Raw genomic sequence first — 248,961 nt, forward strand, 5'->3', positions numbered from 1 at the left:
ATGAGAATCCCACTTCTGGTAGCCTAAAAATGATGATGCTTTGCCAAATGCTGTATCTCTAACCTGGCGTGTCAGTGTAATGTGATTTCCAGTTTGCTAGCAGCCTGTCTTGCTCAGAGTAGTTGTAAACAGTGATGCTGGTATTTTTATTGGCTGATTTTACAAGCTGGCATCTGCTATCAGTAGCTTCGTGTAAACACACTCCTGCCACAGCATCTGTTCTGCTGCATATTGCCCTTACCCTAGTGTTTGCATGGAGCTGGGGAAGGAGTGATAAAGTTCTCCCTTCTGAAAGGGGGTCTGTGTTAAAAAATGGGAGCTGAATAAGGGTCTCAAACCTTCTCCTGGGACTGAATTTCTGGAAATGGACTACTTGAGTAAATTCAAGGGCACTGTTTTCTAAATGGCTTTGATGCCTCTACTTAGAGTCCAACCCGGCTCAATGTGTGAGCAAGCACACGCTTTCTTAATGTGAAGTCAGGAAACATGACAGTGATCGGAACAGTGGACTTCTATATAGAATGGAAGATTAATTTTTTGTTTCAGCAAAACTTGACTGAGATGACAGGACTGAGTTGCTAGCCAAATGCAATTAAGCAAAGATTGATCTTGTGGAACCCAGATATAACCTAGATGGGTATGAGTATTGGAGGAGAACAGATCCCAGTCAAAGCAGGGACTGTTGTGCGAGGAGCTAGGTGTATACATGGAGACAAACCTTTGGTCTCAATGGAGAAGGTAAAAGGTAGCTATGACCTGCAGTTTGCCAATGGATTATCAAGCTATTTATGTATAGCTATGTATATATTAAGACCAGAATAAATCAGTGGCAATGCCACAGAAAGTCTGGCTTGCTTTGATGTCAAGACAAAGAAAGAACAGACCTAGGCACAAATTAAGTAATTGCATTCAATGTAGTATGTTATGAGGTATTACCATGTTTAAATGACCTCGTGCGTCTCCCATTGCTTCTAGTGTAAACATAGTTGCTTTGTTTGAGTGTCTAGGATTTCTTCTGTGCTTGTCACCATTGGCTTTCCTTCCAGCAGAGCACTGAGGGCTGATTGAGATAGGGATGGTAGGGAAAGAAATGACAGAAATTGGCCTTGTATTTTTATTGGGAGGTATTAAGGTTTTTTGGTTTTAGAAGTTCATGTAAGATCTTGGATCAGTCTGAGGAAAAAGGTCAATTGCAGAGTGGAGAGAGCTGTCTTGCTTTATAAACATGGCCTTGGAAGTAGGAGTCTTTTCTCCCATGTTCAACAGTGCCCAAGTGAGATCTTATGGCTAGTGTCTCCTGTCAATTTTTTCCACTCATTTGTTTTCCTGCCTGTGGTGTTGGTGGGGGGGTGACACCCAAATACTGAGAAAGTAGCTACTAATCTAGAAATAAACTAAGCCTGCTCTGTTCTTCTGGAGGTGTGGGCGTACCTGCAGCAGCCTATTCTCCATGGATGCTGACATGATGTGAATGTGCTCCCACCTTCCAGATTAGGGGCTAACTCAGACCAAGAACAGCTACCTAACATGTAGGTGCCCAGTTCCTGGGGTGGTGATTGTGAAGAGAGTTAATGGGACGGAGTTTGCTGTAAACAAAATGGGGAGAGCTTGGTATGGAGGAAGTGAATTCACAACACCCACCAGCAACAAAGCAGCAGAGAACAGAAGCATCAGCTGCTACTCTGTGCAGTGATCAGCCTCTTTGAGCAGTGTTTTAATAAATACTCATCCTTGGTGTGGATGCTTGTGCTGGCCAGGGGATAACGCTTGGTGCAAATCCCTGTCTCTTTCCTGGATGATTATAAGTAGCTCTGAGGCACCCGTATTTTGTGTATAATTGCCTTTTGGTTAGGGGACTTGTCCAGGAAGGAGTGGCTGTAGATTTGATTCTTCTCTCAAAACACAAAGAAAGCTTATTTAGTGTTGAAATGTTTGTTTGGCATGGAATAATTCTATCTGAATTGGTCCAGAAAGATGAAACGTGTAAATGACTGGTCAACTAGTTAGGTTAGCAAGACAGAGAGGTAGATTTGCACTTCTTCCTGACTAGACTCTTCCCTCCCCTGTAAATGCTTTTTTTATCTTTTTTTATTCTGTGGGCAGAGTCATGTTTGTCACTTGAAATATGACAAGCTAACTTGTCATATTTAAGCACAACTTGCTTGTTAGTGTTGAAGTGGTTCTGAGCATGTGCAGAAACAACATGTAACCCCACAAAAATATGATGTTATGTTTTAATTTAATGTTACATTGAGATGTGTAAGGGGTCTGGATACTGTGCATATGAAATGGGAATGAGAATACTGATTCTTGATTTAACTTCTTTAAATACACTCATCTGCAGAGGACAATGTGTGTCTAAGATGGGATATGTTTTGAGACGGTTATTGTTCAGTGACTAGTTCTTGGACATGGATAATGCATTGACCAAAAGCCATGCTAAGGGTGAGTTTTCAGTAAATCTTTATGTAAATGGCCTGATAATGACTTCTGTTCACCTTGCTTCTTTTATTATTCACTTCCCTATGTAGCTTCACTGTCTAAAGGAGCTATGCAATCAGTGCATCTGTAATGGTTTTATTAAAGTTTAAATGTTTATACCAGGCTCGGTATTTCCTGAAGTAAATGTCTTTGGGTGACTATTGCACTCCAGGTAAAATGTCTGTTATGTGCCCTAGACCAGAGACCCATTATAAGTTCACATTATGAAGTATTCTGCTCTAGGCTATAGCTGTAATCTGATTGCCACTCCTTTCTCAACTTGCTGTGCATGTGCCCCCATCTCCTTCACCTCCTGATTGAAAGAAATTGTAATCACCTACTCTTCTGTTTAGCTGGGGGCAGAATTAAAGGCAGAAAACAGAGGCAGACAGAAGTGTCTGGGAGTGCACACATGGGAAGGCAGAACCTACCAAAGGGTGAATTGAGTGGAGATTAAGCAAAGGTGCCCCAGCCCAGAAGATCTTACAAGAGACAGAAAAGGGAATGAAGTTTAGAGAGCAGAGGAGAAGCTATAAAAGGAGAAATAACTGGTAACGAGGTGCCAGTTCTCATTTATAGCCATGTCATGATGCAGATGGTGTGTTTATACCCCAGTACTGTCCAGTACACTGGTAATGCTTCGGTGAAATCTGTGAGGAATACAAACACACTGTCTGAGCATGCAGAGATGAGGTTAGAAAAACCAATGTTCAACTGGAATTGGATCTGGCAAGGGATGTGAAAGGTAACAAGAAGGGCTTCTGTGAGGAGATGAGTGACAAGTAGGCAAGGCCAATAGTTATGTTAAAAGGCAGTCCTGCTTAAAAGAGAAGGCAAAAGGTATCTGGCAAGGAAAGGGGTGGAATTAGAAGAACAGGGAGGTAAGACACACCAGTGGCTGCAAGCCTTGGATTTGGCTTGTCTGGTTCCCAGGATATTGCTTGGGTTGTTAAACCACAGTGCCAATGAACAGTAATGCAAAAATGCTACTGTGATAGTCATGGTGCAAGAGCCAGGCTGGATGGTGATCCTCTTCAGCCTCACCTCAGGTGTAATGCTGACCCCTTAAAGCATGTCTTTGTTAACAGAAATTTACTTGCACCTCATTTGGGACCCTGTCATTGAGCATTGAGTAAAGGGATATTCTCAGCTGAGAAATAGCTTCCTCAGGATCACTTGGGGTGTCTGTGTCAGAACCAAAACTTATATCAATGCACCTGAGTCTTGTAGCTTGATTGCAATACCACCTCATTGCTCTGGCTCTGCTGGTATGGAAGGAACAGTTTTTCCTAGTAATGAGCAGAAGTCTGTCTGCAAGGCTTGCCTCTTTATGGTAGCTAAACCCTCAATTTGGGAAGTTTGTCTAAAAGGTTGCTGCTCCATTTTTTGCCTTTTCTTTCCATTTTTCAAAATTTGGCACAGGCAACCTCTTTTGTGTAGTATTTTGTTTGTAACTCTTGGATGGGATAGGGGAAGAAACACTGGAAGCTAAGAGTGACAGTGGGAAACACATGGATTGTATGTCACTGGGCAATATTTGTGTCAGAATTTGTCACATGAGGCAGTCTGTTCCAGAAAGCTGGCTCTGATCCTACCTTATCACTCTGTTGTTTAAAAATTACTTAACAAAGCAAATGCCAAAAAAATATTTATACTTGCTGAAGCACTGCTCTGAGTAGACACTGGAGTTTTGCAAGCTAAGTATTTCTGAGCTTGGAACACAAGGCCTACCTAAAGGCACAACTTGAGCACTGCAAGGGAAAGAGAAATAAATATGCTCCTGCATTTCAAAAACATTTGCAATTAGCTGATGGAAAGGACTCAAAGACTATAGCTGTGATCCAGATGCCATCTCACAAGAACATAAACGAATGTGTTGGCAGCTGAAATTGCTAAGCATTTGCAAGTATTTGAGATATGAAGTGACTGACAATGATGTGATTTATTTAGGAAATCATTAGGAGTAGGTTGAAATGGAGAAGTCGGTATCAAACAGCTCTGCTTAGAGGAGTGAGGTGAGATGAAATGGATTTTCTTCCCTCAAACAAGAGGAGAATAGACACAGTTGGCCTTGGTGTGGAATACAGGGCAGTAGCTCAAGTTAATGAAACTAGTCTGCCTATAATCAAAGAAATTCAGGGTAGCCATCCAGACTGCTCTTAGAAATTAAAGAAGGTATTATTGACCTTATGAAACATAGTTCAGAAAGGAAGTGAGTTCTGGACAGTACTGTATGCCAGAGATTAATGTACTTCACTGTTAAATGATACACTAATATAGTGATTTTCATCATTATATCCATTATTGTGTTTGTACCTTGAAAGAATGTGGATTTAATAAGTGCTGAATGTGAACCCTTGAACTACAGTAATGTCCATATTTGCTAGTGTAGATCCTGATCCAAAATGACATGCTGGAAAAGGAAAAGTGAGAATGAATAGCAAATGGATGCTCTAATAGCTTTTGAGCTTGATTCAGGTCTGCCACACCTTCTGTGTGACCTTGAGCAAGTTACTCAAGGGCTAGGTTTTCACAAAGCACTCTGGTACTTGCAAATGTACCCAAGTCACTTGCCTGAGCTTGTGCAGTGTCTGCTAAAGCTCATGACTGAATGTCTTGAGGACATAAGCTAGTTCGTCTTAATATCTCCTGATTCTTATTCTGATATAAGAATAAGATAATTTCATTAATATTTTAAGAACGTTGTCCCTGATCTAGAGGAGCCATAATCAATTCAGTAATTTTTATCTGTGTCTTTAACATCTCCTTTGCTTCTGTCTATCTGTGCAGGAGTAGTAATGCTCTTCCTCAGCGGGGTGGGTTGGGAGGACTGATTCAAGAGTGTGAGGTGCTGAGCTATTGCAGTTAGTGGATGCATGCAAATAGCTTACAATGAGAAATGTGGAAGTGAGTCCATTATTAAATTTATACAGGGCTAACAATGTAATCAAATTAGCCTTTGCACTTTCTCCTGTGCTCCACTTTCTGCATTAGAAAATCTCCATAAATCTCTGCAAAGCCATTTCATTTGTTCCCTTTAATGCTCTCCTCTGGTGTGATGCAAAGAAACACCTCAATACTGGCTAAGTAGTGGCTGGGCCGCAAGTACTGCCAGCTGTATCTGCTGCTGCTCTTGGTGCTCACAAGTGTGTACTTCCATGTCTGACCTGGATTATTTTGCTGATCAGTCTAATCCAGATTGGCATATGAAGTGATATACATTGAGTCCTCTGGGCCAGGGACCATTCATTTGCTTGCAGATGGATCGTGGGTTTTTTAACACCTGGGATCTGGCTCCATGGAGTCACTACAGGGCAGTGAGAGAGGGGAGTAGTGACACAGCATTTGCAAACGGGAGAGTGTGCTGCCAGGTCAGGGGCCTTTGGAAGAACTGTTATCAGGACCAAGAGCTGGTGATGAAGCGCTCCAAAATAAAATGCCAGGCTGAAATGTCATGCTTCCTCTAAGCCTTTTCTGACTGAAGCAAATATTCACATGTGTTTCCCATGGATTTTCATGGCTTTGGATCCAATTTCAGGCTGTAAATGAAGTGAGCAGATTTTCCTTAGTGCACAGTTGCCAGTAGCTCCTGTGTTTTGTGGGGGTGGCAAAAGACAAATCGGTGCTGAGACCATACAAGTGGCTGGATTGCGAACTTGCACAGGCAATGCTTTATTTACCACTTGCTCGTTTTTCTTCATGCAAATACCGTTTCGTTGGTTAACATCTTTCTCCGCGCTGAAGTATGAAGATTTCAGCAGTGACCGAGGGGCACAATCACTGATATACCTCGTCTGGCCAAGGGGTGGCCCACCTGCACTTGATGTTCAACTTTCCTGTCCCCGTTGGCTCTTGGCACAGATTTTTCTGTTGTCCGCTGGGGCTCTGACTATTGCTTTCTGCAGTCCTACACAGGCTGCTGTGGTGTTTGTTGAACACAGCCATTTTGTGTTAAAATTGTAGCTGCGTTCATGGTACAAATCCAAATATATCTACTATGCAAAGCTGCTTAGCTGCTCCCAGATTGCTTTTGCTTTTAATATGCATTTAGTTTTTGAATAGAAGGTAATTCTTCTGTTTCAGAGGGCTTGTGGGGGAAAAAACAAAAACTAATTACTAAATTTCATGAGGGTATTCCTTAAAGGTGTCATCTTCTCTGAGTCTTTTGAAAGAATAGGACTTTTCAAAGGAAAATGGAAATGTTTATATGCCTAACTAATTAAACAGTTTGTTGCATTACAGTGGGGCTTCTATCCACTAATGCAACGAAGACACGGCTTTAGTGGGACTGTTTACACTTAAGATTCAATTTCATACTTAAAATTTTTCTCAGATGGTGGCCCTATTGAATACGGAGATGCAATAAGTATTATGCCCTTACACTTCTGTAAAGGATAATGATACAAGGAATGGATTTGGTTGGCAGTTTTTGGTTTCTGAAATAATCTGAAGGATAGACTCATTTATTGTTCAAGTGTATCCTGTTGATGATAGGATAAACAGCACGCTAATGAAATCAATTGGGAATGCAGAATTAGAAGCCAGTCAGAACACAGAAATTATATGAAGGGAACTACATGCATGGGAGAGGAATTAAATTAAACTTGGAAAAATGAGCTTTTGCATATCTGAGTGAAAAAATCTGAAATGCACTAACTCAAAAGATGTCTGGTTTAATAAATAGTTTAAAATATGTGTAATAGCTGACAGCAAATTAGATATGAAGTGGCAAGGTACATGGGGCAAAGCTGTCATTTCAGTTTCAGACACTACATGCAAGAGCATTTTAGAGATAGTTGTTTATTATGCCTTTAGTATGATTACACTTCTGGGCAAACTGTTATGAGGGAGATGTTGGGAAAACCGGAGGGAGTTTGGAGTATACAGTATTACTAACACTCTATGGGAATGATTCATGAGGAAAAAGATATAAAGGATGAAATACAGACCTTAAGTGAGCGATGATTAAGAGGGAATACTGTTTGCATAGGTGAAAAGGCATAAATGTAAGGGGCAGAAATGAGTTAATGAGATGCAGGAAGAAAAATTTGAAACTATCACAAAATACAGGCTGGATATAGGGAGAAATGGCACAAGCCTGAGATGGTTCAGGTTTCTGAATAGTTTTGACCCATACCTTGTGATTTTTACAGTGAATTTACTCAAAGCAATACCAGATATACTCTTTGGTGGGAGATAAGAAGGGATCCTGTTAGATTGTCCAGCTTCTCTGATTACCTATCAAGGCTGCCAGGAATGCCGCAGCACTTTGCAAACATTTCTGTCCTCTCTTTAAGAGCCCACTGGGTGCACCAGTGAGGCAAAAGGCAGGAGAGAATTGCCTGCTGCAGGTTACTAATAAGATTGGTGGCAAAACCACGAGGAGAGTTGTAGAAGACTGAGCCCCCACCAGATAGGATCCACTAGATGGTGCATAAAGTTGCGATACCCTTCATTTGGGGACAAGGCAATAACCCTTTTATAAGGCTGTATTTAGTTTTTTGTCAGTACTCAGTGATGTCCTGGGAGATGAGGTTGGGGCACTCTCCTTGTGCTGCAGCTAGGGCAGAGAGCAAACCAAATGTCTTGGAATAAAAGCTGGTTTCCTGCAGAAAAAAAAGGCAGCTAGGATGAAACCTAGAGTGTGGTGGCTATTCTTAAATAGCTTATGAATCATATGAAGCTCATCTCAGTGTTCCCTAGAAAATTAAGATGTCACCAACATATCATCCGAAATGCCTCTAAATTATAAGCCTGGCAGTCCAAACAGCAGTTAATGACTGTCAAATAGCAGCCGAAAAATCAGAAGCAAGCAGGAGTTTGACATGAGATTCTGATAAGAGACTTGTCTAGCTAGAGCAGTCTTACCCCTCGGCTAGCGGAGGCTCCCATACAGCTTGGCATCTGACTTGTTCTTTGCCACCTGATCCTTTTTACTATGCTAGCAAGGTGCTGTTTCTGATAGTGTTTTCCTGCATTGCCCTGATTTCTGGGTGGCAAAACTTACTGCTGATTCTACAGATGGCAAATCCCTAGTGTACCACATGGTGCTACTCCCATCCTATATCTGATGCAGGGGTCAGATGTTCTCAGCTGTGATTTACCCCAGCTGAGGATCTGGCCATGCAGCTTTATGCAGGGATGGTCTGATGGCAGACCTTAGTGCCTTTTGGACTACAGACTAGTAGGATATTTGAATGATGAAAGTCTGATGCACTGCTGTAAACAATGCATGCCATGCTTTTCATTTGGCTGGCAACTTCACTGATGTACCTCATGTTGTAAAGCAAAGCCCCTTCCTTGTCCTCCTGGTGGCAGTAAAAATGTTGAATAGCTTGAGGTAGAAAATGCTCTTGCAAAAGAAGCAAACGCTTTTGAAAATAATATGCATGTACAGCTCAGGATTATGTTTATATTTTGGCAGTGGCTGAGGTTTGTGTATGGTGCAAGGGCACAGAGAAACACATTGTCCAGCTACTTATGAATAAAATATGAGCAATGGCAGTGTAGAGAGCTGTGTTATAGGCAGCTCCCTGGTTGAAGACTACTTCTCTTAAAACTGGCTTTGGGGATTTTGTAATTTTAATTGCAACTTTAGAGCCCTGGTCCTGAGCCTTAACCCCTGGAGAGGGAGACTCTTGCAGGTGCTCAACCTTTGGTTACTGCTTTTATAATATGAATGAACAGGCCAACATCTTGGCAGTGGGGTAAAATGGAGGAGGCAGCACCAGGTGCCAAGGGCTTTAGTCAACCTTGAATTGCTGCTTGTGCACCTGCAAGGCTGGGTTTTTGTCTCTATTGGCTTACCTGGAGGTCCCCTCCTCAGGGGAGGAACTGATGTGGGTGAATAAACCTCCAGGAGTTAATTTCTCATACTTTTGATATTTATTATTATTATTTTTTTTTTAGGATGATGAAGTGGGTTACAACTAGGGCTCTGAGGGGTAAAAAAACCTCAGTGAAAACTTCTGTGAAACTAGTTGACAGCACTGGATTCAAAGCTGGGTGCCGGTGGTGACCTGAGACAAAAATACACCTGAAAATCATCTTTCTATTGGCTCCATTATGGAGTTTCTGGCATTTTTGCTTTCCTGGCCGGGGACGAGCTTTCCTCTCAAGCTTGCCCGCCCTGCGAAGTCGCGGCTTCCCCGGCTCGGGCTGCGGGGGAAGTTTTCGGGACCGTGACCCGCGGCGGCCGCGGGGAGCAGTGGGGCGCAGCGGGCTCCCCGGGGCCCGAGCGACGCCTCGCAGGGGCAGCGCTGCCGCCCGCTCTCCCCGCGGGCCCGGGGGGTTTCCCGCAGGGCGGCCATTTTAGGAGCGGTCCCCGCTGCGCCCCGGGGCACCCTGAGGCGCGGCGGGCGCCGTCCCCCGCGCGGGATGGCGGCGGCGGCGACGGCGGCGGGTCCGCCCCGTCGGGGGCGTCTCCGCGGCGGCGCGGGGCCACCTCCCCCATCCCCGCCCCCCGGCTCCCCAGTCGCGTCGGCGGCTGGACGGGAGCGGAGCGGAGGCGAGCCGCGCTGCCAGCCCGCCCCGTCCCGTCCTGAGCCGACCCGAGCGGGCAGCGCCCGGGGGCAGCCGCCGCCCCATGCGCTGAGGGGCGGCGGGATGGGGCCGCGGGGCGCCGGCGGCTGGGCCGGCCGCGCCGGGGCGCCGGCTCCCGGTTGGACGTGCCTCCTGCCGCTGCTGCTGTGCGCCGCGCTCCGGAGCCTGCTGGCCAGCCCCGGCAGCGAGGGTGAGCGGGGACGGGGCGGCCGGGCCGTCGGGGCAGCGCCGGCCGAGGAGGGGGGCTGCCCGGCGGTGCGCGGCTTCGGGCTCACCTGGCTCAATTGTGGAACACTTCGGGGGAGGCGAAGGGGGGCTCTGCCCGCGGGGAGGCGGCCGCCGCGCCGCGGGAAGCGGGCGGCGCTGGCCGGCGGGGCTGGGGGCGTCCCGGGGAAGGGAGGCGGCAGCGGCCGCTGCGCGCCCCCGGGTGAGGAGCGGGGAGGCAGCGCTGCCTGGGGCGCGGGCGGGTTTGCACAGACGCCTTGGCAGGGGCGCGTTTCGCAGTGTGGTTTCTTTTTGGGTGGTGGGGGGGTGGTGTTGCATAGGTGGGTTCGCACGGCTGTGTTTCCTAGCGGTTTGCAGCGGGGGAGTTGCACAGGTGCATTCGCGCGGGTGGGTTTGCAGGGCTGTAACCGCAGGGCTTTGCACGGGGCGGGGGTGCGGCGGGCGGAGCGGGGCCGGGGCTCGGGGGGCCGGGGAGGGCTCCCGGTGAGGAGCCCTGCAAGCGCTGGCCGCAGTGCGCTTACTTTGTGGCTTAAAATAGCCTTAAAAAGGAGGGGAAGCCGCGGAGGTGCCGGTATTTAACGCGCAACGCAGCGGAGCGCCGCCGCTGGGGACCGATTATTTTTTTATACGTTTAATCTCTGTGAGGCCAATAGCCAAAACCATGTGTCCAGGCTTCTTGTCTAGCAGGGTACTTCCAGGCTTTCAAACCGGACTGTTTTGGTTTTTTCTCTATACGTGGTGTGGGCACTGCTTGGGGCATTTTATTATTATTTTTGGACCCGCGGGCAGGCTGTAATGTGAAAGCAATGGGAGGAGAAGTTCAGCATCTGAAGGGGATGCCGGCTGCTCGTAGCAGGCTGGTTTCGTGATGCACTGTAATTATTTGTGAAACTCCTTTGGAGGGAGGAGGGATGCAGGGGTTGGTGAAGGAAAACCGTACCAGAATTTCAAAGATGTGGCCTGAGGTAACCAGCTAGCTGTAATTTATTTTGGAGAGCGAGAATAATGTGAATCGCAGTTTTCTTAAAAAAAAAAAAAAAAAAAGTGCAGAGGAAGGGGAAAATGCTGCTCCTCTGTGTGTGAAGATACCCGGTGCTCAGGAAGTGCGCTGGTTTGGGGGATGATGGAAATGGCTTTGGCTTTGCCTGGGTAAGATAACGGTGGGCCCAATCCTTCTGCCCCCACGCGGCTTGAGATGATTTCACCCGTGGGAGCGATGCTGGGGAGGCAGCGCGGCTGCTTCCGAAGGGCTCTCCCGGTTGCTCCTCCGCCGCTCGGGCGGCACGCCGTCCTGCCCTCCGGTCTGCCCTCACGCTTTGCCGAGAGACCGGCAGGTGCTCCGAGCCCCGTCTTGGTCATCCTTCCCAGTCCTGGGCAAATCTGGGTGGTACTGATGGAGTCAACGGGACCGTTCGCCGAGCGTAGAGGTGCCTCTGCACGAACAGGCAGCTGCAGAATAGGACTTTTACACGATAGGAAACAGCACTGGAAAGAATTAATGAAGCTGCCTAGCAAACGGGTTTAGTGTCATCTTTACGGGGAGGTTGCAGGGGAATATTACAGCAGTGATCAGCAGCGTGAGCGCTTGCTTCAGGGTCTCTGCCCCCCTACTTTTCCGAGCGCTGCTCTGTAACTCTTGGCTCTTCAGTAAATGGGAAGCTAAGAGACGGCTGGTAGGAGGGGTCTGGCTGCGGACCTGAACTTGTTCAATAACTGCTGTCCTTTGCTGCTAGGAGATTTATTTGTAAACAAGCATTATTTGACAAGTGCTTCTCACAGCATGTCTCCTTTGCCAATTACTACTGAACAGCTCCGCTTCTGGGAACGGCTCGCCCTGCAGTACGTGAAGCCTAATGCGTGAGAAACCTCAGACGCCGAAGTCCGCCTGCCTAGCCGTATGCCGCTGACACTTGTCACCGGGTTGGGTTTGAAAAGTTCAGTTTGGCTGCTTCTGGGCTCTGATGAGAGAGATCCTCCCCTGGGGTTAGTTGTCATATTCAGCTGGTTGGGAACTCTACGTTTGCTCGGATGGAGGTAGCCATCTTAGACCCGTGAATATTTTCAAAAGTTGGTGGTGTTGGTTTTTCTGGGTTTTGTTTTTTATTATCCCTCATCCTACTCAGCATGATTAAACAGCTAGCCGATACCCTGTGCTGTGTAGGTATGTAACATGTATGTAGTTGCACAGAGGATGACAAATTCTCATGATTACTTTTTTCTTTAACCCTGCATCACATTTTTTTTTTTCTCTAAATCTTCCTGTAATACACAGTGACTTTGTAGGGTAAGATATATGCGGTTAACAATTCACAGTGCATGATTTTGTTTTACCCTCTAGTGGAAGGACACTTAGGGGAAAATGCTTTTAAAATCTAGGTTAAGATTTAGAGGAAAAAGAAATAATTTCAGTGTTTGGGTTCCTTAGCATGGAAATAGCTTTTTGCAAGGGCAGCTGAGTTTCAGACGCTCCTGCTGTTTTTATGGGAAAGTATCAAGTGCCCAGCCTGTATCATAAACCTGGTCACCTTCATAGATATCTCCAGTTATGGATTGAAGGATATATATTGGGAAAACTGAATTAATTTTTTTTCCCAGATTTTCCTATAATAAGGAAATAAAACAGATTTTGATTTCAATCACCTTTTCTCAGTTTGTATACTAAAAGCAAAACATGTAGTGAAGGATGAAGGCTCAGTGCCGTCTCATGCATTTTCAAGTATTGTTTAGCCATTATTTTTGACTCTTTAGCAGAGTTCATTGATTAGAATCAGAGATTTCCTTCTTCCCTTTGACTATTTTTACAAATTTGGAAATTAGTCACAATGAAAGTATTCCAAAGAGTACACCAAAAGTATTACACAATTTTGAAGTGCTGGTACTTCAGAAGTACATTATGACTTTAAAATGCATTCCCTATGGTAACAGGGTGTGAGAGGCAGCCCTGCAGTATGCAACTGGGCTTCTTGCACCTCCTTTAGTTTAAAAATGTGTGTGTGTGTGTGTGTGTTAAATCTTTCTGTTGTAAGGACTAGGGTTTGGGGAGTGGCTTATATAAATTATGTATGTAAAACACAGAATGAACGAAGGAATTGTTCAAAGACCTCCCCTCCGCCCTAAACTTTATGATTTGTTACGCATCGCCTGTGGATTTGGATTGGTTTGCAGATCTCATTTGGCCGTCACCCAGATGACCTTAAAAAGTGTCATGCGGGCAAATTAAAAGAAGGGAGTATGTTAGATCTGATTGCTTGTAACAAAGTAACTCCGCAACATACTTGCATGATTGTCATAAAATACAAAGTATATTTCATTCTAGGGCTTCTCAGCAGAGGCAAGTGCTGATGAGTCGGTGCTGTAACAATGAAATATATTGTTAAGCAAATCAAAAGAAATACAGTTTGAAATAATGGCATTGACTTTAAATAGACAAAGGTGAGAAAGACAAAATGAGTCTTTGTAATGTGTTGTATTTGTTTTAAGACTAGAAGGATGCTCTTTAGTTACAAGCTCCTGTGTTTGGTCCTCTTCCTTTTAATTATTCCAGGGTTTCTTGAAGCTCACTTTATCTTAATGTATCATTTTTAATTTGAATGAATAAATGAGTACAATTAAAGGGGTGGGTCTGGTGCAGGCAAAAATAAAGGAAGGTTGTAATTTGCAGATTATTCACGCCAGAGCCTGGAATGAGCCTACCTGTTCTCAGTGTGTTGACTTGTGTGTGGGTTGTTTCATACTGACATGTAATTTCTGTGTCATGGCACACTGGATAAATGCATATTTAGGTATAACATCACAATATTTATCTTTAATCAGTGAATGAAGTCTTTTTCAAGGATGTTTTTGTGTATTTAGTAGACGCAGGTGTGAAAATAGTCTTAATTTTCATATCAGTGTATTCAAATTAGTCGAATGATTTGGGTAAAAATACATGATCAGAATATTTTGCTTATTAGGTTGCACTTAGTAGCTTGCCTTTGTATGTCATGCACTCACACAGCTATTGCATTTTGTGTAATTCTGTAGGTATTAAGTACTGCTAGCACGCATATACCTTGTGTATGCAGAATAGGTAAGTTTGGACACATTTCAGTCTGCTCACAGTGCTTTGTAAGGAGGCTTTGAGGAGGTATCTGTTCTTAATTCGTGTATTGGAATGGTTCCCTGTGTGCTTTCCGTGATAGCAGAGCGTAGCATCAGTGCCGTGTGTTTATTTTACTCACAGGAGTAATCCCATTAACTTTTAAATTTACTGTGGTGGAATTACTGGTATGAGGAAGGACAGCTCATGCCTAATGGTCTTTTTGGGATCAGTCTGATGTGTGATGTATGGCTTTTCAAGAGGTTTAGAATGACTCAATCATGGCTTTAAAATGGAAACTACTATCCTTTTGACAGTAAAACAACATTTGAAACGCAGCAGTTTTAAGTATATGACTAAAAGCATTGCTGCCTAATGACACATGTTTTAAAAAGGGGAAATAAACAATAGCAAAGATTGACTCCAAGATAGTACCTGTTTCCTTTCGAAGCTTATCTTAAAAATTGCAATAAATAGTGGAAAACAGGCAAACTGTCTTAAACGGAAGGACTGACAGACTGTCTGCTTATAGTCTTGTAAATGTTGACACCATAATTTGATGTATAAAGCAGCTATTTGCACATCAATTTACAGATGGGTAAATTGGCGGGTACCCTGGGAGAAAGGGAAGACTTAGTGGGCTTGTCTGACAGCTTCTTCCCCCTCCACTGTTAACTCTCCCACCGTTACCTAACTTTTTAGCTCCAGTGTACGGTCATCCACCTCCATGTCTGCTGTTCTCTTGCTGTTAACTAAGAAAACAAAATCTCACCTGCAAAGAAATTTTTATTCTTTGCACTGAAATACAAAGTGTTTTGCAGTGGGCTCTGGTGGGGAGGAAGGTGGGAGCAGGATTTCGTAAAATCTGGCAGAAACTGCAAAGCCAGGACAGTTTATTTTGTGGTGCCTTGCTCTCTGATCTCTCCGGTTTTACGCTTTATTGTTCCAAGGATTTCTGTGCTGCTTCTGCAGGAATGCTCGTTTCCAGCACGCGCTGAGTGAGCGCAAAGCCTTTGACCTGGGAAAGTCCAGCTGAGATTGCTCAGCTGAGTGATGGTGTTGGATGCTGTTGGCTTTTGTCCGGCTATCAGCTGGAATAGGGTTCTTGAGCAGAAGTGGGGCTGTTGGATCCTCCCAGTCTTTCTAACTTGGAGCTACGTTTTTAGTGGTCCGTTCCTGTACGTGTGCAGGTATGTATAGTCTAGAATAGACACGAGCTTTAAACATTGCTCAGAGAAGTGAGACCCTGCCGCAAAATAAAAAGAAAAGAAACTTTCTTGGCAATTTTTTTTTTTTAATATTCTCACTTCCTCTTTAAGAAATAAATCTAAATCTGTACATGGTTCAAAGGCAAAACGAGATGTAAAAAACCCCAAACACACATAGATGGGTCACTTTGCACTGAATTTCTTTGTTATTAAGTGCTCACTTCTATGGAGGAAAGAATATTCAGTGCAGCTCTTCAGCAGATACTCAGCCTACTATCCACTGAAAAGGTGTTTTTTTGTTTTTTTGTTTTTTTTTTTTTTTTAAATCTTGTGCTTAGAATAAAACATCTAAACACAGAATTGAAATAACTATCATGAGTGTACCTTTCTCGCTGACCATAAGTGCTGGTGAGAGATGGAGTTGAGCTAGGTATTTTTCTTTACTCAGAACGTTGCAGAAATACTGTGTTAATGATTGGATTGGAATGAACAATTTTTTTTATAACTTACTCTTTACTAGACTCATTTTCTTTGATCCCTGCTGTAAAATTGCTGCATATTTTAAAAGCTAGTAGAGAGTCCTTTTTTCCTTCAAAAATATATTTTGTTCCGAAGATGTCGCTGTTTTTTGGTATAGGCAGAATGGAGAGATGGATTGTCCTCTGTTCACATTGTGCCTGTCCCTTGTTCTGCTCTGCGACCGGCTGGACATTGAGGTGACAGGTTTTACTGAGGTGAAAGTGTGTGCTGCCCCAGCTGCTTTCACAGCTAGCTGTATTGGCAAACTTGAGCCCTGGCCTTCAGTAGCTTAGGTCTCTCTCCGGATTTGTTGCCCTTTTAGTTGTCTCTTTGACTTATATCTCTTCCAGTCTCAGTTTTGGTATTTGCTGTGGCTTTGGTCAGTGCAGTATCTGAGCCTCTCTGAAGGTTTAAAGTGCTTCTCCTCTTGGAGGTAGAAAGCAATTATCCGTGTCTTCTGCAAGGAAGCTAGTCGGGAGATGTAAGCACTGCGATTTGCAGCACTTCTGGGTTTGGGAGGTGGGAGGTGATGGGAGGCTGTTTGCAGAGGTCCAGTGGCACGTTGCCTGCTGCGGACAAGGGTGCTGGGAGTGTTCAGTGCATGCTGTCCCAGTCTCACTGGGGTGTCGGTGGTGGGAAACACCTTCCTTTTCTCTCCTCCTTCCCTGGTATTTGATTGTGCAGGAGGTATGCAAGGAGGACTTTGACCAGGTAGAGCTGCCCAGTTGACCACTAGCTGGAAGGATGAGAGATGCTTCCTGGAGAAGGTGATGTATCAGGGAATACCTGCATGAGCTGGTCTGGCAGCCCTGAGGGAGAAGGTGACTCCTGCCCCTCGTCTTCCCCTGGCAAGCTCCTGAGCATCAGCAGGGGATCAAACTGTGCCTTGGGGGGTGCACATGGAGAGGAAGCAGTTTCCTGCAGAAGTCGAGAGCTTCTAGGTTTAGGTTGCTGTGTAGCAGGTATTGAGGCTGTAGGAGAGAGGGCAGGACCCTGGGCTTGCAGGCTTTCATACCAGCTACTTCATTTTGGTGCAGGGGGCAGTACTGAAGTGTGTTCCCAAGGTGTTAACTCCTGGGTTCTCCAACCTGGATCATTTAATGTTAGAAAGAGGTCAGAACAACCAGTTTGAACTTTGTAATTCTCTGAGGGGACAGAGAAACACCTGGGAGGAAATTAATTATTCAGCATCAGTAATGTGCATTTCATGATGTTTCTGGGTAGACTTGTATTTTTTTTTAACTGTTTTGCATGTCCCAAACCAGTGAAACTACTTGGGGAAACTATCTGCATACTTGCCTTTGTAAGTTAATTTCTCAAAAAAACCCCAGTCATTTTGGTCTATCCATCTTTGCTTTACTAATGTTCGCGTGCAGTTTCTTCCTAAAATGCGTTGGCCATGTGCTGTTCCCACTAGCAACCTCTACCCTCTTCCCTCAACAGAAATAGAAGGGATAAACTGTCAACCCCCCTGAAAAGCCAATAGATCATCTTAAACATTTTTTTGCTCCTGAATGCTATCTAAGCATTATGTCAGTTCCTTTTTTTTTCTACTTGAGTGAACTTGGTGGCAGCAGAGTAGTCATTATTGTCGACAGGAAGGCTTTATTGGCACTGGACAGTGAGGTCTTGCGAGTCCACTGGTAGTGAAAGCTGACAGCCTTGACAGCTCTGGATGTTTCTGTGCCGAGTTTCTTTCCTTTTGTTGAGTTTAGTTATATGCATAACAGAATTTGTCCGAGTCTTCTAGGATACCTTTTAGGAACAGAGACCGTATTGCTTTTAGTTGGTAATGTTCTGATTTAGGGAAGAAGGTGAGATTTCATCTCAGCACTGCCAGCAGGTGTTTTGATTGCATTGGGAAGCTGTTAGGATTTTAGGGCTTGACTTTATGTGAGTGCTTAATAAGGTGCTTGCTTTATGTAGGGTCTTGAAGAAACTGGCTGCTTCCTTCAACCATTTGCAGATCGTCTGCAGGCAGCACTGGTATTTTTTTTCTCCATGCAGGCTGGTTGTCTGGTTGCTGGTTGCAGGTGCTGGTTGTATCTTGCCTTCAGTGGAAGCTTCTTTTTCATTCTTAATGGCAGGGTGATACTTGCCCACGTGGTTTCCCCAAAAGATTTGTGCTGTAGCCTGCTCAGAGGTCCGCTATTGTGTTGGTACAGTGTTGTTTCCAGTGGATCTTATGAGTGGGGCTGGAAGCATTTTGCTGACTTCCTTCACAGTGAATAATTCCTTTTCAATTAAACAGTGATTTTGGTGGGAATGGGAGTGTTTGCCATATAAAAAAAAAGCAAACCATACCGGAGTTTTTAAGTTTCCAGGCACTTTGGTGTCAAGCTCATAATGTCCTGACCAGTTCTGCGTTTAAGTTACGTATGGTGGGAAGAACAAATGACTGCCTCTTGTCTTGAGTGCAGGTCCTTGTAAGGAAAAAATCTGCAGTTTCCTATTTGTTTTAGTGGGTCCGGTTATCGAAGTGAGCTTTTGGTCCCACTCCCTGGAGCTATGGCCGGTGCTGTGTCTGCTGGGAAAAAATGCAGCCAACCCGAAGAACTTTGTCAAAGGGTAACATCACACCCCTCGTAAACAGTGTGTTCAAACAAATTACAGACATAATGCAAAAATTACTGGGTAAAATTCTCTGGCTGATGTTATGATTGCAGTTGTCCATCTGGCCTTAAAAACCTATGAATCTGTGATGCAGATTCTAGCATTTTGGCTCTTGCTATAAAAGGGAATCATGAGAAAACTTAGAGCAGAATGAAGCCAACGTAATAAAATATAAATCTGCAGTTAATATTAGTTTGCGAGTTCATTAAGTAGTGTGTATTTTCTTCCTCCAGTGGGCTATAAATAATAGGTACTGCTACAGCTTGCACTCTGCTGTAGCTGCTTTCCACTGATAGAAATGTTTCTGAGGTTCTTGCCTGCGTGTGTTTTGTCCCAACTCAATGTAGTTAATTAATACAAAACATCTGCTCCCTGATGACTTTGATTTCTTTCAAGAGTTTATTTTTTAATTTGTTTTTGCTTTCTTGGATTATTTTTGACTGTCGCTTGTTGGAGTGCCTTGGATTTATACTTTTTGAAGAAATACTTGGCACAACAGGGAAAACAGTTGGAAAATGAATGGCAACAATACTGCAATAAAACCAGTGAAGATTTATGAAGCAGGAAAACTGACTCATGATGATGAAGAGTCCTCTGCAGTCAGTGTGTCTTGGTAGTGCTGTGAACTCCAGGAGTGCAGGAGGAAGGATGGGGAGGTATGCAGAGTAAGGAGAAACCAGCTCCGTTACTGATGATGTCTTTGGCAGCTATACCCCCTGCCTTGGGAAAGAGGAGGAGAGCAGAGGTGTGAAGCTTGATGGAAAGCCTGTGATGCTATTCAGGAGACCTCCCAATGAGGGTTCAGTGAAAGCGCTGCTCTTGCATCTTGTCGTGCACCTTGAACCCCATCCAGCAGAGCATTTCACGTCATGCTTAATTGGCAGTGTGTGAGTATTCCTATGAGAGGTTTCTCACAAGTATTTTAAATGTAGTTGCTCCCGCAAGCTATGAGTGTTGGGTCAGAGCTGGGGCTACCTTGATGTAGCTCTGACCTTTCCGTGGGTGGCTATGTCCTGCAGACTGCTGCGCAAAGTGGGCCAGGAGCTGCAGGAGGATGTAGGAGCACTTGATTCACACCTTTTTTTCATACGGGAGTTCAGATTCAGGTTACCTAAGACAATGTTCAGATTCCTGTTCAATTCATAACAAATGTATTAAAGTGGAGTTTTGCTTCAGTTGTTTAGAACAAAACATTTTGATTCAAACGTTATTGTTTAAAAATGTGCTACTTCAGAAATCATGTGGTGTTTTGAAATATTTATGCAGACTTTAAGAAAGTTTCTTTACTCCTGTTTGTAATGGAGACTGTAGTTATAGGGTATTGATTTGGTTAAAGAGGATGTTCTGTTCTTCCTGCTTTAGATGTGTTTTGGTGAAATAAAAAAAAGATTCTTATGGCTTTACAGTTTCGTGGCATAAACTCCATCAGCTTTTGCTATCATGATGATTTTTCTAGAGGGATTTGTCATGATAAACTTGGGTAGAGCATGCCCTGTGGTAAGCCTCAGCTTGCAAATGGTGCTGCTGAAGTGCAGGACTAGTCCAGTGTTTAAGGATTTATTGGAAATCAGCTCAAACACCACGGCAACCCAGAAGAGTTCAGTCTTTCCTATGCCTGCAGTGACTTTTGCCTGGTGTGAGCCATGGAGGTTTTTCTGGAAGATCCTTAGATGCTGAAATAGCAGGAGGACCTGTGGCTGGTAGGATCAAAAGTGCTCAATGTTTTAGCCTGTTGGTGGGGTGGTTTTTTTGGTTTTTTTCCAGCTTTTTTTCTAATTTGAAACTGGAGTGATGAAAATGAAGCTGTTCCAGCTGATCCTGCTTCAGACCAGAGCCAGAGGAGCCATCTCACTTCAGTGGTGCAACCAAAAAAATCCATGGATCAGGGGCTTCTGCTTCAGGCATTGTACCATCATGACAGACCTGTCCTGCTTTTGCCTGGGCAAGCTAATGCTGCCACATGGCACTGTTTTAGGTGGCTGTGTCATATGGGGCGCTCTGCTGTGTGGGCAGCAATATTGGTTTAGGTCAACATTGAATGCCATCAGCCCTGGCATTCCTTGTGCTTCCTTCTAGCCACAATCCCTGTGTAGCCATAGTGAAGCTGCTAAATGCTGGCTGTATGAATGTGATGGGTACATTTGAGTAAAAAGCTGTATCCAGTCTCCCTGTCAGAGATTCCTGAGTGAAAAAACACTATTAATTCATCAGCTAGAGTTCAGGGCAAAGGTTTAGATCACTTTTGGTTTTATTCTAACTTGATTGCTCACCCGTAGTAACTAGCCTGTCTGAGAACAAGAGTGTATGCAAATTCCCCAGGCTATTATTCTGTATTAAAAAAGGGAAAAAAAAAAAGGCTATGGTATGACTTTAGACTTAATCATCATTTATCCTACCCTGAAGGCATGGAAGTTAATGATGATATAGATCTGTGCGGTTTTGTGTTCCCCTTGACTGAGCATTAGAAATAATTATGGCTTGTGGGATGGATGCACTGATGGTGGAAATGAGCAGAAAACATTTTTGAATGTGCGTATGTGCCTCTTCCAAGTTTGCTGGCAAAGATACAGGTGCTAAGAGTGTGCTTACGGACTCTGAGGTTTCTAGCTTGTTTGTTGAGACATAGCTAGCTGGTGCTGAGGAGAAAGGAAGTGGGAATAAATGAGTTGTTATTTTGGAGGCTTTTAAGGTTGTGGGCCAAGCAGAGATGCTAGCGATTTCTGGAGAGATTTTTTCAGTGGGGTAAGCTCTCCTGCATCCCAGGGGCTGCGGAGTACAGTTCTGGGCTATGCCTGTGGGGTATCTACAGCACTGGGGCTGGTCCAGGAGTCCCAAGCTATGCAGGAGTTGGCACTAGACCTCCTGAAGCTGTAAGCACCATAGTTGGAGTTTTTCCTGAATTTTACCTCCTTCAGTGACCTGAGTGTTTGGGTTGGTTCTTAGACAGCTATGGCCAAATGCATGCTGATGGTCATCACAGGTTGGATGGGGAGGAACTGGTTCTGCTGCTCTGGAAAAGACCTCTGGTCTCTTTCTCTGTCTTGCTGTGGGTCGAACCAGAGACAGTTTCAGGGTTTTTTATTAAGGTGCAAAACAGCTTAATCTCTTCCCAGGTAGCCATGTGGTGAGTTATGGAAGCATCTGTTTGGGGTGGTGGCAGCCCTTCTCTAAAGTCTCTGCTAAAATGGTTTCCTCTGTGTTGCAGGTACGTACATTACTTGCTGTTTGCCCACTGTTTCTTCCCCAACCTGTTCAATCTGCAGTTTTTTGATGAAGGCCATTTCAGCAAAAATAATGTTCCCGCCAGGCTGGAAGGTGGTGGGAAGAGAGGTGGTGCTGAGCCCGTAGGGACTTGTGTAGTGGGACTGTGTGCTGGTGGCCTCTCCAGCAGTGTGGGATGGGAAGGCTGCCTGAGAGAGTGCCCCAGAAGTGTTGGTAGCACTGTCACCCTGTGTGGGGAGCTCCTGCAGCTGGGTGATCAGAGGAGTTACCCCCTTGGGGAGGGGATGTCGGGGCTCTGGCCTGGTTTGAGGCTGAATTGGGGTTGGGACCTGGCAATGATGCAAGTGAAGGACAGATCTACTGGAAATGGCTGGGTAGGGTGGTGATGGGGAAGATGCAGATACCTTGTATCTAGATGGAGCCCTGGTAATTTGTGTTTATACCAGAATTTTGGGGATTCTCAAAGCAAAACATTTTGTTCCATTTAGACTTAGTACTGGCTAAATATATTCCTCAGAGAAGATCGATGTAGTGCAGTATTTTAGAAGATACACTGTGAAAGCAGTCCTGAGCAGAAGCCCGCGGGGCAGCCGGAGAGTCTGCTGTGCCTTAGCAGCTCCTCAGAGCTGTCTGAGCTGTGCTGGGAGCCCTTCTGCTCTCCAGAGCAGCCCAGGCACAGGGGGAGCTTAAAGTCACTTGTGGCTTTTGCCTTCCTGGCATGTGAATTTTGGGTTACTGTGGAGCGCCTGTCAAAAGGTGTATCCTGTCCTCTCCTATTTATTTTGCTCTATGCAGAATTCTACTAAAGTAAGGGAGGAATATGAGTCTCTTCTAAGTGGAGATTTAGCATTCAGCTCTGATGGCTGACTCACCGGTAGGAAAATTCCTACTGACTTGAGTTAGAGTTGAATGGGTTGTATTATCTTTTCATATGCAGAAAATTATTTTGAAATTGAAGTTAATAACAGCAATTTAAAAATTGTCGTTGATAGAAAGATAATACAATATTTAGTTGTATCATGTTCTTTTTATGATCTGATGTTTGAATAAAAGCACTTTTTCTGCTTTTTTCCTTAATTAGCATGTCATGAAGTTTGTGGCATCAAATACACTATCTAATTACATTCATTAGTAGCATCTCCAGGACAAGTTTTAATTAAGTTGTACAATGTAGATCAATACTTGTTTTGCATCCATTGCAACTTAAGACAGGAATATACTGTTCTGCACAGTTTAATTACAGTGATTGTAATAGAAGGAATTTGGGTAAACCTGCCATTTTGGCAACTGCCCTCCCTTCTCTTGCTTTTTAAAATAGTATACAGTTATAATATGGGACATGTTATTTATGCGTGTCCTGTTTTGAAGTATATTTTAAGATCACCCTTTTTATCCCATTAAAAGGAAAATGCAGTGTGGTTCAGGAGCACTTGGGTACTGGTGCTTGACTTCAGCTGGAGCAGGAGACCTTAATGAGCATTTTACCTGCAGACTTCAGGAGGGGAAAGGCTGGCCATCACTGGCTGACATATCTAATGGTGCATGATAGCAATACTTTTATTTTGCTTAGGCTGTGGGGTGGATTGCCACCTAATTGTATGTTTACTTACTGTGGATGTAGTTCAGTGCAGTCCCCGAGTACTGCTTCCACCAAATGTCCTGTAGTTCCGCAGCATTGCCAGCTCCCAACTGTTTTCTGTTTTGGCAGGAGAAAGCAATCTGGGCATGAAAACCCTGAGCTACCAAATGTTTTTGCTCAACATCACAAAAATATACTTGACCAGGCAGAACATCTATATGCCTTATGATAGTGTGCTGCATTAATACTTGCATGCATTGTGAAAATATCTGGATAGACAAATCTTCTTTAGGATAAGTATTTAATGCCAAAGCTGAGAACTGAGTTGTTTTTTTTTTTTTTTTTTTTTACCTCAGCATTGTACTTTTGTGCTTTGGGCTGGTTTTGTGTACAAGGGACTACAGTTGTCAGCCTTCAGTACAGTACAATGATTAAGACTAAACTGACTCAGAGAACTTTGTTTTTTCGAACTAAATCTGTTGTTTAATCTTCATTTGTTTTTCAAATATTCCTTAAGATTTTAAAGGAGCATGCCTTTTAGTATAGTGTACTTCTGGGTTTTCTTACTGTGCCTCTGTAAATAGTCTAATCCTGATATCTGAGGTACTCAGTTGGCAGCATTTTTAATTTTGTCTGCGGTGCCCTGCAGCGGGGTGACCTGGGCTGGTGTAAGGAAGGGTCTGTATGTTGCACAGGTGTTTGCACCGGTATATTTGGCTGCGCCGAGACCGCAAATCAGCCTGATTTGAGTACTAGCGGTGAGGGTTGTGGTACTCACGTCCTTTATACTTGTGCATGCAACCTGTTTGTTTTTCTTCTCTAGCAATCTTGAAGTAGCTACGTGGTTGGTACTAAAGGAGTGAGAGCAAAGCTGCCTGTACCCGTTTCAAGCTTGTTCTAGGGCTAGATCATTGTGGGCTGGAAAGTCTTGAAAGTCCAATTGTAAAAACTTCCAGTGGGATTTTTAAAGAGCACATAGGGTGGAGATCAGGAATTGAAGACCCAGGGAAATGGATTCCTTTTCAGGAGGGACATGAGTACAAAAAGTGAGGTATTAAGCAGACAAATATACTGTGAGAAGCAAGTGTTGTAATCCAAGGAGAAGGAAATCGTGTGCTTTTAAAACAGAAGAAAGTTCCTCCTAGGTTGAGATTTTTGGATGACAGCTGTTGATTCAGAGACAAGCTTTTAACTTGGAGATTAAGCCCCGGGTACAGGAGGTGAAAGCTCTGCACCAGAAACTGCTATAATTTTCCTTAACTGAGTTAAGTGTGTGTAGATTTAATTACTTCACACTTTTTACTCAGTATTTTGGGTAATATGAAGGGAAAAAAAAATGTTATAAGCTTGGGAATAGATTTTTGCTGTTTAATATAAATTGTTGATTGCTTATGTGACTTAACAAAGCTACTCTGAGTTTTTGTGTGGGGGAAAAAAAAATCCCTTGGGTATCTTGCAATGAAGTTGCCAAAGACTTGGGGGAAAAACGTGAGAGAGGGAGAAAAGGATAGATTCCTGATAACAGTAATACTGTTGTACTTGCACATAAAATACTTAAAAAATTGAATTCATGGTAATCCGGAAACTCTGCATGTTGTTTCTTGTTTCATTTTTGTCTTAAAGGTCTGATTATGCTAAAAACATGCCACCTTAGAAGAACTGTGTGTATAATCACACACATGTTTGAGTGTATGTGTATACCTGTGTACTGTATTCTTACATATACACATAAACACACAGTGTGCACTATATATTTATTCCCCCCAAAAGACCAGATCCTAAGAACATGAAGCATCTGGATCTTCCAGAAGATTAATGCATTTGCAACTTGGTTTCAGTGGCATATCTCAAAAGAATAAAGTAATGCATATATAGAATTGTTTTCAGTGTATGACCTCATTGTTAGAGGAGTTATTGCGTTGTTATTCCACTTTACAAAAATCCAACTTCCTTGGTTAATTATAAACAGCCTGTTTACCATAGCCACCCAAACCTTGAAATATTTATTGAAGCTTGTAACCCATTCATCTTCCTTAACAGTTTTTTCTCTTATTTTCAGTGAATTTACTGGACTCACGCACAGTAATGGGGGATCTAGGATGGATAGCCTACCCAAAAAATGGGGTAAGTCTCTGTTGTTGTTTGCTTTCTCTCTCACAAATTATACTAACCGTTTCCATTCGGAAAGTAGACTACTGGGTTTAAAAACTCCCTGGAGTGACTTGTCTGCAATGGAGGGAAAAAATAAATAAAACAACAAGCTGTGATTGGAAAAATGGAGCTGTGTGGCTGGGGGATTGATTTATTTATGCAGTAGAGCCAGCCACAAATATAAAAAAAAAAAAAAAAAAAAAAAAAAAATCATGAGTCAGCCCCCTCACTCCTCCCCTCACCAAAAAAATCCATGAGGTTATTTAATTTTTTTTTTTTTTTTAAATTATAAATTGCTATTCTTGAGCCTTTGGGGTAAATGTACAACAATTTTCTGGAAGTTTTCTTCTTAAGCACAGGGTCTGGGACATTACTGTTAGCTTTAAATGATCAGGACTGTTCAGAGATACTTTTCAAGCTCATGATACAATTCTGGGAGCTGATAACACTGGAACAAGACATGAGTTTTAAGCACTTTGAAGAGCCTCTGTCCGTTACCATTAACTATACTGAGAACGGAAAGAACCTGGCCTAATTTGATACCTGAAGTAAGTGCTAGAGTTTAGATGCATTAATACCCGCCAGTGTGTGTGCTTGGCCTGACTGCACTGTGTGAGCAGTCATTGCTGTGACTGTTGGTCTTTGGTTTGGCTGGGGCATCCTCAATGCTGTACCGTAACAGAGCTTTGGTACCGTCTCGAAAGGTTGACTTCTGCACGGCGCTGAGTATTCCTGTCAGTTCCTGGGAGCCATGAGCACCATGTGAGGTGAGAAAGCATCCCAAGACAGAAATGCTGCATGACTGAGCCCTCCAAACAGAGCAGTTCTCAGGAATGTGTTATTCCAGAGTTTTAGTCACCAGCTGAAATGGGCTGCAGAATTGTCTTGGACTTCAGTTTGATTGTCATAAAAATGGTGGCAATGCTTATATAAAATGCAGCCAACCCTGCACATATATATTACACAGTGAATTAAAATCTGGCTTTCCGTATATTCTGTGTAGATGAAAGGTTGTAGAAATGGCAGCCTCACTCAATGAGCTGCATGCTTGCAGGCACAGGTTATGGCAAGGATGTAAAAGCTACACAGGGAGCTCAGTTTATCCTCCACTCAGTTCAAGTTCTAATCCTGTTGCGGGTGGAGTCTATAACAATATTTTTTCTCTATTGATTTAAAGCCAAGAACTAAACTTGCTTCCCTTGCGTGTGTGGGCATCAGAATAACCAGTGCCAGATGTGCTGGCAGAGCAATGTGTTGGTGCCGTGGCACACCATAAAGATCCCAGTGTCCACTTCTTAATGGAAGATTTTTTCCTTTTTGAACACCTCTAGGTATTTTTCCTATGGTATAAAGCACGGTTGCTGTATATCTCAATGTCCTTACAGGAATATCAGTAGAGAAATAATTAGGCCTGAAGACTTGAGAAGATTCCTGGGTTTGTATGTGGAGATGAGTAAATGAAAAGCTAAATATCCTATGCATAAGCCTGAGTTGTGGTTTTTTCATTATTTAGAGAAACCTTTCTATATTTCCAAGCTCAGTTTCCAAACAGCACCTAGAAGTGCGCTCATGAATGCCAAATTAATGGTTACTGACTTAAAAGGGAGGATTTTTTCCTTAAATTAAGTTCCACAAATAAAAAATGAATCAGGCAGTTGGTTTTTGAATTTCCAGAAATCTCCTCTTAATCTTCTTTGTTTTCATGGGACACCATAAAAATTCATGAGGTTAGCCCGATTGTCTCTTTCTTGGCCTAATATATTTGCAGTATTTTACCAGTACTGAAAAAAGTCTTTCCAGACTTGTTTCTCTAACCCCCTTATCTGCTCTGCAATCAGCTATGCTGCAGTCATACTCTGTTTGCTTAATTTTTTTAAAAGATCTACCTTGTATAAATATTTTAAGTAACTCTCACTTCAGGATTTGAATTTGGAAAAGGAGGGAGCTTTAACTGAGATCAGAGATATGCAAGCTGTTCTTTTTGAGGTATTCTCATACAAAGTTGTTATCTCAGGATGTCCTCTTAGGGATAATTTTGGAAGATCTGTGTATCTGCCTGCCCTGTCCCCATCAAGAAAAGGAGCAGAAATGTCGTAATGTGTCACACTTTGCAACACTACAGTGTGTAGATACAGACCATGTGGTGAAGTAAGCTTTTTGATGCATGGTATTTTATTATTGCTATTAACAGTATTCTGTAGAGTCTAGTCGCTTTTCAAGTACTTGGTATCAATTTCAACGGTGATATAGTTCCAACTGAAGATACATTAACTTTTGAAGCAGCCTTCAACTCTTCTAGTGTTGCTGCTTCTCCACTTGATTTTTATTACAAATCTTAAGGAAACAGTATTTTTTCTAGAACCACATCTGCTGGAAGTAGGAGATGGCACCAGGAGCACAGCTGATGTTAAAGTCTTTGTAGTTGTATGGGAGTGCCTGGGAGAAGTTATCTATGTATACAAAGGCTCAAGCTGGTAGGTTTTGAAAACAGATTTCCACATTTATTTAAAAAAAAAACAACAAAACAACCCAAACCCCCACCAAAACAATGGGGGTAAGAGATCCAGTCAAGCCAAATGAGCTTGCTTTTGGCAGATCCTTTGTAGGTGTCAGTCTAAATTTTTATTATAGCTGTGTGCCGTGGTAATTTTTGTGTATTAAAGCTTTAAGACATTCCATGCTCCAGGGAGGTCCAGCTGCCCTTGTTTAGCCTGTTGCTCACCTCATTTGTGCTGAACACAATGGGGAAAATATGATCTAACTTGGGAAATGAAAGGAGCTGTGTATGGGAAGGAGACTGACCCTCCAGTCTGGAGACAGATTAAGCTTAGAGGTAGACCTGTTTCATGGCTGTAATTCCAAATAAAGCACCACAGCTGCTTTAGTCCCCACAAGATCAGACCTTGGTCCACTGCTAAACTGTGTGCACCAGCTCATCTAGTGAGTAACGGCTTTTAGGCGAAGGGAGGGGAGCACTCTAGCTAAGGGTTGCCTCTGCAGAACTTTGTCTAGCTAGGTGCTTATCTGGTACAGGTTTTGGAAGTGTCCAGTATCCTTGCAGCCTGGCTGGCCTTCATGTCCCCCCATGCACGTAGAAGGTAAGAAAAATCCCCCTCTTCCATCGTACGGAGTATTGAGGGACCAGTGGAAAAGAAATAATGTGACTGAAATATGCTGTGGCCAAGCAGGGGTTGAAATGTCTCCTGATATGAAGAACCGTCTGTTGTGTAGGAGAAGGTGCTTTCTTCTTTCTGCTGCTTTGCTTTGAAGGATTAATGAATCCTGGTAGCGTGGCTTGCTGGCTGCCCCAGGAGGCCTTCCCTGGCTGCGTGGGTTCAGCAGCTTGCAGCAGTCGTGCTGTTGGCTCTTAAACATGTAGTTATGTCTGTTAGAGCGTGAGCAAAGTCCTTGTGAGGTCTGCATGGCCATGGAGCTCAGAAAAGGGACGTTCTCCCTGCCAGTGGAGCATGGTCAGCATGGAAATGCTGCCCCTTTCGCAGCTCAAGTTGGGAATTGATCCTGTTATTACATGCCAAAGGGACAATTTGGACTTTGCTTTGCAGCTCATGTAAGTTTACTTTAACCTGAAGGAGATTATTGGGATTACCAGAGGCTATATCAGACAAGTTTGGTTCCTCTTGAGTAGTAGGAAGCCCTCCAAGCACATCAACAAAACCATTCACGTTTTTTTATTAAAGCCTGTGCTCGTACAGCAGGTCTGCAAAGCCTGTGGGTGTCTTTTACCTCCAGACTTCTTCCTGGGGTGCTGTTTAGGATTACCCAAACTGGGCACATCAGAGGTTTACGTGTGCATTGTATTTGGCTGTCACACCGACTAGCTCTGACCTACAGAAACTGCCTGCACTTGCCTGTGCTAAACATACATTTTTATCATATGGAAGCTCACAGAAGTAGGAAGAATGGTAAGTGCTGTGAAATAGCCGGGTCAGGCAGTGTTTGTAGGCTGTATTGCCTCCTTTCCTCCCTTGATTTGGCAGGAGACTGCGTGATGCATTTTGACTCCCTGTAAAGCCACAGCAGAGGGAGAAGCTACAAAGAGCCCCCTTGTAAACCTGTGCTCTTCAGTCTTATTTGGTCTGGCCAAGTAAAAACACAGCTGCTTTTAACAATATCCAGATAATAGCAAAAGTTGCTGATTAAAATAAATGCTTTCTTTTAGCTGGCTTGATTTATTCAGCTATTATATCTCATTTTTGTTTCAGTGGCTATAATAGTGCTGATTTACTTGTTTCAGACCCTCCCTCCTTTCAGGGTTTATTTTAAAACTTATTTCTTCACAGCTTAGAAGTCCTATTTTTCTGTCTGAATCAGAGTGCTGCACACCTGCTTTGCTTTTGTGTAATGGGTCCTCTCCCATCTCTTCCACCTCCCATTGATTTCCCTGACCTTCCTGTAGCACAGAACAGGAAAGCTCTGTGGTCCTTGGGGTATTGGCTGTGTGCTGTGGCTCATTGCACAGTTCCATGTGCTGGGATTTTTTTTTTTTTTTTTTAGGCTCAGACAGGAAAATAAACATGTACTAAGGAACCTGGTCCTGTGGAGATGTTCTTAATTCTTTATTCATTGCAGAAAATGAGAGCGCTAGATGACTTGTTGCGTGTGAATGGCAAGAGGGAAAGCAATTGCCCCTGCTTTTTGTGGTTAATAAGGCCAAATACTGAAAGCTGGGGCATAAATTCAGCTAGACGGATTCTGCAAGTTGCTTCTCATTTATGTAGGCCACTGGTGGGTTTGGTTTTTTTTTTTTTTTTTGCGAGCAGCATTTTTGGCTCATTCTTTGGAGGACAGGTACCCTAGGGTGCCTCTTTTGAAGTTAAAAATAATGGTGATTTAGATTACTCAGCGTGGTTTGTGAATAGATTCATGTTGTTCTCTGTCAGTCTTGGTTCAGATAGAGATTTTATACAGGAATTCTGGATTGGAGGCAGTGTTTGCCCTCAGGGATAGAAATAAAATAAAGGGGGAGGGCTAGGGGGTAGTGAAAGGAGAAGGAGGATTCTTGGCACCATTGAGCTGTGTCATGTAGCTATGATTATAATTGGCATTTTCAGGGCAGTACTTCTGGCAGCCTGTAGTTTTTTCCTGCAAATGCTGCTTCTCTGTGACCAGTGTAGAAAAGGAATCAGGGGATATGCTAACATGGCAAGAATGCAATACTGCAGCAGGAAGCATGATGGAAATAAGTAATACCTAAGTAAGTGAAAAAAATATATTAATGACACCTTAAACCCCTGCAATTTGGCTGCTTTGTTTATATGTACATGCTTTTGTGCATGTACAGGTTAGTAAGAAACATACTGCACATCTCAGTATTTGAAGTAAACTGAGTAATCCAAACCAGTACTTAAAATTTTCTGTTATATACAGAATAAAGGAATTTTACATGACTAATTTGTGGGATGATGTTGAGTTCAATAGAGTTGAAATATATGGGGAGTTGGTTTTCCACTAGGATTCCTTAAGGTAAAATGCAGTATCTATATATATGTAAACTTCTGTCCTCTGCGACCCTCCCCCTGGTTCTTCATGTGCTTACATGGTCATTTTTGCTCATATCCCATGGGGCCATGATGATGTGTTTTCTTTTGGTCATGCTGCCTGTTTTAGTGTGCCAGAGTGATTCATGCACGCTCGTATTGTATAGCATAATTATAACAAGAGCTTGAGCGCTGGGTCTGAAAAGACACCAGAAGTTAATAATGCAGTTGTGCAGGACCCTTGTGGTAACTGAACTGTGTTTTAAAGCAGTGCTGAGTTCACGTTTCAAACTCGGAAAGCTCCAGAGCGAGACTGAAGATGCTGGAGTTAATGGGAGTGGAGTTTGGCGAGCTGACTACTGTTCAAATTGGTGGATTTCCCTGGTGGGTTGGTGGCCTCACCAGTGCTTGTAGAGCTGCATTTGTTTCACAGAGCTTGAATACATCAATCAAAATCTAAAGAGATCAGCTCTGCAATGGAGATGCATCTTGTGTGGAAAGGCTGATGGAGTTGGGTGTAGCATAGGCTACTGGACTGGCCCACAACCACCTTGAGGGATGCAGAGAAGAAAGGAATAATCTCTTGCCCAGGTTGGCAATGGGTAGGAGAAGAAAAACAGGACTTGTTTCAGCTAAGCTGATTCAGGTTAAATTTGGTGGAAAGTACTTTCTACTGGTGCATCTTTGGGGCAGATGTGGGGTTTCTTTCACAGGAGGTCTCTGACACCAGGTCAAATCATCATCTCTGTTACTCTGGACAAGCAGAGTTCATACCTTCTGGAGGAACAAACCAGGTGATCTGTTTTGGTCTCTTCCAGCCCTACATCTGAAACTCTGCTGTCTGAAAGCTTGTCCTGACTCTGTCTAGGGTGAGATCTGGTTTTGTTTCTCTCTGAGCGGTCTTTTTTATCTTGCCCTGCTTAAAAACCACATTACTGTTACTCATTCAACACCCTGTATTTAAGATCTGATCCTCTGATGCCTGCAACAGATTAGCTATGGTATGTAGCTGCTTTTAAGGCAGAGCACCTCATGCCAGACAACAGTTCTCACTGAATAGCCTTACCATTTTATTCATGCCCTTTCTCATATCTTCTTTCCCATCTGAAGTTAAATCTTCGCACTCCATTTGAGAATGCTCTTAAACTTGCTGTCCTGGACTCTCAGCTAGCTGCCCTTTGGTTTGAATGCTGTTGACATGAATCAAGCCTTTATTTGGGAGCAGCATCTGGCGAGGCGTAAGTCTTATTAAAGGAGATCTAAAATGCCTAGAGTACTCTAAGGTTCTGTAAAATAAATTAATACTGGTAAGATTAAGAATAAAGCAAATCTTTATCTCAGCTAGAACTGTATTATTGGAATAATATATTACTATCCTGGTCTTGAAAATCCACCATAGAAGAAATGAAGGCTGATCCTTCAGTATATCGTTTTGTAAATACAGTTGTCAGCATTAGGTTCCTCCATACAGGCTCATTGGGCAAACAATAATCTCCTTTCACGCTAAAAAGTCTTTTTTTTTCCTCTAGTGTCTAGGATTTACATGTGGGGATAAAAGAGCTTTGAAGAGCTTTATCTTCTAAAACCATTGTTTTCTCTGTTACTTTTGTGCCAATTTCAGAAATATTGGTATCCAACAGTTAGTAACCGTACAATTAAAATGTATAAATGTAGTACTGTCATGAAGAATCTGAAACTTTGCAGAATAAAGTATTACCATTACAGAATGCATATGCAAAAGCCCAGGGTTTGTAAAACATGTGTTAGGATTTTACAGCTTATGTTGATGAATTTTTGTAGTATGTTAGTTACTACTTCATATGCTAAATATATGTATCAGTGGATTACTTATCACTTAATTGCATAATACTTTTATGAGACTTAAAATGCTTTGGCCTTGTTTTTCCCTCATTTGACAGCATATATTTTTATTCAGGTTAATGGCTTATTTGGGTAACGAAGTTCAAGACTGCAGTCCTGTTTGATTTACTTAGTGTTCTTATAATTGAGGAAAGTTGATTTTCTTTTCATGTTATTCATTCAGGAAAGCCAGCTCAAAAAACATGAAATAAAATGAATGCTAACTTCAGAAAGGGAAACACATGGTGGGTTTGTCTAGAAGGAGAAAAGTTTAAATGCAAAATTCCTGAAAATAGTGTTAAGATGGAAGCTGCTATTTTTGTCTTCATGACCAGTGGTTGTCTTGTGCATTGCACAGGGAATTAAGATAATAAAAATTAGAGGACTTTTTTGAAGACCCATCACCTAGCTTAAAAGGAGTAAGGAGAGCTTTTTGACTGACTGCTGTTTTACTGCAAAGTCCTGATATGCGGCTATTCAAGAAATAGTTCAGCAGCTGAACATCTAGGACTGTTAGAACAAACTTTCATCCATTTTTCAAGTTTTTAATGGGAATGGTTTAGGATTTTCAGAGACTGAAAATGGCAGCGGCATGTTCTCTGCTTGTCTGGGTCACAAGGGTGACCAGGTGCTTTTCAGCTGCCGAAGGCTATGCGCACGTACAAAAGGGAAGGGTGGGACTAGGTTTTTGGCTATTGAAAGAAAATGCCAGTATTTTAGTTGGAAGCTCTTTTTGCCTCAAAATATTTTGGTTTTATAGTCTTATTTTAAGACGTCTTCATTTTGGGGGAAAAAGCATGCTGAGCTATATGATTTAGTGTTTCACTAAAGCAGGCAGTAATCATGAGGTCTGTTGGTTTTAATATTGAAAATACTGTGGCAAAACAGATCGGAGATTAAGTACCAGGAGTACACATGGGTGCAGATACACCCTTTCAGGGGTTGTCTGTTAACTCTTCTCCAAAGAAAAGTGGTAGCTCCTCTCACCAGCTTTTAGGCTCTTCCCAACACAAATGATAAAGCGCTGTTCAAGGGAACGTGGGTGACACCTGGCTGTCGGTCATCTCTGCATTACCACTGTGACACTGTATGTGGCCAAGCCACTGTGACTGACTGTACGCTGTGGGCTGCTGTTTCCCCTGCCTGGTCAGAGGGTTTGGGGAAAAAAACAAACCACCCAAAACCTCTCAAAAAAATAAAAACCCTGCCATCCTGTGGGGAGTTGTGGCATTTAGGGGAGAAAGCAATTATTTTTTCCATGTGTAATGGGAAATTACTGTTCCTTATTTCTGTTTCAAGATGGTTTATGGACAGCACATCAGTGATGTAGTAGTGGTTTAGAGTTAAGAGTGAACGACACTTGCATGTTAGTTTGATCCTCACCTACCCCGTATGATCTCAGTGATCTTAGTAAGGAATAATCCATGGACGAGTTGCCAGATAGCTGCAGGGGGGGCAGGATCAAGCCCTGGGGGTGGGTAGGAAGCAGGTTCCCCCTAGAAGAGTGGGGGCCGTGCATCAGCAGGTTGGTGGAGGAGGAGGACAAGGAATAATTGCCTGCTGAGCTGGGCACCTCTGGGGCAGCTCCCAGGAGAAGGGTGGTGATGGCGAGGAGTAGAGGTTGCTGACGGCTTTCCAAAAACTGCGTCTGTCAGACCAGGCTGAAACGCCCCTAGCATAGCCCTTGATTTGCCTCCTTTTGCTGCTTTCCAAGAAGGAAAGTATTAGATACATTGTTCTTGCCAAATGCTCTGATAAGTATTTAACTTGCGTATTCTTGCTTATCTCTTTTGTGTTCATTACTCCAGCAAGTGCCAGGCCACTGCTTTGATTATATTTAATTCTTGATTTAACAAAATGAACAGTAGAAAAAAAAAATTATTCTATTTTTGGCAGATGTGTTTAAATTGTTAGAAAAGTTATCCATTCCTAAAGCCTGGTTTCACTTTAAGACTGTGCATCTTAGTGATTTTGGTGTATATGAACTACCTATATATTGAAACACAGAAAATAGTGCCCTGTAGATCTGTTACTGTGCTGAAATAAGATAAACCAGAAGCTCGTAAACTTGTGTGCTTTCTGTGGATAATTACGCTCCTTGGGATGCTTTCTTGCGGTATCAAAGATGAGAACTTTTGGCTCTGAAGCAGGGGAAGGACTGAGCCTTTACGTTGCGAAAATTCTCATTTGACTTCAGCAAAAATATTTTGGGGCAAGTGACCTGGCCCTCGTCTTTAAAGGGCTTCCTATAACAGTGATGATTCTTCCCGTAATATTGACAGTCCATAATGCTGTGCAGAAGATGCAGTTGGCAGGAGAAGATAGCACAGAGTATTTCTTAATGTGACTGGAGATGTTGGTGTACACCGTTAATCCATTTGCAGTTGCGTTCCGGTTGGGAGGAAAAGCTGCCAGGCTTGGTGGTGTTCTTGGTCAAGTCAGCCCCTCCTCTGCCTTGCCTTTGGCTGTGAGCTAGACCATGAACTGGTGAGTGAGGGTGGGAGAGGAGGTGATGACAGGACTTTGTAATTTAAATATCTACTTACTGAAAGTGATCTTTCAGAATTGATTTTTTTTTTTTTTTTAAGGTGTTTGAGTTTCCCTGTGATGCAGATGTCCTGCTTGTAGGGAGCAGTCCTGCTGGGATGATATCCCCAAGACCCAACTGTACCCAGCAGATACCAAGTGGGGTGGGAAAATGTCTGTTTCTGAAAAGGAGAACTTAAACTTGCTATTTTTTCCTTCGGCCATTTAGAAAAACTAGCACCTTCTGCCTCTGCTGGCAGCCTTTTTCATTGGGACCTCAATTGGGGGAGGGTGTTTGTCTTTGCGTATTCAGCCTGCAAACACCAGGTGCAGAACTGATGTTGTGATTCTCCTGCTTTCCTGCTGGAGCCTGGGAGTTGCTCCTGAAGTTTGTCACCTGAAGTTGAAGGCCATCAAAATAACTTCTGCTCTGTATGATGTCTGCTCAGCATTGCTTGCTCCTGGTTCAGCCAACAGCAAAGGATTGCAAAAATGTGGCCTTTGGTCTGCTGTTCAGAAACCTTGGGGGTGTTCAGTTTTCTTTTATTTTAGCTTTATTTTCTTCAAAAATTGGGAAGATTCGCACTTGAGAGCTTTGCCTTGGTTTCAAACCTTCAGACTGATTGGGCAGCTGTTGGAGCTCCTTGCAAGACATAATTTTAAGTGCTGTTACAAATTGTAGGGCATGCACTGACTGTTTTAGTTGATTGCAATGCAAATGTATAGTAAGCCTGTAAATCGTAGCCAGTGTTGTGATTACAAATCATTAAAATAATGCGAGATTATTCAGTTTGTTGCAAATCCTTCTAGACTACACAATTAAAGTTATAACCACAAGTATAATCCTGTGAGATAAAGTCACTTCATTACACAATCTCCTTCTGGTTTACTGTTTGCTTTATTTTGATGCCAGATTGAATAACTGAATGTTCCTGTGGAACTTCAGTGGCAGCATATCTGCTTTTTGTGTCCCTGCTAATCCTGGGGTTTAATTTACATCCTCAAAAATATGGATATTGATTAATACAATAGTTGGGCAAAGCCCTGATGATTTCGGTGCTGGGAAAATGAACCTAAAAATGAAGTTTTAGAAAATACGTCAATCACTATAGGTGTCTTGTCAGATGATCAGAAAATAAATGAGTTGCGGTCATTGATACGTGGTGTTAGGTGATGGGGAAGGTGACTGCAGGCAGGTCAGTACCTCCGTGCAAAAGGAGTGGCTGCAGTCATCTCGGTGCAGGATTACAGCGAGGCAGAGTACAGCTGCTGAACAGGAACGAACAGAATAGTTGACTTGGAAACTTCAGACCAAATCAAACCTTTTTGCATGGTTTCAGATATCAGTCGTCTTTCTTGTGCAGTACTTGTCTTTTCCTGATGTTGGATGTCATGATGCTTCCAGTGCGAAGGAAACCGCAGTGGGCTCAGGACTGACTTGTGCCCGTTGGCCAGAGCCCAATGACTCAGTGTGTCAGAGTGATTCTGATAAATACCCAGACTGAGATAATCAAAACCTATCAGGGGATTTGGTTGTTGTCCTACTTATTAATTTTAATGATAAGTGAATATCTTTGCCGATTACACAGGCTGTAAGCTCAGCTTCCCAAGCCCTGTATTCGGTTTCAAAATGCTGCTTATTCAGAGTCTGGTATGTTTAACTCGGAGGGGTGGCCTCGATGTGGACAGGCTGTACAGATAGGCAGGACCTACTGTGTCCTTTGGAGTCACAGTAACTAAGTCTGGCAGAGCCTGTTTCTCAGGGCTGTATAAGTGTATTGAACTGGCAAATGTCTTTAGCCCCCAGGGGATTTGGTTATGATGCTGCCTGTATAATGTTTGTAAAAGGCTTTTGCTGTGAAGGTGTTGGAGAGAAGGCAGGGAATCTTAAGCAGCCCTCGCTTGATGTTTGCAAAGCTATTTTGTTTGATGCCGCTAGCCCAGGTAAATCTTTTGGACTTCTCTCTTCCCTGCCGCTTTTGAGCACAGCACTACTCCTGAGGTTTTCTGCTTGCAGGGTTAGCTCCGTCAGTGCTAACCTGCGGTGTTTTCCCCCAGCGCTGCTGTTTGCAGAGGCTGACCTCGCTGAAGCTGGATGTGCAGAAGTCCTTGTGCATCTCTCCAGGTGTTGCAGGGGGTCTTTGGCAGACACCAGAATCTGTGTTGAGTTTTTTGTTGTATGAGAGGGGCTTTTCCCAGATGAATTCCGTGGTGCATCTATCCCTGCTGGAAGACCACGTAGTGTCCCCATTGGCCAAGGATAAAGCAAGCAACTGAGACCCAAAATGGGTGCTCGTGCCATAGGTGTCCTGTGCTTTCTTGAACTGGGAATGAGCCTAACTTAGCAGAGTCTTGATTGTTGCCTTTAAAAACCAGGCTGTCCCCTTCCTTTTTTCTAACCTTTGTTTTGTCTGTTCAAAAATAAAGCAGGAAAGAGAGAAAATAGAGTGCAAACAATTTTTTCACACACGATGCTGTGACCAAAGCTATTACTTGGCAAATTTCTTTTCTTCTCTGCAGAGTTTTAAATCTGAGAACTGAACTAGTTTTCTCCCATATTACAGTAAATATGTAAGTAATCAAAATTATATTAAGAAAGTAAGTTGGGCAACTCCCTGCTGTTCAAATATGTTAATTGCAAATCATTGACATTCTAGACATGCTGTTTCTTACTGAGTTATAGTTTCCTTGTTGGTGGAGTAAAACAATCAATTGAAAAAAAGCACAATATTATAGTATTTGCTAGTTCTCGTTATTTAAAAATAAGAGCAGATCTGTGAATGTGTTAGCGGAACGTAACAGTGGTGTAGCTTCATAGGATTTAAGGCCAGTGGGGCTGTTAACATTATGTAGTTAAATCTCCTGTGGTACGTATAGTGCAGAAACTTATTCAGGGGTCCTTGCAGCAGGCCTGTAACCTTGATTTGACCTACAGTGCATGTTCTGGAGAGGGATTTCTTCTTTTTAGTCTTCCTCTTATGGTGAGTCCCCCATATCCCTTTGTAGCTTGTGCCAACAGCAAGTTGTCCTTGTTATGTGACAAACTGCTTTCTAGCCTGAATTGGTCAAACTTCAGTTCTCAGTCAATGGCTCTTGCCATACCTGTTCTTGCTAACTAAACAGGTAGGTACTAGTAAGCTCTCTCTTTCTCATCCTCACACCCTATTTCAGGCAAATAGAGACCACAAGGAAGTTACTCACATCTCAGCCTTCTCTTCAAATTTTTTTACTGATTTTTGTGCTGTAAAGTAGGGTTTTGATCCCTCGAGTAGCTGTGGACTTTCCTTTCTGGGATCTTTACAATTTGCCCTAACTGAAGTGTTGCCATTTGTAATGCAAGTGGCTTTCTGGAAGTGGTCTTAGTAAAGTGTTGCATTATCTTTTTGTTAGCTCTGTGAGGCAAATGGATCATGAGGAGAAGAAAATCATCCTCGTGATGGAAGCCAGGTAGAAGTGAAAGGGGAATCTTAGCGGCTGCTTAGCTGGATGCTGTGGCAGGGAGGAGTTGGGGTACAGTGCCAGATGTATCTATGACCTTAAACTGTCTGCTAGAGCTGTGTTGAAGCCTCTGCCATCAGTTGACCTGGGCGCTTGGTTATTTGGTAAGGGGAGTCCATGGGAGATGGACATGCTACTACATACATGCATCATGTACATAATTTCTGTTGGGAAGATAGGTTCCTGTTACAGGGGAAGATATAATCTTGCAGCCTCCTAAAGCCCTAGGAAAGGTAGGGCAAAGCCAAATACCTTGCAGCATCTCGGGACTCTGCATCCCTGAGTGGAGGAGACTGCACTGAAATCACCTGTGTGCTTGGATGGCCTGTCTCTGACTGTTTCAGTCCACACAAATATGAAAATCCCCCTTTTGTGTGTATGAGTGGTAGAGTTCTTTAGGTCTGGTCCTATATGACTCGCACCCAAGGCTAGGGGAAGCTATGGAGGTGCAACAACAGGTTTCTGTGTCCTTCCCCTAAATGGCTTATTCCTTTACTTAGTATGAAATTTCTTTCACTGCTTACTGTTTTAAGTTTCTTTGTGCACAGTAATCTATGGATGAGCACACATTATCAGAAAGCTTTATGTATTATGCACTATGGGGGCAACTTTTCAACATCAGAGTGCCATTTCTTCAGCTGTCTGACTTCAGTGGGTATGGGTTTTGGTAAGAAGAATGATGTCAATTAACCAAATAACCTGTAGAAGTACTGTTTCCTATGCTAATTAGTTCTTCTTCTGAGCATTGTACTTTTAATTTATTTTTTAAAGTGCATTCATTCATCCTTTCAAAGTTCAACACTTTGTGAAAGATGCATCCAGTTTCACTGAAAGAGACAAAGATTGGAAGGGAATTGATTTCATGGTTTAACTGCTAAATAATGATGAAACTGGGTTTGTAATTTCATGTTTGTGTGAAGTGGTCAATCAGTCCATTTTGTAGAGTGAGTGTAAGGCCTAGAATAGGCATGGATAAATAATCATCTGTAGTTTCTGGGCTGAGTAGTGCCTTCCCTCCTGGGGACTCCTGAAGATTACTTAAAACTTTTTTTACCAGAAATTCAGGCCACAGATGAGGATTATTATCTTGGCTAGCAGTAAAATGCTGTTGCTGCAATTCAGCTATGTTCTGTCCATAAGCTGCACAAAACTGAGAGAAGCTTGCATTCAGTGATGGGCCGGCTGTGAAAGTGTCTCTTCCATATGCAAGTTCAAGGGAGGACCTTGCCTGTGGTTTTCTGACTGGCCCTGGGCTGTTTTCCTAGCCTTGGCATGTTGATGTTCAGTTAGTTCTTTGGTGGTTGTCAGATGCTGGAAGAGAGCGTGGAGTAGCAGGAGGTTGCAGGTGAAGAAAAATAGCCTATGAAGTATGGAACCTCTCCAGAAATGTATCTTTTCTGAGATGGTTAGGATACAGGACATCCATCATAAACAAATGAGCACATCTGTGTTTCTTCAATTCCAGATTTAAAGAAACATCAAGGTCCAGGTGGCATCTCTGCCCAACAGATTTACATCCTTGTAATTCTGGTGCCATATTTAAATAGTAACATAAGCTTGATGCAGTGGGAATTGATTCCCATAGAATAAAAAGTAACTAAAAGTTGCATTATGTTGTGGAATAAGCATAACAAGCATCCACATGTATAATTTATTACCTATAGTGGGTAAGTACTTAACAACAGTCATAATAAACTCATTCTGTTCATTCATTTTTAGATCTTAGCATACTGATTCAGACCTTAACTGAAAGTGAATATACAATCAATGTGAGGCTTTTATGCTGGTTTAATAATGTAGGCCTGCCGACGATCTTTAATTAAATAATTATTCTTTGTTCAATCAGGATAGATTGCTTCACTATAAGGATTGCAGGCAAGAACATGCAAGATCTACCCCGAACTGATCATGTTTTAGCTGCTTACTGTAATCCTGTGTGATAGTCTGTCGCACAAAGCAGTGAGAGCAACCCAAAAACCAGGAAAAAAAACCTGTAGTCAGATATAAAAAATGTAATGCCTAATTCTGAGGTGATCAAAGAAAAGCATGCTAAGACCCAATTTGGTGGTGCTGTGAACAAAGTTACAGCTGTCTGACAAATGGGAAAAGTGGATTTTCTACAGGGTTCAGCTTCAACAGCTTGCTTTGTTTTTGGTGACAGTTGTAAGGTGCTCAGCATGTAGGGAATCAGCAAATCTGGGTTTCGGTGTTCTTACTGGTAACCTCATGTATTCAAGAGGTGGCAAATGGAGCTGTTATGAGGAGGCGCAATAAATTGCGTGGTATATGTGCCTGCTGTGCATGCCAGTTCCCTTAAGAGGGTCTGCCCAGGCAGAGCAGCCTTCTCATTTCTTCCGAGTGTATTGGAAATACAAAAAAATCTGTTTGGTGTGGAGACTGCTGCTTGTAGCATCGCACAAGGCTGACTTCGGGTGGCCTCTGCTGCCACGGCATGTCATTAATGCAGCTCACGGTGGCTGGACTGAGAGGACTTCAGTGTTTATTAGGGGAATGTAATCATTTAAGCCTGAATAAGCTGCAAAGCTCTAATGTGGCTGTTTGGCCAACAGAAATGAGATGTAAATTTGTGCTGAATAGCCACTGATTACAGAAAGATGATTAATGCAAGATTTAAAATTGATTTATGGGTGCAGTTGTCAAGGCCTAAGCCATGAATGTAATATTATCTCTGTGAAAAGCTTTGGGTAGATTAGAGACCAGGGAGCAGGGGCAAAATAATGTGTTTGCTGGAGGGTCTGATATGGTGTATGGGACATCTATAATCTAGTCAAATTTGGTATATGCCTGAGAGGTTAGGCTTTGCCAGCGCAGCACGTGGACAATTGTATCACTTTGCCCAAAATATTAGACAACTGAGAAGTTTAATCTGTTTTATTTTCATTAAATGCACTTTTTGATCAAGTATTTTTTTCTCTTTTATGGGAAACTCTTAAAAAATGTTTCCTCACTTTCAGGAAATTATAGATAGTTGATGACAATGATGAAGATTAAGGATTTAGTTTATTTTTTTCAAATTTTCACTGTTGTGGGTATTAGAAATAAGCCAAATGCTTTGTGTTATTCCAATTGTAGCAAACGGTTAGAAACCCCAAATAAATTTTGATTTCTTTAAATGTTGGGACAACATTAACAGGGAAGACTTCCTCTTGCTGCTTTTGAAAATTGTTCTGTGAACCTCCTGGTATCATCAGATGATGAGTAATGTGAACAGTATCCCAAAAGCTTTGAAAATCCAAGCATTTGGTTATAAACCTAAAATGTATGTCATATTGTGAGTCCTTCTGAAAATCTGGCTCTGTCAGTCTCCCAGTGTTAAACCGTGTGGTGTCGACACTGTTATGGCATTTGTTAAATTGTTCTGCAATGAGTGTTACATTAAATCATTTTTCACTGCTTAATGGTATTGTGTTTCTTCATTGCCTCTTTCATGCTCATCTCCATTGTCTTACCCTCAATTGCTGGGCTGTGGTTTGAAATTAATGCTTTAATTCAGATGTACAGAGAATTTCAAACCTTTTAAAAAAAAAAAAAAAAGAAATAAAATTGTGGGGGAGGAGGTGGGGTTTGCAAGTAACACATTGCTTTGTTCTGGGAAGGGGTCAGAGCAATCTCTGATTAGGCATGCTGGAGAGGTGCTGATGCTCCTTTTCATTTCAGTTGTGCTGACCTCCAGCTGGGTTCTCCTTCCATTTAGATTCTGGCCCTGACATCTTTCATTGATCATGCAAATGATCAAAGTCTGAGCAAAACTTCTGTCCCATTTTCATTTTTTTTCCTTTGCATCTTGGTGTGCAGCACTGAAAAGTCTAGGTGACTTTGTCCTGATATTTCTTCATTTTTCAACAGCTTGAATCTTGCAGGTCTCTGAACAGGTAATATATTTCATCATAAGCATGTACTGCAAATCATTTTTAAGGTTTTAATTGCTCTTCTTTCTTACAGACTTGCTTGGGTGGGACGTGGTTTAGCAAATTACTGCTTGTGTTTTGAGATGCTATCTCAGCTTTACAGAAATCTGCATTGTTTCTCATCTTCTCAGTGGCGCAGAGCAATCCAGGAATTGTCAAAACTTTTGTATTTTATTACACCAAGGGAGTCTTACTGAGAAGTCTCCTGCGCAGCCTGCTGCAGAAATAGGAGGCGTGGCAGCAAACTTTACATGCATATTACAAATATAAAAGAATATTCAAGAATTGTTCAAGTAGCAAATTCAAATGTTTAAACGATAGGAGCTGATGACTATGAAGACCTCCATGTAACTTTAAGTGACTTCTGATGTGTCTTCACATCTAGTACTTCTTGAGAGGAGCAGTCATGCTTAGTCTCACAGTTTCAGCGTGGGTCTTTCCTGTTCGGTGTTTTCCCTCAGCTCTGAGCAGCGTGGCTGTGTGAGAACCTTCCTTGGCATTCCTTAGTGGAGAAAGAGGATTTCTAGCAGTCCCGATTGTGTGCAGGACTTTGAAAGCTTGACCTGGGTGGAATTAAAAAGATCCAAACCACTGTAAGATACAGAGGTATCCACCCAGATGCTTAAAGTTCTCACTTCTAAAAGTTGAATTTTTTTTTTTTTAAAGCTGATTGCTGCTGATTAGTTGTTCTGTGTGTTGGAGTGTGCAATTGGCAGCAATGGAGTTGGGATGGAGCGTGATGGTGCTGTGAATATTCACCCAACTCATTTCCAGTGTAGTTCTGTTTTATAGTGGAGATAAAACATTAATCATTCCCCCATCTTTGCTAATCCCTCTCCTGCCCTCTGTTACAGTGCAAAGCAGCACATAAAACCTTGGCATCGAGTGAAATTGGCCTTGTTAAATCTTGACGCGGTGGTGAGTAGCCTTTAACATGGAGTTAAGGCCCTTTTTCTCCTCTTAACACCTTTGCTGCCCACGTGTTGAAGGTGGTCATTCAGAAGCATATGCCTGGCTGTTCCTTTAATGTTGCTGCAGTGAGAATTTGCCCTAAGATTTTTTTTTTTGGGGGGGGGGGGGAGTGGTAATGGAAGTGACTTTTTAAGTCTGCTTTCTGCTAGACAAGTATCACATGTGGGATAGCAGGGAATATGTGAGTGTTTGGTTAATATAGAGATGGAGAAAAAAGTTAACTAGTCAGATGTGGCATGTCTGAAAAAGATGCTTTAAATTTCCAGTTCATACCTCTTTGCAATTTACTTCCCCCACTTATGTTTTAGTTTATGAAAAATGATCCTTAGCTTCTGGGTGGGAAATGTCCTGTAATGAGTGAGGAAACTCACATTTACTTCAGGCAATTAACTTCAGGATGTTCTGAGACTGCATTAACTGGACTGTGGAGCTTAGTGGCCAGAGTAGAGTGGCATTATAAGAAACAGCAGTGAACTGCAATCCAGTAGTAAAATGAGAAGTGTAGTCCAAAAGTTGTGGTGTTCTTATTTGTTGGGGTTTTTTTTTATTTTTCTATTTGGACAAATTGAGGGGAATGTGCCAAACCACCAGAAAATGTTAAGTTCCTTCTTCGGAAACTCAGGTTTTTAAATTAATTTCATGAGGCCAGATTTCTGCCTAAGTAGGGGGATTAATCAGATCCTCTCTATCCTTTGTGTCTGTTACGCGTTATGTTTTTTGCTTGACTAGTAACTGCTGTCAGTAGGAATATATGTCTGTATGTATAAATGTCTCAGTTGTAAAATTGCCATCCAAATGAGGCTTGAGCCTTGGGTGGCATGAGTATCAGATGTATTGAAATGGTAAGATCCTGGGTGGTTACAACTGCTTCTGGTATATAAAGGTTTTAATAAACACTGGGCTGGATATTGTTTGTATTGAATTCACTGCAGTTTCCTTTTGACACTGTCTCTTGCCCTTCAAATGAGCTCCAAACCCCCAAAAAACAGGCTGAGGCCATGCAGGAATCTCTTCACCTTTTGCATTATAAAAGTGGATGTTGGTATTGGAAAAGAAAAGTTTGTATAAGTAGTAATTTTTTTTTTGTTTTGGTAGCTGAAATAAAAAAGAAAGTGTTTGAGGTTGAAAAAAATAGTTTGGGTTAATCTGGAACAGTTTTCATATTAATTTCTTTTTTTCTGCCCTCTATTTTGTTTAAATTCGGGAAGAGAAGACGGTAAACACATGGTCTGGGAGGCTGTCAAAATCAGTTTTCCCCTTTACTGATTTTTTTTTTTTTTTTTGTCCCCTCCTCTCCTTTCCTCACTTGATCCAAGTACGTGAATTGCTTTGGTTTCCTGGTTATATTTACTTCAAATTTGTGACTTACTGGAAAAAGCCACGTGCCTGTGGTTGGTGTCCTTCCACTGTCTGGCTGGTGCAGGGCAGGAGGGGGGATGCCACAGGGCTGTCCCAGTGAGCAAGCATCCTGCCCCAAAGCAGAATTGGAACTTTAAGCCTGAGTTGTCACACTGGCACAAATGATTAAACCAAGCTCTTCAGCAACAATTTTTAAAACAGGATCCAGCGACCTGACAGTGGTGGAAGAGAGGTGGGCAAAGCCATTTTGTCTTCTATTCTGTCTGGACGTGGCATGTAGTGGGCACCGTTTATCCTGTAGATCTTGAGCAGCTTGCTGTGTCTCTGCTCTGCTCCTGGTGCTGCTCCTCCATTGGGAAGAGCAGACTTGCAAACTTGCAGCATTGTGTCAGGTTACTGCATTACTCTTCTGCCTGAGAGTGGTTTGGATGATTGTCCCTTGCTGTGAGAGGGGACCAGGCTTCCCAAGTGCTCCATCAGGTGCTGGTGGACTCTGCCACGATTGATCGGTCATATAGGTTATACATATACCTCTTGCCAAGGCCAGCGTTCAAAACAGATCTGATTTGCTCCTGCCAATCCTGAGGTCAGCATCACTTTAGAGGGGGCTACAAATAAGGTGACTTTTGGTCACTTTCTATTTTGTGTTCTTGTTCTTTGAGCAAGCAACCCCCTTTTCTTTCAATGAAGACTGAAACACCCCCAGCAAAAGCAAAGACTCTTCTTTAATCATACGGCTCCAGAGCTGAAAATGTGAGCAATGCCGTGCATCGCAGGGTGTGTTGATAAAACTGGCAATATTGATGGCAGGCTTTGAAGTAGTTGAATTTTGGGACTGGTATGTCTGTAAGTGGTGTTTTGCAACAAGCAAGATGGTGACACAGTCAGCCTTATTTTACAGCTAGCTAGCACAGCCCTGCAAAACCTTCTGCAGTGCAGAAAAAAAGATGCGTAGTGCTCTGCCTGGCTTTCACTAGAGATTTAGCCTTACGTGACCTCACTGAAGTCACTGAAACTGCACAGAGGAGAGCCTGCTTCTAATTTGCTTTAACTTTGTAATATGATAGCAGGTGGAAAGCTGGCAGGCAGATAAAAAAAAAAAAGTTTTTGGGTTTTGTGATGGGAGGAGAGCAGCAAAGGGAGGGAAGGAGCAGGTTGCGAGATAAAGTTGAGTAGCGGGAGGGAACGTGTGTGTGGGAGCTGAGCTGGAGGCTATTGATTGGCAGCCAGGTCTTAACATCAGATGCATAAAAGGAAATCGAAGAGACTGCCCAAATATTACCAGGATGAAAGGCAGGATAAATAGCACAGAGCTGAATGCCGGGATGGTCTGCCCTTCTGGAAGGGCAGCAGGTCTCCCCTTTTAACTTGGCATAGGGATTGCATAGCCCCACGCCGCGCTCTCCTCTGTACCAGTGTGTGCTCGTGCTGGGTTTGACAGCAGGATTGTGGGGTAAAATTACCCTCCTCTGTCTGTGGACAAAGCGTGTGGAGTGTCTCGGATGCTTCCACATATTCAAAGCCTGGGATCTGAGATCTTTCTTTCTCCAAAAGAAAAAAAAAGGTGAAAATGCATAAATCCTTTTCCACTTTTACGTCTTTGTGCCAGCAGATACCTGAATTAACATGCATGTGTTGCAGAGCTCCACGTGGTGGGGTGGAAAATTAAATGGGAGAGGAGGAGGCTTCTTGTACCAGGGAGCCTGTGAAATAGGTAGTGGGAACAGAGGCAGGTTGCACAGTCCTTGGAGGGAGAGAGTCCTGCTGGGAAGGTTCCAGGTAAGTCTTAGGAACCCCTTTGCTTAATGCTCTCAAGCTCCCTTTCTCTCTCAAGACCCCTAGGATTTTGCTAAATGCCTAATTTCTCTTTCAGCAGTGTTAGGATATGTGGAATTAGGAAAGAGGTTTGAAATTTCCACACCACCTTTAGTGGCTGCTAAAGGGAGTGAGTTACTTAAGACTAGAAACAAAAATTCTTCTTGCAAAAAAACGCCCAAAACCAAATAAACAAAAGCTGTGAAATTTTCATCCCTGCTGTCAGTATTTGTTTTTGGGGCAGCAGCCTTTCGCTGTGCTGTGGTAGCAAATTGCAGTCCTGGAATCCCGGAGATTAGAAACAAGCCTGAGTAGCAGACAGCTGGTGAATGTGTTTTAAAATTGTCTGTTTAACCCAAGGCTGCTCCACTGAATGCTTTTTTAACTCTTATACTTTTAGTTAGATGTGCGATATCTGTGGCCTTTCCATAAGCAGACAGCCTGCATGAATTGCATGCTTCCTATTGATGGAGCTGAGCGCAGTCTTGAGCTTCTGTTAACTCGCCAGCAGTAGTGTACTGGAAATTTCTGTTTCAGAAATAGGTCTTCTATAAATGATTTAACATCAGGCCATTGAAATGCATTTGTGTTTTCCTTCTTAGGGCTATTAAAGATGTAGAGAAAACATTTAGCACCAAATTAATGGTTGCATTTTTGTTTTAATCCTGCAGATGGGGTTGATTTATATCTCAAAAATAGGTGCTGCAGAGAGGAATTATGATATTACACAATTTTTCAGTTGTACTTAATTTTTTTCATGCCAATATTTTCAGCTAGATGCTGTCTCTTTAATGTGGTGAGTTTTCTTTTTCATTAACTGTAAGGCACTGCATTTTATCCTCTAGTTTGTATTCCTTTGTTGGTTGAAATGCTTGTCTGAGGTCTATAGTGATCAGGAAGCTGGGACCAGGCAGAAGGTGCAGGTGCCCTTACCCCCATCCCGTTCTTGTGGAGGGATGTAAAAGCAGAAGGGCGGCAGGCTGCCTGCAGTCTCTGGGGGGAGGCAGAGCTAGCTGAAGAGAAAGAAACAGTGCGCTCCTACATGCAGATAGGAGAGAAGAAGATGGGATTAAATGATAAGCAGAGATTTTGCACAATAGTGGCTGCTCTGATAAGATCTGGTTGGCTTTCCCTTGAGGATTGTACAGAGATAAACAGCCTTATCTCATTAGCACCTCCCTTTCCTCTTGCTCTCTGATGATTGCTTTAGGTTTGATGGCAGGTGGTGATGGCAGGACTTGCTCCGATCCGGGGTGCGGTGCTGGAAATGCAGCACATCCTGAAGCCTGAGATGTTAGGTCACGTGCCGTTCCTTGCAGCTGAGATTAGACTCTAGCTCAGTTCATGTATTTATGCTTGGACCTTCCTCCTCACAGTGTTTAGTGCTCTCAGTGCATGAAAGCAACCATTAGAATCACTGGATTTAGTTTTTGAATAAAAGAGCTTTCTTATACTCACTCCCACTAACACAACTCCTGGAGCAGCGATGGAAATGAGCTTAATTTTGTAACTGTGGAGAGCATGATGGTTGGGTCTTTGAAAATTGATCTGGCAAGTATTAAAAAAGAGAAGTGATGTTTTTTGATATGCTTTCAAGTTAGGTCACTAATGATATTACTGCAACATCGCAGTCGCTGAAAATGTCGGTTCTCTGAAAGAAATACACATTAGATGCTCCCTAAATGTTGTATGGAATACTGTCTTCAGTTTGGGGCCCCTCACTACAAGAAGGACATTGAGGTGCTGGAGAGTGTCCAGAGAAGGGCAACGAAGCTGGTGAAGGGTCTAGAGCACAAGTCTGATGAGGAGCGGCTGAGGAAGCTGGGGTTGTTCAGCTTGGAGAAGAGGAGGCTGAGGGGAGACCTTCTTGCTCTCTACAACTACCTGAAAGGAGGCTGTAGCCAGGTGGGGGTTGGTCTCTTCTCCCAAGTAACAAGCAATAGGATGAGAGGAAATGGCCTCAAGCTGTGCCAGGGGAGGTTGAGGTTGGATATTAGGAAAAATTTCTTCAGTGCAAGGATTGTCAAGCACTGGAACAGGCTGCCCAGGGAAGTGGTTGGGTCCCCATCCCTGGAGGCATTTAAAAGATGAGTAGATGTGGTGCTTAGGGACATGGTTTAGTGGTGGACTTGACAGTGTTAGGTTAACGGTTGGACTTGATGATCTTAAAGGTCTTTTCCAACCTAAACGATGCTATGATTCTATGATCCATGCACATCCCCACTTGCTAAAAATGGTATGAGCAATTTCCAGCCCTCAAATGCTTTTTTCACCAGCTCCTGCTGGAGGTTAACACTTCATATATGCTGGTTTATGTGTGTGATTGTTTGAGTGATCCTCTGACCTTCAGCCAGAAAAAGCAAAGGTTTAAAGTCATTAAGGTCTTTCCTGGGATATATTAGGATGTGCTCACCTGTCCCCCAGGCTGATTTGGGTCGGGGGGGAGTGGAGGGACACCCTCCGTTTTCATCAAATGGAGAATTGCCACTGTGATAAAAATAAGACTTTGCATTTATATAGTGTCATGTTAAACGAATCCACTTGGAAGCATATACGTACAGCATATTTAGCACTTAAATTAACCACGGTGGTTGAAGAATGGAGCTTTTCTCTTTTTTAATTTCATGTATTTAAACCCACCCTATTTTCTGGAATGTAGAGAAGCTAGCTGCAGATTTGTGCAATCTTGCATACTTTTCCTATGTGTTTTCTTAATGGCTCTACTCTTTGTTAATTGTGTCTCCTCAAAATTAGGCATGAATCCTGCACAGCTCTGCCTAGCTTTCACTGCAGGCATATCTCCAGCTAACTCTGTGGCACTACCAGCAAGGGCAAAGTGACAAGTACATGTTGATCATCACAGCCTCTTTAAGCCCAGGGACCTAAAAAGGGTTTAGAAATGAAAATACTGCTTAGCATGACAAAAACGTCCTCAGGTTAGGTTCCTCACTTGGAAGACTGGTGGTACATGTGAACTCTGCGCATTGCGGCGGCATGTCTTGCTGAAATTGCAGAAGTCCCCACTTTCACATCCCAGGTCAGGGAGGAGAGGAGATGCTTTTCAGCTGGTGGTATTTATAACTCATTTTGGACTGTAGCATCAGGTTATGTTTTTATGCCACTTGTTGCTGCCATTTAAATTTAAAATTTAAGAACAGCATTTCCCTTAAAAAAACTTGATCGTTATGTTGACTCTGAGGGTGTTCCCTGTCAGCTCTGCAGTAATGGCATCTGGGTTGAGAAGGCTCTCAACTTCATTTTAGGCTGTATTTCCAATGAAAAAAATTGGCCTTTGGCCTTAGAAGATATGCAGCTTGGAATATAGGTATTACCTTGTAGCAGAGCACCTTTAAATTATGCTCTGTGCATTTGCTTTGTGCTGTGTCCACAGCTGTGACTAGATGCAGGCAGCAATGCTGAGCAGAGGATGGAAAAGGCTTTGGGAATTAAGCCCTTGCAGATGAGCAGGTCAAAAGTAGAGGGGAAGAAAACTGAAACCCATCACTGGTTCTCTGAGTTCTTTGCTGTACCTATGTGGGTTAATCTAATCTCTTAATGTGACACTACAGTTGTCAAAAGCAGAGCGGAAACATTAATGTTGTGTATCTATTGTAGGCACTGTTGTGGTGCTACTGACTGTGGTGTGCTGGATCAGGAAAAAGCAGTTCTTCCAAATGATATGCTTCAGAGTGTGGCCAAAATAAAATGAAAAAACAGTTGCTACAATTCTCACAAACAGCTGTGAGAAGTTATCTGGAGCTCTGCTTAAAAACCTGTGTAGCACACCAACAGCTCAAGATTTGCAGATCTCTGTAACCTTTATTGGAAGTAATCTTCTGTTTGCATGAGCAGGAACTCCTCTGACTACCAGACTTGGGGAGAGCAAAGGCCCGTTTATTTCATATATCACTCTGATTTTTCTGGCAGACTGTTTATTGGGGGACAATAGCTTGGAAAAATGTGGTTGTCCTCATTGTGTTGGGCAGTGATTTGAGGATGTAGTAGAAAGGAGCATGGGGGAGCAGGGACGGATGAACTGTAAGTAGCTTTTTTTTTTTTCCTCTACATGAATGCATTGGAAAAGGCCAACTCGTGGCCCCATCTGCTTTGGTTTTGTTCCCTAACAAAGTATTAGTGGACAAACCCAGCAGTATGTTTTCCTACTTCTGAAACATCTGAAATAAAAGGTTTTAACTAGCATCCTTTTATATTTCTAAAGGGTCTTTTATCTGACTTTATCAGGAATGTATCAAGCCTCCAGCGGGGAAAACTTTGCCATTTAAAACATTTTTTTCCCCCTAAAAGTCGTCCTGAACCTCTGAAGCCCAAGGTACTCTTAGATGGGAAAGCTAAGATTATGCGGGAGCTGTAACTTTTAAAAAAAGTAATACTTTTCCTTTTTATACAGTGGGAAGAAATTGGTGAGGTGGATGAAAACTACGCTCCGATACACACATACCAAGTATGCAAGGTAATGGAACAGAATCAGAACAACTGGCTTCTGACCAGCTGGATCTCTAATGAAGGGGCATCCCGCATCTTCATTGAGCTCAAATTCACCCTGAGGGACTGTAACAGCCTTCCAGGAGGACTTGGGACTTGCAAAGAGACTTTTAACATGTATTACTTCGAATCAGATGATGAAGATGGGAGAAACATCAAAGAAAACCAGTACATCAAGATTGATACCATCGCTGCTGATGAGAGCTTCACTGAGTTAGACCTCGGTGACAGAGTTATGAAGCTAAACACAGAGGTGAGAGATGTTGGACCCCTAACGAAAAAGGGATTTTACCTCGCTTTCCAGGACGTGGGTGCCTGCATCGCCCTGGTCTCTGTGCGTGTGTACTACAAGAAATGCCCATCGGTGATCCGCAACCTGGCCCGCTTTCCTGACACCATCACGGGAGCGGATTCCTCACAGCTGCTAGAGGTGTCGGGCGTCTGTGTCAACCACTCAGTGACCGACGAGGCGCCGAAGATGCACTGCAGTGCCGAGGGGGAATGGCTGGTGCCCATCGGGAAGTGCTTGTGCAAGGCAGGGTATGAGGAGAAGAACAACACCTGCCAAGGTAAGGGTCTGCAGGGAGGGTGCTGTGCTGAGGCTGCTGAGGTGATGTGAAGCCTTGGCTTTCTTCTCTTCCATGTCCTTCCTGCCTGGTTGAGTTGACAATGATGGGTCAGGTTCTCATTTCCACTGAGGTCCTTTGAAGGACTGTGACAGCATGGAGAGAGGCCTTGGCCTGATGTAGTGGGGCTTGACACCTGTGTACAGGTCCTTCCCGTGCTTACAGGGCTGTGGACCAGGAGAATCTGGCATGCCACTGTTACCTTTGGAGGACTGTACTGTTGGGTCCATGAGGCGACTGCAATCTTATCTGTTATTTAAAGCCTTACATTACTTTTCCTCAGTATCGGGGTTTCCTTATGAATTTTAGAAGATTGGTTTCTTTTTTCTGGACTGTACCAGGGAATGTTTGAATTTAATTTCCCTATGCAAGATGTGTTTTGTTTTTGTATTTAAAGGAGTATGTTTTTCTCTCTTTATCGCTCTATGGGGGGGTGGAAGGGAATTTGATGTGATGTGAGTTGATTGATTTTTTTTTTTTTTTTCTTCTCTGGTAAATAGTTTAATACAAAGCTGTTCAGCTGTTCAGGATTAAACCTAAAGACCCACTGATAAAAATGCTTCCATATGTGCTGAAGTTTTCATACAAGTAGCTGGCTGAGGTTCCTGCATTGCTGGTCAGCATAGGTCTCCTGAATCATCAGGGGCCTTGTGCAAGAGATCTAGGGTATCTGAAGCTCAAGACCTAAAAAAGAATACTTTTAAAGAAGTGCAGCGTACTCTAAGTGTATAATTTCATTTTATGGTTTGCTGTATTACATACTTGTTTTTAAAATTGGCCCTTCTGTTGTAAATACGTAACGGTTTAAAACCTATTTGGACATAAAAGACAAGGGGAAAGAAAAAAGATTTCAATGCGGTTTGCTTTTTGCAAAATTGTAATATGTTGGTCATCAGTCCCATCTTAATTGCCTCGTACTTGCAGCCACTTAGTAATAGATAACCTGCGAGGAAGGCCGAGGGATTCTTCTCCAACCGAAGTCGGTGTTGCATTTTCTCTTCACCTCACTTCAGACACTCATGATTGGTGTTTGTAGTGTTGGTGCAAAGGATAGATCAGTGCATATCCAAAGCAAACTGTGGCCTTGATCCTTTAGTCCTTGGTCACACACTCTGTCCCTGAAGATTACATAGTTCAAGTCTCTTCAAGGGCTGACTCAGAGAGAAAATGTAGGTATGTTTGTTTTTGGAGAAACCTCTAGTAACCAGTATGTGGAGTGTGCTTTTTGACTAGGATAGTCGTCTTTTTCTGCAGCTGTAGTCAATACAGCAAAATCTAACTTGTTTTTGCTTTTCCTGTGGCAATAAAGATACTTCTGTTTAGAGGGGAAGAAGAGTCAGACTTGATGTTTGATACTGCACAAGGGGAGCTAAGATCAACATTAGCCCAAGCTGGGGAAATCTAGACTGTCACAGATGGGGGATGTGGGTCAGATAGATCAGCAAGGATCTGCCTCATTATGGCTAAAAACACCATGTCCCAAAATAACAGGCACTGGTTGGGTGCTATGTCTAGACACTGAATTCAGTCACCTGTAAAAATTTTTGGAGGAAAGGGCACATCCATTAGTTACCTTTCAAATCCTGCCCTCCCACGCTGCATGAGCAACATGGGATATCTCAAAGCACTCTTAAAGATCTCAAAAACAATCGAAAAACAAAACACCAAAAAACCCCAAACCAGAAAACTGGAATGGTTTAAACAAGAAACCTGAAAGTATCTTTGAAGAGCTTACTGTGCCTGTAGGGCGGTTGGATCTCTGGTAGTGCTGAGAGCAATCTGGGGTGTGCTTTCAGAAGACCGTAGTGATCTGAGGTTCTGCTTTCCATTTTGGGATGTGGGTTGGTTTTTAAAATTTATTTTTCTTAGTCAATTGAGAGAACGGTGTCTGGCCCCTCAATTTATGACTGTGTTGGGTAGGAGCGTGATTGTAGTTTGGAAGTGTAAAGATGCTTTGTGGCAATATGCCCTTGCTCTTCTGTCATAAGGCATACCTGCATAAACTACGTTTATACTTCACCTACAACCTGCACCCTCAGCAGGAGTTTATCACTTTAATTGCTCTAGAGCTGTTAAAGCCCATAATTCTCATTTGTAGGAAAGCCCTAAATTCCATCACCAGATCAATGGGACACCGGGCTCCGAGTGCCTATGGCAAAGTCTATTTGAGGGCCCCATTTGGATGTCCTGTGTTTAACTCAGGTCACCATGCCAAACGTTTCCTGCTGGTTGGCTCCGAGATGCTCAGTCGATAGGAGACATTCAGCCTTAGGCCGTTCAGGAGGTCTGCGGTCAGCATCTGTGGCATTCATGTGGATATCCTATGCGAGTGAAATGCTTTCTGGGTTGGATGTTGTGATATTCAGAAGGATGAGATTTTTTTCTAGGACGGTAAAATGAAACTTTGCAGCCCGTAAGCAGAATAAGTAATACCAAGAAAGGTCCTGTGTGCTTGTAGGTGCTTTCCCCCGCCCAGCCTGGCTGGTGTTTAGGAAATGTGCTTCATGCTGCTGGCTCACGCAGTGATGGTCTTGGCACTCTGTGGTGTAGCTTTGACAAACACCTAAATAACTTCTGACCTTTGGTTTGTAAATCACTTGGGCACATCTTGCAAGCGGCCTCCCTGCTTGCTTGCAGTTAGGCATACGCAGCTTATTAGTGACCATGCTTTGGGAAACATTTTCAACCCAGAAGAGCCTGGCTTTGTTTATTAAAATTTCTCCTGCAAAGATGACATTTTCCAAGCTCTAGTGTCATGTCTGGACAGAGCAGACTACACTCTCTTATTAGAGGTGATGTAAATACCAGTCACCCTCACAAACATATGGGAACTATTGAAATCCCTTCTGCCTACAAATCATTAATTGGCAACGATGTTCTGAATTCATCATCTTGTCAGCAGGGTTCCTGTTTGAAGAAGGCACTGACAGTAACAGCTGAGCAATTTCTCTCACTGGGGACACTGAGGTTGTAAATATGACATGGTCTAATCTCCTTATATAATGTGCTCACTCTCTCAATTAATATAGGCAGCTAGGTAGTAGTTACTGTAAAGAACCCAAACTACTTGGATTTTTACACCTCCTTTGGCAACATGGCCCATTTATCAGCAACTGCTATGGGACAGCTAGAGGTAAATTGTGACTCTTTTGGGACATGTTTATAAAGGACCAGTGTTAAGGTTCATTATTCACAAGAAGAAATTCCAGTACTAGTTAATAAGAGAAATGAAAGCAGTTGCTCTGAATTTCTATGCTGGTTTCCAGAGCGGTGATTTGGTGCCACTAAAGGACCGATGGTTATTGGCTTTGCCTCGGTTCAGCCGGTGCTGTCTGAACGGGTCCTTGAGGAAATATTTCTGAACATTTTCACTAGCTGGAAAATGCCCAGTTTCAAGTCTGGCCAATTTCAAATCTCCTAATGGTGGTTTCCTCCTTAGCAGGCAGTACTGAACCAGTGTTGAGGGCCAGATCCTAAAATGCTGTAAAACTTGATGTAGTGCCACTGAAGTCTGTCTTTACCAATGTAGGGGTTTGGCCAAATAATTTCTTACCTGCCCCAGCCTATGCTTTCCTTCTTCCTGAACTGGCATAGGTGAGTTTTACTATAACTTCAATTTTAGCTGCTTGCTGTATACAGCAGGGCTCACCATTGGGGTTTGCATAGGAAATGAATAAAGTTACTGTGAAAAGGGCACCTTCTGGCACTTCTCTTTTGTATACATTTTCACATTCAGCCCAAGATGTTCTTGGTGAGAAGCAAGAAGTGCTTATTTTTATGCCTTTAAAGGCTCTGGAGCCCATGCTACTGGTAGGGAGGGGATGTTGACATGTTAAGCTAATGAGACCCAAATACACTTGCAGTGGTGAGGTTCTGCTAGTGACTGGGGGGGCTGCAGAGTGGTAACTGCGGATGTAATTGATTTGCAGAGCCTGATATTTTTTTAGCTGCTTTTAGAGCTGAATCACAAATTAATTAAATATTTGAGTAAAAAGAAAAGAAAAGAAAAACTACACTGAATGAGAACCAAGCTGAAAAGGCGAGTAATGAGTTCAGGAGGTCGCAAGGTTCTTTCCAAGAATCAGTCCATGCTGCTACTTGAAGAGACATCAAAAGGAGTACAGCTGGTTTTAGCCATCTACAAGGTATGGACACGATTACAGGTGTTAGAGGTGGAAAAAATAATGGAGGAAAACTCAGTGAAATCTTTTTCCCCCCTTGCCTTCTTCTGAGGAAGAACTTGGAAACTGAGGACTGGAGGGAGGATGGGTTGGGGTATGGTTTTGTGGTTTTAGAAAGGAATTGCTGTGGAATTGCTGCCAGTGGAAATACTTGGATTTTTTTTGTTTGTAAAACAACTCTAGAATGTTCAAGCCCTTCTGCTGTCTTAAATATTGATGTTTGTTTGATTATTCTTCCCTTAATCAACTTTGAACATACCTCAATGCATTTACAAAACAATATTTATTTTTGCTGATTGTTCATTACTTGTGTTGTGATTCAGCTGAGCTCTTGCCAAGAGAAATGGGAATTTCTTACAGAAAACAAAGGCTGCAGAAAAAACTCATGTTCACAGGTCTCTTATTCTGGATATAATTAAAACTAATTGACATAGGTAGCTAGCTTACGTAGATCAGAAGTTACCTGCTGAATCGGTTCTCGGGTGATTTTGTTGCTGGCTGATTGGCGGTGAAGCAGAGTTACTCATCTTCCTCCGAGAGCAGTGCAATCAGTGCAGACGTTTGAAGGCACTTTCCCAGAGTGGTGATTTGCCCCCCTGTTGATCAGCTATTGGAAGGATATTCGGAGGCAATTGTTTTTTTGCAGCTGTGCAGGAGCAGGCAGGCAGAGGTAGTGACCCTTGGCTGGTGGGTAGCAGAAGGCACTTTCTGTGGAGGGCTGGGAGGCAACTGAGGGCTTGCAAAGGTGGTGATGGCAGAGCCACACTTGATGACTATCGTGTTTCCGTGTCTGCACAGCAGTTATCCCAGAGGCCTGGCTTGTGAATGAAATGTGTAGCTGATACCACAATTAAAAAAAAAAACTGTATTTTTAACAAATTCAGGTGACGCAGTGCTGCAGCTCAGCTGTTGCCTTCCCTGTCCCTTCATTTCTAGGAAATGGAAATGCGCTGATGCACAGGTAACCTTATTTTGGACTTGGGGTTTTGCTCCAAAGCAGCCAGTGCTTCTGGTTTTGCATCTGATGTAGGCGCAGGAGGGGGGCAACTCTTCAACCCCCTCCATAGCTTGCTTGTGTGCCTGTTGTGGTTTAACCCCAGCCGGCAACTAAGCCCCACACAGCTGCTCACTCACTCCCCGCCCTGGTAACCATGTAACGGTTACTTGGGAAGACAAATGCCATCACTCCGAATGTTCCCTCCTTCCTTCTTCTTCCCCCAGTTTATATACTGGGCATGATGCCATATGGTATGGAGTGGCCCTTTGGCCAGTCTGGGTCAGCTGTCCTGGCTGTGCCCCCTCCCAGCTTCTTGTGCACCTGGCAGAGCATGGGAAGCTGAAAAGTCCTTGGCTAGCCTAAGCACTACTTAGCAACAACTAAAACATCAGTGTGTTACCAACATCATTCTCATCCTAAATCCAAAACACAGCACTATACCAGCTACTAAGAAGAAATTTTACTCTATCCCAGCTGAAACCAGGACAGTGCCTCTCTGCCCCAGGTCAGTTGAATTCTTGCTCTAAACTCCTTGTTACAGATGCTAGAAAGACAGTGTACTGCTAAATCCTGCCTCTCTTGTGGGAGACCTCCCAGCTGGGGCTCAGGTGAATAAGGCAAGTGTGCTTTTACCCTTGTGGTGGAGTGGAAAGCAAGCAAAGTCCAGGGATAAAAAAAAAAAAAAAAAAAAAAAAATCTCTTTTTAATTGTTCTACTGGGAGGTTATTACATGGCAAGAAAAACATTGATGGAAATATTCAGTATATGGAGAATACTGACATTGGAAATACAGTTGCCCCTCCAGGGAGTTCTTTGCCTGTCATTCATACTTCTCGTGCATTTTTCTGATTAAAACCAAATTGGCTGGGAGTATAGCATGGTAGGTGTTTATATAATTATAAGCTGAAGTGCCTAGTTAATTTTAATTAGGCACAAAACCAACCGGTGTCACAATAGCTGATTTTTTGGCCACACAGTGTGTATTATCTTTTCAAATGTAAAGAAAATCACTTGAATGCTACATTTCAGCAAAAGGCAGTTGTCACTGGAGGGGGAATGAATTTTATTCTGTAGAGAGGTGCATGCATGTATATATTTAGGTGTTTTGTTCTGCAGCTGAAATAATTAACAAGAGCAGGGAAATGTTTTCCGCAGATCAAAACTGTGTTGCAACAGGATTGATTAACTACTACTCTCTTCTTTTTGTTTTCTTTTGCATGTGCATTTGCCTTCATTATAGGAAGCATGGTATCTATGTATGCGCAATATATTGTGCTTTTCTAATAAGTTGTAACCTTCTGCACTACCTTGTATGCTCATAACCCTGATGACTCTGAAGGTCTTTCCTCATTCTGCAGCGATGCTTTTAGGCCATTACTTTGACCAACTTAACCTTACTGTTCTTTGCAGTGTGGCTGCTGTGCAGTCACCTTCCAGAAGGACAGTTAAGGAGTACTTTATTCCCCCCACAAAGTGTAGATTGAGCAGTGCAAATAAAATAAGATTTGGAAATGGCTCCAAAAGTGTAAACTGTGAAGGTCATGTTTGCTTCTTAGCCATAAGATATTTTGGGACAGATCTTAGGGTATGCTTTTTAGTCTGGTCCTAGATAACTAATTGATATTTACTTGAATACTGACTTTGTTTAGTTTTAGCATTCTTGAATAGAAGGTATCCATTGGTAGCTTAGGGAATTTCTTAAATTATGGGATGGGAGAGGTGTTGCAGGAGAAAAGGGAGTGTTAACCATGGTGCTGTTAGGTTCCTTTGATTACCACCTTTGACTTTGAATTGCTTGGAAACAGCTTGCTTATTAATTGTGATTTTTAGAAACGATTAAGGACTCTGGAGAAATACTAAGGATAAAGTACATGAATGCTGGTTGGCAATGCAGTGAATTTAATTGCCTTAATTTAAGGTATGGCTGTCCCCAGCTGCCCAGTCTGTCCCATTGGTGGAAGCTGCTGCTGGCTCTGCAGAACTGGATAGTCTGCCCATGAACTGACGTGACCAATGGAGGGCTTGTCTTGATGCCCTGGCCTGGGGGCAAATAAGATGTAGGCCCTATCCCTGGATGGTAATCTTTGGCAGAAGGGTGGCTGCAACCTCTTGAACTGCCAAGGGTCTGCTCATTTGTCAGAACCCTCATTCCACCTAATTTATAATAGTACAACTTCATTTTAATACTCCATATGTTTTAGTCATAATTTGGGTTTTCAGTTTTGATTCTCATTTAGAAACACTTAACAGTGGTTAATGACGTGTTGACATTTCAATAATAACCTTTTCTCTCTGCATGTTTTACATCTTGACCATTTTAACTTGCTTTGGGTTAATGTTGAGGTTGAAATCCAGGCTCCACAGAAGGAGGCTACAATTGTGCCTTGTATAAACAGATTCACAGCTTACTTTTTATTTCATTTTTTTTTTAGCTGGATAAATTTATATCCCATATAAGGTAAGTGTTCAGTAGACTGCAATAAAAGCAAAGAGACTGCAACACACACCTCTGCAGAAAGAGGTGAATCTGCTCCTCATGTGAACAGAGATGCCCATTTATTTTGCTGGAATTTTGCTTGTTTTCTATCACTGAAGAAGTTAATCCAGTATAGACATGATGGTATCCACGAACAACATATGGTTAAGGTTGTATTGAGCATGGTACTGAAGTGCTTCCATTTTTTATTTCCCTCAGGGTGGCTATGAGGTTGTTAATACTGGAACAAACTTGGAAGAGCGAGGCTAGGTGTTATATAAACCCCAAACTGTATACCCAAAACAGATTAAAGAAAAAAAGACAAGAGAGACAATGTCAGGCTTGTGGATATCCCTTATTACTTTCATATACCCGTCTTATCTTTATAAATGTATGTCCTTAAAAAAAAACAGCTGAACTTTGCAGATTTGGGATTTAAGATGACAACTTTTTTCTCACTGTAAATGACAGTCAATCAAGTTAAGGCCAAGGAAATTCCACTCCCCCACCCCCCCAAAATCCAAGCTCAAAGAGCTGCAGCTCAGTGACATTATCAGGACAAATCCCCTGGCTGTGGGGGGTGAAACAAGGCTGTCCCTGCCTGCGTGCCTCCCCGTGCTGCCTGAGGTTACATTCCTGGAAGCAGGGTGGATGGGAGAGGATACACATCAGCAGAGCATCTTCAGCTGCATCTTCAGCCTGGCATACTTGCGCAGCCCACTGTGGTGGCGATGGCGGTGGGCTCAGCTCCTGTGGCAGGTTTGCCTGGCCGGTGTGGCACAGGAGGCAGTGCCGGCTTGGAACGTGACCTGTTCTTGTGGCGAGACTTGGTGGTGTATCCTGAGTGAAGTCCTCATGGTAGGCTTTGAGTGGCTTGTGAGTAGTTTCGCTGGCATTTCAGACATGACTGTTTCAGTGTCAGGAAAGAAATAGTTAATACAGACTATTAAAAACATTTCCAGGTCATATAAAGGGCTTTACTCAGTTGGATCTTGAAGGATCTACTTTATGAAGGAGGTCAGAGCCACTATTCCCCATTTAACAAATGACAGCCTTAGGACAGAGGCTCAGTTGTTCAGTGCCAGCCAGAGGCTAGAGCCTGAACCAGGGCTCTGGGTGTCAGTGCTGTACTTGATCCCATGTGTTCTTTTTATGGTCTTAGACTAACCTAAAGCCCTTGTAAGATCATTCATCTCCAGGTAGATTCATTGGGAAGTAACAACAAACTTACTATTCCTCTAGAGCTGGAATTTGAACAGAAGTTGTCTTTGCAAAAGGCTTGCTTGTGTACCTCAACTAGATGGTTTCCTTCAAAAAAAAAAAATAAAAAAATTTGGCCTGGAGGTACATTTTCTGAGCAGGACTGTCACGTCAACTGGAGCCTCTGTCTAGTGTGGAAGCTGTGCCAAGGAGTCCATCTGGGCCCAAAGGTCCCTTGTGCTGCCAAAGCCTCAGCGTTATCGAGTACCAGACCCTCTGCATATAGGTAAAAAAGCATCCCCTGCCCCAGCAGACTTTCCAGTCCCTCTGCACATGTGTGACTAGTATTACCTGAATAAAGCAAGTCTGCCTAGGGAGCCAATGTGATCTTTACTGAACTCCAGAGTCACGGTTACCATCCACCGAGTGAAATGGCTGCCTCCTGCGTGGTCATAAGGGCCACTCTGCTACTGCATGAATTCCCCAAATAATGTATTAGAGGCCTTATACCGAGTTGGACAGTCTATTGTCCCATTGCAACGGTGATAAGAGGTCACAGCATTGCCTTCGAAAGCTGCCTGGAAAGGAAGTTTTTTAATTACTGCAGAGCCGAAGGAAGAGCTGCTCCCTATGAGCACGGAGAATGTGCTAATTTGGTATTCGGCGGAAGCAGCCTGTGGGTTGCAGCTTCCCAGCTCCGAGCTGCTTTGCAGATAGCCTGCAACCCAGGCAGTGACAGAGCCAGGGCCGTGGTCTTCATTACTGCTGGGGCTCTGTGCGGGTTCGAGAAGTGCCAGCGATGATGGGATCTTGGGACAGGAGTCAGCATTTTATTAGTATAAATCCAAGGCAATTGGGCATGTTAATTACTGGAAGAAATCCACAGCAGGGAGGAAAGGGTTCAGGATGACGGGGAAGCGCCGTGGTTAATTGCCATGGTCCTGGGATGCCCTGTGACCCCGTGCTGGTGGGATTTCCTGCATTGCAATGGTTGACTTGTAGCACATTATCTCTCCAGGAGGAAACCTCTAGAGCAAAGTGTCTGCAGAGGGAATTTGAGGTAAAAAATGGCGAAAGGCTCACAAAGTACTGCAGCAAAACCGGTCATGGGACCCTCTAGTACCAAGTCAGATGTTGCCTGGGGCTTTTACATGCATATGGGTGTGCTGGTAAGGGGTACACGTATAGATGATGGGGTTTCGCTCTTCCTGTCCTACCTGATTTTGGGGCTGAGCACTTGATGCTCTCTCAGTGCCAGAGCAGGTGATCAGCAAGAGACTGATCTAGAAGTGAAACGCACGGAAATGGCTACAAACTCTGCAGAAAAAAGCAGGTGTCTGTCTTGCTAAATAGCCTTTCCCCCTCTGCCTACCCAAAGTCCTCAGTCAAGCTCAGATAAAAGCTTTTCTCCCCTTGCCGTGCACAAGGCTGGCCCGTATTACTTATTTATTTGTAAAGCTTTTTTTTTTTTTTTTTTTTTTTTTTAAGAAGAGCTTTTACATTATTTTTCTTTGCTCTCACAGTTCAAGCATGATTTAATATGTCAAAACTAGTTTGCTTAGCTGGCCTTGATTGTCTTGCATACTGCCACTAAAACAGGGCAGTCATCCTTCCAGGCATGCTGCTGCCCAGACAAATGAAGTGTCACGGCAGCTAGGACCTGCTCTGGTGTTGTGACAGCAGTAGCATCCTCCGACAAAGCCAGCAGCGGGGAATTTAGATGGGGGTAATGCCTACAGACACAGCTTGGGTCAGAACAGTGCAGGCCCACACAGGCAGATGCAGAGACAAGCTTATGCTTGAGAGACATAATCGATCATTCATCTGCAAAGGCATTTTGGTCCGGATTGAGAGCCTAGCTAGTACCAGAGAGAGAAACCATCCTGTTGGTGCCTGTGCTGGCAAGCCTGGCAGAAATAGCACTCGGAGCCCTTGCTGTAGGGTAGTGCTGCCAGACTAATACATCTGGGTGCAGGTTTCCTGGCAGAAGTGAGTTGCAGTGTGATCTTGTGCTTTCTGTAGTCAGTGGGGATTTTATCATTGATTTTGGTGGGAGGGAGATGATAATCCTTTATAATATATTCTTAACAACTAAATGATTTCCTGGCCTAGATCTTGATTAAGTGTTGCACTGACTGCCAGCAGAGCATAGCCTATAGGATGGAAGTTTAGTTCATAATTGATGTAACTCAGATCAGACCTGTTTCTCAGCAAATAGTCTGATCCTGATCTCCTGCAAACCTCCGATCCTGATCTCCTGCAAACCTCCCAAATATCAGAGAGTTTCTGGCTTTTTGTGGTTGTCTTTTTCTCACCTTGTGCAGGGGGACACAGGCTAAAGTTCATCCACGTGTTTCTACACTCTGCTCTGTTGAAAAGAGTAGAGAAGTTTAGAGTCACTTCTCACTCTTATTACAGTTTAAAATAGTATGTCAGCTCTTCAAGCCTACTTGCAGGACTTGGTGCATCACAGGAAGCCTTCCCTAAGCTGTTGCTGCGATGCTGTGTGCTCAACTGATTCTTGCTCTGCACTTGGCATCCTCATCGTTGATGTTTTTGGGCTCTTGCCTCCTGGATGCATCAGTAACACAATACTCAGTGGTCAGGTCAGACGGCTCCTGGTGCTTTTTTGCTAGTGTGCTTCGTGGGGTTTTCACTCTGGTGTGTGGGATGGCTGCCAGCTGGAAACCTGGTGCTTGGGGACAAGTGGAATGATTGTATGAGTCTGTTATTGACTGAGCTCTGAGCATGGCTAATGGCATTGACAAGACCTGTGTCATCGTGATGGTGAAGGTGGCGAGTCCCGCACTGGCTCTGAAATGTAGTGTGTTAAGTGCACTGGTAGATGGGGGTGCAGTGCCCTCTGCCAGACCCTGCCCTTCCGAAATATTGTAGGGTCCTGTTTAGCTTGGTGGCCTCCCAGCAATTCCCAGGGCAGAAGGGTGCTTGGAGAGAGCCAAAAAGTATGCTTTTTTCTTGGTATTTTTTTCCAAAGTAAGACTATGCTAGATCAAGACCTTGGTATATAAAGCAGTTGGCCAGTGTTATCTGAAAACTTGATCCCATGACTGTGTAAACTTACAGTTGAACCTGTGCTCTTACAAAAGCTGTTTATCAAGACGCCTGTGCATGATGCCTTCTGTGTCTTCGGTCATGCCTGTATGTGCAAGTAGTTTGCTGCACTGTGTGCGTGCTGTGCACACAACTAAGAACACAGTACTTCTAATGTGGCATGTGTGTTTCATACCATGTGTAGCTTTGGGCTACCAGGAAAATGAGTATTTTACAGGAAAAGCAAGACCAGCCCAAACTAGTCAGTGTTTTCAGGTGGAGTCACTTGCTTTTAGGTTGGAGGCATAAAAGCATTAGCTTAAAGTTCAAGAGTTCATTTTCAGCGAGCTTGTTGTGTTTTGCCACTCTGATCGGAGAGAAACCAAGGCTCTGCAACAGTCGTGCTGCAGTTATGTCTGTAGGACATCTGAGTCCGCAGAGGCGTTGTGGGATTTAGTCGGAGGCACGTTGTCACTGCCTGCGTGCTGCTGGCAGATGGGTGGGGGTCTGTGGAAAGCCAAGCTAGACCATTTCTGGTTGTGGAGTCCCCTTCTGTGTTTTGCATTCTGTACGTGCACGCAAACAGCGTGGGCTGTGAATACAGAGAAACAAAAATATTCTTTCTGAAAGTTTATTGAGCAAAGGCTTCTGGTTTAACAAACTCAAATTTTACATGTTCCAAAGACTGATTTCCACATGCCATTGGGAAAAGTGTCGGGCCACATTCAAATTAGCCTTATTGTTCCATAATATCTTACTGGAGTACAAGGTTAATTAGTACCATAGGCAATATGCATTATTCATCACAGCAATCAGGCTTTTCTTCTGTTGGGCTGTTGTATGCTGCAAATGGTTTCCCTTCCAATAACAAATCCCTGATATATTATTTTCATATTTAATCCTGCTAAATCATATTTGTGATCTATAAATTATGTGGGTACTCTGATGCTGATGGAAAACATTTCAGGTGTCAAAGGGACTATAATTTTAATGTTTAACTCCTGGCTTGCTTGGGCGTAGACTTCCAGGACGATGGGAGATAGAAGATGATTTTATTAATGCTCATCTTCAATCTGACCCAAACTGGGGATAGCACTAGTGACATCAGTAGTGCTGTGTTTTACATCAGTAGTGTTTTCAATGCTAATTATCAACAGTATCTCATTACAGGCATGAAGTACTGAAGTCATGCTGCTGCTACGGCACTGTGACTGCTTGCGATATCCCAGCACAGATCTCAAGCATCTCCATTCCTGCCTCAAGGGTTGCAGCTGGGGAAGGCTCTTTTTAGCAGGGCTCCTTCAAGCACAGGGGCTAAATATGAGGTGCCCTTGGCTACCTCCCAGTGCCAGGGTCCCTGCCCTGCTCCAGGGTCCCACGCGGGCCGCAGCTGCAAGCGGGGAAGATGCCGTCTGGCTGATTTGCACAAGGTCTAGCGAGTGGTGGCTTTCACTTACAAAGCCTATTTCTGGCGCATAGGGTTTGGCCTTTCTTTTTCAGTTCAAGAAACCAGCTCTACCTCGTCCTCAGCCAGTAATGAGTCCACTAGAGAAGTCAAGTGGGAGGAGGAGTTACGCAGTGCTGTGATTCATCCAGTCCTTCCTTTCCCTAAAGGCAGGGCACTTTCACCCCTGAGATCCTGCTGCCTTCCTCGGCCAGCATTCAGGAGGCTGAGTCACTCCCATATCCTGAGATTACAGTGCTGCAGGTGCCTATAGCTTCCAGAGCAGCACTTGGAAAACATGGCGAGCTGCAGTGATCCCTCTCTGCCACAGTGTCTACTTAAAGGATAATATTAATCCGAAAGATCTTTCAGAGGTCTTTTGCCGCTGCTTTCCAGCTCTGACATTTTGCTCTGGCTGCCTTCTGGAGGAGATTTCCAGCCTTCTGTCAGCTGTATACACATGTATTAAGTGCATAGGTAGGTATTAGAGTGCGTAGATAGGTATTAGGAGGGAAGACTATAGGACAAGTGGAAATGGCCTCAAGTTGCACCAGGGGAGGTTTAGGTTGGATATTAGGAAAAACTTCTTCACTGAAAGGGCAGTCAGGCACTGGAAGAGGCTGCCCAGGGAAGGGGTTGAGTCCCCATCCCTGGAGGTATTTAAAAGACGGGTAGATGTGGTGCTTAGGGACATGGTTTAGTGGTGGACTTGGCAGCGCTAGGTTAACGGTTGGACTTGATGATCTTAAAGGTCTTTTCCAACCTAAACGTTTCTGTGATTCTAAGACTGAGACACAAAGGCTGGGTGACTTGCTGAAGATCCCACAGACCAATTTTGATGGAGTTGGGAGGCTCAGGCTTCCTGCTTCTGCCATCCTTGCTTCAAGATCATTAGCAATTCCTCTGATCTCTCTTGCTCTCCTGAAAAGGATTTAGGCATGCACTTGCTTTCTAACATAAGATGGTGAGCCTCCTTGCACAGCTGGGCATGCCTTGCGAAGTGATGCTGTGCTGTCAGGGCCCCGGGGAGTAACTTGTACTGACAGGGCTGGAGGATAAATATGGCAGAGTTTTACCTTAAATAGCCTGCGGCAGCAAATCCACTGCGCTATGCCAGCCATGCTGAAGTGATGGCAAGGAATGCTCGAGATTCCTTTGCCTTCAAATCGGCAAGTAAATACTTTCCGGCAACCCTGACTCGCTTCCCTTCTGCCCCTCTTGTTTTGTGTGTGCGTCGTTTTCCCCTCTGGAGTTTCCCTTTAGGAGGAACAGAGCACTCGGCTTAGGTAACTGCTATGCTGTTTGCCTCCTCCCGGCTGGGACAGAGAGGAATTTCAAGGGCACAATATTTGCAGTCTAATGCAGAACACAATGTTGGTTTTGTGTCAGATAATAGAAAATGAACACATGCTTTGAAAGCGAGTACCCTGGTGTGTCTGGGGCTTTCTGGGGCACTTTGGAAACAGCTTCTCAGCAAGAACAGGCGAGTGGATAAACGCCCAAATTACACTTGTCTATCAAACAATGGGCAAATGTCTCTGGCCCTTGATTTAGGGGCTGTTGTGATATAAACAAATGAGCAGTCACAGGAATGTAAAGAGGTGATGATGAGGATTATTGTTTTCCCCTGATTATTACCCACTGCTTTAAAACAAGTAGCTGAGATGCCTTCCAGGAAACCTCTGCACTTGCATGAATCTGCATTTGTAGAGTAATTTGGATTGCTTCAGGTTAAAACAGAAGGGTATACACACGATGTTTGCTTAAAAGTTGATTATAGGCAGCAGAATAATAAGTAAATTGTACCTAAAATATAATTATGTAAATCACCAAAAGTGGAATGGCTTTGTCAGCTTAGCCTTGAAGAGTCTCATCAATAACTTACGAGCTTCTGTAAATGTGCAGTGCTTGTATGCTACTTTGTTGCATGCACACTGTTATGACATAAAGGCAAAGGAATTTTAATTTTTTTTAAGCATTCCCGGGGACAAAAAAAAAAAATCGCAGCAATCAGTGGTGCGTAAATTTAGCCTTGTGTTGTAGATCAGCGTGGTTGAAAGTATTAATGAGAGAAAATCTTCTGCAGATGCTGTGTCCATAGATCTCTGAAATAGCTTGTGGGGGCAAAGACTAGACTGTGTGGCTGATAAATAATAGAAGAGCTTTGCTCCCTCTCCTCCCCTCCCTTTTCTTAGGTTTACATGACACGAAGCACTACTTGGAAAAAGTAGTGTGGTGTTCAGTCTGTACCAGAATATAACAAAAGCCATCGTTGTTCCAGAGAAAAGTTATATTTCTGTTTTGATTTTTGAAGTAGTGGGTCTATAGGTCTGTTGAGTCTGAAGGGGGAAAAAAAACCCTATTAATTGCCACAACTAGCTGGCATTGTAGTGGAGAAAGAGCCATGAAATTGGAGGGTACGCATAGGGGGGGAAAAAGGCTGTGATTTTTGCCTTGGCCACGTGGATATAACCAGCAACGTGAGAATTTGTCTTTTTCAGGTGTGCTTAAACATACAAACAGTGCATATACCTAATGGCCCTACGGAGGAAGGGGAGGTCTGTCCCACCGAGCAGGTGCTCAGAAGAGAGCCGGGGCTGGGGCACGGCACACCGGGCAAGCTACTGACATGACATTTGGCAGGCATTGTGGGGACTCTGTGGTATCTTTTCCTGGAGCTTTTATCCCATAAATGTTTTACGTCTACTTATTTAAGAAGGATGTGGTGCTGGCACTAGGTGGGACTGACCTGTGATTTCCTGAAAATGACCCCATAAACTCAGGTTTATCCTCTTTTTTTCAGTGCTAGACTTTTGGACTCTGCTTTGATCTTTTTTTTTTTCCTAGTGGCAGCAGGAGATGAAAGTCTCCTAGATGCTTTAAAAATCACCATGTTTAAAAATGTTTTGAATCTTCCTTTCTTGGAGAAAAAGAATCAGGTCCTACTTTAAATAGCTTGTTTATGTTTTGTAAAAGGCAATAAAAGAAATGTATGATTTCCTGGGCTTTAAAACAGCAACAGTATAACCAATATAATGTTAGTAGCACTAACATGTGGCTAACATGGCCCTTCCAGAGCCATGGGAGTTTTGCAATTGATGATGAAGAAGAAAAAAGGGCTGAGCAGTCAGTCTCAGTTATGCTTCTTGTATACTTGCCTTTTTGGGGTGGAATTCCCAGGGCTCTTGTCACTGGATCAAATATCTGTTGTACACAGGTGATGTCATTATCCTTGTTTTGGTGATGAGGAAGCAAAGCAATGAAAGAAACTGCCAAAATCATGTATCGTTCAGTGGAAAATCAGGCTTCCCAATCTTATACTCTACTTGCTAAACTATGTGTCCATGCAGATACAGTGACTGCTATTTCATAGAATCACAGAATGCTTTGGGATGGAAGGCACCTTTAAAGGTCATCTAGTCCATCCCCCCTGCAATTGGCAGGGACATCTTCAACTAGATCAGGTTGCTCAGAGCCCCATCCAGCCTGGCCTTGAATGTTTCCAAGGATGGGGCATCTACCACCTCTCTGGGCAACCTGTTCCGGTGTTTCACCACCCTCATTGTGAAAAATTTTTTCCTTGTGCTTAGTCTGAATCTACCCTCTTTTAGTTTGAAACCATTACCCCTTGTTCTGTCACTATTGGCCTTGCTAAAAAAGACTCTCCCCATCTTTCTTGTAGGCCCCCTTTAAATATTGAAAGGCTGCAATAAGGTCTCTCCGCAGGCTTCTCTTCTCCAGGCTGAACAACCCCAGCTCTTTCAACCTTTCCTCACAGCAGAGGTGCTCCATCCCTCTGATCAGTTTTGTGGCCTCCTCTGGACCCGCTCCAACAGGTCCATGTCCTTCCTGTGCTGAGGACCCCAGAGCTGGACGCAGCACTCCAGGAGGGGTCTCACCAAAGCAGAGGAGAGGGGCAGAATCACCTCCCTCGACCTGCTGGCCACGCTGCTTTTGATGCAGCCCAGGATACGGTTGGCTTTCTAGGCTGCAAGAGCACATTGCTGGCTCATGTCCAGCTTTTCAGTACCCCCAAGTCCTTCTCTGCAGGGCTGCTCTCGAGCCCTTCATCTCCCAGCCTGTATTGATACTGGGGATTGCCCTGACCCAAGTGCAGGACCTTGCACTTGTCCTTGTTGAACCTCATGAGGCTCACACAGGCCCACTTCTCATTAGTAAGTGTAGGCATGTATCTAGTATATTATAGCTGATCTTAAGTGACTCGCTGTCCTGGCAATAGTTAGTTTCAGTGATGTGATTTGTAATTTACAGTTGAGGGCTTTTTCTTCCATATACCTAGTCCAGGATTTCAACTGTAGCTCAGTCTAACACTTTATTACATTTTGTATTGCATGTTCTCACAGTCTACAGGATATTCTCAACTAGGTTAGGAAAGCTAGAGACAGGAGAAAATAATTGATGTATGAGTATTTAATTTCTAACGTCTTAAGCTGTGGGGGAAATAGGAGATATTTAACATGTTATAGAAATTCCACTACAAAGTACATGGTATTACTAAGCTATCTGTATCTTCCCTTCTAGAAAAGGCTGGTTTAAATATTTTGCTCTGTGCAGACTTACTAAAAAGGATGATTTGCAGCCTCTTCTCTTTTGCTGAAGCACCAGATTCTAAATACGCATTCCAACATTTGCTTTAAAATAGCGTGCCACCATGGATGGTGTTTCTACATACTTAATTATCTCTTGAAAAGAGAGTGAAAGCGGATCAGTGCCTTACAAAGCAATATGCCTCTGTTTTGCATCCTGTGGCAACAGGATGAGATATCTTCCTCTCAAGTAAAAATGAAAACAAAAGCTCTTACTGGCTTCATGCAAAACTGGCAATCTACTGTTCAGACAAAACCCCTCTGACTTGCGGCTTCTGCAGTCAAAAGATTAGCAAGCCAAAACATACAAGTGCAAAGTTTCCAATACACGATGATTAACTAGTGTGTAGAAACGAAGCCGCCTGTGAGCTTTCAGTTCCTTCAGTTGAACTGTTTTATAATGTAATGCTATCAGGATATTTCACTGTACCCAGAAAGGCAAGGGAATAATAAAATGTATGTGCTAGAATTCCCGTGTGCGGGTGAGTTCCTTGAATTTATCTAGCTTGCTGGTGTGCCTCCAGAAATTTTCCCCAAAATGATGACTAGTTCTTTAATTACACTTAGATAGAGCTGTGTTGTTGGTGGTGTTTGAAACTACAGATTGGATTTAGTAATGTAAGTGTCATTAATCTAGTGAAATAAAAATGCCGAGTTTTTAATAAGGTCTCAATTTAATGTTTTTAAATGCTCTGAAGAGATTTAATGCTAAACCAGCTGATATAAATCTGCTTGGCTCCTCTGTAATTGTCTCTCTCAAGCATGTACCTCTCTTCAAGGGAACTTGGCTCACACTAATTTCAAAGCTGTTTACTGCCTGCATGAATTCGATGGACTCTCACTTTTATTGTTAAAAGTTGTTAACATCAGAGGTGACTAGGAAACTGAAGTGGCAGAGTCTATATATAGTATTAATTGTCTTATATTTTTTGTAGAGTACCACAGAAAAGCACAGGTCTTTCTGTTATGCTCTAGATGCCTAGAGCCTGTCTGAAAGAGTTTGCAGGTTTGAGTCTTACTGTCTTCTAAGCCTTACAGGTGAGTTCTTGGCCCCTGTTTTGGGGGACTTGTCTGTGTAACAGACTGTGCCTTGCTTTTTGATCTTGTAATCAGAGGTGTATCAGTGCCACTACTTGATCTTGCTGGTTGCAAGACGTTGGGAGATAAGCTTTGTAGCTGCATCAGCCTGATGGATTGAGGTTTCACGCAGTGCTAAATGGAGTAGAAATATGCCATTGTTTTCATGATTACATTTGTTTTTTCCTAAATAAGATCCAGTCTTTTTTCCTGTGGCATTTTGTGTTCCCCTCTTTTTTTTTTTTTTTTTTTTTCCCAGCCAAACATACTTTTCATCACAAATCATCAAATCGGTATGTTTCAGATGAGGAAGGGGGAGCATTACTTGAGTTGTATTCTAATCTATATACATGAAACATGCTGGACTGACTTTTCTTCTTATGGAAATCTTGGTGGCTTCTTCATTAAACTTATGTTCATTACACTTCTGTAGACCTGTCATCATTTATACCAGTGCAAAGTGAGTCCAGGTGAACTCTCTTCCATGCTTAGTTTCCTTGTATGGGAGAGTTGTGAAGACCTTGTCCCGGGGGTCAGGATGGAGCTGCCTGCTTGTCAGTGAGTGTATTTAGCCATCATAATAGTAAATATTGTGGTTGAGAGGCAGTGGTATTCACAGGGGAGCTGAATCACTGCAGTCGCTTCAGAGCAACAAAGAGCGGAAACTGTTCCAGCCTTGAAGATGAATCGGTGCTGCGGTGATTAAAAAGATATACATTTCCCATGTTCCACGTAGGAGTCGGCATTGTTTTCCCTGGGGATTTTTGTCAGTCTGTAAATAAAAGATGCTGACGATTTCCTTGGGGAGCAGCTTAAGGTCTGAGAACATTGTTTGCCATCAGATACTCCTCATTAGGTGGCGGCTGGCATAGAGGAAGGCGGGTAGGGTTCTGAGCTTTGGCACTTTTCCTCTCCCTAGCTGAGACACCCCTTCTCTTTTCGGGGCTTGGTGTCCCACCGTCTAGCTGAGATGAGGGAATACGTGTGGATCAGCCTCCCCAGGTGTTTGTGGGGGTGGAGGGGAGGAGGTTTCTTGGGGACTCAATGCTGCGTGAAGTTAGAGAAGTCCAAATAAATACTGTGTCTCTCGGCACGGGGCAGGGAGCCTGTGTATTTGCAAGCATGGGTCTGGCAGGGCACGGACGCTCCTGAATACCACAGTGCAGTTAATGAGCGCTGCTGCTTTTCTTCCGTCAATATGTGAGTGGCTTGGCAAGCAGGCTAGGGAAGATGAGGGGCAACTCATGAGCCCAGTCACTGTCCTGCTCTTTAATTATTACTGTTTTCAAATCCCTTTCAGTATTCACAGCTCAATTTATGTGCTAATTGGCCCTTTTAATAATCAAAAGATAGAGACTACAAAAGTCGGGGTGTGTGTTCTCCTGGCAGTGCCACTGCGTAACTGTGATAAATTATCTTTGGCGAATGTTCTGTTGCCTTGTGGCACTTGACCTCTATCAACCAGCACATTTTCTGCTGGGTCTGGTGACCTCCAATGTGAAAGCTGGTCCGGGAAGGAAAAAAAGCTGAGGGGAGGGTGGCTACCCAGTGCTGTGGTGCTGGTGGAGTGGGGGGATGCTGGGGCACAGAGAGGTGGATGCTGCTGCAGGGAGGGTTTCTGCTGCTGGGGATGGTGATAGAGGAGTGGAGACCATGCACTTCCTTCCCCAGATGGTGGGTGAAGAGCTCAGCACAGAGTGCATGTTGAAGTGATTATCCACAGCTGCTCCTAAGGTACAAAAATAGGATTCCTCGTTTTCACTGCCTCCCTTGGCTTCCTGTGTCTGCCTCCTGCTCCTGTCCCCCATGAGATCCGAGGTGGAGTGAAACCCGGCTTCCTCAGCGTGTCTGGCTCTTCTCTCTGCCATCGCATATGCCACGGCATTTTGCTGGAGCTGCTCAAAATGCAGCTATAATTATCAAGTACGTATCTGCTCTCATTCCCTCCCACTCACCCTCTGGTACCTTGTGCTGGGCCCTGCTTTTCCCTGCAACCCCCCTTGCTTGTTCCTAGCGCTTCCTCCTCCCCACTGCTCCCGGGTGTGGGAGAAGCCCCCTCCTGCACCCCACAGCCCTTCCCATGCTCTTCCAAGCTCACCAATGGGGAAGCTTTTCTGTGGTATCCGTGTTGGGAAGGGGCAATGTGCTTGGATGTAGGTTGCCTTCTGCCCCGGGATGCTGGTTTGCAGTGTCTCCAGGGTCCCTTGCAAGTGGAATCATCGCCTTTTTTTCCTTTGGGACAGGCAGTTTTGCTTTGACATAGCAGTGTGTGCAGGAAGAAAGGAGATGTAACACCTTTCCTGTCCCCAGCAGCATCCCAGGCAGCTCGGATGGGTGGAGCAGCAGGACCCGGCATCGGGGCTCCCCTTACCAGCTGAGTGAGTGGGACTGGAGAAGAACCCCAGCCTCCTGGCTGCTGGGAAGGATGTGTGTAGTGGGATGAGCTCCAGGGGGTGATGGAGGAAAGGGACAGCTCAAGTTGGGCAAGGGATGGCTTTATATTATAAAGCATGTGAGTCTGCTTTTCCAGAGCTTTCTCACAGGTGCACGTGTGAGTGAGGAATACGGGTGCGGTCTGGGTCTTTGGGGATGCTGTGTCTTCTGCTTTTCACAAAAGATGGCACTTGCAGTTTTTCCTGGTGGCTAGTTTGCTTCTAAACTGCTTGCTTATTTTTTTGGGCCATCACAGAGTTGGGAAACCTTTTTCCATGGAGGTGGCTTATGATGTTTGTCCTGCTTATCTGGAGTTGAGAAGTATTGATTTGTACATTTAGAAAAGTCAGTGTAATTTTGGAGGAAGCTATTTTTGTTGGTGCCTTAGCTTCAGGAAATACTACTGTGTTGCTTGCAAAATGCCTAGAAACTTTTTCTCTCCTGGGTGTTTTCCTTCCACTGATAACTGGTCAGTCTCCAAGGCCAGCCCTTTTAGAGGGAAATCAGACATACTATGCATTAATTTCTTTTTAATCAGTTCTTTTGCATCATCGGCAAGAAACATGCACCATGAAATAAATACGCAAACCTTTTTGCTCTTTATGGTAATAAAATTGGTAAAAGAGCCTTGAAGTAGAAACTGTTTTCTTAATTTTGTGATAGGCTTGTGGAAAGTGAAGGGGAGGTTATCTGATTTGTTAACAGGACTTGGAAAACTCCCTTGGGAGATACTGCTATCCATTATGGCTGCATGTTTGTGCAGAAATAGGAGTCTGCAAAAATAACCAGATGTGCCTAGTACATTAAAAACAACAGTCATGATACACTACTGAGGGATCTTGCTGGAGGTGAAATAAGATATAACATGGAAGAATCAAGAGTGATGTATAAGTTGAAAACTGGGAGGTAGCTAGGTGTAATGCGTAATTACTTAAAAATATCTTTTAGTTTATCTTCTCTGCAGGCTTTGATGGATCAGAATTTTCTGGTCTTTTTCTAAAAGCAGTAATTTTCTTTTTTCTTTGTTTTCATGGAAGGTAGTGAACTGAACAAAAGCTGATTTGTTTCAAGAAAGCTTCTACCCTGTTAACTAGGGACATAAAGAATTCATGCTGAAAATGGTATGAGCCCAAGTTGTGTATAGCTTGCAGTTTTCATGTTAACCCGTCCTTTGGCTTTCTCGTTTTCCTGGTGGAAGGGATGTTGGTGGGAGGGGAAGATGTTTGCATACCTAAAAATACGTGTGGTGCTTAGTAGAACATTATTAGAATAATAAATTATTAGAAAGCAGTATTTGTCAAAAGTGGTCAGTAAACACAGAGTCCAATGGGTTTTCCCAGCTCTCCCTGGCAGCAGGTGGCTGGGGAAGGGCTGGTGTACAGGTTGAGCAGCCAACGGGGAGATGTCTTAGCAACTGAGCTTGGAGAGAAATGTGACTGGAGGCATGGGCTTAGGCTTGTTAATAGAGGCTCCTCTTGGAAAAGAGTAAGTTTCAGACTATACGTATTGCTTTGTTTTTTGGAAAAAATGTGGAAAAAGCCTTGGGATTTAGCAACCTGCGAGGCCTTCTCTTGCCTAACTATTTCATGTTGGTTTTTTCACTGAATGCAATTTATGAAACAGGGTGGTTTTAAGGGGTTGGTATTCGTTTCCAATTGATATAGGTCCCAGTTTGTCTCAAGCCAAGAGTGACCAGATGTAATTACCATATGGTGGCCATATATTATAAATACTTACGGGAGTGTGGGAAAAGAGGGAGAGGTGAGGAAATGGGTGGAGTATTGGCTGCATGCTTTTGCTTCTTGCAGTTATCAGTATCACAGTATTGTAAATGTATGCATGCAGAAGTTGTGCAGTCTGCTTGAAAATCATGAATTTTACATCTTGTTGAATTCCTTGCTTTTTCCCTCACAGATTTTGAGCCTTTAGTTTTCATTTTCAAGCTTTGCTTGGCAAATATGAAGCATGCAAACCTAATTAGACAAAGAAGGATGGAGGTTGTGATTCTAATGGGTCATTTAATGTAAAACACCAAATATGAAAATAAAAGACCTGGCAAGAGTGGCAGGAAAACATAAGCAAACCTTTTGCAGCTGATACTGATTGCTCAACGCTCCAACTGAGGGGCTTGCTCCAGGAGTAACTGGGTTAGGTTTTCTGGCTTGAATTCGCTACTAGGTGAGACGGGATTAGTATGATAAAACCCATTTGGCTTTAACATTTCAGTCCTTTGCATCTAATGCCTTTTTCATCAGAGGGGCAAACAACTGTACCCATCTGAAGATAAAACTTTCTGTCTGCCTCAGTAATAGTCTCTGAGAGGACTTGAAATAATAGAGGTGAGTTTTGGGAATACGCACCGCTTTTACCTAGGCTATATGAATTCTCCTTTGGAGAAAAACAAACATTAGTCCCCAGCGCTGCCATTCTGTCACTTTTCTTTCCCAGCAAATTAAGATATTATCCATGGTGTAGTAAATTATTTAGGATCAATACACTTGGCGAGTTCTTATCTTGTCCAGTAGGCTTCAGATGAAAAATTATACAGCATGTTTCAAAATGAAGTGTTGCATACATGATAAATAGTCATTAAATTGTGCCTCACAGATGACATCATACCTAATAATACAGTAGGGGTGTTTGTATCTGTGCAGCTCCCAAGAGTCAATTATTTTGTCAGCTAATGCTGCCTCCATGAAAATAGCAGTTTTTTTCACCAGGGCCAGGCAGCAAGCCATGAAGGAGAAACTAAAGTGGATGTGTTAGTGGGAAAGTGGCATTGCAAGGCCAGCGCAGGTGAAGTGAATACTTAGAAGTTGTAGAGAACCTTGAGGCTGATGCTTTTTTCTCTTCATCTTACTGACAGTATCAAATGGCCAAAGTGCAGAAGCAAATGTTCAGCTTTAGAAACAATGGGGAGCAACAGAAATTTTCTAAATGGGGGCATGTACCTCCAAGTTGAGCACAGGCTTAACGCTTGTGTAGGGACGTGCCTAGAAGGAAGATTTTAACTTTTTTGATTTATACTTATTAGCTACCCAGTCACTAATGGTGTCTACATGAAACTCCAAACTCAGTCCAGGTTAGAAGCTGCTCATGAAAAGTTGAAAGCTGCTTCCTAGTTGTAGTGCTATTATTTACGCATTGAGTTATCCTTCATATATTTCACTGTTGGTATTAATCTGCAAGCAGTCAATGTAGCTATTTGTGTCATTTGTGGCATATATCATATATGCCTTACTGCGTTTAGTATTGTTTTAGAAGTGTTTTTCTGTTTCTTATGAACGATAGTGCTGAACATTTCATTATTTTGGGGAGTGATGAGCATGTGCGAATTATAACAATCTTTCATGGCCTTTCTTTGCAGCAGTTACAAGTCTTGACATAACCAGTAGTTTTTTCTTCGTAGCTGTAGCTCCTCCTCGAGCTATTATGTAAATGTTCGAGCACTTTCTCTCTTCCCTTCTTAAAAAGTTCAGCTGTAAGACTTCATACTGGGTTGGAGGTGGTCTCTGATCCCCCTTCTCAAAGCTCATCTATGACAAGCCCTGGAGATGCAGACTGTTCAAGATGCCTGTCTCTTCCTGCACCATCAGTGTGACGGTGCACTACAGCTGATGGGGAGCTGCAGGCATCTGATCAGCTTGAAACCTTGTCCCTCATCAGAGTCTTTGGAGTCGTTTGTAAAGTTTTCTCCAAAAAAATTGTACCCATGGTAGGTTTCTGCCTTTGGTGTTTTCCTGAACACAGGTGTTAAGGTGGTTGTATCCACTGGATATTGTGAGAATGATGTTCTTAAGTTTAAAGAGGCTCACAACCTACTTGAAATCCTGAAGATGCTGATGCAGGCTGGATCCAGTACTGAACTGGCAAAGGTGAAAGCATGGAATAAATATGAAGCAAAGGTTTTGACACTGGGGCATCCTCACTTGCTGCCAAAACAATCTGTGTGTATGTGTCCAAAAGCCTTTTAAGGTAGTGAAAATTATCCAGCAGTAGAGTATGGCCAGAAAATGTCTAGGTAGAGAACACTTTAAAATGGGAGTTTCTTATGACAAAGAAACACTTGTCTTGATTAAAGCAAGAATACCAGTTGGAAACATTTGTGACTTTGACCTTCATCTCTTGACTCAGTTTACTGTGTAGAGTGTGTTTCAAATGCCTAAATTCTTTGCATCTTTCACTACAAAGGATGCCTGGTGCCCCAGTAGTCTTGGAGGCTACCCAAATCGGTCTTAGACTGTTTTGATGCCATTGGAGGCTTTTCTTCTTGATGGCTCTGCTGTTGGCTGGTCAGCCCCTCGTTTTGGGTGATGAAGCCTCCCAGGCAGATGATGTGCTTTTGGACTTTCATTTTCTTTGGGGTTTCAGGGCAGAGACCCTCCTTGGAAGGGAAGGGCCATCTGAGACCCTCCCCAACCTCTTCCTTCAAGTAGATACTTGATGTTTTTATCATGAAAGTAATTGGGAGTTGGTGTGTTGGAAGTGGGTGGTGGTTGTGTTGCTGACTATCAGCAATCACCTCATCCACTTGCTCTGAACTCGCATTACTATGTGTGAATGCAAAAGCTGATCTACTGAGCCTTACTTGCTTCAGCTGTCTAATTCAGTCATCCTTATAAACCACTGTTAGTCTAATTCCAGCAACATGCTTTTGCCTTCTCTCAGGGTTCTTGACTGTTTCTGTGCAGAAGAAAGGGCAAAAAGAGGAGAAGGGGAGAGTGTGGGAGCTGAACCAGGGTTGCAAACTAAATGGGAGAAGTATGTTTTGAGAAGGAATTTTTAGGATGAGAGCTGGGACAGTCTCAAGTGGCTCATTCACAAACCGGTGGAAATCTACCTTTTTGACTCAGTTAAGTATTTTTGGTTGGAATTTAAGGCCTCTAGGTAGAAAACATAAGAGTGAGAAATAGTGGTTGGTATGGTGGTGGTGAAGAAGGTTTTATAAAGGAGCTTTTATAAAACAAAAGAAACTCACTACATAAGAATAAAGGAAGAATACTGTTTTACCTGTTAAAACATTTTATTTTAATTACTTGTGGCTGGATTTAGTTCACTACAGTAATATTTTTAAGCATATATGAGTACAGCCTTATAGGGAACGTTACAGCTATTGCCCAGTTTAGGAAGGACACCTACTTTCTGGCAACATTGCTGACAGTAATGCGTAAAACCCATGCTTGTTCTAGGTTAGCGTGGAAATTGTTTGCATTACTTCAGTGCTAGCAATACAACTATAAATTTTGTTCGGAAAACGTGACCTTGAAATCTCCTTAGTTTTACTCCTCTTTGCATGTTTAGTGTGCTCTACTAATCTTTCTTTCCCCAAAACCCTGTGTCAGGGAAATAATATGTAAGACTCAAGGAGCAATCATAGATACCATCATATTCTTCTGCTCCCTGTGTGCTTATTTTCTATTGCTATGCTTGAAGTGTGTTAGGATATTATATTATTTTTCATGTTGTAATTAGTTTCTTTCTGGGTGGATGTGGGGTTTTTTTGCTCTTACATGCAATAATCCCGTGTCTTTGTTCTGAAAGTGTAGTGCAACAATTTGTGGTGTTTTGAGAAGGAATTGGTGCCTTATGTCTGTTCATATATTTGAACTTCATGCACTGTGTTTTGAGGGAAATCGCAGTTGACCCAAACTTTTGAGAGCTTTTTAGGATCCCGGCTGGAGGGTTCTTCCATGTGACTGGTCTCCTAGTGAAAGCTGAATCCCCATAACCAGAAAATTGGAGCAGTTTTCAGGTCCTCATGTTGGCCTCTAAAAGACATAGTTACCAGCTTTTGCAAATCTTACCTCTCTTCCATTTCAGCCCATAAAACCTCAGTGTTTTTTCCTATATTCTCTTCTTGCTAGAAATCACCTGTGCAGGATCGATGGCAGAAAATGTCGTTCCCTCTCCCTGCACCGAAAGGAAGCTGAGAAGGGAGGAGGTTTCCAAACCAGAAGCCAGGTTTTAGAAACTTCTCAGCATCTTGTAATGCTCATGGAGATGGAGAGCTTGTTTCAGGATGTGCGTTAAGCCTTTGAAGATCAGCTATAACTGCACTGTGTTGCAGGGAGCTCTTTGAATACCTGACCAGAGGTTTATATTGTCAGTATTAAGTCAGTTCTGTGCTTGGGAAACATGGGCTGGGACTCTGTGTGTGTTGTCCTCTCACTGTACTTGGATGCTGTGCCTGTCTGAACAGCTAAAGCCTATGCTGGGCACTCAGAGAGCCTCGCCTTGCCCATTAAATTCAGTAAAAGTGGAGGTGTTCTCATTTTTCAACAAAAGGAACCTAAGCCAACTTGTTCCCTGCCGGGTTGGTTAGGGAAGGGGGAATGATTAGGTGAATAAGGGGAGAGGAGGGAGGAAGATCATCTATTTCTGTGGCTACTTGTGCAGCATTTCCACATGCTGGAATGCAGCCAGGATTTAAAGAAAAACGTGGAAAAAGAAAAAATTCTAATCTTTTCTCACCATCATGACAAGCAACTGGAGAAATAGCTGAAGTATTCAGAAGACATGTTGATGTACCATCAGGACAAAATATTAAACAGTAGTTCCTCTGAGTCACCTACATCCATGTTTCGACTCCTATGCAATTGCCCTGATGGTCAGACTTAGTATCGAAGCGAGTAGAAGTTGCTAGAGCACAAGGGCTTTTTCTGCTTGGGTGATTTATGTAGGCTCCCAAATAAGCGTTGAGAGGACTAATTTCAAGTAAGCTTTGCAAAAGGCAGCATTGTGGGCAAGATTGTATCTCCCTCTGAAAGTTCAGTCTTGCTCTGGAGACTTACGGCTCCAGTGTGTTGTTGAAAGTGCATTTTTAGGAAGATGCACAGCCTGATTTCTGAGGACTAAATAGGAAGTGCAGGGGATTGATGTAAATCTGGGGAAGGCATTGCAGTGTGCTGTGAACATATCCATCTCTCTGCAAAGAGTAGAGGCTGGGATGTTTAAAGCAGTGCTTCTGACCTTGGGCAAATATCTCTTTCTGCCTGTTTCCCACCTTTTTGTCAGTTCAGCCTGTTTTTACTGTCTTTTGGGGCAAAGTATACCAAATGGCACGGAGATTTCCTAACCTTATATGGGGCCTATTGGTACTGCTATACTACACATAACAGTATGCTTGGCACTTGATTTTTGCATGCCCATCTGTTTGCTCTTACTAATGCTAGCTATCAGCTGAGAGTCCAAGAGCATTTCTGCCTTATCCTGGACATTTGCATCCATTAAAGTATTAATGATAAGAAAGGAAGGGGGGTGAGCAGTTGGAAAACGAGGTTTGCTATTAGTAGTAGGGAAGCCAACCAAGCCTGGAATTTGCTGAAGCTCCTGGGAAATGGTCAGACCCGCTCTCACGCACGTGCTCCCCATGCAGCAGCACACAAACACGGGGGTGCAGCAGGGGCAGCCCGGGTGGCTAATATTTATTGAAAATGAACAGCCTGTGAAATTGCTGTGAAAACACTGCATTGTGGAAAGACTGCGGAGGGACCCGAGGGCAGCTGTTGGGACGAGACATCACAGATGCTTCTTTGGAAATGAGTGATTTGCTGCTGAAGAGCAGCCTGGCTCATTTGTGGAGCGTGCCCCCTGCATTACCCAAACAGGAAAATCCACTGTGCTGGCTGCTTGTATTGGAGCAGGATGGGGTTGACAAGTTAAGTGTTTCCCTTGGAGTTTTTACAATAGGATTTTCAAATGCTGCCTAACAATGCTGAATTGGTGAGCTGATAGTGCTGCTTACTGCCTTACGGAAAGTCACATTGCCGTGCATTTATTTGCTGCCCGTCTGGCCTTAATCCTGAATTTTTACAATTTTTATAGATCAAAACTAGGGGAGAAGGAAGGAAGGATGGATTTGAACTTTTTCAGATTCTAGTGCAGTCCAAAAATTTGCCCTGGTTCAATAACTTAAAAAAGGTGTACACAGACACAAAAGCAATACTTTGCAGCTGGGCATTTTAAGACTCCATAATAAAGCCTGAGGTAGGCTGGGAATCAAACATTTTTTTTTTCTTAATACAAGCAGTTATCCTCTTGAGATGCTCGAGTTTGAGAGTTTGTAAGTCCAGCCGTTAACTACCTTAAGAGTTAAGGCAAGCATGTTAGCAGCAGATCTTGAAAGATTCCCACATCTCATCAGGCTCTCTGCAGGCTGGCTGCTGAGATGCAACGTATCGTCTTCCAGGTTCATGTGCTGCTGAATGTGTCGACGCTCCAGCCCAAAGTCTGGTGATGGAGCAGGTAGCCGTGCTGACCTGAGCTATGGCCATGTTGCCAGCCAGTGTAGGCGTATTCTGGAGTCTGTTGGCAGATGGGGTCAAGTCCAAAAGTGATGTAGGCATCTAAAGAGTAACTCGGATGGTCTTCTAGAGCTGAAATCCCAAATCCCTTCCCCATGCTCTCTCCACGCAGCAGTGTCATAGTCTGGAGGTACCAGACCTTGTTAGGTACCTCTCACTTGAACTGAAGAATCCAGGGCCTCTACAGTTATTCCTGCACAGAGCAAGTTTATTACATTATTATGCTGCTGAGACACGGAGATTGACCACCAACACCAGCAGATGAGGCGCTCTGTATAAAAATGGGAATGTGCTATTGCTGCCCAGACTCCTGGAAGTCCTCACAGTGCCTGGGGGAGAGAGGGCCGCTCTTCACGTGCTGCTTTGGGGGCACGATTGAAGGAATTTGGATTCTCTAATTGTATTTCTCCCCATAAGATGTTGGGATTTCTCATCTGTTTAAACTTGACTGGTTGTGTTAGGTTAGTTCCATAAATAGCTCCCTCTCCTGTACCATCATTGCACATGAGTTAAATAGCAAGCCACTCTGAATTGTAGAACTGTGGGAATTGCTAGAACTGTGGGTAGTTGTAATATCTTTTAAAGCAGGTCTACTATACCAATCCTGACTTTTTCCTCTTTTGGTTATTTTGACGCAATAGGTTTTTCTGGAAATGTTTGGCTTTTTTTAGCCATCTTGTAACTGTCCAGGAGGCATCGGGCATATTTCTTTCATTTTTGCCTGTCCTTGGAAAAAGTCTGCATCAGTAGAAGCACATCACAGGTAACTAATACCTTTGGATATTTGCAGCCAGTGAGTGCTGTAGAAAGTTTGCATCTGAGCTGGTGGATGGAAGAATAGCTTGCTTTAAAAAAAAAAAAAAAAGGTGTTTTACCTTTTTACAGAACTCTCTTCTCATTTATTTAGGTCATCTGTTATGGGGGGAACTATTATCCCTGCTGTCTTCATGCTGCTTGTGATTTATTTTCAACTTAAGTATCATGCTGGCATCACACAGGACATTTACAGTTCTGAACCGAGATGCCTCCCTCCCCACTTGGTGGTAATGCCCTATCAACTCCAAATGGCAATTAGTGCCGTTTCCCCAAAATGGCTTCTGCAAAAATAAAGTGTAATTGGAAAGTAGTTGCCCATTACAGTGATTTATCTTGTCAGTGACTGATTTGTTATTTAACTCTAAAACATTTTATTGATGTCTTTGGAAAGTAACTATGTGACCTAAGTAAAAATGTTAAACTTATTAATCATGTTAAGTTTTCTCTGCTGGGTTTACCATATACATGAATTATGTAGCTTGTAAAATAGGCTGTTTATTATTCTAAGAAAATAGAGTGCTGTACTACAGGCAGCACATAGTTTTAATTTTATTAGTATTAAAAATAAAATGTTCAATAGATAAAAAGGTTAAGTGCAAGTTACTTGGTTCCTTTTTTATAAAGTCCCTTTGAAGATAAAGATGCTGTGTCCATAGTGAATAGTATTGTTGTTATTAATTTCCAAAACCTGAAGTTCTTATTAAGTTGCAACTGAGAGGAGAATCGCCTCTTTCCCCCGAAAATCCCAGGGGTGATGGATTGCAACAATTTAGGCCTTTCTGAGCCGTGTAGATTCCAAAATTTCTACAAATTTATTATCTTTAATATAAGAAAATAGCCTTTATTATCTATTGGATTCCTTTACATTTCTGGTGGAAACCAATATGACTAATAATGCTAGCTCCCCTCTTTGCTGCAAGAGTAATAGCTGTAAAGGTTGGTTTTGAAAGCGTAAATGCCAGCCTTGGCTGAGCTGTGGCATTTCTCACAGAAGTGGGGAGAGTTCAAGAAAAAGATCTGGAATATTTTTGTAGAAAAAAGTAAGAAAAGGAGAGGGAGTGCAGCTCTGCTCGTGACAAATCGCTTGAGATGCCAGAAACAAGCAAAAGGACATTGCAGATCCCGGGAGGAAGAGTGGCCGTGTTGTAGAGGAGGACCTGAAGGACAAGATCTTCCTCGTGTCTGCTGTCCACAATAGTGTTGAGCTATGTGCAAAGAGGAGTCAACTGAACTTGAAATCAATTTTCCCTTCAACTGGAGTGTTTTCTGGGACTAATGGGAAAAGTTGAGCTCAAACCAATTCATTTTGTATGTAGTGGTGCTTTGTGCGAGTCTCTCCTTTGTGATTCTTTCTCCTCGTGATAGGAATAGCTGCAAGAACTGTGCTGCAAGTGGGGGTTGTCTCAGGACAGGTACCTTGACCAAACTGAGGGACAGAAGTCAAAACGCAGATGGTGAAAGCATCAGACCTCTCCTTCTTGAACCAAGCAACCTGGGAGCTGAAAACTTGGGCGCTCACCAAAACCTGCCAGGCAGAATCATGTTTTTTTAGCAGAAATCCTGTCGTAAAAAAAATTAGAGCAAAGTTCTTAATGCTTATTAAAAGCAAACCCCATGGTTATGAAATCACTGCGTGTTTCCAGGCAGTAAGGGCTGTTCCCGACACTTCTCTTGCTGCATTGCGAGAGGAATGAACATCATGCTATACCAGAGTGAGATTTCTTTGATTTCCATGTCTGATGGGGACATCTGAGAACAGGCAGAAACTTTGGCATAATCAAATTGGTATCTATTACTCACCTGTTTATGTGCTCCATCGCTGGAGGATCGGAGTGGTTTATTTACTTAGACTGTCCACATCCTCTTTCTCCTGCCAGTCCCTTGTGTCATTGCAAGTGATAAAAGATGCTCTGATTTGGGTCTTGAAGACATATGTGTATTAATATCCTGTTGAATAAAAATGCAGCTCTGTAGATCTTTTTCTAATTTCCTTCTATCTGTAATGTCCAAGATATTCATTATACGATCTCATTTTATTTTATTACCTTACGCTTTTTAATTTTTATTTTATTCATAACAAAAACATAGGATGAGCAGAAAAGGTGAAGATCAAATACAAGACTTGCGACAGATAAAGAACTCTGTAACATGAAATAGGAAATTTCATGCTATTAATATTCAATCACACTGGAAGCAGGTAGGGTGAGTCGGTCGGGGGGGAGAGAAATCAAAAAGATGTGGGAAGAGCAGCGGGCTTGGAAGGGACTCTTCTGCCTGAAAGAGTCTGGATCATGTGATCGTCCTCAAAGCAGCAAAATAGCTGGGAGTGATGAACTCTACCAACATTTATCTTCACTATGGAAGCCCTTTAACCTGTTTCTTAACTGGGATAACAGATGAATAAACCTTGTGCTTTTTAAGAAACAAATGCTTGAGGAATTTGACCTCTTGGCCTCCTGTCCTGCTGCAGATCTGAGGGAGCGGGTTCATCACTGGACAAGGTTCACAAACTGCCTTGTCTCATTCCTTACCCATAAATAATATTCCAGATGGGATATTTTCTGTGCAGGGCATGCATACAAAACTGTCAGCTCATACTTGGTCCAAGCAGGTGCCAATCTGTGATATAGCTGAACAGGGGGAAGCCAAGCTGTATCCCAGCTTGAACATCAACATTGGGATAGGCTTGGAGCAGGGCATGGCTATTTTTTGTCTGAGGGAAAGCTGTGAATGCCTGATGAGGAAGTAAAATATTTAGGTTTTGCAACATACTGCAATTTGTGAGTTGGAAAGCAATGATGTGAAATAATGAGACAGAGTGTCCAAATTCCTGCTTCTCTTGGAGTTGTAATAAGGTCCTTGAGCACAAACTTCATGGTGGTCTGGTAGCAGCAGGAAAGACTGCAATGTATTATTACTCACATATCTGTGGATCTAGCAACACTTGCAGAGTCTTGACAGGAGGCCTTTAAGCCTTGATCCCCAAGTCTACATTTTAAGCAGTATCCATTGAAAGTAAGGGATTTCAGTTTTTAAAAGCAGGACTGTCTTATTTCTTTGATTCAGAGCTGTTGCTCAAGATGTTAGAGGTGGTTTCTGATGGCTGTTGTGGTTTCTGGCATTTAACATTGGCCAGGTCATGGCTGAGGAGTTTATCACCACCACTTCGAGTCTGATGATCTTCCGCTGGGTCTTCGGTGGCCTCAGGCTTCGTCGGGGACCGAAGGGCGGGGGGGCCTTGAGGGTGCAGGAACGGAAGGAGTGGTCTCGCGCGCCGGTGCCGCCCCCGCTGAGGGGCATGTGTGCTCCTTATATAGGGGCTCTCACGCGTGCACAGATCACAGATGTGTGCGTGTGGTTTGTCACAGACGTGCTGCCCCCGCCTCTGCTCTTTTCGCGCCTTTAGTCCCTGCGCAGGCGCACGAGGTTGTTTTTCTCAAAACTGTGGAGAAGAGGGTTTTCTCGAAGCGCGACGCTGGGTGGTGCTGCAGCGGCAATGTCAAGATAAAACCACATTTGGTACCGGTTCTCTGTGCCCCATCAGGCGTTCTCCAGAACCAACGCTCCGAGCTCCATAGGGCTCCTTGCGGTCGCCTCATTGGCAGTGCGTAGTCCTGCCCTGGTTGACTCGGTTCGAACGAGCGCTTGCCCCTGTGTGCCTGCTTTGCTAAGGCCATTGAAGTCAAAGTCAAGCAGTAGGTGCAAAGCACGGTGGCAGTGGAAGACTGAAGGACGTTGAGATGGGTGCTTTTCACAGACTATTTGACATGCTGTAATCCGCTTTTGTACTTTAGTAGTTCATTTCATTAGCTTGGCACTCCCTGTCTAAATATAAAAAATGCACGCTGAAAAATCGATTACTGTCACTTGTCAGTCTGCCTCATTTACCCTGCCTCAAATGCCTGGGGATAATTGGCAACAGTGGAAAAGTTAGCAGCCTCCAACTGTCGGCAAGGTTGCAAAGGCACAAAACAGGGTCTCCTATCATGACATCGGCAGGTCAGCTTTGTAGGGGTTTTGAAGCTGGGTTTGGAGGGGTGGTGCCCATTGCAAGCTTGTTCTTGCTCAGAAAAGCCTCCCTTCTCTGAATTGCTCTCTGGGCCAGATGGACAGACCATCCTGTTTTCCCAGCTCTGCAAACCTGTCTGTAAACAGCTTTCTATGAAATTCAGTTCAAAGAGGTGGAAGTGCTGCTCAGGGAAAAAGCCGCCTTGGGGCTTGTAGCTCTGAAATAAGTCCATGTGTATACATTTGGAAGTTAGTTCCTCAGCTTGGACTTGTGTTGAAACTTGGGTGGAGTCCCACGAAGATCCTTGTCATGGTTTTACCCCAGCTGGAAACTAAGCACCACACAGCTGCTCACTCACTCCCCCCCACCAGTGGGATGGAGGAGAGAATCAGAAGGGCAAAAGTGAGAAAACTTGTGGGTTTACATAAAGACAGTTTAACAGGTAAAGCAAAAGCCGCACGCACAAGCAAAGCAAAACCAGGAATTCATTTGCTACTTCCCATCGGCAGGCAGGTGTTCAGCCATCGCCAGGAAAGCAGGGCTCCATCACGTGTAACTGTTACTTGGGAAGACAAAAGGCCATAACTCTGAACATCCCCCCCGCCCCTTCCTTCATCTTCCCCCAGCTTTATATGCTGAGCATGACATCGTATGCTATGGAATACCCCTTTGGTCACCTGGGGTCAGCTGTCCCAGCTGTGCCCCCTCCCAGCTTCTTGTGCCCCCCCAGCCCGCTCCCTGGTGGGGTGGGGTGAGAAGCAGAAAAGGCCTTGGCTCTGTGTGAGCCCTGCTCAGCAATAACGAAAACATCCCTGTGTTATCAACACTCTTTCCAGCACAAACCCAAAACATAGCCCCATAGTAGCTACTATGAAGAAAATTAACTCTATCCCAGCCAAAATCAGCACAATAAAGTTTTCCCAAGGGGAGGTAGCCCTGTGAAGCCTATGGTTCTTGGGAAACACTGAAGAGTTGGGTGCACTTGGATTGTACTGCAGCCTTTCGTGTCAGAGATGTGGCTTTAGGAATAATTCCAGGCAAACATTATAAACTCTCTAGGGTGCTTTGTATTTTAGTCCTCCTAATCTATAATATTTTCAGACTCTGCATATTGATTGATGTTTTGTTTTTTTTTTCCTTTGGTGATGTTAAGAATAATTACCAAAATAAAAACCTTAGTGCTGGGCATCTCTGCTGCTTTGATATGTTTTTTTTATTCCTGGTTAATCAGCAGTAAGTTTCAGGGTGTCAGTGGGTGGTCCTCCATATCATCAGCTAATACAGCTCTGTGGACCAAACCTTGATGTCTTACAGTTTAAAGTATATTACTTGATGGAGCAGCTGAGGTTTTGCCCTGTCATTTTGAATGATATTCCATAATACTGTTTAATGTGATGTTAACTTTCAACAGGGGCATGACTAAACACTAGAAATTAAATTTTTTTACATTTGTCTCTTGTTCATTATGGTTGATGTGCAGCTTGGCATCCTTTTTAACTAACACTGCATCCAGCACTGATAACATGCTTGGAACATAATGAGCTGTCGAAAGATTATAGCAACAGAAAGGTCAAATAATTACTTAAACATGTTTAAAAAATAATTCTTGAAAACACTGTTGGGCTGCTTCTTCATTGGATTTAGTTAAAGTGTCTAAAGAAAACCAACTCCCATAGTTCTGTTTTCCTGAGATAAATACAACAGAAATAGATAACATAGAGGAAGAAGAAAACCTCTTATGTTTTAGCATCATTCTAGAGAAATAAAACTAAGCACCCTGACTTGACAGGGAGGCACTCTCTGAACATATTTTGCAAGCATGTTTGTCTCTCAGTGCAAATTAATTACTAATTGCCTGTTATGTGATGTGTTGAAATTAGCTCTTTCTTCCTCATCATAGCTTGAGACATCTTTGCCTCCCACTTCTTAAGGAGGTCAGGGCTTCGGCCTCCTCTGGAATCCCAAATGAGGTTTGTCAGTCAAGCGTAGCAAAATCTAATCTCATCCAGAGAAAAAGAAGAAAACAGACCAGAAAATGATCTGATTTTCCGATTTCATGGCCAAGGTTACCCTGGGAAGTGCTGAAAGTGGCATTTAAAGCCCGTAACTAAGGTGGCATGCCAAACTAAGCACTAATAACAGAGCAACCGTGTGGAAAGATATCGCTTTAACAATTTTACAGTTGCTAAGTGTGAAAATTGTAGTGTGGGCAAGCTCCTAGAATCTGTGGCAATTGGTTCAAAGAGCTGGAATTGATGCTCAGCGAGAAAACACTCTCGGCCCTGTAACACCGATGGGGTTGGCTCCTGCTTTTGCTGTTCAAACATAAGGCTGAACAGCTTCATTAAAGAGACATATTTTTTTTTTTCTTGGAGAATAAAAAAAAGCAACAACACTGCATAGAAGGGGTTTGGTGGCTTGATAGGAGGTGTTATCAATGTGATCTTTGCCGTACAGACCTAAAAGACAACGGATTAGGTGGCTGCACTTAAAAGATGATGCATTTTTGCTTGTTGTAAGTGCCGTTCTGCTTTTCTTCTCAGACCCACGTGCTTCACATGCATGTATGCATGCTCCCCTCCCTTGAGTTACACCTGTGCCCGGCTTTACTCGCTGAAAATACCTCCCTGATGCAATACATAAGGCGTGATGCATACATGCCTCTGGGATGGGGACTGTGAGATGATGTGTATCAGGAAGGTGTTGAAGGGGCAGATTGAAAGCAAGCATATGTTCACATTTCTGAACTTATCTCTGGGCTCATTTGTGCTAGAGGTAGTAGGCACCTTGGAAGAATTATCTGTTGAATGAGTTTGTACATCAAAGGGGTGGCTACTGTCTAGCCAGGTATTAAACCACCCAAAGGCTGCTAAATGTCTTCTACAAATTATCAGCTGACCTTCCTACCCTAGTACGGTGAAGTGCTCATACCATGGGCTGGGTGTAGCAAGGGCTTCAATCCCCCTTGTAAAACTGTGTTGCCAGACCTCCCTCCTCTGATCGGTCTTGGCAGCGGAGTTGGCACCTGTCGTCTTATGCAGCAAATGTACCGGGACCATCCCAGGCACTTGTGTGGTGGCAGACCCACCCCACCAGAGATGGCTGGGTGGCCAAGGCCCTGCAGCTGGAGGAGGCTTTGCTGGGACTGGAGGAGCTTTGCAGAGGTCCTGATGGCCCTCAGAGAAACACCACTGGGAGGAGAGTTGTCTACAGCATGAGGAGATGTTCACCCCTCCTGTGGCTTCAGGGTATGCCTGAACTTGGATGAAGGCAATTTGGGCCAGGCTGCAGCAGTGCTGCGGGTTGATGGGCCATCTCTACAAGGCACTGGGTGAGAAATTGCCGTTGATGTTAGGTAGGGGCCCAAAAGAGATGATTACAATAGTCCTTTCTGTGAACATGGGAGATCTCTGAGATGATGCCTTCTTCTGGCTGATCTAGTATCAGCATCTTTGCAGCTGAGGTCGATTAAGTGCCTAGATGAGGCTGCAGGGATCAAGCTTTAGGTGGCTTTAGTTAAGGCTGGGGCTCTTCATCAGCTGGCATTAGTGAGGCTTGGGAAATTACCTCCGTTGCTCTTGGGTTAGGGGTGGGAATTTTAAGCGTTATCCATTTGACAGCATATTTATAACTCGCCATTGAAAAGAGTTCCTCCTGGCCTGTGTGAAGCACAGCTAGGGAACTCTTCAGGGCAGTGTAATTTCTGTGAAGACTTTGTCATGGGTTTTTTTTTCCCCTCTCTATTTCTGCCATTGTAAGCCTTGCAGGTCTTCTGTGTGTCTTTTTCTCCTAGCTGGTTTTAACTCTCGCCTTTTAAAAGTGAGGATTCCTGTATGATAGCACTAGAGAGGCAAAACGTGTTGGCGGTTGGCTGGGCTGCAATAAGCTATTTCTGCACAAATTTTTTTCTCTCACCACATGTTGATGTCAGCATGTCATGTTTCCAGAACCAGAAGTCTAAAGCAGCTTATATTTAACACTCTCTCCAGAGAGAGACTGGAGCCTGGCATGCTCATGCAAAGTAATGAGCTCTCATATTTCAAGGACAACCCAAGAAGATGTCTTGGGAGCCCATGCCCTGGACCGCATTGTGCCACGGGCTGCCTGATGCCAGCGATGAGCATTTGGGCAGGTGAAACCCTCGCTCAGTGGGTGGGAGCGAACGGATGCTCCAGCACACGCTTCTGCAGTGGCTGCTCAGCCTGGCAGCAAGCGCTCAGAGCTGGCTGACTTGGCCTAAAGATTATGAGTTAGTATTTCTCTTTTGTTTTTAGGAAAAAAGCTTAGAAAGCATCAGAGGACTGAAGAGCAGAGAGGAGTTCCACTGTTCTCGTGCTAGTCCTTGTCTACCATAAACGCTAAGTCAGATAATCCTGCCCATTAACTCATTTTAACATCTTTACTGTACCACCTGCTCCAAATAAGCTGGAGGTCTGGTTTAGCCTCACTTGAAGCAAAAAGCCGAACTCTAGACTTCCTCCATATGGAGGATTCCTGGTGAAATGAAAGAAAACCAAGGGAAATGCTGATTCAGTTCTTTCTGTAGATCCCTGTACCACCAACCTGTCTGTTTTGGAAGAATTACGAACCATGTGTTGCCCCTGCCAGCGTGCCAAAAAGGAGAAGACTTTTATGGAGAAATTGTCCATATGTAATGCTTAAGTCTCTGCTCTCAGGGGAAAATAAAGCAAGCCCGCAGTGTGTCTTTGCAGCCCATCCCTACCAGCTCCTCCAGGCGTGCTGAGGCAACGGGAAGGCTGGGAGAGACTGAAAAAAGCTATCTCCCTTTGGGGAGCAGCCTGAGCAGCTTCTGATGTTGGGAGCAGCAGCATCCTGCTGCCAGTGACCATGATGTGGCAAGGCACTGGGCCCTGGCTGGGCTTTTTGGGGTTGGTTTTTTGGTTTTTCTTCCCTTCCCACCCCCCCAGCACAAGGGACTTGAATGTACTTGCAATCAGGCTGTATTGTAGTTGTAATCTATGGCAATTGTGGATGTAGATTTGTCACATCCTCCATATTTATCTTCTTAAACAAAACATTTGTTTAGAGCTGGCTCAGTCTAAAGATGCTAGAAAGGCTGTTGTTGTTTCAATGGGTTTGGCTTCAGAAATATGTTGTCTGCATGGGTACTTAAAAACACATCCACTGGCATGTACTGCAAGCTTTTTTCTGATGCCCAGAATGTACAATATGTATTTACCTACATAACTCTGTTTTATAACACGTTTTATAAACTTTAACCCTTCATTCACGTGCTTTACTGCATCAGCATTGTTCCTTTGCAGTCAGAGATATTTGGACTCCTGCCTGTCTACCTCCTCAACGAGCAGGTGTGACCTCATACATTTAAAGTGACACATGGGAGATATTTCTGGGTTTATCAGTAATAGAGAAAAAGAATTGCTTGCTTTTCTATCTAACCTTTTTGGGTCGGTGGGGGAGGAGAGTTGGGGATGGGTATCGCCATACTCAGTGATTCAGTCTGTCACGTGCCTGAGTCCGAGGTGTCACTGCTGGCTGACTGCTGGTATCTCTGCAGGTGGCAGAGGCAGCTGTTAAAGGCTAATACGTGTTAACTTGGGTTTTTATATCTCTATCTACCTTCCAAACCCTAAGGGAGGGTGAAATGGGGAGCAAATGACTGGAGCAGGAAGAGGCTCGTAGGGCAGCCTTGGAAAAAGCCAGAGTGCATTGGGTTCAGTCCTTGCCTGGGCTGGAGAAGGGTGGAGGGAAATGATGCTGTTTCTGTGAGACATCATTTCACTGTTGTTTTTCTGATCGAGGCTTTGAAAAAAGGAAGGAGCCCAGGCTGCCTGCTTCCTTCTCCAGTGAAGAAGCAGCACAGCCCCTTCTAAGTCTCTAGACTTTGGTTTACAGCCAGGCAAGTTAGTTCCTCCAGGTTGTCGTCTCCTCCACTAAATAATGAGCCTCTCTTTTTTAAAAAAAAAACAACTTCAAATGATGAAGCATTAGCTCCTAAACCACCTAGGGAAGCAGCATCTGGTGTGTCTATTAAGCCATATGCACTCAAATTCAATATAGCAACAGAAAAAGACAGGGTGAACGTTAATTAAGAAGTCCACTGATAATAAGAGACGACTCCTCTGTAGAAGCGGTCTGCAGTTTGATTTTAAAAAAGAAAAGGAGGGGGAAAAAAAAAAAAAAAGACCTAACTGGCAAAAGCTGAACTCTGAGTATTCTAAAAATAAGGATATTTTAAGGGGCAGATGGTAATCTATTCCTAGACAAATTGTACCATGGATTATTTCATTTGTGCATCACTGCCTTTTAGCTCAAGACCTGGTACCCAAGTATTATTCCCTCCTGAAGATCTTTTCTGGGGAGCATCCTCTTCCCACATCAGCAAGAGCACTGCCTGCTCTTTTCCTCTAAATTACTCGAATGGATGGAGTGACCAGGCAAAGGAATGTTTTAAAAAAACACCAAAACAGCACACAAAAAAACCCAAAAGACCCCAACACGTTTGGGTTGTGGATGGATGAGTGTTTAGGGGGGGGTGTGTGTGTGCGTGAAGCTATCTGATATATGCTTAAGAGATAACATTTGAATAATCTTTCGTAACTAGGCAAGAAGATGAAGATCTAAATATGTCTACTTGGCTGATAAACAGGTATTGTGCAGCGGTGCTCTGCAGTGAGGGTGTGGGTTTAGTACTGTGGGTGGAGGAGAGGGATTTCAGACTGGAGGTCAAGGCCTGGGGGATTCCCATACTGGAGTACGTTCTGTTCTCTTGGCCATGCCTGCAAGCCCAGCTGGCAGGAAACTTCTCTGGACTAAGAACGCAAAATCCACCCATCTCAATTTAGATTGCCTTGGCTAGTGGAGGGAGTGAATTTCATTAGTAGATGTTAGCAGGCTTGCGCAAAAATAATGAATCATTAATTTGCTCTGGTATCTTTACTGCACTTTGGTGTCCAGTGGTACCAGAGTCAATTGGAGGATACTGTGTTGTTTGTGATGAAAAAGGTTAATTTATGCATTGTAAGCTATTCTTATGGTTTGGCTTTGTTTCAGTCCTTGCCTTGCTCTCCCTTCTGATCTGTCCCCCAGGGGAATTTTGACCAGAAGCCCCAGATGCCGCCATAAATTAGTGTAAATGAGCAGCCATGGTGCTGTATGGGAAGAATGCAGCTAAATGTTTTGAGGGTATCTAAAGTATGTGCGTCATCAGCAAAGCTCATTGCTGTGGACGTTGTTATTAGAGTGGCTACCGAGTGTTTTCCATGTTTCTGAATGAAAATAAAAGCTTCTTAAATTCTTCTTCTCGTAACTTTGACTAAGATAACTTTTTGTGGAGTGAAAGTACCTGGGTTTTGGACAACCAGTGGAAATTATTTAAATGCACTAATTATCCAGCAATTAGATGAAAGATCACTTAGAAAAAATAGGTTCCAGTGAAAAGTTTTGAGCAACCACAATTATAGGTGCATCTCTTTACTTTGCTGTAAAGGAATCCAGATGATGAGTAACTGGAGGGTGTCTGAGTTCCCCCAGTGCCCATTGCTCCTCTTGGCAAAATAAGCTCATGGGTTCTAGTAACTATTGAGTACAAGTCTAGCAATTTCCCAGACGTGTTGGAGGCCATTTATACCTGCCTTTTCCCCATGTGGAGAGCCGTTCTGTGTTTAGCAGGTCCTTTTTTCCATACGTTTCTTCATGAAAAGTTGTCAATCTGAGTTTCTTGTCATACCAAAGCCATGGACAAAAAGCAGGAGATAAAACCTTCTCCTCTTCCAGCACAACCGGTTACAGAAAGCTGTAACTAACATCTTGATGGGAAAGGAATGGTATCTGTTACATATGTTTTAACATGTGCATACGTACCTGTATGTACAGTTGTGCGTTTGTGTAGGTATTCTGATTTTTAAAGTGAGGAATCCTGAAGGTGAAATGAACACTGGAGATAAACAGAACTGATTTTTTTTTTCTCTTCCATGGGACTGTCTTTATTAACATAAATCTGCGTTATGAGGCCACAAGTCTGAAAGCAATGCTTTTGCTTTGGGGAGTCGGCATAGTGCGTACAGTAGTAACTGAAATGTCAACTGACACCTGACTCCTATATTCCAAATCTCAAAGAAAAAAAGGCAGAAGGGAAACAAATTATTTTTTTTTTAATAGTCTATGCATGGAAATGCTTCAGCAGCTCTCCTTTACATCCCAGAGATACCGGATGCACATTCCTGGTGTTACAAAGGCAGCAGTTTTTCCAGCCCACAGCAGAGAGCAATTGCTGCTTTCATTCCTTATTCATGTTCGTGGGGACAGTAGCTAGTATCTTCCCAGATACGAACAGCATCGAAAGAGCCTCTGGGTTATGATAGTAAGTGGAATATCCGAGTCCTGAGGCCTGGAGATGCGCAGGGCGCATGCAAGCTCCAGCTTGCCTTGAGACGCAGGCATGTCTGCTTGCTCTTGAAAGGTGAATGTGTTTATCTCAAAGGCAGAGTTGTCTAGTAGAGCAGCGTACACTAACGGCCAGGAGGTCTGACCTACTCAGTGGGACCCCGTTCAGTGCATTTATGATGTAGAGATGGTCTGCATATTGGCTTTCAGACTGGGAGCTGAGCTACACAGGCTCAAGGGCTATCCAGCCCTTCTCATTGTATTTCTCTCAATGAGAACTAGTCAAAAACAGAGGTCTCGGGTTGTTGTTGGTTTTGTTTTGTTGTCTCTGCTTTCATCTCTCCCTGATGTGTAGCTCTTCATAAGCGTAGACCTTCCGGGTCTTATCACGGAGAAGTCAGAAGGGATCTGCAGGTGCTGTTTCAGACCTGGCGTTATTGTTTGCAGCAAAACCATACAATGAACACAAAATGGCTTGTGCTTGGCTGTCGTCAGCAGCAGCCGCTGCCCTGCCAGACTTGGTAGCATCTCTAGATGTTGTGAGCCACCAAGTTACAGACTGCTACGTCAGTGTTGATTGCCACAGTTGTCATTACTAATCTTCTTTCAGATTTTGTGATTTCCATTCCCATGAATGTCCCTTTCCATTTCACTCCCCAGAAATGAATAGAGAGGGAAGTTTTGGAAGGGTTTTGGCTTCGCTTCCAGTGATAGGCTTGGATGTGGTACAACGTGAAAGTAGCCTTCCTGCATTGTAGAGAAATAAGCTACTAGCACCACGCTGGAGTCACTGGGGATAAATCACTGCACGATTTGCCCCTGCCTGGAAGGTTTACATTAGTTAGGTAAGTGGATTTGCCTTGAAAACATGGAGCAAATTCAACTGTTGTTGGTTTTAAACTCCATGAAGCAGATCTGTTCATCTACAGGAGGACTCTTCTGGTTCATTTACCTGTAAGCAAGATTGAAAGTTATTAAAAAGGGTCAGAAATGCATTTGACATCTGTGTCACAAACACACGCAAATCTTCATCTTGGGGGAGGGAGGGCCTTCAGGTAATGGGATTTAGGAAGTTTTCCTCCTCTTTAAGACCCTGTTAGGTGATGTGATTGCCTTGCCACCTAGTAACAGGCCAATAACGAGACTTTTGATGGCTGTCACTCGGCAAGGGAAGTGAATGAAGTTAGATGATGGTGATAAATTGCTTGCCATGTTGGCTGCAGAAGGGGTTAGGACAGGGCAATTGTCTGCCTGAAGCGATGCGGAGCAGGTGCACCCGCACCTTCACTCAGTAATGGGAAGTGCATTATAGTAGACTTAATCTGTGCATGGACGTGAGAGTGAGTGCTGCAAGGTATTGTGGGGTTATTATTGTCATAAAATCCTTAAAAAGCAAAAAAAAAAAAGCAGGTAGTAGGTAGAAATATGTTAATTTCTCGAGCAAGGTCAGTACAGCTCCAGAAAGCAGCATTGCTGTGTTAACTGGCACCAGCAAGTTCCTGGCCCTACATTTCTTTTTCTCCCCTTATTTTTCCCCCCCCAGTTTTCTCTAGGCAAAATTTTTTTCCCCCTCCAGCAAATGCCCCACACCTTTCCATCATGACTTTCATTCTCTCTCGCTACGGATTTCTTGTTTTCTGCAGTCACTCTGTGCCTTTGAGACAGTACCAAAGCTGACTTTGGCACTGGTCACATCAAGGAAGGGGATGATGGGCAGTGTTGCTCAGGAGGGAGTGATGCTGCAGGGGAAAACATGTAGGAAAGGATATACCTCTAGGGATGTAAAGTGCATGTAGTGGAGCAAAGCTCACCAGGGATGGTCCAGAAAAATGGTGCAACTGCGTAAAGGAAATACGTCCAGACCTCTCTAAAGGGAACTGTTCTTGGGGCTGGAGTTGGAGGATCAGCTAAGCTTTTTCTGACCGAATCTCTCTTATCGGTAGGATTTTGTTTGCTTCCTTGCTTTCATTGCTGGGCAAGACCAAGACCAGGTGCTTCCCAAGGTCCCTAGTTGCTGAGATGTGGCAAGTAGGGTCTTTGAGCTACATCTGTACCACACTCAAGATGAGCTGGGCAAATGCTGCTCTTGCTTTGGGTGGTGTCTGTAATACAAAGAATGTAAACGTTCATTTGTTTTCGATTCAGTTTGGAGCAGAGTTAATCCTGGATCAAACAAAATTATAGTGCAAGTCCTAAACCAGCAAATCTTCCAGGCTTTCGTGCTGACTCCTTACTAATAGCCACTTAGCTGTGTGCATTGCTGCGTAGCTATGCAAGTCTGGCTGATTTTAGTTTCCTAACTAAATCCTTGTTGGTTGCTTTGAGCTTTTAGAGTGAGATTTCCACTTCGGTCACTCCTGATTTTCTGGGAGGTCTTGTTAAGTCCCTAGGAGTGGCTGGGCACTGCCACTTATAGCACAAACCCAAAACCCCACACTCGTTTCTTGCCTAAGTGTAGGACTTTTCAAAGCAGTCAGTGGTACTGGGAGTGGTTTGGACTTGGGTTGCCAAACCGTTGAAGATTGGGCTTTTGAATGCATTTAAGTGTTTCATGACTGGACATGCAGGACTTCTGAAAACCCAATTTTGGCTTAGAAAGTTTTCACCCAATATCTTGCTGTTAGAGTAAATGAATGTCTGCGAAGGGTGCTAAGTATCTGTTAATTTGGTGCCTTCTTGTTTTATTGGCCGAATGTTGCCATTTTCCCTCTAGGAGAGAGCGAGCTCTGCTAGCAGCTCAGAAACATCCCCTCGCTGAATCTGAAGTGATCCAGAGAAATTTGCTGGACTTGGTCATGGAAAAAAAGAAATGTGTGCTTAAGCAGTATCCTTTATTAAATTTAAATTTGTAGCATGGGATGAAAAATGTCTCTCTTCATAAAGGGTATACTTTATGAATCAGTTCTCTGCGATGGTGGTTGATGGAGGCTCTATACAGAGCGTATGCTTGGGAATTTAGCTCGGGCACAGACGCAGCTGTGAAATTTCTGGCCAGCAGCAGAAATTTCCTCGTGTGTATCTTTCATGAAATCATTGCAGCAACATTTCCCTGCCTTGGTACTTCAGCAGCAAATGCTTGCATAGAAAGGAAATGACTAATACAATTCTCGCCCCCCAGGTTATTGTTAAGAAATATTCATTGCTTGTAAAGCTAGAGGTAAATAATGGAGAGGGTGAAAACAGAAGGGGGAGGACAGGAGGGAGTCTGTGATCCAAATATCGGGGGGGGTGTGGGGGGGGTGGGTGTTGAGCTGAAGACACTCTTGGATCAAAAGTAATCACTGCCATGAAACCCACAGGTAAACACCCGGTGTCTTGATAACAACTGTTGTCACTGCACAACAAAACCAAAAGGATTTTGTGTGCATATGCCTTGCTAGGACCCTCACTCGCCTGCAGCCCCTCATTTTCTCAGTTAATCTGAGGCTGGCGGGGTCGGATCCTGCCTTCAGGGCTCGCCCAGGGGCTGTGGGGTGGAGGGACTTCAGCATCGCTGGGGACTGCGGGCACAGAAGCCTGTTCTGCAGTTAGTGCTACACGTCTCTTGAGATGTACCTTGTGAATAGTCAGTTGATATAGTAACACAATCAAACAGTCAAGATTTTAAAAATACTTTGGTTTCTGAATTACAAATTGCAGTGAATTTTTTTTAGAGCAGGTGGTGTTATGGTGTGAGAAGAGCTGGCTGGAGCAACAGCATGAAATCTTCCAGTGCATGTAGACCAGCACAATTTCCCATGCATATGGATGAAAAGAGAGGAACTATTTGTATTTTCCCCAATAGGCTCTACCAATGTCTGACATATTACCACAGGTCTTCCAGCAGAATAACAAAGAAAACAATAGTTTTCCTCTGTGGTCTCATCGACTCTCTCTAAGAGTTCTGGCTTGGTATTAACAAGTAAACAATGTTTGCTTCTGCTAGATTGCCTTATGCTGCAGAGATAAAATAAAATTACCAGGAAGAGAAGGTTTTATAAACGAGTTACTTTTTTTCTTTTTTTTTTTTCCTCCCCCCTCCCCCCCCCCCTTTCTGAAAACAACCCAAACCAAATGCTGCCAACTGAAAGGAATAAGAGGAGAAGTCACTGAAGGAGGAGCTGATTGGATATGTATTTATTGCATTTGTAGGAGTACATTATTGCTGATTCAATGAAATAAGAAAATTGTTTAGGCTTGCCTGAATGAGCATTACTTTATCTAATCAACCTTTTCTAAATTGGTCTTAATGTACTTCTATAAATGCATTATTTCCAAACCCCAGGTTGTATGGGCAGCATCAATTCTGCTCTGCTGTGGCACTGAAATGTGCCCACCCTTTTATTCCATGTTGGAAAGCATTATACTCTTCTTTTTTCCTTCTTTTTTTTTTCCTTGTTTCCCTGAAAGAGGGGTTAGAAAATTGATTGGAAGGATAATGGATCATGTGTTGCTGAGGGGGATGGGTTATTTAGTGGTGGGGTGCCATTTTCTCTGTAGGCAGGCTGCTGAGTGCAAGCCTGGGCTGCCATATGTGTAGGGCTGATCTTGGTGACCCTCTGGTAGCCTTCTCATGTCCAAGAGGACTCAGCATCCTTGTGCCCATGAGGTCTGTGGAGTGAGTTGCTCTTCCAGGGGCATGGGAAGCCAAAGTGCTTTGCCATTTAAGTACTGTGAAAACTCTGTGGCTTCAGATTGCTTGCCAGGCTTGATTTGGGGGTTTTTAGAAGATAACCTCCAAAACGTGACCCAGGGGGCTGATTTCATGAGGAAAAAACCCAACGTACTGCTGGAGCTTAGTATAACCTCAGGCAAAAGAGCTGTGGGGGTATTGAACTGGGTGCAGGAAAGGGAAGAGCCGCAGTCAGACTCTGAAAGGAGCCATGTGGACTTTGCCCCGAGGAGCTGGGATCAGGGGCTAAGCTCTCCTCCTTGTGCCGGTGGGCAAGGAACTTTCTGGCTAAGCAAATAAAGGAGAGTTTGAGCGCAGGCTGATGCTTTACGCCTTGCTAGCGGAGCGTGCAGCTTCTCCGTGCTCCTACCGGAAATTAAGCTGGGACTGTTCCCTTAAACGCATTAAGTGGTTGTAATTGTGTTGTTATTAAGCTGAAATGATACATCTAAAGGTCTTCATGCGTGGATCATGAAAAAGCTAAGTAGCGTTACATGGCTGGGAAGCAATAAGCCATGGATTCATGCAAAAAAAAAAAAAAGCCGAACAACCCTTGTCAGTTTTGCCTTTGATAAGCAGTTAATTTAGCTCAGAATTGGCAGAATTCCCTGTAGTTTGTGTAGGGAATTTCTAGGTTACGCTGTGAACATCAGAGTAATATTTGGTTATCTGAGACAACTGACAAGTGTTGATGCATGACAGCTATTGGGAAAGCAAATTCCAAAGACAGGTTGAATCTGAATATCTTATAGCGTAAAGGCTGCTGTAGGTGTGTATTACGGCAGAACAAAAAGTGGGATTGTTTTAGTTAATGATAGTAGAGACTGTCTGTGTTAGCAGGTGGGCTGACACACCGGGGATGGATCCACAGGGTAAAGCAGCATGCTGTGCATCTTGCAAGGCCCCTGCTTTGCGCTGGCTGTGGCTTGGCCCCTTGGAAAACCCTTGCGCATGGTAGGCGCGCTCCCAGGGCACATCTTCGGGTTACGTTTCATCCCCCCGTAGATCCATTTTGCACAACTGGCATTGTGTGCTGAGGGATGGTAAGTTGTGATAATTGAGGTTCACTTCAAAAATACACTCCTGAACCCAATGTTCAATGGAAGTACATTTACATTGTATTTTGCAGCATTTACTTTGTTCACACTTGCCTTAGTTAAGCAACTGTCCATTTTGGCACCAAAACATGGTACAGTCAGTAGCTTTGCTAACCCTGTCCCTGTAAACAAGGGTGTCTTTCCCCTATCAAACCGTGACTCTTCACTGTGCTCTTATGAAATATACAGCACTGGTTTTTGAAGATCCTGTTGTGAGTGTACAGTTCAACTAGCCAACAGGTCTGTTCAAACATGAGACCTTTAGCAAACAAAAATACGCGTGCTACGAAGAGAGGCAACGAAAGCAGACCAAAATCTGTTTCTCTCATCTATGGAGGGTTTAGGAGACCTTTATTGCCCCTTCTGTGCCGTCCTCATGTTTGTATGGAGGTATCATAATGAATTAATATGGAGAAGATAGATTATTTTATATAATTTATATAAATCTATTATGTGGGGGAAGGTGTGTGGACTGACATGTATTTTTGCATTGATAACCAGGATTTCAGTTTGTAACCAGCACTCTAGCAGGATGCTTCCCACCCCACTATAAAACCTCAAGGGGTTGTGTCCTAAGGGTGTGCAAGCAATCGCATTTAATGCTCAGTGGTTGGAGAGCAGCCCCAGGTGAGGCTGTAGGTGACAAGGTATCTTTGCACGCAACAGCTCGCACCGGTTGGGGAGCTGAGCCATGAGAAACCTAAAGTTAACGCAAAATTAAATCTGTAACTTGGAAACTGCAGCTGAGGAGCTCAAGACTATTCATTTTAGATGTTAAAACATCTTTGGGGTTGGGAATTAGAAGGCAAGATGCTTCAAGGGTTACAAGGTAAGGTCTCTGGGGGGCAAACTGGCGAGTAGGGAGGTGGTAGCTATTACACTGGGGGGCTTTGCAGAAGAGCAGGCTTAAGAAAGCTGACAACAAACAGACTGTATTTGATCCCTGCAAGGTGATATGAGGAATTTAACGCGTAGCCTTCTGCAAAAGCAAAAACGTCATCGTTTATAACCTTTTAAGCAGCAATCTCATTGAAGGGAAATAACAGATAGCAATCTGGTTATTTATTTATTTGACATACTTTAAATAAGATGAGAGGTAGTTTCTACATTTGTTCATCTTCAGAATGGCATACAGCTCTCAGAGTAAGCCACACATAAGTTTCATAGATCGTGGCAGTATATTTTGGTTTTTTAAGAGCTATCGGGTAAATTCAGAGACTAGGAGATAATATACTCAGCTTGAAAATGATAAGCACAGAGATATGAAAGCCATTCCTTTTCCTGCTGTTGAAATGGGAAGATTAGTGGAAATGTCATGGCTTAGAATTCATGAAGCAATGTTTCCTTAATCAGCCATCAGACTAAATTGCCAGAATACAGTATATTTTTGTTTATTACTTTTATATGAAAAAACTCTCTATGTCTAAGACATGCTGACATAGGTGTTACAAATGTATGTAGAAACCCTTATACACAATGTTCTGTGTTATCAGGTTTATCTCCCAATTGTGTTGTGTCTGTGATCAGCTACTATAAAATAGCTCAGCGTACAACTTGGTAAATACTTGCCACAACGTGCTGTGCAGGAGGGGCCTGCCAACATGCAGTCGCTGCCCATTTACCTTGGCTGCGGGTATGGGCCATGTATGTCTGGTGGTGCTGCATCCTTTTACTCTGGATCAAGTAGGAGGTAAAGGTTTGCTTTGCTTCGAAAGAGGTCTTGGCAGTGCCTGCAAATAATTTGCCGCTTCCATGTGCAAGTGGTGACATCTGGGTGGACGTGTCCATATTGCTTCTGTCATTCTCGGGAAATGTATCTATGCTAGAATATGCCAGATTTAGGAAGAGTGGGGGATAAAATTTGCATGAGCATGTCCTACACATAAAAAAAAAAATAAAATAAAAATATATATATATATACACACACACACACATGTGCTCCGCTGCTTCTCAGCTGGAGGTTTCTGCCCCTTAGGGTCTGGACACTAATTAGAATGAGTGAATTATCAAAAACTGTAACAAATTATTTAAACTAATGAGCTTGCTTCACTGAAGCAGGTGAGGGAGAGATAGCTCCAACTGCTCTGCCGGCAGATCTGGAGGGGTGGTAACTTCTGACTAGGAGAGCTTTTGGGGCAAATAAACTCTTCCTCCGTTAGAGCCAGGTAGAGGAAAGGAAACGGGTGCCCTTGGCTCTTCCCAAGACGGGACGATCTTTGTGCTTCCATGTTCTGCAAAGGGAGCAGGCTGGAAAATAGCTCTGCTTACTCCTGAAGACGCTGTGTGAGCAGAGAGAGAAGGATGCTCCCTGGCAAACGGAGCTCATGAGGTAAGTAGGAGATGAGGGACTTAAAGCAGAAAAAGCACAAAACCTGATGGGGCAAGATACGATACCTCCCCAGTTAGCAACCTTGTAATGGGAACCCCGTGGGCCCAATAAGTGTGCCAAAAAATATTGTATGCTATTTTGAGGTTATATTACCTTTTTTTATCCAGCACGGACAAAATTCATGTTCTCTGGTCTGGGCTGAGATTTATAGCGGTGCAGGATATTAGTACTTTTGCGATTACAGCGCTGTGGCGGTAAGAGACTTCCATGCATCCCTCTTGCTGCTAGAAGGCTGACAGCGTGTGCTTATGCCTCCATGTCTATTAGCAAGGGTTATTAATTTCTTTTGGATGCAAAACTAAGATTAGTGTCCCTTGGCTTTTTTCTAACTGAAAATGACTTTTTAAATATGTAAGAATCAGAAATAATTTTTTTTTGATACCTGGGTCCTTTCCTGAGCCTATCATTCACGTGATCATTTGTCATTAGGCACAGCGGGCAGGAGGTTAATTGTAATTGCGCGTTCACCTGGACTATTGTGTGATTTGAAGCAGAGTTTCTCTGCTGTGTCAGGTCCAACAGTATATTATTTGAAAGCGTTAGTGCCAGGTTGCTCTTTAAATCTGCCAGGGAACTGAGGAAGAAGTGATTTAAGGCTTCGATTTAGTGCTCTCTTCTTGCTGTCCGCTTCAGGCCACTTTACTAGTGATAGCAGAATGTGAGCGGAATTAAAATACAGATTTTTTTAAATAAAATAAAATCAAAAGTAGCAACCGAGAAGGTGAAACCCTTCATCTTGGTAACTTAATACCATGTATCTTTGTTGACAACTCTATATGTAAATCACTAATTATTCTAAACTATTCAGTTCCCCTCCAGGAAATCCAGACTTCAACATTAAAGGCTAGCTATAAGGAATGAAAGCCTTGCCCCAATTCCCCACAGGTTTTATTAAGCTGCAGAGAAAACCCAAGTTTTTTTGCATCATGAATAACAGTGATAGAGGGGTCAGCAATTTACCTACATCAGCGGAGATTACTGGGTTTGGGGCTGTAATTGTAAGCACTTTATGGCTTCAGTAATACGTATTTTCTACCTCGGTGGAGCAGCAAGGGAAGGAGGGCATGACTGGCTCTGCTCAGTTGAGGTCTCCTTTCATCAGACGTGATGTTCAGGAATGCTGTGAAGGTGCACAACTGATTGGGGATGTCTGTCTTGGATGTTTTTCGACACAAGGCTATTTCCCAGTCTTCCCTTTTTGGGGGATGGCAGGTCATTCACAGACCTGCCTGGTGGCTGGGACCAGGCTTGGTGGCTTCAGTGCTGTCTGGTCCAGCACTTGGCCTTGCGGTTCGGTAGCGCTCCCAGACTGAGCTGTAAGTTGCTTGGTCTGTGTACATGATGGTGGTATGTACCCTCCCATAGCCATGGGATGGCCAGCTCTCTTGTCCATCGATGAATTTGAGCAGCACCTGGGTGGTCCTGTGTGACCTGGGGGGTGGCTGGGTGCAGGATGAGGCTTGTGGTCTCTCATGTGTTTTGGACCATGAAAACTGTGTGTTGGGCTGCGTGGCCTTTGAAAGGAGAGGGCAGGAAGAAGATGCTTCTCTGGAGCCTGGTAGAGATGTGGCATGAGCAGGTGTTGTAGATCCTGGAGGAGGTGAAGGCAAGCCCTTGCCTGGTGGTGGTGCCTGTCGGCTGCACTGGTGTGGCTGATGCTGCGTGGAGGCCCTGTGTGGAGGCCCACACTTTGGCATGTGCTGGAAGGTAAGGTCTGGTTAAAACCCCACTGCTTAACACCTTTTTTCTGGATTTTAACTCGAGTTATACATTCACTTTTGCTTTTAACCCCCTCTTGAAGACAGTCTTGCAGAGATGCAGGAATTGCCCAGACAATCAGAATCCTTTCATTACCTTCATTCACCAGCCAGTTACAATAAATCTCTAAACTCTGATTACTGTCTTGTTTAAATGTTATGTTCGTTTTCAGTTGTTTCATCTTTGTAGCTGATTTTTACTGTATTTCATTGTAACCGATCTGCATGCTTCTGGTCCAAAGATCTTTGCAGGGAGAGACAAGCTGAAGGCTTCTAAATTTGGGGCTCCATAAACAGAGCATGTTCCTACATTATCCCTGGAAGAGACAGCATTGTCACCTTCTGCTTCTTTCCTCAGGCTGGAAAAGGGCAGCCTTGGAAAGCAAAAATTCCTATTTAGATTTTATTCTTAAATCTAATTTTTCAGGAGCAAAGGAGAGCTTTCTTTTTTTCCCCTCTCTCCTTTTAAAAAAGAAATAAGACCAGCCAAAAATCTTCCTGTGGATAAGTGTACAATGATTCTGATGCTCTCTCCAACATTGGCCTTCTGTCCTCTTTCTCCTCTGCCTTCGATTTATATTATTCTTGGCCACCTTTCTTGAAGGAGCTATTGATTAAAGGATGCAAACTGCCTCAGATCCTGCATATCAAGCTGCTCTTTTTTTCAAGTTGCTCGGTATGTGAAGAGCATCCATTTTTGCACTGCAGTGCAGCTTTACCCAGATACCTGGTCTCTCCAGCTCTCTTCTTTTTTTTTTTTCCTTCTTTTTTTTTTTTTTTCCCTCTGCCCTCCCATCCTGCTAAAATGGACATCTTGTCAAATCCTGTTTGCACAGACTGACAGCTATAGAGGTCTTGGAGAAAAAGCCGGATCCCTGCACATACACCCTAACAAACAGAATCAAAATGTCAAGGAACAAGTGAAATATATCACCGTGCTTCCCTGTCAGATTTTGCTAATATCACCTGGATAAATTGACAGAGGAACACCTGCAGCAAGTTAACCTATTTTTATTAGCACTTGTTTCACATATTTATATTTGGTTATGAATATAGGGACTGCTGGGGAGAAAACTTTCAATTCTTTCCTGGCAGGATGAAATACCCCCTGTTCTTCACGCTGAAACACAGTTGGGGCAGTGTCGTGGTTTAACCTCAGCCTCAACTAAGCACCACACAGCCGCTCGCTCCCTCCCCCCCAGGGGGATGGGGGAGAGAATCAGAACAGTAAAAGGGAGAAAACTCATGGGTTGAGATAAAGGCAGTTTAACAGGTAAAGCAAAAGCCGCACGCACAAGCAAAGCAAAACCAGGAATTCATTCACTGCTTCCCATCAGCAGGCAGGTGTTCAGCCATCTCCAGGAAAGCCGGGCTCCATCACGCGTAACGGTTACTTGGGAAGACAAACGCCATCACTCCGAACGTCCCCCTCTTCCTCCTTCTTCCCCCAGTGTATATACTGAGCGTGATGGCATATGGTATGGCATAGCCCTTTGGCCAGTCTGGGTCAGCTGTCCCGGCTGTGCCCCCTCCCAGCTTCTTGTGCCCCCCCAGCCCCCTCGCTGGTGGGGTGGGGTGAGAAGCAGAAAAGGCCTTGACTCTGTGTGAGCCCTGCTCAGCAATAACGAAAACGTCCCTGTGTTACCAACACCATTTTCAGCACAAATCCAAAACATAGCCCCATAGTAGCTACTATGAAGAAAATTAACTCTATCCCAGCTAAAACTAGCACAGGCAGTGAAGTCGCTTTCAAATAGCACAGCAATTAATAAAGAAAGAAAAAATAATTTCACAGTCTGTTGTTAAATTAGCAATTCTTCAGAGTGTCTGGAGTTCCTGGCAGAATTAATATGCACTCTGAAGCCTTGGGCAGCCTCGGTACATATCATTTACCCAGCAGCTGTAAGAGCAAAATGCAGAGATGAGGAGAGGTCCTCGATTGCAAGGGAAATACTGGAATTATCTGTCTAGTAATCATTCAGCAGCCTCGTTCACAAATAATCAAGAAACATTTGGATTTGGATTACATCCCTCGCTCTTTCAAGACAAAAGTAGCAGAAACAGCGGCTGGAAAATGATGTGTTAAGTAACACAGGAAAAAAAATAGGCAGGGAGCAACATACATTTGATCAGGGAGAAGAAAGTACACAATAAAAGTGCAATAAATTTCCCTTGTATTGAAGGGGAATATTTTATAGCAGTTTTCTGCAAATTGAATGCATCTACATAAATAATGTAGCAACACATTTAATTGCAGCTATTTATTTTTAAATTTGGCTGGATGATGAGAAAATTTCTGTGCGGAATAATGAACCTTGTGTTTTTGCCACTTGTGCAACTTTTAAAAAAATAAATTGTGAATGGTATTTGGACTAAGTGTCAGAGCCTCAGACGTTCCTAGCTGCTCTCTAGTGCATCTGAAAAGAAACCAACATCCAGAAGTGCATCTGTATGGAATGGATGCTGGATATTGGGGAGACCAAGAGATGACAGGGAGGAAAATATTACCAGTCCCTACCTGAGTCAGGAAACTCCCATTTGGTCTTTCAGTGCAAAGCGTACCGCTTCAAACAAAAGAATGAATACTGGGCTTTTTACATTTGCCTTCTGCTGGTTGAGCTGTTGGTGTTTGCATTTTCAGGTTGTCTTCTCAAAAAGGCTATAAACCTCTTTTTTCCTCTTCCCCGCCCCCCCCCGACAAGACAGATTCTTCAGATTCTCTTGCAGTCTCTACGTTTCAGGGCTGCTGAGAGGACAAGCAGCATCCTCCCGTGCCACCCTTGCCTGCTGGGTATCACAGAGCAGATGCCACAATACTTGACAAGGCTTTGAAAACAAGGGGTGGAAGAGGAGCTGTGGGATGGCAAACTGGTGGGGGCAGTTGTGTATGAGGCCTAAGATGAGCAGGTTGCGGTCTTTCCTTGCAAGGGGTAGGTGCACCAAACCCAGGGCACAATGCCCTTGTGCCCACACCAGCTGCTCCCCTTTCTCCTCTCTTGTTGTCTTCCAGTCTTCCCTTGAACAAATCAAATGTGAATGGTTTCTCTAAAGCAGAAGCATTGTTTTTTTTTCCTAAACCGCCTTAGGAAGACTGTTCAAGTTGATGTGATGCGAAGGTGCGGAGATGCAGCAGAAATTACAAATAAAGATAGTGCTGGGTTTCCAGGGCAAACAGGCTCATGTAGGCAATGCTTATTTCTTTGGATGTAGCTGGAGAGCCAGCAAAGCTACGCATGAGCAACAGTATCCCCTTGTAATAGTTTGAGAATTAAATCTGCATAAATCAAGCTTTGGCAGCTCAAAACCCTAAATAAAAAGCCTGTGAGAATGGCCAGCATTGCTGCTGCAAAGCGTGCTTCAGGCTAGTGCTTTTTGGTATGGGGAAATGGATTTGGCAGGGAGGAGGTTGTGGTAAGGCTTCATGTAGCAAGAGGGAAGGCAATGTTTGCTTTGCTTTGCTTTTTGCTTCACATCTAAATTTCTGGAGCAGTTGCATATGTCAAACAGCCATTTTGGGGGCAAGAACAAAGTCCATGAGAAGAGGCAGTGGACAGGGATGATAGCAGGACATCTCCCTCCCAAGAGCAGAGAAATCTTTTGTCTCAGAAAAGAACTGTTTATAGTCTGACAAAGAAAATACCTTATTGGGACATAACTGCGTATTTTTTTTTTTCTCTGGGGATTTGGTGTTTTTCTGTCTGATCTGGAGTCACAGCAGTTCCAGCTAGTTCATGGCAAGGACGGTCCAGCTCCAGCATCCAAAAGCCATGAGGCCGCCCGCCCAAATAGCATTGAGATTGGCTCCAAAATCAGGAGGTTTAAGGTGTCAAGTTGTATTGATTTATCTTGGGTTTGAGCATGTTTGTTCACATACAGCAAGTTTTCCTCCAGAAATGGGAGAGACCGTACTGAAATAAATTCTCTTGTTGTTGCAGGGCTGCAGGATTGGAGCTCAAAGAAAAGTTCCCAGTATTGTCAGGCCGACATGGGAAGAGCCGGCAATACCTCAGGTTGCCCTTTGTTGAGCTTGTTCCTAAAGAGGAGCTGTTCGATGGAGTTACTTGGCAAGGCAGATGAACTGTGAAGTGTTGCAGTGTTCATCTGACCCCAAGGAGTAGTTTAGGCAACTTAACAAATAACATCAGTATTTTGATGTCTGGTTAATTAAACTGAAATCATGAAGTGTTGTATCTGCATATGACGGGATAACTGCTTAGTGTTTCTGCACTTTGTTGTGTGTGTAGAGCTTGCTCAGCTTTCCTCGTTAAATTTCTCAGGGTATTAATACTTGCCACGTCCTTCTTGCATACACCCTTTGATTTGCTGCCTCCTAACCAAAGCCAAAGCATCTCATGGTATGCCTATCAGGGCAGAATCTAGCTCGGCAAGACATGCGTCTGTAACTCCAACCAGTGTGCTCCAATGCAAAACCCCATGAGCTTCTGTGGAAGGAGGCATGACTGAAGGGAGGTGCTCCCCAAGAGACACGTCCACGTTTCCTTCTGTGTGCATCTAAGCTGCCTGCCCGCTGCAGAATTGGCTAGCATTGCCTGTATCTTAAATATGCAAAAAACCCCTGCTTCCCCAGAGTCACTTTTATGTGCATAAACCCATTTAGCACACTTAGTTCAGGCAACTGGATAAATGCTTCCTATCTTTTTTTGGTCAGAAGGACTGTAAAAGATCCATCTCCATCGCCCTCTGATGGAATTTGAATAGATGTGTCTGGAGTGACATATGTTCAGCCATAAATTACAGAGGAACAATTTTAAAATAAATTGTCTGCAGCCAGTCCTACCAAATTTACCTCCTGAGACAGATGATCATAAAGCTAGAAGCAAACAAGCCCTTAAACATTTGAGGCAGGGTTTGAAAGGATCCTTTTGTGTAGGTGTTAGCATAACTGTAGATTGGTGGGATGCTGCCTATTTTGGACCAAAATAGTCAGCAGAGGAAAGGCTGATTTTATACCACCTAGAAATCTTGTCCACACAAATGAAGTCACGCAAGGTAGAGCCAACCAGAAGGAAATATTTTAAGCATTTTTACTTCTCTTTACTGCCTGCATATGTGCAGTCTATTAGTTCAGGCTAAAACCTTGAATTGTTGGTAGAATAAACACACATGACATAAATCATCAAAATAAATCCTCCCAAACGTCTTATTTCTTAACCACAATGGGTTGCAATTGTCCAAACCACAGCATAATTAGAGAATCTTTTTTCTTTTCTGGCTGGGCTCCAGATCCCTATGGCAGACTGAACCAGAAGACTAAAATGCTTTTATTGTAGTATTGTCCCAGCAAACATGCGGCTTTGAAGAATGCTGTTTTCCAGGAGATTTTACCAACTGGTCTTTGCATTACTGTCTGTAACACGCATACGCAGACGGACTTAGGGGGGTTTTGGCTGCATCATTTTCAAGTTTGATCCTGTCCCCCTGTTGCCATTAGGGATGATGCTTGTTATTGCTATTCAGTCAGCACCGCTGTCGAACGCGAGGGAGTTCTGCGGCTTGTCCATCAATCCTCTGCTCGCTTAGCGTGCAACGCAGCTTGAATGTTTAAGTTAGCATTTGCGTAACAAAGGATAATCCGGGGTGCGTGTCTTTGTGTGCAGAAACCCCAAAACCAGACTCTCATGCCTCTTGGATTACGCGCAGAGCCAGGCATCTCAAGTTATGTTTATGAGCATGCGGAAACAAATGTGTCTCTGCTGCCTTCTGTATCTTACCTCGTATTTTTCCCTTAGGTGCAACGTTGTAAATCATTACTTCACTTCCTCTGTTTAAGGGAGTAAAATGATTTCAGTTTGTCTTCATTAAAAAAAAAAAAAAAAGACAGTAATTTAAGCATAATTTAAGCGCATCGTTGTCCCGCACCTTGGAGAACAAAGAAAAGATACGCAGATAGATTTTTATAGACATAGAGATTTACGGAGACAAATATTTTATAGCTATATTAGGCAGAGAGGCTGTAGCAACAGGATGTGGACTGCCTTTTTTTATTGTAAGCCAGATAGCTAGGGCTCAGCGAGACCAGCCTGGGTTCGTCCCTTGTAACCAGAGAGTGAAGAGGACCACAAGTGCCACCTGGGCTGAGAGCTGAAGGAGCCCTTGTACATGCTTGCAAGAGCATGCAGCTGCTGGTCACAAAAATTTTGGATTTGCTAGGAAATGACACTTCATCCCAAGCAATGCTTTCTCTAGAAATGTACCAGTTTCTCCCAGGGTTTTTTGGACAGGAAAGTTTGCAAAAAATGCTACAAAATGAAAGCATGCCCAGCTAGCCCTGCCGTCGGTACAGCTGGTGGGAGCACGCTCGCGCAGTGCTGAGCGCTTTTGAAAAATCTTCTGTTTCCCCTAAGAGCATTTATTTTCCATAGCTTGCTTGCTTTCTGCGAAATCAAACCCAAATGATAGCACGGGTTTGCATATATGCCAGGATAAATCTCCTTTCCCGCTCCTCCATCACGCTGCTGAGCGTTTAGGCTTGACTCAGGTTTTGCCTCATTGATTGTTTCAAAATCTTCTTTAGAGCAAAGTCAGGATGTACAGAAATATAGCCCATTAAGATCTTAATGTAATCACGAGCATTTTCAAATGCATTGTGTTCTAGATATTTTTATGGCTTGCAAATGTAGCTGACTTGGGAATTTGATGAATTTTTCAGAGTGATGCCATGTGATGAAGTTTTATACTATTTAGAAGAAACACATTAATGTCATTAGTGGCAGTTAATTCTTAGTTTTCCAGCAACTACGGTCATGTCATAAATTGCTGTGTGACAATTTAGTGAGTCACGTGGTAGAAAAGTGGTGTTTCAAAGGGAGGAACTGAAAGTACTAATTTATTTATATTCTAGTTTTCAAGGTTGTTTTGGTATTTGGAGCCAGAGCTGATTTCATTGTGGAGCGGAGGTAATTCAGCCTGAGTTACTGTGGAGTTGGACAGAACAGCATCAAAAGACACAATGTTTTCTTAGAACAATAAAAAGCTTAAAAGAGTATTTCCCACTTGAGATGCATGAATCAGCTTACATCCGAAGTAAGGGCTGACTCTTTTTTCAAGGTGCAAAATCCTCAGATGTCTGGATTCAGATTATCCAGCAAGCTCCAGGAACCCATTTAAAAGGACCTTTAGCAGGTCTTGGGCTGCAGCATTGGGTGCTGGAGTTGACGAAGGATGCTGGCAAGTCCACTGGATTCAGGCAAACTGGGAGCTTTGAATTACAGTGTTTTATTAGTGAGTATTTATTTAATTCCCTTCAAATCCCCAAGGTGTGCTGCAGGAAGCAACATAGCACTATTGCAGATAGAGAGACCAACCCTAAAGGAGACACAATCAGGGCACTTTACACATTTTTCTATAGCTTTATGGCTTTGGCAGCAATTTCAGTGTTGGCCTGCAATTCAAGGAGAGCTGTTAGGGAAGGCAGGATTAGCTCTTGGGAGCCTGCTTGTAAATTCTGCAGGAGGATGCTTGATGGTGGGTTGCTGTAGTTTCTGAAATACTTTTTAGAAGAGCATAGAGATCATCTGTTTATATTGGTTGTGAGACATGAAGACAGGCTGCTGTGGTTTTTGTTTTGTTTTTTCTTGTAAGTAAAAGTGCGTGTCAGGAGCACAAGCTGAGGCTTGGAGCCACTCAGCAGTTTAATTGATTCCACATTGTAAAGGCCGTACCTCACTAAACCCTTCTTTAGGTTTTGGACGCATCTAGGAGGCAACAGCCCCCTCTTCTCTGTGCAGACGCTTCAAGGCATGGCAGCGCCGGAGAGGAGAACAGGGCCTAGTTTATTTGTAGCTTGGTTTTGCTCAAATCCTTTAGCTCTCGAGGCATATTCCCTGTGCCGGAGCGATGTGCTAATGAAGGCAGAGTTGATGAGCTACAGAGCTGCTCTCCTTTCTGCTGAACACACACACACACGCGCACACACACCACGTCCTGTTTGTGTTTCAGCTGAGAGCTGGCTTGGTGTGGTTTATGAGTCTGTCCATGGGGCAAAGAGTTTTACACTGCGGTTGCTTCTAAAAGCCATGGTAATTTGAGCTGTGTGTCCTTGCCCGAAGAAGTTTGCAGTCTGAAAACGCAAATGGGACTAAAGGATGGGAAGAAGAAGGAAAGGGAGTTTGCAGTTTGGGGAGGAAACCTCAGTTTCAGCTGGATAACCTGTGCTCCGTCTAGACTAGGCATCCTTATCCTCATTAATTTTTGTTAGATTTTGTCTGTTAGCTTTATTTATGGATTAGCCACAGTGCCTTATGAGTTATACTTGTGGTTTCTGATTACTGTGGAGACTAATTTGGTGCTCTGCAAGGGAGACAGTGTAATTTCTGTTTGAGCTTTATTTTCTGGGATATATGAAAGGTCGCTTTGCTGATCCTAAGCACTTATGTACTGTGAGCTTATCTTCCCAGCATCACGAGAGTGCGAAGGGAGTAATAGGTTGGACCTTTTTCATATCTCCTGGGGTTTCAAGGCTTATAGGGTTGTGTTTCCTAGCTTTTCTCTCTCCAGGGACAAAACTGAAATTCCCACTAATATTAATTGGGTGGTTTTACCGACATGGCAATGTATGTGCCTGTGCATATGGAGAACCTCGGAGGTGGTCATTGCTTCCAGCACTTGTTGCCTGGGGTCGGTGCGCATCGAAGGTGTGGGCCAGCCAGAGGGGAGAGGAGCCTGGCCTGTTGGATACAGCCTTCAGCTGAAGCTCAGGGATGGTTACAGGGATGCAGTTGCGAATCATTTGATGTTAAGGCTTGCAGAAAATAATCTGTCAAGTAGTCCCAGCTGTTTGATGTTATTGGCTTGTTCTGCCTGCTTTTTTCCCCCCCTTCACTGGTACTCACTGTCTCTAGTACTGATATAGCACATAAAGTTCAGCACGTTGTTGGAAGAGGCCAGTTTTCATTGTGAGAGGACCAGTGTTTCCTCCTCCATCCACCCACGTTCGAAGAGCTAGTTTCTATCAGCATGGCTCTTGTGGGCTCCCATCTGCAAGGTATGAAGCCAGTTTCTAATCCGATTGCTGCCGGTTGAGGGGATCAGCTCACACCATTGCTGTCCTAAGAGGCTCTTGGTGCCATCGTTCATTGCAGCCATCTCTCTCTGGCCCGTCCTGAAGTGCGCAAGCGAAAGGCTGCACAGACGTTAATGCTCTGTGCCTGCAACATTTTGTGGTTGCTACTAAAAATAAAAAGAGTGAAATTAATTTGCTATTAATGGATGTGCTACTAACAGAAACACATCCCACTTGTACCTAACACCAGCAGGTTGTTCATGGCATATTTGCTGTGTCTAAAAAAACTCTCTTTCTTTTTTTTCTAGCAACCAATTTCATTTAAAGACAATTTTCACACATCTGTGGCTGTTAATCAGTTAAGGAGTTATCAGTTTTAATATTAGGAAGAAAGAAGAAGATCTCATCAACAGCTTAAAACTTTATTTCATTTCTTTTCAGCTGGCTTGCAGAAGATTATGGGGAGTCTTAGGCTCATCTTATTTCTCCTCTTTTTCCCACCCCCTTGAAAAGAGAGATAGTACTATTACGTGTGTGACAGTACTGTGCTAGTTTTACGTATCCTTTCAAAAGCTGTTGAATTAGAAATACTGAGATAAAAATATAAGAAGACTAAAATAAGATTTAATTAGAAATTAAACCCCAGACACCCATGTAATTTTAAATAAAGTCATGTATACTTCATGAAGAGATTGACTGTCAGAAGAGGAACGGTAAGATAAAGACCAAAACCAAAGGTACGTGCAAGGTAAGGTGCAGGCTGTCTGTGGCCCTGTTCTGCTCTGAATCCAATTTCCAAAATATCTGAGACATTGCCACCAGCGGCAGAAAAATGACACAGTACCAGCCCCTGCTTTTGGCTGTTGAGCTCAGCCAAGACTGTGCCCATCTGGCTACCGTGATACCTGCTCTGCAATATGGAGGCATAAGATGTTCCTGGGTCAGCTTTCATCTAACAGCGCCTGTTTCATCACAGCGTCCCTATTAGAGGATTGCTGCTTGAACCATCTCACTGGCTGTCCTCTCCTTTCTGTTGTGTACAAGGCAAACATAGGAAAGGGTAGAGAGAAAAGTGTTATAATAGGTACTAGTTATGCCTGAAACACCCATGCAACTACGGCTGCTTCTGATCCTGAGCATGGTAGTGCAAGTGTGGTTTCCATCAGGAGAGGGCCCCAAGCTGCTAGATAGACACGAGAGGCTGGAAGGCTGTGCTGGGGGAACCCTGCAAGTCCCCCTCTGTCCTCCCCAAAGCATCTGCTGCAGGGGTGTGGACTTGGCACACTACCACTTGCTGTGGTAATTCTTGCATTTATTTTTATTTTCTGTCCTCCCCTTTTTTTGCATATCCCCCCTCCTGTCCCTGAATTCTTCCTTTCTAACTGAGACAAGAGTATTTCACTTAGATACGACAGCACGCTGCTCTGCTGGCTATTTGTTATAAGGACTCATGTTGAAATCTTCAGTGTAATTTAATGCTCTTGAATGTTCCTCCTTATACCTTTTGAATAGAGAAGGGACTTGCCTGATCCATGGGAGCCTGCAGATTATACAAAAATTGGTCCAGTTCAGTTTCATTTCACATCCCTTAGTAAAACATGGGTTATTGGCATTGTACATCCGTTGGCTCCATACTTATTCATGAAAACCAAACATTCCCTTTGAGCTGAGCTACGTATCATACCGTCATTAACAAGCTGCACCTCGTTGAAAATCTGTCAAGGAAAACTGACTTATTTTGCATTTGCTGCATTGCACGAAATAGAAGCATGGTAAACTCTTGTGCCGTAATGATTTTCTGTCTGTCTTGATGGGACATAATGAGATAAATTCAAGTCCTTTTTTGAAGGCTAATTACATCGAGTACACACTAGACGTGGGCTGCCCTCGTTATATGTTGTGCATTTTTGTGCTTTCATTTCCCCATCTCTATTGTCTGCGTATGCAAGTGAGTTTGATTTGGCTTTGAAATACAAATTGTAGGCTAGAGTGGAGCCGTTTGGTGGTCTCCTCTCCCAGAAGACTCTCCAGAGCTTGTATAACGAGTCCTTGCTGTAGGTATGGCAGCATTTGAAGGTGGCTGTGAAGTAAATAAAAGAACTTAACTCTGTGCCAGAAACTGAGGAATGTGCCATAAAGCATGAGGGCAGCTTGTGGCAAGTCCGCTAAAAGCCATCAAGAATAAACTCAGCCCTAGGTCTGCTCACCGGTCCTCGTGTATGGACACAAAGCAGATGAAGTGCATCCTGCGGAGCTCATAGCCTAGGTGTGGAGCACTAGCTGGATGATGAGCAATTTTGGAAACTGGGTTTTTAAAACCTGTAAATCCCTCCAGTCCTACTAGTTGTTCTCTGCCTGTCTTGTGGGAAGAAAGGGAGCTGGGGGAAGGTGTGGGAGAATGCCTGGTTTGGGGGGGGCAGCAGGGATGCTGGAGATCAGCATCATCCCCTAGAGTAGGATGGAGAGGCTGCAGATGCAGCCTAGAGCATCATCCCCTAGAGGAGGATGGAGACCTGGCAGCCTGTGGTGGGCTTGGGAACTGCTTCAGGGTTGGGCGACACTTGCTGTGAGAACCTTGTGGTCCAGGCGAGACTGGAGGTGGAGCCTGGGGGAAGTCTATTGGATGCTCTTGGATCACACCCCTTTTAATGCATGAGTGATCTTCATCCGCAAAGACTTACTGGTAGGCTCTAGGAGTTAGGAGTTGATGTGCAAATGTCTCACCTTTGGTGAAGAAGCTAGTGACGTAAAAGGGAAGATGTCGAGAGAGTTTGTCTGGTACTGCAGGAAGCAGAGCCAACTTTAGAGGCACTTGTCCTAGTTGGTCCATCAGAGGAAAAGCCATCACCTGTACTTTATCTATGGTGAAGATGAATTCTGTCATCACTGGCTTAATTTTAGCACATGACCTTTGTGCTGTGATTGTCTGGGACGTTCCTGGTGGGATAATATTAATGCTTTTGCTGTGAGCTCATTTTCTTTCCAAGCTAATTACAACTGAGCAAGTTTGAATGCAGATGGAAAGGCTCTGGGATTTCCAGGTAACTTCTGTAAGTCTGATAGCAAACCTGTGCATCGTTGATACCATACTGGGCAGAATTATTTTAGAGCATCTCTGAAGGAGAAAAAGTAACAGCGCTTTGGAGCTGCTTTAACATGTCTCTGTGTCTCTGCTTTTTGAGATAAACAGAAAATCAAGTTTTCCTCCTTTTGTTAACAGTGGGCTTGTAATTCTACATATAACAGTATGAATACAGGGCCAGCTGTTTTTTTCCTAAAGCCGGGGTGGATGCGTGCAAACCTGTGGCTGTCACTGCTCCTGGCTGATTGTGTGCACGCAGGTGAAGTGCAGGGTGCTTTGCTTAGGTGAAAGAGCACTTGTTTCGGGAGGCTGGAAACGCGATATTACTGTGTTCGCTTCAAATTATTTTAAAAAAAAGAAATAAATATTCCCAAGCTACTCTTAGCCATATATTATATTTGTGAGAACAAAAATAGCCCTCGTATCAAGTCTTTGTGCCTCATCATGCATATGTATTGGAGCTGGAAGGAATATCTTGTATGGCGAGCATGCCTGGTTCAGGCTATACCCAGAGCAGTCTGTCTTACATGGAGCACTTTAAAGTTCATCACAGGCTTGCAGGGGAAAAGACCCTAGGGAAGTAGCCTTATCACAGTGTCTTAAAGCTGTCGATCTTGAGATCCCCTCCACCACTGTGTTGCTATTTGTTTGCCAAGACATTGATTTCTGGGTGTAGAACATCTTAAATGAAAACCATGAGATGTATTTTACCTGTTTTTCTAAGACTGAATGAAAAACAATAACAACCCAAACACAATATTGTTTTCTAAAGCAGAACCCGAAAGATGTTACCTCTAACGCATTCAACAAGGAAAATAAATATCCAGCGAAGGCAGATGCTAGGGGAAAAAAAAATAATCAACAGTTTCTCATTCTCTTTTCGTGCAGATATTTAAGTATGCACTGTCTGTTAGTCGCATAGACTGTTTTAAAATACGCAAACCAAATAGCTCATGAGTGTTTGTTTTCTAGCTGAAGATATGTTTTTTTTTTTTAAAAAGGAAATGTGAAGAGTCTAATTTTATGATGGGAGAGCTTAGCCTGTGGTTCTTCTTTTCACAGTATGCAGACCTGGGTTCTTCAAAGCTTCACCCCACAGTCCATCCTGCAGCAAATGTCCCCCTCACAGCTACACGCTTGATGAAGCATCCACATCTTGCCTGTGTGAAGAACACTATTTTAGGAAGGAATCAGACCCACCTACAATGGCCTGTACAAGTAAGCATGTGCTTATAGGGTTGTTTTTAATCCTTTTGAGCTGTTCCTGTACTGTGACTAGACATTATGATCCTAATTAATGTGCTTTTACAGGCTCTGAGCTGGAGTCTGAACTAGTCTTGACACACTTGTACTGTCACTGGCTTTGTCTGCCATACCTCCGGTTACACGAGAACAGACTTTTCGAAGCCTTTTTCTTCAAAAGCTGGCATTAAACCCAGGAAGCGTTTTTGTAATGAATGGATGCTCCATCTCTCGTGGTCCGCTCATGGGCGGACTCAGCCAGCAGCATGGCGTTCAGACATCTGCATCGGTGCGTGCATGGGTACCGGTGTGGGGCTCGCACACGGAGGAAATGATGGGTAGCGCTTGTCAGCGATAGGCACGGATAGAGTCTATGTGGTCCTGCTTGGTATCATTTCTTAGCTCATTTTTGGTAAACAAGCAGGGAGAGAACCCTACCTTTCCAAGCTGCCTGGAGATGATTGTTCGTCAGGGTAGCATCAAAACTCTGCGATGGAAACTGCTTCTCCAAACCTGCAGCAAAAATGTAGAGCTTATCCCCTTGGTGTCTGGGGAGGGTAGTATAACAAGCAAATTGGGGTACTGGGAGTCCCAGGTGGAGTCGGTGGAATCAGAATCACTAATATTGCCCTTTTCCTGCCATCTGTGAGCTATCCTGTCAGCTGTACCTTGAAAGTTTCTTGTTCAGTTTATGTTTCAGAGACGTAGGGCCACAATTTGCATGCCCCCAGCTAGTCCCACCGAGTGTAGCACGGACCACAGGTTTTTGCTGATCTGGGTCTGTCATGCTCCGAATGTGATTTTTGTGGTACAAAAGTGGTTAAAAAGGACTGGAGAGGAGCTGAACTACTGGGGCAGGAGCAGGTAGAGCTTCCAAGGAACTTAAGAGGTGGAGGAAAAAGTAGGTTTATGAGTCCATGCACGCTCAGAGCCACTGGGCAACGGTGCAGAGGTGGCTTCCATACTGTTTCCTTGCATCATGCAAGCATGGTAGTGGCTTTTTGTGCCTTCATCCCAGTGAATACAGATGTCCTTCCTAGCTTCCCAAGTTTGTACTTCAAAAAGAGAAAGAAGTCTGTTCCTGTTGGAGAGACACGCTCGCAAAGGAAATTGCCCTTGGCAGATCTCTGCTTGCTTGCAGGAGGCACTCGGAGCAGAATTGGAGCCCTTGAACTCTGTGTTTGCCTTTCACTAGCTGAAGGAGCATGAAGCACGTAGCTGTTGGAAGGTGTGCTGCAGGGAAGGAGAAGACAGCCTTAGGCAGTGTGGCAATAGCTGGTGCTGTAGGATCAAAGTGGTCTGGAGGGGTGAGTCATGCAAGCACTTCTCAGTTTATTAAATAGATACTGTCTTTTGGAGCAGTAGCTAGGGTGGGTTACAGCATGAAAAACTTTGATACCAGCGCTTCTTGATGTCCATTTTGCCCCCTGGCCTGACTTAAAAAACATAGCTAAATGAGAGACGATGAGGTCCAGCGTGGTATTGGGAAATGGGAAGGGAGAGGAGTACTCTGAGCTCTGGAAACGCACATAAAATTGGCCTTTCTGTGCAGGCAGAACCAAAGCCAGGGACTGATACAGAGTTATGCGAGACTGCCAGCGTCCACAGTGCCTCCTGCCCATCATCGGTGGCGTCACTCTCTGTCCCTTCTCAGGATGGAGAGGTACGCGTCCAGTCTGTCCTGCTGGTGCATTAGCACAGGGAAGGAGCTGCCATCCCCGAGGAAGAGGTTTATGCATGCCTGTGACCTGAGCGTAGGGCAGGATTTTCAGAGAGGCACAAGCAAGCTTGGTGACCAGCTCATGTTAAAATGAAATTAAATTTGAGTACCTGTCTCCCCCAGGTTTCTGGTGCAATTTGAATCATGTAGGCAAAGGCTGTAATTTCTGATTCTGCAAATACCATGGGATGTTCTTTTTATGTTTGTTCGGGTTTTTTATGCTTATTTGTTTTTTTGGGTTTTTTTTAAAGTTTGTTTGGGGGTTTTAATGTTCGGGTGGTTTTGTTTCGGGTACTTTTTGTTTTGAAAGTTTACTATAAGTGCAGGCATGGTGCCTTTCTGGGGCAGATGAGAGGTTAATGCTGACCAAGGCACTGCTCAGCTTCTGTCGCCCACTGCAAACCCCGGTGCAGCAGTTGAGGACGTTGCAGCATCTCTGCTGGCATTCATGCTTACTACCCCAAAAGCAGAGTCGATCAGCTAAGCCTTCTCCTTGTGCTTCAGCCACCCTCGCTTGCCCTACGCATCCTTTCTTGGGATTTTGTCCTAATCCAGCTATATTTGTGCTGAAGGTGATGAGGAGGGGCCACGTGCTACCCCAGGTCAGCTGCAGGGGTAGTAATTTTTGGCAGGGACAGTAAAGAGCAGGTAGCGACACTAACGTTTTAAACCAGTCCAATTAGATCTGGAAGGGAACATCTCATTGTGAACTGAAACAAAAGCGAGACAGGCTTGAGTCATGACTGGTAGGAAAATATTGCAAGTTTTTTGTATGTTTTTATTATTTATTATCGCAGAAGTTAATAATATTCATAGGATTCCCTCAACTTGAAATCTAGTTAATTTTAGAGAATACATCAATGTCTGTTTTCAGCTCTACACCTGCAAAGTCCCCTTGCCAGTTGGTATAGCTATAAAATCACATTTTCCTAATTTAAAGTGAATGCTTTTCAGTCCCAAGCTGCATGAGCCTCCCCACCACCATCAGCATCACTAAAGAAAACTAACTGCTACACCACTGTCAACTGCTCAGATAAGTACGCAGGGGTAGAAATACATTTTTATTTAATTTTTCCAGTTCCTTAGGCATGTTTTATAAGTAACGATCGGTAATTTTGAAATTAATAGTTCTGTGATGCAGTCTGAAATAATTATTGCCCTCAGACAAAAAAAATGTTCGGTCCTTGTGGGCATTTGAGAATTCTCTTAATATTATTATGTATGTTCTAGGAAGTAATTGTACTTTGTTTCTTCTTAACTAAGTAATCCTAGCTTCAGTTCCTTGCACAACATCTCTTTAAAATGAAAACATAAAGTTACACCCTTTTTTTCCCCCCTCCGATCTCTGGCAGGTAACCCTATTGCTGTTCAGAGCATATTGGGGAAATATTTTTGATAGCATGACACATGGGACAAACTGAAGATTTTATAGTATTTAGTGTAATATTCTACTTGCAAAAAGTTTACAATTAACTTTGAGTGTATACATATATATATTTGTATCTCGAGGGTAATTTCTCTCTCAGGTTATATTTTTAAAATATGTGCATCAGCAAACACCAGGTTTGCTGTCCATCAAGAAAAATACCAATATCTTTGTCTTCGGAAAGTATTTGCCTCTGGTCAGTAAATTGCAGTGCAGAAGGGGTGAATCTTACCTTAGAGTATAAAGTAGCAAATTAAAAAAACAAAAACAAAACAAAAAAACCACAGTAAGCTAATATCTTTGTCTTTGACAAAAGGAGGTTCGAAATTAAAACAGACCTTCTTAGCAGACCTAGGGCCCCCCTCTTCTGAAGGCAAAACACCGTTTTGTTCTCCCAGCTGTGATTTACCAAAGTTTACCCAAGTGCAGTTTCAGGATTCTTCAACTAGATCTTGTTAGATATCTGTAGACTACTAAAGACCTTTCTCTGAGCCCCTCTGAGAATGCTAATTTTATAGGTTATGAAGTCCCCCTAGCTTCAAAGCACTTCCACTGAAGCTGATGTTTTTAAGCATTCAAGAAGAGCAGCTGACTCTTCTGTACAAAGCAAGTAAAAACCTCTGGTGACTTTACAAAAGTAATAATTTATCCCCCGTTAAAGACACATTGTCCAGTAAATGTTTCTTGTGTCCGAGTTCTTTATTTTTTCCTAGCGTACTAGTAGCAGTAAAAGGGCATTCATCCAGTGGAAGAAAAAATAGGGCAATTTAACCAGTAAAAAACATACAAAAAAACGCTGAATGCAATATATATAACTCCACACAGCTCCAGCGATGAATTTCATAGTTTCCATTATATCAGTCAGAGTATGACAGTGCAGAAAATACTCCTGACTTGGGCTGTACCTTGGTGTCGTTAGCTAAATAGTGCTGGGTCCCCATGGCGCAAATTGCGAGTGGCTTGCTCCCCGTTCATGATCTGAAGTGATCACGGAACAAAACAAAGCTGACCTGCTGTTTCTTAAACTAACATAGCTTTTGTCTTCAACTTCTTTTCCCCTGAAGAAAAAAAATATATCAAGATTATTTATTTCCTCTGGCAGCGAGTTTCTCATTTAATCAGAACAGCTTGAGTTGAAATCATGCCTGTTTTATCAGTGTTACCAATTTTATAGACTTAAAAAGGGGAATAGGAAAGGGAAATAGAAAATGCTTCTGGTTTATAAGGTAATTATATTTTTGCAACACTGCCTGTTTTAAATAACGAATCAAGTTTAATTATCACAACAAAACGAGAAGATGACAGCCTAAGACAGGCTGTTAAATTCGTATGGATTTCTAGCTGGTGAAGCTACTTGTCGGGCTCTTTTCAAGGAACTGCTCATGGATTTTGACAGCTTCATTCAAAACAAAGGGGAGTGTGTTGCCTTCCCTCCTCTACCTCCCGTGGAAAAATCCCAGTCTTTGCTGTATAGCTTCTGGTGGTGCCGTGACTAAAATCCATCCCGGCTTGCTTTGATAAATTTCCCCTTTCTCCCTCGTTCATTAACATTCCCTGAGTATATAACATGTGGATCTCTTGCATGAGATTGCTGCTTGTCCTTTCACATTGCCTTCAGGGTGTATGTGCAGCTTGCCCTTCATCTCCAACACAAGCCTGTTAAAAAGCTTGCAGCACCTTCTGCAAGTAAGTAGTCTTGAAGGTGTCTCCAGGTGGGTTTTGCTTGCCCAGCCGTGGCCTTTCCCAGCAGGACAAAGGAAAATGGCTCGCCTTTTGCAGGAGCTCTGGTACCTCTGCAGCAGCTCTTCCTCCTTGGATAGCCTTACCAGCGCTGCACTGGCATCCTGAGCAGGGAGGCTTGGCGAGATAAGCAAGTGTGGTGTGGCTAACCAACCGTGCTGGAGCTTGGCAGGGACCAAGAAGGCTGCCTCTGAGTAGTCAGATACGGCCGTGTTTCCAGTGGCCTGTGTAGATCACCATCTGCTTTGGGCTACATTGAGCGTCTCACTTAGGTGTGATTTGGATGCCCAAGCTTAGGTTTCACTGTTGCCAAATAGCTGATAGGGAAAGGCGGGTGCATGCAGAGGAAAGATTCAGCGTCTGAGTTGAGTACCTAAGCAGTGTGAATACCCCAGTGCGTGCCTTTTTTTAGGACCTAGGGCTAGTAATATAGGGGCAGTGGGGTGAGGAGGGGAAATCTTGCCCTGGTGAAGCCAACAGTGACTTGGGCAGAGCAAAGATTTGCAGCTCCCTTTGCAGGAAGAACGAGGAGACCACCAGAGACAATGCCCCGGGATGGAGTGCTCCTCCTGTTGGGTTTGAGCCAGCCCCATATCTTGTCCTCCCGTGCAGGTGGCTGCATCCCAACACAGACCCCTTGAGTTGAGGTGGAAATGCTCAAAACAAATCCCTGTTTTCCCTGTTCTTCTGGTGCTGCTGCAAATGGTCCCCGTGTACTTTTTGGCACATGAGCAACGGAGCATCTCTTTTCAGCCTAGAGACTAGTAGAGCAGGATGACTGATAATACTGTTTTTACCATGTGTTTTTCTCACTTTACAAACCAGGACCCCCCTCTGCTCCTCGGAGTGCCATCTCAAATGTTAACGAGACTAGTGTCTTTCTGGAATGGATTCCCCCTGCTGATACTGGTGGAAGGAAAGATGTGTCTTATTATATTGCATGCAAGAAGTGCAACTCACACTCAGGTCTGTGTGAGGCGTGTGGCGGTCATGTCAGGTACCTCCCCCAGCAAACCGGCCTGAAAAACACCTCTGTCATGATGGTGGATCTGCTTGCTCATACAAACTATACCTTTGAAATTGAGGCAGTGAATGGAGTGTCCGACCAGAACCCCGGAGCCCGGCAGTTTGTGTCTGTAAATGTAACCACAAACCAGGCAGGTAAGTGGATCTTCAACCTGGGGAAATGTCTGGGGTGGGAGCCCGAGCCAGTCAGACCTGGTGCAGACCTCCCTTTGAAATGGGTGGAAGTCCCCAGCATGGAGGGCTGGACTGTGGCCTCTTCAAATATGTGTTGGGGGGGTGGTTGTGTCTCATAGGTTATAATTACTGCAGTCTTCAACATGTTTCCTTCCAGCAGGACACACTTTTAGAATTTGTGGCTTTTTCTTTGTACACTCAGCTACTCGGAGTTCCTTCCACTTCTTTGCATTTTGGTGTATCCACCCACTAAACCAGAAAGAAAACAGTTGCCTCTCCTCTTGGGAAAGGGAAATTTCTAAGAGTTCATTTCAATTCCAAATGCCAATGGTTAAATCGTCCTAACTTTGAAAACAGTTAGCCTAAGAAAATTGTTTTGAGTGACTTTAGGAAATTTAATCCCTCTTCTGCACTGTGATGCTAAAATGACTGGACTCAGGCTGGTGAGATATGGTACGTTGTCACTGCTTCTCCAACAAGGTAGGGCTGAGCTGTCATTGCATACTGTGTCCTTCTTGATTTTGAACTGTATGGGCAGAGATCACGTAGACTGGTTTGTTCCTTTGTCCAGGGCTCAGATCTGTCTGCCCTTCCTTTGCCCAGCAGTTGAAAAGAGCTGTCGCCTTGGACGCAGGCAGGGAGTTGCTGTTGTCCCCTGTCATTTGGAGGTGTGATGGGAGGCAAAAACACGATTGCATCTTCTTCCATGCACATCAACTCACCAGGCACACCAAACAGCTTCTCTAAGCCCTGGAGGCCTTTCTATCCTTCTTCTCTTGTCCCTCATGCTCTGTGGATTTGCGTACCTGACTTGCTTCCTGCCTTTCAATTCAGGGCTCCCCAGCGGCACTTGTCCACTGCAGAGCCCTTCCAGGAATGTGAACCAGTGGCATTTGGGACCATGAGGACTGTGCTGCCAGATCACCAGAGCCACCCCTTGCCTTCTCCTTACAAGGCTTAGCCAGGAAACCCGGTGCGCTATGCAGCGGAACAGCTAGATGGAGGTTGGCAGATCCTCGCTGCGGAGCAGAAAAATGCTAGCTGGAGCAGGGCTGCATTTCATTCCGGCTGCCCAGGTGTACATGCGCGCGCGCTTGGCAGCCAGCAGCAACAGAGTGCGATTGCATTGCACTTCCTCAGATACCTGTCCTGGTAATTAGACTGGATTGTGGAAGTGTTGCACAAATTGTTCAGATATATCTCAAGGAGAGGAAATAAAGGCATGCGAGGGTTGCTGCTGATGGATGTGGCAGGAAATCTGGAGGAACATCAGTGGATGGCAGTATGACACGTGTTGAAGGCACCTGTTTAATGCAGATCAGTGGGTGTCACGGTCCTAATGCTGTTTACTGTCTTCCCATTGTGAAGGCTGCTGCCAGCAACTCTGTTGTTGGGAAAAGTATATTTTCCTGTTACTGGGTTTGCATTAGTATTTCATTGCTAGTATTGGATTTTCCCTGATGTGTGGAGTTAAATCCACATAAGCCTCAGTAAATGTAGATGCATGAGAGGAGATACATTGCTGATCAGTGCAGACTGAGGAAACGGTCCTGGTTTGTGAGTTATGTCCCAGACTCCCCATAGTTGCAGCAGGATTTATCCGCGTAGCTGCCTTCCTGTGCATCAGGCCAAGAATAACCTCCCTGCAGAATTATCACCTCCAGCCTCCTGTTGAAAGGTCCGTTATAGGAAATGGTAGACGTGTGATGAACGTGGCTCATGCTAAGGACAAGTGGGTAAGTGCAGCTTCTGGTTCACTCTCGCTCTTTACTCTGGTGGAGCTGCAATCAAGGGAGATACTAATGGATCGAGCCATGAGTGTTTAATTCACTGTGTGGTGTTGGAATTGCATCCGTATGCTCTCATGTTCAATTCAACAGGAAGCTGAATCAAACCTCTGTCCAAAGCAAGGAGTGGTGACTGTATTTTGTTGTCTCTCTGGCTGGTCCCACCACTCGTTCAGGAGGAGAACCAGGCCTGTGTGCTGAAGCTGTAGCATCAAACATGCTTCCCAGCAACGTGCTCTTTCAGCACTCCCAGGGGTGATCACCAGTCTGTCCATGCCAGAAATAAAGCAGCCATAGAGGGGGACTTTGCAAATCAGACTAGCTGCCAAGCATGGAAAGTGGATACCTGTTTTCTTAAGGTACCTCCGAAAAATGTCCCTTGAGGCATGAAATGGAGGTGTGCAGGTGGAGTGGTCCATGCCCGGCCATGCCCAAAGATGCTGAACATCTCTGAAAAATCCTCTCTCAAATAAGAGCAAGCAGGGCACATGGGGCTTCAGGGAGTCTCAGCCCACTCATCTTCCCACTGAAATCACCACCAAGAGATGCAGCTCTGGGGCCTCATCCTTTCCCTTGCACAGGTTTTCTGATGGTTTGATTATATTTTCATGAAGGCTGGTGTAATGAAGTTGAGTCACTAAAGGTAGTGACACAAGGCCAACTGCAGCAGTAGGAGAAATCCTGCTACAAGAACTGCTGGCTGCAGAAAATGAAAAAATCGCATGGTGTGGGATAGGTCTGGCTGCTGGAGTCCCGCTGGCAGGTATTCACCGCAGAGAAATGCCAGGGTCTGTTCTGCTGGTTTGGCTTTCGTCCGTCCAGAAAAGAGCATGCTAATTTCAGGACTGCAGAGAATGTGCAGGCAGTGGGGTGCTGGGCGCACCACCTCTTCTGTGCATGGGAGCTTTTGGCAGCAGAAACTACCTCTGGTTTGGGCTCTTGAAGGAATTGCTTCCTGAAAAAAATGTGTTTTTCTCCAAAATAATTTGTCCCTCTTCCTCTCTTCCCAATTTAAAATAATGAGAAAAAGAATTGGCACCGGCAATCAGGCTGGTATTTTCAGACTGATATAATTTTCGTCTGAACTTCTGAAATCAGATTTGGAAATACGGCGAGGAAACAGTAATGTTTTGTGCACAAGAGGAGGCAGATCAGCTAATCTCAGCTGGTGACCCCAGCAAGCTTCTGCTCCCCCAGTCCCTGGGGACCTGACGGTACTTGGGATGGGACCAGTCTACGTGGGATGCAGTGGCCTTAGGCTCCAGATACGGGACTAGTTCTCCTGTCCCCCTCTTGCAATCCCCAAACCTTTGTTACTTCTGTGGGATTTTGCAGATGTTTTCTGCTGGAAAACATGTATCTAGAAAGGGCAAGTAAGGCCACAAGCCAGGGGAGGTAAAAAATGTGCTGGCCTCCATCGTGACTACCCTAGAGCTGCTGCAGGCAAACAGAGGACCTTACTCCCTTTGTAGGCACATGGGTTGTCCAAAGCATGGTTCTTCCCTATGGAATTGCTGCAAAATACATGCCCAAGGGATTTCCCAGCACAGATGGCAGGGAGCCATCTGTAATGCACTCTCACAGTGCATTAAAAAGTGTGCCTCGTGCGTGCGGGCTGGAGCCCAGTGAATAATTCATAAGTGGCAATGATAGGATTGAGTTAGCCATCCTTGTCTTGTTCATGGTTTTGCTCAAGTTTTCCTATTTTTGAAACTGCTACCTAATGCCCCTTTTTGGACAGTTCCCAGGGAGCAGTCTGCGTGTGCCGCTAATATTGAAGTTTGCTTTTCAAGTGACAACCGCGTGACGTTTTTTTTCTCAGCGGTTTCACCAAGCTGGATGATTAAGTAATGCTATCACTCTAGACAGAGATGTGCATGTCCCTTGAGGTCTTTCGTCTTATCTGCCCTGTATACAGAAAGCACCTACCATGATGTCTTGGTCAGAGACGTGTGTCTCATAATGGGTCCGTAGGGAGAAAGCAGTTGTGATTCATGGTTGCCTGCGTGCCCGTTGTATCATCATAGGAGCACACCGGGAAGACGCAATGTTTAAAACCTTTCTAGGCTTAAAACCTGCTAGGAGCATTCACTTTAAGCCAGCCTAAATAGCCGAGCAATTTTCTTTGCTTTTCATTTCCAGCATCTCCCATGCTGGGCATGGCTTCAGGCACAGAGCTGGCCTGGAGGTGGGGGTGTGAGAGTGGGGCGGTTCTCCTGCTGACATCCCAAATGCCATGGGCTCCTTTACACTTAAAGACCTTCTCTGTGTGTGTTTTCAGATAAGCCCCCTGCCTGTTTTCTCTTTGAAAAGTCAGAAGCCAGCGTTCAATCCCCTTCTGTGACCTGTATGATATTTTCAAGTCTTTTGGGGGAGAAGGGGAAGAAAGATCCGGACATGCTTGCTAACAGAGGAGGAGTTAACATGTCTAATGCCTCAAGGAGTCTGCACGCCTGAGGCCAAACCAGAGATACAAGTTGCATCCTGTGGTGCAGCAATGCTGTTTAAACAAAGGTGTTGGAGGACAGGACCTGGCAACCCATACTGCTGCCTGGGAGGCATGGCTAGGTTCTTGCTTGACCAAAAAATCCTCTAGGTGCTTGGAGCAGCTGGAAAGGTATTGGAGCAGGGAGTGTGCTGAGAGCCGTGATCCTCGCTCTGATTGTGCAGGCTGGGATGCTGCGGTGGGGAGGAGCAAGGGAGAAGGTGTTTTCCTTAGCGCTTGGGATGTACCAGTCTTTGAAAAGAAGCCAAGGGTGATTTGGAAAGGGAAACCTGCAGCGTAGAGCTTGTTGCAATCTTATGTCAGCAGCTGTGTGCTCTTGAAACTGATAGACTGCAGCCCTGTACAGTCTGGAAAGAAAACATCAGAAAATGAAGCGAGAAGATGGCTGCGCTGGGAAGCATGTTTTCAGAGATTGCCTTTGGGAATGGACTGGTTCAAGTCCTATAAGGTTCAGGGTCTGATTCTTGCAACTTTCAAGTCTCACAGGCTTGTTTGGTTTGGTTTGGGGAGGGGGGCAACTTGCTTATTTTCTTCAGGAATAACAAAAAATTTCCAAGAGGATGCTCCAATAGATGCAGCCTGGTGCATGCATCCCACATGAGAAGCAACACTGGTTTTACAGCTCTACTTTTCAACCAGAACTGCTGACCCAGGGCCTGCGAAAGCTTAAGCAGATGCTTATTTTTGGAAAACTCCCTTTCCACAGCCAGAGTGGTGAGCAGGGCTTGCCTGTAAATGTCCATTGTAGCAGTACTTGATCCACTGAGCTGCATCATCTTCCCAGCAACGGTCAGTAGCGGATACCATAGAAGGGGTATGAGCATGAGGCAGACACGTACGGATGCTTCCTTAGAGTGCTCTCCAACCTCCGGGGACAACCTCTTTGTGCTTTATAGCCCTTAATGGATTTTTCTCCCATGAATTTGTCTAATCGTTTTATGAACTCCGAGAAAATTTCAGCAGCTGCAGGCAATCCTATATGAATTCAGTATGTCTGATAGTTTAAGCTGTGCTTAGATTCACGTTGGTCTGAGAGGAGCTATTAGTGGCATAAATAGAGGGTTTAAGGCTTGCAATTGCCCATCTATTTGGAAAGCACTGTCATTTAGAGATGCTGCACTAGCTTCCAGTGCATTAATACAGGTATTGCAGCATTTAACGTAGAACAATGTACTTTTAAAAGTGAAGTGTAATCTTCCATACCAGGATGGGCCAATACAGGGATATTTTAATAAGTAGAGGTAAACTAGTACTGCCTTGAACACCATGGTCTCTATTTAAACCTGGGTGCATCCTGCACAGTAGTGTGTGGCAGCATGGCTGCACCTTGCAGCAGGATCCTTCTGCTGGCTGTGAACGCCTTTCGTGTCCAGGGAGATGCACAAATGAGTATTGAGCTGCCAGTGAGGGTTCAGGCAGGAGGAGAGAATCATTTCATTTGTGAAGTCCTGTGCATATGCTGGTAATCAGCTTCAAGAAGTATTTTGCTTTATTTTTGAAGCGTGGTCACATGCAATCAGAGAATGCAATTGTAGGTAGTTAAAAAACAAATACACTGGCAGAGCAAAGTAAAACCTGAAAGCCAGTGTTGCACAAAAGGTTTATTGTTTGATTTTTTTTTTTTTTGTGATGGACACATTTATTCTGAATGCAAAATCTTCATCCACCATCGTAGTCGAGAGTCGTGAGTTCACCCCAGCCCAGATGGCTGGGTGTCTGCTACCAAATGAATTATGGATCAGCTGAATATTTTACAGTTTTATTTATAACTCCCCAGTTGGTAATTGCTACTTTCTCATAGTTTGTTATAAGTCTTTTTGTTGTACTTGGAGTATTAGAAATACATGCTTGAATACTGAAAGAATTCTTTGGAATATGAAAAAAAATTACCAAACTTACAATATGACTTCTGGTTAGAGGTCATTTTTATTCTTGAAGTGTGTGACACAGCCCCGTTGTTGATATATGAGGACATTAAAAGATGAAATAAAAAGCATTTGCCTGCATCTACAGACAAACCTTTCAATTTTTCCATGAAATTAAAATATCTTATTTATAGATGAAAATAAAAATACTAAGAAATAGTCACCCCCATCCACCCTCCTCCTAAAAAGGGGAAAGAGAAAGGCACTGACGTTCTCGTGATGAGATTCAACCGATGACATCTATTGTGTGTTGTGCAGTAGGGTGCAGCTTTTACCATCTCCCGGTGTCAGCGAGACAAGTATCTTTATGGTTAAGGAATTGGTCTCCTTCCAAGCATGCTACTTGTGAGGCAGTCACAAGAGAAAATGCCAGGTTACACCTGCGGAAAATTTATCTATGGACTGCACCCTGGATGGTGCCATGCAGCTGGGTACAAGGGTGCAAGAGCTGCCCAAAATACCCGGCTTGAGGTGCTGCTGCAGCCAGCAGGACTGACACCGATTCCTCTGTAACATCCTGGAGCTGCTGGGATCACCACCAGCAACATAGCCTCAGGCTTGGGGTAAAGTAGCAGAGATTGGGCAGCCCAAGTCTGGATTTTTTTAGAGGTGTATGAGGAGCAAATATTGAGATTTACCAAAATGCACAGAGCAGTCTGTGCTGTGATCAGATGTGGTAAGAGCTTCACAAGTTCAGAGCTGTAAAAAAATTGTGTTTTTGCAGAGCACCACTGATGTTACATTGCAAGAGTGATAGTGCTGGTTTAAAATTTTATTTCCCATTTTGCTGGCATATTTTTAAAGGATTGCCAAGTAATCTTATATTAATCTAATTCTAATCACCTTAAAACACAGTCTTCGGGGCCAAGGAGTTCTCTTTGTATTGTGCTGAGCACAGTACTTGGCAGAGAGCAAAAGTAAAGCATCTAAAATGGTTTTCTTGCCCAGATGACATCAATGTATAGATTTTTTTTTCCCCATGAATGCAGCTTCTGAATTTTACTGCTAATAAAATGCTATTCAGCTCTAGTCTCAGTCTGCAAGCTGATAGTTCCTTTGTCCGATATGTTATTTCTTTGATTTTAGCATTAAAAGTAGTTTTACATTTTTAACACTCTGCATAGATGATACTTCTGAAAGTGCTCTTAAGATACCAGGACTCAAAAATAGCCAAAAAAGAATGCAAAAATAGTGCTGATAGAGAAATAGCAGGGGACTCACAGGCATTTAATAAACATCCCACTTGCTCTCTGGCTGCAGCTTCTTTACAAGTAAGCTCTCTATAGTAATCTCCCTGTAAAGTTAAATATAACGGTGGAGGAGCCAGGGTAGTTTGAAACATTTGCGTTCCTGTAATTGTGCATTGAGTGAGCTGTGCTATAAAAACACTGTTCAGGGTATAGTGACTTCACAGGACATTGCTCCTTTCACATGCAACTATCGTGCTGATAATATGAATTTGAACAATCATGAAGGTGTAATTACGCATATGGCAGCGTGTACACGTTTCTGTATGTATGAACATGCAGGACACATGCCGGGCAGAAGATGGAGGTTGCTCGCCCTTGTTTTGTGTGGGTATCTCTGACAGCTTTGTAAAGCTCGCATGGTTCAGATGCCTTTCACTCTTGCTGCCCTCGTACCAAATTACATGGTAGCTGGGCCCACATTCAAAGAGGGTGGCTCTGTGCTGCAAGGCCACCTGACAGTTTTCTGGCCCTATTTTCCTCCTGCCTGCTTTCTTTTGCCTTGAGCCTGACTTCTGCTTAATACACAGTTTGTAATTTATCTATTTATTTGTTCATTTGGTCAGATATTTGCCCCTCGGTCGCTGATTCACCCGGTGTCTGCACCCATGGAGCAGGCTGGCTTCTGCATCTCAGGAAAGATTTTGGTGTATCCAAACTGAGCTCCAGCTCACAATGTGCACAAATTACAGGTTCCCAGTTAGTATTTTACAGTATCAGGCTGAAATGCTTTTCTCCCCTGAATTGCTTGTTATTGGAGAGGTGTGTTTCAGCGAGGCTTGGAAGGTTTTTCCACATCTTCTACTGTGGTTGCTATTACAGTGCACTTCAACAGCAAACCTCTTGCTTGTTCCTTGAAAGATGTCTGAAATGCTACTTCTGGCACATGTATTTCTTGCAAAGGGTTAATGTAATAGCAGTAATAGGGCTGGCAAGTGCTTTATCCCACCTTACTGCCCCATTTCTCCTTGCTGGGGGCGGGGGTGGGGTGGGGACGGGACTGGAGAGCTCTACCTGGAGAGCCAAGAGCAGCGCCAAGGTGAAAGAGAGCCCAGCAATAAACTATATTTCTTCCACAGCCGCTGGGCCAAAGTTCAGCTACATGCAAATACTACAAAAAGCTCAAGAGTTGGAAGGCTTTAATTAAAATGCACTTCAGATGTGCTCGTTTGCCGGCGTGGTGGAACGCTTTCTGCATCTCCCGGTCCTGGAGGAACAGTCCTGATCAAAGCGAGTAACTAATGGGATTTCCGGCTAGATCGGTACAATAGAAATCACCAGAAAGGAAAGCATTATTATTTATTTATTTGCCTGCTTCTTCAGGCTTGATAATTTTTAAGAATACGGTGTCTGATCAAAAGGCCCTGCACAAATCGATGCAGGACACCCACTGGCTACAGCGGTGCTGGGCGAGGGTTTTTCTGCTGCAATGCAGCAAGCTGGGGCGATGCATTGCTCTTTGCTGAGATGTGCCGAGCACGCCGGCCTGATCCTGTAAGCACTTCAGCTTGGACAAGCTTTGGAGAGAGCGCTGCTCTGTGGAAACTGATGGAAAAATTTGCAAACTCTGTTATGCATTTGTCAAAATCCGCCCTGTGGGTTTTGACCAGGGGTGGTGGGCAAGTCAAGTGGTAGAAGGGGCCCTTTTGCTCCTGACCCCTTAGCTCTGCAGGGCCTTTGGCAGAGAGAGATGAAGATGCCTCAAAAGCAAATTTGCAGAATTAGGTGGAAAATGCCAGTGGAAGGCACCAGCGCCCGCTTGCTACCTTCCCAGGAATACATATTGCAATCGCCCACCGAGCTCCTGCTGCACAAAACTTGTACGTCTTTGCTCCGTGCCCCTAAATGAGATGAAAGGAAGCAATGTTGAATCAGGTAAAAGCAGAAAACTGGGCTTGCCCTCCCTCCTTTGGTTTGCAAGGGTTTATAGGACTCTATGTGCAATTCCTTCATAGCTTCTTCCTAACTTTCTGCAATCTGCCTCAATCCAAGGAGGGAAAGTGGTGCTCAGCCAAGTAGATTATTAATTGCGCTATCTCCTGAGTTGTCTTTCACACAGTTCAACATTAGTGTGGCTTATTACAGGGGACTGGTCTGCACTGCACTGTTACCCTGTCATCTCCAGGGCTCTGCCTTCCCTGTGATGGGTTCCTGCCTTGGATCATTAAACCACGCAGCTCTGTGGTTCTGCCTTGTTCTCCTGAGGGTGCACCAAGAGCGTGAAATCACTCACTGACCTTGCCGGAGACTTATGGCGTGAGCCTCTAAACGCCTGGCCATGCAAGGACAGTTTCCACAGAGAGGTGCTCTCACCCAGTTCAGTAAACTGGAAGACTATCGCTGCAGAAATGACCAGGTTATTTAATTTATTGTACATCTCTTTGTACCAGGTGCGACTCGGTCCCTGCAAGGAGATGGAAAGGAGCTGGAGGATGACTGGGCAAGGATGCACATGAGGGCACAGACCCATCTCTGCCTTTTCTAAAATTGCAGACAGAAACTAGGAAAGCTGGGTGTGCATGAAGGACAAAATGCCCTGTACTTTCCACAGAGGTGATGCACCAAACCCTTTGCTATGTGTTGGCTGAGTCTTCACGGGGGACTTCTGCCAGAATCAGATAGCCTTGCAGGGCTTCGAGTGCTATTTGCAACCCCTGCAGAACATCTCTATAAAACAAATCGCCATAAAGTAGTCAGGCAGTTGATAAGTACTGCTTGTGCTCAAATAACAATTGTGCATCTGTCGTGGCCTCACACTGTTCCTGTATATTCCGATATTAGTCAACGAACGATGACTGCTGTTTTAAATTCAGCTTGTACAGTGTCCAGTTCTTCATTTAGGACAAAATATGGAAGGGACATACATGGTCATTATGCAAATGAATGCAGTAAATAAATGCAAGTTGGCTCAGCTTTCTTGTATCCAGACCTGATGGATACAGCGTCATTGGAAGGGGCAACTAATGTCAGTAAATTGCTATTTCATTGTCTACAACTTATGCACAGCCTTTCATCAGGGATATTTTTCAGGCATCTGGTTTGTTGGTGGGGAAACTGAGGCACAGAGGTGCAGTGTGACCAGGTAGAGGGCACACACCAGGGCCGGGACTCTTCTTGCTGCTTCTCTGCCCCTGCTGAGCCCTTCTGGTAGGGCTGGAATCCTGAGCTGCATTGGAGATGTTTCCTAACCTCATGGGTGGGTTGTTGAGTTTTGGGTTCGGGGTTTTTTTTGGTTTTTTTTTTTCTGAATTGGTTTCAGTATTATTGTGGTTTCAGTTTCACTGCAGCATGAAAAATAGAAATGTCAGTCAACAGTGTATTTATCCAAAGTGTTTAGTGAGCTAAAATATGCTGAATAGCTTGGGGAAAAGTGCGGTGTGGGGTCCGATTGCTCCCAAATCTTAATTGCAATAGTGACAGTTCCCTTCTTCCCTCTTTTACACTATCAGTCAGGAAGGACAATCTTTGATCCAAGTCCAGCTGAATGCAAGGTATTGCCTGCAATACGTTTGGTTGGTGAACTGTGTTCTGTCTGCTAAAAATGAAGCCGTTAATAACGTGACAGTGTCCATTCCGAGTGGTTGCAAATTCTAGTGCCCAGGCGATTAAACGTAACTAAAATCCCCATCCTTTTGACTTTCTATCCAGCAGGAGAACAATTGCTACCTCTTCAGTACATACCTTGGGTTTTATTTGGCCTTTGGCAGTAATAGTATTAGAGTGGCTTGGCAACTATTCACTGATGAGGGTCCAAAAAAAGCACTTAACAAAATCAAGCAGTAATGCTTAGCAGTAATGAAGTGCTAAAGACGCTGACACTTTGTTTATCCTCTTGAGAGCTTAGGAGAGGTTTCAGTGGCTCCTCCCGGTTTCTCTGCCTCTCTTAACTTTTGAACCTGGACCATGAGACAGCACCTGCAGGGGCTGGTGAGGGGACGGCCTCCCAGCCAGGGGCATCACCGCACAGGGCTGTCAGGCTGTCCTCCCCTGGGATGCTGCTGTCCGGGGTCACGCAGCCCTCTGCTCCCTGGTCCCCATGGCTGAGCCCCAGGCAGGTGCCCGAGGGGCTGCGCCGGTGGTTTGATGGCAGAATATCCAAATGTCTGAAGCATGGGGCTGTCACACCTCCTGTCATGTCTCCTGCTCCAGCTACTCTGCCTCATAGAAGTAATGATGTACTTATGGGGATAGGGCACGCACGTGGCTCCTAAAGCATCGGACCCTGGAAGGTCTATGCCCTTTTCCATAGCAGGAGAGATTTGGTGCCACATCTGGAGCAGTGCTCCAGCACGCACAGCAGCCACCGTCTCCCTTTGCCGGGTGGTTACTTGAAAACTTTAGAGATGCCTCGAGTCAGACGTTTTTATAGCTGCTGTTTCGCTGAATCCAAGAATCCTTTCCTCTGTGAGAGAAGTAGCAGCTATTTTTCACAGACCAAATGAAGCCACCTGTTGGGTTAACGGGGCTTCGTTCGGTCCCTGGGCAGCCCTACACAACCTTTAGGGCCCAAAGGAGTCTTTGAAGTACCATTGAATTTCATTGTTAATGTCTCAGTCATTTACCCTGAATGGAAGAGGGTATATTTTTCACTCGCAGGCATGAATAAACTCTCTAGATTGCAGGAAATAATCTCTCTTAAAGGAGAGTTAAAAGCGCTGTCTGTTAATGTAAGATGGGAGGAGGCAAGAAAAAGAAAAACTGGTGCCGAGCTGTGCCTAGCACTGCTCCAGCTCTTCTTGAAAGCGCTGGATTTTGTTCAGTGATTAGAAACGGAATAAATCAGATGAAAGGAAAGGAGCTGATGACAGGGTGATACATGTGTCGGAGAAGGGGAGGGAGTGGCGAAGGAAAAGCACATAATGTGGGTGACTTTAATTATGTGGAAGGTGGGAAGATTGACTTCCCCATCCTGAGCGGGGTGTGTGAGAAGATACATTAGTCTATATTCTATCAGGGGTTGATGAGGTCTTCTCGAAGATGTTAGTAGTTACTTGGAAGAAAAAAGGTGCACTCGCTGGCAGTATTTATGAGAGCTTTAATTACATTTCACAGACTGAGTTCCAATTAGAAGGGAAGGGAAAAAAAAAAAGAGGAAAGAAAAGATGTACAGCATGTGTTAAGAGCATGGTGATAAATCTATGGCTAAGGATAATGGTAAACAAGGTAGCTGTACATCATGGCATCATTTGCACGCTTCTATTTTTAGGTGTTTATTCCAACCTTCCCCCCCCAACCCCATCACAAGCCAAATGCTCATAAAGGGGTCAAACACAGGGCTCCGTTACTCATCTTTCAAGATGGAAGGCAAAGATCATTTGCAATTGCTGCAGTACAAGGCTATTACTTTTTTTTGCCAAATCATTAACTGTGTCATAAAACAGCACTCCAGAAAAGGCAGACAGAGACGGATCGCAACATTTGTCTCTGTGCTCATGTGAACAGTGGAAAAATATTGCTATCATTAGTGCATCCTTTCACTTTATGTGTAATGCTGCAGGTTCCCACGCTTAGAATCATAGAATGGTTTGGATTGGGTTCTCGTTATCCTTGTTATAATCTCACCTAACTGGCTTCTTACCCAGATGACCATGATGTCTGTTTATTGTAATGTCGGAGGTAGCACTGAAAGGGTAGATGTATAAATTGCTCAACACTGGGTTAATTCTCTTCTCACTGTAGTCAGCCAGGGACTTGGCCATTTACTTCACTGCAAGGACAGTACCTCCCTGTCTGAGGGGCTTTGGCACAACTCTCTTGTTACATACCTCTCACGTGCCTCAGAAAGAAGCTTTTCTATATTCCTTGCTTGTGGTGTAAGCTGTTTGCCAGTGTCTCCGCAGGTGATGCAGGTAAGAGATGTGTTTTATCTAATGACATCAGCATTAGGCACGGGGAATGCCTTGGATCTTGCGGTATTGTTAATTAAAGTAAAGGTAAGTCTGCAAACAGTTTATGACAACCACTGAAATTCTGACTGGGGAATAGCAGGAATTAGCTAGGTGAGATTGCTTTCATTTCAGATAACCTCATTCCTCCCACTGATTAATAAAAGGGCTAACAACGTTTCTTAATAGGGGTGAAATGGCTGCAGTGAAGCCCTGGTAGTATTTCAGCGAATGGGAATTTTTGCTCTTCTGTAATTCCACAGTCACACTTGGAAAGTTAAAATGGATCAAAGGAGAAAACTCCTTTTTCTTTGGTGCTGTCAAAACCAAAATCCTTGTTTATTTAAAAGTAGCTATGTCAGGAGTAAGGTATGATGGAGTATAATTGCAAAGTTCTTATTTGGTAATTAGTATCTTGCAGCCATCTTAATGCTATTAAGAAACGGGCATAATTGCACGTAGGATGCGTATATTCATCATGGAAGCTGGCACTTCAGACCATTAGGAAGTATCTGTAGCTTTGCTGTATGCTGCACTTAGATTAATCTAGTTTAGGAGAATTAAGAGCTTGTCAGAGAGACGCTCCCATCATCCAAGCAGTTGTACCGTCAAGTGGTAGGAGAGCGCTCAGAGAGGCACCAGATGTTTCCCATAGCCCTGCTACAATAACATTGTGGGTCCCTGATATTTATGCATTTCCAGAGATTTCTGCGCTGCTGACTGAAGTATTCAACACTGCCTGTTTTATACCCACACATAAAAGAAAAAAGATTTGGTGAGGGCCAGGAGGGGAGTAGTGTTCTTCTCCATACGAGCTCCGTTGCGCAGGGTATTTCTGTGTGCCAGCATCCGAGGAGAGAAACCTGGACTCATGGGAGACACTGGGAAGAGGCTTGGCTATGAAATAACCCCAGCCACACATCACAGGTGCAGGGCTCTGCAACCTTAAATGAGAAAATCGTTGTTGGGGATTAAGCGTGTTTTCTTGTCAGCCCATCAAAGCATCGGTAGAAGCGGCTTATTACTGACATAAGCAAGACTGGAAATTGTGGCTAGGAGTAAGACAGGAACAACTTGCCAAGGGAATCTTTTTTTCAATAAAAGGTTGTCATTAGCAGCTCAGCAGCACTCAGGGCTTTTTAATTAAATATGTTTGGGATGGGATGGACAAGGAGGATCTCAGGGGAGAGATTGTTTCAGCCACAGGCCGAAAGCTACCACCAAAGGTGAGGTTGTACACACTTCAGCAGAACACGTTAACTGTGAACCTCACGGTGCTTTGTGAGGGATGTGAACGTCCCTCCCACACATTTTACAGGTTGCAAGAGAGAGTGAAGTGGTATTTCCCAAAGTCACCCAACAGTTCAGCAGCGGGGCCAGGAAGAGACCAAAAGTCAGCAGGGCCTGGTGGCACCGCGCTTCGCTGGAGTCAAGGTTGCACCATAAAGTTAAATGAGTTGATTTGCGTCCTCCCCTTCTCCCCTACGTTTCTCAACTACTTTTTAGTGCTCTGCCCAGGAATACAGGGTTAGGGATTGAATCTTGGTGTACATCTGAGTCCTCCCTGATGAGGACTGCTGAATGGTACAAGACTGTAGATAGGATCTCTTCCAAAATGGAAAAGTAAATTTTTTCTGTGTTGATCTGCATCTGACCGTAGGTCCAAGGTATCTTCTGCTTCATTCATTGCTTTGTCTAATTCAGTACCTGGAGGGATATATTATGTTTCCTCTTCCCTTAATGGATCAAATTCTCATCTTAGTTGTATGGAAGCTACTTCTGATGAAGTTGGTGAGTAGCCTCTCATGCAGACAAATGCAAGGTATGGCCTGAGGTCTCAGGTAGATTTGATCTTCTCACTTTTTCCTCTGGATGTCTTCACAGCTATTGCTTGTGTTTCTGTTTGGGCTCTAGAAATTTTGGCTCTAATCATAAATTTTTCCCCAGGGTGTTGAGAAAGCAAGATTCTCTGGTGCATGAAAGTATAATCATTTTGATTTTCATTCTTTTAACAATGCAGTGTCTTGCAATACTGCTTTTTTCCCCCCACATTTTTCTGAAAATCCTTTTGCCCAGGTCATTTAGCACATAGTCGTAGTATATGATTCGTCATGCCTTACTGAGGAAAAGATGAAGCAGAGAGCATCAGATTTATTATTGGGTCAGTGACTGAGATATTTTTTTGAGTTCCCAGTGACCATCCTGGGTCTTGTCAGTAAAGAGATGATCTTGAGAATTAGATCACTGAGATTATAATATACTGCTGTGTTAGACAAGATTCATGGTTGAGAGAGGATATGACATTTAATGGCCCTTTTAAATGTCATATCCAGGCTTTAAAGGCCATAGTCTCAGAATAAACAAAAGAGAATGCAGCTAGCTCTGGCAGCTTTAAAATGAGCAGCACCCCAGTGATGCCAGTGGGAACTCATGGTCCATATTTATGCAGCAGATACAAAACTAAGCGGCCACTGGAAACCATGCAAGGCTGATAGCAGTATCTTTCTTGAGATACAAGGTAAGATGTGCCTACGCGGTCAGCATGCCTTTCATTTAGCACAAGAAAGAAGTAAGTAATATGAAGTTCTTATCAGAGTGATGCACAAGAAGTTAGACAGGCATTAATGGCTTGAGTAATTTTGGTTGCAGTACAATAAATAAAGTGATTGTGTACCGCACGAAGTACTAAATGTCTCTGCAAGCAGTTGCTTGGCAGCTGTACGACTGGATGGGATTTTGGTTTTTTTTCTTTTTTTCTTAGCTATGTAACATTCTGAATGGATGATAACACTGAGAAAAATGTATTTCCACTTTTCTCAAATGCATTCATCACTGGTTGAAAAAGGCCCATGGGAGGGTAATCCATGGAGCTGAATTCTGTACACTCTGTAGCAATGTGTGTGGACAGTTCACACTGATCACATGTGATAGTTCAGTATCTGCAGACTTTTTAAAATCAGGCTGTTTTTAAAATTTTTATAGACTGATAAATGTTGCAAAATTGCTTGGAAATTCACCGACCGTCTTCAAGGGACATTCAACTTTAAAAAGCATACTTGAAGCATACATCCTTACTTGAGGCTTTTCTTGATTTTTTTCTGGATGACTCATGGAAGTGTGCATGTGTGTATATCTATATTTAAAAGTGTCCTTTTCTATTTTATTTTTCAGGTTCTTAGGAAGTAACTGTTGTATTGATTTTTTTTTTAATAGTTTTTGTCTTCAGTACTAATTTCTAGAACAAAGTCCAGTTGTTTCTTAAAATGTTCTTTTTTTTTTTAATAAATGTGGTTTTGTAATTAAGGATGCAGGGCAAGATGGGCAATACTCCGGCAAGTCACTGCATGGTGAAGTTTGGTAATCTGCCCCCAGGGGTGAATCATTATTGATTTAAACGAAGATGAAAACTCAGTGGTGTTTTGTGGGAGGGTTAAATTATCTCTTCTGGCCTTAAGATCTATGAATATTGATTCAAAATTTATTATCTTGGTTTACCTGCTGCCTATAAATTTGTGAATTCAAGTTAAATGAGCATAAAACATGTTCTGGTTGAGCCAGTGTATTTGTACAGAGTTTTAACTAAACCATTTTAAATATTGCTCTTTTTGTTAAGCCCGCTTAACTGTGTGTAGCTTGTTTAGAATGCTTCTCATATTTTGGGGGGTAATCTAGCAACATTTGAATACTTCACTGTAATTGAATCCTGATGCAAACCCAAGTCTTTGTTTTTCTTGCATTCACTGCAGTGACCTTGATAATGCGAATGCTTCACCTTTGCTACTCCTTGGAAGGCGGTCCTGTAAAAACGGGATCAATTACGTGCATCGCTAGGATCCTGTTTTCAATACCACTGAATTAAAACCAGTTAGAGCTAGTTAATGGGCTTTCCCCTTGTGTGTGTGTGTGTGTGGAGGGGGGGAATAAACAAAGAAGAATAGAAGCTGAATTGCTTGAGAGGAGGTAATCTCTGTTTTGTTTCTGCCATAGATTAGGGATGATCAATTATCATGTCAGAAGGTGGAGAAGCAAATATACCCCAGAATCTACACTTAGTTATTTAATCATCCTGCCTGATGCATAGCATTCATCATTCACGTTTTTAATGCCACTTACTGTTATCATCTCACATTTATGCAGGGTACATTTAAGGAGAGAAAAGTCATCCTGATAGGCAACATCCTGGAGAGCAGAATAGCGGAGAAACCTGTGGGGTTCAATTTCTGGCTCTTTAGTCTAAGTAGCTTGAGCCCTGGCCCCATGCAGACAAGCGGTTGTACATGTCTGATCTTGAGATGACAGCCCTGTGGATGACTCAAGTTGTCATCTGAAGGAAAATCTTAATGAACTCCCACCTGTACTGGCTGGGTAGCCCTCAGTGGTGCTGTAAAATGCTTTTTTCCAAGAGCAAGTGGGAGCTAACATCATCACAGTCCTGTGAAGGATGCAGGCAAATACCTATGAGCAGCTGGTATTGGTGCAGTAAGCTCTAGTAGCCACCCCATCCTGTCACCTGCCTTGTTTGGACTACTTTCTGCCATCCTCAAGGTGCAATTTCAGCCAGCCACTGGATGAGGTGAGCACTTGCAGCATGAAGGCTGGTCAAGGGGAAGTCATAAACATGCAGGATAATACCAAATAGGGAAGTGTTTTATGTATCGCATGTACAGAGACATGCATATACGTATTTCCTCACTAAAATTTTTGGTGGTCCGGTCCACACACTCAATAAAGATGAAGGTGAGAGAATTGGAAGGAGTAGGGCACTTGCTTAGGTCTATCCAAGACATCCCCTGGTCCAGGTGGAGAAGAGAGCCAAGAAACTCCTGTGAAGGAGGAACCTCCAGTGACCCATCATATTGAAATCCCCTTTTCTCTTCTAGCAGTTACAAAGCTGAGAGGTGAGTGATCAGTATAAGGAGAACTTGCCAAAACCAGATCTGTAGCTCTTTGATCGTGAACCAAAGGAGGAATCTGGATGCAGTGAGACTTGTCTTGCCTCCATCTTTCTATAATGAGGTCTTGGGAATGCTGGATGAGAAGATGTCACCAAAGCCTTAAGATATATTTGAGAGTGCAGCTTCACAAATGCTTACTCTGAAGCAGTATGTTGCTTGATTCCTATAAGCCTCTTCCTAGCCATATCTAGCAATAGCGAAGCCACTGGTTTTGTTTCGCAGCCAGGAATCTAAAAAGTGGATTTGTGGCACATGTTTTTCCCCTCATGCTTCAGACAGCGGTGCTATTGGAAATGCAAGCCAAAAAGGCAGAAAATTCCCACTCTGCTATCTTGTGTGCATATACCTCGTCTCACTTTTGATCAGTCATACCCACAAAACAGTGAAAAATACTGTTGCGGGAGGACCAGCCACCAACCAGTGTATATTGTGTTAAGCAGCGTGTCTCAGACAGCAACCTGTTTGACCACAGTTCTGATGCTGAGAAGAAGATAAAGATGTGTCCATTTATGCATCACACGTGCAGCTACAATTTAAAACATCTGAAATCTCTGTTGGGACCATTTAGTTTCTGGATGGCAATCTCACCCTCAGGTGCTCAGGCTGTTTTCCTGTTCCTGTAGCATTGCCCCGATCTCCAGAGCCTGTGGTGACCCAGGTGAGTAGGCAAGACATACCCTGTCAGCAGTAGAGGGGAAAAATTGGACTAGAGTACAGTCTGTAAATTGGGTTTTCACGTCAGAATTGTTCTGGAGTATTCTTGAATTTGTCTCTAAATCCTTTTCAACACCTTCAGAAACCAACTGGACTGGAAAAGTCTGCCATATTTTGTCAGAAGAGAGTCTGTATTTGCTGCCTGCAGGAAGGTAATGCCTCTGCAGGGCGGGAGAGTCAGGAGCCATGCTTTCATACACAGCTGCATTTATCCCATTCAAAACACTGGTGTTCATCCCAGGCTTTGTGGTGCTTGGTCGTGATCTCTGCAGTTTCGCCTCAGCAAAGCAATTTTACACAGCGCTCGTCTTTAAGCACACAACCAGTGCTTCTGCTTGGAAACAGAAGTTGGAGAGAGTTATTAAATTATGAAAATAAGCCTTTACCACAAATTTCCCCATAATTTTCCTTTTTGTCACTCACATAGGGTTTTTGTTCCATGTTTGAGCGCAGCGTGGTGTCGCCAAGTTGCTTGTGATTTAAATAGAAGAAGCTGGCTGCCAGGAGTAATGCTTGCAGGTATTCCTTCTTTTCTTTATTTGCCTTACAGCAGTGCCTGCAGGCCAAAGCAAAGATTGTGCTGGCAGCATCTGAATAGTTAGTTCCTACCCCTCAAGTCAAAATAGATAAAGGAATTATCATTATCTTCATTGCACAGATAACAGCAGGGAAAGATGAAGTGACTTGCCCATGGTCATGCTACAAGTCTCTGGCAGAGCCAGAAAGCAGTGTGTTATTTCCTCTGGTCTGATGCTTTTATCCCAGTGCCATCCTTTTGTGCGACTAGGCGCTTTCAGCAATTCAGAGTTTTCCTTAATGTCTCCTGGCACAAACGTGCAGGCTGGTAAATGGCACGAAATGTATGTCTCCCAGATCTCCGCTTTCCAAGATCCTTTTTATTTTTATCACTCACCTTATGATGCCCAGCTGCCTTTGTAGAGCCATGTGCCTGGAAAGATCTCAGTATGTACTCATCTAACCTGCTTTAAAACCTCCAAAGACACAGATGCCACAGGTTCACTGGGTGATTTTTCCTGGTGCTTCATTATTTTTGTCCTTAGAGAGCTGTTCCTAAATTTCATTCTGTGCTTGTCTTGCTCCAGAGGCAGCAGCCTTTTACTTATTTGGAGACTCATGTTTTCTTTCAGTCTTTTTTTTTCCCTGGGACTGAACAGCTCTGCTTCTTTCAGTCTCTGTTTGTAGCTTTCTCAACTTGTGCTTGTTCTCAGATTCCCTCTTGGATTCCCTCAAAATTCACCGTGTTTTCCCCGACATATGAAATGGGGCACAGTATGGAGCCACCAGCTCCCTCGAGCGCTTTCCCCTTCTCCCCAAGGACCTGATAAATCACTTCTCTGCCTCCTGGGAAGCCCTGGGTTGAAGCTGCAGCTCTTCTTCCTTCCTTCCAAATGGGCGTTGCACACTCCCATGTTTCACACTGCAAAGGTTACCCCTTAGGAAGCTGAAGGTACCCAGATTTCCCTTGGTTGTATGAAGAGATGTTTTCCTAAGCACCTGTAGTGCACTTTGATCTGCGCCGAATTTGCTAGTCTGCTTCATTTCAATGCTTGGAACCTGAGATTTTAGGGCAAATGGTACCCATGGTCACACTTAAGTGCCAAAAAACTGGGCAGGATGTCTGAGTTGGCAGCAAGGAAGAGATCTGTTAGATGTTGTCTCTATTTGTCTGCCATTTCCCTTTAACGGGGTGATAGCCTGAGCAGTGTTTGCCCTGAGGCAGAAAAGCCAGTGTCAGTCTGAAACCAAGGACAGGGCGGGAGTGGGTTTATGGGTCACAGGTACATATAACCACAGGTATATAAACCTTCCCATTTCAGCTCTAGTCACTTTGAGGTTTTACTAGTCTAGGTTTTTGTTCTAATGTAACTTGTTTGATTTTTTTTTTTTTTTTAAAGAATTTTATTTCAAGCCTTCTGGTCTTCGTTGGGGAACTTGCTTATGGAGAAGGTCTGGACCATGGTTCTGCAAAGCTGTGGCCAGCTCAGGGTGCTGTCAAAGGAGGTGGGCTCATGCTTTTCTCCTATTTATGAATGAGACGTGAGAGAAGAGTGGTGGTGGTAGGTGGGAGCAAGTACCATAGGAAATCCAAAATTAGCTACCGCAGGAGTTAAGGACTTTGCCCATTCTTCCCTCTGACCTGCTGCACCTCTTCAGTATCTGTTCTTCAAGTGGAAACATAAGGAATTTACTTGGCCGCCTCTGATTTCACTGGAGTGTTCAGTAATTTGGCTTTAATATTAGAATTCATCAGCAAGACTGATTGGTGTATCATACAGAGTGGCAGGCTTGGCAGGGAAGGAAATTTCCCACGCAGTTTAAAAATGGTCCGTGAATTTACTGGATTTAGAGTTTGATAGCAGCTTGAAGAAGGATGCAGCAAGTCTTGAATGAAGAAAAGAGCCAATCTAGGAATTAAGAAGGTGAGTTATGGTAGGGAGCAGGAACATGCATGTTTTATGCATTTTATTCAGTAGCTATGGTTTTATTTTCTTTTTAATGGTGTGTGGTTTTTAAAAGGAAGCTTTTGCTTAAATGCAAATAAGATACTAGGTTACTAATGATAGGAGAGGCGCTGGTAAACGTGCTGGAAGCTGACCTGATAAATGCAGTCAATAATGAGGATTCTACTGCAAAATGCTGAGCCCTGTGGCTATGATCCAGCAAAGTGCTGACAGCAGTGGTAGTACTCATGCGCTTAAAGTTAAGCATTTTCCCAAAGTGCTTTGATGGATCAGAGCTGGAGTCCTTATCACCTTGCTAGGAGTGAATTTATAATAAGAGTCTTGTAAGTCAATAGTATTTATTCTTAGGCTTCACAACTAAACCACTAATGGAACATAGGGAAATTACAGCTCTTCTGTGGCATGAAGGAATCTGGCTCTGGTCTTAACAACAAACTGTTCCCCAGCTTTGAGAAAAACTCAGTATCTTGATTTCCAGAGGCCCTAGAAAAAACAAAAAGAGATATTGCAATTCCCTGTGGATCTGCGCCCTATAGGAAGATATTCCTTCACACCTCTCTTCCCTGCTCCAGCAGCCCTTTGTCTCAGGTACGCCTTGGCCCCGGGTGCAAGTGCCTGCTAGGGACAGCAGAGAGCCCTTTTCCCTGAGCCCAGGCAAACCATGATGCCCTAATGTCTCCCTCTCCCTTCCCAGAATCAGGATAAATTACAGCCCAACAGGAACTGTCTGTGGAGGACTCAGGGCTGATGCTGCTGTAAGTACAAATGAGTGTATGCTAGGCCTGGCAATTGGAAAGAAATTTCCCAAACAGTGAATTACGACCATGGCCAGTCTTGCTGGGCCAATTTTAAAATTTTTGTTCTTTAAACAGTCTGTAGCTTTATGAAGGTGATTTTGCACCACGGTACCTGTGACTCTGGCTTTGGAGTCCCTGCAAAATACAGGTGAGCGTTTGCAAGCGTTCAGGTTTCAAGGGCAAAAAATTACCTGGACTGATGTTACAGAGCACGGTGCCCTTTGTAGCCTTCATTATATAGACAGTCCTTAAAATTCTCGTACATTGGTGTTCCTGATAAAGCATTGAATGTGTTTGTTGAGTGAACAAGCTGGAGGTAATAATTCCTCTCCCTCGAGATGAGTGTGCTCAATATTCTACAGTTGTCTATGATAAGTCTCCTTGGAAATCACAAAAGAAATGAAAATAACACAGTATGGAGGATTTCTGGACGATTGAAGTGCCAGGACATTTCTCATTTCTCTACATCCCAACAGTGGGCGTTTCCAATGGTAACCGTGCTAGTTAGCTCACGCTATCTGGAGATAAACTACCGCTAGTGCCATTATTCTCATTTACAACTTTTAAGATTGCCGGGGGTGTGGGTGTGGGTTCCTATCACCTGCAATTTTCTCTTGTGATATCTGGTCATGTTTTCCTAAAGCCCTGTGCCTGCAAGTTGTGTGAATCTGCAGGCAGCTTCCACTCTTTAAGAGTACATGTCTCGCATCTGTGATTGCCAGGAGACGAAAGCATGTCTGTACAACTCTGTAAACAGAAGGCAAATGGCAAGAACCCAATTTATTTTTTGAAATCATGTGCTTTTAAGAGTCTTGCCCAAGATTATGCAGTATTGATATATGATAGTTTCCATTAAATATTCTGGCTCTGTTGTATATGGAGTGGTGCGCACATGAGGAATGACAAAGTAGTCTTGTCGCAAGACTCCATAGTTTAGTGCCCAGATCCTGTGATATCTTTAGGCTCTGCTAGTAATCTTGTCACAATTGCAATGTAAGATAGCTGTGTCACAGCGTAGCTTCGTTATGCTAAATTTTTTAGAAGTTATTTGCCTTTTTTTGTGGGGAAAGCAGTGATTTTTGGAAACATTCATGCAGTCAGCAACAGGGTGTACAGAAAGGAGTGCCGGAGGTGAAACGTTGCTACTCCTGCCTGGGTTGCCTCCACAAAGGTAGGCACTTCAGTGAGTGTTAGCAATATTTTGCTAAGACAAAATATTTTGTGAATGGCAAAGCTTGCATTGGCTGCATCCACTGTCCTTCGAGGAGTATGTGTTGAGCCCTGCTTTCTTATAATTAACACCATATTTTGATTAAGAGGAAAAGACTGCGTACAAGCTCTTTAAAGCTATGCATTTTATTGTTTTCATAAGTTATGCATCAATAATCAGTAATCAGTCTTAATAACAAAGTATATTTTATAGATACATTTTTATAACAAGTTAATGTAATGAGGATTTGAGTAGTGATTTTGTACACGCAGCAATGCTGCTCTCTTGCTATTTGTTCTTTTAATACCATTTTATAGGAGTAGCTAAATATCATGGAGTATTCATCAAAAGATTGGTGGCAAGAAGCAGTAGGTCCTTATGGGTGGATCAGGTGATGTTAGCTAGTCGCTGTTACACGGAAGATACTTGGTTTCCCTTGTTTTTTCTCTTTTCTGTTTCTCTCCTTGCAACCTCCTCTAGGAGATGCTCAGAGAAAAGGCAGCCTTGATTAGGTGAATGCACGCACCCCTCCTTACCCCAAGTTGTGCTAGCGCAGTGGAATTACAGCAAGAACCAGGGTATTGGGGCACAGTAAATCTTGAAGCCGTAGACCACACTGGTGCATTGCAGTCCCAGTCTCAACCAGGCATATCTCCTGAGCTGTTACACAGATCAGAAGTAAAAGATTAACCATTATCCCTGTGCTAATGCAAATTGCATGCAGATTACTTCTGTTATCTCTCTAAGGCGAGTATGAATTGAGGTTTTTTTTTCTGTTTTGTGTCTTCCAACCATGAACACTTCTCTGTAGTGGGGCTGCTGGTAATTAAAAGCATTGGGTGACTAGTGTCCACAGAACCACAGCATCCATCCTGCTCTCTCTGCCTTTAGCATAGGTACTTTTCTGGTATCTTAGGTCCAAGGATTAGGATTAGAAGTCGAGAAAAAAAAATTATCTTAGAAAAGCTTTGTCAAAGAAAGAACAGGCTCTCTAAGAGAATTAGGCAGCAATTTGGGTTTCCCCTTGCACGAACCCAACCCTGTGTCCAGCTAGGAAGCAGCAAGGTCTGGGAGCACCTTGGCTCTGTGACCAGCTTGGGCTTCAAGTCATGTCCTGCTGTCGAGCTCAAGGAGCTGCATTTCATCTTTCAGGGACTGGGGTGGGAACCACCTGAAAGATCGCCTCTTTTCATATGAGATATCTGGTTGCTTGGGTTAGACATGGACTCATGTTACAAAAATGGGGCCCTGCCTTCTGTCAGGGCCACTGAGTGCTTGAATTGGGTTCCTCTCTCTTGTGTGACCTCTTTTGTTTCAAGGCACACATCAAGGCTTCTCAGGTTTCAGAGGCAGTCAAAATGGAGGTGAGTAACAGAGACTGTAAATTGGTCTAAGACCTGGTGTTTACCTCAGGTGTTTGTCTTGGGAGGTGAAGATGTGAAGAAACACTATATATTCATTGCCAAGGAAATTTGAAGATTGTGTTCTCATTTTGATATTTGACGTGTGAAAAGGACCAGTGTGAAGTCCCCATCTACTCAAGAGATACCTTGAAAAGTCATTTGAAGGAAGATGATCTCCATATATGAACTGTGTTTTAGGATTGAGCTCATATTTGGCAAGGTGTTTGGATTTAAACCTGGGCCTCAAATTGCACTGCTTAGGGCCTGTGCATCATTGAAATCCCATGTAAGATCTCAGGTAGAATTGAAATGGCATTTAATGCTACATAGTCCAAAGACCTTTCATTCCCTGGACTCGGTTTTCGGAAGCACGCACAAGCACCTGCAAATTGGCATCCAACCTGTTTGCCTAACTAGCCAGGCATGGTTTGCAACTGCTTGTCCTCAAGGGACAAAGAGTTTTGAAACCCAGTATCAGGCAAACTGGGATATTAAAAATGGCAGCACAAATGTCAAGTTATGACTTAAACACTAAGTTCTGACCCAGATATAATTTCCACAGTAAAAGTACCCTTAGGGGAACCATTGGGTGTTGAGCTTTTCTAAAAGTATATCGTTTCTATACAGAAATACAAAGAGATAGTACGGTGAAGTTGTTTTTTTTTCTTCTCAAAACAGTGTTTCTGTTTTAACTAATGTATGTATCTTGTTTGAAATGAATCTACTGCTCGAAGCCGCCTGCAATTTCACATGTCTTTAGTGTGACTCAGTGAATAACGCAAGTCTTGCTCCAAACTCTGAAGTCACCAAGGGCCTGAGAAAAAAAAATTCAATAATGTCATTAATTAGAAACCAAGTGAAAAATTGCAGCATACCAGGCATTTGAAGTGGAACCAGAATTACTTGTCTTGTGGTTACTCTTCTGATACAGGTTTCATTTTCCTCAATTAAACCTGGCTTTATAAGTGCATTAATGATAGCATAACTATTTGGTAATATGATGACAGGTGAAGGTATTGATTTAATCACAAGCATGAATTTGGCTTTTAAATCTGCTGCCATAAATTCAGACTGCAAAAGAAGCGTGGCATCACATGGAGGGAGGAACCCCAAGGTGCATTGTGAGGTCTGAAGTGTTAGATCCCAAACGTTTGCACATGCAGGAATGTAATCATGGTAAAAGAAATTGCAAATGCATGAAAAACACATGAAAATCCATAGCATAGATGTCTACAAAAGGTGATGTCTACATCTATAGACATCTATGTCATTGATGTCTATAACAGCAGCCAGGACAGAGATGGTAACAGCAGAATCTTCCTCTTTGGTGCCTTAGTTGTCTTTGGAAAGGGACCTGCAGCCCAGATACCTGGAGAGCCAAAGGAAGGAGAGGTACCAACCCCTTTGCCCATGTAAATCGGCATCTCTTCCCGGGCTACTCTGGGTTGTTCCAAATGAGGATCTGTCCTGGCTGGATAGAAGGTCCTGGTTAAAGCTGGATTGAAAACCCTGGGCTGGTGGCTTGGTTTTTGCACTAAGGGTGAAGGGAGTAGTATTTTCTTTTTTTTTTTGATCAGAAGTGGAAAACTTCCCTGGCTGTGGGGCTAAGCTGTTGTTTCTGCCAGAGTGAAAAATACCAAGGCAAAAGTAATTGGGCTGGAGAGAGCATTAGATAGGCCATGAGATGTAGAAACTGGATTATTTGTTTTATCTTGGTGCAGTGGTCATTCACCTGATAACATTAGTTTCTCTTAAAACATAATTAACATTTTATTCCACTAAGCATCATTGTATATTAGATGTTAGTGGGACACAGCACAGTATGTTGTAAATACTGGGTTTGGTGCCTAGATGGCTAATTCAGTGCTAATTCCATTATCAAAGGTTGCAGAGGAAGAATGTCCTAAAAGGTCTATTCCTCATGAAATCATCTCCTGTAGTTATTCAGATGTGACTAATGATGCATCTTTTGCAGAAACTTTCATTTATTTATTTGGTATGTCCCCTTATTGCTCTTAAGAAATGTTAGAAACAGAACAAAAAAAGGTAGAACCAGTTTTCTGCGCTTTTATTTGCTTCCTGATTAATTTTGGTCTCAGGAAAGCAAAAATGTACATTAGCAACTTCACAGCTTGTTACATCTTCTGTTTGCTTTCATCACACATGGCTGTTTTCATGAATGGTGAACATAAACATAAATGATGTAAGATCCTTCTTTGATTTTGAGTGTCTTGCTGAGAAATTAATCCATACGTGCAGATTACTTGTAAAGTAACATGCGAACAATTCACGATGTACATCCACCCTTTGTAGTGTCAAGGCAGGGATTTGAACAAGACTTCTGCCTGCTTACATAAGAAACATGGGAGATTACAACATTATATATCTTGACTCTTACGTGAATTTGTTTTTTTACCTGTTGTACTCCAAGTGGAAGTGCTCTGTGGCTTGGCTTCTATTAGGGATGCTGCCCTTGTAGAAGCAGTGACCTTTGAAAAGCAAGTCTCAAGTAATCCTTTTATTTTCCTGAGATCATATAGCACAGTATCCAGTTGCAGGCTTTTAAGATGGAATGATTGCAGACTTTGTCTGCTTGCCTGGATTGGATTACATTTTGTTTGACAAAGAAAACTCTAAAATACTTATACCTTCCTTCCTTCAGTTCAGAGCATCGTAATCTCCGTACGTGGAGAATGCAGAGTAGCTGCTGTATCATCCCAGCCCGCTGGGATTTATTGAATTTACTTAATTGCCCTCTATCTCATGGTTACACTTTAACGCTTCTTTTGAAGGAGATTCAAAAAGGATACAGTTACTCCTTTTCTAATTTACTTTGAGAGTTGGGTTACTCTTTTTCTTATCTTCCTTCCTTTTCCCGGTAGAGCAGAGCATTCTGCAGAGCCGTGATTGAACGTGTTAGAGACTTGCATGGTGAGAGATTTAAGTCCATGAAGCTGTTAACTAGCAAAGCTTTTTACGTACTGCTTTTTAACGAAGATGCTCTGTTTTAGGGGAGTAGGGGGTTTGACAGGCACTTTTGGATGGCTGGTGGTGCATTTTGTGTTGTATTGTGCTGATGCACATGAACAAGAGCTAAACTCCCCTGAACCTCCCAGGGAAGGATTTTGCAGCAGAGTTCAGGAGCACTTGCATCATTCTCGTTTTTAAAGCACTTGTGAGCCTCGGTCCTATAAACACTCCAGGAAACCTCAATAAAGTGGATGAAAAGTCCATTATTTGGTCAGGCAACCTTGACACTGAGAATTGCGTGATTTTCACCTTCCTGAGAAGTGTTCAATACCAGGGAGGGCTGAGGTCTCCCCTCGCTGCACTTCTCAAGTTTGCTTTTAACTAATAGGAGTTTAAAAAGGTTTAGTGCTCAGCTCTGACTTTCTCCATCCTGCCAGACCTCTGCTGCCAGCTCTGCAAGCCTGGGATAGGCATTGCAGGGATTTGGGGGTGTTGGAGAACGGTCCCAGAGGGGCACAGGTCCCTTTTTCTGAGTACTATGGTGTCTCCATCCCCTATATATAACATCTGAGTGGCTCATGATAAGACGTGATCAGTATCATCTCGTTAACTAGGGTTGTAGAATTGCCTGTTATTTGGCACCACCACCCCACAGTGAGACTTGTTTTCTGATGCCTCTGAAGACCATGTAGCTCCCTTTGCGTTAGAAGGGAAGTTCATCGCATTTTAACGGAGTTCACTACCCGCTGTGTCTTTGGGCTAACACATCTGACCATACGCACGTGCACGGACCGTATATTTCACGTGCAGAATTCAACTTGCTGTGCACATGCATGCACAACACATATTTAGGCACCGGGATTAATTAATGGAAAGTCCTATACCAGATTAGCAGTTTGAATCTAGGTTGTTATTCGCCTTCACATCGGCCAAAAAATTGTGGAGGACATCAGCCAAGGGTAAGGTGACTTTGGCAGATGAAAAATTGTTGGTGATCGCTGTGCAGTGCCTACATAAATAACATGATCATCATTCAAATCAAGGTGGTTTTTCCTTGCTCAGTGGAGCAGTTGTGAGCACGGTGGTAGATGCACAGCTAAAAAGCGAGCGTTGTCTGTGCAGCTTGATGCCAGCTCTCCAGCAGAAAACAATATGGAAATGGCCAACACCTTTCAGGATCCTCCAAGAGCCAAGTGGGGGAGAGATTAGTAAACAGGAGTGAGAAAAACTGGGGCTGAAAAGAGACTGAGGTGCAGGACCTTGCTTGAAAAGAGAAAGCTCGCTGCTAGCCTTCAGTCCAGGGATAATTGTCCAGAGCTCTTCCCTTACTCTTTTTGGCTGAAGATCAGACCTGGCAAAATTAATTTGTGTCTTTATTTTACTGAATGGGTTGGGTTTTTTTAGTATTATGATAATTAGCTAGTCCTGCATATAGAAGTCTTTTTTTTTTTTTTTTGAAGATAAAATGTGGTCATTTGCTACTGCTCTTTGCACTCAGTTCCCCATATGGCCACAAAGGTCTTTGCTGTGGGTCTCCCCAGCCCCTCGGTAATCCTTGTCGAGAGCTGGCCTGTCCAGAGGGCGAGTCGAAGGCCCTTGGCCAGGCGTGGGCTGATTTTTCCTCTGGAGAAGCTGCTCTTGGCTCTGTAAATTAGAGACTGAATTTCTCCCGTCCCCTTTTCACTCAGTGTTGTTTCCTAATCTCTGGCATGAAATACCTGGGGTGTTAGGGTTGCATTGCCCATAGCAACTTTTGCTAGGGAGCTGCCAGGGGTGGCAGCAACCGAGAGACTTGAAAAGTCTCTGCAGATATCGGACTGAAAACAAAGGATCAAGCCTGTTTCTGATGCACATGTGTGCTGCAAAGGGCAGATAACCTTTCAGGGCTGCATCTTAAAATAGTAAGCAGAGCTGGTATTGCTGCTTTCATTCTGCAGCTTCCCTAAGCACGCCATGAACTTCTGAGCTGTGATTGCCGTTAAAATCTTTACAGTTGCCATTTGCAAGGAATTAGCATCACTATGTGAGCCATAATACCCCAGCGATATTTATGGAGAGCAATTGAATTATAAAGGTTGTAATGGCCTTGCTACCCTGTTGCTCGGTTCTGGAAGGAGGGGGCTGAAAGATGTCTAGGCTTTAACTACTACACAAGCCAAAAAATAAGTAGTTAAGGAGCCTATGTAACCTAAGGTCTTCCGTAAAATGCATGCCTTCAAAGCAGCTGAAAAAAAGCAATATGTAATCCATATGTAATTCTGCTGTGACAACATGGCCCCATGACACACTTGAAAAGGCAAGTTATGCGGTTGATGTGTTTGAAAAGTGCTTGAAAAGACAAGATTGATGTGTAAGCTGCTGATGGTAGTTCAAGTTGTTACTTTTCTCGGGTGGGCGATGCTGGTCAGATCCTCAGCTGCTGAAAATCTGCGTGAATCCAGTTGTTAAAAATGGGAAATGCCACTGGGGTGAAAACAGACCCTGCTGATCTGCAGTAATTGAGGATCACCTTCCGTTGGAGGATGCGATGACGAGTTTGACTTCAGCAGGAGTAGACCATCTTACTAACCATGGTTTTTGTCTGTTCTGTTTTCTCCTGTCTTGCAGCACCTTCTCCAGTCAGTAGTGTGAAAAAAGGGAAGATAACTAAAAATAGCATCTCCCTTTCCTGGCAGGAGCCAGATCGACCCAACGGCATCATCCTGGAATACGAAATCAAATATTTTGAAAAGGTGTGACGGACTGATTGCTGAGCATCCCAAGTACCTTCTCTTTACTGTCCTCTTCTTTTAGTTGTAATTATTTGAGTCATGGAAGGGAATGGAGTGATTTTATGCATAAATCAATGTCAGATTGATTTTGCAGTAAATGATTAGGAAGACTTGAAATGAGGGTGTTGTTTTCCATTAGTGTGCCACTTCTCTTGAACAAATACGTTAAATCTGCGTGTCAGATTCCTCTCCGGCCTTATCACATTAAGATAGAGCCTGCTCATTTGTTAAAAATAGGAGGGGTTGGGGATCAAGCATTCATCTCCTCCCAGAAACATCAGGCTATCCCTTGCCTTTGGTATTTCAGTTTCTCACTCGGTTTTGCATCCGCGGTGTAAGGAGAGGAGAAAGGTTTTGCAGAGAGAATATCTGCTCTCATGTGAAGAAGGGCATCCTGGCTTAAAAGCTTGCCTGGGTTTTCCAGCCCTTGCTCTCGGTCTAATGGAAAACACTCTCTCTTCCTACAAAGCTTGCCTCGCCTAGTCTCCATTTCAAATGGCAACTTGTTCTCTTCCTGCAAAATTAATGCAGTTTAAATGAAAATGGTAACAAATGCAGTTTGTCTAAGTAGCATCTTTTGAGCGATGCAGCTGAGTGTAGATTTCCAAAAATCAGGTTTGCAAGAGTTGACTGAATAGCAGTTTCTTGCCTTAGCTGGGATTGTAAGGTGTTCTTTTTTCTTCTGAAACAGCCAGGCTTTCTACATGAAAACAAGAGGAAAATTGAGTCACAGTTCTCTTTTTTGGGGGGTTGAATTTCTATTTTATGGAAGAAGATCTTCTATTAGTTCTGTCTATGACCCAGGTGAAGCCACTCAACACAAACTAGGACTGGGTCCTTACTCCTCCTCTCTCCCTTCTCTAACCATGGGAGAGACCTGCTCAAGCAACCCATGCAAACAGGGGAAAGAATTTCAGAAATCTGCATCAGGATAAAATCAACATTATTTTTGCAGATGAGGGAGCTTGGGCAAGGGCACAAGATGTGTGAGTGGCTTAAGTAGGGCTGAGGTTTTCAAAAAGATTAAAGCACTAAGCAAGAATCGGGAGATGCTGTTGCTGGAAATAATCCATTACTGATTCTTTTATTATCTTGTTGGAATGACTGTTGTGGCACATTGAATCCTTACCATGGAGTGGCCTGGGAAGCTTAGCCTCTAGAAACCTTGATAATGAGCAAATAATTAAAGCAAAAAAATCGATATATTTGTTTGTTTTACTTAGTTTGTTTTCAGAGAAATCAGGGTGGGGTGTTCAAATGTTGTATTTGCGGTCCAGAACTAGTCTCAAATAGCTTCAGTAAATAGTTCTTCAAGTGCAAGTCCTTCACGGGGAGGTAGCTACAGCCAGTCCGAGTTTATGCTGTCTGGATTTCTTTCTTTCAGGCTGATAGCAAAGCTTAGTGTTTTCTGTAGGAAAGCTCAAGTGTTTAAATGTTCGCAGAAGCCAACAGTGTATTGAAAACCTAACTGGGCTGACATAAAAGCAAAGATGTGAACTAATATTCACTTATTGCTTTTTAACTAGTCATTGAGTTAGGTTTGGGATGACATCCTTAATCCTTCTTGTTTGTTGCTGCTGTCATTTATATTCTCTTAGTTTTCAGCCCTTTGTAAGGGAAAATTCACAGAGTTTATTTCAAAGGAATAAGAGTGATCTATATTAAATATTTTGGAATAGTGAGTTTTGTCAGATTGCATTCCTTTAAGAGAAATTGCTCCTTAACAAGAAAAAAAAAAGGTGCATATATATATATATATACATACACACACACACATTTCTCCAAAACAGGCTTCACTGAGAAAATCTGTAATCCTACACTTGTAGATTCCCAGGGCCTTATCCAGGCATATTACTGTCTATGGAAAGCTGCCCATTAAATTAAAAAGAAAAATCAGTTCAGATCATAAGAGATATGCAGAAATCTTGGTAGGAATTATTAAGAACTCCTGTTTACCTCATAATAATTTGGATCTAAGAGGATATGGTGAATGAAAAGCAGTTTCCAAGTTTGTAGTCCTTAATTTATGAGCTCTTGTCTAGATTTGTGTTACAGTAAATAATTCTAAGAGTAATTACCAAGCATTTGAGCGAAATTTTAATCAAAGAACTGAAACTCTTTCGCATTAGAAACTGATGTAAATGAAGATTTATTTCAGCAAATTATCTCCAAGTTCGTTGCTTCAGAAGAACAATGCAAAATTAGGTATTTTCCTGTAGTTTTGGTTTATTATTCCCTTCCCAAGGTCTAATTCGTGGTTCTAGAAATACCAGCATAAAGTTGTAGAATGTATAATATGTTATTCTTTTTTAAGCCTAATTACATTACTGGGAAATTGTTTTGGTATAAATTAAGATTCCTTTCTAAAGCAATGGGACTGTTTTCGTCTTCCCTGTGCCTTGGGATTGATCTTTGTAGGATGAACATTTCCATTGCTCCGGGACATGTACATCCTGAGCAATGGAAAGCTGCTCCTACTGCAGATGCTGGTTTGGTCCCCATATTGTCATTTATGGGTGGAAAGTCCCTGTGCTCTGTTTCATACCTCCTAGAGTCATTCATTATAAAAGAGAAAATCAGATCTCACGTTTTGTACTGCAGAAAGGGCCTTCGCGGGGGGTTCGGGGAAGAGATCCTCAAAAATGCTTATTTCAGTCATGCTTTGTAACGTTGCTGTGGGGGTTGTTAAGAGTCTGTCTTCTCTGAGAGCCACTATTTTTGTATTTGAACTTTGTGGTTTTTGGGGGGATGGGAAAAGGACCAGGAGACGAGCTACACCATCATCAAATCCAAAGAGACGACAATTACGGCAGATGGCTTGAAACCAGGGTCAGCGTACATCTTCCAGATCCGAGCCCGGACAGCTGCCGGCTACGGTGGCTTCAGCCGAAGATTTGAGTTTGAAACCAGCCCAGTGTGTAAGTCCTTTTAATTACTGTCAGCCGTGTCTCTGAAATGGTTACTAGGAATGAGTCAAGGGATCGATACCTTTGCAGAGAGCTCTTCCTTGTGCTGGCCTCATCCCTTAATTTTGGCAACATCAGGCACATCATGACCGTGCACTAGACAGGCTAACGCATCTGTCCTTGCTTCCTCGACTCACTTGGTGAGGCGGAAGGTGAAGTCAGGAGGTCTTCGGGCTCCAGAAATTCATAGCGTTCCCTGCTTAGAAAAATCCTATATTTATGAGAGCTGATGCAAGAGAGGACAAGGCCTCTCTCTCAGGAGGGACAGAAGGAATGAGACCTGCTCCTCCACACCTCTTAATGGCTGTCTGCAGAGGATGCTGAGCTCTCTCAAATATCTGCATCTGGGGGAAAAAAACCCTGAAATGGTGCCTCTCTGCAAAGGGGAGAACTGAACCAGCGTTAGCGTCCTTTGGTGTAAGTTCCTGTCAAGTTGAAAGATGGTTTCTGTTGGCATTCAATGCCACAGCCTCAAGGAAAGGAGTTTGACTTGTGATCAGAAATGGGAAAAATGTGCACTGCAGGTGCTGGACTTTTGCTTGGCTTGTTACAAATGTGTGGGGTTTGAAATTTTTTTTTTTTTTAATGAATCTGATCATCCAGTTCTGGATTCTGGAGCAGATTCTGTGGCAGCCTGAACTCCTGAGGCACGCAGAGGCTCAGCTGCTCTTTCCCCTGTGTCCCTGTGTTCAGGCACAGCTGTGGGGAAATTCTTTTTGTCCCGAATACCAAATTTTTGCAGAGTTGTCAAAGATAATTTTCTCCCTCAGAAAATATGTCCTCTCTATTTCAGTTTGTACAACTGTCATTTATTAATTTTTTTCTACTGTTTGCATGGAAGAGAAATTTTGTGGTAGAAATACTCTGTTCATTCCTGTGGGAAAGAGCCAATTTTCTGTATGTTTTCCTTGGAAATTCAAATTCGTCAATACTTTGATTACTGTTACTCCAGTTCATTTAAAATTCATCATCTTTGAGAAGAAGATGCCAAGTTATCTTTTCGATGCATGCTACCTTTGAAGCTGTAATAGATTTTAAAGGAATCATTATACATGTGCAGATGTAGCTGTGGAGCCAGTGATTGAACTAATACAGTGCAAATTGCACCACAATGCAAACATTAATGCAATAAGAATGGTCTATTTAATGTATTTCTTATTGTATTAACCATTAATTGTGCCCTATAAGTAGCAACAAAATCATGTTACGCCGAAAATTATTCTATATTATACTAAGGAAATTTTTCTTGCTACTGGAAAGTTTCTAGTTTAGAGTCATTTGAGTAATAGTGTTCCAGACTATTAATAAATAATACATGAAATATATGCACATTTGATCCAGTGCCATTGGTACCTACAATCCTGGTCCAAAAATAATGGCACTTCCATAAAGCCCATTGTGTAAGTATCTGTGTTAATCTGGATTTTTTGAGGACATCATGTGGTAATATCTTTAAGCACTTTAAACCCCTTGAGTCATTTAGTCACACCTGCACCCCAGTCTTTTTAGCACTTTAAAGGCAGAGGAGTAGGTACTTCTCTGATGCTAAGGAGCTGCCAGCATAGTCAGAGGAATACCTACTGCATGGTCCCCAGTTTGGGAGCTGGGAAATGTTCCGTTGTTGGACATGAGCTCTGGCTGAAGCAGGACTTCACGGGATGTTTAAATGCTTGGTAGAATTGAAATGCAACGTAAGCCTCAGTGTCTTGCAAAATGCAGCTCTGTTTGACATTTAAAACCTTATAAAAAGTGTTGTGGGTTTGGTTTTTTTTTTCCCCCCAAGGCCCTATATAAAGTCAATATTAGTGCTGGGAGTGTGACCAGACTCCCACTGCTTTCCTGAACATCCCAGAGAATCTGAAAGCAAGCACAGTTCGAAATCTCACTGCTATATTGGAGTTCAGATCTGAACCTCTTGTTAGAGGCAAAGCAAATTATTTTGATTCAAGCACAAATGAAAACCTTTCAGTGACTGTTGTGAGAATCAAAAACAGCCTCCAAAATTGTTTGGACCGAACAACAGGTTTTGTTTCCAGTTCGCAAGGTTTCTGTGAAGTTATTTTTAATACACTTGGAGAAAATATGAAAAAACAGCCTGAGAAATGAAATGGGGGGAAGCCGTAACTTGTTTTGGACTTTTCTCTTTTTCCAAATTTGGGGTTTTTTTTACGTACTGCTGCCTGCCTGTGCAATTCTGCAAAGTGCTGCGATGCAGCCAGGGCTACATTTTTCAGTGGAAGTTTTTTTATTTGGGTGGAAGCTGTTGCTGGGTGTATCCCCTTGCTGCTGTCCTCGTTTCCGAATGCCACCAAGCTCATCTAGCCCTGATAAAACTAACCTTGCCGAAAGCTGGTTTTCGGCTTGATTGGTGAGCTAATCCAGCTGGTCAGCCAGGTGGGAGAGGGAACATATTGCCAAGTCGAGGAGGGGTGATGCAGGTTTCCCCCCTGGCTTCAAATGGCAGCAAGGTCCCAGCTCGGCTTAGGAATTCAGGCTTTTTAGCTGCCATAGATCACAGCAGGATTTATCTCATTTCCCTATCCCTCGAGCTGTGCAAAAAAACACCAGTCACAGCTTAATGTTCTCCTTTAAATGTTTTTCTTTTTAATTATTTTGTCAAGAAAGCAATAAAACATCATCTTAAGGAGCCTCCATAAATTCGTGAGGCTAATAAAATCACTAGATGATGGCACGAATTTGGAGCAGTTAACATTAAATATTTAATGTATCAGGGCCAATCCTTCTGAAATCATTTACGGTGCTGTAGCAGGTCCGCACCGCTCACCATTGAGCACTGGAGAGCTCCTGTACGAAGAGCTACTTGAAACCCATTGCAGATCAATGTTTAATGCCATGCCTTTTCGTCTTTCTTTTCTTTTAACAATTAATATGGGACTATATTCAGTTATTTTATAGCCTCCATAAAGTTAATCCTGTGCTAAGGACCCCTTTTTACTTTAATCATTTAGTTAAAGGCTTCTTCAGTGTGCAATCGATTCCTGCTGCTCCCTGGGGTGGATGAAGCTTCATCCGGGGCTGGCACGACGGTAGGAGCTATAATGAGGTTTTTCCCCGCACAGCAGCGGTGCCTACACCAGGCAGCTGGTTTTGCAGGGAGGAAGCCAGATTTGTACCCCGGGGTGGTTAAATATATGCAGCTAAAGAGGCTGGCAGCAGAGAGGGCAGGGTGAGGAGGCTTTGGTTTCTGCTTGGGGAGGTCCACATGCAAACCCCTGGGGAGAGATGGGCTCCTTCCCCTGCAGTGCAAAGCAAATAAACAAGATACAAGTGGTGTTAGCATTTCCATCTTACAGGCTGCAAGAGCTTGCTCACCTGCTCTTACTTAACCTGTGGCAAAACTCAGTTCTCGAACAGCTTTCCTGACCTTTCTGCTGGTATCTTTAGCACAGGACTTGTCACCTGCCTTTTGGCAGGAGGGCTGGTTGCAAGGCATGGGCTGGGAGAGTTCTGCTTCCCTTGGCCGATAAAAAGACCAGCCAGCGTATGTGTCTCAGCAAATCTCTGTTTTACAGAAGGCACCTTCTGGCCATGTGATATAGATGCCACAAGGAGTTAGGTTTTAATTGTGTATAGCTTCTTGAAGTGCAGGTAATGCTGTTTATCTCGGAGATCTTGCTCATGTCTCTTAACAGTAGCATTCCATAAATGTTCTCTCTGTAAATGGGAACCTGTTGGGTTTTCATCTTTTATCTGTGTGGTAATGCAGCTAACGCAGGAAGACAAACTTGAGTTCTCAAACTCAAAGGCTGCGTTCTGCATTACTTTGGTTTCTGAATTCAGCGATGAGATGCGATTTTGTTGGGTTTTTGGCTTGGGTTTTGCATGTGTGTTTGGTTTCTTTCCACCCATTCCCCTTCCAAACTAGAAACAGACAGCAAAGGGGGAAAACGCAAAGAAGAAACGAGCTGGTAAGACTTGAACCTTGCTGGCAGCCTCACTAGAAAGATTCATGTGAGTGCTGACTATCATTTTAACCTTAATCTCCATTTTCTGTTTCTCATCTCAGCAGTAGCTGCATCCAGCGACCAGAGCCAGATTCCTATAATTGTTGTGTCTGTAACAGTGGGAGTCATTCTGCTGGCTGTTGTTATCGGTTTCCTTCTCAGCGGAAGGTAAGAGAAGAAGCTGTGTATTTATAGTTCTCCAACTTTTGTAATAACTTTTATCTGACCGGCTGATTAGCGCAATTTAGGTGAAAGCAGCATGTGAACAGAGCTGTCGAGTGGTAGCTCTGTATAACAGTGTGAGGGTGGGCTGATTGATCTGTTTGGACAGGCGGGAATGGCAAAGGCTCATGTATTTCACTTCTCAATGATTTTCATCTCTGTATAGACTGGCCCTGATTATTCAACTTGATTCTCACCGGAGTGTTGTCACATTCCTTTAAAAATAAGCAGAACATGTTATTACAGGTAAAATATCCCGAAGCCCATCTGTTTGCACTCAGAGCTCGCAATGGGCTTTGCTCACAGAGAAAACTTGATTTTAGGAAAACACTTGCAAAGAAAAAGAGAAGAAACCCAGCTGAATGGCCAAACGCCCCAAGTTTTGGTCAGGTCTGGGTTTCATTTTTCATGTGTAGGACACTAATGTGTTCCCCACGCGCTAGTAAATTATACAGAGAGATCCCCCCACAGAGGGAGACACTCAGCTTCAAACCATCAAGCGATCCCATTGACTTCTCATGTGCTTAAACATAGGCAAGTGATGAAAGCCTGAGCTATACCATCTTTGACAACTCTAATGGAAGTTGATGGTACTTGTTGGTGAACAAGGGATTGTGGTATTGGGGGAAAATCTGGCTTGTATCAGGATCAGTTTGTACTGCAGCACTAAATTTGTGTAGCAGCCAGCACACAAGGCAGTTTTTTCATATACTACATGTGTATTAGTACATTTTTTTAATGGCAGTAGTCAAATGATGCAACATCCTAAGGCTAAATTTATTTTCAGTGCAAAGTAAACATTTATGCTTCTAAGGTACCCATCAGCCCACTGTTGCTTTCACGATACAGGTCTGTCTTAAGCTCGGGTCTAGCAAGCTGGCTGTAAATTACCGGATATTGTAAGTGTTAAGAGTAGTTACAAGATACTCACAGAGGAATTGCGCTGATACTGAATGTATTGGCTGAGGGTCTTATTTCCCAGAGGAGGTAGGGTATCAGCCTGCGAATGCGATGTGGTGAAATCCAGCCAGGCTGAGCAGCTCTGTCCCCAGGCTTACGGCAACCATGGAAGAACACAGTTATTTCCTGTCTTAAAAGGTAAGTGTGTTCATCTCCGCTCAAGGTCAGAGACTGACAGACTCTTCCAGCTCAGCCGTTCGAGCTCCTGTTGTCTGCTTTGAGTGACCTGTTGGGCTTAAAAATGGGAAAGTAAATGCTCCTGTCTGCACAAGAAGCATGCAGCGGCGTTGGGGGGTGAATGGCTACAGGCCATTCACACCAGGGGCTACAGGAAAGCTGTAGCCAAAAAGACTTGGCTCTGAACACTATAGGCAGGAGTTCAAGTCTGTCTTTAAAGGCTGGAGGTTTTGAGTCAAATTCCCTCCTCAAACAGAGTGGGGGGATGCGGACCTTGGCCTCCCCCAGCCTGGATGCATGCTTGTATCGATGCAAACAGGAGGATGCACGTGTGGCTGTAGGGAAGCTACGGATGTAGCCAGGCACCTCTGCAAGGAGGAGTCTGATGGGGTGAATTGCAGGTGGAGGGAAGTGGCCATAAGGAATCGCAACTGTGTGGCAGCCAGCAGCTCTTGCTCTTCCCACAGTCACTGGCAAGTGCTCGGGACCCCATTGGGGAGGACGTGCCTTTGCAGGTCTCCTTTCTGCTGCTACCCTCTCTGGTCCAAGCAAGCAGTTGCAAAGCCTGAGCCATTTGTCAGCAATTCTCATTAGTTATGTGTTTCTGTCCTTTGCGCTAATGGGGTTTCCAGGATGTGCTTCCTCTTAGTTCTTTATCTCTTGGCATGTTTATAAAAGCCCTTGTCTCCTTTGGCTAGAGTTTCATTGCCACCTCTGCTGCTGCCTTGATCCTCCTACCTTGTACTCACACCTCTCTCCGTGGACCCTGGGGCAGCTGCAGGTTCCCAGGAGCTTCTCCATGGTGTCACGCTGGATGTATGGGAAGGGGCAGGCACAGGGAGCTGAGCTCTTGGTCCTTCTTTATCTTTTCAACCCTTCCCCTAAACTGGGAAGAACCCAGTCCCTCAGCTGGAGGTGGTGGAGAAGCCTCCAGCATGAAGGTTTGGTCAATAGTTAGAGAATTGGCTTCAAAACCATGGAGCTTCTCAGCCGCTTTGAGTTCCTATGAATTTTAAAGCCCGTCTAGTGTGTTGAGTGACTCGTGAGAACATAAAAATAAACCCCATAAGCCCAGAAAGCTGGCAGCCAATTTGAAATTAAACAAAGCAAAACAAAAAAATTGCTTCTGTTTGGAAGAAGCAGAAATGCTGCTGAAATGTGTCAGTCATGCTGCTTTGCCTTGCATATGATTTTGAGACAATTCGCGGAGTGACTCTCCTGCTGTGACACTGCAGGGACGATAAATGCTTTCCAAGTCATGGGATAATCCCTTTCTGAAGCAGTTAACCTGTTTCTGGAAGACACTTTCCTGTATCTTTGGAGTGGTTATGTTGTTCCAGTGCCTGGTTCCAGGGGGTTAAATTTCCTTTCCTAATTCTTTCCCATACTTGCTTTTAGAAAAACAGACATTTTGAACTCCAGGAGTTGCTCCAGCTGGAATCACCACTGCTTCCATGCCGAGTAAGCTGTGCAAAGCCCAGGCTCTGTCTTTTCTGCTAATGTAGGAGAGCAGGTATGGCCCAGCAGCAAAGCTAAGGAGAAAAACCCTCTTGCTCTGTAGGAGTGAGGAGATAGCCTGGCCAGCTCCTGCAAACAGGCTCCTCATTGCTGGCTCCGTGCTGCTCCCAGGCTCCCTGGGAGGCCCTGGGCACCTCAGAATTAGGATATTCCCCCCTAGGATGCTGTATGGCATCTGCGCCTATCCTCCCAAATGCCAGGCTGGAGCAAGCAGGAGCTCGAGTGCAGTCCTGCAGTAGTAGAAGGGGATGTCCTCCTGCTCTCGGCAGCTCGGAAGGTAATTTCCCAGCCGTAGGACTCAGAAGTTTGCTGGGCTCTGCAGGGTCTTTTTTTCTGCTAGGTCCCTGGAGGCAGAAGTTTCCACACCTCTTCCCCCTTTTTTGCTTTCAAGTATCTCTGCAGTTTTCTTGCTTCTTTTGAACGAATGTAAATAACAGCTTGGCGTTTCCCATTGGCAGCTGGCCCTAAACCAAAGGTCAGCTGAACGGTAGTCACGGTGGCATTTCCACATGCCAACGTCCATCTGTGGAAATGCGCTTTGTGTCTGAAGCTGAAGGTTCCTGGGAATTTGAAACTCAATGCACTTTGCCCTGAACAATTAAGCTGCGTTTCAGAGCTGATTTACTTGCAGATGCTTGGGAAAACTCTTTCTGTAAATAATGCGTCCTCTGACCAAGGTCATAAATGCCACCAAGCAAAATAGCTGATCACTTTTTTAAGTTATCCCACTCTTTGCATCAAGGGCATATTAATAATATAACAATCAGGATTACAAATCAAAGAGATTCACTAAATCAGACCGTAGTTGTCTCAGCAAAAAAAGAGAAGTGGATTGAAAATCTATTATTAAACCAGCTACAAGCATTGAATTAAAGAACACGGAGTTGTTATCTTTGTTTTGTTAGGGTTATGTGTTCTTCTCAAAAGCGCAATGCATTTTACGGATAGAGCAAGGCTATAAATTTTGCTTTCCTAACAATGCTTGAATTAGATGTTGCTTGGCATCGTTGTTCCTAATTGAGGTATATATTAAACCAAAATCATTACAGACTTTTGTTTACAGTCTGTATTGGACAATGCCAGTCGCAAAGATCTTTATGCTCCATCTTGCAAGCAGCAATAAGATGCCACAGTTGTTGTGGCATCAGCCCCTTTCTTCCTACAAACCGAGGTAGGAAGCCAGGTTTGCATCAGCCTGGGAAGGAGACCCTCTGCTCCAGAGCGGTTCCCCCTCTTTTGTCTTTCAAACTAAGCCCTGTTTGCAAAACTGATGGGGTCTTGGGGTGAGTCTTAAGACACTGCTGGTCCCTCCAGACCCCAAGCATTTGAGCTTTGTAGCACTAAACAATGGCATGGGCTTTTACAGAGTAAAATGGGAATGCTATTAGGTCAATGCTGAACATGTTTGCAAAAGCTGCTCAAAATAACTAAGAAGTGTACTGTGCATCTGCATTTATAGCCAGCTACGCATTATGGATGACCTTTCCATCTCGAATGATCTTTCAAAGAACCGGAGGGAGCTTTTTATAGAACTTAAAAATATATATATATATATTTGAAGCAACAAAAACTGCCCCTCACCCTGTGTCGTACATATATGGAAAGTCTCTTTCTGGCAAGGAACTAGCCTTCGAAAGACAAAGCAAAGACAAATCTTGCCACCTGGGTATTGGCAATTAGAGGCTTCTGCACCAGAGTATCCATCCTTGACCTTAGCTGATTTAGACTTTTAAATATCAGCCCCTGCGGTGGCAGAGGGCTACTTTCTGGACAGAAATATGTGCATCTTGTTAAAAAGTGACTTCCAGGGAGTAGAGAGGGCGAAAGGATTGTGGTGTATATCCTAGGTCCTGAGCCAGCGTTTGCAACCTTCCACAATGTGGAAGGTCAAAATGGATTAATTTTTCCACAATCTCCCCCCCCCATCCTATTTTCCAAGATGTGTCAGGGCTTAAAATAGTTTGCTTTTTCGATATTTCCGTAGGAAACGGGACACAGTTTGTAGATAACGTTTTTCATAGAGAGAATTTTTCCAGCATGAGTCACAGTTTTTGTTAGTTGTGACTTTTTAAATGATTTTTATCTCTACATTCTTGCCTGCTCTTCCTTCTTCCTACAGGACATTGTCTCCTGTGATTTATAGCCACTTTATGATGCTGCCTGCTGCCAAATATTCCCTGCCATTCACCTGACAAGAGGAAGGATTTTGTTGGAGAAGCTATTGCTCTGCCAAGTCAAAATTCCCATCCACCAAGAGCAGGCACGGTCTGGTCCTGTTCCGGTCAAGGTTTTTACTACCTCCGTCATGTTAACAGCCTCTTTGCTCTTTGGCTGTTTGCTCTTTGGCAGAGAGGAGCGGTAGCGGCATTGTTATACAAGATCCCTCTCTGAAAAAAAAGTGCTCCAGTGCACCCTTCTGCACAGGGTGATGCCTTCCCAGGGCTGGTGAGGAAACCTGCTGCCCGTAGTCCCCATCTCTAGCATCCTGCCTCGATCAGATTGGCAGATTTGGCTGCTCCAACACCTTTTTTCTTTTTTATTCTAAACACCTTTTGGCTTAGTACTTCTGTGCACACACACTGGGCTCCACAAGCCAGTCTGAGAGGCTACAGTTTCAGGGAGGGTTTAGGGACCTAGGCTGATCTGCCTTCAGATGACTTTGGCTCAGACAGGAGGTGAGAGTTGACCAAATCTGTAATTAAACTCCAAGCCCATGACGCATTGCCCTGACTTGTTCTGGCAGCAGCCAAGGGAATGGGGCAGGAAGACCATCATGAACAGATAAGCAGCTGGAGTAAGCTTTGTCTGAGCAGGGGAAATGTGGGGGATTGCAGCAGTCAGTGACGAAAGCTCCTCGCCTTCATTCAGATGATGTGTTTGATGGCATTGCGCAAGTCCCGTTTCCACTTCAAGAAGGGAACTGGGCTGCCCTTCAAGCTGAAAATGAAGCCCGACTTCAGTGGTAGCAGCTCCAGGCTCCTGCTGAGCACTGGTGAAAGCCCCATGCATATGTAGTGTTCTGAAATGGGGTTTTACAGTGTCTTGGCTGTGGATTGAGTAGAGGATGAAGAAGAAAATCAGACTGTTGTCCCTCTGCAGTTCTGAATATGTGGATGTTTCACCTTGCTTTGGATGCTAGAAATAGGAAGCGTGACTTCTCCTGGGGGCACGCCATGTTGTGGCACTTGGCCTCTTACCTAGAAAAAAGGTTATCTGTACTTTCTTATGGCTTAGACATAGCAAAGTATAATGCCAGAGGTCTTTCCAAGTGCAGTTCCTTTCCCTGGAAGTGTTGTTCTGCTTCCCCATAGTGATTGTATAGATATCGTCTGCTTGGGCTTCTGCATTCTCAGTTATTCTTGAACAGCGCAGAGATGTGCTTTAATGTGTGAACTAGGTATAGCTCAGCAGGAAGAGGAGGTGACTCCTTAAACATTCATATAGTTCTGGGCAAAGTAGGAATATATTCCAAGCAGCTCACGGTGTGTAATGCTGCTCCTCTGGTGTTTGAAACAAGCATGTTGACTCACGAGGTGCTAGGTGTAGTGCTGGCCTCCTGACCTGAAGATGCAGGAAGCAATCATTGCCATTGCTCAAGGCTGTGTGAAGGATTAGAAAAATCTTCCCAGGCACCCTCAAGTATTTCAGTCTCTAATTGCAAGCCTCTAAAGAACATCCCATTAGAGCAGCTTATTAAAAGCAACAAACGAGGCTTTAATTTATCGTGACTCCAAGTCTTCAACTTATAACTCTTAAAAGCCGCAGCTATATATGGCAGAGCCTCTCTGAGAACTATCTAGCCACTAGAAATGTAGTTTAACTCCAAATGCTCTCTGGGTCATCTGCAGACCTGTGGTAAACTAATTACATTGATTGCAGGCACAGTTGTTGGGGCCCATCATATATATACATTTCATTAACAAAGCATGTAGCCCAGGGTTTGAAACGATGCCAAGGGTGTTGATAAGTCCTCCTAGCACAGGTTTATTAAAGTTTGCTCTCTGAACAGTTGGGTTTGGAAACCACATAGGCATTGTGGGGGTCACTTTTGCGAGAACTGGAGGAGTGTCGGCTTTGTGTGCCTGAGATAACTGAAAGCGGTAGAGTTGGACTAGCCAAGAACCAGGGCAGTGCCAGCAGGCCACGGAGGTCCAGGAGGTGCCACTGCGGCTCCAGGCTCCTCTAAGTTGTCTCTGCCCATCTGCAGCCCTTTCCTTGAAGCCAGGGCTTGAAGCAGAAGTCACACCTTGTTTCGAGCCAGCTTGGCTTTTGGAGATGCTGCCACCTCAGCGCCTCGTTCTTTCCCAGCAAAGGCGATTTAACGCTGCAGGTGTTTTCTCAATAACCTTCACCGTTACGTGGACATGTCATCTGTTAACCTGTCGCAGATTGGAGGGCAGCTCCTGACCACCCGCTGGAGCCAGGGGTTAGCCCACACAAGCTCTCCTCGTAGTCTGCTGGTTGATTCAGTGAGGCTGGAGGAGACTTTGCAGATAATTTTGATGTATACAGTGCTCGGTTCAACTCTGACTCCTCCCCGATACAGGTCAGCTTGCTGGCTAAAGATCTTAAAACCCTGGAGAGGTCCAGGCGTATTTCATTGAGCGGTGATCTCTTATCCTGCCACAGCATTTGATCTCGTCTGGAAAGCGTTTGCCTTCAGCTCCTCAGTTTTGAGACCGAGAAAGCCTTGCGCGGAGCAAGGAGACGGTGAAACTCTGCCCCTCCTAGAAGACATCAGCACCCAAATGCGCTGGCCATAAGGGGTGGGTTTGCTGGAGTTTAACATCCAGTTTTATTTGCCTCAGGATTTTTATATTCTGAAGTTTATCTGCCAAATCAAGCCATCCTTTTAATATGAACAGTAATAAATCTTCCTTTGTCCTACCTAACTGTTCAGGCCAAGTAGTCCATTCACTTACCTATCCAAGTCCTCCTGGGACTGGAAAGTGAATTTTGTTGTCTGCTGATCCAGTTTGTTTGTTTCTAAGAGCTTTAGATTTCCCCTAATGTTACGCCTCGGAGTGTTTTGACCCTCAGTGCACAGCGTTATGTGGTGGGTGTGCAGGAGTAAGGCTGCATTGAGGCATATTTCCCTTGCACTTGAGCATTTTTTTCCTCCCCATAAAGGGATCGAGTGAGATCTGAAGCACTCTGCATTCAGTGCAGGGAACTGATTTTGTCTCAGAGCAGCCCAGTTGCTGATGAGGTGCTCAAAGACTTTTCTTTGTTTAAGAAAACAGCGAGCTCTCTTCATTTTAAGGAAGTGGTTGCTTTTCAGGTTAATTGAACTGTTGTTTCAAGAACCTTGACTATGCATGCTGAGTGGTGTGGGAAGGTCTGCCGGCAGCAACTGTTAGAAAATGCCTGGACAGAAAGGGCCTCCTAGCGAAAATATAAGCTAAGTCATCACGGCCACAGTGATCTTCTGGAGATGTACCAGTTCCCTGCGCTCAAATCCTGTGACGTTAAACCCCAAAAATGGCAAAATTGACTCAAAATATATAATGCTTGGGTTCCCTTTGTGTGCTTTTGGGTTTTGGACTTCTGGTGTTAACTTGAATCAATGGGGAGGTTTAGTGAAGGCTGAGTTGCTTCCATATTAGTATGACTGCACAAGCTGGGGCATTACGAAAATAGAAAATATTGTCAATTATAGTAAAAAATATTGGCATCACTGTTTAGAAAATGTTATTAGCAAGTTGTTTTGCTGATGCAAAAGGAGCTTAGAGAGACATTCTTCACCAGTTCTAATTTAAGTAAGCACATAATCCAGTATATAATTCTGTAAATCATTGCATGCCTGAAGTTATTTTGCATCATAATTTAAGGCAGTGCAGTTGCAGAATGTTAATTTTGTCTAAATAGGCTATTTTAATGTGTTTAGGCATTGTAAGTTATACTTTATAAAAATCTGATGGGCATAATTTTTTTTCAAGAACGACATGTTATGATGGTTTGAAGAGAAATGGTGAGTGAGATCTTCAGCTGACTTTAACCAGAGTATGTCTGCACCGTTGGGCTCCTGCTTGTATACTGTACTGAAGTTCTTCCTATTGTTTCTTCTGCACTATGCTCTTTCTCAGGATGAATTACCTTAATAGATTTGGTAACAGAAGAATTGTCCATGCAAGTTTTCTGACAAGGGTAAAGGGCAATTACTGAGGTGCAGCCAGCCTCGGGTTACGGACTGATGCCAGGTGAACCCATACTCTGATTAGACTTAGAGTAGTGGCTCGGCAGCCTTCAAAAGCAAGCTGTGGATGCACGCGGTGCCTTTCAACTCACCATATTTTGAGTTTATTTAGGCTGAATGCTCTCACACGACGCATAAGATCCTGCTTCTGCAGATATGTAATGTGCATGCAAAGCTTCACTGATACAAGGAGACCCAGAAAGGGCTGTGTGAGTTGAGTACATGCATAAGGGTCTATAAAAGCAGGTCTCGCATTCATCCAGTGCTTTTTTTTTTTTAAGGAAATTGTAACTGTACCACACACATGCTTGTGGAAAAAGTCACTTTGCCTGCTCCGAGGCAGGTGCTTAAGTTTAAGCACATGGGTGGCCCCATTAATCCTAACGGTGGTACTCAAGTATGGGAAGCACATGGTTAATTGCTTTGCAGGACCAGGATCTATACGCTCTCCCCAAGGCGTTTTTCACCAACAGTAGCACATGCCATGAAATTCTTGCAGCCCAGAGTGTTAAGGTCCAAATAATAATTACAATAAGAAGGAAGAAGTGCATATAAAAATGTTGCAAATGTATTTGCACCTTGCCAGGGCGGTGGGATTATTCCTTATTGTGGGCCTTTTTGTTTGCTTTTCAGTTGCTGCGATCATGGCTGTGGGTGGGCTTCTTCTCTGCGTGCTGTTGCCTATCCGAGCCTAACATGGTCAGTGTTCCCACCCGTGCTGGCTCCTGTTTCGTGTCCTCCCTCCATGTTTTCTGTGCACAGTCTGCCTGTCCCTCCCTTTCTTGTATTGGCCTGGAAATCGCTTTCTCATCCGATCTCTGCACCCAGCTTGTCTATCTCAACAACTGGAAATAGCGTGACCCGAAGCAGAGTGTGTCTCCAGCAAGAGCAGGGGTCCCAGGGAAAAAAACCTGATACTTTATGCCGTGATAGATCCAGGCACCGCACCAGCAATGTCAAGTGTCACAATAAAACATCATGTATGCTGGACACTTCAAATTCTGCTTCTTGTCACCAAAAGGGGCCGGGAGAGGTAATTTGCCCCCAGAAAGGAGGCGGGGGAAGGCGGGAGTGGAAAGGTATTTAGTGGCACGTAACATGCATGTCAGTGAAATGAACTGTATGTCATCAACATACACGTCAGTGTATGACATACACAGCAATGACATGATGCTGTTTGCCAACGATATGCTCCAGCAGCGTTGGACATATCTCTGCAGGTGTCGAGAGCTGCGTGTCGTGCTGCATGCTGCCCTGTTCTGCCACCATCTGGGCTGCCTCACCAGTTTCTGCTCTCTTGTATTCTCCCCTCTTTTCTAACTGATCAAAGGAAGGGTGGTTTTAATTTCTGTTGGTTTGACTGGATGCGAGTTGAGTTGCTCCCCAAAGGAAATGTGTTTTAGGTCTCTGAATCAGCTGTAATCTGTGCAGGCAGAGATCTTCCTGAGCCTCCTAGGAGACTCATGAAATCACTGTCCCCATCAGATAGCTGTTTGAGACCATAGGAGCACTGAGACGTCCCACGTGCGTTGTTAAGACTGGGAAGGTTTTGGAGTATAGCTGGGCGAGAGGTGTGAAGTTCTTCTACTGTGTTTTCTGGGGATGCTGAGGCTTTGTGTGGTGGTAGCTGGGTCATGGTGCAGTCCCTGGCTGTGAGGCACAGCAGTCACCAAGGTGGACCATTTTTGGGTTCTCTAGTGCTGTATTTTGGCTCTGACAGAGGCCTGAATGAGGGAGGAGTTTGCAAATGCAAATCCCAAAGGCCCTAAAGCAGAAGGCTTTTTTTTTTTCCTGTTGGAGAGTCTTTAAATTGGTTTTTGTGACTTTTGAGTGCTTAAGAGCAGCGTTAGCAAGCAAGGCTGCTCAGCAAAAAGTGTTTGGCTGCAAAATGTTTTTCTGGTATGTGCGGTTGTTCTTGCAAGCCACCAGTTTGGCAATGATTGTACTAAAAGAAAACCTCCCAGTCCCTCTGTTGTCTGTCGTGCCTGTGCCACCAGTGCACGAGAAGTCCTTTGCTGGGAGTCATGCTTCAAATGTCCTCAGGAAGGCCGCCAACCAGAGAGACTGGCAGCAATGGAAAATACTTCTCAGAGAAGACCAGCAATGGACTGGATGGCTATGAAGAAGAGAGACACATAGGAAAAACTTGGCTGACCTGGAAAACACCCTCTGCAAGTTTCCTCTTAAGCAGCGGAGAGACTAACGTGGCAGCAAGCTGGGAGGGGCAAATGGGAAAAGTGACTTCAAGGCACAGACGCCGCCGTCTGTGCTATGGGAAGGCACGACAACCTCTTTAGAGAGATTTATGGAGATCGCTTCAGAGGGAGCTTCCTGCGAGCGGGGGAAACGATATCTTGTTTAAATTATTTTTAATTGTTCTGGCGGTGGTTTAGGAAAGCAGAGAGTCATTCAGTGCAAAGGCAGGGAAAGACTAAAGGCTAAAAATACTGCTACTGGAATTGTGAAACTTCCTTTGTAAGGCGTCCAAGTTAATCGGAGGTCAAAGGCAGGGTCGCACCCTGTAGAGGGGGATGGCAGTGGCTGGGAAAGCAACTGAGAAGACAGTGAGCCTGCAGCCCTTAGGAAGGGAACCTGCCCTGGTTCCTCTCAGGCCAGTCTTCTAGTGTATCTTTGAACTGAGCCGAAGGTCTTAGCTTGTCATCTCAAGACCTTTTACTGCTCTTTTGATCCCATTCTCCAAATTATAGGACTTTGAGAGCAGAGAGAGATGTTGAATGAGTCAGATTCCCAGCCTGTATGGGTTGCTCCAAGTTGCTCCATGTGAAATTTTGGTCCACTACAACAGAAGTAACTCCTTATAGACATCAAAAAATCAGAAGGAAAGTGAACAGAAAAATGGGAAACAACTTCCAGTATAAAAGCTGTTTGTCCCTTGAGTATTCCCTGGTTTTGTGATACTGAATATATTCTAGGATTGCAAGCAGCAAAGGCAAATGCTGAACACGGACCAGTGTCGCTTGAGGTAGACTTTTGCCTCTGGCTCTCAGTATCGGTGTTGTTTATCCAGGATAAAACAATTTGCTGAACAAGTTATTGTCTCCACACATGAGCTGAGGCGACAGGATCTTGGCCAGATGGACGGATCCATGTTTGTTTATTTCTTCCTCTGGGTGGAACACAGTCCTGCCCTGCAACACGTATGCAGCCTTATTGCTTTCACATCTTGGAATAAATAGTCTGAAATGAGCACTAACCCCTTGTAAACAGCAACCTTGCAGTCCTTGCAAACCTCCTGTAAAACCCAGCTTGAGATGGGTTGGATGAATTCCTCAAAGTTTGTTTATTGTGAAAGATGTGCATCTGAGTGAAGGTCTCACCCCTGAAAAGCAAGTGGCATTTTGTCTCTGTTTCAGAGAAGCACACAGAGTTCATTTATCTCATATTTCAGACATTAAATACCTGTATAAATCTCTGCAGGACTGGGATGGGAGATTGCATGCTGCTTCGGGGCACAAGCCATTCGATGGTACTGACTGGACCTAGCAAGGTGAGGTCCCTTTCCTCATCAGGGATGTCTAAATGCTGTCCCCATGTGCATTTCCCGTAACGCCTTGGCTGTGTGCTGAAATGCTTTGGCCTATGCCTATAAAAAAAGTGTATAAAGACTCTCCCACATTGCTGCCTAGAGCTTGGATGTCTGCGGTCCAGCTCCACAGTCCCCTGATTGTGTCCTGCCTGGGTTGTGACCAGAGTGGTGGCCCCAGCTAGGGAGATGGAAACTCCTTCCCTTGGGCATTCTGTGGTTTTTGGGGGTGCCTCAGGTGGCCGAGGGGCCACACACCACCCAGCAAGGGCACCCCAAAGCACAGGGTCAGACGCAAAGTATCTCCATCGATCCGGGGAGAGCAAGTGTCTTCCTGCCTCGTTTCTTGAAGGATTTTTCTCTGTGAATTGGCTTCTGCCATGCAAGGCAGTGGGCATTGGTTTCCCAGCTGGATTCTTCATCTGTCTACCTGTCCGTTTTATATTTTATAAACCTATATAGGGATCATTTTACAACTTCACTTTTATAATCTGCCCCATAAATATTTTACGAGCTGCCTGCCAATCTGCAAGTAGTTTTTAAATAAGACATGATGCCTTAAGAATATTTAAAGTCTCACTTTTTTTTCCTCTGATACTTTTATTGAAAAACACAGAGCTGTGCAAGGAAGACGTCTCCTTTCTAGATACAGAAACTGGGACAAATCCACAACAGGAGTAAATGAGCTGAGATTCAGGTGTGCTGCTGAATTACATTAACTCTTTGGCTGAGTGTCTCCAGCTCAGTGGGAGATGAAGCGAGCGTCAGGATCTTTATGCTTTTGCTGTACGTGATATAGAAAAGATATAGGAAATCTATGGTTTGTACAATGGCAATAAGCTAGACAATGAGTCTTCCATCAGCAGGCTTTTGACTCACAGCTTTTCCAATAAATATGAAGAGCAAATGCACATGCAGAAATGGATTATTTCACAAACAAGTGGGAGCTTTTTCTTCCCCCAAAATATATTACAAATCCACAATATTTAGATACTTTTATCTGCCAGTAAGATTCACATAGTGAGTCAGGACTGTTAACCTGAAATAGCAGATTTTTACAGTATTTAGTTGGGGAAGAAAGGAGAAAAAAATGCTTGTGTGTGTTATTTAAAACATCTGAAGGTCAAGAATGGAAGAAGTGTGGTTTAGCCCCAGTCAGCAGGTACATGGCTTGTTTCTCTGGGTAGTTTAAGAAAGCGAGTGTGCAAAGGGCACAAGTGATTGCAACAGGCAGGTTTTGCTGCAAGCTTTGTTAGTGATGCCCAACAGTTGCTTGAGAGTTGCAGTCTACTGGCTGCCATTTCACTGTGGCATGTCTTGTCGAGGCTTGTTTTAACAATGCTTTGGGGGTCCCAGAGCCTGATTTTGTATGCTAATGTGATGTGCTGCCGTTTGTGTTACCCAGCTCGAGAGAGGGGGACAGCCAGAGCCAACTGGTTTGCATTGGCCCTTTGAGTGTGTCCCTGGGCAGTAAAACATGGACCGTTGTGCATCAAGGTGTGCTTGGATCACTGGATGCAAGTGATGGCATGTTCCCCATTTCTCTCTCCTGCCTCTTTATGGTCAAAGAATCAGGAGATGCAGGCAGTAAAAAGGATAATGTTAGAAAAGCTTATTTATAGGTGAAGTACTCCAAACCTGAGGAGGAGATGAGGGCATTTGCTCTAAAAGGTGAATGGAAGAAATCTTGTATATGTGCATTTGGTAGAAGGATGAATTGAAATGTTTGTGTATTTTTAAGCGGAAAAATGCATTATACACCTCAATCCAGAAAATTACTTCTGCGGAAAACTGATGTAAGTTTTGGCAACTTGCAGCAGAAAAAATCGGGGTTGCCAGAAGTGGGAACTGATGCTGATACTCATATCTCTAGTTTATATACTTAAAGGGGGAGGCAGTATGATGAAGAAGGAGAAGAATCCATTTTCACCCAGGGATTGTGAACAACAAAACATGCTTTGAAATGACCCTTACTCTCAGGGTCTCCATGTACACCTAGTACTTAGTTTTTGAGTTAAATCAGGCAGGACCCTATCTTGGGAAATGGCACTGCTGCTGCTAGAGCAAGGCGACAAGCACCGACACGTGGATAACTGAGCCGTGTCTCCAGGCACCTCGTTACCGCTCTCATGGGTTTTGCATTCAGAGCGTGATGGTCTTAGCTTCGTCACTGCTGCTGAAATCGCACCCTGCATGGATAGCCTGGCTCTTTATCGAGTGTGACCTGTTTATTGGCCCTGTCATTTCCCTGCCTGTGCCCCTGACCGCCTGTCAGCCTCCCCCCTTGTCTTCTGCACCTTGCCTTGATCCATTCCCCTGCACAACCTTTGCAGTCTGTTTTTTCCTCCTCTTCCCCTTGGCACAGGTCTCCCCTTCTCTGCAAGGTAAGCTTGCGCGCCTGCTCCCCTTCCCCAGAGTAACCTCGGGAGCTCATCTTGCTTTTCCCCTCCTTGACCCTCTGGTGTCCAGCTCTGCTGGGGCCAGCTCAGTGGTGGTGCGTGCGTCCTGTTGTGTTGGGGCTTTTGTTTGTAATCATGATCGTTTCACAAATCTGGTGCCAAAATCCTATAGCCAAAAGGCTGCTTGGCCCCTTGCAACCAGGCAGACAGCAGTTCCCTGTAATAGGACTTCATGCTGAGGACATGTTTCATGCAGATGCCTATTACTGCCTCCTCCTAATTGCAGTTTTGTTTCTGCTAATTGTATGCTCCTTCTTGCTGCGAGTGATGCTGGAGTGCTCACATCTCCCTGTCTCAAAAATCATGGGCAATAGAAGAGAAGACTCCAAGTTTCTCAGCTTTAAGTGGCTCCTTGGTAACCTGAGGCTTTCTTTGAGGTGTGCCAGCTCGCGATCCCACTGCGTGCTGGCTGGCTTGCAGGTGTCCGTTGCAGGTTTTTCACTCTGCCAAGGAGTGTCCCTCTGTCTCGTGTCCATGCAGTTTGCTCTAAGGATGATCTAGTTGCTGTATCCAGTTATTGTAACAGGTCCTTGGAAAGACTGGCATAGGTATGTACATCATGCATACCTCGTCCCATATTTTTAAACGTATGTGTATGTGTGTATAGAGCAGTTTTCCTTGCCTATGCAGTTACCCTGTAATTTCCTAAGTGGTTGCCTAAGTGAAGCAGGTCTCAAAAATGCCACCAAAGCAGCCAGTTAATGCTAATGCAATAACATTGCCTAGAGAAGCAGTGAGAAGGGTGAGGGACGAGTCAGGGAAAAGCAGCCAAAGACTAATAGGAGGATGCCCTGGGGGAGATGCAGCTCCCATACGGCTGTGTTTGCAGTTCCATGGTGGGATTCAGCAGCATCCTAGCACTGCCTGGTGCTGACATGGGAGCACGATAGGTCAGGAAGTGACTGCGTGCCTTCTTCCATCTTTATTGCTGCTGAGCAGAGGGGATTGCATGAATGGTAGCTCCCCTGAGTAGAGAGAGATGTGCAGGAAACCCCATCAGAGCCAAGAGAGCAAGGAGACCCTTGAAGGCAGTGAGGCAACAGGTTTTGAGTTTTTTCAACCCGTCATTTTGCATGTGTATAAGGTGTTAATGTTTACATAAGGCTGTTTTCTAAAGTGTCAAAATTTAAAGTTCTGTGCAAATGCCCAGTGGATGAAGGGGAGCATGCAATACATACAACATGGTGCCTGCAAAAGCTCTGCGGTCCAGGAGATCTTGCTTCTGCAATTCTAATGTTTCATCCCATTCCCCTTCCATCGTCCTTCCTGTTCTTGCCTTTTTTTTTCCTTCTTAATAATAGCTAAATTACATGTATGGTAGAGTGGAGTTTTTCAGAAGCATCTGTGGGATTTGGAAGCGCAAGTCCAATTGAAAATCAGTGGGCCTTGGGCCCTGAATCCCGTTAGGGAAACTGCAAGTAGTTTGATGAGCTAAAACTGGGACAGCAGCAATACAGCCACTAGAGAGGTTGGATTCGTCGCTGCTCTGCGTTTTTGTGTTTTGTGTGATTTGAAGTAAGGAGCAGGGTTCTGCCATACCAGAGGCAAAAACGCTCTTCTGTTTTTTTTCCAGGCGATGTGGCTATAGCAAGGCTAAACAAGATCCAGAAGAAGAAAAGATGCATTTTCATAACGGCCACAGTGAGTAAAGATCGAACATGTATATATGTGTTTTTGGCTCTCTGTGGTAATGAAAAATACAAATGACAGTGTTTTTATAAAAAAAAAAATCTGGTTTTGCTGGCAATTCACGGAAGAATTTGGTTTGTTCTGTTATTCACTAAGTCCCCACCTGCTCCTGCTCTAAGCCCCATGGAGAATTGACCATTTGAACAGTCCTTATATGTGCCCAGCTGTTCACACCTGTGGGTTTGCAGCAGGTCTCTCTAGCAAGCCATTTTGTTCTGTTCGCTCTTTGCTGTGTGACCCAAGGTGCTATTAATTTCGCCTGGCTGGCACATAACAAGTTCACATTTTTGTGGTCTGGACACGTCAGTCCAGAATACCTGTTTGAAACCCTCGCTCCACCCCAGCCAGCAATGAGGATCAGTCCCACAGCTACTCTTTGCCTTGGATGCCTCTGCAGAGGCGTGAGGAATAACGCCTACTTCTTGCTCCTAGGAAGCTTTCAGAAATGCTGTATTAATGCCCTTATATACAAAAAACCTCTGCGGTGATACTAGAAGTACATCTCATGGTTATTATCAGTCCTTCCATACATTCAGAGCCAGTGTTTGAAAAGCCTTCCTTCATCAAGTGCTGTGGGATCTGGGGATGGGTAACAGCGAGGTGCCTTTTGGGGTGGAAAAGGCAAACGCATCTTGAGTGAAAGTCAGATTTCCATTAGTGCTATGTAATGAAGGCAGCAGGAAGCAAATCAATTAAGAGCCACAGTGTAACGTAGCTGTCTTATTAGACTGATGAGCAGTTCTTCATGTGAGTAGCCTTAATGATTGTCAAAACAAACTTATAATACGGAAAATGAAAATACTTTTTCCCCTCTCAAGTCCTGGAGAAAAAGCTTGCTATTGATTTTATTTATACTGGTACAACCCACAGGCTTTGTACTGCAAACATTCTGTTCATTTAAATCTCAGTAACTCCGTCTGAAATAATGTGGCCATTGATTAGTTAATATGTGACTGGTAGGGCATAATTTATTGCAGCTCTCCATCAACCCCCATCCATCTAACTTGCTTTGCAAGTTGTTCCCTTATCATTTTGCTTTTTGTACTTTTCCTCCTGGCTTACCCTTTCCAGATCCAGAAAGGGATCCTTTTGCACCAGACCTCAGACCAGCCCGTTATGCAGCACCGAGAGGGATTTTTAGGTGCGCATTGTTCCAGCTGAGCACTATCGTGTGCTTTTCTAAATAGGATGAAGTTGCACATACATCGCATATAAACTAAATGTTGTTTTCCAAGAATGCTATTCATTTTTCCCATAGAAATAGGTTTCCCTGCTGCAATGTTTTCCAGCAAAGCAGGGTGCAAGGGACAGGAGTGGGTATTGCTCGTCGTCTGTCATGCCATGTGCTGGTAACACTCTTAATTTGTGTTTGCAGTTAAGCTGCCTGGAGTGAGGACCTACATTGACCCCCACACCTATGAGGACCCTAATCAAGCTGTCCACGAGTTTGCTAAGGAAATCGAAGCTTCGTGCATAACCATTGAAAGAGTTATCGGAGCTGGTATGGAAATGCATTTCATGACCCTTAGCAGCGTGGAGGGTTGACTTCCTTAACACGAGAGATCTGGGAAGGGCCGTGAAATATTTGTGCTGTTAGGTACCCTGCAAGTGGTGGGGAGCATGTTGTAGCTGAAATTTGGGACAAACCTGTCATAGTCTGCAGTTTTGAAATTCAGGGACTGAACTGAAAACAGCAGAAAATGGTCACGTTTGGACCAAGCTGAGTTGTTCTGATGGATGCTAAGGGAAATGAGTCACTTAATTTTCAGGTTCTTTTCACCATTTTAACCGTTTTCTCCTCCCCCATTAAGGTCAGTCTCGAAGCAAAAATTAAGAATAAGAAGTCATCTGGGAGAGAAAAAAAGCACAAACCAAAGTCCAAAGGTTTTAACTTCCTTGGTTAAAAGAAGAAACTCCTGTTTTCTTTCCAGTTAAGCTGTTTCTTTGGACTTGCATCCAACCTTAGGAATATTTTCTGTCCTCTGAAATTGTGTTTTTGGAGGTAATTTACTGTTCACCAGAAAAAAAAGAAAAAATCCATTTGGGTTACTTTTTTAAAAAGGTGGTCATAAAATCGGAAAGGCTTTATAGTCTATAAAAATATATGTTGCTGTGAAAGGCTAACAGCATTCCATCTATTTAACTTACCAAAGGAAGGTAGAGAAGCAAGTGGCTTGTGTTTTACAGCTATCTACACAGGGCGATGATATAGGATGTGACAGGACTCTTTCATCTAGTAGACAAGAACATGAAATGAGGAAAAAGCCCACTGGAATATAGAGCATAGCTCTTTAAATATAGGAAAATTACATTTTTCTTCCCAGTTTTCTTGTGCTTATGAATTACTTGTCTTGTGATACACTGGCTATTTGAGGTGGTCATCACTGTGATGTTCAGCTTTCCACATCCATGAATGCAGGACAGCACTGTGCTTTTGATCAGCTCTCTACAGGGGCTGGGCTGCGTGCTGTAGACAGACGTGCGCCGTGCATTCCTTCGACATGCTGTGATCCCGTTCTTTCTGGTTTTTCTCTGAAGGTGAATTTGGGGAAGTCTGCAGTGGGCGGCTGAAGCTGCAGGGTAAGCGTGAGTTTCCAGTGGCTATCAAAACCCTGAAGGTGGGCTACACGGAGAAACAGAGGCGAGATTTCTTGGGAGAAGCAAGCATCATGGGGCAGTTCGACCACCCCAACATCATCCACCTGGAAGGCGTTGTCACAAAAAGTAGGTACAAGTTGCTGTGGACTGCTGTCCTTGAACTCTGGCTGATGGGAAAGTTGGTTAGGGGAGGAAGACTTGGGTAACTTGTGTTTTGACTGCGCCTTTCATAATTTCTCAAAAACGAGTGAAATCCCCTTTCCCGAAATGTCACACTTTGCAGGTCCAGCCAGGAACAGGTTCCCCAACATTGTAAAGGGGGTTTGTGCCACAAGGATTTTGTCGTTCTTCCAGCTAGAATGGATAGATAATGGCTAAAATGATAAACAACGTTAACTCCTTCTGCAAACCTTGCCTCACCAAGGCATAATATGCATGGACTAAGAGAAAATCCCTCTTCAAAGGCCCAAATTTAAATGAGACAGAAATAGGAGATGATATGCCTGGCCAGCCTCAGGCAGTTGGTGGGTGATGGAGACAGCAGTAAGCCTGGGATGTCTAAATGCCGGTGGAGTGTGCTGCCTGACTTCTGCCTTGCAAGTAGTTCAGCAGCACCTACCACCTGCAAAATGCAAGACCATTTTGAACGCAGCGATGCCGAGCCACCTGCTAAGTTTTTTGAGCAGCCTCACTTCTTATTCCTGCCTTTATTTGTTTACTTTTTAAACCACATGAGCCCCAGGGTGAGCAAAGATGTGCCAAGAAGTGGGAAGCAATTTCGCTGGCAAGGAAATGGGGAGGATTTTGCTACCAAGAGTCTGGGAAAAAAAACCCAAAACACAACCCCTGATGATTTCCAGCCATCATACTTTGAGAAACCACTGAAGCAAAGCCCACAGGAGGGTAGTGCTGAGCCTTGGGGCTCATCACGTGGGATGTGAGCAAGGACAGAAGTTAGCTGAAGTTTTGCTTTCCAGAAGCAGGGAAGAAGAATGGGAGTGTAGCTGAAGACGACAGGACTGCATAAAACCACGATTAAGGCAAGATCCCTCTGGGATCTGCTAGTGATGCCCGTGGTAGTAGTTGACCCTGGTGCTGGCATATAGGTTAGGACAGGGGTTGAGGGCTTGGGGAAAATGTGAAATGGCCAGCAAAACATCCCAGCATGAGAGTTACTGAGGTCTGACTGCTCAGTTAGCAAAATAACCTTCCATAACTTTCCCAGCCCAGTTCTTCTCCAAATTACTGTATGCATTAAAGATAAGGGCAGAGGAAGGGACGGCACATCCAAACGTGCCCAGCCCAAGCCTCTCTGGCTGTTGGTGCTGTGCTGAGGCTGTGGGAAAGGTGCAGAGGTGTTGTCACTCTTCCATTTTAAAGCCTTGGAGGATCTACATTATTTACATCAAGGATTTTTTTTTTGTTGTAAACGTCTGCTCCTTTATTTTAAGATATATTTTAAGGATTTGGGGAAGTTTTTGCTAGCTGAAGAAGCACCAGCCTCACAAGTGTGAATGGCTGTCTCATCTCTTGTCTTCACAATTGGTAATGTCAGAGCTTAGCTACTACTGTTCAAATGCTGGTGTTTGGGGCCATGTGGCTGCTGTTAGTACCATTTGTCATTCATCAGAGGCAGCGTCTCCAAAATTAGTTCTTTTTCAGAGCTGCAATAGAGAAGGTATGGAGACGCTAGCTGTTTGTCCTGTTCATATCCTTATAGCTTACTCAAAATCAATGCTATTTTGCAATCAACAGCCTTTTCTTGCATTTTTCCTTGAAATTGCATTTCCTAAAACTTTTAAGAAAAGGAAAAAAATAACCAAGATAGGTTTCTCCCCCAAATTGAATAAATATCAAAATCTCTCGGGGTCACCTTGTGTAGCTCTTAATACATAAAAGCTCCCATTTCTAGCCCTGCAGGGATGTGGGATATTGGGCAGGAAGCGAGTGACGATTGTACATCCATAAAAGCTGCTGCTGACACGGGCTTGAGTCTTTCTGGCTGCTGGGGCCTCAGGGGATGGGTGGGAATCCCACTTTTAGAGAGGACGTGCCTCCCTAGTGAGCTGCCTTGTATATAAAATGGCTGGCTGCTCCAAAGGCCATGGAAACACTGGGAGCTTTGCTTCTAAATTGGACTTGGAGTGACTGGAGTCTGGATGCAGGGAGGTACGTGCACCCTGAGCTCCTCATCAGCTCGGTAACCCCTTGTTTACTGCACTCAAGTTTTTTTCCATTGGGCACCTGGAGTACCTTCCCACCTTTTTTCTTTTCTTTTAAATGGACAAAAACAACCTTTATGAATCCCAAACTATGCTGCTGTCTCAAAGTATTGTTTAACTTCTTTTTCCCTTCAGTGTTTTAGTCGTTGACCTATCATAGATTCAGATCTTTAGGGTAAAATATCTTTGCTGCATCAAGATTTACTTTGGAAGTAAATTAAGTTAAATTGAATTAGGCCATTTTTAATTCTGAATGAGAATATACACGCAGGGGCTTAACACCATTTAACTAATCTAGTTCAAATGCACACCTTAGTTAATTTGGATTAATCATCTTCATTGTCGCTGTGCAGACAAGCCCTTAGCTATTTCTGCTTTACAAAGGTAATGACGGTCCTGTTTTCATTCGCATCCCGTTGGTTGTGCTGACGGTGTGCGCATTGCGTTAGTACATTGATATGAATGACATCTACACACATTTTATGGCCCGGTAATGCCAGCGGGAGGGAGCCCTGCTGACATGGAGAATCAGCCCAGCACTTTAGAAGGGCCGATGTTTACTTTTAATTTACTTTGTTGAAGTTACTCTATTTGTGTCTTTATTTCCATGCTCTTGGATATGGGGTAATTTATTCCACAATTACTGTCAACCTGCAGCAGTCAGATAATGAAACATAAGTGCCAGAAATCGTATTTTCTTTTCTCTGATGGAAACCAAAGGCAGGAGTCTGAAGGAGGTCCCCCAGGGTGGTGGCGTAACGAGATGCCAGTCTCGCTTCAATGCTGCCTTGAAATGTCAGAGATAAGGGACCTCATGCTACAGTCAGGGGTTTAATGTTTAAAAACAAAAAATTTTAAAAAAATTTAGATATACCTGGGATTTTTCTTCCCTGCTTAGCCACTGACGTGTTTGCCAACCTATAGCAACATCACCCAAGATCTCTCCTCCCTCCTGCACGCAGCCCATGTTGTGCATAGACAGACAGCTGTCATCCTTGAAGACGGGGCCTGTTATTTTGTTTGGGACTCAACGATATTTTTCATGGCCCCGAGGTGCATTTCTCATATCAAAAGTAATACTTTTGGCAAGCTTCAAGCTCAGGCAGTAGCTGTGATATTAACTTAAAAGAATTGAAGCAGTGCAGGTCCCTCAAGCTGCAAAGGTAGTATCTGCACAACAATGAGTGTTTTGATTGACAAGTTCACAATTGCCTTTATTATGTAGATAATTAAGCAGTAAATTAGGCAAATAGTTAAGGTAATGGGAAAGTGGGAAGATTAAGATCAATCTAAATGGTAGAACATGCGCCGACTTTTAGGAGCATTTACGTTCATGCGCATGTTATGACACACGGCAGCTCTCGTTGATCATTTCTATGAAAGACATTTATAATGCACTTTATAAATAATTGACAGCTCCTCTTTTGTCTGTGCTTCATGCTAGCTAATGGAAATTGATTTAAATAAAAAATAATTTACATGTTCTTATAAGATTTCATTGAATTTACAAGAGCTGGAGCACACCACATTAATTATTGCTATGTCATTGTGGCAAGCTAGCGAGAAATTAGATATAAAAACTGAGCAAAAACTATATAATTACCATTAAAATGACTCGGGCATGAAAATTAATCAAATGGATTTGGAAAAACATTATTATCCCTGTCAACAATAGGAGACCAGGTCTTTTGTTAAGAACTTTTATTTTGATTTCCACTTGCACTCATTCCATACTTAACTGGCTTTTGTTCTGCAGCATAAATATTCCTTTTCTTACTTCCAGATGTGTTTACAAGGGTAGTCACATGAGATTACTTGAATTACAAGGGATGTAATCCCATCCTTTCCTGGTCTTGGTTTTGGTGGCTACCAAGCTCAGATAGATACTTCAGATCATCCTGGTTGCTCCTGTGGGGCTCCCATTGTTACTTCAGGGTGTTGAAGCTATAGGGAGGAGTCCAAAGAGGTCGCTGTGTGCAACTTGGCCTCTGCAAGCTTTCAGCTTGTTCACAGAGACGAGGAGAAGGTTGTGCCTAGGTTGCCTGGGTTCAGCTTGCAACCTCTTCCTCAAACATCATCTAAACACTCTAGGGCTTGGTACCCCACCCATAATATGGGATTACTTTTTCGTCCCCTCCTCCTCAATTCCCCTATTTCTACATATATTCTGGCAAAAACTATTGTCATCCTGCTGGGACAGCAGTGTCTCAGTGTAGATTTACTGTTGCATGGCTGTATACTCACATTCAGACACATTACAAAAAGACTTTATTATTGTTCATGTTTTTTAGATAAATTGCTAACAAACTCATGTACTTTTTTTTCCAGGCAAACCAGTAATGATAGTGACGGAATACATGGAGAACGGTTCTCTGGATACATTTTTAAAGGTAATACTTAGATCCTTTTTCCAGGGGGACCTTGGTTAAAGTTTGAGTTCTTTGCAGATGGTTAATATCAGTGAAAATGTTTGCTGGGTGCTCGTCCAGTTGTTGATGCTCTCTGGAGGCAGGAGTAGCCCAGTTGTCTGTTTGATCTATATTTATACAGCATCATGAAGGACCTGGTTTGTGCATTGATACAAACAGATAAGAATAAATTGGAGGATATTATGTTTATTTTAGAAGGCAGTCTGCTGCATGGAAATGATTAACTTGCCCTGCAAAATTTGATGTGTTTCAAGAGCACATCCACACTGCATCATGGCAAACCCCAGACTTGTCAGAGTTTTTCCATGAAACGTAAGAGCTAGAGAAGGGAGGATAGGGGAAGTGGTTAGAAATGTGGTGTGGCAACATAAGGAAGAGCCCCTATCCCCAAATATTCACATGTGGACCTCAGCAGGTATGATTTCTATGCAATTTGGTGCCGTTCAGTTGGCTGACTCAGAGACAGCCCAGCACAGTGCCTTTATACACATAACTACATGTGTTCATTCCCAGTCACAGTCTCTTTATCAGTCACCAGTGGAAATAGCTCACTCCTTGATCTCCAGTTAAAAGAACTACATTTCCTTAGCTTTGTCTCCAGAGATCCTAATCCAAACAGTGAAACTTTGAAAAGCTTTGTGGTCAGAGCATGAGAGTAATGAATTATTAATTTCACTGTTTTTTTCCCTGGAGACTTGCCTTTGCATTTTTATTCATGCACACGCAATGCTGAGGGTGCAGAGACTCTCAGCTGATCAAATATCTCCTTCCTTTTGCAGAAGAACGATGGGCAGTTCACGGTCATTCAGCTGGTCGGGATGCTGCGAGGCATCGCATCAGGAATGAAGTACCTGTCTGACATGGGTTACGTACACAGAGATCTGGCTGCCAGGAATATCCTAATCAACAGCAACTTAGTCTGCAAGGTGTCAGACTTCGGCCTCTCCAGAGTCCTAGAAGATGACCCTGAAGCCGCGTACACTACCAGGGTGAGTTATGAGGATACCGAACTGATTGAGCTCAAGAAAAATGTATTCCCTGGCACATTTTGGTGTTCAGGCTCTCTAGCAAAGAGGTTTCTACAAATCCAGAGCCTCTAAACCGTGCATGAGGGTTTGGACATGTGTTACCAGTTAATCGTTATCAGATTAATTTTGTAAATGCCTGTAACTTTGTAGTGGGGATGGCCAAATAAGGCAGAACTTAACTAATAACTTCTAAGTTCATGTTGGGCATCTGAGTCAAATAGCAAACTTTGCAAAGGTGCCGCTCCCAACTCTATTCTGTCCTCTTTGGTGAATACCAAAGGGAGGAAAGAGCAAGAGCAAGAGCAAGTGCTTTGCTTAGGTACCCATGCAGAGATGTAAGCTGTGGTCTTCTGGACCCTTTTAAAATATTGATAAGCGTGTAATGCCCATTGCAAATGACGCACATTGCCCTCAACGTTACACTGTTGAGGGTAATTTCCCCCAACTTGAGAAAGAGCCTGCTCCAACCTCAGTGCTTGATCCATCCTTTCCAGGGCATCAGCCCACCCATCCCAGTGTGAGGCCACGTGGTCCCAGCACTGCAGAGAGGGGTTGGACAGGACCCATCCTCAGCAGCATAGGCTTGGAGAGAGCCTCCAATATTCATGGCAGTGATTGGCATGCCTGGACGTGTCCTATTAGCGTGTTTTTCCAAGGGTATTGTTTTACGGATGGTGGGAGCTCTCTGAGTCACGTTCCCAGTTCCCGTGGAGATGTGGGAAAAGCCTTTCAGCTCTTGGCAGTCACGGCCCCGCGATGGGGCTCGGTGCACGGCTGGACCGGAGCCTCCCTGCAGGCTGGAGGGCTCTCAGCCAGCCCTGCTGCGGCTGCAATGTGCTGCCATGTGCTAATTGGCACTGCTGAGAATCTGGCCCCTCACTTAAGGCATGCACTGATAAGCCTGTGAATAAATAATTATTGGAAGAAGGGACTTTTTGAAATCTGCTTTGAAAATGTGTTCCAAATTCTACCTTTTTTCAATAACAAATGCTGTTAGGGGGCATTCAGGGAGACCTTCCAATATTTAGCTCAACACTGAGAGGAAGGGACTTCACAGGTAAAATATATTTTGATATAAATCAAGGGAGACAACTCTTTAAAGCCTATGAGAAAAGTATTCCTTAATCCAAACTCCCTTTTCCCTCCCCTCTTCCTTCTCAGAGCTGGTCTGAAGTTTGATTTCTAAAATGGTAGAAAGGGGAAAAGGAAACAGCAAAGCACATTTGACAGCTGTGGTATCATTTTCAGTCCCACAGCAGAGGCCAAGCAGGCTGGTCTTTGCACACACAGACTTCCGTGCCCGCTACACAGGTCTTGGCAGGATTGGGACCGCATTAAAAAAAAAAGAAAGAAAGAAAGAAAGAATAAAAGGGCATTACTTCTGCAGCAATTTGCATGAAGCCCTCGTTAGATCAAAGTCTTCCTTGGCTTCAGAGCTGTCTGTTCCTCCCCCGCTCACTCTCAGAAATGGAGGAACTGTATTCCCCTACCAACCCGTGCAACATAATTGAGATGTTGATCCTATACATGTCCCAGCATTCAAACAACAAACCTTCAGGACAGCCAATTAGTAGGCAGCCTACAAATGCTTATGGGCTGAGATAATGTGGAAAGGGGCCCCATGCTGTCAAACAGATTTACTTTAAAATTCGATGTCTCTTTCCAGAGAGAAAATAACATCCCTTGGTGCTCTAAAAAGTGCTGTTTCGTCCTCTTTTGCATGTTCTCTGCCCTTCTCTGCAATCTGGTTTTTGAGTTTTTTTCCTTTTTGTTCCATCTAGGGAGGGAAGATCCCCATCCGATGGACAGCACCCGAAGCAATCGCCTTCCGCAAATTCACATCAGCCAGCGACGTCTGGAGCTACGGCATCGTGATGTGGGAGGTGATGTCCTACGGCGAGAGGCCTTACTGGGAAATGACAAACCAAGATGTAAGCACGTGCGAGAGCTGCTGCGTGATGGGACTTTGAGGGTGCCGCATTCATTCTGCCATCAGAGAGGCAGGACTGGGACAAGAGGAGAGCCGCTGTAAAAATGGCTTTTCTCCCCCATGCCAGACAAAAACGATCCAATGATCCTCCCATTTGATGCTCTTTTTTTGCAGCAGCAGCCCAGAACAGGCTGTGCGCAGAAGCAAATGTGCCTGCGCAGAGGCAAGCCTGCTTCCCCTAGCAGACCATTGGAGCTTCACTAATGCTGTTAGAGCTGGAGCCTGTCCCTCCTCTGCTTAATGACAAAGGTCTGCCAGGGGATAGATGCTGATAAACTGGCAGCATTTCAATTATGTGTTCAAACCCCTGCTGCCATGTAAAGCAGAAACTCAAGAGAGTCATGGTAAGGGCTTTGTTTCCCTGCACAAAAGCTGGGTGATTTGATCTAGTGACAGCAGTCCAGAGAGCAGCACCTCGGTTGCCCTTGCATTGCTGATCTCAAGAGCATAGTTTTGCTCCTGTTGTGAACATCTTGTAAGTCTGTGCTAACACAAGCTCTCATGGTTCGTTTGTACAGCACCCTTTGAGTTGTGTCCCCTTGCTCCTGGGCCCCAGTGCCCCCTTGAGCCTCTGACCTCAAGGCCACCCTCTGAAGCATCTCCAAGCAGGGAGATGCCTGGGGACACTGTACCCCTCCTGACTGCAGCTCTGATCCCAGCCTATATAAGGATCTCTTGATCCTACTGCAGGGCTACCTCCTACCCTGAGCTCACCATAAACATCTGTCCTTGTCTAAGCCTAAAAAAAATGAAGCCTGTGGTTGCCAGATTTTCTAGGCCTCTCTTTCCTCTTCACACCTCTGAGAACCATGATGTGTGGAGGTCTCTGAGGATGCCAGCTAGTGCATGAGGTCGGGGTCACCATGAGGCACACGGGGACCCCAAAGCAGCTCTGTGATGGAGGGGAAAATGCACCATTCTGTGTGTGGCAAACGGAGTCGTTCCTCATCCCTCCCACTTCATCTCTGCAGCACTGCCGCCTGCGGAGATGCTGCTGCCGGCTGGGCAAAGCAAGCAGGTCCTTGCTCTGCCATGGGTTTCCTCTGGTCACAACACCTGATGTTTCATCTTTTTTTCTTTTCTGAGCAGCATCCCTGTCCCCATGACTTTCTGCTGTTTCGCTGGCAGCAGAGGCTCTGGCTGAGCCTTCCGTTTCTCCTGTGTTTTGTCTGCGGGCCTTTGCCATCAGTGGATGTTACTACCTGTCACGCTGAGCTGCTGTCTCATCTTGCTTCGAGTCCAGCAGTACCTTTGAGACGGTCACACTGTGCTTCTTGCCAGGGAGATGAGTGCGTTGTTTGGCATGAATGCCCCACTGCTTCTGCACTGCTGTGGCTGTCAAGTTTGCAGGGAGTTTGGTAGAGCAGCATGTATCTACTCAGGGATTTATCTCAATCAAATACAGCGACTTTCTTCCATAGACTGTGCAGAGAATGCAGCAATTGAGAGCCAAGCTTTTTTGGTCACACTAAGCACTATAACTATCCTTAATGCTGATGCACTGGCATAGCACAGATGTTGTTCAGTAAATGTCAGGCTAAGATTCAGACTGGTGCCAGTGAAATAATGCCCCGTGGCCAGGGGAGTCCCTTGTCTGGATCGTGACGCTATGAACATGCGTGCTTTGCAGAACTGTTCTGAAAAGCCCAAATGCCTCTGTGCACTGTGGGGCACAGAGTGAGTTTCACACTTGCCTGAGAAGAAGCAGATGAGGGACTGGTTTCATTAGCAGCAGATAACAGAGCAGTGATGAGATGTTTGTGAGCATCAGTTCCTGCTCAGGCTTTGCTTGGGTTACCTCTCTGCCTGGATGGTGGTAGCCTAGGAAACTTAATTCAGTGCTGTGGCATGTTTCTCATGCAATTTATGCCTTCCTCCTTCATTTTCTGAAGGCCTCCTCTTCTTCTTTCCTCCCCTGCTTGTGTTGGCAGAAGAATCAGTGGTGTTAGATACGCCTCGTGCAGAGGACTAGGGGGCTCTGCTCACATGAATTTCAGACTGCATTGCACAAGAGTTTCTTGTTGCATGGCTTGTAATTAAAGCACATAGTTTGCAAGCGCAGTTGGTGATGAGCAAAAAGATTCTCACCATGTTACAGCTGGATTGCTTTAAAGGAGGTGCAGTGCCGTAGGGCAGGCAGTCTTGTAACTGCAAAGGCTAAAAACCACGTTTTAAAGTCATGCTGGTTTCTGGATGGCCTTCGAAAAATATGTTTTGATTCTACCACAAGATAAGGCTTTGATGCAGGAATTGTTGAGAGGAATTTTGTGGCCTGTGTTACACAGGTTGCTAAGCTAAATGATCACAATGGTTGCTTTTTAGTCTTCAGACTGGTGGTTTTGTGAAAACACAGAGCTAAAAGTGTTGCTTTGGTTTACTGGAATAGACTATCGCAAATCGTCCGCTCCCAAACATCCAGTTCAGTCACCCCAATCCATAAGTGAGTAGTGCTTATCCAGAAGAGGGACAGGGACAAAAATGCCTCCTTAGAGGTGCAAATTTTAGCTTTTCAAGTCTTACAAAGCAGTATGCACCAATGAATGGAACAGCGAATGTGCCATTTTCTTATTTTCTAAGTATTGTGATGGCTACAAGTGACTCAGTCTTTGTTGTTTCATTCTTTTGCTCCTCTTATTGCCAGAACCCCAAGGCACCTTCAGATGCAAGAGTGTGTTTCAGCATCCTAGCTCCTCACAGTATTTTGATACCATTTACATCGTATCGCCAGAACAAACGACATCCTGTAAATTGAGTTAACGCTATTGATTGTGATGTTACTGCCAGGAATATCAAACATGCATAACCCCGTTGCAGATGTAGTTCAGATATTCTGAGCTGGTGCCAGATGGTCTGCTCCCTGTCTTGCTACTATTTTCTTTCTGCTACAGCTGGAGGATGATCCGTTATTGTTATAAATACAGACACGGACACAGCAAATAACCTTCTCGTGGCTGTGCCGCACTGAGGCTTTTTTATGTAGGGCAGCTGCAAATTTGGTATCAGGGACCAGCCGAAAAGCATGATATGAAGAACAGACAGTGCAGATAGCATAGTGTGGTGGGGCTGGTTTTTGGCGCTGCTAGCAAAAGCCAGGCCATAGAAGAGATTGCTTTGCACGTGCAGGTTGGGTGGATGGTGGTGCAACTGCTCCACCGACAGATGAAATCTTAGATGGGTGCAAAAGGACTGCAGGTCTTGTGGGCCAGATCTTCAGACGTACTCGCTACCCTTGGAGAAGATTACAAAGCCTCGCCTAATGTCTTCTCTACTACGTACGTCCTTAGGGAGTTTGAGGTCCCCGCTACTGCTGCCCAGTCAGCCTGGCTCATTCCTGGGATTCTTTCACTTGGCAAAAAGCCCTGTGGTGGAGGACAATTTGAAAGCTATCCATGCGGTCCTGAATTTCGGAGCCTTCTGAAATGCAATGCCAGCCTGACGTGGCTCTTCTTCTACTGCTTGTACAGGGACTAAAGGTCAAGAAAACAACTTCCATGCTAACCACAGAGCCTTCTTTTTAAACACGGGATGTTTTCAAATCGTGAGACGGTGCCTAGAATGAGCAGCATCTGAGGCAGTCCTTGGAATCCAACAGTGAAGCGCTGTGGTTTTCCACATAGCAAATAGCTGCTTCCAGCTCCTTTTGGTCAAGGAGCCTTGGGAGTAGAGGGTGTGAAGATGGGCCGCTAGGACTTTATTGGTGCGGTTGCAGACCCTTGTGGCTTGAAACGTGAGCTGTGTTCTCCTGAAAATTGTAATGGCTCAAAATGGGTACTGCTGGGCTTGGCGCCCTGCTGTAAATCTGCCCCAAACTGGGGAAAACAAGTTGCTTTCTTCAATTCTGCCCTCATTTATTCATTTCTGCCTTTCAAGCGGGCAGGCAGCACATGTGCATACCAGTTGTTTGAGATATAGAACCATAGATGGTTTGTATTTGAAATCAGTGCAACAACCCTCCCCTGGTTTTAATTTACATACTCTTGGGCTGACATTTTAAATTCCTGGCAGAAATGTGGCCACACTAAGAAGCGACTAGACCCAGACAGTATTGAATGATATATGAGATGGTTGTTCTGCCTCTGCCTTGAATCCATCCATCAATTAGCATTCAAAGTCTCTTTTGAAATACAGTCAGACTTTTATTACTGTAATACAAATTTGTGGTCTAGCACATGCCTTTTCATTTAAAAAGAAGCCAACATCTGAATAAACAAAATCACTGCACTCCAAGAAGATGCCAGAAAGCCCTGTAGGCTGCTTTTCGTGGACTTAGGGTAGGCTCCGGGAGTTTCCTGGTATATAACCTACAGACCTCAGCTGAGATTTGAACAAGTGCAACCTGGCAATCTGGCCCCCTGGTTGCAGCAGTGCCTTGACTTTCTCGATTCATTTTACAGTGACCAAAAATTAAGTTATTCAACCCATCCCATAGAAAGTATGAAAGATAGTGGGGTTTACTGGGTTTGCCTCTTGTGTGCAGAGTTGGGGGGTGGTGGGATTTTCCATGAGCATATTGCTGATCCCAAAGTTCTCTGTTTAAGTCAATTTGCATTTGGGAAAAAGGCAAGAGGAAGAAAAGCAACCCATCAGCCTTGTGTTTTGTCTCCCGTAGGTGATTAAAGCCGTGGAGGAAGGCTATCGTCTGCCAAGTCCCATGGACTGCCCTGCTGCTCTCTACCAGCTAATGCTCGACTGCTGGCAGAAAGACCGCAACAGCAGGCCCAAGTTTGACGAAATTGTCAGCATGTTGGACAAGCTCATCCGTAACCCAAGCAGCTTGAAGACATTGGTTAATGCATCGAGCAGGTACAAACTCGGGCCAGCGCCATTTTTCAGACCGAGATTCTTGTCTGAATACCCACCCCTGGGGTTGAATTACCATTTATTATTTAGCCTGTGTGCATCCATGGGTGGATGTTCCTCCAGCTTCATTATGTCCAGGGGAGTTTTCCCAAATCATCTTTTTCTGTTGAAATTGGCAGGCAGGTGAGCAATTCAGTCACTCTATAAATGCAGTGCTGCTGCCACAAAGAAAATTACTATGGCCTGTCTTTCAGAAATGGGAGTTTCAGCAGTATTTATAGGTCTATGATAAAGCTGCCTGTGCTCTACCCCAAGGTTAAAGAGAGCAAGACTTGAGTGCATGAAGTAGATAGTAAATGCCGCTCAAATTATCTGCCTGTTGACTTTATCTTGGTAATACAAATGAAGAGTGTCTCTTGAGGAAACTCTTAGGGTGTGCAAACCTCGTGGATGTCCAAATGCATCCTCCCACAACTATTCCCAGGTGTGCTAGCTGCCACCGCCAGTTCTGACAGTCTTGGTAATCGCGAGAGGATCTCTGTGGTTCCCAAAAAGCTGTACACAAACCATTTGCTAAAACCACATTAAGTGAATAGAGCAGCTGGTGTGCAATTAAGCTTGAATCTGAATAGCTACATGGCTACAAGTAAGGTAAATATGGTCAAGAAATAAAGCCACACTTGGGGAAAAAGAGATTCATATTTTTTAGTGAGTTTTAGTATTGGGGTTTCCACCATACTGAAGTCTTGGGGGGCTTTTTCTTTTTTCACTGTAAGCACACAAGAATTACTTCTGAGCCATCTGTGTTGCTAATCACTAGGTCCCTTGCAAGGTCATGAAGGAGTGATGAATATAAATCATTGCTGCTTCGCTGATGGCAGTGGCGTTTCCCTGATTAACACTGGAAGAGGCCCTTCAGAAAAGCTTATTCTCAGAGGAGGAAAAAAAAGACACGTCATTTTGCTTGGACAGGAATGAGACGGATGTAAGATGAGGTTAGACTGGTGGTGTGGACCAAAGTAGATGTAGTGTTGTGAGCTTAGACCCGTCTGTCTCCTCACTTTCCAAGTGAGTCTTGCACACCTGCATGTGGCCCATCTCGCCTGTTGCAGCCGGACCTCACATCCCCGTGCTGGTATGTCCCTGCACATGGCATCTCATGCACTGGAAGAGAAGAAACATGAAATCTCTGTTAATTTTTAAATACAAGATAGATCTCAGTCCTCGGGCTATTTTACATACATCATTTAGCATCTGAAGAAGAAATTACTCTTATTAGCAATTAGATGTAATGTCAGTCACAGCAAACTTGCAGGAAAAGGTTTCTGATAGCATAAAATATGTGATGTTTCTCTTTTATTTTCAGTTCAGAACAGTCGTTTTCCAGGCTTGTTATGCGGTGGTTCATGCGCTCTTTTATACCAAATTGTTATGCCAAAAAAGAGGAAAATGGGGAGCAAACCATTTCCTTGAGCTGCTAAGCACTTTGCTGATGTTTTATTCCATGAACAGGTCCATGCAATTCCAAACCTCTCCTTTTCAGAGCTGCTGTGGGTATTTTCGATGTGGATGGAGCACCTGAACAGCCAGGCTTTGGGACTGTGTTTCTATAACCATAGATAGCCATGCCCAGACCGTAGTAATTCAGAATGAATCATAATTTCAACATACAGCAGCTGTAAAGGATTTTTTTATATATGTAATGTATTCTTTATGGAAATTCTCATTAATGCAAATAAGGGAGGAAGTCACTTTCTACATTACAGCGTGTGCATATCAGTAGGTACCTCCTGACATTAGTGATGAAAATCCACTTCTCGTTATGATTACTTAGGAGTTTTGAATTCCTCATGTGTATAAAATGTTATGGGAAGCCATTATGTTCTGGGTAGTGCAAGTATTCACATTTTATTGGACCCTTCAGCATTGCTATTAAATAAACAAATAATACTAATGTGCTCATAAAATATATGAAGATTCCTGAAGTGCTATAATAATATAATATCCCAGCTCTCCTTCCAGTTGAAAGTCTTTTAAGTGTAATTCTTGCCATCAGAGGCTGACCCAGAAAACGTTTTTTTTTACCTGTGGGTAATAATCTTTATGCAAGGCTTATGTTAAGCTGTATGTCCTGGTGTACAAAGCAGGGGACAAATCTAGTTTCTTTCCTGGCTGACCTTGGAGAAGCCCCCTCTGCTCTCTGCACATCATTAGTAGGGTGGTGGACCTGTACGTGGCATGGGTCACTTGTGCCAGGTACTGCATCGGTGTTTCTGCCGCGGTGAAGGGTTATTATTTGCCTGAATTGCTTTTCCCGTGCGTGGCATAACCGAGCACGTAGCAATTGCTGCGGTGAGGTCTTGAGCAAGGGTACAGGAGCAGGGGTCTACCTCTGGTTTCAGGGCTGGAGCGTGGTTGGAGCATTGCTGCTCTCTGCAGGGCACGCTGGATGCTGCCCGCATCAGAAATCCCCACCTGACTCTGCGGGAGCCGCCCCTGAAGTGTTAACAGCAGCCTGCCATTGATGGCCGCTGCTGGGAAATGTAATTTGGCTTTCGGCTTCCAGGCTCTGGGCTGTCTTAAGTTAATTATGAGCTTTAAAGGAGGGGGAGGACGACAGAGCGGGAGGAGTGAAACCGAAGACTTTGAAGTAGGAATGACTGGTAGAAGAGGAGCCTGCTTGTGGGCAAGAGGTAATGGGGATGGACGCTAGTCCTCTCCTCTTTCTGCTTGCAGTGAGGACCAGAAATGGCAGGAACTAACTCAAAAGTGGGTGAACTTACAGGTGAAGTGGTATGTTTGATACGTTGTGTATCAAGCCTGCTGGGAGAATTTAGGCTGCAGCAATCACTGAAAAAGCAACGAAAGAGTCACCTTTACCATATAAAAATGCGAGCAACTGAGTCACCTTGGGTACATCTCGATATTGATTCTGTTTGCTTCTCTGTTTTTGTTTGTCTTTAGAGTATCAAATCTGTTGGTAGAGCACAGTCCAGTCGGGAGCAGTGCCTACAGGTCGGTGGGTGAGTGGCTGGAAGCCATCAAAATGGGCCGATACACGGAGATCTTCATGGAGAATGGATACAGTTCAATGGATGCTGTGGCTCAGGTGACCCTAGAGTGAGTAGTGCCCAGATCATTTTCACCTCATGTGTTGGAATTGCAGAGGCGGGGAAGACAAACAATTCAAAAATATGTAGGGATGAGGCTGCAGAAAGAGAATCCATTACCCTTTGTTTGCAGTCAGCAGTTTCTCTTTTAGCATTTGTATTGATGATAACAAGTGCAGGCAAGACTAAAACTTACGGTCACTACATTGGCAGCTGGTACTTTGGCTCCTTTACTCACAGAAATTAATGCTTCAGTTTGAATAATTGCTAGGTTGTCCTCTCGACGTAATAGCAGTTGATTATTTGGGCTTACCAACAAATAAAAAAACCCACTCTACCAGTAAATGTATAAGAGCTGGAGTCCCCACTGAGGTATTCCTTCTGATTCTCTCCCCCTTCCTGCCTGGGGGGAGTGAGTGAGCGGCTCTGTGGTGCTTAGTTGCCAGCTGGGGTTAAACCGTGACAGGTATACTGGCTTTACACTGGGTTAGCTGGTTTCACGGTTTATCTGGAGATAGCAAGTGGACAGTCAAGCCCAGTAAGGCAAGGAAATAGTATTCAACAGAAATAAGCATAGATACAGCCAATGCCAACAGAAGAGCATCAGCAAACCCACAGCTCTAGGCGACAGGCTCCTTGGCCGAGACTCTTCCTTCTGAATGTGCCCTTGGTTTTTGCATGTGGATATGACTGCAGTTGGGGTGACAGCACTCAAATGACTGCAAATGCCTCGGCGCTGCTGATTTGTTATGCTCCACCTTTAATTGCCTGCCTTGCTTGTGTTTGTGTCTGTACTTTCCTCCTGACGCTTCCTCAACCTCGTCCCAAAGCCTGCCTTTCTAGCTGGGTTAATTTGAGCTTAGTTTACTGCTGGTGTTAAGGCAGAATGGGAAGGATTATGCTCCCTGCTGCTTTGGAGAAGGTCATGGCTCTTCCAACCACATGCAGATTGCCAGTGCGCATACAGAATTGGTGCCAAGGATTAGGAATAAAACAAGAAAAATCCCCACACCCCACAGAACTGCAGCATTTCACGTGTCTGCCCAGGGCTTGCTGTGGAGCTCACCGTACAGGGCAGGAGGTCCTTTGCACATGATGCAGGCTGGTAACACCTCCACAGAGTTCAATTTTGCATTACGTGCATGGAGGGAGCGCGGGAGCGTATTTGCTCTCGCTCACATTTTATTTGCTCCACTCATATCACCAATATTTCTCCCTTACACCTGGACTCATCCAGTCTATCTTCAGGCATTCATGTGAAAACCCTGAGCTAGGGATTAAATCCTCTCCAGCGACTAGGGAGTCAGGGTGCATGAATTTCTACCTAGATACTTTTTTGGGTGCCCGAGACCCTTACCTGCGGTTTCGCAGCCTAGTCCTGCAACGATGTGCCATGTTGCTTTGGCTTTTGAGGACTCCACGGTTCCTTACCTGCTCATCTGGCAGTGCCCAGAAACACCAGGCTTTGGGGCTCCATTTAGATTGGTGATCTACAAACATTGACCAAGGAAGAGGTCCAGCCCCATGGTGGTCAGAGTCCACGCGGCAGAAAGACCTAGCCAGAGGGTGAGTGGGAAGAGGAGGGATAGGATGAGGCAGTAATTTAAGAGAAAAGGAAAACGGAGCATTTCCCTCTACTGTGCCACCTCGGTCTTATAACCAGAGCAAGTTCTGGTAGAAAATGCAGATAGCCTAAAGTATATCACAGACTTGTTGCTGTTTGGCTGAATTAGTCATCTCAAAGAAGAAAATTAGGTTTCACAAAAGCTTCCAGTTTGTTCCTCTTTAGAATTTTATGCAATTTCAAGAGCTCTAAAAGAAATGCTCAGAAGTGAAATGCTTTGGTTTGGGTCAGAGAAAATGTTAAGTTCAAGCCCAAATTAATGGTTATTTTTGACAGTAAATTAGTCTTAGTATCTCTCTGTGCTGACACAGTCTTAGCATCCCATCCCACTGACAAATCTCCCATTTTCTGGAGTGCAACATTTCAGATTGTGAAATTATCTCCTTAATTTGACTTAAAGATTCAAATACTTCCCTATATTTATTCTTTGGTATTCCAGAAATTTCAGAAGTATCCCCCAAAATCTTTTCAGGCTACCCAAAAAGTACTTCAAAATGTTTTTTCTGATTGGCAGTAAACCAATGCGTACAGTCTAGCCAGAAAGGCAAGTTGGTTTAAAAGTCTTTAAATAAGATTATAGCCGCCAGAGGGGCTCTGACCCTCACCAGCTGCAAACCGCCTCTAAGGCCCCCTCCACCAGGTCCCAGTATGTTCTTTATAGCACAGATGTCATCCTGCTCTGGTCATTTACTGGCCTCAGTGGAGACAATGTCTGACTGCTCAGCTTCAGCTTTCTTCCAGGCTTTTACGGCAGCAGAGCAGTGCAGAGGAGCTGATGCCTGGGAGCCTGGGGAGCTTCTGGGTTTTGTTGTTTTTTGTTGGTTTGGGTTTTTTTTTTGTTTGTTTGGGGTTTTTTGGGTTTTTTTGTTTGTTTGTTTTATTTTGTTTTGTTTGGGTTTTTTTTTTGTTTGTTTTAAGCTGGGAGATGATATTTCATGAATCCATCTTTCATTTCGGTTGAAACTGAGAAAAGGTTGAAACTAACTCCAACTAGTTAGTTATCCATGCCAGCAAATAAATTCTGCCCCGCAGCTGCCTTGGACAGAGATGCTTGCATGGGTCAGGCTTGGTTCTTGAACAGCTCAGCCCATGCACCTTTGTGTTGTAGTGGTGGCTTAGCAAGAAGGCTTGACCCCACTCGGGTCTGTTTTTAGGAACTGTGGACGGTTCATTAAAAAGCCAACGAGCCATCCAAATCAAGACTTCTTTCATCCCTCTCAGATATAGTGAAAAAAGAAAAATGACCAGATTCTCAGCTGTTAAAAAAGGAGAAACCATCATAGTGGCTTAAGAGGAAAGGTGTCCCGTGTTGAAGACCTGAACCACGTGCTCAGGCTGATGTAAACTGGTAGGTTGCCCTTAAAATCAACAAAGTAAGGGAGAGAAGTGGCTCCTGAGCTGAGACTCTCATGGGTTCTCCAGAAAATAAACACCGGAACAAGCAAAGTTCTTTAAAGGTTAATGTATTGGGGCTTTGGTTTTCTGTAAGTTTTCATTTTTTCTCCCCACAAAAGGGAACAACAAAACATTTTGTACTCTGCAAAGGAGAATTCAGGTTAAATGTTCCTTGTCATATTTAATAGAGGCAACTGTTCAGTATATTCCAGAGCTGGGACTTGGGGGGATCGGGTGAAAAGATGATCTGAACATCTGAAAGTAGCTTGCTTTCCCCAAATGACATCAGTAAAACATTCTTTACAATTTAAGAGGTTGCCTTCAAATACCATCCAAAATGATCTTCCCCAAATTCAAACTGCATAGGAGACAGATGTGGAAATTAGATGGAGAAAGGAGAACTGGATAATCACTGCCAGAAAAGGCAGGGAAAAAAAAAATGATGAATGTAAAGACCTCCTAAAAGCTACTGAAAAAAAATTAATAGTGCTGTAGGAGGGGTTGGCCATAACGCTGACAGGACTGGTGACTGTGGGCACGCAGCTTGTGGCCTCTTTACAGGACCTGGTTGAGATGGTACATGTTCAGCATTTTTTTTAAATCCCCCCCTGGCATGCAAAGCAAAATCCCAGTTACCGCCCTGCTTCTTTCAAACTGACAGCTTGATGCATTTGTTCCAGAAAAGAGTAGTAGTAGTGACAAATTTCTGAAAGCAAAAGATTAAAAAGCTAAAACTGGTGAATATCGCCCCAAGTCCTGAGCTCTGCCTGCTTAAGCAAAGACCTGAAAATGTATGTGTTCAAACAAAGAGTGATTTCTACAATTAGCTCTAATTCTTGCAAAGGGACGAATCACCTTGTGAAAAGTGGAGCCTCACCCTCCACCCCCTCTTTCCAACTGGATATCAGACTTGAAGGCAGCCTTTCCAGTGGACCAGACCTGCTCTTTAAACTTGTGGACCACCTAGTGACTTTGAGTGTGTCTGGAGCTCTTTCAATCCACTGCAAGAATAACATTACCAGGACAATACTCAAGAATAGATAGATCCATGACATGAGTTTCAGTCTGACCCTTGACTGGACCAATTACTAACCATGTGGACTACATACTTCCACCTTTTGAAAGATCTGTACTCATTGAATCTCAGGACACCCTGTTGTTTGTTATTAGATGAAGAGCTCTGAATATTTGTAATAATATGTGTTGTGTTGCTTTGCATTGTATATTTTTTTCTTCTAAAATAAAATAAATTATTTATTAAAAGTTATACTGAATGAAGAGCATTTAAGAGTTCACCTGCTCCAGATGCTTATTCTTAACCTGAAATCTTAGTCCTGAGACTGTGATACTGCATCTGGTTCTGAACAAACCAATTCTCATCTCATAATCAAGTAGGACAGGAATAATGAATATGAGCAGATGAACTCTTAAAAAAAAATTTTTAAGTCCTCATTTTATGCAAAAGTCCCTAGCAAGTGGATTCCTCTCTCTTTAGCATCTTCTGAAGGTCTTTGAGGTTGTTCTTCTTTCCCCTCATTCAAACTGACAACTAACTAACTCCGTGAGTAGCCCCAGTCTGCATGGGCAATTGTAGAGTTACACCACATGAAGAAGAGTGGTGAAATCTGGCCTGGATGGGAGATGAAATACAAAATATCTGTGGTAGGTTGATGGCTGCCAGCCACAGAGATCTTTCAGGAACCTGGCCCTTTTGCTTGCATGTCTAACTGGCTGGTGAGGGGGGTTGTATTTTATGTGGCAATCCAGTCCTAGTCTACACTGTGTTTGACAAACTAGTCCATGGTGTATAAGTAGTTCTGTTTGTAAATAAAATGTTTTAAATATATTTCTTACAATGTGGAGACCGTGAATTCAACCCTTGCAAATGGAGGATCTTGCAGGGAAGGGGATACGGTGTTGTCCCTGGCACATTGCAGCTGGGCTTTCATGCAAAGCTGTGGTAAGAGAGCAGCATGCGTGCAGCTGTATACAGGCTATTTGGGATGAGCCGACACCAATTTTCCCCTATATTTCCTTGACTTTTTGGTCAACTTAGGTTGGCCTCTTAGTACTGTGTTGGCAAGTGATTCAAATTCCTGCCCCTTTCCATTTTCAGCCCTATGTGAATGAAAGAGAAGTGAAAAAGGGAGACTTCTCCCTGAAACAAGAATAAAAGTTGTCTCATTGCTGGGGGTGGTGTCAAGTATTTTGAAACAGAGACACCCCACAGCACACGGGTGCACGTATCTCCATGACCTCGGGGAGTGCCTATGCCACGGCCGCAGTGGTGCACACAAAACCCAACACGGGGGTCAGGTCACTTGCATGGCAAGGTGCAGCCTGGATCCTGATTGCAAGTGTCGTTTGCCCCCGGGTCTTAGTTGTGCCTTTTCTTGCAGGGAATTGCACAGTCCTATTGCAAAGCCCCAGTTGATACCCACACGCATCTCCTCTGCTGAGCTGAGCCCAGTGAAATTACCAGTTGGCTGCGGTAACGTGAGCCAGGCAGCTCTGGACTGGAGCTTGAGAACAGTTGTTTTGCAGCCCTTTGGCACAGAACTTGATTTTTTTTTTTGTCCCAAAACCAGCTGGTTTGCATACCCGATTTTGTTTAAAATTGGCTTCTGCCTTATGCTGCTTTAAGTCCTTCAGCGTTGGATGCACAGGAGCATGCAACATTCTGTAAGTCATGCTCGAAAAATGGGAATTAAAGCTCCTGCGTTCTCTAGGCGGTTTTCGGAAAGTTTTGTTGCGGGCTTTGCAACACACAAGGTGGCTTTTGAATAAAGCTGCTTATTTTATACTAGGTGAGCACCTGGCTCAGGAGCTGTTGGCTTCTGCTTCATCTTTGCAGAGGTGAAAGACCCCACAGTAGGTTTTTTTCCCCTCTCTGAGGAGTCCCCGCGCTTTTGGCCGGTGGCTCCACATTCGAGAGGATTTGATATTCAAAGAAAATAGACTGGATCCCCTGGTGAGCAGCTAATGGATTGAAACCAGAAACTCCTTTTTCTTCTTTCTTTCTTGTAAATCAATGAGGTGCTCCTCAAGGATATTGAGTTAAGGGAATACTATAAGGGAAAAAAAAAAAAGCTGTGTAGTGAGTAGGGTTTTTTTTATTAGACTGATGGAGCTGCGTGTGAAATGACAAGACGTACATGCCTTTCTCACAGTTTCAGGCTATTTTTTTCTGCATAACATGCAAGATTATCAGAAATGATACATCTGTGAAATACATGGTGCTGGATTTTCAAAAGAGCTCAGCTTGCACTTTAGATACCTGGAAAAAAAAAAAGCAAGCTTAATTTTCAAAAAGTGCCAGCAGAGCAGCACTCAGCAGGGGGAAGATGGATGTTGGCTCTTTTAAAAATCAGAACCAATACTGGGATGTTTTTTGGTTTTTTTTCTCTTTGGTGTGAACTTCCAACTGTGCTGTGTACATAAAATAAATTGCATGTAACAATAGCGTTACTACATTTTCCTTCGTTATTAAGATGGCTTGCTGAACTAGTTTCACAATTCAGTGGAGGCAGAAATGAAAGCATGTCCCCCTGAGAAGGTAGACACCTTTTGCAGATGCTGCAGCCTTTTCTCTGCCAGGTAAGGAGCGGTGCTGATGTGTCTCATTGACCTCCCTTGCTCCGTGCCCCTTACGTTGTGATTTCCCCTATGCATCGTCGAGATGCATCGCCGAGAAGGGTAAGATAATGAAATGAAGTGTTTAGCCTGGAGCAGAAAATCTGGTATTTTCCAAATCAAAAGGCTGAAAGCATGACAATCCTTGGAGAACAACAGATCTAGCTTTTGGCTTTAACCAGCTTATCCGCTAATGTATCAGCCTTTACTCAGGATTGCTTTTTATTCAAGGCAATGTTCATGTATGTAATTTTTGGATATGGATGGTTAGTTGTATTCACACAGGAGTCTCTGTCCAGAACGTGAAGCTGCTGAGAGAGCTACGCCTCCATGGGTAGCTCACACAATGTTACGTGAAAGTGTTTTGGTGGTCATTGCACGTGTTCACCTGCAGTCCAGCATGCAGCTGTGCTGTGAGCTGTAGCCCAGGTTTGCCTATGTCTCAGGTGGTGGCTGGGCTCCCGGGTGTCGCTGGCGATCCCCAGCCCTTGCACGCGCCAGCCCTGTCACTGTGGTTTCCAGAAAGCATCTACGTGTTTGAGGAGGTCATGTCCTGCTGGCTTTCGGTGGAGAGCTTTCTCCTAAAAGACTTGCACACAGGGTGTCAGCAGCTCTGGGATTCACATGTGTATTGGCAAGACTGTAGAGCCTTACTTTGAAAACATCCTTTTTTCAGTCCAACTTGGAGGTAGAAAGCAAGGGGCTGTTATTTCTCTAGTGGAAGTCTTCAGACAAAACACCACGTCTCCTCTAAGTCAAACTGCTTCTCTAACAGTCTCTGTGTCTTGTGCTGGAAACACAGATGCATCTGTCTTGATGTTTCTTCTGAGCTTCTATTCCTACAATTTCTTTGTTAACACTTTTCCCCCTAGAAAGAAATCCCTACAATTATACTGTGCCATAACCCATGGCCTTACCTGGCTTTAGATGTGTCATTAAATCTGATCACCCAAGGTCCTGCTGTAGTATCTCTAGGGGACAACTTGTCCCACTCCTGTCTTTGGATGGGAGAAATTGTTCTCTGGAGGTGCCTCTTTCATGTCATCAACATGAACCTTGGTGATTACCTTCATCATTATACACCTAAATTTTAGAGGTCTGAGCTTCTGAGAAAGCAATCTTTCCTCCTAATCCTGCATTTCACATAAACTATCTCATTTTACAGCTTTCCTGTAACGGCAGCCCAGTAGACAGACTCAACACAAATGCCTTTGCCTTGTAGAATTCACCCCCTAAAAAAATCAGATGTGGGTTTATGGGAAGATTTGCGAAGGCCCAGAGGGGAGCTGCGTTGCCAATTCCTGTTGACTTTAGGGGGTCATCAGGGTGGTGGCCATGCTCGAGGCTTTTGCCATTCAGCTCTCTGTAGGAGCTGGCTCTAGGATTGTGGTTTGTGCGTCTTTGTCTTTGCCTAGTCGGAAGAGGAAGGAAGCGTGGATTGACCTTACTCCTCACTGCTCATATCTGAGATCAAATACCAGCCTCTTCCATTAGAGGAAACTGCAACACAGGCTTTCTTACATGGTTTTTCTCTTGGAAGTAGGACTTTTCGCACCTAGCAGAGTCCTTGGCCAAAGGTGATGCTGACACTTTGCTGTCTGGCTTTTCTCCTTGGCCATCAAGGTGATCTCGGACAAAACATGTCTCTTCTCTGAGATGCTGTCAGCCATTAAAACATTTAAAAAAAAAATGGGGAATATTAAACTTGCCAACTAAACCTGGCTTCGGGAGCCGCCAATGGTAAGAGGTAGGCGCTGGCAGCAGCATTGGCGCGTGCGAAGCGTGGTGTGCGCGGCGGCGTGTGCCTGAGCGGTCCCTGGAACCAACGTTTGCTTTCTCCCACAGGGATTTGAGGCGGCTGGGAGTGACACTTGTTGGTCACCAGAAGAAGATAATGAACAGCCTTCAAGAGATGAAGGTCCAGTTGGTGAATGGGATGGTGCCGTTGTAACTCTGTTTTAAAGTCGCTTCCTCAAGTGGGTCGGTCCTGCACTTTGTACACTAGCCCTGAGATTTATTTTGACTAAAAAAAAAAAAGAAAAGATAAAAAGGGAAATTCAGTGGTTTCTATAACTGAAGGACGTTGGCCTCTGCCGCAGCGTTTCTAAAGCAGTGTTTGACTAAAGTTTTCCTTTTCTTCCTATTTGTGTCCTCATTTTCATGAAGTAAATGTAAGATGCATGGAACATGGAAACGAATCTGCTGTATGTGAGGTTAACCCGTCTCTTAAGCTTCAGCGATGATGACAACAAGCCTTCCCACCACACGTTGTCTGTACATGGGATATATATATATAGCACCTTTATATACTGAATTCCAGCAGCACATGGTAATACTTCCAAGGACTGACTTGAGCGGAGGAGTTTTGTGGCCGTTCGTGGGCTCCCAAAAGCTGCAGTTTACTGAAGTTTAACTTCGAGTCTTACTTGTCTACAGAAGTGTATTGAAGAGCAATATGATTAGATTATTTCTCGATAGATATTTTGTTTTGTAAATTTAAAGAAAAGAAAAAAAAATGCTGTTACACAGCATTAAGTTATAGAGACTAGTGTATAAACATGTTGCTTGCTCCATGGCAAATACAATACAGGGTGTATATTTTTTTTTCCTCCCTCCGTGTTACCACATTCTTTTTGTTTGCTCTTCTGGGAGGATAATACATGATGAAGATGTATATACTGTACAGTTTGCTACGCATCAGGTACAAGATCGGGGCTCTTTCCTTGGTTTGTTCTTTTTCCCCTCCTCTCTTTTGCTTTGTTTTGTGTCCCTTTTGTGTTACTGCTATGTTTTGTATTTTTGCTGCTGTTTGGTTTGAGCAACATATAAAGCCTTCAGGAGTTTTGGTTATGTATATGAGGTAGAAGGAGTCTGCTTAAATAGAAGACATCACCCCCTCTTCCTTTCCACCGTGGGCTGGGGACGTCCAGAAGAAGAAAAGTAAAACATCTGGTTCTCAGTGGCCTCCAGCAACAACGTGGCATCGGTTTTTGTGTGTACGAGCCCAGCCCAAAGATAGTGTGGGAGTGCCTCCGCACCGGCATTTCAGCCCAGTAGCTGTCACCCAGTGCAGCCCTCACCCCCCTGTCCCTGGAGCCCAGGAGAGAAACCACAAAGTGGTTTTAGCTGGAAGAAAGGGATTTTGCTGTTCCTCTTCTCGTTACGGGGGTTAAGGCCTGGGGTGCAGTGTGGAGGCGACCCCATGGTCATCCAGCATGGAGATTTTGCAGTATTCCCCCCAAAGTGGTGGTGGTGGGATTATTTTGGGAACAGTGCTCTGCCAGGTTGTCTCTCTGGGCATTTTTGGTTTGGATATGGACCTCGCCACTTTGGGGCAGAGCGCAGAGAGGACGGAAGAGCAGAGCAGCCCAGTGTGGTCGCAGTGGTGGCATCCCATGGGCAAGAAGGTCCCACCCATCTGGGGCTGGCACAGCTCGGGTCAGCACTTGGTTGCAGCTGGGGTTCAGTGTGTCCATTAAAGCTCATGGCTGCTGTTTTCAGAGGGACCTGAGGGCAACCCGATCCCCTGGGAATCCCACCAAGAAACAGTTTGGGGCTGTCCTCTTTTTGTTGTAGGTAGGATTAATCAGCACAGTCAATTTGGTATTCATATGTTGAGCTTTTTTTTTGTGAAGACTTTGGTTAAGATAAGGGTTTAAAAATGGCTCAGCGGATGGCAAGCATTTGCTGTTTCTGTAGATATATCGCTTCCTTAGCGGCTGGGTAGCATCTTGTAGCATCCTTCCTTGGCGATAACAATGACTTATTGACTTGCTGCGGTTCCCTTCGTCCCCGGTGCTGCAGAGCCGAGCCCGGGGAGCTCATCCAGTCCCGAAAGGAGGCCTGCGTCCTTCACGTCTGCAGAAGCAGGTGTCGAATGCCACCTTCAGCTGTTTCAAAGGTCTTTCTTCCATTTCCCCCAGGCCTTTGGGTGAGATTTGATACAAAGAATGTTTTTTAAAGAAAAGGGAAAGGTCTAGGAGGAGAGGGTTGGGTGTTCTTTTTTCTTAGCAGCAGGGCTTTGCTTGCTTTGAGCAGGGCTTCTTCAGGCAATATTTGCCTGTTCTGAAATGGTCTCCTCCTCCTCTGCGAGCTGCTGCTGAGCTCCTTGGAAATCAGGCGAATTAGGAGGGAGAGGAGCCGTGGCGAGGTCTGACAAATTTTGATGGTGTGATTTCTCATCCTGTTGTTCCATTTTGGCAGCCACCGGACCACAAAAGAGGAGGGGGGAATCAAGACATAACAATTTCGGTGCGGAAAAGAGATTGTCATATAATAAATAAGATTATTAGAGCTGTCAGCAGAACAGTCTTGGGATTATTTGTGCCTCCCTGCCTGCAGCGCTTGGGAAAATAACCTGTAGGAAGACAGAAACAACTGGTTTCGTCGGGAGGAATCATTCGGTTGCCGCCTGCATCCATCGGCTGCACTGAGAGAGATGATATTAGCAAAATGCAGCACTTTCTGCCCATCATCTCTGCTCATTCCTTACCTGTTGGCTCTGTGGGAGGAGTTGGGGTTAGTCTTTTTTCATGGACTTTTAACAGCAAAATCCCCTTTTCACCATTTGCGGGGTTTTAAAGGCGTATGCGGTATGGCTGGCATGCATACCAGATGCTGGAGTAACCTTTAAAGTGATGAACTAGTGGAAAACAACCTGTTCTTAAGCCAGACTGCGTTTGTAAATAGGGCACCTCTTCTCCGTTCCTCCAATAAATAAATAAATAACCTTTTCTATTTATTTCAAGAGCTGTTCTTGCTACAGATCTCTGTATAATAGGCTTTGTCTCGGAGCTAAAAATAAAATAAAATGGTGTTTTAACGAGTAGGGTCCAAAAGTTACAGCTTCTATGTCCACAAGCAAATTCCAGAGACAACGGAGGTTTTCGGTTCCCATCCAAGAACTGCAAGTACTCTGTATTTGGGGCACGATCATATATATTGGGGTGCAGCAGACCAGGATGACAGTAATATTTTCCTGGTCGTGCTCTTCGTAAGGGCTGTAGGTGGATTTCCTGCCTATGGTTCAGTCCGAGCGCTTTGCTTTTCCTGCTCGCTACTGCTATGGCTGGTCCAATGAATACTTTTTTCCCAGTATATTCTGCTGCTAATTGCAAGGAAGGTATTTCAAAGGATCTGAGAGGTGAAAAGGCTCTTTTCGATATAGTTTTTCATTTTGGGAGAAGGAAGTGTCCCCAAGCATGGCTTGTGTAGACTGACCCCCTTTCATTGTGTAGCTACCATTTGGAAAAATCACCTGAGCATAAAAAAGGAAGACTGATTTAAAAGAAAAAACAAATCAGTTTAAAAGTTTATTTATTCCTTCTATATGTTAATGGCGAGAAGAATAAAAAATGAAGGTAAAATTTTTTTTTGTCTATTCAGTGTTGAATATAATGTAGGAAGTCCCAGTGGTCAAGAAATTGTGACTCCTCGGACTGCTGTGATCTTGAAATTAGTTGTTAAGGCATATGTAAGATACATCAGTAGCAGTCTTAAGAGTAACGCTTAGTTTCCAATCCTTTATTGTAATTCCTTAGGGCAGGTAGGGCGGGAGCCGGTGCATCCAGTGCTGCCAGAGCCACAGCATCCATCTCAGCTCCTCGCATCGGCGTTTTAACTCATAGGAGACTGTAGCATTGCTGTATTTATTCCTCCCCTTCCCCCCCACCTCCTTGGATGCTCTCTGTGCATTTTGTTTGTGTACATGGGTTTTTTTTGTAGTGTAAGATATGAAATTTTCTATTTTTTCATAAAAATAAAAACATTTTACTAACAGCAACATCCAGTTGTGGATCACACGCACGCGTGCCCCCTCGGCTTTCCACGAAGCGTCAGGATTTTCCCTGTTGGAAAGGAAATAAATTCTCTTTATTTTTTCTCTCCTAAACACAGACTTGGTGCTAATCTTGTGGTCCCTGGGGGAGAGAGGGGCCTCTGGGACAAGGGAGATGCGTAAACCCAACGTGAAGGCATGCTACCTTGTTACAGTCTGTTCCCTCTTTCCTCTAATTTTATTTGGGGGAGGGGGGGAATAAATCTGCTTATTAGTCTGCTTTGTGGGGCAAAGCACCTGCTGAACCCGCTGAGCCCTAGAGCAGCCCCTGGCCACACCATTCCCCTGTCCCTCAGAAATATCAATTTTTTGTGGTTCCCCCCCCCCAAAAAAAACTGATTTACTGATTTTCTTTTTCTCTGATATTTTTTGGGGGGGGACCCAGCAGACCCATGGCCGGCCGGAGCACCCGCCACCACATCCCAAACCCAATTCCTCCCCTGCCCCATGGATTTGAGGGCAACCTCATGCTGCAAAGGGGCGCAGGCCAGCCTTAAAGAGAGGTGAGGAAAGACACAGGTGGGAAAGGCCAAGGGGCGAGGGGGAAAAGATCGGCCTGGGAAAGGTCTAATGGAGGTGGTGGTGAGCAGCCAGCATCTTCTGGCTCCTGCAAGGTGGCCACTGCTGAAGGACAAAGGGGAGAGCCGCGGATGAGGATGGTGGTTCTCCTGACGTCACGGGAAGGCCCGGCAGACAGCGGGTGGTACGCTCGTACCCTGGCCAGGAAAGGCATGGTAGGCTGGGACGGCAGAGGAACGCTGCTTTATACATTAAAGGGAGCACGAGGTCAATTGGATTAGCAAACTGAGGTTGTCAGCAGCTCGGATAAAATCTCTCTGGACTGACGTGCCAGTCCCCATGCAGCGTTGTCTTATTCGGCCCAGGGTTGTCTGCTGCTGGACCACGATGGCAACCGACGCTGGGAAGGATCAGAGGGGCTCTGAGGACAGCGGAAAAACAATATTAACTTGCCCCATGTAGGCAGCGTCGTTGATAGCTTTGTGGAGACAGAGAGCCTGCTAAGGGGAAAACACAAAAAATGGGGAAACTTCTTTAAAGAAGCTGAAAGCAAAATAGTTTTGCAGGTGATGGGGAGGCATTGGACAGCCAAGGCTGGACTCATGGGGACAATGGGAAGGTTCGCCACCTCTAGCAGCTTCAACACAAAAAAACTGAAAGAAGGCAAGTGAAAATCTTGAGGAACAAGGGTGTTTAACAAGGTCTTGATTTCAGTGGCCGTAGAAAGAGGGATGGTGCCCTCATGGAGACACCTCCACGAGAGCAGCTGCCTCCTGTCCCTGTTCCTCAGCCAACATGAGCGGGAGGGAGAAGGGGATTAGGCTGCAAATGGACAAAACTTACTACTGCTACCAGTAAAGATAAGATGATTTTCCACCACTGGGCTCAGTGTGAGAAGAGGCGCTTGCACTCTGTGGCTGCCAACTAATAAATTCACCTGCTCAGAAAGGTATGGTGCTTTACCTGCAAAGCGGGTCCCTAAGCATGTGCCTGACTTATTTTTCGGGTGGTTCTTCTGCACAGCCTCCAGCCAGTCCCTGCAATAAATGCGCAGCTGCATCTCCAGTCGCAAACACCAGCTCTCGAGGATGCTTAACAAGCCGTGAACAGGGTAATATTATTCTCTGCATGACTCTTGTTTTCAGTAAACCTGAAACAAACTGCAAAGCAAGATGACCCCCAGTGCTGGTGACATTGCAGGGCAGCTAAGCAGCACCTCTGCCTTATTTTTCCTATCCAATAACCTGAAAACGGGGCTGGGGAGGCTCTGAACCCCCCCTCCTCTGCCAGCCCAGCAGTGTTCGACCCTGTAGTGCCGGCATCCCTGGAGGATGCTGCGGCCCCAGGGCAGGAGCAGCGGGGAGGCTGCTCCCCATCACCCCATGAAGCCGAGCTGCCATGCAGAAAGCGATGCAAGATTTATGAAGCCGTGGGGAGAAAGAGTGAGGGACTCTTCATGTATTTTTCATGGGCTGAACTGCATAAATAGCATGCAATGCATAAACTGTGACCGGATACTTCCACAAAAAAGGGACCTGTGAGCAGAAGAAGAGATGAAAGAATGAGATAGATTTATTCAAGTCAACAGGGCCTGATGAAAGTCACCCTCGAGTGCATTAAGAAGCAGCCGAAACACGGCCTGATCCTGGGATGATTCATCCTTGCTGACACGAGGAGGGAGCTGGACCCTGAGGACTGGAGAAGGGCACACATCGTAGCTGCTTGGTAGAATGGATGGAGGCGGGGAGAGACCGCCTCATCCGCAATGCCTCGGGTGCAGTGTGGGACCTGGGGAGGTGCTAGGACAAACTACCGCACCAGCAGCCAGGCCGGTGCAGAAAGGGCATCGAGGCATCGCAGAAACAGCTCAAAACGGGGTGAGACAGGAAAAAAAGGGCTACACTGGAAAACTCAATGCAGGAATGCAGGAGGGAGTGCTGCAGAGGTGGCATTCCCCATGGCAGTCCCCTCAGCAGGTGCACGTGTGCTTCCAAGTGTGCGTTTTTAATAACACATCCGCTGCCAGAGCTCAAACCTCAGGTACATGAAGATGGTATCGAGGAAGCAATCCCAGGCTGTGATCGGGTAGGAAACAGGAGCTGGAGCAGCATGGCCAGCAAATGGCTTTGCTCATTTTGCACCCCTGAGAGCAAACCAGGGTGTGCTTACAGGTATTGCACGCCATAGGGTCTCTGGGGAAAAAGGCTTGGAGAAATTGGCGGGGGGGGGGGGGCGACGCTCACTGAAGATACCCATTGCCTCTATAACAGGACTTCCATTTGGAGTGTTTGGGGGAAGTCCTTTGGGACCCATTAGATTTTGGTGGCTGCAGACCCCTGCATTACAGTGACCTTTGGTAACCCATTAATGTATGGTTCATTATTTTCCTCCCAGAAAGGCCTATGAGCCAGCCGTGGAGGAGAACAAGGTGCCCACATAGGTGATTTTCTTACCCCATCATTTCCTCACCACTAGCTGGGGTCAGCTCAGCTAGTCCTAGCATCAGCTATTAGTAATATTCAGCAAATAAAGTAAAATAAAAGAAAGAAGATGCTTGCTTCCACTGACGTGCTGCTTTGGTAACCTATTAGCAGCTCTAACCGGGATTTTTTTTGACGGCAAAACTCTTCGAACTCACCCATAAGCGGCCAACGGACACATTTGTGCTGGCGAAGATGACTTATTTCTCTCAAAGCTTATTTTTTTAACTATGAAACAAAAGAAAAAAAATCTTCCAAGCTGAAAAAAATGCAGCAAAACTGTGAGATAGGCTGCCAGCCCTTTTCTTGGTTTGCTCCCAATAAAGGCCATATTTATTACAAGAAAATTGAAATCCTATTGATTTCTCTTCTGAGGTGCTGTGTTTCAAGCTTGACATTTAAACACGAAACTCCGGGCTCCAAAGTTTAATCATTTACTCCTCAAGAAATACAGTGTTTGGAGCTGCTGAGCAAAAGGGCATGCAAGGTAAAAATGATATTTCATTGAAAAAAAAAAAAAAAAGAAGATAGGGAAATGATATGTTCATTTAAAAAAGAAGATAGGGAACAACCTCTCCCACCTGGTGGGAAAAAAACGCCATCGAAACGTCATCCTGCGGTCCCTTTCCATGAGACACGTAGGAGCTCAGGACCACTGGGCTTGCTAATATCTTTCAAATGGGATAAAATTGATGGTTGGACCCAGATATTGTAGAAGGAGGGGAAAGGAGATGTGTGTATGGATGGATACGGATGAATGGATATGGATGCATACACATGCAGAAGCACCAGGGGATAAAGTCTTAATTAAGACAAGGATTAGGGCACAACAGATAAATGATGAATGGCAGCTATTAGCCCGGGAGTGAGACTCGATTGGGCTGAAAAGGGACAGTTTTGGGCCAGGCAGGGAGGATAAATGGGGGGCATCAAGGTCTGGCACTGGGAAGGATTTGGCCTCAATTCACGATCCTGGGGAGGAGGCCGGGAGGGAGGCGATGCTGGGGTGGCCGCAGAAGGGACCGAGATCCATCCCACCGGGCAGCTGCTGGCCACCAAAGAGGGGAAGAGGAGATTAAATGGGCATAAAGTGGCCAGGAACATGCTTTTGGCAAGAAATTAGGAGAAATGAGGCAGAGGCGAGCCACGGTCACAGCTTTCATCCTGGTTTGGCCACAGCTTTTGGGCTTGGAAGACCTTGCAGACCTAAAGGCTGATCCCTGTGGCCCGGGTGGGGAAGGCATCTGTTTCTTTGGCTTGGAAGCAATGGCCCTTTGGGGTTTTTTTTTGTGTTTCATGGTGGAAAAGCAGGCTTTCGCAGCCAGGGTTTGTGAGCAGCTAGGTGCGCACCCAGCCCTGCACAGGGACTGGCTCGCTCAGCACCTGCTAAAACCTGATTTTGGGTGATTTTAGGCCCTGAACATGCCTGTATGGGTCCTTCCCTTGGCCTGGCAAGGGGAGCGGGAAGCATGACAGGTGCCTTCACCCCTTTGAAACCCAGAGCTTGGAGAACACAGCTTCAGAGCCAAAATCACAGGTCTTTTTGTAGCAGCAACTTCTCCTATTCCAGCAGAAAACAATTAAAAAAAAAAAAAAAGAAAATTGTAAATCTTCTGTGTGGGGAAAGGCTGGTGGCTGTGTCAGAGGCAAGGTTGGGATGCCTCTCGGGAGGGCAGTGCCAGGGGTGCAGCATCCCAAATCAACGTGAATAGCTGCTTCAGGGCACAAAAATGAGCCCTGCGATAACTTCATTCCTCTCCCAGCCCTAAGAGCTGTGGGTCATTGTGCTGCCCTCCCATTTTATGCAGCAGCTGGAGAGACACCGAACCCTTGGCCCCTGTGCTTTGCATCCCTGGGGGGGGCTCCAGCCAGGGGCAAAACTCTCATGCACTATCCATCCCCCCTTAACGCCCCGAAATCGAGTGATTTCTTTGTCAGAGAAGGCAATTAGCATTCAGGTGCTGCTGTTAGCATAGAGGGGCAAAAGGCTGACAGCGATAGCTGCAAAGCCAGGGCCCGGGTCAGAAATGTAATGGAGAAATAAATTACGGCAAGCGAGCGCATTCAGATTCAGTCTTTAGCCGCAGCGTCTATGGGGGCAGAAAAGAGCCCTGCCTCCTGCTAGTTTATCATCCACGCTCCGGTGATGCTCCTGGCTGCAGCCGATAAGCAGCCCGGCTTCTCCAGCATCAGTAGCATTCCGGTAATGAGTGGCTGAGACCCCCGGGTACCACCCAGGGATGCTGCGAGTCCTCTCGGCACCACATCCTAGTCGTTTAGCTAAAACTTTCCCTTCAAAAACTCAGCTGATTGCAGGTGCCTTTGTGAGTGTTGTCGCTGGGGTTTGTGATGGGGGGGGGGGTTTAAGGGCCCCAGGGTTTTGCAAGCTGCTGAAAAGGGGAAAAAAAAGAGCTAGAGTCTGATGGCTTGAAGTGGATTTGGCTGTAAAAAAATAAGACTAAAAAAACCCAGCTAATCGTCCTGGTGACCCCTCCATCCCTGTAAATTTGGAAAGCCTGAGTACAGCTGTGTTTTGGGAAGGGAAGGACCAGGTTGTGGCCCTTTCCTTGCAGCCATGGTGCTGCAGCGGGAGGCTGCGCAACGTGGCACGGCTCCCTTTGAAACTGGGCTCCCCTCGAGCCAAAAAAAAAAAAACCAAAACCAAAACAAAAAAACACCACCCAGGCAAGAAAGGCAAAAGGCCCATTTTCTTGGAGAAAAAATGCCAGGAAGCCAAGCAGTGAGCTGAATTGCCTCCATCAGCGATGGCGTTGTACAGTCATCTGGTCCCCGGAGATGGCAGGGAGTGGTTATATAGAGTAATCTCTTTTTTTCGCCAATATTATTCACCTATTTAAGGGGAAGAGGTGTTTCCTTTTCTAAAAGAAAGATGAAAAGGACAGTAGCTGTGCTCCAAGTTATTTTTTATGCTGAGGAAACAGCCCACTGATGAAGCAGTGTGTTTGTAGGAGCAGATAAATCAGGAGTTGAATGGAAAACGGATTTTTTTTTTTTTTGGTTCCCCTAGCCCCATGATTTGATTTGATTTTAGCCTCACTCGAAGCTGGCCGTTTTATATTCCCCAGGAAGGTTTACCATAGGGCACTGCAACCTCCCCAGCTTTGACAAGTGATGGCATGGAGGGAGACTGTAAAAATATGTAAGAGAATATAACTACATATATAAGAAAAAATATATAAAAAATATAAAATGCATTAAATATATACATACAAAAGAGACTCTTTATCAAATCAAAGTTAAAGCTCTAGAAACATGATCTTGTGCTTCCCCAAAACAAGGGAAAGCAAAATAATCTCTCCAGGCCTTATGGACTTATATTTGTGTGTGTGCCTGGGCGATGCAGAAGAGGCGCTGAACTTGCACTAATACGGAGCTACTCAATATGCCTTGATGAATGAATGCATTCAAAGCCTATAGAGAGCAAAGTGTTTGCCGCGGCGAGAATGGGAGATGATTCCCCTCCTGTAAATTTGCCTAAGTACAGAATAAACATCTATTTTCTTTCTGCTTTCCCCCTTTTTCTAAAGCCCAGCTGTCTGTTAATGCATATAATGACGGTCCCGCCGGGGACCAAAGCCTGAATTCCCATTCATATGCAAAATCCATAAGTGTCAAACTTTAGATTTGGCCCAAATAACATTGTGCACTTCTCCAATGAAGGAAATTCCAGCTTGCTGTATTTTTCCTGCCCAGTGCATGCCAGATGTCTTAAAAAAAAAGGGGGATGTTTGTTGCCGCTGATTATTCCTCTGTGCAGAGCCAGAGCCGGTAACATATTTGCCTTTTCCTTGTGGCCATGGTCTGGGCGGTGTTTGCAAAGGAAGTGAGTCAATGCCATACGGTCCAGATTTGGAGGATGTAATCTGGCCATCAGGGAATATTAAGCTATCTTTAAAAAGTGGAGCAGCAGCCCCTCGACATCGCCGGGCAAGCTGTTCTTCCTCCAGCACCTTACAGACAGCAGGAGAGAGGGGGGAAAAAAGGGCTGAATATGACAGCAAAGGGACTGAGGCAACTGGGAAAATCAGGTATTTGTGCCAAACCAGCTCCTGGATGCTCTTTTTCAGGCGGACCACTCAGTGCTTGTATGCTGGTCAGCATCAGCTCTCTGAAGCCCTGCCTCGAGCTACTCTTTGAGAGCCTGCAAAATGTTCATACTAAGGAAAGCAGAGGCTTAGGAAGCTCCTTTTAGGCTTCACCAGACCATTTGCTTTTAAAGGAGGCTGTCCAGCATGGTAAGAGAGATTGTGCTGAGCAGAAAGAGGAGGGCGATGCTTTGCAGTGAAGCTTTGCTGGAAGCAAAGCACTGGAGCAAGGGCTAGGGCTCATTCCTGGGTGATGGGGATGGGGATGATCTCATTTTGGGGAGAAACAGCTGTAAACAGCCAGACTGTTACTGGAAAACCAAAGCCCCAAGTTATTCCTCCTTTGGGAGGCTCAGGCATCACTGTGGGGTTATTTTGGGGGGCTGTGTGCGTTGTGTGTGGCAGGCAACTCATTTTTCAGGCTAGATACTTGCCTTGGGACCGTGTGCTTCAGCGAGAGGAAGTGATTTAAGAGGAAGGCAGGCAAATTCAGGGCTTTTTCTTTTTTTCTCATGGAAGAGGAAGGGTCAGGAGAATATTTCTTTCCCGCTGTCTCAAGATGAATGGGGGCTTTGCGGCGATGAGGCAGCAGCGGTCTGTTAAGAGACTGGGGGATTTGGGCTAGCAGGGGTTTTATGCTGAGCCTCACAGCTGGTGCAGGTGCATTTCCAGCCATAAGAAGTAATAACAGTCCCGGTGGAAACATTCGGCTGCGGTAAAAGCAGACAGAAATCTATTATCCATGTGAATGCAATGTCAATGTTTACAGAGGGAGGTCAAAGCCGAGAGCTCTGCTCGCGAAATGTCAGCTCCGGAGGAGGAGGCGGCATTAGCAGCATTTGCATTTGTGCTGGAGCAGTCCCTGCAAGGCTGGGGAATATTGAGGAGGTTTTGTGACTTCCAGCCCTCTTCAATACCTCTTCTTGCACCGTTGCCTGGAAGCGATGCTGGATGCTTCCTCCTCACCGGGGATGCAAGTGTGGATGCAGGTAGTGTTCCTTATCTGCCATAAACAGGGACTTTTACAGAGTGGAAAAGACAAGGGGCTGCAAAAGGAACAGAAAAATGGCATGAAGCAAAGTATGTAGGGTCCAAAAAAGCCCCCCGGTAAAGCCAGGTGAGCACCCGCCACTGAAAGCCCACCAGCGGGTAGGTGATGCTAGAGCAGCCCTTGTGCGGAGGCCTCCTGGCAGCAGAGGGGACAGGAGCCAGAAAAGCCTGAGGTTTTTTTTTGTGAGACTGTCTTTTTGTAAAACTTTGCAAAGAAGTCCCACAAAACACCAGCCCCAAGCAGCCAGGCAGGAGCCATGTTTTATCCTGACCAGCTGAGGAGGTCTATGCTATAAGTTACATTGCTTAATCTACCTGCCAGGTATCAAGGCAAGAAATTACCAAATTCTCATTACCTTTCCTCCAGGGTAGAGGCAGGGTTATGGGTTTAGCTAAAGGATCTCCGATTACTTTTCTGCAAGCTTATTGCTTAGGGTGGAAAGTGTTCGAGGTGGGTTTAATCCCCACTGCTCAGTGTTATTAATAATTATTATTGGTAGCACAGGAGTTGCCAGGCCCCTTTAAATGAAGACCAAGGCTGCTTTGTGTGAGCATGGATGGTTCCCGCTTGGGAGAGGTTATAGCCACGGCAGGGACAGGCAGCAGAAGCATAGGCAAGGGCACAGCCTCAGAAACAGCTTTTTGCCGCTGTATCCAGCTGCTGCCCATGGATATTGCCCACAGGAATGGCAGGCTCCCCAGGCGTTGCTCCCAGGTGTCAGAGGGCAGGGGAACATCACTGCCCTGCAGAGCAGGTATCCAGCCCTGTGGCTGCTGGGGGGAGTGGGTGTTTCCCCTCAGGAGTGTTTTTCCCCTGGGGAAGGAGGCTTGTGTCATCCCAGAAAACTCAGAAAAGTCCTATGTGTTTGCCAAGCAGAAGAAACGCCTCTTGCCAAAGAGTGAGTTCCTTCCTCCGTCCTTAGGCTGACTTTTTTCCTGTAACTTTATTTACACTTGATGAAAACTTCAGGCACCGGTGTTCTGTGAGGATGTGGGATGTGCCAAGCTGCAATTTTTTTCTCCTCAGCACCTACTGTTTGGTGGAATGTGTGTGTATATATGTGCACGGCCAAATGGATGGGAAACCACCCAGCAAGACAGAGCCAGCAATGTAAATGGGCAGCAGAAACCCCTTCCCGTTTGCCTGCACACCGGGTGCTGTGCCCGCCTTGACCGGACACAAAGGCAGGAGATTTGGGGAGCTGCGAGGGTTGAAAGTGGGAAAACGTCTGCTGTAGCACCGAGTTCAGGGGACAGGGCAGCCCTGCCAGGTGCAGAGCATCCCCTTCTCTGTCCCATGTCCCTGGGGTAGCAAAGGACACTGCTGTGGCATGGAGAAAGTCATTTCAGGTTTTCCAGCTCCCTCCAGATTAAAGGTTATTGTATTTGGGGTGGGGATATTTTGGAGATGTTTCTTTGCTGACCATTTTGCTAATAGCAGTTCTATTAATAAAACGAAACTGGCAGCAATCTTTGGCAGGTTTATGCCACTTGGTATTTAAGGCCAGGCGATACGGATTTATTCTGTGTGGGATCTTGTGGTTTGCACTGTCTGTGGTGTCGGTCAGCTGTAATTGAGTTGATATTAATACTGATTAGGAAAAATAAACGATGCTCCTAACAGCTGAGCACAGAGACGGCCATCACCACGGAGCACGTGTGTATGTGCGGGGAGGGATTTTTCTGCAGCCAACAGAATATCCGGCGTCATCTCTGTGAAAGTTAAGCCCCACTAGCAGAGCCCCTCGTTTCTAGAGGGTCTTCAGACGCCTGGCCCGTCTCCCAGCTTGCCCCAGTCCCCTGGCAAGAGCAAAGTTTCTTCAGGTCTCGTAATTCCCATTCCCATCTCGAAATTCCCTGCCTGTCCCGCTCCCACGGGTGTCCTCCCGCTGCCGGCCGCACTGCCGTGCCGCCGGGCGGCCGCCAGGGGGCGCTGCACTCCGCATGCCGCTCCCCGCCCGCCAGGGGGCGCCACCGTGCGGGGCAGGGGCGCGGCGGCCCCGGGCCTTCAGCTCCCCCCGCGGCCGCCAGGGGGCGCCGCCGCCGCGGGAGGCGCAGCGGGAGCGGGGTCGCGGGGCTGCTGCCGGCGGGGCCCTGCTGGGCCCGGGGCCCTCGGGTCCCGTCTCCGGGCGGCCCGGGGGCCGCGCTGGGGCTGCTTCCCCGCCGCGGCTGCTCCCGGTGCCGCCGCCGCCGCGTCTCTCTCCGCCCTGGGCCCAGCGGACGCCGGCGCCCCGGGCGTGCTCCGGGCCGGGGCCGGGGCCGGGGCCGGGGCCGGGGCGAGGGAGCCGCTGTGCCGGGCACCGGCTGCAGCCGCGCCGGGCCCGGGGCTCCCGTCCCGTCTCCCCGGGGCTCTTCCGGGGCGGCTCCGGCCGCGGCGCTGAGGCTCCCGGCGCGGCGCGGCCGCAGCCGGCGGGCGGGAACCGGGGGCGACGCCGTCTCCCGGCCGCCCCGGGCGGGGTCCCGGTACGGCCCCGGGCGAGGGAAACCGGGGCAAAACGGGGACGAGCGGCGCCGCTTCCTCCCTTCTCCCCCCGCTCGCTGGCTCCGGTGCGGGAGCGGGGGCAGCGGCCGCTGCCCGCTCGGTGCTGCCCGGAGCTCGGGTCCGTGCCCGCCTGCAGGCGGCCGCCGCGGTGCCGGTGCGGGCCCGGCCTCTCCCCGCATGCAGCGCGGTGCTGCCCCCGTCCCCTCCCGGGGCCGGACCCCGGCTCTCGGCCGGGGGGCTCTTGCCGGCACCCAGGGGCGGCCCCGGGCAGGCGCCCCCGGGGCACAGCAGCCCCGGCACCCCGCTCCCACGGCCGGGGACAGGGCCCATGGCCCTGCCCGCCCCTCCGTCCCCGGGGACCCCGCGGGGGCCCGGCTCCTCCCGCGGCACCGGCGATGTCCCGGCCCCACCGCGCGGGCCCGCTCGGCCGCCGCCTCCGGGCGCTCCTCGCCCCGGCGCCGGGAGGCGCCTTCTCCGCCCCCCGGCACGGCCCCGCGGCCTCGCCTGCGCCGCCCGGGGGACCGGCCGAGGGACGGGCAGGGCGGTGCTGCCCCGGGGGGCTCCCCTCGGCGGAGGAGGGGTCCCGGTGCGAGAGGGGCAGCGCCGGGGGCGGCTGCGGGTGCCGGTGCGCGTCCCTCGGGGCTGGCGGGCGCCGTCGGGGCCCGGCCCGGATCCCGCTGGCCCCGGCGCGGTGCCAGCCCCGGCCCGGGGCTGCCGGTCACCGGCCTGTGCCGCTGCCGCGGGGGGCGGCTGGGTTTGCAGCGAGATCCTGGCTCCGTCCCGGGGAGAAACGGGAGGTTTCTGCTGTCCCGCCCGTTCCTCCCTCCCCTCCCCTCCCCTCCCCTCCCCTCCCCTCCCGTCCGGTCGCGGGTGCGCGGCCCCGGGAGCCGCTGCCGAAGGGGCCGGGAGGCGCCGCCCGCGCCCGGGAGGCAGCGGGGTTTGCAGGGGCAGCAGCTCCGGGGCTCCTGGGGCCGGGCCGGGCCACCGGGAGCTGGGGCTGTCCCACGCCTCTGCCCGCGCGGGGACGGACAGACGGACGGAGGGGCCCCCAGGGAGGAGCCGGGCTGCCCGCGGCTGGGGACAGCGCTGCCTGCCCCCGCCCGGGGACGCTGCGGGGGCTGCGCGGCTCCCGCTCGGCCGCCTCTGCCCCCGTTTTGTTTTGCTCCTGCCCCAGCCCCCGGGCGGCTCCCGCTCGGGGACGGCGCTGCCCGGTTTCGGCTCCCGCTCGTTTCAGGCCCGGCTCATGGGCGGCTCCGGTTTGTTTGCGGCTCCAGCGTGTTTCAGCTCCGGTTCATCCATGACTCCAGCTCATTTCAGCTCCAGCTCGTTTGTTTCTGCCCCCACCGTGCTTCAGGTCCAGCTCCAGCTTGTTCTGGCTTCCAGCATGTTCTAGGCTCCAGCTGGGTTTCATCTTCTCTGGCTTCATTTCGGCTCCAGCTTATTTATTTGTGGCTCCAGCTCATCTGTGGCTCCAGCTCCAGTTCATTTCTGCTTTGGTTAATCACAGCTTGTGCTTGTTCCAATGATCCTGGCTTTTGACAGGGCCGTCAATCAATCACTGCCATAACCTGCATATGAACGGTCATAACTGCGCGCTGTGAATACGGACGGGCGAGTTGGCGGCTGTGGTGGCTGCTGGACGCACCTCGAACGAAGCTGGAGACACGAAGGCAGCGCGAAACCGGCCTTTTCCCCCGGCGCCTCGGACCAGAGCCCGGCCCCGGGGGTCCCCGCACCCCGGGCGGGAACCCAGGAGCAGCCGCCTCGGTCTCCGTCTCTGAGCCCAAACGGGCAGGGCTCGGGCTCGGGCTCGGTCCCGGCCCCGGCCCCGTTTCCCAGCCCCAAAGCCGCAGGACCCGGGCTCCGCTTCCGAGCCTGGGGACGGCCCGGCCCGGTCTGTGCTCCCGGTCCCGGGGCCGGCCCCAGCAGCCGGGGCTCGGCCCCCGCACGCCCGGCTCAGCCCCAGCCCCGGGAGGGCCCGGAAGCCCCGGGCGGTGCTCGGGAACGGGCCGGGGTGACCCGCGGCGCCGGGCCCCCTGCGGGCGAGGGCGGGGGGCGCCGGGCTCCGGCCCTCCGGGCTTTATTCCCCGGCGCCCCGAGCCCCGCCCGCTCCTCCGCGGAGCCACCGGCAGCGCGGCCGCCCGGGCACCGGCACTTGCGCACCCGCCTCCGCCCCGGCCCGGCCCCAAGCCCCCCCGGGGCCCCGGCCCCACAAGGCCCCGGCCCCGGGCCGAGCCCCCCGCGCCTCACCTGGGGGGCGCCGGGCCCGGCCGCTGCCGCCCCGGGTCGCGCGCGGCGACGCCGCGGTGGGGACGGGGGGATGGGACGGCGGACGACGGCGGCCGCCGGGGCTCAAAGCCGCTCGGCCCCGCCCCGCGCAGGCGCCCTGCGGCCCCGCCCCCCGACGCCCCGCCCCGCGCACGCGCCTCCCGGCCCGGCCGCCAGAACCGCGCCGGCGGCGGGGACCGGGGCTTCACCTGGGGCCGTGCGGGGCCGGGAGTGGGACTCCCCTACCGACACCAGTCCCGGCCCCGGTGTCTGGCTCTGCCCGGGCGGGCGAGGCCGGAGGACTCCTCTGCCCGGAGCAGCGCCGGGAGCCCCGAGCCCGGCCTCGCTGTCTTCGTCCTGGCGCCGCAGGCGGGAGGAGCCGCGCTGCGGGGCCAGGCCCAAGCCAGGGAGCCGGGAGCGGGGACCCGGGGCCGAAGTCCCACGTTCCCCGCCCCGTGCTGCCCGCTCTCGCCCGCGGCTGCTGCCTTGGCGGGGCTGGGGGCGGCCGGGGCAGGCACCGACTGAAGGCTGGGAACCGCCGGCGGCGCGGGGGCTCCCCCGGCCCCGTCTGCCCGGGCACGGCCTGGCCGGGTCCCGCACCACAGCTCGGGACCGGGGGTGCCCGAGCCGGGGAGGGGAAGGGGCGTCCCGGCTCCCAAAGCGCCGTTTGCCCCCGGGCCTTCCCCGCCCCGGGAACAGCCGGGGGGGCTCCGGGACTGAGCCCGAGCAGGCGGGGCTGCGGCTCTGCCGCCAAGCCCGGGAACAGCAGCGTGCACCCGGGTCCAAGCCCCAAAGCACGGGGCTCGGTCTGTTTTCCAAGCCCCCAAACCGGCTACATGAGCCTCATTTCAAGCCTCAAAAATGCAGGACTTCCTAAGTCTCTGAGCCCCAAAACTGCCTGAATACGCCTACTTTCAGGCCCCCAAAACGCAGGACTCGGCCGCTCTCCCTGAGCCCCAGCACGCAGGACTCGTCTCCGTGTGGAAGAGGCGAAGGCGCGCGGCTCGGCCTGGCCCCGGCACCCACACGAGTCGCTCTCCCTTTCCCTGGCAGCCCCGGGGCCCGCAGCAGCCCCGCCCGCGGCCGCGGCCTGGAAGCACGGGACTGGCTCTCAGCCCCCAGCCCAGGCAGGGGGCCCGGCTGTGAGCTGCCAACCCCCGGGCTCTGTCCCTGCACCCCCAGCAGCCCCTCTCCCTCCGGGGCGCCCCGGGCGTGCGCTCCCGCCGCACCAGCCCAGCCCTCGCTGCCTCAGGACAGGGCTCGGCCCGGGGGCCTCCGCGGGGGCGGGCCCAGAGGGCGGGGGCGTGGTCAGAGGGCGGTGCCCCATCGGCCGCGGGGTCCCTGCGCCCGCTCGTCCCCGGCAGCGCCGAGGGCGCTGCGGGCAAACCCCGGCTGCGGGCGGGGGGGCGCCGGTTTCGGGCCGGCCGCTCGCTCCCCCTGGAGCTTCTGGGTCTCCCCGAGGAGGGAGCGGGGTCCCCGGGGTCAGGGAGGGCCAGGCATCCCTCCCCCCGGGGCTCCCCGCTCCAGAGCATCCCTGGCCGGGCTGCGCTTGGCGGGGGGTCCCGCTCTCCCCAGCTCCTCTCGGGTGGGGGGGCCCGGTTTCGGCCCCTTGCTGCTCTCAGGCCGGCAGCCCCGGAGCTCGGACATCACCGGGTCAGAGCGGGAGCGGGCCAGAGCCCCCAGGCCACCGCCGGTGTCCGTCCTCATGTCACCGTGCCACCCGCGGTGTCCCTCGGCTCAGCCCTTCTGCCGCAGCCGCGGGGCAGACCACCCCCTCTGCCCCCGAGCCCCTCGGGGAGCCGGGCCCGGAGCTGGGACGAGTCTCCACAGCCTCTCCCTCGGGGAAGTGCTGCCGGGGGCAGGAATTGGGGGGCTGCCTGTCCCAGCTCTGTCCCCTGGATGCCGCAGGGTGGGGGCTGGAGGCCGCAGCACCCAGGGGGCCCCCACGGCCCAAACCCGCAGCATTTCCCACCCTCCATCTCTTGAGTTCGCCCCCGGTCCTCGAATGGTTTCCAGCAGCGACCTCTGCACGCCCGGTCCTGGCCCCTGGACCCTTCTGTTCCCCCTGCGGGGACCCCAGGGGACATGGTCGCACAGGGCCGCCTGGGGCTCAGCTTCCCTCTGCTTTTCTGCCCAGTTCCCTCCAAAAAGGAGGCTTCTGCGGATACTCAGCCCCTGCCTGCGTGTGTCCTCCCCTCATCTCCTCCACCGCCTTTTGCTCCTTTTCTCCAGGACGCAACCAGGCAGGAACCAGAGACCTCAAACCCATTCTGGTCCCAATCCCCTCATGACCACAAGTGCCACCGTGCACGGGGCGTTCGCCGCCCACAAAACCTCGCTGGCACCTAGGAGCCACCCCCGCCACTTGGCTGCCCACAGGGATGTCCTGTCACCCCCCCCCCCCTTAGCTCTCAGGCACTCCTGCCCCCCAAAAGCAGCACCCCAGGGCTGGCTCTGCTGATGCTGATGGGGTTAGGAGGGCTGGGCAGGATTTTCCTGCCTGCTGCCGTTTTGCCAGCCAGGATTGAGACACCACAGCAAAGCCTGGAGCCACACGGCTGGAAAACGTGAGCACCTGCGGCAGAGGACAGAGCCCACCCGGGATGCTCCAGCACCCACGAGTACCCGGAGCACACAGCCATCCTGCCCCCCTCTGCGGCTCCCTGCACACCCCCGGTGCTGGGCACAGCAGAGGAGGAGCCCTGCCACCAGCAGCCTTCCCCCAAACTGCGCTGAGGGACCAGGCCACCACCTCCCTTCACCTACCGTCCCACGGGCTGCTCACACCCACCACCTCAGCGCAGCGTCACCAGCTCTTTGGCAGAAGTTGGGTGAATGGCGACAGTGTTGTTCAAGTCGGCCTTGGTGGCCCCCATTTTGAAGTCCATGGCAAAGCCTCATAGCATTTCATTGCAGCCCAGCCCTTGCATGTGCAATTCCACCACCTTTGGGGAAGAAGCGAGAGGCTGGATAGGACCCAGCACTGGTGAAATCCAGGCTAAACACTGGACTTGGTGCTGGGGAGCTGGATTCCAGCCCAAGACCCAGTCTGAGCAGGTCAGAGCAGACCACGCGGGGACAAGAGGATAGCTGCCACGGCAGGCGGGAGCCAAGCCACCTCCTGCAGTGCCCACTTGTCCCCCTGGTCCCCTCCATGCATCTTCTCCTCCTCACCAGCGCACACCAGCTTCGTGACACACTTAAACTTCCTCTGGGTGACGGCGTGGTATGAGGGGGTGAAGGACGTGCTGTAGATCTTCACGTTCTCCCTCCTGTGCATGACCACAGCTTCACCTGCAGCAGAAGACATGACACGGCAGGCAGGGGATGTACCATAAAAGAGGGAGTTAAAGCACATTTTGCAGGGCTCAGACCACTTGCAGGTGATCAGACTGCTTCCTCAAGCATCAAACCAGCAGCTCTCAGCCACCACCTCCTGAGCCTCTTCCCCTGTGCTGCCGCCCCCCACACCCTGCCTGCCCCCACCTTCAGTGAGGCCCATGGTGCTGATGGGCATGCGGCTGAAGATGATGGTGGGGACGTCTCTGTAGTCCAGCCAGGAGTCCTGCTTGCCCTTGAAGAGCCTGTGCACCAGTTTTCTGCTGGCCGTGATCGCCACCGTGGGGAGGGACAGGGAGCCTGAGCCACGGCACAGCATGGGGACGAGGGGCTGAGGAGAGGGGGCACAGCCGTGGTACCTGGGGTGAGGAGGGCTCTCCCACAGACGTCCTCGACAGCATAGACCCCTCTCCTGGTGGTGTTCTGGTAGTCATTCACTACCACATGGCCCTTGGCATCCACCTGCATGCCCTGCCATGGGAAATGGCAGCCGCCTTGGCACCTGCCCTGGCCGAGACACAGTGCCAGCGATGCCTGGAGCGGCCTGTGCTGGCCGCAGCAGCAGCTGCCATGTTCCCAGCTGTGGGGGCATGGCAGGAACACCATCCCATGGCAGGCTCCGGAGACCCCAAGGACACCCAGAGACCCTGCCCATCGGTCACCAGTAGTGTGACGGACTGTCTGGCGGTTGGTCCCCACTGCGAGGAAGTGCGACAAGTGCGACACCTGTGGTGCTTGCAACAGGCAATGGCAGCCACACTGCAGGGCCAGGGATGCCGCCAAAGCTGTGGTCCAGCAAGTAGCACTCAAAACACTGGCTTTCACCCCAGTCCTGCCTCTCCAGGAGGGATGGGACAAGCTGCGGGGCTGCTCTGCATGCCTATACCTGTGTGTGCTTCCACAGGTCCATCCCGGTGTTCTCCAGCTCCTGGGGCAGTTTGAGCTGATCATCGAGTCGAACGTCCTCAGGGCCTTCAGTTGTTCCTCAACAGGAAGGACCTGAAGCGCAGCATGGAAAGGATCCCTGCAATTTCCATGTACACCACCATGTACCTGGCACCAACAATAATACTGCGCCTGCGGAGAAGCGATGACACTGTGCAGGCATGCGGAACAGAGGGAGATGGATGGGGCAACAGTGCAGGCAAAGGATCTCAGATGTCTCTGCTCAGTTTAGATCAGCCAGCTCAGGTACTGTGCTCGCCCAGAGCTCAGTCTGAATTAAGGGTGTGTGAACATACACAAGACATGGAGTGAAGGGATTCAGATCATTTGAGCATACTTAGTTTTGCTTCAGGTCTGTGAGGAGGTCAGCTGTTACATGGAAAGTGTGCCAGATTAGAAATGCTCAACGTGATTATTTCACGACTCTTATGCTGTTTAATCCCTAATGGATAAGAGACTGACATTACAATTCATATTTTGCATGTAGCAATAAGGAACATTGAAATGAGATTGCCAAAAAGCAAAAATTAAAAATACTGAGGGCTTTTTTCCCCAGCTCCCTATTACCACCCAGCTGGGGGATGCTCTGCAAAGGAAGCTGGGGACATCTTTTTGAACACTTTGGCCAACTCTAATTCATGAGGATCTCTGCAGGCCAGTGGTATGACATTTCAGTCTCTATATATCAAGCATGAGTTATCCCAAGCCTCAGAAGCTGTTTTCTGCCAGTCCTTGCAGCTACAGCAAATATTTCCCATAGGTCAGCCCTGAGACAATATCTTACACCCTTTAGCCCTTATTATTATCTTGGGGAGGGAATGTTTTCCACTTTGGTGTGCTCTAAGGATTCCTTCTGACTGTAACTAGGCAATGGACAAGGGATGTGTCTCAGAAGACAGAGCAAAAGCTACAGGGACAAAAAGTTCATTTAATGCATAACCATTTTCACTAAGAATTATAGGAACTAAGATATAAATAAGATGCATTATTCTGCACAGTACTGAAGAATTATTTCCCAGAAACAGGCAGAGGAATTGACTTGACTAAACCTGATGGATTGCTCCTCTGCTTGGGAACCAAGATGAGCATTCCTGTTGCCACCAGCTTGGATTTGGGCTGAGGATCTCCCTTCTTCTACCTCTCTTTCTCCACTGTGAGAGACCTTCAGAGCCAGGAGGGCTTTTGTCTTTGCAAGCCTGTTCTGGCTTTGGGAAGGCACATTAGCTCCATTTTTTCCAGATTGAATGCTGAAGTGACAAGCAGGATTAAATATGAAGTCTGCTACAGACTGTGAAACTGCAGGATGGGAAAAAATCCATCTGAGTAGTGATGTCTCCTGGTAAAGGCAGGGTAACTCCCTGTGTGGTGGGGTGAGTATTCACTGTCTAAGTGATGGCAGTTTCATACTTAGAAGACTGAACAGCTCTACAGACAACAGTATAAAATATTTGAAGTGTTGACCCTACAATCCTATAAAACTGGGAGATGGGCATTCAGGTAATATGGAATCACTTCTAGTTTGGGGTCATTTCTTATATCAAAACTAATGGATATTTGCACCCAGGAGGGATTTTAAGTCGGTCTCTCCATGTGTGGTTCTATAGGTCACAGCAGCATAGGCTCCTCAATCTAATGCCACAAAACAGCAAACAGTTCTCTCATAACTGTTATTTTAGGTCTGTATAAGCCATGTGCAAAGAAACTCAAACCAGCCCTCGTGTGAGAAGCTGTACAAATTCCAAAATAAGAATGTATCTTGCTCCAAGAAATACACACGTGATTGAATGGCTTTTTAGCTAGTAAATGAACACAGGCTGTGGATCTCAGCCATCGATTTGAACAGAGTACCTTAAATCCTGTGGGATTTATAGTGTAATCTGTTTGTTCTTTTAGGTTTCCGTACCTAAGGTTTAATAGGAAATGAAACAAAATGAAAACAAAATAAAATGGAAGGACATGAAACGGGATGTTTTCTCAACTGGTTTAAAGGTGTCTCTCCTGACAGTTCATAGGTCTGCACCGCTTTTTTTTCCAGCTGAGGATTATGTCCATTTTATCTACTCGAAAACAAAAATATCTATATGTAGATAACAGAAGCCTGCATGTGTTTGTGTGCGTGCAGACACATACATCGTGAATAAATGTGTACAGGCATATACATGAATATAAGATATATAAAACCCAGTTTTCTGAAAGATAATTGAAAACTTTTTGATTTATATCACAAAATAGACCTTTGCTTAACTGTGACAGCTGGAGGAGTGGTGGTGTCTTAGCCCAGCTGAGAACCTGACCCTGAAAAGCAGCTCCATGGACACCACAATGTTTGCTCTTCTTGCAGCAACTAGACTTCTCAGCTATTTCTCAGATTTTTCCTTCTCTTCTACTTTTAACTGTCAGTGACAAGAGAAAGGTGACCCACAAGTTACTTCAAAAGAAAAAGGTAAATTATGTGACAGACCCACTCTGCCTGCGAATCCTGACATCCTCCTCCCTGTCTGAGCCCACCACCAAATAGAAAGACCTCAGCTGCTTTCTCAGACTACAGTATTCGCTCATATGCCTTGGGGAAGGATGTAAAAGCATCTTTACTTTCAAAATCTCTACCTCTATGTACCTTGTGGACAGCTTAGCTCCAGGTTTCTCTTTAGACAGCCTTCGTGTATCTTTTTAATCTTCCTCTATATGAAGTTACAAAGGAGCTATGTCTCAAAAAAACCTTTTTTTCTTTCACTCTTTATCTGGTCTTACACTCACTGACTATATCCAGCTTTGAATCAGCCTCTGCTCCTCACTGTTTGCTTGGACTTACTGTCTTGCTCCTGGCAGAGGGGACAGAGGGCCTTACTGTTCAGTGTTCAACCGTGCCAGCAGCTTTTTCAGGGGAAAGTGATGATCAGCCTCCAATTTTCCCCACGGTTGGAAGAGATTGGCTCCATGGGCCATCAGAGAGAATCACACCAACATCTTGTTCTCTGTGCACCACAAGAACCACTGAGGAAGTGAAGGGGTTTCATGGGGTCTGCCAGAGCATCCCTGCTGTGGTCCTCTACAGGTAGATGTCTCCTCCTCTGAGGAGATATCATCCTCCACCAGCTGCACTGCTCTAATGCAAGGCTTAATGCAGAGATGATCAGACCTGAACTCTTGGGGGTCCAACACAATTCCTCAGTCGCAACTCATGGTGCCAGCTGAAGACCTTATTGTCTCCAAATGTCTCTCCAGTCTTCCTGCAGAAGTTATGTACAACAGGAATGGCAGAATACAACATATATCCATGTGCTTAGCTCCCAGTTCAAATCCACCTTCACTGGCAGTTCAAGCTGTGATACACTGGAGCAGCCGAGATGTAGATTCCCCTCTGTTGAGGCTCTCCTGAGAACATCTGTCAAAGCCCCTACTTGCTTTACCCCTGATTTACTTGTGGAAGCTTGTGGGATTAACAAGACCATTTCAAAACTTTCCTCTTTACTCAGTCTGAAGTCATACCTGCAGTAAAATTTCTCTCTAGTCCATGGTTGTGTAGCAGTCTTCAGTGAAATGTTCAGCTGTCCTCCCCTAAATTTACGTCTTTAAACTGCTTACTTGATCCTAAATGGTGCTTTAGATGCCCAGATTCTACTGAAAGCAATAACAGAAATGAGTGCTTAAATGCCCACTGGAAACAATGAGTGTAATGAACACATAAAACTGCTGGAGAACTCAAGGGGCAATTTTTGTTTCTCATTGTAACTGGATTCTAGGGATCTTCTGCTGGAGATGCCAATTATTGATTTTCCTAGGAGTTTAGCAGAGCTTGGCCAGCTTTGGATTCAGCTTTACATTGGCATGTGAGTCTTAGAAAACCAAAGGTATAATTTCTCTGAAGTCTTTTTTCTCTGGGTGAACAAGGCACATTTCCCTAGGTTCTCCATAGATCAAGAGCATCTCCCACACAACAGTGCAGGTTAGAAAGGTCAGCCACCTTTAAATAAGCCCTAATTGACACTCACTTCCCAGAATGAGGGTTATCAAAGGTTAAGGTACAGTTCCCCAGGCAATCAGTGACCTAATTCTAAACATCATTAATCCGTTTCACACTGAAAAATAACACTGGCATTTCAAAAAGCCCATTACCTTAAGGGATGTTGCTGCTGCTTTTCTGGAGGTTGGCCATGTTGGATTCCTTTGCCAAGAGTTCAAGTCATCTCTCACAACTGCTAATCAGATGATGCTGATGTTCACATTTGGCTTGTTCCACCACTCCTCGTTTCTGGTCCACTGTGTGCTGAGAGCATCCTGCTGTGGGAGGGAGCATAACTCCTTTTCCTCTCACTCCACCGCAGGTTTGTGAGAGCTTATCCAGTTCCCAGTTGTGTTCCTCCACCTATTGTCAAACGGTTGGCCATTTCTCACTCAGGGTGTGGGTTTGAGCGGCTCCTACTCTGCTCCAACATATGTAGGAAATGTTTAGGCTCAGGTGAGGGTTATGGGCAACGAGTCACCTTACCACAGACTGCACAAAGGACACTGTTATGCACAAGTCCTTTCTCTGGCATTTGGCTCCTCTCTCCTCTTATTCTCTCCGTTGTCATGGGAAGATGCAGGGCAGCTGCTTTGGGTCCATGCCTGAGTCATCTTGCTATCTGAGCAGAGCTAGCCAATGTGCTGCCTGAGCGTAAAGCTGTAGTGATCCTCCTGCCCCAGCTCTGCACAAGTCTCCTCTGCAAGCTGATACAGCAAACTCTCAGACCCTAGCATAGTCGAGAAGTGACCTTCTAGCTGGTAACATATCCCTCCAGCCCTGGGGATGGAGATCCCCTCAGTTCAGTCCCCCCAGGGATTGTTAGCCCAGATGTTACTGCACAGCAATCCTCAACTAGATTCATTTACCAAAGATCAATAGTCTAAAACACTTCCGTCATAAATGAAAACAACAAATGAAATTATATTTCCAGATAGGAGAAAGCTGATTTAAAATATTTTCTAACTTCTCAAAAGAAGTTTGTTTATAGCTGACATCTCTTCTATGACAGAAGGCTGGTTCCGTTCAGGCTGAAATCATAGGGATGGGAAGGGTAAGCACTGTGTCCTTCTGAGCCCGTATCTCACCTGCTGGAGCAGAGCCCTTCTACGCTGCAGGCCGTCACCATGACTGGAGTGCCTGGTGCTCCTCCCTGTCTGCAGCAGTGCCAGTCTGATGCCACTGAGAGCCTGAGAGGACAAGAAAAACAGGTGGGTGACAAGGGGAGGCAAAGAGACATCAGGATCATCTGCCAGAAGCAGAAGGTGGCAGAGTTGGGGAATAGAGAAGGGAGCGCTGATCTCCCATGGGAACCTATGTGTGCTCCCATCAGCCCTTCCACCATCCACCTTTTCTTCTGCAATTAGAGGAAAGGCTTTGGGAAAGCTGTTTTCCTCCTTTTTAAAGAAGACACTAGTAGCATCGATATGATGAGAGCCATCTCTCAAGGCAACTTGCATCAATTCACTTTCCATGGCTTTGAAATAGAAAGTTACATTTCTCTCAGGGTTACTTTGATATGTGCAGGTACAAAACCAGACCAAGAGATTGCAGATACCACATATTGAAGCAGACTCCCTCAGCAAGAAGTTGATGAAAACTGTGGCTGAGACACCCAGTGAAATCATGGATCCATAAAGGACAGCTTCATATTCAGAGGTTCAAAGGCAAAAAGGATGTTTGTTCGGCAAAGTAATAAGGCACGGCTACTGTATGCGCTTTTCACCTTCTATATCAGGCATTTATTTGTTTCTGCTGAGAGCCAGGAGCTCAGCAGTGTTTGTAGCAGCTACTTCATTCCTTTCACTCAATTGCTGGTGCACCACCGGGGCTTAGCAACAGGGATGTTTGGATGCTGTCTGATCCCCACGTGTCAGCTTCAAAACTGGTAGCCTAAGTCTTTAGAGAGAAAGAAAGAGAGAGGAAGAGGAAAGGAGAAGGAAAGCAAAAGCACTTAGCAGTGTGTCTCTATTATTCAGTCAAGATCATGTTCATTTTGGTCTTGTGCCCTTCCCAAAGGAGAAAGAAACTGTTGCTGGAAAAGACGATATGGGTGTCCTAAAGAGCAGAAGAAATAAAAGAAACCCTCCACGAAACAGATTACCCAAACTGCTACTTACCCCAATATGGAATTCACTCTTGGGAAAAGGCATACATGAGTGCACGTAAGAACAGCATCACCAGCTCAGACCAAAGATCTCCTCTCTGCAGGGGCCCCGAGCCCATGGGTGGGGAAGAGATGTCAGAGGAAGGAAAGGTTTAAGTGACTCTTCCCTTGGCTTTACTTTTCTCAGGGACCAACATTTGAAGAGCTTCCTGACCTGGTGGTTGTGTCGCTCCATCCCATTTGGCAGCCCCCAGGGCGTACATCCTCCCCTGTCTCTCTGAGCCACCCTTGCACTTCCCAGAGCATCCTTGGGCGAGGACTGTAGCACGCACCACCTTCACTATTAAAACACCTTCTAGGTGGGGAAAAATGAGTATGTCTAAATTTGACTGTAATTGATTTTATTTCTATCCTGTGTTTCAGCTGGGGTTGCAGGTCTGTACACTAATTTGGACACCAATAGCCCAGAATTAGTGAATATGTTCTCTGCATGGCTGCATGAATGAGGTCTGCCATAATACACCAAAAATGAGACTCTCTACGTCAAGATGTTCACCATCAATGATGAATGGTTGGAGCTGTGTATTAATCTAGGTCTGGTAAAAACAGGCAGAGGACTTCCTATAAAGATTTTTTCCAAGGATTGTTATTGATATTATTTATCAGTTTAATAGCATGCTAAAGGAGGGGGTCTGGTTTAGGGTCCTCTTAACTTTCAGTTCAGTAATGCACAGAGCAGTGGGTGTTGTTGAGAAATTCAGTGTTCTCACTCCTGTGGGAGAGGCAAAGCATCAGTAAGATACATATGGGTTACCAACTTCAGGTCAAGCTTCCAGTAAATAAGCCTCAGCCTTCTGCTGTACATCAGGGTGATGAAGAAGCGAGTGTTGCAGCTCGATTCCTGCGATAGCTATTTCTTTTTTCTTTTGACTTAAAGAAATGTCAGCCTACTCTTGACACATTTGAAATATCTGCACTGTGGCCTGCAAGATCTGTTTCAGGATTTGCTAGAAGACATATTTCATGTTCCTATTTAATTTCTCTTTTTTTTCTTAGTCTTGGATAAACTGTTTGCTAATGGCTTACTTTAATGTTTCAGATTGTATTGTATAAAACACTGCTCTTAGTCATACAAAGTAACAGCCAAGTTACAACTGTCTTTCATTAATATTAGCAAGGCTATCCAAGTGAGAACAAAATAACTCAATAAAGATCCTCTTCCCAAGTCTCCTGCTATTATTCCCACTTCACTCAACGCCATTTTTCTTTTTCAGAGTTCATTTCTAAAATAAACCCAAAAAGCAAGTTCCAGCCATGCCTGTGCATTGAGAAGCTGCTCACTCTCTGACTTCCTCCATTTATTTTACAGGAACGACTCAGAATAAAGCGATTTATACCGGGAAAACACCACTCTCGGACCTCACTCGTTAATATATCTTTTTTTCCCCTTGTGCCATAGTTAGGGAGGCTGTGGCAGATCTTTTCACATAAAGGCATTTGCCAGGGAACCCAGAGGCAATGCGGTTGCCTTTGCAGGAGCTCGGGCAGGGACAGTGTGTGTTGCTGGCCCTGCCTTTCTCCAGCTGCTGGTTTGATCCAGGGGAAGCGATGCCTTGGTCAGCAACAAATTTAAGAACTGCCAGAACAGCACCCGACCATGTTCCGAGCACCCCCCTTTTAGCTCCAATCACGTGAATTGAGGCAGAAAACTCATTTTCCCCCAGCTGTCTGGTTTTTGGGCCATTTACAAGCCCTGGGACAATCCTGCCCCTCTCGAGTTGCTGCAGACCCTGGGGGCAGAGGTGGCCTAGCCAGCAGAAGGATTTGCTTCTCTCCTGGCACAGCTCAAGCAGGTGCCCAAGGGGCATTAACAGAGCTGAGGAAGATGCTGCTGGCACTGTGCGAGGAGGCGCAGCCCCACAGAACCCCTGGGCTGCCAGGAGCCAGCAGGCAGGACTGGTGGGGACAGATGCAGCATGGAGCTAACGAGCTGCTGGTACCTGAGCTGACCCCAGGGTGAGACCGGGGCTCTGCGCCTGTCCCGAGAGCCAGCACACGTGTCACATGCCCTAAGCAGATATTTGTCAGTGGTGAAGCTCTGTAGCGTGGAGAAACTAGAGGGACCCGGACAGGCTGGATCGATGGGCCGAGGCCAGTTGTATGAGGTTCAACAAGGCTCAGTGCCGGGTCCTGCACTTGGGTCACAACAACCCCATGCAACGCTACAGGCTTGGGGAGGAGTGGCTGGAGAGCTGCCTGGCAGAAAAGGACCTGGGGGTGTCACTCGACAGCCAGCTGAACATGAGCCAGCAGCGTGCTCAGGTGGCCAAGAGGGCCAATGGCATCCTGGCTTGTATCAGGACCAGGGAGGCGATAGTGCGCCTGTACTCAGCACTGGTGAGGCCGCACCTCGAGTACTGTGTTCAGTTTTGGGCCCCTCACTACAAGAAGGACATTGAGGTGCTGGAGTGTGTCCAGAGAAGGGGAACGAAGCTGGTGAAGGGTCTAGAGCACAAGTCTGATGAGGAGCAGCTGAGGGAGCTGGGGTTGTTTAGTCTGGAGAAGAGGAGGCTGAGGGGAGACCTTATTGCTCTGTGCAACTACCTGAAAGGAAACCATAGCAAGGTGAGGGTCGGTCTCTTCTCCCAAGTAACAAGCGGAAATGGCCTCAGGTTGAGTCAGGGGTGGTTTAGTTTGGATACTAGGAAAAATTTCTTCACCAAAAGGGTTGTCAGGCACTGGAAGAGGCTGCCCAGGGAAGTGGCTGAGTTCCCATCCCTGGAGGTATTTAAAAGATGTGTAGATGTGGTGCTTAGGGACATGGTTTAGTGGTGGACTTGGCAGTGCTAGGTTAAGGGTTGGACTTGATGATCTTAAAGGTCTTTTCCAAGCTAAACGATGCTATGATTCTATGAAACCTCAGCAGCTGCTTCCACTATCAGTCTACAAGACATTTCCTGCCTTTGATATTTAACTTAAGGATGCTTTGAGAGGATGAGCTGTTAATGCTTGCTCCATCACATTGGTTGGGCTGGTCCTTGCCAGGTAAACGTACTTTGTTCAGAGAAACTACCTGGTTTTGTTCACTGCTGCAAACCCCCCTGGCCGCTTTGTGGCTCTGTTGTTGCCAGTCTGGGCCACCAACGCCCTGGAAGAGGAAAGACAGAAATGCTGTCAGAGGAACCTCCTTCCCCAAGGCAGCACAGATAACAGCCTGTACCACTGCAGGGTGCTCACCCCTGTTGCATTACTGCCTTGTCAGCATCCAGAAAGGGATTACAGAGGTCTGAAACATGTCCAGATGCATGGGAGGAAAAGAAAATGCAGCTATTTTAAAAGTGTAGGACCATTGTAAGATACAGCTCATCTGAGAAGATCCTCAAGGTGCTTCAAACTTATTTTAACTAAAAACTTAACTTATTTCAACTAAGGAAAAGTGCTTTTTAGAACTAACAATTTCACTGGAAAACTCAAGAAATCTCCTCTCCAGCTAAGCATTACATAAAGAGAGTGCAAACTGTTAAGGCTGCGATCTGCACAGTCACAAATAGGGCAATATCTGATATACTTACAGATGTTAGACTGAAAGTGAGGATTCATAGAGAATACAAGATGTGTTACAAGAATACAAGAAACAAGGACGCATTAGTGTGGGGCAAAATGCAGTCCTTCATGTGTTGGCACTTTGGCTGAAAACAGGCTAACAATGTGGATTTCTTCATACTACCCCCTAAATCAGAAATGCTCCTGTTCTTTCAGCTAGTTGTCCCACCAACAACTTTAACTTTTACAACATGCTTAATTTAATTCTTGGTTTGCTTTTTTTTTTTTTTAACAGTGGAGAAGGAGCTGAACTCCTGTTTTTCCCAGGGGTTTGTTGAAGTGATCTGCTTGTGCTAGCAGAGCTCTTCTCACATCTCCAGAACTTGCTAACCAGCCATAGTCTGCCTTCAGGTGCACCTCAGTATCTCTCTGTACTTTGCTCTCCCTGGGCTTTGTTTCTGGCAAAAAAGGCTTTAAATAGCTCAGAGTGGTACTGTACATTAAAAGAGGAATGAATATGGTCCATCTCTGGCAGAAGAGGCAACAGCCATTGTGTGAAGGAGGAGACTCTCAGCCAGACCTGCTGAGGAAAGATGCACACTTGGTCATCACGAAGTGGCACTTTCCTGCAGTGCCCATCATGCTTTCTCTCTCTGATGCACACCAATACTTCAACACACAACAACTGGGCAGAGAGCAGGGAGGCGAACCTGCATTTTTTCAGTGCTCTTTGAATTCTCAGTGCTTCAGGATTCGCCTCTGTGACTGACCCATGAGGCTGCCTCCAACGGGAAGATGCCACTCAACAGAAGCAATAGGAGCAAGCAGCTTGGCCCCCAGTGAATCTCTTTACCAGCAAAGTGCACCAGAGAAGTGAGGTGACTTTCAATGGACTGAGCCAAATGCACTAGTTCCGCAACATGAGGCACCAATTTATCTGTAGAGGAGGCATCACCAAAGCCAAGCAGCAGCTGATTTCTAGAGAGGTGCTAGTTATAACCCAGCAGCTTCCTTACCTGCAAATCACCTGAGGCAGCTGCAGAGCCATCCTAGAGATGCAAGAGCACTTGCCCACCAAGAGGAGACACATTGTCTCTCTTTTCTTCTACACTTTCTTAAAAAACTGCCAAGACCTGTGTGAAAATATCAGGTGCTATCTTGACTTACTGTTAGCACAGAGATGCTCCATCCATGTAAGTCCAAGCTGAAGTCTACATTTTCAAGTCCTTTTCATGTGCATCTTCTCTAGGAAGAAAAATACATAAACCAAGAAAGAACTGAAATACTTCAGTTCCTAAGGCAGCATACCCAATGTATCCTGGGTTGCATGACACCTGTACATGTAATTAGTATTGCAAATTAATAAGTTTAATTCTAGGAGAACGTAGATTACAGTATTCTCTGGTTTTATTTTTCAGCTTGCCTCTGATCATTCCTAAACAAAAGTGTTGTGAGTAATTCTGTAGATACTACACTAAGTGACATGATTAAAAGGAAAAAGATAATTTAGATAATTTAAAAGCCTGTATATAATAAGATAGGTACTTAATTGTACAGTATACCTTAATGAAATAATTATTATTCATAAATTTAATCAGCGTGTGAAGTAATTTGCCTCCAAGGCACCTGATTAAAATAATGGCAATGAAATCTTTGCACAGCGAGACAGGTACTCAGGACCCAACAGCTTTCAATGAAAAAGACTCCCTGGTGCATATGCCTAGCACCTCTGACAGTCTGGCCACCTCAGCTAAGGACAACAGCACTGAGCTGCAGGGCGAGCCCTGAGAGGGCTTTTAATGAAATCATTTGGTGTAGGTACTCAGCCCTTGAAGCTGGCTGTGCTGTGGTTCTTCTAAGAGAAGGAAAATATTCTTCCCAGAGGACCAAGGGCTTCTGTCCGGTTGTGGGAGGGACTCGATAACAGCTTTGGAAAGGTGGAGACACGGCAGCAGTGAGGTCTGCTTGAAGGGGAACAGGGCTGCAGCGAAGGGAACCAAGAACAAGCTGTTCCTTTGAGCTTGGACATCACTTCTTATTCTCATTCCTCATGTTGTGCTGAGCGTACAAAAGGTTTTCATCCCAACAGGACTTTAATGGACCTCAGTCATCTCCAGGAAGCTTTTCTTACCAAAGGTTTCTACCCTTTTGCTCATTTGTATGTCTCCCCAGCCTGGGATATCCCAAGAGTGATGACTAGCTTACGCTTCTCAGTCCTGCTTAAGACAACGGGGTGTCCCAAGGGCCTAGGTATCTAGGATAGGCAGCCTTTACGTGCACTGCTGCCATAGAAGAGGGTTGTAGTGAAAACACTATCAGGAGCTAAATTTATTTAGCTCAGATAGAGCTGTGCCATAAATGATCTTCTCACGCTACCTGCAACATCTGTTATCTACTGATCTTCCAGAATAGGGAGACTTTGCCAGGCAAGTTTATTTCCTGCCATAATTTTCTTGATTGCGTTTTTCCATTTTCAGACTCAGAATTATTTTTTAGCCTTGCCTAGCACTAATCGCATCTTCTACAAGAAGATATTGTCAATAACAGATAAGGATGACTAACAATTATTTTTTCCTTTTCTTTCAAATGTGAGGCAGGCGATTCCCTACTGCCAAGTCCTGCAGAGCAGGACTAAAGACCCAGTTTGAGCTTTCCAAAGGAGTGAAAGGGAAATTAAGCTGGCACAAGAGGCAGCTTTCTCTTAGTTTCTAGGGAAAAGTCCACCCATACCTCTGTATTTCACAGGCACAAGCAGATGGCAGAGCTCCAGCTGAGTCACTGCTTCTCTAAAAAGGCTCAGAAGCAGGGTATTGGTATCTCCAGCTGCACAAAGTCACCTCTGTGGGTAAACCTGACGTGGTAAGACCTGGCCATGCTCTGGTGCTGCAGGATTTGGCCCGACACCAAGGATGCAACTCCTCAAAACTCTGGGATTAATTCTCAGTCCAGCTTAGACACCTCATGCTCTCCAGCTCCCTCAATGCAGATAACATCCACTGCTTGATTTACAAATAAATCAGAAACGCCTATAAGTCCTTATTCACTTATTTTCCAAACAAGGCTGAGGTGTTCTTTTCCTCCTTAACCTGTTGTATGGTACCCTAGAAGGATCACCCAGAGCCTTCAGTCCCTTCCAGACTAAGGCAGAGCTTTTCTTGAAGTCTGGGGAGGCTTTTCTACTTCTTCTTTGGTTTGGGGATCTGTATAATACTGGGAGATTGTATGACTCACACATGCAGCAATTTTTAACACTTACCCTGAGAGACCCAGGAGAGGATCATCTGATACAGTCTTGCAGCAGGTGCTTAGTTTTGTCAATGGCATAGTTGGGACCAAGGACCTCCATCTGAAAAATGAAATGCCCACAAATCAGCAAGATAAATACCTCAGCCTTTCCAGTCCTCATTGGCAGGATACTTACAGAGCCAGCCGACTGCTTCAAGGATAGAGGAGCTTTCCTGGGATGAGCGTGCTCATGGAGCACTCTGCCAGAGCTCAACAGGCAAAAACCTACATTTAATCACCTTAGGACAGTGGTGAGCTGGGCTGCTCTGAGATGAAATTAAAATGTAATGTTAGACCATCAAAACGTCAACACTCAGCTGCTGAATACTGGTGCTGGTAGAAATCTGAAAAATGGGGTTGTCCCAGAGCACTTTGCTGGCTAGAGAGCAGCGTGCCAAGGTCCAGGTGGGCAGATAACACAGCTGGGAGTGCACATCACACCTCCACGCTGCAAGTATCTTCTGTGCTAAAAGAGCTCAAATGCTGACTGTGGTGTGGGAGCATGGGAGAGGTCGTGGAGAAAATCAACCAAATGACATGGCTGCTTTTATATTACATTTATGATTTGATAGTACTTTCTCTGGTTTGGAAAAAAAGAATCTGCTGGAATAGCTGAGAAAATTTCCCTTTCTGAAATTCAATACTTGGAATTCCCCCCTCGATGTCACCACTGTATTTAACATGGGAAGATACAGTGCTACGACAGGTCTCCTGATCAATATTTCCTTTTGTACCAGTGAATTGCCAAAGGCAGTTGAAACCAACTAGAACAGGAGGTTAGACTCTGGTGTAACTAGATCCACCCCCATTAAAAATAATTAAAAAACCTTATCCTGTGTTGTCATGTAAGCCAGGACTGATAAAAAGAAATGCACCTGGAAAGCATGCTCTTTTAAAATGTCCATGTTCCACTGTCTTGACTTACATCTTGATGCATGAAGAATCTGACAAGACCCATCATATTACTCTTCTCCATCTCTCTAGTGTTCATCTGCTGGCCACAGCTTCTGATTTATATTGGTCTGAAGTCAAGATCAGGCTGGTGAAGTTTTGGCCACCTGCAACCAAAAAACAGAAGAAAAACATGCTTGTTTGTGAAATATTCATCTGAGGTTTGAAACTCATGATTAAATTCTTGGCTCTCCTACAGAATACCAATGGAAGGCTGGGCAAACTAACTCACATCTGGGTCCTGGAGCTGGACTTCTTTTCTTGTCCTGTGCAAGCCCTGCCAGGTCTAACACCTCGTGCATGTGGATCTCCCAAACAAAAAATACATAAAGATCTTGCACACCCTGAAGTCTCCCTGAGCCTCCTTAAAGCAACATCTATTGTTTAACTCAGTGAAACACTACAGCATCCAAGTGCCCAAGTAGCTTAGTTGCTGCTCTAAAACACATTGCTGGAGAGGGTGTGACCTCTGAAAATGAAGCCAAGAAAATGAGATGTAAAGCACTCGGTATCAGGTTTATACCAGAACACAGACCAGAGTTATTGTCCAGAAAAAGGTGATGGGAATCTGATTATATTTCACTATTATGCCTGTATATTGTCCCTTTGTTTTAGCTATTTGTCTGTTAAGCAATCTCCTCAAGTAGATGACTTCTTTCTGCCTTCTCCCATCCATCTCCACTGTATCCCAGCAGCAACACGGATGGGTTAGTGGTGAGGATCCAATGCAATTTGCACGTTCCCCACTCTACCTTTATGCATCACCTCCATTCCCTGCTTGTCATTCACTTCGATGAGATGCTTTCTGTCAAAGGCTGTCCCAAGCCAAATGGGGAGTGAAGGGAATTGATGCTCTTGACATGGAGCCTCCTGTTTTGATGCATTTTTTTCAATTTGCCATTAATGCACTGGAAATTGTTCTCTCTGACCATCCATTTGTTTTCTCTGCCAGCAGAGTGGAGAAGCAGCCTCTCATACCATGTTCAGATGGGGCAAAAACCAGACAAAGCTTAAAGACACTTCAGTTTTGTTTCCTTTCCAGGTGTGTGCCAGGTTTGTGCTGAATAACTAATCTGATTTTCTATCCACAGATCACACAAAGACATTTCCAAAGCCTTGTCATGAACCTAGATGTTCAGATCATCCTCAGTTTATTTTCAGATCCAAGAGTCTGTGTTTGAATCTTTTGCTTGTTTGGAAAATTTCAGCCCAAGGAACAAAATAAGGGCAGGGAACTCCAAATTTAGAAGAGAAAAATAACTGCCTCCTGAAATGATCCATCACAAAAGTGCTGTTATTTTCATCCTGGGAGATATTTTTAAATGTCAAAAAGCTGTTTTGACTGAGTTTGTGTCGTGGTTTAACCCCAGCCAGCAACTAAGCACCACACAGCTGCTCGCTCACTCCCCCCCACCAGTGGGATGGGGGAGAGAATGGGAAGGGTGAAAGTCAGAAAACTCGTGGGTTGAGATAAGAACAGTTTAATAATTGAAGTAAAATGAAATAGAATAGTAGTAATAATAATATAATAACACAATAATAATATACAAAGCAAGTGATAACTATACAATTGCTCACTACCCGCCAACCGATGCCCAGCCCGTTCCCAAGCAGCAATCACTGCCCCCCGGCCAACCCCCCCAGTTTATACAACTGAGCATGATGTCAATTGGTATGGCATAGCCCTTTGGCCAGTCGGGGTCAGCTGTCCTGGCTGTGCTCCCTCCCAGCTTCTTGTGCACCTGGCAGAGCACAAGAAGCTGAAAAGCCCTTGACCAGTGTAAGCACTACTTAGCAACAACTAAAACATCAGTGTGTTACCAACATCATTCTCATACTAAATCCAAAACAGCACGATACCAGCTACTAGGAAGAAAAATCAACGCTATCCCAGCTGAAACCAGGACAGTTTGAAACATAGAAACTATTCTGGATGACCGTAAGGGTGTCAGATGCCACCACACATACCATAGGAACCTGGGCTGGAAGGAGCATCAGGAACCCACCCAGTCTGTCCTATGGGGTCCACGCTTCTGTATGCAAGGTGGCTGTAACTCTACCTCCAGACCCAGATCCCAAGTTCAGAATATCTCTTCTTACCTGAGATGGGAATTCTTTGTTTTGGGCACATCACCATAACAACTATCACAATTTGCACTGGAGCAGCCAAGGAAGGGCAAACAAGGGCTCACCAGAGTACAGCAAGAGCACTGCATTAACACTGGGAAAGATTAATTGGCTCCTTCCACCAAAAATGTGCAATTTCAGCAGCAGCCTAGAAGCAACAACGGGAAGCATCAGGCAGATGGGAACTGAGGGAACCCAAAACCACAGGAATACAATTACTGATGAGCAGTGATGCTGTGCACCCTCGGCTGGGATAGCACTGTGAACAAGCCAGTGGGCTGATTTCCCTGCTATCCTGTGGGCTACATACCTAGCACAGCAAAGTGACTAGAAACTCAATTTCACATGTTTGATGACCTGCTTTATGTTTGCTTTGTGCCACTGGGGCAAAGTTGAGCAAACAGCACCTGCCTGTGCATCTACCTCAATGATATGGGGCCAGGTGGGGAATAAGCTGCAAACACAGTTGAAACACACACAGAAACATGTCCATCTCTAGAAGGATCCTGCAGATGAAGGTGAAGATGGGATAAAAGATATTTGAATGGGGGAAAGGTCTCTTCTCTGCATAAGACCATCAAGTCCTATGTACATTCATAAAAGGCTGACCTTTCCTCCTTCATGCAGACACAGCCAACATCTCACCATCCTGACTTTCCTTCTTTCCCCTTGTTTTTCCAGTGCTGAGTATCCTTCCCTGGGTAACAAGGCTATTCCAGAGGCTGAAAGACTTCCTTGAGACAGAGTGTCTCATGGCTTTTACCGGTGTAAAGAAAAAAAAGAAAAAGAAAAAAAGCCAATTTCCCTGTCAGCAGCCTTCCATTAACCAGGAGCTTGTGCATGGGTGATGGAGGGGAACGCTCCTGGGAAGAAAACAGATTTCAGTGTCAAGATTGCGAAGGGTTATTAATATAAACAGAGGACATAAACTACAATGATTGCTGAAAATGATGAAAAATATCTCAGCAGTATTCTTCTCATGTTGCTTGCTCACCATTTGAGAGTTTAAAGGACAGAATCATCACATGGATCCAGGAGGCTTCTTGGAAACACTCCTGTTTACCTTCAAGCATGCATTTATTCTCCTGACCATGGGATGCATAATTGACCTGCTGTATTTAGCAGCTGTAGTTAACAGAGCCACTTCCTTCTAGGGAGGGAATGCAGCAAATACAGTTGCCTCAATATCGTTCCCTTTTTGAGGGGAAGAAAGAGATTTTGGTTGAAGTTGTAGACTGGTCAGTAGAAAGAAATAGTGAAGGATGGGACTTTTTCCCTTAGCAGCTCCAAAGAACAGCAGGACTGAAAACAACAGCCCTGGGTCTGAGCACCCAATTCAGCCAGAAGCAAGGTTAGGCTGGATGGTTTCAACTCAAGTTCAAGCAGAGCCCTGGTTCTGACTCAGCCCTGACAGCAGGCAGGCTGGGGGGCTGCAAACACCACAAGTGTTGGTCAGAAATTGTGTTCCTTATGGCTGGGGACAGCAGAACAGTTAGGCTAAGTTCCCAAGAGAGGCTTGTGTCAGCCACTTTCCTAAGGCAGCTTCTTAAGCAAGTGGTTTAAAGGTGGAGACTGGGACGTTTTCATCAACTGCATATGCATATTTTGCTATTTTGGGGAAACATTCTTCAGTTTGATTTTTGGGTGCAGCCCAGGAGAGAGAAGCAAAGGCAGGGGGTGTTGGGTGGGAAATGAGAAACCAGACAATAGTTTTATTCATAACTAGCAGAGCTGAAAGGTTCTTGAATTAAGATTAGGGAAATAAAATCGCACCTCAGGGGCTGTGGAGACACAGTCTTTTGTAAACTATGGCCATACAGCCTGTCACAGGCAACAAGACTTCTTATATTCCCCTAGAGTGAAATGGGACCTTCCTGTTCTCTTGGCTCAGGCTCCAGCACCAAATCTGGGCTCCAAACCTGTCCTACTGTCTGCATAGACTCTGAAAGGAATTATTATTTTTTACTTTTTTTTTTTTTTAATGTGAGGAATATTAGTCTTGGGTCTTTCTACAGCTCATGCCAACACCTAAATACAAGAGAGAAATAGGAGAATGACATGGGTGGGAAGGGACAGTCTCCTTCTGTAGGAACATTTGATAAGTGCTGTGGAGGACAGGACACTAAAGAAAGTGGATATAGGCTTGGTCCTGTGTCCCTGTTATCCTAAAACTCTATTGTATGCCTTTGAGTGGTACCCAGCAGCCTTTTAAAAAAACTTCAATAGCCAGATAAGGAAATGCTTGAATTTGTCTACTTCAGAAAAATTGTTTTCTTCTTTCCCCTTTCCACCACCCCCTCCACCCTTGGTAGGCCAGCTACATTTAAATTTAAAATTGAGACTCAAGTTTCCCTCTCCTATCTTAAGAGATGAACATATGCACCTAGAATTGCCTTTGATTAATAACATTAAAAAAGAAGAAGAAAATAAATGGTAGAAGCCAGCAAAATTCTGATTTCTATGCTGGCACCCAGCAATGAAACATGTCAGAAGAAATACGCTCTGCGACTGGATTGCTCTGAATGACAATGAGAAAACAGTGTGCACAGGTTGCTAAATAGACTTGTTCTGTGCTGGGCGAGACTGCAATACCTTGCTACATCAAGCAAGCACAACCACAGGTTCAGTTGTTTACACAGCACTATTTTGTTAAATAGTCTTTCTGTCTTCTCAGAGACAAGTAAAAACCATGCTTGATACTACAGTCACCTACATATTTCACAAGTATCCTCCAACTATGGAGACACAGTAGTGAAGCAGGAACCCTGTAGAATAACTACAGGATTAAACTGTTGAGGTGCCTTGCACTGCTTTGTGTATATCCCAGCTATCATGATTAACAAGGAGAAATACAAGGTCCCTAGAGAGCTGAACTCTAACTCTTCCTCTTTCACAGAAGGTGCCACTTTCTTTGTGGCACTGATAAATCACTCCCCAGTCTTCCTCTCCACACCCCAAACCTCCACATCATCTCTTGAGACAGGGAAGCTTTATGGGATTCCCTGACACTCTCCATTAGCAGTGCCTAATGCAAGAAACTACTGAAGTGACAGGAGCCTTTAGAGCCTATAGTCGTAAAAATAATCACCTCTGAGCAACACTGCATGCCCTCCATCAGTCTGGTCCAGGAGGTGTATAACCAGCATCTTCAGTTTTCCAGCTCCGCTTACTGTTGTGTTTTTAATAGGAAAAGCCAGGTGTCAGAGAGCAGCAAGAGCCAGGAGCCAAGGGTAACCACAGCACAGGCAGAGCAGTGACCTCGCTGACGAGGGAGCAGCCCCAAAGCACCCGAACAGGGTGGGCAGAGCAAGGAGCTGGCAGCAGGGTCCTTTAGCAGGCAAGGCAAGGTCACAGACCAGTCCTGTGATCCTTTCAGGGAATCCAGGCAGGAACAGCAGAAGACAAGTCCAAAGACAGGACTAAAGACAAGTACACCCACAGCAGCACCCAGGCATAGGCTGCAAGCCCTGAACTTAAATGGAGCTCCTGGATCCATGGGCAGAGCCAGTGGGTGGGAGTCCCAGGGGAGGCTGGTCAAGGAAATTAGGCCCAATTAGTTCACAGCAGGGCTGCCTGCTGCCCATCTCCTCTTAATTTAAACAGGCGATATACATAGCTTGTACACTAGACAAAAGGAGGCTGGTATGGAGACACAGTTCATGACAAAGCCTGTGATGGAGATATTTTTCCAATAAGAGAAGCACTGTAGCACCACAATAGCCTGAAATGTCAGCGTTGCTTTGTAGCACAAAGCAATAGAACAGATCTTCCTCAGATTCCCTCAAAAAATCCTACTGGCAAAATTGTACCACAAATCCAGAGCTGCTCTGAGTAACAACAAAAACATCCACAGGGATGGATATCAGCCGCTGAGCAATGAGGAACAGAACACAAACTGCAGAAGTCGTGGCAATGAATACCAGCACAGCGCCTCTGCTCTCCAGCCATTATATGTTTAAGGATGACCTACCAAGCTACCCAGTTGATGTGTAGTGGTGGGTTTTTTTCTCATTATTAAAGAGTAGCTGCTTTCTAAGTGGATCTTTATATGCTTTTTAGTCTCTCAGCTGCTTTTTAGATGCAGTGAGTACATACCTGAAACACCAGCTCCTAAAAGGCTATTCATATTTGGGGACTTCTGACAGCATCTATTGCCAAAGCAGTTCCTCTTGTCTTTACAATTTTTATACGACAGGTTTATTTCTGATACACACATTGCATTCTGGTGCTCCTCTCTCAGCACTGTACTGTAAGCTGCTTCTGATACTGAACTTACTCTATAAGTAGAAGCATGTGATTTGTGCTTACACAGTTCAAACACGAGGTGGATCCAAGATCAGGGACACATAGAAATGAGGATTTAATTTGGCTCAGGGAGACTTTTAGGTCCTAGGAAGAAGCAGACGTTGTTTAGTTCTTCTCAAGAGCACCTTGGTCCTACATAAAGGAGAAAAGCTGACTTAATTTTGCCTTTGAGGAAGTGTCAGATTAGATGAAACTAACCATGCCAGCTAGCTTTTTATACATCTTTTCGGTTCAAGCTTCATAAAACAAAAATTCTTTGTTCTTAAGAGAGTCCAGTACGGGTTTCCACACATGAGAACCCCAGCAAGTACTAAGAAATGGTCACAATGGATCTGTTTTGCCTCTGGTAGCCAAATCCTGGTCTAGCAATGGGAAACTTGTAAGGTTCCACCTCCAGGGAAGAGAAAACAAAAAGTCTGATGCTAGAGATGAACATCTGGGGAAACCAGCTGGGTTCAGAGGTCTGGGGAGGCTGTTGCTTAGACAACGGATATCTATACACAATATTTTGCCAACAGATGTGGGCTCAGAGCTGACAGCATGGTATTGAGCTAATAAGCCTTGATGAGAGGGAGAGCGCACAAGCTAGTCAGCAGAAGCCCACTGGGGCCATGTTAACATTATTCATAGAGCTTATTATCGGTTTGGAGCAAGTGACAGAGTGACTTGCAGCTGTCTGTATTGTATTTTGTAGACATATCCCCAGAGTGCTTGGAAAGGCAGCTTCAACCAAGGCAACAGTGTCAAATTTTCAAGAACACCTCCACTGCCAAAGCCTGACACCAGGTTTGGCAGAAAGCAAGTTCCTGCAGCTCTGTGACATACTTGGCTGGATTTGCAAAGAAAACCACCATGAGAAAAACAAACCCAAATCCTCCCTATTTTGGACTACTTTTTCAAGACTCCATTGCATTTAGCCATGGTTCCCAAAATGGCAGCTACTGCGTGCTGAGGATCTTTGCTGATATGCCTGTTAATATCATTACTAGAAAGCAAATTCTTCTGGAAGTCTCACCCCAGTTCTGAGTGCATTTCTGAAAAACTGCATTTATGTGCACACTAATAAAAAAAATCAACCTGCCTTTAATTATCTTCTGAAAGCAAGGTTCCCAATAAACCACTGAATTATATTCCCTCACAAATTAGTAATTCTTCAATAAAATAGCCTGGCCTCTTATGAATGGGAAAAATACAAATGGAATCACTCACTAGGCTGCTGACGGTCTCCTTATTGTTTCGCCAATTAACCAAGCCTGAGAGCCTTTGAAGTATCAGCTGTGGTAAGCTGTTTGACACTGCTGTCAGGCTTCATCATTCCCAATGAAAAGTGACAGTCCTGAGATTAAACTATTATTTCCTTATAAAGATGAGGAGTCACATTTACTTATAATTAGTATGCAGGCTTTGACAGGCCAGACATTTGTAGCACAATTTCAAATTATGAGCACAAAAAAAAGACTTATTAACTGCAAATTAATATTTATGACGTGGGTGAGTGGCTAAATTTTACTTCCTTCAGTGGGAGATCATTCCATAAAGGAATAGTTGTCCTCTTTCAAGGGAAAAGTCTTCAAAACGAAACTTGTGATTACATGTATGCATTTTGTTTGTATCTGTTATGCTTGTTCACATGCAGGGAGAACTTGCACACTGTTGGAAGAGTGCTTTGGAAGCTGCTTTCCACAAGTTTATCTCCCACTAAATCGATAAAACTTGGCACAGAGAAATCTCAGGCCAGAAATTAAGAGTCTGAGCAAGTCTGAGAGCCTGTTTCAGCTTCCCATGGCAGACAGGAGCTGGTGAGAGCAGTCACAAGAGGAAGAGCTAATCTGGGAGGTAGGCTCAGTTCCCAATCTCTTACAGGCTGCCAGTGGGGAAGAGTCACGCAGTACGGCTTGCGGCTTTGCAGAGCAGAGGCAATGCCCGTATAAAGCAAGGCGCTTCCC

The 248,961-nt window shown here is 45.0% G+C and overlaps 1 protein-coding gene and 1 pseudogene across 13 annotated transcripts; one reads left to right on the plus strand and one right to left on the minus strand.

The window, feature by feature from the left end:
• Positions 1 to 10,001: 10,001 nt before the first annotated feature.
• On the plus strand, positions 10,002 to 208,402 carry EPHA5 (EPH receptor A5). 13 transcript variants are annotated; one of them, XM_087735570.1, is made up of 18 exons: positions 10,004 to 10,213; positions 25,527 to 25,591; positions 51,484 to 52,147; positions 118,226 to 118,381; positions 124,117 to 124,452; positions 154,981 to 155,105; positions 157,903 to 158,062; positions 162,138 to 162,243; positions 171,782 to 171,847; positions 178,725 to 178,792; positions 180,216 to 180,341; positions 181,379 to 181,564; positions 185,989 to 186,050; positions 186,869 to 187,078; positions 188,899 to 189,048; positions 193,717 to 193,910; positions 196,872 to 197,027; positions 205,515 to 208,402. In XM_087735570.1, exons 1-18 carry the CDS (start codon positions 10,087 to 10,089, stop codon positions 205,618 to 205,620), a joined length of 3,063 nt encoding a protein of 1,020 aa, XP_087591696.1. In that variant the 5' UTR covers positions 10,004 to 10,086; the 3' UTR covers positions 205,621 to 208,402. The 13 variants fall into 13 exon arrangements, with proteins under 13 accessions (XP_087591705.1, XP_087591706.1, XP_087591703.1 ...); XM_087735571.1 differs by having other exon boundaries at positions 162,141 to 162,243; XM_087735572.1 differs by lacking the exon at positions 205,515 to 208,402 and adding an exon at positions 200,881 to 201,076.
• A 16,803-nt stretch (positions 208,403 to 225,205) lies between these two features.
• Positions 225,206 to 231,826, minus strand: LOC104021302 (glutathione reductase, mitochondrial-like; annotated as a pseudogene).
• Between the last annotated feature and the right edge of the window lie 17,135 nt (positions 231,827 to 248,961).

This window comes from Nipponia nippon, unplaced genomic scaffold (assembly GCF_047370975.1).
Source record: "Nipponia nippon isolate SJK-2023a ecotype South Korea unplaced genomic scaffold, ASM4737097v1 scaffold_6, whole genome shotgun sequence".
NCBI classification, from domain to species: domain Eukaryota; kingdom Metazoa; phylum Chordata; class Aves; order Pelecaniformes; family Threskiornithidae; genus Nipponia; species Nipponia nippon.

Excerpts from the sequence above, each read along its gene's own strand:
- EPHA5 (XM_087735570.1), top strand. The coding sequence starts at position 10,087 with ATGGGGCCGCGGGGCGCCGGCGGCTGGGCCGGCCGCGCCGGGGCGCCG. Across the intron at positions 10,214-25,526 it reads GGCCAGCCCCGGCAGCGAGG|TGAATTTACTGGACTCACGC; the intron begins GTGAGCGGGGAC and ends TCTTATTTTCAG. Across the intron at positions 178,793-180,215 it reads GCATTTTCATAACGGCCACA|TTAAGCTGCCTGGAGTGAGG; the intron begins GTGAGTAAAGAT and ends TTGTGTTTGCAG.